General features: G+C 39.0%; 9 protein-coding genes across 15 annotated transcripts; 6 read left to right on the top strand and 3 right to left on the bottom strand.

The window, feature by feature from the left end:
- Positions 1 to 22,352: 22,352 nt before the first annotated feature.
- rgmb (repulsive guidance molecule BMP co-receptor b) lies at positions 22,353 to 39,479 on the top strand. Its single transcript, XM_036598801.1, has 3 exons — positions 22,353 to 23,271; positions 31,352 to 31,872; positions 36,377 to 39,479. The coding sequence occupies exons 1-3, from the start codon at positions 23,169 to 23,171 to the stop codon at positions 37,052 to 37,054; spliced, it is 1,302 nt and encodes a 433-aa protein (XP_036454694.1). The 5' UTR covers positions 22,353 to 23,168; the 3' UTR covers positions 37,055 to 39,479.
- A 7,678-nt stretch (positions 39,480 to 47,157) lies between these two features.
- erap2 (endoplasmic reticulum aminopeptidase 2) lies at positions 47,158 to 59,020 on the top strand. Of its 4 annotated transcripts, XM_036598790.1 has the most exons (19): positions 47,158 to 47,284; positions 48,863 to 49,487; positions 49,600 to 49,738; positions 50,734 to 50,868; positions 51,838 to 51,958; positions 52,046 to 52,200; positions 53,085 to 53,198; positions 53,300 to 53,431; positions 53,681 to 53,812; positions 53,910 to 53,978; positions 54,133 to 54,308; positions 54,458 to 54,537; positions 54,621 to 54,804; positions 56,357 to 56,513; positions 56,997 to 57,181; positions 57,414 to 57,575; positions 58,006 to 58,146; positions 58,284 to 58,365; positions 58,478 to 59,020. In XM_036598790.1, the coding sequence occupies exons 2-19, from the start codon at positions 48,973 to 48,975 to the stop codon at positions 58,622 to 58,624; spliced, it is 2,826 nt and encodes a 941-aa protein (XP_036454683.1). In that variant the 5' UTR covers positions 47,158 to 47,284; positions 48,863 to 48,972; the 3' UTR covers positions 58,625 to 59,020. The 4 variants fall into 4 exon arrangements, with proteins under 4 accessions (XP_036454683.1, XP_036454680.1, XP_036454681.1 ...); XM_036598787.1 differs by having other exon boundaries at positions 51,838 to 52,200; XM_036598788.1 differs by having other exon boundaries at positions 47,284 to 47,370; positions 51,838 to 52,200.
- Positions 59,021 to 60,010: 990 nt separating this feature from the next.
- LOC118827134 (leucyl/cystinyl aminopeptidase) lies at positions 60,011 to 82,396 on the top strand. Of its 2 annotated transcripts, none has more exons than XM_036598357.1 (18): positions 60,011 to 60,081; positions 64,344 to 65,166; positions 65,426 to 65,564; positions 68,594 to 68,725; positions 69,282 to 69,402; positions 69,566 to 69,717; positions 69,926 to 70,039; positions 71,323 to 71,454; positions 71,546 to 71,677; positions 71,760 to 71,911; positions 72,599 to 72,690; positions 72,877 to 73,060; positions 73,307 to 73,463; positions 74,501 to 74,685; positions 75,968 to 76,129; positions 76,233 to 76,373; positions 76,981 to 77,062; positions 79,509 to 82,396. In XM_036598357.1, the coding sequence occupies exons 1-18, from the start codon at positions 60,036 to 60,038 to the stop codon at positions 79,638 to 79,640; spliced, it is 3,078 nt and encodes a 1,025-aa protein (XP_036454250.1). In that variant the 5' UTR covers positions 60,011 to 60,035; the 3' UTR covers positions 79,641 to 82,396. The 2 variants fall into 2 exon arrangements, with proteins under 2 accessions (XP_036454250.1, XP_036454251.1); XM_036598358.1 differs by lacking the exon at positions 60,011 to 60,081 and adding an exon at positions 61,354 to 62,009 and having other exon boundaries at positions 79,509 to 82,395.
- A 9,477-nt stretch (positions 82,397 to 91,873) lies between these two features.
- Positions 91,874 to 102,738, bottom strand: slc14a2 (solute carrier family 14 member 2). The gene is made up of 10 exons (XM_036598741.1): positions 102,550 to 102,738; positions 102,389 to 102,445; positions 101,513 to 101,696; positions 98,710 to 98,899; positions 98,501 to 98,629; positions 97,493 to 97,685; positions 95,861 to 96,008; positions 94,343 to 94,477; positions 94,167 to 94,216; positions 91,874 to 94,050 (listed from the first exon to the last, which is right to left on the bottom strand). Exons 1-10 carry the CDS (start codon positions 102,625 to 102,627, stop codon positions 93,664 to 93,666), a joined length of 1,551 nt encoding a protein of 516 aa, XP_036454634.1. The 5' UTR covers positions 102,628 to 102,738; the 3' UTR covers positions 91,874 to 93,663.
- Positions 101,617 to 206,208, top strand: cdk7 (cyclin-dependent kinase 7). 2 transcript variants are annotated; one of them, XM_036598743.1, is made up of 12 exons: positions 101,617 to 101,735; positions 199,289 to 199,348; positions 199,486 to 199,519; positions 199,612 to 199,679; positions 199,819 to 199,887; positions 201,033 to 201,143; positions 201,240 to 201,358; positions 203,487 to 203,586; positions 203,693 to 203,779; positions 203,875 to 204,024; positions 204,279 to 204,423; positions 205,966 to 206,208. In XM_036598743.1, the coding sequence occupies exons 5-12, from the start codon at positions 199,870 to 199,872 to the stop codon at positions 205,992 to 205,994; spliced, it is 759 nt and encodes a 252-aa protein (XP_036454636.1). In that variant the 5' UTR covers positions 101,617 to 101,735; positions 199,289 to 199,348; positions 199,486 to 199,519; positions 199,612 to 199,679; positions 199,819 to 199,869; the 3' UTR covers positions 205,995 to 206,208. The 2 variants fall into 2 exon arrangements, with proteins under 2 accessions (XP_036454636.1, XP_036454635.1); XM_036598742.1 differs by lacking the exon at positions 101,617 to 101,735 and adding an exon at positions 196,005 to 196,122.
- On the bottom strand, positions 138,174 to 188,546 carry setbp1 (SET binding protein 1). The gene is made up of 4 exons (XM_036598740.1): positions 187,735 to 188,546; positions 178,889 to 179,533; positions 144,326 to 147,647; positions 138,174 to 139,706 (listed from the first exon to the last, which is right to left on the bottom strand). The coding sequence occupies exons 2-4, from the start codon at positions 179,357 to 179,359 to the stop codon at positions 139,210 to 139,212; spliced, it is 4,290 nt and encodes a 1,429-aa protein (XP_036454633.1). The 5' UTR covers positions 179,360 to 179,533; positions 187,735 to 188,546; the 3' UTR covers positions 138,174 to 139,209.
- Positions 206,209 to 210,508: 4,300 nt separating the features above from the next.
- Positions 210,509 to 247,592, top strand: serinc5 (serine incorporator 5). Its single transcript, XM_036597846.1, has 12 exons — positions 210,509 to 210,831; positions 223,013 to 223,180; positions 228,409 to 228,587; positions 230,757 to 230,839; positions 233,475 to 233,568; positions 237,360 to 237,571; positions 239,558 to 239,650; positions 239,899 to 240,025; positions 243,605 to 243,674; positions 245,012 to 245,048; positions 245,188 to 245,335; positions 247,172 to 247,592. The coding sequence occupies exons 1-12, from the start codon at positions 210,805 to 210,807 to the stop codon at positions 247,314 to 247,316; spliced, it is 1,383 nt and encodes a 460-aa protein (XP_036453739.1). The 5' UTR covers positions 210,509 to 210,804; the 3' UTR covers positions 247,317 to 247,592.
- Positions 247,593 to 249,770: 2,178 nt separating this feature from the next.
- thbs4a (thrombospondin 4a) lies at positions 249,771 to 270,865 on the bottom strand. The gene is made up of 21 exons (XM_036597845.1): positions 270,623 to 270,865; positions 269,800 to 269,997; positions 268,000 to 268,247; positions 266,207 to 266,309; positions 266,043 to 266,125; positions 265,874 to 265,925; positions 265,558 to 265,712; positions 263,285 to 263,422; positions 262,105 to 262,182; positions 261,703 to 261,993; positions 260,262 to 260,366; positions 260,062 to 260,169; positions 259,811 to 259,970; positions 255,764 to 255,882; positions 255,434 to 255,486; positions 255,161 to 255,342; positions 254,835 to 255,062; positions 253,740 to 253,936; positions 253,318 to 253,490; positions 250,866 to 251,005; positions 249,771 to 250,739 (listed from the first exon to the last, which is right to left on the bottom strand). The coding sequence occupies exons 1-21, from the start codon at positions 270,690 to 270,692 to the stop codon at positions 250,687 to 250,689; spliced, it is 2,934 nt and encodes a 977-aa protein (XP_036453738.1). The 5' UTR covers positions 270,693 to 270,865; the 3' UTR covers positions 249,771 to 250,686.
- A 4,438-nt stretch (positions 270,866 to 275,303) lies between these two features.
- On the top strand, positions 275,304 to 287,981 carry mtx3 (metaxin 3). 2 transcript variants are annotated; one of them, XM_036598909.1, is made up of 9 exons: positions 275,304 to 275,398; positions 276,555 to 276,624; positions 276,879 to 276,955; positions 278,362 to 278,454; positions 278,540 to 278,722; positions 281,047 to 281,123; positions 282,568 to 282,725; positions 283,192 to 283,280; positions 284,309 to 287,981. In XM_036598909.1, exons 1-9 carry the CDS (start codon positions 275,318 to 275,320, stop codon positions 284,414 to 284,416), a joined length of 936 nt encoding a protein of 311 aa, XP_036454802.1. In that variant the 5' UTR covers positions 275,304 to 275,317; the 3' UTR covers positions 284,417 to 287,981. The 2 variants fall into 2 exon arrangements, with proteins under 2 accessions (XP_036454802.1, XP_036454803.1); XM_036598910.1 differs by lacking the exon at positions 283,192 to 283,280.
- The last annotated feature ends 377 nt before the right edge of the window (positions 287,982 to 288,358 follow it).

Here is a 288,358-nt window from a genome sequence, read left to right as displayed (position 1 = left end):
ATTGAATTGTGTATTTTGTCTAATGTAGAGTACGGATGGATGACATTCAATCTGATTTTTTTCAGCACCAAAAAACATTTTGTTTTGTTGAAAATAAATGTTATAAATAAAAGAAAACATTCTTTATCAATATTTTTATGAAACCTAAATGATACAATTCCTAATTTAGACACATATGGCCACATATATATGTATCACATGTTCCTCATGAAAGGCAAAAGGTCTACAGAAGTTGAGGCAAGTTCTGGAAGATCTACACACAAAACTACAAAACTACAACAAAAGAAGCCCCAGGCTGGCAGTGGAAGGCCAAGGGAAAGGCAGCGCGCCAGCGCACATTTCACACAGCTCTGTTCAAAAGTACAGCACCATAAATCAACCTGCCTTTCATTTCAGAGACGACTGCCAACTTTCCAACTTCTCTCTCTCTGCCAGCCTGGATCATCCGGTTTACCTGACGTGACTTCTTTAATTCGTCTTCATCACGCACTTTGCCAAAGGAATATGTAAAATACACCACCATGTTTGCCATTATCTATTCATTTGCACAGCTAATGTAAAGGTGTGCAGCTTTAAGCTTTATCACTGCACAAACTACATAGTTTTAAACCAGAACATTTAGCTTACTAGTCACAAAGCGCTATTGAGCGGTTAAGACTACGATGGCCTTGGATTCAGACGACTGCCAACAAGCAACGATAAGCATATGTTCACAACAAAGGGGTTCTCCGCAGTGCTGAAAGTTCAAGGGGCTCTGCTTTTAAGATGAAGGCCGATTTAGTTTTGAAGTGGTTGTAAAAAAAAAAGAGAGAGAGAAAGAACATCACTATCCAACAAGATTTCAAAGACAGATTGTTGAAACACTGTGTTGAATATGTGAAGGTCTGTTGGGAAATATGTATACAACTTTGAATAGCTTTAGTGTATTTTAGTGTAGTTCAAAGAATAGTACTTTGATTGACCTGATTCAATTGTTTACTCTGGTTCCGCGTGAATAAAATATTACATCAAAACAATTACTTACATTGGCAGTAATTGCATCAGTGTTATATAATTTACCTTCAGGTTGATGTACACACTGGAATCAAGTCAAGTCAAAGCACTATTTTTCTGTGTGTATGAATCAATACTGTTACTTTATAAAGAGTTTTCCTAGAAGCCTCTGCAGTGGTTTACTAGCAGTTAGAACTTACTAGCATTCTTTCTGCAAAAATGCAACTGATTTCAGAACCAAAAGTAACTTTCTGAAGCAAATCAACACATCACAGTCAAGTGAAACTTTCTTGTGTTGGGTTCAGCTGGTACTGAATATTACACTCTCAAAACTAATGTTGTTTAACAACACACGTTTGTATTCATCATGTGACAATAGTGAGGCTAACACTAACATTAGCTAAATTATCAATAGCATGTTAAAAGTGTAGCTAGTGAGGACGTTCGCTAAGTTAGCTAGCTACAGTCAGAGCAATAGATAGTTTCACAAATCCCTGACAAAGCATCCCGCGGCCATATTGTTGACATTCTGTCAACATAAGCGGTCAGTGCCAGTTATGACGTCCAAATCAAGATATCAAGGAAAAGTCATTTTGATCTGAGGTGTTGATCCGTACCAAATCAATAAGTTATCTTTGAGTCCCTGTTTTGCGTTATTGCCGCAATAATATATCCAAACATCTATTATTACACTCTTAGCAAAAAGGGTTCTATATAGTACCAAAAAGGGTTACTTGGCTTGTAACAAAAGTGGAACCCTTTTTGGTGCTATCAATATATATATTCAATAACGGTTCTATATAGAACCATCTATAACGTATTCTCCTTCAATTTAAAGAACACTTTCACAATGCAAAGAACCATTTAATCATGCAGAGGGTTCTTTATGTGTTCATGGCTCTATATATAACCATCGTCTTTTCTGAAGTACCCTTGAAGAACCGTCTTTTTTATGAGTGTACCTTGTAAATATTACATCAGCCTGCACGTCGCAGAAGCTAAAAGCATACCAATGGCTAGAATCATATAATTTTCATATATATACATAAACATATATCATCATGTGTATTAATCATACATGTAAATAGACTTAAGTTAAACATGAATAGTTAGATTACATGAATAAATCATCAATGGCAATTATCAGTTGTGAACCATTCTTAACACTCGAAAATAATCAAAAATTCACCCTTCACCTATCACCCTAAAAAAAGGTTCCAGGGTTCTTTAGTAAAGACAGAGGTTCTATATAGTGTTAGCAACTTCTCAATGGCTTCTATTTTAAATGAGTTTTGTGTGCTTGTCTCAGGGTTGTTCTAGATCATGTTTTTATTTAACTTTTTTTTTTTTATTTAACTGGTTTTTCATTTTGAAAGTAAACCAGAATGTGTTGTCCTATTCAGATGTTAAAATATGAATCATTACGTATTGTTTATATCTGTTTTGAGAGTGTATACAGATGAATGCATTATCTTTCTCAGCATTTATAATTGTGTTTCATATCTCAACAACCTTGTGTGTGAGATCACTTCTCATGGCAACCTAATTTCTTGTTATTCAATGATTTTTCTGGTCTCACTTATTTCTATTGACAAGTTGATGAAAAATATATATGAATTAATTATTCATAAGGTTATTTTAGTGAATGCCAGAGGAGTTGAAAGATGATGTCAGCTTCTCACAGTCAGCTCATGCACTTATGCAGACTCAACTCATTTGCCTGCTAATCGTACATTTTCTCTGAGAGGCTTCACAGTCACAGTAACTGAGATAGATTTGGAGACACTGAAGCTCGGTGTGTAGTTTTCATTCTTGAGTAAGAGTCTCATTATTCCATAATCTGTCACTTTACTTTTGGGGTTCTTTACCGTATGCATATCCCAGCATGGGATGAGGAAAAAAAGCAAAACGTATATCAGGCAATTACTATGCTGATGTGCTCATAGATTTCCTGGGAGGAAGTCCCAGCGGATAGAATGACAGACATGCTTCCCACAGGGAATCATTCCCACTGCACATGCAAAACTGCGGTAAACAGGCTGCTGTGCCGTATTCCTGAAAAATAAAGCACATTAAACCTCAGCTGGAGGTGGGAAATTTGACAAGATATTATTATATATTAAATTATGTCACAATAGGCTTTTCTGAGCACATCGCAAGCGCTGTTTAGTTATTATTGTCAAGAAATCACAGGATTGAATCATAACAATGCCAGCATTCCAATTTCGCATAAGTAGCCATCTATGCTATCTATCTCTGATCCACTCATACCAGCACAACACACATTAACACACCACCACCACGTCAATGTTACTGCGGTGCTGAGAATGATCCACCACCCAAATAGTACCTGCTCTGTGAGGGTCCATGGGGGTCCTAACCACTGAAGAACAGGGTAAAAGGGGGCTAAAAAAGTATGCAGAGAAGCAGATGGACTACAGTCTGTAATTGTAGAACTACAAAGTGCACCTATATAGCAAGTTATAAAACGATTATCGATGCATCTTTTTTTTCTATACATGATTTCTATTTTCTTACTGTCTGAGGACTTGGTACTTTTAAAGCTAAGTATTTGTAATGATCCATAATGCATTTATGTCCAATATCTTTTATTAATAAAACAAATGGAAGTGATGTGGCAAGAGAACTGGAAGGCTCTCATTCACTGCTCTTGTTTTGAGACGCTGCTGCCACTGATCTGTGATAAAATGCGCTGTTACGGTGAAATAAGATCCAGTGGTGATGGAGGACCACGCAGCACATTATAGCCGTCCTGCCCGTTTTCTTCAGTGATTTTATAACTTCACAGGTCACGTAGCAACGAGGTTTCGCCGAGCTAGTAGCGAACGAAAAAGGAAGAGAAAGACAGACGAACATTTGGAGATGAATGGACTTATTCGCATTTATAAGCAGCGCACTTGGTTTCCTGGTACGTTAAATCTGCACCGAGAGACTGTCAAACACTAAGTAAAAAGTTGCGAAGGTGAAGTCGCTTCTCTTTCTAATTTTTCCGTTCCACCTTAAATGGTGCCGCTTTTACCTTCGGCGCCTCAGTCAGAATTTAAGGTGGAACGGGAAAGTTCATCAAGAAGCTGGAGAACGAGAAGAGACTTCAGCCTCGTAAAACAGCGGAAAGCTGAAAAGACATTTAACTGATCTACTTCTGAGGGAAAGTTTTCTGGCGGAGATGGGAGGAAAGCGGCTGTAGCTAAAGCTTAAAGCAGAGCGAAGTAAATCTGCGCTCTCGTTTATATTTTTTAGTCTATACTAGGACATTATCACATACTGAGACATACTGGACAGTAAATGTTGCGGCTCCCAAGATGGTTTGATTTTTGTTTAAAGGACAAAATGGCTCTTCTTATCATTTATGTTGTGACTCCTGACCTAACCTGGCTTTAATGCAGAGGGAGCCGGTCGGATTTCTCACTCATCCCGTTGTGTTTTTGTTACGTGCCGTCACAGACCCACTTCCAAGTTCTGCCTTTTGCGTTCCGTCAACATTACGTTATAAATTAAATATTTAGAAAATCGATTTTTGACATTTGTGAATCGATTCAGAATCGTTCACGTCCGCATCGCGATGCATCTAAGAATCGAGTTTTTCCCGCACCCCTAACAATGAGTGTAGAAACAAGGAGGTGGTCATAATGTTATGCCTGATCGGTGTGTATATACATATTTATATACATAGTCATGTCCCATTTCCACCCATTTCTGCCCCTCTCACATGATGCTGCCAAGATGGGAATCTGAAGGCTAGCACAAGCTTCCAGCCATCTAATCTCTTTTGGACTTTTGCTAACACAATGTCATTGAACAGCTCATCTAACTGCCAGCTCTATTACCTTAGCTAACAGACACTTGCATTGGCCACCATCATACTGAGCCCTCTCCCCTCAACATCACCAGGGATCAAACTCACAATCTCCCGATGATTCATCGTATCATATCATTTAAAGTCAAAACTCTTGTTTTTTTTCATGATGTTCTATTAAAACATAATGAATGTTGCCCTTCTCTAAAGTGTCTTCTGATTTTTGATTACATCCCTGTGCACCAGTGGGCGGGGCAAAATAACATTAGCCAATAATCCCCCCCCCCACTACCACTCCTATCAGTCACTGAGTGACATCACTCAGCTAGCTCAGAGAGCTCCCATGATCCCATGTTTCGCTATGAAATACGTCATAGTACAGATTAACCTTGTTGTTCCAATCAAATAACAGCGAATTTAGCATCATGCTAACATTAGCTTAATGTCCAAGACACTACAGCCATCAACATCTATCCTAACAATGCTACCGTTCAGAGATATACAATCTGAGGTTTATCACGTGAGATTTGTGTACAAAAACTGAGAATTCTTATTAGGCTGAATAAGATGTTTGCCACCATCCTGTAATGCCTGTCGAACCTAGCAACAGTTGCTTCAAATTGATGTGGCACTTATCCAACCTCAGAGAAATCAAAAATCATGAGATATATATATATATATATATATGACATTTCATGTTTATATATTGTATATAGTACATATAGGTGTTTGTATATATATATATATATATATATATATATATATATATGATATATGATATATAACTATATATATATATATATATATATATATATATACATGTATGGGTACATTCTGCAGTCCGACACTAAAACAATATATTTAAACAAATGAAATGTTCAGACATAAGATATTTACAAGGATCATGCTATGATCAGTTTAAACCCAAGGCATTCATACAGACAGTAATAAGCTAAATATATACAAATCATGATTTATAGGGTACTTTCTATTGGAAGGTGACTCAAACCCTAACTCCTAAACTTGAAAATAATACTTGCATTTTTTTCTATTTTTTTCAATGTTGTTTTTTAAATGAACTATTTTATTTATTTTAAAGCTGAAAGATTTAGATCAATGAGTTTATTTTTTTAATGAAAACTTTTTAAAAAATGTCCCACATTTTCATGTCACTACCGAAACACAAACAGTCTTAGTCCATGGCTGAAGCAGGAAGTGAGACTGCATGCCTGTTTGATTCCACGATTTTGAAGTTAATGTGTCCCAAAGTCCCAAAAAATTTTCACTACTAAAACACATATTTTCCTCAATTAAGTAAACTTTTTTTTGTGTTTTGATGAAAAATATGATGATTGTACTGTGTTTGCCTGTCATGTAGTGGCTAAATTTATTGAGTTCCTATTGTCCCTATCGAAACAGTCACTACTGAAACGTTTGGTAAAGTTTTGGTTGTGTTATGATTGTTTTAGTAGTGATGAAATGAAATGTTCAATCATTTTTTAAAATAACATAAACATGATTATGGCATAGAGTCATTCAATACAAATTAATTTTAGTCTAAAGTCTATCAGTTAAAAATCAAAATGTGTTTTGAAAGCAGTTTAGTAGGATGACCCACATCATGTATTGTAAAAGCATTTTCGAGTATTTTGATGTGATATTTTTGCTATGTTGCCCCTCTATCTTTGGCCCATTACTGTGGGTCATATGTAAATAACAATCCAACATGAGAATCATTTAGCACAATAATAAATAGACTCAGAGCCTAGCATCCAAATGCAGGTCCATTTGCACAATGTGAGACAAAGAAAGGCTTCTAATGCCATCCACAACTGGGCTCTCTCTAAGGCTTTCCATGGCCAGCTGTGGACGGCCTGGAGGAGTCATTTGTTCACAGCGGCTCTCTTTTATGGAGGGTGCTGACAATGTGGTGAATGTTGAGGAAGTGGGCGGCCATCTCTGGCCCTCATCCCTCAGCAGGCCAGATGGTAGGAACACTTGTCTCACCACCAGTCCCCTGGCACCCACACACACTGCCTCAGCTGCTAACTCGACTCAAGTCACAGCAACAGGGAGGTCCTCATTTATGCACATTTCATATGAATGTGGGTCACCAATACACAAGAGTATGACAGTGCGGCCTGTATACGGAATACAATATATGACAGTGTACAGTCGATGTTTTTAGAACTAAAACTTGCACAAATGTACATTTTTAAAACTGAAGGTGATACCAACATACACTTAAAACTGAAGCTAACACAAATTTTTGCTTTTAAAACTGGCGCTAATACAAACGTACAGTAATATAACTAAAGCTAATACAAATTTCCCCTTCAAATCTGGATCTTATACAAGCTTACACTTTTATAACAGAAACTAATGCAAATGTACACTATTAAAACTGAAGCTAACCAAACCTACATGTTTAAAACTTATGTTAACACAAACATACTGTTTTATTACTAAGCCTAACACGAATGTACACTTTTAAAACTGAAGCTAACACAAATGTAGACCTTTAATACTGATGCAAACACAAACATACACTTTTTCAACTGTAGATAACACAAGTGCACACTTTTAAAGCCAGAATTAGCTGTGCAAACCAGCTATTTTCATCACGGCATGAACGATTCCCCAAAGGTCTGAGGAATTTTGACATCTGCCCCGGCACACATGGGAACACAGATGTGCGGAGAACATTAAAAAAAATACAAATCCCAGATTTCCTGTCTTTTGCAGTTACAGGGGATATTTGCTGCTCATGCCTGGGGATTTTAGAGGAGGTCTCGCTTGTCTCAAGGGACTTTGATCAAGTTTGAGGGGATATCTGGGACACATGCATTTTTTTTGACTGGCCAATATCTTTGCCGCAAATGAAAATGACTTGCTTGCTAAAATTACACACACAAGAGTAATCTGATTATTTTTTCATAAAGTAGAGCTGTGAAAAAGTAGTGCTTAAGAAGACAAGAGCCGAGAGGTTACGGGTTAATCCGTATCTTGGATTAGACTGCGATCTGCCTCTATCAAAAATTCTGCAAGAACTAGCAGGATCCAGCTACTTCTTCCACCACAAGACACCATCAGCTTATACAGTGCCTTTAGCACCTGTCAGCTTTATGCTATGGCAACATTGCTGTAGCATATGCTTCAAAACCGTCAAAGCATTTGTCTCTTAACATCAAGCAGAAATGTTTGAGCAGGCTGATACAAAAGGCCTAGTAAATGCACACAGATCTTAAAACATTACAGTATTTTTCAACCTCATCTGCTGCATCTGTACAGCCAGTTACCACAGATAACAATTTCAACATTGTGTTTAGAAAAGAACAGAAAACTCAGTGACTCAAAAACACATTTATAATAGAAGCCACTGGGAAGTTGCTGAATTATATCAGTAGATGTCTGTGTGAAGCATATTGCCTGATCGCACACGGATACCAAAAATTGCTAGTAAAAGCAAAAGTAACTAGAACTGCTTTTGTACTGTGTTGCTTCAATATTTTAAAGTTCAAGACTTTCATTAAGTTTATGAAGCTTCAAGAAAACAGCTTTGGTAAGACATTCATCCTAGACCTGTGCTGTTACCCCTGATAGAAAAACCAGCACAGACAGACACCATGTGTTTTCGAAGGCTGGTGTGCTGGTCAACCAGCATGACCATTCTGGATGACCGGCTAAACCAGCCCCAGACCAGCTTTACTAGCTTAGACCAGCATGGAATACATGCTAGTCTAAGCTGTTTTATCAGGAGGGACCTTACCAGTTGTAATATAATGTCATCACATATTTCAAACATTTATGCACAGAATTTAGCAACTTCCCAATGGCTTCTTCTATTATAAGTGACTTTCATGTTAATGGATTTTACTTTTCTAAGTACATAATTTTTTGCCTGTGGTAATTAATGATGCAATCCTGATGTGGCAGATAGAGATCAGGTTGAGAAATGCTGAAGTATCCCTTTCATGAGGAACAAGGTGGTGGTCTGTATGGGCTGCAGTCTGCACAGTGCTTGTCTCAGGGTTGTTCTACAGAACAATGTTAACAACAAGCCTGCCTGGGAGGGCTGCGAGCTATTGCATTATATCCGCCAGAGAGAGTGAGTAATGGACGTGATGAATTCACTTCATGAATAGTCTGGCTCTGTGCCAGAGGCTGAGGAGACTGCAGGAGGCGTTATCAGTGTGGATGTGATTGACAGGCTAATGCTGTGGATGGCGCTTCATCATCAGACTCTGGCATAATTCATCATTCAGTGTAATGTAATTCATGTAAATGAATACTGTAACAGTTCATTTAACAACGCTTATATTTAATGTGTAATATATGAATCCTTCATCATTACTGATACAATCATATGATTTTTAGTGCAGTTGGTTTTGCTGTTGTATTGTTCAATATCTTTGAATGTACAGTTTGATCCATTTAAGTGTATGAGATTGTTAACCACTCCACCTAAAAGCATTACTGTAGTGCAAAGACATCCATAAATTAAACTGAATCCAGAGTAAATTCATACTAACTTCAAACCAATATGCAGTTATGGCTATGATGACAAAATTCTACATTATCAAAGCTACAGTGATCAAATAATGATCAAAGATGCACACTTACATGAAAAATAGCTCTTTATGGACTCGTAACCACAAAATACACTGAACTCCACTTCACTTTTAGTTATTACTGTAGCATAAGGCATAAATTAAACTTCAATGCAAAAAATGTTTTTCTTACCCCAAATGTCAGCCAAGACATGTTTGACTTCTGAAATTTGCTTGTTTATTTATTTAGATTTATGTAGTTAATTGAAACTGAAGTTTATTCCTCACCAATTAGCATCATAGAACTGCATAATAAATCATATTAAATGGCCCATATCCTACATTTTTCTTTTATTTTATGTTTTTCTCTGAGATTTACTTAGGATGTTTGTGTGTGTACCACAAACAGCCAGAATTCATTTTTATATGACCATTTTCCAAACTCTCTTCATCCTTTAGAATCAAACAGACTGTTTTTGTCACTGTGACTTTAAGACTGACATATCTAAATGAGCTCTGTTGTGACTGGCTGCTCTTCTAAAAGCAGTCTGGGCTGAAACACTCCTTATAACTTCAGTATTAATGGGCTAAACTGCTGTAGGCTGAATATGCATATATGTATATTTAATGGTGTTGGCTTTTGTGACATCACAAAAACAACAAATTCAAAGTAGACCACTTTATGCAGTTGTCTATATATGGACTGAGGAGTGAGTGGTACATTTTGAAGCTTTAACAGTGTTTACACACCACGCCAAACTTTTGTTTTCAAAAAGTTAAATGTTTTTTCTGTGATATGGGCCCTTTAGTTAATCTCAACTAGAATTGCTTGTGTAGTTTCTAACACTATGATATACAATTATCTATTAAAATGGACTAAATCGCATCGCACAGACAAAAACATTGCAGTTTTTAGATAGAAACTTTGAATAGACACATTTGTTTTTTAAAGATGACAGTAGGTCAGACAGAGTCAGAAACCACATAAGTCTGTCTGAGATTACTTAAGTACTTTGACGTAGTTTGAGGCAACAGTGTGATGATTCAGGCCTTATGCTAATTGTTGCACAAAAGCTTCCATTACTTGTTAACTACATTAGCCTCAGCTGCCCCACTAGCAAATTTCAGATACTGTACATATCTTGGCTGATTGACTTTTGGGGTAAGAGGGAAATTGTGTAAAATAGATTTTTCACTGACTTATTTCTTTAAGTAAGGGTCCAAATCAATGTGATGCAATATTGGCAGTAGTGAAAAAATTCAGCATGATAAGAAAATCAACATTATCAAATCTGTAATAATGATGAAGGATTCCCACTTTACACTGTAATTATTTATGGATTCTTAAACACCTTTAGTCATTACTCTGACACAGAGCCATTCTTTTCTCAGTCCGATAAGAATCAACAGCACTGAAAGTGTGTAAGTACCAGACAGGGGCCACCCGGTGGTCCGGCCCTCAGCAGAGGTGACAGCTGTCTTTCTGACACCTCCGCCACCCCGGGGGACGCCTCAGGATAATGAAACGGCACACACACATTTGGTACCCGCACTTCAAGTGAAAGCAATCCACCGCACTCCTCCAAAAAGAGCCATTAGATTTTATAATTACTACAGAGACCCCGGCCCGAGCCGCTATATGGTGCTTTAAGAATGGAGGCTTGCCTCTCACTGCTGCTCTCATGCATTATACATGAAGCTCATATGCCGTGCACTTCCCTGGAGAGAATAGGGAAGAGGATGAGGGAATACCGGGATTTCTCTTGATGTGTGTGGAAAAACAAGGACTGAAAGCTTCAGTCAGAGCTGCATGTGCATGTATCACTGATGCATGTAGTCACATTCCAGCTGCTTGTTACACTGTAGACTGGCAGTCAAAAGTTTGGGGACACTGTGCCCTCTTTTGAAAAGTTTGCAATACAGAGAAACACATTATTAATGAACTGACCATTTTCTTTTCCAAACTGTTTTTAAAAGCACAGATTGAACATCTTTTGGCCCAAAGATGGTTTGAATGTAAGACCCAGTATTGCAGGCTTGCTTAATGTATCAAGTCAACAAGAAAAGATGCAGCTTTTTTGCTTTTATGTGCAAAAAAATGGAATAATTTACCAAAAGACATCAGACAGGCAACCATTATACATACATACATATACTCTCCCTTCTTGTTGTGGGTTGTTGTTGTTGTTGTTCTTCTTCTCTTCAAGTCTGTACAGCACAGAGCTGATTTTTCGTTCAGGTGAACAGACCAGTGTTGCATTCCCAGATCCGGGAAAGAATGGAAGCGCAGTGTGGAGGAGGGGCTGGGGGGTGCGTGAGCGCAGGTGGCTGACCCAGTGTCACTGTGCACTGTTTGGGTGACTAGTAGGACCTCCCAAAGGATATGACCAGCGTTCAGGCTCGCTTCACACAAACCAGGTGGCCGAGGTCAAGGAGGTCAAGGCCTCTTTGCCCACTGGCCCTCGTCCTGCATGTAGACGAGCAGACATGAGACATGAAGAGAGCACAAGAGCGCTGGCAGCTCGCCAAGTAAGGGTATAATGTTTCATTTGTTCTGTTTTTTGACATTCCTATGAAATTACATAACACGACATAAGAAACATGCCCGCAAATACACACATGTTCTACATCCTGCATACTCACACACTGACCACTGTACAAACTGTGACTAGTTTGATGATACCACCTCAGGAAAAAACATATCCCTCACATTTTATCAATGCACATCAATTTTCAGTAAATAATTTGTTATCACTAATAATAAAAAACAATTATAAGTAGTGTAACTCATTAAAATGCCAGTATCCTAAATTTTTCATGTATTTTATTTTGTCACCTGAGGTGCACTTGGTTTTATGTTCGTATATCAAAAATGGTCATAATTCATATACATGACCATTTTCCGTCCTCTCTTTATCCCTTAGAATTATGTTACTGTGCCTTTAAGGCTGGTGTCAGATAAATGATCTCTGTTCTGATTGACTGTCCCGTAATGTGCCTCATTCAAAAAGCACTTAGAGCTGAAACACTACTTATAACTTCACTATGAATGAGCAGGGACTGCTGTAGGCTAAATGAATGGATTACATGTAACTTAGTTCTCATGACATCACAGAAACAGTGTTTGCAAAGCAACAAACATCAAAGATTATTTTATGAACAGCACAGTGGTTTTTAATAACTCTAATTAATGCAGAATTCAATTGATGTGTTAATGCTTCGCCTACAAATGTATTCTTCTGCAGCAAGAGTTTCTAGGTAGGACAAAAATTCCAGTTTGGAGGGTGCTTCTTTGATTGGACCAGGTCAATTAAGCATTTTCAAAAGTCCTGTCTCACTTAGTTACTGTTGCTATGTCCATCAAATTTCCACTTCAGGCCAGCTAGTAGCATCAGCAGCAATTCAGCAGATTCATAAAATGGGTTTACACGGCCAAGCAGCTGCACACAAGCCTAAGATCACTACGTGCTATGCCAAGAGTCAGCTGGAGTGGTGGAAAGCACACCACCACTGGACTCTACAGCAGTAAAAAATATGTTCTCTGAAGAGATTAGTCCCACTTCACTGGTCTGGGGGGATTCCAGGACAATGCTGCTTACCAGACTGCATTGTGCCAACAGTGAAGTTTGGTGGAGGAAGGATAATAAAAGCGAGGTCCATAAAGACATGGTTTGATGAGTTTACTGTTGAGGACCTCTTCTCTTGGTGGATGGAGTAGTGCTGGGAAAAGACTGTGATTGTATAATAGGATTGTCACTTATTATTTTGCAAATCACCCCTTGATGTCTGGGATCATATCTGGGTTTATATTTGAAACAGAACAATCTGTTTTCTAAATGTGCTTTAAACAATGGTTCGGATAAGAAAGCTGTCAAGTCATCATTTTCATAATTTATGCATGTATTTTACTTTCACAAGGAAAAAGAAACAGGGAGAAAGTGTAGTTGTAGTGTGCATGGTAAGTAGAAGCATAATGCTCAGCATATGAAATCTGTCCTAAAATGATCTCTTTAGGGCTTCAAAGTGCATTAGATACAAAGTGGAAAATCACATGCCCAACTTAAATATGACCAGTATCATAAGACCCGGCATGGGATATGTCACATATTTCCTGTAATTGCCTTTGACTTTGTGGACACTCTCCTCATTGGTCAGCTCTTTTCTCTGCTCAGAGCAGATGTGTTGTGACCAGGTGTGTGTAGTCCAGCTAACAAGCACCTGTGCAGGCCTGGAGGACGCTGTTGTGCTGCCTTGGCGACCAGAGGCTGCCAAAAAACTCACACACACCAGCCCCAGATCTTATGATCTTCATGTGCTTCATTAGATTTTTCTGTCAGCTGTATTCTCAAGAGGAGAAGCAGTGTGTGTGTGTGTGTGTGTGTGTGCGTGTGTGTGTGTGTGTGTGTGTGTGTGAGTGTAAACATGGGTGTGTGCCATTTGTATCCCGGTAACTGAGTTTACAGCTCAAGAGACCCTCTAGTAGCGTGTGTATGTATGTGTGTGCTTATGTGTGCATGTACAGTACAGTGCAAAAGTCAGAGACCACCTTTCATTTATTTAGTCTCCAGTCAAAACAGCCATTATTGGGTCTATACCATGGAAAAGGACCTATTCCTACAGCAGTAGGAAGTAGATTAACATCTTTAAGTACTGTTTATCTGATTATAACAGTTTTAGTAGTCCACCTGGTCTAGCATGGTTGTTAGCATATCTAGGTTATCTAATCTCAGAAATATTTACTTAAAAATGAATAATTTGTCCATAATGGCCACATGCAGGCCACTGTACGCCCTTAAGGACTGTACCCTCATGCATATATATGCGCATATGTGTCTGTATATGAATAAGTGTGTATGTGCATATGCTTATGGGCACTTATGTGTGCATATACATGTGCACATATTCTCATATGCGTCTGTATGTGTGTGTGCATGTGTAAGTAGGTTTCCAATCCCTTCCAGGGAGACTCTCCTGGAGCACAAAGCCCCTCTTGTGTGAAGGTGTCATGGAGCAGTGTGTATCAGACACAAGATTGAATGTCCTTTAAGCATGGAGGAAGCAGAGAGAGAGAGAGAGGGGGCGCAGCCGCTCGAGCCCCGCCACCAAAGAGGCTTTTGACGGCGGCCAAAACAGATGGCTGGGAATGGAGAAACAAGGTCAGAGGACAGCACACACTCTCTCCCTGCCTCTTTCTCCTCCCCACATTTGATACGGTGCAGCATCATCTGATGTCCGCCTCCTCTTTTTAATTAAAATGGATGGTATGGAATAAGAGCTTGCTTGTTTTCCCTGGAAGGTGCTTAGGGGAGAAGTAAAGCTCCACTGCAGGCTTTGTACGGGTCCGTCACATGAAAAGAGCCACTGTGTCGGCCGCTCGGAGCGCGACCACTCCAAGATAACCTGGGCTCGATTGATAACAGCCACGCCAATGTTTAGACGACATGTATCTACATGCGGAGTTGATAAGTTGTGGTAATGCGACCTGCTGTATTCACTCTGCCACAATGCAGGCAGGCTTTTTCCTGTGTTTTTGCGGCCTAATCCCTGCTATCCGATGCCTTTTTGGCCTGCATCGGATGTTTTTGCGTGATTCTGTCACAGTGCTGGTCAGTCATGCTGGAAATGGGTCCGCTAGAGTGCTAACACATTAGCCCCCCTTTCACAATGAAGCTTTCTAGCCATTCACTCACTGCTGGGCCATTTTGTTCAGGCCATTTGTTTCCCAATCCTAGTCCTGCATTGCCTGCAGTATCAATGTGACCAGACATGTTACATGTTTATGATATTAGTATAAAATCATTACACATTATATTAGTCTATATATATTATATATAGTCGTTTTAAAGAGCTCACTGAATTCGAGCGTACCAGGATGGCACCACTGCAACAAGTCAGTTTACGAAATTTCTTCCCTCCTAGATATTTCACGATCAACTGTGAGTGGTTTTATTGAAAAGCGGAAGCATTTAGGAACCACAGCAACTCAGCCATGAAGTGGTAAACCACGTAAAGTTACAGTGGGGTCACTGAGGTACTGAGGTGCATAGTGCATAAAAGTCTCCAATACTCTACTAACTCAATATGTGCAGAGCTCCAAACCTCCTCTGGCATTAACATCAGCACAACAACTCTGCGCTGGGAGCTTCATGGCATGGGTTTCCATGGCCGAGCAGCTGCATGCAAGCCTTACATCACCTACACATGGTGTAAAGCACGCTGCCACTGGACTCTGGAGCAGTGGAAACACATTCTGTGGAGTGACGAATCACGCTTCTCTATCTGGCAGTCTGATAGACGAGTCTGGGTTTGGCGAATGCCAGGAGAACATTACCTGCCGGACTACACAGTGCCAAGTGTAAAGTTTGGTGGAGGAGGGATAATGCTATGGGGTTGTTTCTCAGGGGTTGGCCGAGGTCCCTTAGTTCCAGTGAAGGTAAATCTTAGTGCTTCAGCATACCAAGACATTTTGTATGCTTCCAACTTTGTGGGAACAGTTTGGGGAAAGCATTTTCTGTTCCAGCATGACTGTGCCCCAATGCACAAAGCAAGGTCCATAAAGGCATGGTTGGGTGTGGTGGAGGGGGGTGTGGACAAGAGTCACATGCAGGATGGAGGGCCAGTCATGTTGAACCAGAGGGCTAAGTAGCTGATAATTCACCTGTGCCTTGTTTCTGCCAGCCTACTTATAGCCATCTCTTTTCTCAGTAGGTGGCAAAGCCCAGAGAGAAGGAGACCAGTGGAGATGGCAGAGCAGAGCAGAACAGAGTGAAAGCAAAACAAAGCAAAGCAAAGAAAAGGCTGAAAAGTCCCGAAAAGCGTGCTCTTTAATTTTGTATGTTGGCTGAAAAGCCGAGTAATTTTTGTGTTGCATTTCAAATAAAAGAAAGCTCTCTGTCTCCACACCTGCTCCCGATGTCCTCACTCCTCCCAGTCTCTTGGACATATAGTGTTCAGAAATGTAGAGTATTCAGTAATCACTGTGAATTAATCAGTAACTGTTATGAAACCCAAATAATTATTGCCATAACAAAACCTCATATGTCTAAAATGTAAACCTTGTATAAGAAAGTTAACTTTAATCAACAACAACAATGTAAAGAGATCTTATGGTCATTTTCTTATGGTCATTTCTGTTGGCCCGTTTGTCATGAAATGTTCACACTATGTAAAGTGGGCATTTTCATAATGTTTAAAAAAATAATTTTTTGGTTAATGTTTTTTATTTTTTTTTAAATGTTGTGAGATTTAAAAAGTGCAACAACAATATGTGTAGTTATATGGTTATGAGGAATTGAAGTGAGCCCACATTCAAGGTTTAAAGAGTTAAAATGTTTTTACACACACACACACACACACACACACACACATATATAGATACATATGTTTATGTGTGTGTGTGTGTGTGTGTGTGTGTGTTTACAATTTTATTCAAAGGTCCTCTACAGAGAACATGCTTCTGGAGATTTTAATACACAATTACTGCTTATTTGCTTTGGAAAAACGTTAAGGCACAATTTATATTTTCTGTTTTTTTTTCCAATATATTCAAACTCAGCAGAAATTGTGTACTAAAGTTTGTAGAAACATGCCACGTTTAAATGGCCCATGTCATGGAAAATGTACTTTGCCTCACTTTTTTGAGATAAAAGAGTTTGAAGTATGCAAACATTTTTAATATTTCAAAATACACCATTCATTCTCAAGTCCATAAATAGAAATCAAGCTACAAAAACAGGCTGTTCAATCAGCAGTTACATATAATCACCTTTTCAGCCTACAGCAGTCTAGCCCCATCCATTCACACACATAAGGAGTGTAACTAAAAGGACTGCTTTTTGAATAATGCACAAAACAGGGCAGCCAATCAGAAAGAGCTCATTTGCATATATCAGTATAATCAAGCACAAACAATATAAGTGGACCTCAGGGTAAAAGCCTAAATAGAAAACAAAAAAAATGTACAATATGGGCCCTTTAAGTGTGTTCCCAGTAGAAGATATGCTAACTTACTTTCACTTAGAAAATCAACAAAACATGTCATTTGATCTGGAGTGTTCAAACATTTACATATGATTGCATTTATACCTCTATTGGATAAACCTCAATAAAATCCCAGGCCTTTTTATACACAGACCCCCTTTCAGGTTCAAATGACTGTCCAATGACTTATGGCCTGCACTATAGATATGGCTTTTTTAACCATGCTTCAGCTGCTGGCCTTTCCTCAGCAGCTGTGCAGTGGGCTGGAGTCCTGTCTGAGTGTGGGCAGATTGGACCATCCAGCGCAGAAGAGGCTGGCCAGCTGTGGGGACAATGCGCTGTAAGCGATACTAGATGAACCCTACGGACAAGAATAGAAAGTGCATCAGACAGGATAATAGAAGGTGGGTGTTTATGGGCTTGTAAAATGGGTTGCACCATATGAGGTTAGTACACTCAGATTAGAATGTAAGTGCCAAGTGTATGACGATATACTTGGAAGGAAATGTTGGCATAAATTTATATGTGCTACTTTTATAAAAATGGGTCACAGGATCTTGACTACAAATCTCATTACCACATCTCCGATACATACACTTTATATTACATATTGTCGTGATCATATGAAACCTCTTAACTGTTTATTATAATTATTCTCCTTTTTTAATACCATGAAATCACACCACCTTTACATTGTTTCATGACAACTGGACCAAAAGAAATGGTCTGAAATTGCTTTGAATAAAATTTCATTACATTAAAGAGCCCATGTCCTACATTTTTCTAGTATTTATTTGTTTCCCAGCAGGTCCACTTATGATGTTTGTGTGGTCTGATATACCAAAAAGAGTCATAATTCATTTTTACTTGGCCATTTTCCAGCCTCTCTTTATCCCTTATTACACAGGCTGTTTGTTGTTACTTTGCCTTTAAGAATGATATATGTAAGAGACTTCTGATTGGCTGCCCTGTATTGCGCCTCATAAAGCAGCCCAGGCTGAAATGCTCCTTATAACTTCAGCATGAATGGGTGGCGATAAACTGCTATAGGCTGAATGTATGTAATCGCATATGGTTTTTGTGACATCACAAAAACAATTAATTCAAATTGGGCTGTTTTCACAGCTTAGTTTCCATATACAGACTGGGAAGTGAATAATACATTTTGAAGCTCTAACAGTGAGGAAAATTTAGTTTGACATTGTATGGACCCTTTAATGGACTGTTTAAAGGGCTCATATGATACTGCCCATATAATGCTGTGCTTTTAGGACTAATATATGTAATGACCTCTGTTCTGAATGGCTGTGTTGTTTTGTTCCTCATTCAAAAGAAGTCCAAGATTATGCACTCATTATAATGTCATCATGAATGCTGCAGGCTGAATAGGCTGATATATGTAAATGCATTGTATTCAATGTATTCAAAATAGCCTGTTTTGCAGCTTATTTTCCATATGAGGACTGTGTAAACTAAGCAGTGAGCAGTATGTTGTGAACCTTTAACCCTGCATCAAACTTTTTTTAATAAAAAAAAAAGTAAATGTGGTTTCCCATTATATGGGCCCTTTAATGGACAATCAAATTTTGAACACTGTTCCTTTTCATGTAAAATCACCAGCTGTCCCTGCAATGATATACTAACTCATGTAGAAATTTGTTTTTACGGGTGATAGTTGTAAGATGGTTCACTTGAAGTGAAAAAAAAATGCTTATCAGTCTTGAGACCTTCACAGATTTCCTCACAGAGTTCACACTGAGTAGGGCATTGGGATGCACATGGTCATTTTAACCCCCAGATAATGTGAATTTGATGATTCCTAAAATTGCCCTGTGGTTTGCAATGGCACAGAAGGTCAAGAGAGCATTAGTAATTGACCTCTATTCAAGACGAGACAAAGCCTCTGATAGCATCCCCCTACCATGCTTTATACAGCCAATCAATAAGTGATTAGCGCGGTACATACACCATATAATTCCAAGGCCTTGTAGAGACCAAAAAGGCTGAAGGCCAACTGGATTCAGTACAATATACACATTGTATATTTCTTAATGCCCACAGAAGCCGTAGAGACACTGACCATAGCCAACCAGTTTTCGGAGCTCCAGACTGTGGTTAAGGAAATGGTTTTGGTCAGTGCTTCCTCAAAAATATTTAGAAATTATGGATAAAGTATAATCCAAGCAAGCCATGTCCCACTATAGCGAGCGCTGACATGTTTATTTGAAGTTAGATCCTATTTTTGGTCCTGACGGAGGCTATCCCTGCACCTCGGCTGATTTCGGGCAGGCCCCCTAAGCCATCGCAGCAGAGAGGATTAGAGTAATAAACCTCTGAAACCTCCACACTTCCTTCAGCTGTTACTCTATTAAACTGCTGTATAACCAGCTGAGTGATAGACTTATGCCTTCCCTCTGGGTGCATGAGAAAAAAATGAAAGGGGAATTCCACTGATTTTTCTGAAATTTCTGCATGATTAAGTCTTTGAGACGTAAACAGTAATTCAGAGTGGTCTGATGTGAAATGGTGCACTGTAGAACTGTAGAGAAACTAACTGACTCTGATTTCTGTACAAACAATCAATTAATAAATCAATGAGTCAATTGATCCACCTGTATTTTCACTCAGAAATACATTGAGGGTGACCCTCATTTTCAATACAGATGAGCATTTACAACTTAAAGGGATTGAAAGAAGAAATTAAAATAGAATTTAATCAGGTTAAACTAAAATGAACAGAACTACATAAACAAATTAACAGTAAAATCAAATAAGATTTGGCAAAATATTAATGGCAAAAGAATAAAGAGAACAATTAAGATTTAATTAACAACAATTAAGATTTAATTAAGAAGAGGAAAATAAAATAAAACCAAGATACTAAACCAATTAATAATATTTCAATATAAAAGGATAAATAGGCAAAGTAAAATTTAACAGTCAATTAAAAAGATTATAAAAAGTAATAAAAATAAATCAATAAGACCAGTAATAGAATTGAGATAAAATATAAAAAATAAAATGATTGGGAAGAAAAAATAATAATAATGAAATAATAATAAAATTAAATAAAAAGGACAAGGAAAAAGTTAAACTCAACTAAAACAATATCAGATTGTCTGAAGATGGCTAGAAACCTTTGACTAGATTATTAATATGAGACTTCTTTCTGTGAAGAAGCTTTTGGAGGTATTAAACTCTTCAGATGTCTGGTTTCTGTCACCACCACTGTGAACAATTCTGACTCTGTAAGTTTCTCTAGAACAGTGCATTGCACATCACACCACTCTGAAAGACATTGTTTACACCATAACCATTTAATTATGCAGAAATTTTGAATATTTTGAAAATTTGGTGGAACTCCTCTTTAAGTCATTTCAATTTAAGCTGTGTGATAAAAAAGCAAGTAAAAGGGATGTAGAAGTAAAAAAAATGGGACTTCAGAAAAACACAATAGCCTTTGCTCACACTACATCACATTCACATTACCAGGCTGAAGCAGCACAAATCCACCTTAATTTTTGCCTTAATATGCGCAGATCTGATGTTTGCAGAGCTGTTTAGACATGCAAATCTGATCTTTTCAGATCAAATCTAAGCCATTTTGACTATGTTCACATTACAAGCCTCATGGCTAAATGTCAATGTTTTGCTCAGATCTGATTTTTCTAACTTGATGGCTTAAATTTGTGCAGGTGGACTGTTCTAACAGTGAATTCTAGAAGCTAGAAGGGTATAAAGCCCCCCAGCATTGGGCTGTGCATTCTTTACAGTGATAAAGCTCCATCCAGTACCTTTGGGATAAGTTGAGTGGAGATCTAGATCTAATCATCCAGGTCAGTACTTGACCTCACTAATGCTTTCATGGCTAAATGCAATCAAATCTTGACAGCAATGTTCCAACATCTAGTGCAGGCTTTCCAGTAGAGTAGAGGCTGTTACTGCAGTAAAAGAAGAAAATTCTGTATTATTACCCCTGATTTCAGAAGAAACAATGGACGAGCAGGTGTCCACAAACTTTTGGACTTGTAGTGTTTATTAAATGTGTTTGTTAGACTCTCCCACTCCCCTGCTGGACACTTGGTGTTCTGCGGCCAGTCCTTTTTGTTTGTAAGCGAGAGATAGAGAGACATTCTGGACTGTGTATGCCTAGAGGGAGGGGGCTTGAGGATTTGTGGCATTTCAACACCACTCTCACTGCAGTTATCCTGTGCAGGAAATGGGAACATATGAAAGTCTTGTAAAATCTTGAGGTGTCTGTATATTGTGTCCATAAACCAGCAGACTGTACCATCCCATAACGTCTGTCTTGGCTCAAAACTTTCCAAAGTTTTCTTGCCCTCATTTGTCTTTTGACCTCACACAGGACAGTTTTATGGGAGCATGCCAATTACTGTGCTATTAAAACTATTAATACACTGTGCACTTTTGCAGTACTAATACAACTAATATGTGTGCTCACAAAAGCTTTGTCTACATTAATTACACTAGATATACTTCAATTGTATTTCCAAACTAGTCCTAGGCTATTGTAACTTTGGAGTAATGCAAATCTCAAATTTGTTTCTGATTTCTGATTCATTTGTTAGATTGCATAAGCTTCATTCAAATCATGCACTTCATGCAGAGATCTTCAATATGTTTATCAATAAGGTATCAATAAAATGGGAATATTTTGATAACTCACTGATTACAGACATGCAGAGAGATGTGCCTGTTTACAGATGCCTCCATACTGTATATAACCTGTACATTTTATATTGTTGCTGTCGGGACAAGACCTTGTTATTTTTTCTTTTTAGATGCTTGAAAAGTAACAGCTGTCCTTTAAATTGTGTCAATATATATATAAAAGTCAAGAATCTTTTTCCTTCTTCTGTAAATTTGCCATTTCAGAGATACAAGATTTGGTTCAGACAGTGATGATATACATTTATATATACAGTTTACATTCTGTGTACAATATATAGTTGTTATACCTTCTGTGTTCCTTGTATTTCTTTGTATTTGCATGGTATTGTCTATTTATGTGCACCGTTTCGACGAAAATGTACCTCATATATACAAATGTATGTGGCTTTGTGATACTAATGGTAACCCAGACAGTCCTACTACTACTACTACTACTAAGAAGAAGAAGAGGAAGAAGAAGAAGGAGGAAAAGGAGAAATAATAAGACAGAAGAATAGTAATAATAGTAAAACATAAATAACTGTATATGTTAAGCGCTGTAGATCGGTACATATTACTTCCCAGTGGTTTTATAAAAGCGAGCGATTCAACCTCTCCGCCTGTCTTTATTCTCAAAGAGCGTCACACGTGGGCGGAGCTTATGTACCAACATGGGCGTGACATACTCTCGCAACGGGCGTGGCTTCCAAGTCCAAGTGGGCGTGGATTCCTCTCCGCGCTCCGCTCGTCTGACGATTCTCGTATCGATCTCTGGGTCCAAAAAAACCCACCCAGACTCGGTGTGCGCTGTAGGTTTTTTTGTCCGTGTGGAAGGAGAAATGCGATGTCCAGCGCGGACACACCGACCCCAACCGCCCTGTTTGTGGACTGACCGCTTCCCCACGGACCCAGGAACCTAAGAAGAAGAAGAAGAAAAGCCCCGTGGCTCCAGTACTCCTCACTTTTGCGTTGTTGTTTTTTCTCTCCCCTCCGCTACTACCGCTGCTGCAACTCTCCGGCGTGGACGGTTAAGCTCCGGAGCGCTAGCCTGTAGCCGCAGTTAAACTCGCTTTAGCGTCCCGGGGAGGAAGCGCCAGGCTCCGGCTCCTCGGCTCTGTCTCGCCCCGTGTCCCGTCCCGCTCGCTGGATGGCCGGGTATGGGGAGAGCAGGCTCCTGCTGCCCCGGGGCTGAGCGCCTCCAGCTCCCGGCCTCCCTCTGCCTGCTTCTCCTGGGATATCTGACTCTCCTGGCTCCGCTCGGTAACTCCTGTTTATTTCACAACGGCTCTTTCTGAGATGCTGTTTAGACCGTACAGTAAAGAGAAGTGATTTCAATCACTTACAAAAAAGACTTATAGTAATACTACAAGAAGGTATAAGATTTCTGTAGTGCAGTGTAATACTTAGGCAACAATATATACTATTTTTCCTCAACATAAATCCTTTATTACTGTCTTATAGTAATCTATAATACATGTTTACTAGCATGAACTGTAGCAGTTGTGTGAATTTACTATAAGATTCATGTTTTACTTTAGTTCTTTTTCATTAGGGATAGTATGTCCATGTGAATAAAATATATACGACACATATGTAAATATGTACCCATTTGAATTAAGTAAATGAATTGCATTAGTTTCCTCAGTGTAGTCAGTCAGACACTTGTCATAACGTAACGTGGACCTGACACAGCACTGTTCAGTGGCTCTTAGTGATATAGATAAGAACATTTGAATAATTCACACGTTTCCTAAATAGTTTTAAGACCTTTAAGAGTTAGAATGTGGCCAAAATCTACTTATTTTAAACAGTAAATATCAATCATTATTGTGAGTGCTTTTCACATTAAGAGAATCAGCCTTGCATTGTGTGCTGCATCTACAAAACAACAAAAAAGCATCTCATAATGTCTTTGCTATAATTTTCTGTCAGGACAAACTGATGATGGCATTAAAAAGTTTATATGCTTTGCTGAAGTGAAGCAGCCGGAGGGAGTTTGCTTTGTAGCAATGGTTTCGCCGTTCTCCTTACTCTGCATTGGTGTTGTATTGATTTGTACAGATTTGTAACTCTGGAGTGATAGCTTATAGCTTTCTGCTGCTACCTCAATGTCTGGCTGCAGGATCACTTTCACTCATGTGCAGACTGTACAGCGCAGTGCATTTTTCCCCTGACTTTGAGAGAAATGCTCCTGTTAAACGGTCAGCCTTTGTAAGGCTGTGAACTTCCTCTGCAGTTGTTTATACTGGTTTTGACCAGTGCTCCGATGTCCTTAGAGCTCAGGAGAAGTTATGATCTAATTCTTGATGAATTTAGTTCTTGAGCTGCCAATTTAGGCTTGCTTATCTCTCAAGAAACCAGATTTTTCTCCAGCAAAGGATGGTTCTCCTTCCCCAGCAGTGATGCTTCTTGTTCCGAAAGAAAGTGCTCCACACGTGGCCTTATTTTAAACTGAGTATGCTATTATGCATTTAATTTGAATTGCCATTTTGGGACCTGCTGGTGTCTTGTACCAGTTTGCGAGGTCTTTAAGGATTTCAGAGAAATGGAGTTGCCTTGTGATGAATAGGAGGCTGTGAATGCTACACATTTGGTGCGCTGTTTTCTCGCTTGGCTCTCTGACAGCTGCTCCGCTTTGGGTGTCCTGGCCGTAGCTTGTGTTCATGCCATTCTGAATTAATGGCAGTGGGAGAATACTGCTGGGTGTCCATTGAGTGGTCACACCTACATAATTAATTTAACGTGGACCCTGGGCAGTCAAGCACAACACACTTCGGTGGACCTTAGTGATGAGAAAAAGGGCTTTGAACCATTCTAACAGTTTCTTAAGCAGTTTTAAGGCGTTTGAGAACTGTAATGTGGCTAGAAATCTAGATGTGTTCATTTGAGGTTTGTCCTACTTTTCTTTTTCGACTTCTCCTGTCTGACAGACTTTATCCCAGCGGTTTTCACTATGTGTGTCTGATCTTTGTGGGGTTTAATGGCTTAAGGACTGAAGCAAATTTAGAATGTGGTGCTATAACAATGTGTCATTGTGCAACATGTGTGAAGTGATTTGTCAAGTTGTCAAGGCACTTTGACCACTTGGAGATCAAGATATGTCTTAGGTGGACTGATAAATTGTACTTTATTTCGGTTTTAGAAAGTGGAGTTCTGCTCAGCGTGTTGGATTTGCAAATGCAACATGGTCTTGATGGATTGAAGGAATAATTCAGTCAGTAATGCTGATTTTGCCAATAATGAATGAGGACAAATAGCTAACAATTAACATGGTAAAAGTGACCTCATGGTAGTTGGTGGCTGTTGGCATATAATTCTTCACATTTAGAGTGAGACAAAGAGCAGAACCTCTCTCTCTTTCTCTCTTGCCCTCCCTCTCTTGTCTTTTCTCATTTGTAGCTGCTTGTGGCTGATGTTCCTCACTGTCGTACAAGGAGTTGGGAATTTGATCTTTTGTTATCAGCGGGGCGCCTTTCGATTAGCCTCCTTTTAAACGCTGAATGACATTTACCAAACCTATTTGGTGAAAGAAATCGTCAGACTTTGACTGTTCTAAGAGAAATCCAGGCTTTAGAGCTGGAGATGTCATTCCGACACAGTGGCTTGTAATCCTCCCGCTGTACGCAGTTGTTAAAGTTCACCCCTGGGGGGGGGTAATGGCGGCAGGGGGGGTGCAGTTGACCTCTCTGCCCTGGCCAAATTCCACATCTTGAAATTTCACTCGCTGCACCGGCGTGGGCCCCTCTGCAGCTGAGGAGCGCCTCACTAGCGGCCGGCCACCCTGAGAAAATATTTCCAGCAGCTTTAATTGCAACAAGGGTGTGCTCTGTGCTCCGAAACGACACACTTCAGCCCCACAAATTAACTCGGCCTGTGAAACAAACACCTTGTTTTCTCTCTCACTCTCTCTCTCTCTCTCTCTCTCCCCTCTCTGTCTCTGGTTTATTACGAGTTTGGTTTTATGATCTTGGCTGAACCAGAAAAGAACACCAAGGACTTTGTTCTTTTTACCCTGAAGACTCTGAAAACTAGGCTGAGGTTTTACATGGCATTTTTAAACTTGAGAAATTCATGAAATGAGTGTTATTATACAGGCTTACGATCACTACGTTCACTTTCTGGATCTTTTCTCAATCTTACTTTGATACCTATTTCAAAATTTGTATTCTTATCCTGTATCTATCCCATATTACAGGGATTAATGTTTGTTGTTCCCTATTGTCTTCTCTTCTGTGTTAAGGCCACAAAGGCCCACCTATGTTGACATGGCAATAAATACTGAATATTGAATCTTTGAATTCTCTTTAAAAAGGTGGTAGAAGGTCTTCAAATTCAATACGTAACAAAGAGGAAGTTTTGGCGGTTGGGTTTAGCGTCACTATATGGCAGCACACTGAGACATTCTAACACAGACTGTGATAGTTTGATTTGTTCACCCTCTGCTGCTCGTAATAGTTTATGATCTGCTGCCCCCACCTGGGGGACCCCCAAAGACATTCCATTCCTCGCTCGCTCTGAAATTACAAACAGCCTTCAGCTCGAGGAGACTGGAGGAAGACTGGCCTACTTTCTCCTCCGTTCCTTCATTCCTCCTCTTATCAAGTGTCCCGGTGTCATTATTGTTATTGGTATGACTGTGGATCCAATTGCACGGCTCCCTCACAACAGCGATTTTGAAATAGGAGTGTCAGGTGACGGGCTAATTGTGTTTCAGCTACCTAGCCGTGAAAAACAGCTTGTGTCCATGACTGCTGTGAATTGGATTAAAACGGATCTCAGATAAAGGCCTCGCAGTTTGCTCTGATCGTACACCAGGGCTGCACTGACACCCGTCCTGCGAAAAAAACACCTTGTCTTTGCTGATTAGAGGTGGGCAGTATATGCCATATGTTTTTATCTTTTTGTTGGAATGCACAATGATATTGGAATCATATTGGTATTTGCAGATATTTGCTTGAAAATAAAATATTGGCATCAGACAGATGGCCGATATTTCAATCTAGGGCTGGGCAATATGACGATATTTATCGTTATCATGATAAGTTCTACCACAGTATGTCACAATATGCTTGATTGAGTATAGCATGAATGTAGTCAGTATTTCAAAGCACTTCATAACTACATATTTGATTACAAAGAGAGCATAATTAGACTTGTTTTATAGATTTAGTGCATCACAGTATGTGTAATGTTGAATACAGTCATTTTTAAATGTACTTTGTCTGTATCATATGGTAGAAAAATTAATACCTTAACGTTATGTAACATTATAAAAATTTCTTGAAGTGTTGTGATATTATATTTTTGCCATATCGCCCTGCTGGAATACCGAGCTAAATGCTTGCATTTTATTCATTTTTCTGCATCTGTAACCCTATAGAAATAAATGTTGCATTTCTATGTAGAGCTAATTAAGTCCCAATTTCTACATCTAAAAAATGTCTATGTATCACCATTGGAATTGGCAAACGTACACCCCAAAAATATCGACTATTACCAGCAACCCAGAATTCCCATGTCTGTATATCCTTTATATCCTTATCCTTGATTTTTGCGATAAATTTACATCACAGTGAGCTTTTCGGAGGACATCATAGGTATCATCATCAGGTCAGGAGAACTGTACATCTGAATGTACTGTAAAAGAGACTGAGACATAAAATAGAGAGCTTGTATACAACAACCAGCATACAGTAACTGTAATTGCTTTGCTACTGTTAACACAGCTAGCGTAGCGCTGCTGTTCCGGTGGATTTTATTCATTCCAATTTGTTCATAAACTTAACATCGTGATGTATATCTCATATCGTTTAATGGAGTTTCTCCTCCATTTCTTCTGCAAATGTGCTTTCAGATAGGCTTTGGAGGGCAGCATCTTTGCCACCATCCCACACATGCAGCCGGGTGAAGCGCTGGAGGCGCATGAGTTTGGTGGGTGACAAGGTCACGCGGGGCCTCCATGAAAAGCCTCTCTGTTCGTGGGTGAGACGCGGGGCATGCCTACTTAATGTGGTTACATCTGCAGCCGGCCCCTTTGTCATTTTAGAGCCTTTGCTCAGCTACCTTCTTCAAGTCATTCATAGATTCATGTCTTCAGTCATTAAATTAAAGATTTAAGAAGGGCTGCGCAGTATATCAGTAATCGTTATCGTGATACTGGTTTTTGCAGTACTGATGTCACAAAAGGCTTGACCGATCACAGTTCCACATGAGCCTCTCTGTTAGTTTTTTAATGAATGAAGAGTCTTGTAATCCGACAAAAATAATAATTTCGATCAAGATAATGCAGGCCATGTTACATTATTGATTCACCAGTACATTTTAATGCATTAAGGTAGATTGCTGTCACAATAAGTAGCAATATAATCTCAATACTCATATTTGGTCACACTTTATTTGCAGGCAGCCTATATAGAGACTTCATAACACACACATTAAGGCTGAATAATGTGTTTATAAAGCAGTACTGGAGTATTTATAAGAGGTCTGTTCTGGTAATCACAATATATCAAGATTTTATATGAAGTAAATTACATTACATTGACATGAAGGACCTTAAATGACAGATATTTCTTCCAATTGTAACACTGTTGTGAAGCATCATTCCCAAGTAATGGAGCTTAAGACAGAGACGTAGGTACAACAAATCAGTTCTACACATTTCTGCTTGAGAGTAAGCACAGAAGTGCAGTGTCTATTTAAGAGACTTGTGCAGCTGCAGAAATGTCTGCTTAACAGAAAGTGTACACCAAAATCAAATGAAAACTGTAGTGACCCCTTTATTGGGAGTAATGCTTTATAACAGTGATACAGATTGAACAAATGACTGCCACTTTAAGGCCCCTGATTTCAATGCAATGTCATTTATTTCAATGCTTATGCATGTGCATTATCCCTATGTAGGTGCCTTTTAAAAAAGTGCTACCTATAGTATTTTGCCTGTGTTTCTAATGAGTTATCTATGAATATTCATAGAGTAGATTTACATGCATCTGAATATTAATGGGTGTTAAAGTAAAGTAGTAACTGTTACTGAGTAACAGTTATATTTATTGTAGACACTGAATTTTAAGATGAATAACTGAATAACAAGCCTGTAGTTGAAGTGATTAAAGTGTGTTTGAGTTAACAACAGCACCTTCGCAGTGCAGCAGAACTGCTGAAGCCCACCACGTCTGAGTGAGTGCGGGTTCATTAAGGCCTTTCTCCTGCCGTTTTCAAAGCCTTGCCTTTTGTACCACAACATGGCTTCAGCTGGGCCTCCATATTGTTTTACAGCTTGTTAGTGAAACCCAATCTGGCCGTGCTTCGTCATGCCTCCTCCGCTGGCTGCAGCAGGCCACGGTGGGCTGATCTTCCGCTGCCGCTGCCTGCAGTACGCCATCATCTGATAATCAAATCAGATGCATTTGAATGGGCTGTGGTTGGGAGCTCTTGGCAGCGCGGGCTGCAGTGGGAGGCCCTTACTGTGGAAGATTGAGTCATTACAGGCGTGTTAATGGAGAGGCTGCAGCTCATATCAGATTATGAGAGGCCTCTCTCGCGCACTCTCACTCGCGTTCGCTCTCTCTCGCTCGCTTATTCTTTGACGCTCACTCTTTTACTCTCTCTATTGCTCACTCACTCTCTCTGAGGTAATGCAGTCGGACCACACTTGAGCAAGTCACAACTAATGGTGTAGGAGTGTTCTTCTCTCTCACTTTCACTCTCTCTCACCCTCTCTCTCTCGCTCTCAGGCGTTTTATTTTGTGCTATGTCATTGCTTGATAATGGAGTGAAGTGCTCTGTGTGTGAAATCAATAATGAAACAGAGCCTCTTACCGTTTTTAAACAAACAAAAACCATCGTGACTTGGTGTGGAGAAGGCTTTTTACTAGTGCAGAGAGCATTTGGACTTTCAGATGGCCAAAGAAACCGGAAAAAACCCACAAGTGGCCTTCGGCCTGCGGCCAAAAGTGGATTAACGTAAACATTTAAGCTCCATTTGAAGTGAATTTAGTTGAATATTAGCCTAGAGTAAGTGGCTAAAGTTGACTCTATGATGAGTGACTCTTTTGTAGTTCCAGGCGAAGGGTGCTAATCCGGCCTTTACCGCCTTTACAGTACAAATGCCTCTACTGTTTTCTCTCTTTGAGGTGCCGATTTATTTGATCTTATTGGCGCAATAAACGAGCTCCTCCACTGATAACAGGAGATTTTACACACTCTTTTTGAGTCGGCTCTTTCTACCTTTTTGCGTCTCGGTGTAAAACAACACACGGAGTCTGACCTTGAAGAAACGCTTACACAAGACACACCCTTGCTTAGGAAATTCCAGTTTGGACTGATTCAGGGCATATAGGGAAATATATTCCCACACCTCACACACATGCACAGCATAAAGGATAATGTTTTATAACTTTTCTTTTGCTATTGTTCTAATCATAGTGTCTTTAATTTCACACTGCATTAAAAGTCATTTGCAAGCCAACAAAAACGGACCAGATAGTAATGACATAATTATGTCTTATTACACAAAATCAGATGCGCTGCTTAATTCCACGGCACAAACTGTAATTTGAATGTTTTTTAAGCCTTGTCGTGTGAATGAAAAGCTGAAGCTCCACTACATACTCTCTCTGTGTTTTCTATCAATGAGAGCTGACAGTATGTTTGTAAATTACAGATGCCTTTTTAAACATTACGCCACACCTTTTTAGGTCATTAATTTTGACCGCAGTGGTTAGAAGGTTAGTTCAACTGAATGTGTTGTTCTGTTAGTATGCTATTCCTGTGTAGGTTGTATTTTAAGCTGTCAAATAAAATAAATCAGTCAGTGAATCATTCATTCAATCATAATCACTCCTGAAAAGTTGTAGAGGTGATAACAGGGTTTCTTAGGATAGCTATGATCATTTTCCTTATTGCCCGTAAGCCTCAGGATATCTCTTTGATGGTTTGTACTTTAAGCTTTCAAATAAAGAAATGAGTCAATCATTCATTCTGTCAAAACCAAGTATCGTTCAGCACTGGTATTGCAAGTTGGCCTCTGTATTAGGACCCAACCAATTCATCATATTGATCGAATTCATCGAATTTCTGCTGATGCCAATGAATTTGTAGAGCCTTAAAGCCCCAGGGAGCCTGTTTTCTTTTTAAGTTGGTTAATCTTGCCCTTGAGGTCACACAGTATACATGTATAAAGTATGTGCTGTGAGTAACTTCACAGTGACCATTAAATGACTTGTGTATTTTTCTCTCTCTCTGTGTAAACAGGGCAGTGTAGATCTCGATTAGCCCATGACACACTTCTCCCTAGATGATCATTAAAATGTCCCTTTCCTTTTGCCTTGCTGTACAGGGGAGAGCCAGGTGCAGACCCCGCAGTGTCGGATCCAGAAGTGCACCACAGACTTCGTCTCACTCACCTCACACCTGAACCCCTCTCTGGATGGCTTCGATGCTGAGTTCTGCAAGGCTCTGCGGGCCTACTCAGGCTGCACCCACCGCACATCCAAGAGCTGCAGGGGCAACCTGGTCTTCCACTCAGCCTTGCTGGGCATCAGTGACCTCATGAGCCAGAGGAATTGCTCCAAGGACGGCCCCACGTCCTCCACCCACCCCGCGGCCCCCATCGAGCCTTGCAACTACCATAGCCGCCACCAGCACCAGGCCACCCTGCCTGGGACGGGGGCGGAACTCCCACGCCCCAACTACCTTTTCTGCGGCCTGTTCGGGGACCCGCATCTCAGAACGTTTAAGGACCAGTTTCAGACCTGTAAGGTGGAGGGGGCGTGGCCCCTTATTGATAACAATTACCTGTCAGTGCAGGTGACAAATGTGCCGGTGGTGCTGGGTTCGAGTGCCACAGCGACTAATAAGGTGAGTTGTTATGAAGGGTGTGAATCTGTGACCTCTCAGTGATTTAAGTTCTTTAGGAAATTTCAAATTTAGCCACAGTTCGATTTGATTATTTTGTCATGGCTCACAATTATAATTTAAAATACACTGAATACACAAATGTGACTAGAGGAACTATTTACACAGTCATGGATTACAGACAGTCAGTAAAGTACACCAGGATTTTAGGAGCATTTTAGCATTAAATTGCCAAGAATTTAATTTTAGCCAAAATATTGAATCGCCACCTTCAGATAATGATGCACTGATGCATTTCTACACCCATAGTTGTTAGTTTTGTGCTTTTTTTGCTTCTTCTTTTAAAGGAAATCTTCGCCCAAAATGCTAAAACTGAAAGCTTGAAATCACTTAGCAGATCTTATTTGTAATGGAGGCACGTTGCTTTTTCAGTTACTTTTTGAGACGAAGTATATCTGTGGAAAAAAGATATTTCTATAGAACTTTGAATATATACAGTACTGTCAAAAGGTCTGAGAGCACTCTTAATTTATTCAGTTCATTTTTTATGAGATATTTCTGAGGACAGATAATCCCCCTGCATAGGTGAAAAAACAGGAGTCTCCAAAACTGGAGTTCAAAATTATTTTAAAGATTGAGAGATAATGAAACCCCAGACAACCTGGTAGACCACCAAAACTGTCAGTGCTTAAAGCTTTCATCTTTGAGAGAGAGAGAGCACAAAAGAAAGACAAAAAAAAACTCCACTCTTGCTTCAGGTCTGAAAAAATCTGCAGGTGTGTCTTGTGAGAAGACAACTCAACACTTTGAGTCTGAAAGGATGTGTAACTGCCAAGAAGCCATTACTTAGAAAAAGGAAATAGAGAAAAGGAAGAACGTTTGCACTAGAACACCGAAATTGTTCATCTGAGATGTGGCGTTTTATGGATGGATGAGTCTAAATTTGTATTATTTGAGATTATTTGGATCATGAGAAGCAGAAAATACAACCAATGTCTGAAATTTAAAGACTGAACTTTAAAGATTTCTGCAGATTTCTTGAGAATTTGAAAGCAAATCTCCCAAAAAGAATGTAAGGTGTAACAGAGGCAAAAGGTGGACACACTCAGTAGTTGTTGAGGCTTCTGTGCATTTTTTTTGTTTTCTACTATTTTCCTGGTGCTGAAAAATGAATAACTTGTAGCCAACTTAATGGCCATTTCGACTGGAAATGAAATATATGAAGGGTGACTTGTACACAGTGCTGTAGGTCATTATCACAATTTAATCTCACTGCAGATGTTATTAGTCTTGGTCTTAGCTTTACAGCATCATGCATGTAGTAAACAGGGGTCAGTTTATTGAAACCATCAGCACTTACCAGTTTTTCCTTTTTTAAAATGTCGCAGTTCTTTAATCACAGCACCATATATGTGTCAGAATTGATTAACTTGTTTTAATTAAGAGTGTCAAAGAAAGCTTATCAGCCGGATGCACAGATGGCTATTTCAACTTTGACCAAGTATTCATAGGTGTTAGTTGGACAAAGCAGAACGCAGGTCTTGTGACTAACACTTGTGACTAACGTGTCCGTGAAAGTCTAATGTTGTTAATGAATGGATGTAGCCTGGGCTGTGGCGCAATCCTTAATAAGGTAGCCTTGAAAGAAGGCTCTGTCTCTATTTTTCCAACTGCACGGCTGTAAGACCTCTCTCTCTCTCTCTCTCTCTCTCTCTCTCTCTCACTCTCTCTCTCTCTCTCTCTCTCTTCTCTCTTGCTCCCTCTGCCATGCACGGGACACAGCTGCAGCTGCTACATGCTAAAAGCCATTCTACCTTTAAGCAACAGTAAAGATTTGTTCAAAAAGAGGTGAAAGGTTTCAGATATTTCACAGACAGATGTTGTTGTTTGTCTGTTTTTCTTCAAATTACAAAAGTTTAGGCTGATTGAAGAGGCTAGCACTCAGTTGGACTAGGCTAATGCTAACTACCTCTCATTTGTGACCTTGTGACTTTGGAGGTGGGGGCGCATTATTAACTGTTTGCCCGTAATTATTAGCACACACTGCTCAACTGAGGCCCTTTCAGCTGCCTCACCTAATGGCCAGCTAGTGGTCATTTTTCATCCATGTCATGTGAACAAAGCTTGCATTCATCCTTCACTAATGTAACGCCACACATCTTGTTAGTCAGCAGGCCTTCCCCTCCTTTTCAGTGTTGTGGAACGACATGCTTTTAAACCTGTACAGTATGTTTGTGGGTTTAGTAGACCACACATACAAGTGCACTACTCAGCAGCCAGAGTTCCGGCACAACTGAAATAGCAAGTAGATTTAATGTTACATTTTTAAGCATACTTAAGTTAAAACATCCCAAAACAAAACTATCAGTATGTTCTTCATGATCTATAATTGTGAGGGTCCTACTGATATGACATTTTTTAATACTGAAAAAATAAAAATTCAGGCAGTTTTAGTTTAACAGTGCTTTGCTGGCTGATATGGTGGTAAATTGTCAAATACTATTATGTCAGATCACATTTTTTGCAAATGCACAAAGACTTAAATAATATTAATATAAATCAGGCCACTTATAAATAACCTTATAACCTAACATTAAGACAGGTAAAAGTAACATGAACTCACAAGTCTGTACTCTAAAACAGGAATTCCCTGTTTGTGTCATTTGTTGACAGTTTTATTTTTTGTTCAAAATAGCATTACATTTTTGAAAATGATTTCTTATATGGACTATTCTACCATGATCCCACAATAAAAAAAACAGAGAACAATTATTCAACCTTAAATATTTGCTATGATTATGCAATGATCTATTTAAACCCTAAGCATTATAATAAAAAAGCTAAATATATACAGAATTATAATTTATAGGGTACTTTCTGTTGAGAGATGTCTGTCTCAAACCCTAACCCATACATTTCGACTTGTGTTTTTTTTTGCAGTTTTTGTCAATGTTGTTTTCAAAAAGATCTTTTTTATTTCTTTTTAAAATAAGCTGATTAATGTAAATTTAAAAGGAGTTTAAGTTTTAAATAAAAAAAATAAAATTGCTGTCCCACTTTTTCGTGGCCATGTTTTCAAGTTTTAGCCCATAGGCAGAGCCTTATTTTAACCACACCCCCTTATTTTAGAGCAGGAAGTAAGACTGCATCCCTGTCTACATGGTGGGCAGGTACACCCATTGTTTTGAAGTAAAAGTGTCCCAAAGTCTAAAAATCAGAATTGTCACTACTGAAACACATATGTCTGCATTTAAGTTAACTTTTTTGTATTCCAATGAAAAATATGATGATTTTATGTGTGTACAGCTGTTCAAAGCTGTGTTTGCCAGTTATGTACTGGCCAGCGTTTTTCAGTTCTGCTCAAAATCAGCTAAAATTTTCACAACTCAAACAATCACTACAGAAACATTTGGTAAAGTTTCAGTAATGTTGTGATTGTTGTGACAAAATGAAATGTTAAATCATTTATTTTAGTAAAATAAACATAATTAAATTATAGGGTTACTCTAAGCAAAATGATTTTAGTCTAAATTCCATGTCAGTTAAAAGTCGTAACTGTGTTTTCAGTAGAATGATCCAAATAAGAGATGAAGAGACGTAATTGATACCAGTAAATCTATAATGGAGCTTTGATACTGGTTGATTACATCTGTCAAATGATATAAAGCTATAGGAAAGAGCCAGGAATGAGGTATCATAGCCTCGTTTGTTCACACTATATAGACACAAATATCAAAACCTGACATTTTGTGGTGTAACACTTGATTCCTACATCTCCCAGAGTTCTGTTGCACTGTTTCAGTGTTGGGGGCGTGGTTATATCAGCATTGCACAGGCATGGCCATGCCTACTGAACTACTGTGAGTCATTTAGCACCACAGCTTCAGTAAGAATCTACATTTTCTGTAGAATTAATTAACGTTTTAGTCAGTCAATCTGCCAGTTTGTGCAAGTCTGTCTTTATCTTATACCACTGAAGGTGGTAGCAGTTAAAAAATTAATATATAACCTGAACTGCTAGAAAGCACATCATTTGTACTGAGATACATTGGAATATAGTCATAACACCTCAAGCCAGAAGGTCTCAAAAAGGATTTAAAGGTTGGACTTGAATCAGCCAGCGTCAAATCCAGACTTGAAAGGTTGGACTTAAGTTGGGAAATCCCTAAGGTTGACTGTCGCTAACAACTGAGCCAACACTGCTTTGGCTGCTAGAAAGAGTGGTCACTTAAGATTACAAAATATTTATCAAAGTTCAGCAAAGTTAGCTGAAATATACTGAGGTATTGCACTTATAAGCTGCCTTCGTAGACTCTAGTGTGCATTTCCCTCTTGTACTGCAGCTGCAACACCTTCTGACATGCTGCTAAAAATAGCCTGTACTTATTTAAAACATTGCCTTCATATAGAAAACTTACCAAAAGTATGATTGTGTGCTTCATTCAAATTGTGTAGAAAAAAACACAAAACCAAATGAAACTCATCACTCTCTGTTTTGTGTTTTCAGATAACAATAATTTTCAAACCGTACCAGGAGTGCACGGACCAGAAGGTGTACCAGGCGGTGACAGATGACCTGCCGGCGGCCTTCGTGGACGGCACTGTGATGGGTGGCTCCAGCGAGATGCGCAGCTTGCTGGTGGTAGAAAAGTCTCCAGGCCATCACGTAGAGCTGCACGCTGCCTACATTGGTGTGACAGTGGTGGTGAGGCAGCTGGGCCGCTACCTGACGCTCGCTGTGCGCATGCCTGAGGAGCTGGCCATGGCTTTCGATGAGACACAGGACCTGCAGCTGTGCATGAACGGCTGCCCCAGCTCAGAGCGTATCGACCAGGAGGGCCGTCTGCAGCTGCCCGTGCTGGGCCTCCAGCAGCAGCAACAACAAGTCAGGCCAGGGACAGCGACAGCCCAGCGGGGGTCCACCTTCAGCCTAGAGAGTGCCTCCAGCAAGTGCAGGGAGCAGCTGGAGGTCAAGGACATTTACTTCCACTCCTGCGTTTTTGACCTCCTGACCACCGGGGACGCTAACTTTACCTCAGCCGCCTACAACGCGCTGAAGGACGTGGAGATGCTGCACCCCAAGAGGGAGCACTGGCACATTTTCTCACGCTCAGGAGCCCAGAAAAGTTCCTCAGCGGCCATAAGCGCACTTCTGCTTTGCTTACTCATGGCTGTACTTTTGTAATCATAAAGGCAAAAACATGAGAAAAAGTGGAAAGACACTGAAAACAATCATAACGTTGCTTGTATATACTGTGTAAACGCCTGCGGAGGAGGCTGGAGACGTACCTTTCTATGACTGTAAATTTTGTGTACATGCCATTTGCAGGGGTGGGGCGGGAAGGGGGCGGGGTTTGGACGTCTTTTTTTTACGTGTGTGAATTTTTGTGACCTTGTTTTGTCGTCGTCCTCAGGAGAGGAAGTCTTAACAGAAGCACTTTATTTTTTATGTTGCTACGTAACTACAGAACAGTGTTCCATAGAACCAGAGCTTTTCTCGGTACCCACAAGCGCTTTTTGTTTTGGTTTGTTTTTCGGTGAAATTCTTCACATCTCTGTACATAGATAGGACTTACCTCACCATTTAACTCCACACAACCATGTGACAGTAGCTTTTTTGAAGGGCGCAGTCTCCCTAGTAATGTGGTTTGACGTTCGAAGGTTCAGAAAGAATTGTGACAGTCACAGTATCTGTCTGTACATCTTTCCTCGTTTTGTAGTCTAGAACTCAGTATCGTCTTTGTCTCAGTGTAGATTTAAAACAAAAAGATATGAAGAATTCAAGCAAACACGGCTGAAGTAAACCTAAACCTCAATGGCGTAAAACAGGGACTTCACTGGTGTTCAGTGGCTTGTTGCCCATCCAGCAGGGCAAATTTCATTTGCATTAATAATTCTGGTCCTGCATTTCATCAGCGACAATCAGAATCTTTTCTTTACCCAGCACAGACATTTACCAGTCATGGATAGCATAAAGATGGCAAAGCAACGTGATTTGATTAAGATTTTCCTCTCCAGAGCAAGGTCCAGCACTATATTCACTGAGGAAACTGGAAAGTAGTGATTTCTCCTTTGCTAAAGTGAGCCATGCCTTGCTTCCTGTGATCAGCTCTCTCTTTGACTTTTGGCTCACTACTAATGTACTAACTTTTCTTTAGTTTAGCTCCGTTGCCAAACAAGTTCCACCGTCAGTTATCTCCTGTTCAGTACGACTTTCTTGTTTCCCTCCAACCAAAGATCTTGTGCATTCTTTTGCTATTACAGCGTGCAGCTGGTGCGAGCAAAAATATACATCTATTAGGTATGTACACTGTTGTTATACCAGAGATGGTCAGCATTGCCGTTTGGTGCATTATCTTTCCTTATGAATGATATTCCATATGACTTTTGTTTTGCCAAAAATCAGTGTGGGCCACTGTTTCAGGACACACATACAAGGTATTTCCTAATTAGCACATGAAGCTCATGGCACTATTCTAGGTTTTGTGAGCCAATGCCCTGCATAAACACAACCAATTAGACCATTTTTATGCCAGGATTCATGGTAAGAAATGCAAAAATGTGTTTGACAATGTTTTTCTCCTCAGAGAATGCTTATGGGTGTCTTAAAGAGCATCTTTAAGGACTTTCCACATCCACAAACCGTTTGAAGTACGTTTATTTGGAGAACTTCCAAATATCCAATTGATTTTGAAGAAATATTCCCAAAACATGCTGTTTCCCTAAAGAAAAAGCTCACTGTGCTTTGAGTTTGCAATGAACTGATTATGCCAGCGATGTAAAATCTCATACTTTATGGTGATTGCCTTACGGTGCATCCACAATGGAAGCCCATAGAAACACTCCCCACCTAAAATCTTCCTTTGTACCATATTCCTTTTTTTAAAGACTTGCTACTGTAGACTCATGTTTGTACGTTTATTTGCAACTACTGCCAGTGCCGAAGAGCTGCTACCATACTGTGACAAGTGTAATAGATTGTATTTGGAACACTGGGAGCGGTGAGTGGCCAAATCCTAGATGGTCTGTATTGATTGGCCGAATCCTTAGATGGCCTGTATCGATTGGCCAAATATCAGATGGGCTTTATTTCATTATATAATGGAATATTTAAAGACCAGAGCAAGGCATCTGAGTGCAATTAACTGCAAAGGTAAGCCTTCATCCTGTGTTTTTGCTTTGTTGCGTTTGATTTTGTGATTTTTTTTTCGTGAGTGAATTCTGTTTTTGTGAAGAGTGACTGCTCAATGTTTATACTTAAATTATTTATGAAATATAGTGTCTTGTTAGAGAAGTTAAGCTCCATATTCTTGCTGTTCAGAAAAAAAAGTTTCAGATGTGATTGTACTGCCACCTAGTGGACCACCATTGTTACATCAGTGTTTTAGTATTGTACTGGATGCGGTGACTTAAAAACAAGGAAAAAAGGAAAAAAATGTGTTTTATTTAAAACATTAAATGAAAATACATAAATGTTGTTGACTTTTGTTGGTTACTGTTCATCAGATAATGTCACTTATTATTAACGTGTCTCTGTATTGACAGTTTAACAACTTACAGACACTGTATCGTTGTGTTTTTCAAATACAAAGCGTACACATTCATATCCAGAAGTCTGCAGATTTATATTGTGAGTGTTGCTGTGACATCAAATCAGACATGCTCAGAAGCCTTGGCACAAATCTCTCTCACACTCTTAAAGAGGAGTTCACTGACTTTTCAAAGTGCCTTCATAATTAAATATTTAATATGTACACAAAGTCATTCAGAGTGGTTTGATGTGAAATGAGAAACATACAGAATCAGAACTGGTCACAATGGTTTTGATAGGAACCAGATGTCTGAAGTATTTAATGCCTTTAAAATCTATCTCACAGTTATTACATTACATTAGTTATGAATATACTGCCTGACGTACGAGACACTGTTTTGTGTTATAAACATTGCGATCCCTGGTTCCAATCACCACCACTGTAAAAAAGTTTCTGTACACTCTCAGAAATAAAGATATGAAACTATCACTGGGGCAGTTCCCATCTTGTCACTGGGGTGGCACCCTCAAGGGTACATCTCAGTACCTTTAGTCAGGGAACATAATTGTATCATAATCCATTGAAATTATGTTTTCTAAGCTGTACTTTTCACCTGGAAAAACTTGTTTAGGGTACACAACCGGACCTTAAAACCACTGTTGTACCTTTAAGGGTACATTTACATTGTTTACTGATGAATGAAAAATGTACCAGCACAGAACCTGCGTACAAGTTCACATCCAATCATTATGAATGACTTGTCATTCTACACCTCAACGATCGAATTATCCAAAAACTGTGAAAAAAAATTAAATTCCACTTAAGCACTATGAAAAATGTTCTTCAAGATTCCCCTTTCGAGGGAGACAAGACTGAACAGAGTGATGAGAAGAGAAAGTAAGCACCCATTAGTGAAGAAGGAACAGTGCAAAGCTGTCTGTAGTGCAGTTCACCTGTTGTGTTCTTCAGAGTTTTGAGGTTAGTTTGTGATCAGATATCTTCATGTTCTAACACCACACAATACAGCACCTGTGCCATTATCTGATCATAAAACATGAGGCAGACCCCAACATTCAAAACACTCATTCAGTTCTGTTTCATCACTCCCTCAAGACTCGAGGGTGTATTTTGCCAGGAGCAGGCTACATCCAAGTGAGTTGGGTCATCTGTTGTCCATATTTGAACATAATTTCATCCAGGTTATCATCACTGCATGACATTCTGACAGAGAAAAGATAAAATTGCTATTAGTGAGGAAAGCAAGAAAAACACTGCAATGTGCAGGGCAGTGGGTACGCCATGACCAGACTTGTGAACCACTGGTATAAGAGATACTAGGCTAATAATACTTATTACATGATCATCTAAACAAGGCATGGTTTTAGAATGAGTTAAATCATATTGAAAGAATAATTCTTTCACTAGAAAATTACATTTCTAGCGGAGTCTCACAAGGTTCAGTCATAGGGCCTTTGCTTTCCTCCTTGTATGTTACCTCTAGACAGTGTGTCTGGTATTCGGGGGGTCCCATGTTGGCTGGCTACTCCAGAGTTGGCAGGCAGCTGACTTACAGCACTGATGCTAGCTTCAATGACAGTAAAATGTTTGGTTTAATAATTCCTCTTTTGGAAATGCTCTTTTCTAGTTTGGTAATGTGGTCTTCCCCACATGCACTGAGATCTTCAGTTTGAGAAATAAGTAACAATTCATTCTTTCCTCCAAACTCTTTGGAAATTGGGCAACCTTTCAGATTTACAAATGTGCTGCAGCAAAAGGTTTTTCAGAGATATCCTGGGCATAGTTACAGTTGCTATGCTATAAAAGACCAACTGGGTGAACCAATTTGCTATAGTGCTACCCTGAGGCAGACCAGTGCTGCATCTCTAGTTAGATAAGAATACCAAAGAGATAAGCTTGCTGATTGAGGGTAAAGCAGGACACCCTAGGACCCCTAAGTGTATTTCTCACCTTGCCTCTAGGTCATTTTATCAGGAAACATGATACCATTTTTCATAGTAATGCTGTTGACATGCAATTTCCATTGCTTCTGAAAATCAAAGCTCCATTGACAGGTTTACAAGTTGTATGTGACAAATTTTTCTACAAGAAAAAACTGATATATTAATCCTTGTTACTGAAACTCTGAGGAAAATTTTATTTATTCATTTCCCCATACACTGATCAAGGACTTCATTAGGAACACTATTCTAATACAGGGTAATTTGCTCTCAAAATAGCCTCAGATCTTCATGGTATGGATTCCACAAGATGTTGGAAACATTCCTTTAAGATTCTGGTCCATGCTAACATGACTGCATCATGTAATTCCTGCAGATTTATTCAGGTGCACTTTCAAAAAATCCCAAAGTGTTCCATTGGATTTTGATCCGGTGACTGGGAAGGCCACTGAAGAACGCTGAACATATGGTCATGTTCATGAAACTGGTTTGAGACAACTTTTGCTTTGTGACATTGGTGCATTCTAGCTGGAAGCAGCTATTAGAAGATGGGTAAATTGTGGTCACGAAGGGATGCACATGGTCAGCAACAATACTCAAACAGGTTTTGGCACTCAGGCGATGAATGATTGGTATTAAGGTTCTCAAAATGTGCCAAGAAAACACTTCCCAGGCCATTACACCACCTCCAATAGCCTGGACCGTTGACACCAGGCAGGTTGAGTCCATGGATTCATGCTGTTGGGGGCCAAATTCTGACCCAGAGATTCATCAGACCAGGCTCTGTTTTTAGTCTCCAACTGTCCAGTTTTGGTATGCCTGTGCCCACTGCAGCATCAGTATTCTGTTCTCGGCTGACAAAAGTGGAACCCAATGTGGTCTTCTGCTGTTGTAGACCATCCACATCAAGGTTCAATGTGTTGTGCATTCTGAGATGCTTTTCTGCTCAGCACAATTGTACAAAGTGGTTATCTGATTCACCGTGGCCTTTTTGTCAGCTCGAACCAGTCTGGCCATCCTCTATTGACCTGTCATCAGCAAGCCATTTCGGTTTGCATAACTGCAGCTAACTGGATGTTTTTTTTTTTTATTGCACCATTCTGAGTAAACTCAGAGACTGTTGTGCATGAAAATCCCAGGACATCTGCAGTTATTGAATTTTCAAACAAGCTTGTCTGGCACCAACAATCATGCCACAGTCAAAATTATTGAGATCATGTTTTTTCCCATTATGATGGTTGATGTGAACATTATCTGAAGCTGCTGGCCTGTATCTTCATGATTTTATGCCCTGCTGCCACATGATTTACTGATTTAATTGTTGCTTGAATGAAAAGGTGTACAAGTGTTTCAACTAAAGTGCTGGGTAAGTGTGTATTATAGTTACTGGACAGTAATCTCAAGCTCAAATGTTTACTATTATTGTTAAACTTTACTGCCTGTCTGTAAAGCCCTCTGAACTACTACATGCATGAAAAGGGCACAATAAATAAGATTATTATTCAATTATACAATTATTATAGATTTCCACAGTTGTTAGCTTTCATACTCTGTTCACATTATAATAATAGAATGTGAACTGCGTGCATTTTCATAAATTGGACTGAGATTATGAGCATATAAATAACAGAAAGCAGAAAATGCATTTATTCAGACACATCTTGGGTCTTACAAAAACAACAGTTGTTCTTACTCCTTACTGCTGACACCTTTAGGGGGAAGTCTTGAGCAACATCTGTTTATTTAAGCTCGAGCTGTTTGTGTCCAGTTGGGAACTACTAAACATTGACAGCTAGAATGCAGGATTAGCCACTTCAGGCTTGCATTTTGATTGTTAAAACAGTTAATCACTATTATTATATGGCAATTAATCCCTAGATAACATTTCATGATTGTTACAGGCCCAAGGGATACCTACTAAGACTTCTTTACAGAGGAATAGCTGTTAAACGGTATAATATAATACAGTATTATGATACATTATACAAGACATAAATATAATACAGAATTTACCACTTTATGACGGCATGTGTCGTCATCAAGACGTTGAAAACGGTGATCTTCAGGAGGATAATTCTAAGAGCCTGTATGATTAGAAGATCAGTGTGAAATCGGATATCTGGAGAAACAAATGATAAAAACATGCTTGTCACTTTAGCACAGGCCTGATTCTAGAACAAAAATCACTTAGGATTGGGATCTGAACATCACCACAGCACACATTATGATAAACCAGCCACTACTGGAGAGCCCTTACAGTTATTGTCGGTATATAAAGTGGATGAAGTGGCTGTTCATTGTGCAGCTTTATTGTGGTGGTACGCTTGGATAACCTGACAAAAATGCTCAGTGCCAAATTAAAACGGGAATTCCACCAATTTTAAAATAGAATGCCTATATTTGCGATGTGGACATCGCAGCCCCTGTAAAGTAATCCAGGTTTCTCTACAATGAACCATTACATATCAAAATACTTTGAATGAACTACATCTCAACCACTGAACTATGGAGAATTTTTTAAAAATCAGTAAAATTTACTTTTAAAACAGGTCAATATGCAAGCTTCTGAGACATCACTGACCTTTAGTGAAGTCACTTTGATGCTCTGAACACAGATCCTCCATTTCTTCATCACCTAAATCTAAAAAGCAAAAGGACAGAACAATGAAAACGAACTATGAACAGCCAGCATTCATGGAAAGTTGCAAAGGGTGCAAGAATCCTCCTAATTAATTCCTAATTGACTAATGATTTACCTGTTCTCCTCTTTTGGAATCCACCATAGTCTCTGTGCATGAACCGAATGGTGCTTCTGTGACTCACAAAGCAAGTGTAGGTTTCCCATTCAGTAGAAACCAAAGAATGAACAGACACTGCATTCTCTGTGCTATCTTCTTCTCCCAGTACGTTGTAAATAACAGGCCTTGATCTGCTGGTGCTCCTGGAAAGCCAGGACATCCCTCCATCCCCGTTTAGGACATCATTGACCACACATACCAGGATGGTCAAACCTCCAGGGTCCAAGGGGATGTGGAAAAAGGGGGATAGTGTAGCATAAGGGGCAGCCTCCATGCCTATGATATCCACTGCCAAATAGACATTAAAAAATAAATATATTTAATATATTATTTTAAATTTTAGAAATGATTATAATGAGAGAAAATAACACGAAATAAAATATAACAAATATAAAAAAATTAAAATAATTAAATAATACAATAAAAATAAATAATAAACAAATAAGTAATAAAATAAATTTTAAATTCATAACTGTACAATAAAATTAAACCTATAAATGGTAATAATAATATAATATACATAAAAATATATTGGAATAAAAATACAACAAATAATCAGTTCAAAGTAGTTCAAAAATAAATATATTAAATAATAAGTAATGGTAAAAAATACAATTTTTAAAGAAAATTTAACAACTCACAAACACTTTTTGACAACCTCCCACACGAAAAACCAATATATTGAAAATACATTACAGTACATCCTATGAATATATTTTGAAATACAAAACATAAAACAATATTTCATTTCAATTATGGTCTTGACTGCATTACTGTGTTCAACCTTTTGGATTATGATGAAAATGTTCTAGGTTATCCCTAAACTCATCTTACTTACTCGTAATGAGCAGGATGGTGAGGAAGCTGCAGAGCATGATGCTGACAGGGCTGTTCACTATGCTCTGCCCATCAGCGCAGGGGATTATCAACTTACAGTCATGTGACTTGACACCCGCTATGGAATCTTTCCACTGGGTTGTTGTTCTTTCCTCCTGGGCCTCTCTGCAAAGATGTGCACGAGCTTAGCCCATTCGAGAACAGAAATACCTACACCCATCTTCACACAGGCTTATTTTGGCTGCAGGTCCTTTGGGGCATTACGCCACTTCAATATCCACGTCCTGCTGCTTTGTTTTCCATTGGAATAAAAAAAAAGAAAGAAAGAAAGAAAACGGGAATTAGTCCACACAATCCATTCAATCGGCTATATTTTGTTAAAAACTACATAGTCAAAGCATTTTTCTGATACATTAGTTTGACACAACTGTGAATTAGTGATCCACCATTTTTCTTGAGGTCTGTGTTTCGTGGGATCACACCTGCTTTATGATGGTTTGTGGTCAAAGAATGATACACACCCCAACGGCTTTTGTACATCTGGGTATTCATATGTGTACATTTTAAATGTAGTCTAACTTCTGCTTTTAAGGAACAGCCTTTTCTGTATATATTGTGGCCAATAAGTAAAACAGATTATAATTTTGCCAAAAAATATAATGTTTAGTCAATTGTGGAAAGCTAATTTTATACAAGCTACAACACAAAATAGTACAGTCTATAAGACTCAGTAGCACAGATATCTAGATATTCTCTCATATTTAAAATTTCACAATTATTTACAGTGATTGCAATTATTTATGCTGGCTGCAACTGTTAGCTTTTACAATCATATGGTTGTGTTAAAACAGCATGTGAATTGGGTGGGTTGAATTGGGTGAATTGAGGCAAAGTCATATAAACAAAAGAAGAAAAAGCAGAAAGCACATTTATGAAGATGCATCATAGGTAATTTTAAAGGGCAGTGGTAAATAATGTTTAATTGAGCTAGGTAATCAGCCAATTTAGCCACTTTAGGCTTGCACTTTAATACTGCTCAATTGTCTTTCAAGAAAACCCCCCGAAAACAACCAAATTATTATTCTCACTTATTTACATGACAATTAATCATCAGCTAAAATGTCATGATCGTGACAGGCCTACTTTTGGTTGGTAACAGGATTTAGCTTGACCCTGTCTATAATGAGGAAAACAATGAAAACGGACCAAAAAAATCGTAATTATGAGTAAGTAAGTCATGATTAAGAGATAGTTAGGTATTATTATGAGATACTAATTAAAACTTATGAGGCAGTAAGTCATAATGTCGAGATACTAAGTCATAATTTTGAGATACCAAGTCATAATTATTAGATAGCCATGATTATGAGATGTAAGTAATAATTATGAGAAAGTAAGTCATAATTATGAGGTAGAATCTCATTATTATGACATAGAAAGTCATAATTCTGAGATACTAAGTGATAATTTTGAGGTGGAATCTAATTATTATGAGAAAGCAAGTCATAATTATGAGCTACTAAGTCATAATTATTATATAGCCATGATTATGAGATGTAAGTCATAATTATGAGATAATAAGTCATAATTATGAGATAGGTATCATTATGAAATACTAATTAAAACTTATAAGGTAGTAAGTCATAATTTCGAGACACTAAGTCATAATTATGAGGTAGAATCTCATTATTATGACATAGCAAGTCATAATTCTGAGATACTAGGTGATAATTATGAGGTGGAATCTCATTATTATGAGATAGTAAGTCATAATTATGAGATACTAAATCATACTTATGAAAAACTTCGTCATTAGTAACACTTACTAAGCGTTTTTCAGCGCAGGAAACAGGCTTTCATAGTACCTGCATCATTTGAAAAAAGTTCTTTTTAAGAACATGCACAGTGAGCGGTTAAAACTGCCCTGTTCTAAAAGAGAAATCCACCATTGTTGATCTGTGAGGTCTACGCTTCAGCCACCATGACACAATTCCTCTCAGTCCCATGTGACTAGTGAAATGACAAAGCAGAGCGAGCAGCTAGCCTGTCCACAAAAGCTGGTCTTTAAACGTGCCCCAGCCCAGTCCGGACACACAGGACACAGCTCGGTGGGCTCTAAGTCATTTGTCCCTGGGGCTCCTGTTACCTGCTGCTGCCGCTTTCTGAGCCATTTTACATTCAGCAGCTCAGCAGCTGCCGCGCGCGCCGCTGGGGGAATTGTGGGCCGGGCGCGTGAAAGAGAAAATGAAAGCCAGCCCGCTCGCGCCACAGTGATGAAGCTGAAATTCAGGTAAACTTAACGCATCCCTTTCGCTCCGGAGAGGATATTTGGGGTCTTTTTGCGCCTTTAGCCGCCGTTTCGAGCTCTACGTGACCGTGAGTCGTGCTATAAACTGCCGTAGGCGGTTCTAATGTGAAGCCAGTGCTGAGGGGACACCGACTGTCCTTACTGTATCTCCGAGTTTGTCACCCACTATGAATGTGGGTCACATTACACGGTCATGGCTGCGCTAACTGTTCCTCTGTAACTTAGCCTGCTGGGCTTTTTGGATCGTCTACTCGGCTGTTACACTGTGCGGCACTCTGTTTTCATTGATACGAGTACACAGTTTAAAAGATGGTTCCTTAAGAGTTTAGGTAATGCAGCGGTTCTCTTTAGAACCATGACTTAAATTGTTCTTTGCGTGGTTGTGAAACGGTTGTACATGGTTCTAGATAGAACATTTTTTAAAATAGTTCCATATAGCAACAAAAAGGCTTGTGTTCGTGTTACTATAGAAGAGCCCTCTTTGTGCTATATAGAACCATTTTCAGAAAGGTTCTATAAAGAACCATAAACAACACATTCTTCATCAATCTGAAGAACCAGTTTACCATGCAAAGAACCATTTAAGCATTAGGTGGTTGTGAATCGAACCATTGCCTTTACTAAAGACACATTGAAGTGTGTAGCACTTTTTAAGTGTGTAAGTAAAGAGCAACATAATGTGCTGGAGAGCTGGTCAAAAGTTCAGACTTCTGAAAGGCTAGAAAGTTTCATGACATCAGTAATTCTGACACCTTTGTAGGACTTAAAGGACTCGTTTCATGGAAAACTGGCTTGTCTTTGCTTTTTGGATTTGTAAGTAAATTGATAGAATATATAAACACTGTTGAAGTTTCAAACTGTACAGTTCACTCTGCTGCGCATGCAAAAATAGGCTATTTTGAACTCATCATGGTCACAACTATGAATGCGTATATGTGATACGTCACAAATGGATCTAAACCGGCTTAAAGTAAACCTGTAATAACAGACATTTTTCACTGGGTTCATGTCCCTGGTTATTATTAAGCACTATTCATCTTTATCATTTAAAAGACAAAATTCCTCTTTTTCTGTAGCATTTGGTTACAGTGCAGTTACTTTTCCTCGTCTCAAGAACGTCTTTTGAGTTTAAGTACGTCACAGGTGGGGAAAAATAATATTAACCAATTTCACCTCTCATTCCCACCAATCGTTGGGAGATACACTCAGCTAGCTTGGAGACCCTCCCTGATGCCACATTTCATTTGGAAATGCATTAAGATACGGACGGAAAATGCATTGTGATTCACAATTCATGTTAACTTTAAGTTTATTTTTTCCAACGTCACATTTTAGCCCAAACGGGGAACAAAACAGAGCTGACATTTAGACCAGAGGTTGTTTACATATATGTGAACAAACAAACAGCCTGTTTTATACTACAAAATATGGAGATGTTGGAAAATTGTCTGTTTTTTAGTATGTAAAATTACACATTACAGGTAGACTTAGAGGGGAAAAAATAAAATGCAATTAAAATGTGCAGTATAGGCCCTTTAACCTTGTTCCGTCTTTTTTCAGGTTGGACTGACTGCAAGTTCTTAGAAGACATCAAGCCAAGAATGTGAAAGGAGCTGCCATTGCAAATACGACTACCATTCACCAAAAAATTCAGTATTACATTCAAAGTCATGTCATCTTCCAGTATTCTTCCTTTACTTTTGACCTTAATCTCACTGACGTTGCCCAGTTCATGCCTGCCCTCTGAAAGCAGCAGCACTGCCACTGAAAACATCCATGTGGCGACCAACGGCCTCCCATTCCCTTGGAGCAAATTGCGCCTACCAAATTACATCATTCCCATTCATTACCATCTGCTAATCCATCCCAACCTCACCACCCTGAGGTTCAATGGCTCTGTCAAAATTGAGATCGATGTGAAGAACAACACCAACTGGGTGGTTCTGCACAGCAAGAACCTTGAGATCACTGCGGCGACTGTTCTGGATGAGAGCGAGGCCCACCTGTTTGACAAAGCACTGCCTGTTCTGGAGTATCCTCCCCACGAACAGATAGCCATCTTCTCCCCAAAGATTCTGACCTCTGGAGAAAAGTACTTTCTGTACTTGGAATTTAGTGCAGCGTTGAGCGATGGTTTCTTTGGCTTTTATAAGAGCTCATACAAGACGACAGAAGGAGAAACCAGGTTTGTATAAAAAGTGATGCAAGTTCTTGTGAACAAAAGAATCGTTGATCATCTTTTAGAAGACAGCAATAACCGTACAAACTGTAACTGTGTTATTCTCAACTGAACACAGGGTTTTGGCTTCCACTCACTTTGAACCTACCTCTGCACGACTGGCTTTTCCTTGTTTTGATGAGCCCATCTTCAAAGCCAACTACTCTGTCCGTATCAGAAGAGGACCATCACACATCGCTCTGTCCAATATGCCAATAGTAAGACTATAATGTCCACATATAGTTGGTTTCATAACGATACCTTATATCTCCTGATCATTGATCTTAATTTGAATGATGGCCAACATATATTGTTGCTGTCATAAAAAAAAAAGTTGCATGTCTTAAATATCAGACAAGCAAAAGCTGTTCTGAATTTTAATATAAATGTAAAGAGATTTTGTTCCAAGTTATTCAGGTGTATTCTGTTTGTTTCAAGTTGTTATGCAATATTCACACAATGTAAAGCGCTACTGCTCAGGCAATTTGGGCAAAATGAAAATGGTGACCATCTCTACTGTCTATTGTAAACATGTGTACTTACTAACTTATCGCAGTATTGCAGTATCTAGAGTGAGATTACTTGGTTTAATTGCTAGAAAAACCCCCTTCTGATGAATCTTAAAGGTGGAAGTTAATTTTGGAAGACTTTAAGTGCTTCGGTGTGGATACTTGGGGGGTAGACTGTTTTTTTCTTTAGCTTGCTAATTCTTTGGCTGAATTATTCCTTTAGCAAAAATAAGCTTTGACAACAAACTGATGTTGCTAGCTTGCATTGAAGATGTATTTATTAGCCTCTAGATCTGCGGTTAGGCCAGCAGTCAGGGATGGTTGACACCACCGGGATTCACAATGGTTATATGATGTATTAGTGTAATACATGCTGGATATTGTAGCGAGAGAACATAGATAAAGAGAAACATGATATTGTTAAATCAAATTCTGTCAAATTGATGAGGCTGAGGGATATAATACCGCACTACAAACCACTGCATAACACAACAAATAACATAATAAACTTGAGTTTTAGACTGGAATGTCCCTTTAATACATTAATTAACTTTAATTTGCATTTTAACTGTTATGTCCTACAGCTGCGTACAGGAAGTACTTCAAGAAACAGAGCCAGAACTGTACAGACATTGTCCAGCAGGGGTTAAAATCAGAGCAAAATGCTAATTCACTGAAACTAAGATGTGTTTTCTCACATTCAGGAGCACACGGTGGAGTTAGACAACGGCCTGTTTGAGGATCGGTTTGAAGCGAGTGTGCAGATGAGCACCTATCTCGTAGCCTTTATTGTCTGTGACTTCAAGTCTGTCAGCAGGAGAACCGTGACAGGAATTGATGTAAGTCGACTAGTCTGTCAGTCTGAGTAACTGTTTTTGTTTACTTGGTTTATTAGTTTATTATTTGGTTTATGTTTCCTTATACACTACCATTCACTCGCCTTATTAACATTTTTGTTATATACAAGAATAATTTAATTACATTCATATGTATATATTGGTCAATTTACATGTTTTGTTGATTTTCTAAGTGAAAATAAGTTAGCACATCCTCTATAGGAATAACTTAAAAATTGTATTTTTCTGCTAATTTTAGTGAACAATTTCTATTTATTTGCTGAGTTTAACATATTGGAGAAAATAAAACATAACATTTGAAATTCTGTAAATAAACAGTATTTATGTATTAAACTGTGCAGAAGTGTGTTCCTTGTGGAGGATTAATAACTTATTTTTACTTAGAATTTTTGCAAATGACTATAGTTAGATAATGAAATAATTGCACATTTATTATTTAATTACAATAAACATTACAATTAATTGCAAAAATATTTAAATATTATTGTATATCAACAAAGTCAACAAAAGGTTTTCATCTGTTTACATATTTCTTAATAGAAACTTTAATGCTTTGAGATTCTAGATACTAATTTTATTGTACTGTTTACTTAATTCTTAGTGTTACTCAGCTTTCTAGGTCATTTCACAATCTCTTAAGGTTCTCTTCATTTCCTAGACACATTTTCATTTTCAAAATTTCATCATTTTTATTTATAGCATCCTAATAATAATTTGAAACCTGTGAAGTTGTACTGAACCAACATATTGGAATCATTTTATACACTTATCTGCAGCTGAATTGGTTTTATATTATTGAAAATAATTAGAATTATTCCAAACATTTGAACAGTAGTGTATGACATAGTATAGAAATACAGAGCTTACGGTTAATGTTTAATTGGTCTATTTCATACATTGATGGGTGTGTACCTCTGTGATGATCTATTAATGAGGATTTTTTTTTCTCAGGTTTCAATTTACGCTGTTCCGCACAAGTGGCACCAAACCCACTACGCTCTTGAAGCTGCGGTAAAACTGTTGGAGTTTTATGAGACGTACTTCAACATCTACTATCCTTTGCCAAAACTAGGTAAATGTCTACGGGCTATCCATTTTTCTAAAAGCTATGCTAAAAACACTGCTTGCATTAATTGCATATTTCTCTGTTTTTGTTTAGATTTGATAGCCATTCCAGATTTCCAGTCTGGAGCTATGGAGAACTGGGGCCTGACCACCTACAGAGAGACGTCTCTGCTCTATGATCCTGACGTCTCATCCACCTCAGACAAACTGTGGGTCACCATGGTGATCGGACATGAGCTGGCCCATCAGGTTAGCATTGCGCATGGTCTGACAAGTCAAAACATTGTTTTCTCTTCTTGTAAGACCATGTTGTTCACACCGTCTGAATTGCTAAAGGTGTTCAGCTGAGATCTGTTCCATAAAAAGATACGCTGTTTATCTGAAGTTCGGGAACCCCAAGCTTTTCAATTTTTTTCTTTAAAATGCTATTTATATCTTATATCATCGCCATTTCTCTTTGCAACAACTGCAAAACAGCAGGAAGAACTGACAAAAGTACAATCTTATGAATAATGTCATACCCCACACATTGCATTCCCTTATTTGATGCCATCACTCATCAGCAGTCACAGTTGTTTATCCCACATTTGGGGCAAAGATTTCCGGTGCCTGCTTTTAACAACAGTTTAACAAAGAAAACTGTCAAATCATGAGTGGTCAATCTTAATTGAAAGGTTACAGTGAAAATCGTATACTACAAATACTAAATCTCCAAATGTTTCATGGGCAGCCTAGATGGCGCCTCTGAGCAGTTTTGGTTTATTCTACATGTGCTCTGCTGAAGGAAGGCCAGGAAGCCCCAACGGTTCAGTGTCTAAGGCTTAGATTGGGCCAAGAATGTGTGTGTCTACTGTACATGCATGCCCACATTGGTGATGACATTTTGAGCATGAGTACAAAACTGTGAGGGATGTATTTATACTCATTAGCGCTTCTTTCCCCGTTGGATAAAAGCTCTATTTGGAATCTTGACTCAAAGCCAGGATGAGACAAAAGTCAAGTAGCCAAAATTAGACTACAACTGCAGTGCTCATTGCTGTATACCTACTGTACAGCTGTGCTAATGTAAACTGAATGAGCACGCTCTTTAGGATGTCCTTTATGTTATTAAATGTGTGTTTCTTCTTCCATAGTGGTTTGGAAACCTGGTAACTATGGAGTGGTGGAATGATATATGGCTTAATGAGGGCTTTGCACGATATATGGAGTTTGTGTCTGTTGAAGCTACATACCCACAACTAAAAGTGGTACGTTCCCATTCTTAAAGCCTTTTTTAACACAATTAGGTCAGATATTTAAGTTGGACAAGATATTTGCCAGTTTTTGTCATCTGTGGTTTGAATTTCAGGAGGACTATTTGTTGGACACCTGCTTCGCAGCTATGGGACGGGATTCCCTCAACTCCTCCAGGGCAATCTCCTGTTCTGCAGAAAACCCAACTCAGATAAAGGAGATGTTTGACACTGTGTCTTATGACAAGGTGAGAACTTGTCTTTTCTGACCACAAAAAGGCTTTATTTGTAATATTACAGTTGCAGGACTGAATTTGCCGAACCTCCTCGGTCCCTTGGCTTATTATTCTGTTATTAAACGTAAGACTTATTATTCAGTAAGTACTATAAAGACTAACATGTGAGTTATATGTAGCTGTATGAGAGTGGGCCCACATACAGGCCTCTAGAGTTTACGCTTAATTTTGTTTGTGTGTGTCTATTGTCGTATGTCTCAGGGGGCCTGCATTCTGCACATGCTGAGGCATTTCCTGACAGATGATGTATTCCAAAGTGGCATAGTCAGGTACCTGAGGAAATTCAGATACAGGAATGCCAAAAATGAGGATCTGTGGGACAGCCTGGTCAATGTAATTACTCTAACCTTTTCTCATTGTTGGGAATATAAAATGTAGTAGTAACGACAGGTTTCTAATGTGAAGTATTTCATATTTCTCTGTTCCACAGACATGCTCTGAAGAGGATTTTACATCAGGAGAATACTGCTATAGTAACACACAGGCCACGAAAAATGCTGTATGGTTCAGTCCACACTCACTGTAGGCCCTGTCCTGCTCACACTAGCTTGGATTTTATCTACACAAATGCTACATGTGCAAGAAACATGTCATGTATCAGGGATAATGAGAAACTAAAGTGTTCACTGCTTGTTTAATCGCTTGTTCTGTAGTATCGGTTTGTTGGGGAGCATATAGACCTGAAGAAGATGATGTACACATGGACTCTACAGAAGGGCATCCCTCTGGTCACAGTGAAGCGCCAGGGAACAAAGCTTTACATTGAACAAGAGCGGTTCCTAAGGACATTCCAGCCAAGTGACCCACTATGGCAGTCAATGCAAGCTGGGTAATAACCTAATTCTCTCACATGCATTTGAAACTTTCTAATGTTCTGTAGTTTTTTTGCTGTCATTGTTTTGTTCAACTGTAATAAGGTGCTTTGAAGCTCTTTGATGTAATCAGACAATCTTAACTTTACAAATATCTTCTCAACAGCTACCTGTGGCAAATTCCTTTGACCTACAAAACCAGCCACTCCAACAACGAGATGAGGCATATACTACAGACAAAGTCAGGTCAGAGTTGCCATGAGACATCATTCAACTCACAAAGTCAAGCAGCTGTGCTATTTAGTGACATTTATTTAACCACTTCGCAGATGTTCTGGTGCTGGACGAAGATGTGGACTGGGTGAAGTTTAATACAGACATGAATGGCTACTACATTATTCATTATGACACTAAGGGGTGGAATGCCCTGATTGAGCTTCTGAAAGTAAACCACAGTGCTGTGAGCTTCAAGGACAGAGCCAACCTTATTCACAACGCCTTCCAGCTAGTCACGTAAGTTAAAAATACAATGCAATAGATGTCATTTACCAGTACTAATCCGTTAAAATGATGGTTTGGTATCTGATGTTTTCTTCTTTTACATTTGGCCTGGGCTAATTCTAATGTGACTAACAAGTTATAGAAGCTTATAGCCACTGTGCAAATTACATGCTGAAATCATCACACTCTAGTTGAGTGTAATAATTTCAAACATACTTGCTTACGTGGTTTCTGACAGTACTGTTATCTACAAAAATGCACAAATTTTGCTAATTAGCAAGGTCTTCATGAATCCAGTAGAGGGTTTTTCATCCACCTCTTTTATGTGAATTTGATAAATGGAAAAAAAAATACTGGATGGAAAAGCCAGGAATGAGAAAAATGGCTAAATTTCACAAAAAAAATATTTTGACACATAGATGAGGTGGAAAAGTTGGTTTATCATAAAAAGAGAAAGGCTAAATACGGCAACATAACCAGATTTATTTAATAAGTGAAGATGTACACATTTAAAAAGGATGGTTCTTCAAGGGTTCTTTAGTAAAGAAAATGGTTCTATATAGAACCATGAACACTTAAAGAATTCTTTACATGATTAAAAGGTTCTGCATTATAAAAGAGTTCTTCAAATTGATGAAGAATGTGCTGTAGATAGTTCTATAAAGAACCTTTTTGAAAAGGGTTCTATATAGCACCAAAAAGGGTTTTTCTATTATTACAAGCTTGACATCGTAACAATAGAAGAACCCTTTTGGTGCTATATAGAACCCTTTTCAAAAAGGTTCTATATAACCTCTATATAGAACAGCACATTCTCCATCAATCTGAAGAACGCTTTCATGATCCAAACAACCTTTTCATCATGCAAAGGGTTCTTTAAGTGTTGATCTATATAGAACTATTTTCTTTACTAAAGAACTTTTGAAGAATCATCTTTTTTTAAGAGTGTAGAAACAAAAAGTCATGTTTTCGCTTAGTCTGACAATAAGAAAAATAGTGGCAGGTGAAAATCACCATACAGTGCAAGTGTGTGTCAGCATCTTTGCACATTAGAGTATTTGACTGAAATTCTTATTAATGCACATTTTCTAATGCCAACTTTTGGGAAATATCGGAAAAAACATTTGAATGGAAACCCTGCTTGATTTTTGGAAAAGGGAAAACAATATCTGCAGAACTGTGGCTGCCAGAAATGAGTGTTACATCACTGTCATACAGTATCATAGTACACATAAGCAAGCCTATTTGATTTCTTAATATTTTGGCACAGTTTAGGTCAAGTCTTTAATGATTTAGGCATGCTGTTTGTGTGCGATATTAATTGGTGGCTGATGAACATTAATTGTTAATTACATTCGCCTTGTAGCTCCTTAGGAAGCAAACTTCAGACGCCAAACATGCTTGGTTGGTCATGTACATTTGGAGTAATGGGAAAATTAAATTTCATTTTTGGCCCAAGTATCACTGTAAATAAATATAAATATAGGCAATAACCACTAAGTAGAACATGACCACTGTATTGCTTTCTTTTTTCTATTTTATCCTTTCTGTCTGATCTGTCTAGGGCAGGGCGACTGACACTGGACCGGGCCTTGGATCTGATCACCTACTTGAAGTCTGAGACCCACAATGTTCCCCTCTTACAAGGCCTTGGATATTTAGAATCATTTTACAAGATGATAGAGAAGAGAAACATAGCTGATATCAAACAAAATCTCAAGGTATTTCAGATGTGTTCTATCAAATTGATCTCTTACTTGTTTTGTTGGCACCTACACTTCAACATGAGAGTACAGCAGGCTGGACTGTTTTCGCTGTTGCACACAAAGCAGTCGTCTGATCTTGAAAAAGAGCAACTCAGTTGACCTGCCATGGTTAGATATTTAGTACAAGTGTTCTTGCAGCACTACAGCACACGCAAAGTTAATGTAATGTGCCAGACTTCCCTCAGCAAACCATTCCCAGGAAGTTGGAGCCAATCTAATTTGCTATCCCTCATTCCACTGGACCTCAATCAAAGAGGCTTTCATTTCAGACACAGCAGCTGAGGTCCCTCCACACATCTCTAGGCTTGAATTAGTTTTGTTTCATGTTGAAATGCAAGTATTCCTCTAAGGCCTCTTCTTCTCACTGACTGTGTTTTAATATTCTTGCCTGTGTGTGGGTGGACAGTGACCCCTTGTGTGTGTGACTTTGTCTTGCAGACTTACATCCTGCAGTATTTCAGGGACGTGATAGACAAGCAGACGTGGAGCAATGAGGGCACAGACTCAGACAGAAGGCTACGTTCTGAACTTCTGTCACTGGCATGTGATCTTGGTTATGCTCCCTGTCTGGAAAAGGCCAAACATTTCTACCAAACCTGGGTGACGTCTAATGGCACCATCAGGTCATTTGACATACTGCAAAACACCTCAACTACACAAAAGAAAGTAAACTGTAAAAAGTGGAACAGGACAGAAGATGATTTTAAGTTTTTTTCAGTACACAGTGTGCACAGTCAACATAACTAATTTTTGCTTACCGATCCTTAGTACTTTGGATATACCAAAAAAGTGCATTTTAGCTGATTGTTCTAGCGAACATGTACTGGTATGCTGACTGTGAATTGGATTTAACAGTTTACCGAGTGATGTGACTGAGACCATCTACATGGTTGGAGCCCAGGATGAAAGTGGCTGGCAGTACCTGTTGGAGAAGTATGGGGTTTCCATGTCTGAGGCAGAGAAATGCAAAATTCTCGCAGCCTTAGCAAGCAGCAAGGATTCCAATAAACTACAAAGGTATAGAGTTGCCTGCTGGGGGTTCTCTGTTCTCATAAAGATTTGATTAAATCATGACTCTTTAGGAGAAGATTAAATGCATCATGAAATCTCAGATTTTATCACAATGTCATTTGTTTTGATATAATTCAGAATTCTTCTTTTTTCTGAATTTTATGTTTGAAAATTGCCTGAGAATTTATTTTGGCTGTAAAAATTATACATAGGAACTAATGTTGGTGTAACTGATTATAATCTAGCTTGAAATTGAACTTCCAAATTTTAGGTAGTTGAATTGCCACCTTCAGAACATTTTACACCCTTATTGCCTGTACAAATACAAAATACTTGCACTTCAGTTTATAGTCTATTCATTTGAATATTGAAGCATTTCTTTTAGATACAGATAGGCTGGATGGTAACCATCATGCTTTGATGTATTTTACTCTAGACTGTTGGAGCTTGGAATGGAGGGATCAATGATAAGAGCACAGGACCTGTCTACACTAATTTACACTGTGGCCAGAAATCCAGCAGGCCATTTCCTAGCTTGGAATTTTGTGAAAAAGAACTGGAACAAACTGGTGGAAAAGTAAGTGCAGCTGATTAAAACCCAGTCAAAACTAACTTTGCTGAAATATGAAAATATTCTGAGGTAATGTTCATCTTTTCTTGAGCACCAGAGCAGGAGACTTGCTCACATAAAATCCATGTTCTTCCTTATTCCAGATTCCAACTGGGATCATTCAGTATGAGAAATATTATCATCGGTACAACAGGGCAGTTCTCATCTAAAGAGGAGCTTGCTAATGTGAGTTTTATCTTACTAATTTTAAAATGACTAACGTGATGCTTTTCAAGCTTTGTCACCCCGTTATAAGAACAACTTACAGACAATTGAGAAATGTGCATTGTATTTCCAGATCAAGGATTTTTTCGACTCCATCAGGGAACAGTCCTCTCAGGTCCGCGTCACTCAGGTGGCTGTTGAAAACGTGGAGAAGAATATTCTATGGTTGGAGAGGAATTTAGAAACTCTGAGGACCTGGCTTCAGCAGAGACTGAACTAAAAAGTGAACTTCAAACTGGCGAATAACAGCCATTATAAAATACATTTCCACAGGGTTCAGAAAAGCACAGATGAATGTATGAAAATGTACACACTTCAGTTTTATAAGCAAATCAGCAATTAAACAGGTTCTATTTTTCCACATTTTAATGCAGCTTACAAGATAAAGTTCTGATGAGACGGTTTTGTTAAATACATTAAGCATGGTTTGCGTGGTTTTGTGTTTCAGAGCAAATGGAAATATAGTGAACCAAGTAGGCTATGTGGTGTTGAGTGTGTGATGTTTTTATTAGGTTTTCTAAAAAGGAATTGGGAAATATTTTGACTATGGTTTTGACTATTAAAATGGTTTACTGGTTTCTAATTTTTCTCTCATAAAATGAGATGGAAATCTTAACAACTGAGTGATTTTTTTGCTTCTTGAGTGTCCCGTTATTAGCCAAATATATGCACATGGGCATAAGTATATGGGCATGTATGAAGTAACAACATATTGGTTTTCTACATGCAGCCGTAGATTCTTTGTCACATTCATTTAAATGGTCAGACTTTTCAAATTATTCACTATGACATTATTTTTTTACATTCACGTGTGATTTACATGCTACTGTATTTAGTTCAAATGTAGTGGACACGTACAACACTGCACAAAAGTCAGAAAACACCTTTCCTTTATTTAATTTCCAGGCAAAACCATTAAGTCATTATTTGTCAAGTGTCAGGAAAAGCGCAGAAAACGTATGTTTAACACAAATTACACAAAAGCATTAAAAACTAAATATATCGTAACAGTGGTCAATGCAAGCCATGACTCTGAACCAAGAACAGCTCTTTATTGAGTAGCCAGGAGAAAATAGGCACATGACAACACTGACACTGGGGTGGACCAATAGCCACCAGCGTGAATAACTAATAACTTGTATAAATGAGTAACTTGTACTTTGTGGCTGTTTTGACTGGAAATTTAATTTACAAAAGGGTGGTCCTCGACTTTGGCATGGTCTGTAATTCATTTAATGTTCATTTAATTAGAGAACATGGAGATGAACAACAGTGAAAGATGGCTACTGAACACCAGAGCAGCTGTCTTGAGCTTATTTAGTGCTCATTAATTTAAGGTGTAGTACAGATTCTTATCTCTCTGAGTGAAATATCGATCACTAATATCATATTTAAGTGACTGCAGTCCTACAGGGTCATACAGATAAACAGGCAAGTCAATACAATCACATGAGAGAACACCAGACTATTGTTAGAGCTACACTGAAGAATAGCATGGAGTCACTTAAACTGAGGCATTGCCAATGAAATTGTCAGCATGTGATAGCTCAAATTGCTGAACAGAGGCACTAAGCTAATGCTGCTCACTTTGTGCAGTAGTATGGCGCTTTGCTCTGGCCCTGGTCTGCTATATGGAATCAGTTTGCTTCTTAAGCCAGTTGGAATATGGATCCATGGGTATGTCTTTTACTTACTTTCACTTACGAGAGGGTTCTCTGATTCTTTCCCTGCTTTCTACTGCTATATTGCTTTAGGCAAGTAAACAGGGCTTCATTGTCCTTAAAGGCCTTAAGTATAAGATGCTGCTTCGGCTTAGCTACTTGTCAGCTTAACTCTAGTTAAGATTGGCATCAGTTCACAGACCTCAGCTAGCTGTTCAGTGTGTTTATTGCCATTCACAGCTGTTAGTCTTGCCAGGTGGTTGCCATTTAGGAGCACTGGCTTCATTTAATCTGAACTGACTGGTAGTGATAGTTTGATCCATCTTACAGTGGCACTTAATTTGGTAGACAGCACTCCTATACGTCAATAATGGCATAGTTAATATTCACTGAATGTATTAGTGAAGTAAATAATGACTCATTTTCCTCAAAATGTTGACTTAATATCTCAAAAAAAAATTTCTCTAACTGTGAAATGACTTAGTATCATGATGATATTTGTCAAAATGACTTGGTGCCATAAAATAATGTTACTGTGACTAAATAATGAATTAGTATCTTGAAGTAACTATATATTTTCTCAATATTTTGACTTAATATATCAAAATATTGACAATATGCTGAAATAATTACTTTCTTGAAATTTAATACCTCATTATTTCAATAAATGTCAGAACTAATAACTCAATCTCAAACTCATTGAGATAATAAATCAATATTTTTGCAAAAATAAGTCATTTTTGACATACTGCTGCTTGGAAACAGAAAATGAAAAAAAGAAAAAAACAAAAACAAAGTGATCAATTTCTCGTGTACCTGGTGCAAATGGTCTTCCATAGATAACAGATTGAATGTATTCACAGCAGTCACCAAAAAACCAAGTTTGATTTTCGAAGGAACAGTTTGGTGAAAAGTCCAATTTACATAAAACACCCCCAAAATAATCAGTCACTACCTGTTTGGTGGACAATACTTGCTTTTTGTATCTTCTTTTTTTGCTCTGGACCTATAAGGCTAATGTAGCCAAAATACACTGGAAGCCTTTTGGGTGGCATAGACGTATATTACTTACAGTACTTGTACTACTTCTATTGCGAAAGATGCAAACTTTTGACAGCAAGCATGTCCTTTGGGGGAAGAAGATGCGCATATGTACATTTGATGTTTTCCCAAACTATTCCTCTAAACCAGTTGAATATGGATCCTGACTTTGATAACTTTGGCTACGTCCAAATTCTCATACTACTATCCCAACCCATACTACACTACACTAATGACTGGACTGCTGAAGGTGGCCTGCTAGTTTTGAAATGCTGTTCAGAGCGTTTGTGCGCGTTTTTCTTTCACTTTTTGGTTAGTGGCCCTGCGTTTCGCCCCTGCTTTGAGATATACGTGTGCTTTTCGTAATCAACCCCGTCTCTTTAGTCCATACTACAAAAAATGACCCGGTCGTCAGTGAATGATAGCGGATAGTGAGCGCTGTGCGTGTGGGGTCAATCAGTCAGCCGCTTAGAGCAGAAGTGAGAAGCTTCAGCCGGAGTCTGTTGACAGCTAGCAGTCAGTACGGCTCTCTGCTCGAGTTCGTCCTGCTTCAAAACCGAGAAAACAAGGCTTGTGTGTCCTAAATCTTCAACGCATGCGTTCGCTGAACGGTACCGACATCGATGCTGAGCATCCGTCGATTTGTTTCAATGCCACGAAGTTAAGAGACGGGACGGAACAATGCTAGCTGGCTAGCCAAGCTAGCTAGTTACTAGCTAACAGAGTTCTCTTTATTAGCTGATATTATAGGTTAGCTTGTTTGTTGTTTATTTGGCGCTGCCTCTGTTTTATATTTTCACGCTGAGGTGGATTAGTAACGCTGCCCTGCTCGTGGACGTGAAGAGGAATTAAATTTTCTTCCAGTCGTTGCCGGACATCTAAATATGGAATCGTTTGAAAGTGGTAAGACAGATAGCTGGCTAGCTAAGTATTTGCTTGTCGGCTATCTCTCGCTAGCTGATAGCGAGAGCCTGCACTCTCGGCAGCTGTGTTCAAAGTTTTGACTTGCAGGTACAGCTGTAGCTGGCTAGGTTGCTAGTTCACAGACATTCTGAACGTTTCCAGTGAGTGCCAGTTATCCAGACTGACTTCCACACAACGCTTGTAATCCTCTATTTATTTTTCTCAGGCTTTGCTAGCCAAGCTAATTGGAACAGCCTAACGTTAACGCGCAGCTAGCTGTGTTGTCAAACTGTCATTCGGGCAAGTCTCAACAACAAAAACATGATTGCTGGTTTGAAGACAGTCCAGATTTTCCCTTCCTGCAATTCACCAAAGCATTAAGCAAAGCATTGTAATGAAACTCCACTCAACAGTGTCAGTGGAGAACTTGCCTCTTTTTAATCCTTTAATGACTTTTACAAAAGCGTAGCATTTTGTCTTGTTCTTATCAGTAAGTGAGCAACTACTACCAGCCGTTCATTACATAGCTTTCTTTTTCCTTTATCACAAAATACAAACAGCTGCTTCTGCTAAAGGTGTCGCAGTTGTTTTATGTTAAGTGTTTTAAGTGTTAGTTTTGCTAGTTGGCTGCCATCAAGGACCTCAAACTTCATTCAGTCTCAGTTTAATGTTATGGTGGTACTTAATTTAGACTGCGCTCCTAGACAGGTAAATAATGGCATACTTAGTATTCACTGGCTCTGATAGTCTTGTATTAGTGAAGGTAGCTCAAATGAATTAACTGACCTATTAATAAACCTGTGCGAGCCTGAAGTCATAACCTTGTCAGGGGATTTTTTTAAAATAGGTATAAAACAAAGGAGCTCAGGACCGGTAGCGGTAGGCTTAGTGATGTTAAAGGGGAATTCCACTGAATTTTTTTTTTTTTTTTTTTCAAAATTTCTGCACAGTTCAGTTGTTACGGTGTAAACAAAGGCATTCGAAGTGGTTTGATGTGAAATTGTGCATTGTAGAGAAACTTAGAGACTCTGATATCTTTACAGCAGTGGCTGGGATGTGTACAACGCAAATATAGCCATTTTATTTACTATCTAAACTACCATCTGAGTTTTTGTTTGTAGTGTTGATGGTAAATCTGAAAATAATTCTTTGTGGTGTATTTTGCTTCAAAATGCCCTGCACTTACCTCTTTCCCGTAAACATATGCATATGTTGTAGGCCAAAACCTTCTCAAAACCATCATAAAACAGTGTCTCAGATAGCAGTCAGTGTATTTCTAACCATTTCATGTAATAACATTCTGTTGTAGCTTTCAGAGGTATTAAATGTTTCGGGCGTCTGGTTCCTGTCACCACCACTGTAAACAGTTCTGCACAGAGCATTTCACATCTGATCACCCTGAGCGAGTACATTTACATCATAACCAGTTAATTATGAAGAAGGAAGAACTTTGTAAAAATAGCTTGAATTTCCCTTTAATATTGTTGTTCAGCATTTGCAAGCAGGTGAGGGCATCTTTATAGGGTGGATTTGTGCATAGAACTATTGGGGAGTTTATGGTTCAGGAAGAAATGATTTGTAAATTTACTTAGCAGATAAGGAATTGAACCGCAGCACAGCCACGCCTCAGAAAATAAAGAATGCTATGTCCTGGAAGCCTTGAAACATGAGACAATAGCACGTGGCTGTTAGCTGATATTATACTAGTAATGTTTGCTCAAACATTGGTTTGTGGTCCGTTTTCTATAGCTCAGGGGCTCTCAAACATAAGAATAAGGAAATTAGACGTACAGGATAGGTTAGCAAACATCTGTGCAATAGAAACTCGAAGAAGGTTCATTGCTTTTACTTATGTCTGTGGAGATAATGTACATTATCACAAAGTACATTCAAGTAAAGTGTACTTTAAAGACTGTCAGCAGCCTCTGTCAGAGGAGGAAACGAAACAAGGAAGACTGTGGTCAGTTTATTTTAGAAGGATGTTGGTAACATGTCGACTGTAGTCGTTCAGCTGAAGTAGGCCTAGTGTGCCCAGTGTTTCCTCAATGTTTTTGCTGAAGATGTCAGTATATATTGCATTAATTTAACATTTCTATTGAACAGTTCATTGATGTCATTAACAAATTGTTCGCATCACTCTTAATCCTCTCCTGTTTAGGCCAAAGTGTAGGCTGAAGTCAAAATCATGTGCGTTCACAGAACACTTGGTTAGCTTGGGTGACATCAGCCCACATGTCAACAGGAAATAACCTAACATCACCAACAAAAGTGCTGTTGTTCCTTGCATAAGGGCTTAACTTTGACATTTTATTTATCTACAATCTTTACTGACAGAGCAAGCCCCACTCCCCAGGAACATGATTGAGAACAGCATGTTTGAGGAGGAGCCAGACGTGGTGGATTTGGCGAAGGAGTCCCCCTCCTACCCCATCGATTCGGATGATGTGGTCTATGAGCCACGCAGTTCCAGGTTGTTGGTGCGAGGCCTTGGGGAGAATGACCTGGACGAAGAAGAGGAGGACTACGAGTCCTCCGCAAGGCTCCTTGGAATGTCCTTCATGAACCGCAGCTCCAGTCAGCGCAGCGCTGCCTCCTACACCCGTCAGCAGCCCTCCAACTCATGCTCCATGCCTTCTGCAAAGAAAACGTTGATGGGGATCTTGGTCCTAGTCGTGGTTGCCTTAGTTGCCGTGATCATCTACTTCGTGCCACGTTGTACCTTCTCCAAGGATGGTTGTCAAAAGGCCAACTCCTCCATTGAACAGCTCTATCCCAAAGCATCAAATGGAGAACTTTTCCCATGGACAGGGCTGAGGCTTCCCGCCAGCGTGCGTCCAGTTCATTATGAAATCTCACTCCAACCGAACCTGACCTCCATGACCTTCCAAGGGAGCGTGGCCATCAGCATTGTGGTCTTGCAGGAAACCAACAAGATCGTTTTGCACAGCTATAATATGAAGATCATCAACGGTACTTTCCAGGATGAAAAGGTGAACATCTTGGAGTACAAGCCTTGGCAGCAGATCGCCATCAAGCTTTCAAAGGAACTCAAAAAGGGAGAAAATTATGTCTTGAAAATCCACTATTCTGCAAACCTCTCCAACAGCTACGATGGCTTCTATAACAGCTCTTACATTGACACAAATGGGAAAAGAAGGTAGAACCATCTCAGTTTTCTGTGAATGATATTTTCAGTGTTTTTTATTTTAATTGAATTTAATTTACAGGGTGAATATTCTGAATGTTTAATTATTAATTGTTATAATTATATATAATATTTAATGGAACACAAATACAGTATATACATACTTAAAATTATTGTTTTAGGACATGGTTTATCTGTTGTTCTTTTTCATTTGTTTTTCTTTGTTCTCTCTGTCTCTCTGTCTCTCTCTCTCTCTGTCTCTCTCTCGCAGAGTTTTGGCTGCTACTCAGTTTGAGCCCTTGGCTGCTCGCAAGGCTTTCCCTTGTTTTGATGAACCCGCCTTTAAAGCCAGTTTTGTAATTAAGATAACGAGAGAAGCAGAATACATCAGCCTTTCAAACATGCCTAAGGTAATTATCCCTGTTCAGTAACTTCTAGTAAAATAGCGCTGTTTGTTATATAAGCATGTTGAGGACACAGCATTCTTTCTAATGACACTGAAGAGCTTTACATGAGCTTTACACAGATACATAAACTAAGATCTGTTGCACTGTGCAAAAGTAAGAGACCACCCTTTCTTTTATTTAATTCTAATCAAAACGGCCATTAATTACAAGGAAAATACATTTTTCTGTGTCAGAAAAGCGCAGGAAGTATACACTAATAGTTCTTAATTTGTCCACTCTTCACCTTTGTGCACACTACTGCCACTTCAGCTCTTTCATCCCCAGGTGTGGGCAATATGTAACAAAACAATCATATTACAATACTTTTAATGATACACGATAGGGGTGCGGGAAAAAATCGATTCTTAGATGCATCACGATGCAGACGTGGACGATTCTGAATTGATTCACAAATGTCAAAAATCAGTTTTCTAAATATTTAATTTATAACGTAATGTTGACGGAACGCAAAGGGCGGAACTTGGAAGTGGGTAAGTGCAGCGCCCAGACAGTCTGTGGCGGCACATAACAAACACACCACTGTATGAGTGAGAAATCCGACCGGCTCCCTCTGCATTAAAAGCCAGGTTAGGTCAGGAGCCACAACACAAATGATAAGAAGAGCCATTTTGCCTTTCAACACCTTGGGAGCCACAACATTTATGTCCAGTATGTGTTAATGTCCTAGTTTAGGCTAAAAAAATATAAACAAAAACGCAGATTTACTTTGCTCTGCTTTAAGCTTCAGCTATATATATCTTCCATCTGCCAGAAAACTTTTCCTCAAAAGTTGAATAGTTTCTTGTAAAATGTCTTTCAGCTTTTGGCTGTTTTACGAGGCTGAAGTCGCTTCTCACTCGCCAGCTTTTTGCTGAACTTTCCCGTGCCACCTTAAATTCTGACTGAGGCACCGAATATAATTGCTGCACCATTTAAAGTGGAACGGGAAAATTAGAAAGAGAAGCGACTTCATCTTCGCAACTTTTTACTTAGTGTGTGACAGTCTCTCATTGCATGTTTAACGTACCAGGAAACCAAATGCGCTGCTTATAAATGCGAATAAGTCCATTCATCTCCAAATGTTCGTCTGTCTTTCTCTTTTCCTTTTTCGTTCGCTACTCGCTTGGCAAAACCTCGTTGCTACGTGACCTGCAGTCTTTCGCGCCCACTGGATCTTATTTCACCATAACAGCGCATTTTATCACAGATCAGTGGTAGCAGCATCTCCAAACAAGAGCAGTGAATGAGAGCCTTCCAGTTCACTTACCACATCACTTCCATTTGTTTTATTAATAAAAGATATTGGACGTAAATGCATTATGGATCATTACAAATACTTAGCTTTAAAACTACCAAGTCCTCAGACAGTAAGAAAATAGAAATCATGTATAGAAAAAAAAGATGCATCGAGATGCATCGATACTCGTTTTATAATCGCATCGCAGCCCTCTGGATCGTAATCGAATCAGATTGTGAGGTGCCTAAAGATTCCCACCCCTAATGCACGATATGTATCACTAAAATTTTGACCCAATGCACTAGTAGTGCCAGATTTAAAAACTGCCATTAAAACTATCAATTCAATCGTTATTACTTAACATTTTACATGCTGTGCTGCACTAAATCCATTTAAACAGAACTAATGGCTTCCGAATGGTGCATCTGTCTAAGCGTTGGCCCTATCATCAGGGGATTGTGAGTTCGATCCCTGGTGATGCTACAGCCATCCATGGCTGGGAGTCCAAAAGAGCACAGTTGGCATCGCTCTCTCTGAATGGGTAGGATGTCCCCCTCTCTCAGCATGATGCTAGTCAGTGCAGTCGTCTGTTAGCTGATGTAACATAACTGTCCAATGATGTTGCGTTAGCTGCTGTGGTGGCCCGCTTCACAGGTCTCAGAGGAAGCCTGTGCTAGCCTTCATCCACCTAGTGCTGGTGATAGTGTGTGATTGTAGGAGTCCTAACTAGTGGGTGGAATTGGAAATGATGAAATTGGGGAGATCATCTGGAAAAAAACAGAACAAATTATGCTCTCTTTGTAAAGAAACATGCAGTTTGTCAGGTAATGTTCGAGTAGGCTACTGAGAATATCTTCAAAATGCTCAGAAATGCATATTATGTATCACAGTGACAAAAGTGATCATGATAATGATAAAATGTTGTTATATTGACCACCTCTAATGTACGTCTAAAATGACAAAAGGAGATATTTCTGAGGACTGTAGCTGTAAGATAATCCACTTTCATAAGGAAAGGGGCAGTTAAAAGAAAATAAGTAAAAAAAAAAGGGGTTTCTAAAACCTGGAGTTCAAAAAAGGCTTAAAAGTAGAGAGAAAATGGGGCTCCTAACAATCATGCAAGACCTGATAGACCACCAAAACAGTCACCATCAAAGCTTTTGTCTTTAACTAGATAATAAAGCTCTACGTTTTGCTTCAGATCTGGAAAAATCCACAGGTGTTTCTGTCCATCCTTACACTGTGAGAAGACAACTCAGCACTGTGAGTCTGAAAGGATGTGTAGCTGCATTACTGAGAAAAGTACCTTTGCACTAGAGCAGTGAAACTGGACATTGAAGGCTTTATGAACTGAGTCTGAATTTGTAACTGGTAAGCAGAAGAAACTTCTATGACTGAACTTTGGAGGGATGGAAAAATATCCCTGCGGATTCCTTTAAAAAACTGAAAGCAAGGTCTCCTGAAAATAATGGAAGCCGTAAGAAATGCAACAAGGCAAATGGTGGACAAACTGAATACCAGAAAAAGATATTACCTTTAGTTGCTGAGGCTTCTGTGTGATTTTCTGTTAAATGTTTTCTATTTTTTTTCCTGATGCTGAAAAATGAATAATTGCAATCAGTGGCCATTTTGACTGGAAAATAACGAATGAAGGGTGGTCTCAGACATTTATACAGTACTGTATAAGTTGTGAAATCCAATGTAGTGAATGTGCTGTGATGTGTAAAAAGATTTAAGTACATGTTTTATTTTCCAGGCTACCACTGCTAACTTAAGCAATGGGCTTTTTGAAGATGAGTTTGAGAGCAGTGTGAATATGAGCACCTATCTTGTTGCATTTGTCGTGGCCAACTTCAGCAGTGTCAGTAAGAATGTCTCAAACACTCTGGTATGTATGATCTTACTTTTGTCTCAATACTCACGAATTGACCTATACCCACCTACCTCCCACCCACACCTACCTCCCACCCCATGCCTACCTCCCACATGTCATTAAGGTGGCCAGTATTATAAAGGTCTGCACTGAAGGTCTGAAGTGACCAGAATAGCTGACCTTTTTTTATACTTACTTATCACCATCCTGACAAAACTTTGTGTCCCCAAAGTGGTAAAATAGGAGAATGAAAAAACATTCTTCATTTTAGTGGACCATAAGTTTTATTCAAAGTAATTTTGGACCATTTGTATTGCTCCATTTGTACAATTCCTTGCGTAATGTGAAGATTTTAAAACAATGGAAAACAAGGTTCTGTTATGACAGGGTCATTATGTTGCATGTTTTTAAAATGTGACTCTAAAAGAATACATATATTCTCATTTGTTGCAGTGTTGTGTGTTGTTTTGCAGTTTTCTTATTCTTAAATTGAGACATCCTTTTGTAGTTATTCTTCTGTTGACAAGTCGTGGAGTTTCTTCTTTTTTTCATAGCCTCACATTCTCCACAGGTCTCTGTATATGCAGTTCCAGATAAGAAGGACCAAATTCATTATGCGCTGGACACCGCTGCCAAGTTGTTGGAGTTCTACAATGGTTTCTTTGAAATCGAGTACCCTTTGAGAAAATTAGGTGAGACAAGCCCCACGTTACAGTAACTCCACAAATAGGAATAAGTACGCTGCATGTGTACATGAGAACCTGTGATAATGTCATTACTCGTAACCAGTTTTGAGTTAGTTAGATTTAATTTTATCTGCTTTTATGACTTAGTATGACTCCTATTTATCAATAGACTTAGTGGGCATTCCAGACTTCCTGGCTGGAGCTATGGAGAACTGGGGACTCATCACATTCCGGGAGACGACTCTGCTCATAGGCGACCATTCCTCCCCCATAGATAAGCAACTAGTGACCTCCGTCATCGCCCACGAACTTGCGCATCAGGTACAGTGGTCCACTGTAAAACCTTGTCATCCTAATAAAATGTCTTTGAAATCTTTCTATTGATAAACTTACAGTCTTAGCTGTGCTTATCTACAAACTTTTATGTTAGTTTGTTGATCATTTCATTTACTTAGCTGCTAGTATAGAAATTAACGTTTAAAATAGGTTTCCTTATGAATGTTATATATTAAAATCTGTTTTGTTTTAGTGGTTTGGAAACCTAGTCACCATGCGCTGGTGGAATGATCTTTGGCTGAACGAAGGCTTCGCAACCTACATGCAGTACATGTCTACTGAGGAAGTGTTCCCAGAGCTTGATATTGTAAGTGAGTTTGTAATTAAGTCCATTTACCATTTCTTATTCAGTTTTAGAAAGTATTAATGAAGTGATGTGCTAGATTAAACATGTATTAAAGCATGCATTAAAGTTACTGTAGTTTTTTTTTCCTCAGGTCGTGGAATATCTAAAATATTGGTCATATCACTGTTGCGCATGGTCTTACATGGCTTATCGCTTTTATAAGCAGTATAATATAAAATTCAGTACAATTTTTCAAACAGTGTTTATCATTTATAATAATCACAAACATTATTTTGTCTAGAAATATAGTTTATTTAGTTTGTCTATTTCTGACAAACAGTTATCAGCTGCTGAAAGAGGACAAGAATTATCAGTCGCACACAATTGAGTATTGCAGCCGTTTCACTAACTTTTTAGATGTTTGTGAAATAATAATAGCAGTATCATACAGCAGTGTTTAATGCAGAAACCTCTGCCTTATAGGTTCATTTTTACTCACCAAATTATGACTGCAACTATAATTCTCGTTTATGCTCACATCTCAGTGTGATTTTCTGTATTGTGTTAGCATCAAGCTAACAGTGCTACGCATTCATTTTCCCACATTGGGTTTAATACTGCTTATGGTAGATCTACCAAAAACACAGACATTTGAAGCATGTAAGATATTCAAGTAACGTATTCTTGTTTTTTTATTGTGCAGTTTTACCATGAATCATTGATTCGTTCACAGTACATGTTGCAATACTTAAATTCAAAATAGTGCTCAATATTAATGAAGGAGCAGTTTAGCCTGTTAGTTATCTTTTAGCCTGTTTGGCCTGGTATTTCTTTCGTCTATTCTTGCCCCTTTCTTGCCCCTTCTTGTTGTTTGAGCAAACCCAGGTTCTTATTTCATCTATCGAAACACTCAGTGGTCCCTGAGAGCATAACGTTCACAACACGGTGATTTTCAGCAATTTGGCATACTAATACAGAATTCGATTATTGGGAGTCATAGGGGTGCAAATATCAGGTATTTTACAATGGCATTAATTGCATCTCTGTCAATCAGATTTTAAGTCCGGAAATATCTGTTTTATATTTGGCCTTTGGCTTGCCATCAAACATGGTGGTTTAGGATAAATGCTTCTCACAAAGAATGTTTTGAGTTTGAAGGACTGCCCTTTCCCTTTGATTAGCACTCATGGTGTGAAAGGAAGGCTAGATGAATGTTATCAGTAAAGAGCTTTGACCTAGCTAAAATTGTATCTCTAAATCTGTGCAGTTGCAAGTTTCAGTTTACACTGCTTCCTCATTTTCAGGACAATGAATTCCTGAGTGTCCGTTTCAAAGCCTTAGCCAAAGACGCGCTGAATTCATCCCATCCTGTGTCTGCTGACGTGTCCACTCCAGAGCAGGTGGAAGAGATGTTTGACTCTGTGTCCTATGAGAAGGTGCAATGTTGTTTTTCAAGGCTCATTTCTTCTGTTGTTCCTCAGCCCCCCAAACACAACACTAATCTTCTCATATCTGTTTTCCCCTCAGGGTGCCTCCATTTTGCTTATGCTCAGTGCAACACTCAGTAAAGAAGCGTTCAGGAAAGGTGTGATTGAGTATTTGAGAACGTACAAGGGCTGCAACACGCAGAGTGAAGATCTGTGGACCAGCCTTTCACAAGTAAAACCTCTTGCTGTGAGGAGGTGCTGAATTCAAGCATTCAGGTTGATACTCGTTAGTCATGTTTGACGTCTTTTTACAGGTAACAAACCCACACACTGATGTAGCTGAGATGATGGACAAGTGGACGGTGCAAAAAGGCTTTCCACTGGTCACTGTGACCAAAACAGAGTCGCAAGTGAAACTGACGCAAGAACATTTCGTTCTGAATGCCGACAATGCCACAGATCGCAGGTATCCATTTTTCGCCTGAGAGTTTAGCTGACACCAACATTATATGTTGGAATATTTCCTCACAATTGCAATTGGGACAGTCTGTGAAATGCTAATAAAAACAGAAGCAGTGATTAGTAAAATGTTTGACCTGTATTATTTTGAAAACAGTGCAAAAACATTAATGTTTTGCCTTATGACCATTGAGTTTTTTGTAGATTGATACCTGCAACATATTCCCCAAAATTTAGGACTTAAGCATGTTTTAGTACAGTCTTAACTTGCATTTGTGGATACAGTAAAAAACGGTGCTTATTGAAAACGGTATGTGAAAGTGTTTGTGAGCCCATGCCGTGATATTCATCACAGGAGCATGCCAGTTTTAATAGGCGTTCAAAGGGCGTTCAGTTGTGGTTTTCGGCCTTGAAAATATATATATATATATATATATATATATATATATATATATATATATATATATATATATAGGAATATGAGCAGATTGTTATTCAATTTAAGTATTTTCTTTTGATTGAACTATGTCTTTACAGCCTTAAAACCCATAATGGCCTTTATCCTGTAGAGGGTCAAAAAGCCTGTTAGGTTCTTCCATGGTGATTTTCACCAAACATGTCAAATTGAAATCTAATAAGAGGCAATCAAAGTCAGCTGAGATTGAACTCAAACATGTCTTTGTTCTCCTCACAGCAACCTGTGGCACATCCCCCTCACTTATGTCAATGACACTTGTAGCAACTCCAGCTCTTGTAAGCAAGTGTTTCTCTTCAAGAATAAAACAGGTAAATAGTAGAAATGTTGTTAACAGTTTTGATTTTGTCGCCTGGATACAATTTGTTCAGGACTGAGCTGGTAAACAAAACAGAATATTACAGGCCTGAAGCAGACTCTTGCAGCAAAACACATTAGTTTAGAAATAGTTTGTTGTTAAGCTTGTTTTTTTTCTAATAACTTGTAATTTGTTTCAGCCACTTTTAAGGTTTCAGACAAAGTGAGATGGTTGAAGTTTAACTGCAGAAGTGATGGTTTCTACATAGTGGACTATGGAGAACAGGGCTGGAGGGCATTGATTGAAGCCTTGAAGGAAAATGTGAATGTTCTTCCTCGCGAGGACAGGGCAGCTCTCATCAATAACCTCTTTGCTCTGTCAAGGTAGTTTTTTTTTTGTTTAGTTTAAGGAATGTTTTTGATGAGTCAGCAAATCCCAAACATGCAGTCACAAAGATGTAAATGTACACTTTTTTTGTTGTTGTTGTTTTTTGTTTTTTTGTTTTTTTTTTAAAAGGTACCTCATCTTCAAACATCATGTTCAGAGCTTGTGGAAATGAAAGAATTTAAAATCCAGACTCTAAACAAACATTTCTCAAAGGGTTCAGTCTGTGTGTTTTGTTGTTGTAGGTTGGGCAGGGTGTCCTTCAGACAGGTTTTAAATCTGTTGGTATACTTAAAGAATGAGACAGAAACGGCACCACTGACTGAAGCCCTGACTCAGCTCAACCACATCTTCAGGCTGCTGGACAAAAGATCTGATTTGTTATTGGTGTCCAGGATGACGGTATGTTCTACCATCACTAAACGTTATTAGCCAGTCTGTAGCAATAGGTTTCATTTAGTATGAATTTTTGTTTCAGCTGACCGTTTGCAAAACTCAGACATGTTCTGCCTCCTTTAGTTACTGTAGCTATGTCACAAAACCACAAAGGAAAATGTAGAAAAACAGAGAAAACATTTGAAAATGTCTTTCATTCCAGAATAAACTGGCTTTATAAGATGTTCTGTGCATACATACATGTTTGATACCTGATAAAATATAAATGTGGGTCCATTTAATGCAAAAACAGAAAAGGACAAAGTTCACTTTAATCAAGCCGGGGAAGTCGTTCAGTCTCTGGACATTATGCAGCAGATTTTCGTGACTAATAAGTAGGTCAGAGCGTGAGGGGCTACCTCTTCAGATTAGCTATACTGAAGCTCATTTTAATGTTGTCTTATCATTAGGCATTGTATTAAAATAAGTGATAACAAATACAGTAGCCTGGATAAAGTTTAGCTTACTTCAGATCCTGTTGAAAGTCTTGCCATTGAGCTGTGACTGTGGTCTTTGTTCTTACACCTAGTTTAATCTATAATGTTGCATCTTGGGAAATGAAATAACCAGGGCACAAAGTGTCATTGATGTGAAGCACTAGAATGTAGTACCCCAAAAGTCCTATAAAGCTTGGCCTTCATGCAGGTGCGCTCAATAGACTCAGCCATTTCAGCTAACACAAGATTGTTTTCACACTAGATATGAGAGTGCCAGCAGCACCTATCTCTGAACCTAATAATTCAGACCAATACCGCATTCACACTGCACAGTTTTAGCCCTGATTTTACACTCGCCAACAGTTTTGTTGTGTCCATGGCTTAGTTTACTACCAGTGCCATTTTCACTGCTGTGAGTTTTTCTTCACTTGATGGAGGAAGTAGCACTTCGAGATGATTGTGATTATCTGACAGGCGTGTCATTCCTTGTTTTGAAGTCACTTGTAAAGAAAGGAGACATTTTTGCTCAGTTCCTAGCAAGAAAATGTTTTATTTTCTTCCCCACAGACATACATTTTTATGGTTTTTGGTGATCTGATGGACAGCCAGTCATGGGGAGAGGAAAGCTCTGTGTCTAAGCAAGCACTTAGATCAGCCCTGCTCGAGACAGCCTGCAACCTGGGCAGGCCTAATTGCACAGATCAGGCAAAAAGACTCTTTGATCAATGGATGACTTCCAACAAAACTGAACAGTAAGTGTAAGGAGTTCATCTTTCCCAGTTCACTGATAAATTGTATCATTAGCTCAAGAATTTGATGCTGCAGCTATTTAAAAGAGGCTTTTAAATCACAGCATGACAAGACGATACTAGCCACAGGGTTTTCTACAAGCAAGCGTAGGCAAGCTGTTGAATGATTCTGGTAATCCTTGCAGATTTTACAGTGGGGGTATTAAAGGATGGACATGTTAAAAGCATGCAACATAGCATATTTTATTGTTTGAAACAATGCTCTCGATTCAAGAAGTACAGGGTGTTAAGCAACATGTTTTACATCAAATAAAGCACTTATCAATAAAAATAATCATTTTAAAGCTACTAATGTTACATGAAGTAATCAAAACGATGGTCTCGTGCTGGATGTAAATGATTAACCAATTAACCAGTAATCAACAACAACTGTTCAACCAGTGCCTTTAGTTTAAAAAAAGTTCATTTAATTTTATGTCATTTTCAATAAACAACAGTTCCTTCTTGAATAGATGGGTTTTATCACTCAGGTTGAATGCCATTTTTGAGTTGTGTGCATGAGAGTGGAATTGGTTCCACTAGATAAACTGGAGCACTTTCTCGAGAGGATGATGGAACAACTCCAGTGATGTACCATATTGAAAGTAAACACCTACAAGCAATAAGACAGATGACCATTTCATCTGAGAGAAAGTGTGATGTTTGGTGCTGTCAGGAAATCACACATGGGTGGGTAAGATTGTAGAGAATGATGTGGTGAATAGCGATGGCTTTCAAGAACTGCTGAAGTACATTGAGCCAAACCTACATTCTATCATGGCATATATGTTTGTTTGAACTTGGGCTTGTAATGAGTGGTAAATATAACTTTACAGCTTAAGGATATAGAACCTTCAGTAGCCCATCACTGTATAGTCCAGTCATTTGTCAACTTTTCTAGTTTTTGGTCATAAAATCATGAACATATTATTATAATTGTCAACCCCTTTTTCAAAGGGTATGTTTAATATGGTTCGGGAAATTGACTTTATATATGCACTGATGCCTGGCCCCACCTATCAGTACTAAGTTCCATGTTTAATATCTTTGGCAACATCCAGGTCTTACGATTTTTGTTGGAGATGGAGACATGGTGATTTTGTCTATAGATAAGAACATCTGGCAAAAATCCAGCAGCCTTCAGACTACTTTTTCTGTTAAATGCAGTGTGGATATTTTGAGAACTTAATCCCAGATGGAAAGCCATGATTTAGATACAGCTGTGCGATTTGTTCTCTTTTCCCAGTATTCCTGGAGACCTCCTGAAAGTGGTTCTGTCTGTGGCAGCCCAAACGAAGGAAGATTGGCAAGTGTTACTTGATACTTACAAACACTCCATATATGACTCAGAGAAGCGCAAGACACTGGAGGCCTTGGCTAGCACACAGGATGTGCGAAAAATTGTGTGGTAAGGCTTTGGTCCTAACTGTAAACCTCTCAGTAATTCAGCAGCAGATTTCAGAGGGCACAGTTTATGTTTTTGTTACAACTGAATCTTTTGTCCCTTTTAGGATCCTAAAAGCTGGTCTTGATGGAAGTGAAATTCAGACTCCGGAACTTCCTCTTGTGATTAGCACAGTGTGTAGACATTCTGCAGGCTACCTCCATGCCTGGGATTTTGTGAAGGAGAACTGGGACAAACTTACCCAAAAGTAAGTTATTGCAGTACTATAACTTACGTATGCATGCAAGGAACACTTTGTTGTGCGTCACTGCGTTTCCATTATTCCAAATTATGTAGGCCGTGCAAACAGATATTGTTGGTAATCTTTTATGAATGACGACAAAACATTTTTCCATTCAGCTTTGGTTAGAAATTGTTTGGTGATACCTGAAATGTTGTGAGAACCTATATTGAAAAAGATTTTTTGTTACCAAGAAATACAATGCATTTACACATAAATGTAGTGTCATGTGACATTTCCTTCACATGTCTCTTACAACAATCACGAAAAAGCATGGTGAAGGGGAATAGTTGGAGGAGATGAGAGTGTTTTTAAAAGGAATGCTGCCACCTTTCAGCTCATACAGACAGACATGTCCAGAAAAGGCCTTTCCAAGTGGAAAGTGCATCAACAGTTCTATATGGCAGAGAAACATCTCTTGGGTGATGGTACCAGTTTAAATAAATTTTCCTTATCACTAGATTTTGGGAAATAGGGGAAGCCAAATATGCACCAACTATGCAAAACTTTTTTTTTTTGTTTATTCCTAAAGGTCTGTATATTTCTAACACACTTGTTCACATTTCTGTTTAAGATTTCTCATTGGAAGTTTTCCCTTGCAAAGCATCATCATGTCCACAACCAGTCAGTTCTCGACAAAGACACATCTTGATGAGGTGGGTTCTGAAAGCCGATCAGCTCGTTATCAAAACGTTCACTACACAGTTTTCCATTTACCCCAGATGTAGTTGATCAGACACCAGCCGTATCTTGGCTAAAGTTTGCGTCTTTAATTTTGCACTGAAGCTGCAAGGCTAAGGTAACTAACCATTAATGACAGCTTATAACCATTATGAATGTGCACGGGTACTCAAGGAGGTGCCAGTATTTGAATACTGAAATCACTATTCAGGTACCTGATTCTTTTTTCATCACGGAAAGATGGAGAAAATATACAGACCAATAATTCAGTTAAACACCAGCTTTGTGTTTTAACAGAACTGCAAGTAAGTATGTTATGTTATACCTTCCTTCTGGGAAATGCAAGTGCCTTAACATAAGCATTGCTAAGGAACCATTGTTAAAGATATGACTGAGAAGCAGCAACACTGTGTTAGGTCCAGAAACAGTTAAAATACATTTCTCTGACAGACTGACATGTCGGCACGTCGTCGACTGAAGAGAAAAGACCACCTGCATGACGAGACTTCCTCAGCATCCTCTGTTACTGGTTAGCTGCAATTTTAGCTGATCTGAGGCAGTTGCTATTATGTTATGTTTGTCCGGCCCGCTAAATTAATTTTCTATGAATATTAGTCCGTTTCACAGTGCGCTGCACTACAATGTAATGTGCGCGCCTGCCCCCTCTGCCAACCGTTATCTACAGAGCAACGGTTACACCACAGTCCTACCACACCAGTCATATCACCGAATACACTAGCTGCGTTTCAGCAGTCCAACCGATATAAACACCTAGCTAGCTAAATAAATGAACAAAAGAAAAGTGGACAAAGTCATAAATATGGACAGTTGGATGGACAGCAGAGGCAACAGAAAGTGGCATGAATGAAGAATGGCCTTGAAGCACAGCAGGCTATGTTTACGAAGGCCAAATCACAAAGTGATAATGCAGTAACAGCCAGTTGCATCATGACAGAAGAAATAGCTATTTCAGACCCACCTTTCACCGAGGGTGTTTTTCTGAAGGATTCCATGCTTAAAGTTTGCAGCGTAGGGTGTCCAGAAAAAGGACGTTTGCAAATGTTGTAGCATTTGCAATATTAGCAGAAATGTGGTGGCTGATCGGGTGGACGAGTTAGCCACCGATCTACAAGAGCAAGGAAATTACTTTTTAGCTTATATACTTGCTGTTGATGAGAGTACTGATGCTACAGACACAACTAAATTGTCAATTTTCATTTGTGCGGTGGACACCAACTTATCAATTACGGAAGAGCTTCTGGGTGTTAAATCAATGCATGCATTTTTTAGGAAGTGGAGAAATGTTTTAATGACAAATTTGCCACTGGGGCAAATTCACGGGACTGATGACAGGGCGCCTGCAATGTGCAGTGATAGGAGTGGACTGGTGGGGAGAGTACAAGAAAAAAATGCCGGAAGAGAATTGCACATCTGAACTGACGGCCTACCACTGTATTACACACCAAGCTTATTATACACCCGCTTGTGGGTTAATCAAATGTGTCTACATAAGGATACACCTTCCATCCTGCCAAGCAGTCACAAGCGAGCTCACTACACACAGCTTTCCCAAGTGTGTATTTTACTATCAAACTGAGCACGCTTTGCAAGGCCATTTACAGATTTCAAGACCCAAAAATTCAATTTTGAGATTTTTCCTAACCCATTTGCAGCCGATGTGGAAACTGCACCAGTTAACATGCAAATGGTACTCGTAGAACTACAGTGCAATGGCGCACTCAAGGCCAAGTATGAATCTGAAGGAGCAGGCCAGTTTCCAACCTAAAACGGATGCCAAAGCTCCGCCTACACGCCGCCTGTCTGCTGTCCATGTTTGGTAGCACATTCCTGGGGGGAGCAGTGGTTCTCTTTGATGAAGATAAACAAATCATCTCACAGGTCTGGTCTCACTGACAGACACCTTCATTCCATCCTGAGGGTCTCAAGAGCACAAGAATTAATCTTGCAGCAAAGAAAAGATGTTTAAAAGACCAACATCCTGGGGACATTTAAAGAGGTTAAACTAGGTTAAATCTAGGTGTTCTCTGGCCCACAGATTTGTTGAGCTTTTTTAATATGGCCCTTTTAGTGTTAGAGTTTGACACAACTATTTTAGCCCATCTGAGGCAGTCTCTGTTATGTTACTCACCGAACCAAAAACCTGCCAATTTTTGTCTGCCAAGTTTTGAAGTTCATTCCTCTGCATTATGCTAATTGCGCAACACTAAGCCTTTCATCTAAAAAGGCTGGCCACAGCTCTACATCCACAGAGCTTTAGAAATCTTTTTTTTTTTCTTTTTTTCTCTTCTCCATAGTTAACCCGTCCAAGCTCTTGAACTGTTCATGTACATTTGGATAAGGGGAGAATTATGCCTGTTTGATTTATTGCTTTTAAAATACCATGATTTTATTCTTCCTCAGGTTGAGAGGTTCTTTGGCTCTCTGAAGGATAGAGGATCTCAAATGAGGAGCATTCAGGAGGCCATCGAGACCATCAAGCTGAACATGCGATGGATGGACAGGAACCTGGCCACACTTTGGAAATGGCTGTAGCTTCAGGGGCCTGCAGCTGTCTCACTGTTGCACACTCCCCTTTCCCCCCCCTCAGGTGATGTGGCCGAGTACCTGTGAGTGGCGTTACCGTAACACACAGCCTGAGCCATACGTGTGCAGAGATGGGCCATGGACGGGAAAGAATTGGGGGTACTTATATTTGTAATTTTTATTTTTATTTTTAAATAGAGCTTACTGCTTTTGTTGTTCAGTTTATTATACCCTCCTGTTCTCTTTCTTTTGTGGACTAAACTGACTAGCTGGCTAGATTCTAGATTGTCTCATGAAAACAAAGGTTACAAAATAGATCATCAACTCATGAAGCAAATGAGGTTATGGTTTAGAATGTTACATGTAATTGTCAGCACTGTGTTGTTTATGGGCTTCCTGTTTTGTGGGTAAAGACATGGTGCCTGTTTTTGCCTTCAAGCATTGCTTGTTGCTTCAGGTCACATGGGAAACTCGCTTCTTTTGGGGTGGCTTCAAGACAGCCCATCTCTGCACATTCGTGGCTCTGGCCTATGAACCTGTTTGCACTATTAGGAGTTCCAGCTTGCTCAGGGTTACTCTGGTTGGTTTATGAACGATGATGTGTTTGAACTCATTTGCTTCCCACTGCAATAGCTACAGACCAAACCCTCTCCGCAGTATCTCTTCAACATGCCTTTTGCCTGCGTTGCCAAAAAACTAGTCAATTAATGAAAGGCAAATTTGATTTGTGAAATCCTGCGATGGTGATGGCTGCGAGTATGACAATAGAACTCCTTTTTGTGTTGATGGTCGTGCACCTGTGGTGCTAAGATAGCGTATCTGTCTGGATATGTGCAGACAATCAGTTTTTTAAAGGCATTTGCAAAGCCTCTCATTTATGAGTTGCTTTTTTCCCTTTATGTACAATTTGAAAAGTGCATAGTCATCTGGAACTTGCAACGCCTGTAGCCGGGACTGTGTAAATACTCTTGCCTTAGCAGTTTTCCATACAAGCCTCGTCCTTTGCTTTGAGTTTGAAAGTTTGTTTTAGTTTGCCGATGTATATATTGTGTTTTATATTTTTGTGCGGACTTGCACGTAGTGAAGTCAGAAGCTTTTTTTTTTTTCTTTGCCTTGACAAAGTTTATGCTAAAGCTTAGGATTTAAGTGTGGGTTTTTTATTTTGTTTGCTATGCACATTGTGAAAGACGTTGAAAGTATCTAATTATAATATTAACTTAAAATGCATCAGGAAAAATATTGAAGGCTACGTAGAGTAGACTTTGGAATTATTGGTACCTATTAATATATATGAAGAAGACACATTTAATGCTCATACATTAGGGGAATCCTAACACATTTTTTTCAAACATTTTAATGTTTTTTGGAAACAAGGAATTGTAAACATGTGCCAAAATTATTGAGACCCATTTAAATGCTCTAAAATTTGTCTTGGCTGAAGATAGATGAAAATGACATTGAGCCAGATTGCCCTTCAAAAATTGTTTGTAAATTACATTGAATTATTACTTAAAAGGCCTTTATAATGATAGTAAACAAATGTTGTTACAATATATTTATACCAGTCCATGTATGAACTAAGCTGCAGAACAGCCCATTTTGATTTCTTTGTGGTTGTCATGTCACAAGCCTGAGCAGATTTACATATTCCTGCCCATTGCTGTTGAAGTGATAAGGAGTGTTGTTACTGCAGACAGTCTATAGCAGAACTTAGAATCAAAGATGTGGAGGGAAATAAGTAAACTATTCTTGGTTGTTGGGAAGCAAAAGAATCATCGCCACATTTTAAGGACCCAGACAGACCAACTTTTAACCCGATAGAGAGCAGCCATGGGTAGTCTTTGCCCTAGGCAATGGTAGGTACCCCCCTGCTGACAACACAAGGTTGAAAATGATCATGTAAAAATAAATATCTTAATAAAAGTGCTTGAAATCACTGTTAGATTATTTTCCCTCTTCATATTTGTCAAAGGGTGCCAATAATTCTGGAGTCAACTGTAGTTTGAAACTGAAGATGAAGAGATCTCTAGGGCTTAGTGTTAGACAGACTACTCCTGTTGAATATAATAGCAACAATGCAAATTGCTAACTACTGTTAATGAGATGGGGCAGTTTAAATGGTTCAGCATCTTCGTACCTGTGCAATGTCATCATGGTACTCTGTAATTATTGTATAGGCACAAGTTGTTTTATTGCACCTGATAACATGTAGACCTGAGACGGTACTTAAACTGTGCTAATGCCAAGTTAGAGATGCAGTTACATTTCCTGCTGAATGTATAAGCAGTTCTCATTTTGTGTGGGAATACATCAGTGGCTTTATGAATGTTACACCATTGCATCTGATGTAGGGGTCCACCAATACCACCAATGCCAATAATTTACTGCAGGCAAAATCAGTAACTACGCAATACAATATCAAGTGCAAGGAATACTATTATTCGTTCTTATGCTTCTCATAAATGCTGCCTTTATGCTCTATTGGAGTTATCGTAAATAAGTTCTTGACCTAAAAATGAAAGTCCTCTTAACTCGTTTGTGCAGAAAAACATGGGTGCATGCAGCAATTTGATCTTTGTATGTCAAGTTACAGAATTTGATTAACATTGAAAGACCCACTTTAAAGGGGAATTCTGTGGACTTTTCGTAAGTTCTATATTTTTATCATTTAATGGTTAAATCATTCAGAGTTTGATGGTTTGATGTGAAATTCTCCATTTTAGAGACACTTGCCAAGTCAGAATTGTTTACAGTGGTGTTGATAGGAAACAGATGTCTGAAGAGTTTAATGCCTCTAAAAGCTACTTCACAGCAAGTTATTTCACAGAAATGTTACAGATACACTTCATGATGTCTGAGACATTGTTTTGTGATTGTTTTGTTTTGGCTTAAATTGTATGTTTTTTTTAATCTGTTCATGGTGGGGGAGGTACATGCAGGACATTGAAGGCAAACAGTCCCCAAAGGAAACATGTATTTAGATTTACAATTATTTCACCAAAATCAACATTACATATAAAAACTCTGAAGTCGTGTAGGTTCTTCAGTGGTTTTGCTTAGTAACTAAAATGGCTATAATTGCATTATTGACATTGTGACCCCTGGTCTCCATCACCACTGTAAAGAAATCCTAATCGGAAGTTTCTGTACAGTTAGCTATTTCACCTCAAACCACTCTGAATGACTTTTATATCTCGATGATTGAATTACTCAGAATATTTGGAAAATTGGTGGAATTCCCTTTTAACTACTACGGTACTGTAGATTTTTTGTAACAAAAAACAAGAAATTCTGTTTTATCAAGTAAAAGGCCGAAGGTTACTCTTCACTGTGTGTCACAGTTTTGACTTTGTTGTCAGGTGTCCCATTTGGCACACTTGTGGTCCTACAGCCCTCATTTGTGCGTTCCTGCGAGGCTGTAGCATGTCCCCTTAGTCGTTTCGTTGTTCAAAAAGCCTCTTACCAAAATTCCATGAGCTAAAAGCTCGGACCGATCAGAGTGGATGGGTTTGTTTACAGCTGTCTGACCAACGTTGCGAAGATGGTTCTACCTTGTCACTGAATTACCGTATGCTTGTAGTTCATATTGAGCTGGTTAGTAGTATTGGTGCTCCCTCATTCCCGATTCAAACCATGCAAAATGAGACTGATTTCAAATAAGGGTTTATGTACAATACTTCTTACTGTATTTCCGTGACTATTAAGATAACCTTGTTACAGCCTTTATACAGTGAGACATCCACACCTGTCGGTTTGTGGGGTTTCACTCAAGGAATTTTGTGCATCATCCAGCTTTTTATGGGTGATTTTTTTTATTATTTTTTTTTTCCCCCCTCCTCTATGAAAATGTCAGGTGGAGCTAAGAAAGAAGCTGAAGTTAACCTCTTATGTCCCAGATTCTTATTCAGTTTTTTCTGTTCTTGCTGCACCATTTAAGGTATCGAGGGTAATCGAATAAGAAACAGGCAAACAGAAGCCAGTGTCAGCCTCAAGGGCTAAGAGACGTATGTGGGTTTGCCGTTAGCTCTTCAGCTCCTGTTCCATTGATAAGCTCTTCAGCACTTTCAGATGTCCCTGTACAGCTATTAAATGAATGTATGTTGATTTCCTTTTCACTTGCTCTTATAGATTGAAATATACATTTATCCACTGTTTTAGTTTCTTTAGTTATTATTGGTCATTTTGTTTAATTTTTGAGCAAAGATGCTATGACTGTCATCTTTTAGATCCCATTGGCATGCAGTGCTTATCATGTGTCATTGGGAAATGTTTTATTTAACTCTTTCTCTCCACACTCCTGGCCTCTCCCTCCCTCCTTCTCCAGTATTTTATTTTTGTGCAAAAGCTTTACACTGGACTTCACCTATAACATTCAGAGGTTATATATATATGTATATGATACTGCTGAACTGTCTCTTTGAAAAGGAAAATGAAAAGAAAAACATAAATAAATTGCCTTTACAATACCTCTGATGTTTTTCTTGGTCCTCTGTATTATAACTTGTGTAATTGTGGTCAGTCCCACTAGATGGCACTGTTCTTCTTTATATGATAACCTGACTTGTGGTCTTACTAATGAATAAGGAAGCTGTCAGTTTATTTTCCTATGTATGTGTTTATATGCAGATAATGATAAGATAACACTTGATTTTAGTTTCAGTGGTAACGAGACTAGGGTGTGCATGGTGTTTGTTGGTTGCTTCAGATTGTTTTGAAAGAACAATCCAGAATACATAAAACTAAACAGTACATTTCCTTTCTGGAGATCTGTCTTCAGGTAACATTTACAATAATGATACACTAAAATGAAAAGGAAGAGAATGTCTAATAACCCGAGGAGATAACATCCCTTTACCAAACACCGCAGAAGATTTTAGATCCGGGTCATCGAAAGGGTGGATTGGGGTCCCAATGGTCCCAACGAAAACAGACGTCTGTGCTTTTTTTATAGTTTGATTGGCTGTCAACACATCTGCAATGTTGTTTCCATACTGGTAGCTGACTGGTTCTAACACAGTGATTTAGACGAGGTTGAAGTCAGCTTCCTATTCCTATAGCTTCTTCAAAGTTTCCCAGTCCACCTTATATGGTGCCTGAGCGGGCAGTGGCCTGAGGCGCCAGAATGTAACTGCTGCACCATTTAAGGTGGAATGGAAATATGTAAACAAGAAGCTGATGAATAAAAAGCTGACCTCAGCTTTGTGTGATTTAAGCTATCAAAATGCCCTCCGACACCTACAGTTTTATGTAGAGCTGCATTAATATGTGCTATGGTAGGACATTTCGACAAGGTTGAACAATTCGCCAGAACCCCGGTACATTTCTATTTGCTAACATTAGCTAGTTAGCTAGGTAATAAGTTAGCACTGTGTGTGATTATTATCAGTGATAGCTTAACTAAATAATATTGGTTTAGATCAGTAGATCATAGTCTTTGTTACTGGCCCACTAAACTGTGTTTACGTAGCTTAGCGACACTAACAGTACCACCATGCTCCTGATATTGTCATATAAGGAGAGGATAGACTGGCTCAACAAACAACAAAACCAGGTAGGCTGGGCGAAATTCATAGGACATGTCAGCAAACTATGAAGCTTTTTGTGATTTAGATAGCTCCTATTATCTAAACATTTAGCGAAGAGCAAACTCAGTGTGGTGTCCATAGAGACCCTGTGACTAGCCGATACTGATTGTCGACTGTTGTTCGTTAACATTTTACATGATGTTATATTAATTTACAAATGAAAGACAAACAGATTCAACTCAGAAATGGCATTTTATTATTGAGTCGACAAGAATTTACAAACAAAGCAAAATGTACGTTGATTACAACAAATGACTAAATTTACAATCTTGTGACCAGCTAGGTTACCAGAGCGGTTTTCCCCTCAGGCTTCGCGTGCACCCAGTAATGTTTGTAACAGGAAATCCCTCTATGCTTTGCACTTTTGCACTGTCGTTTGTGAATATTCTCATCATTTCAAAAACTGGCTACAGATGTTGTCGGAAGTGTCATGTCATGAAGTGACTATACATCACTTGTCTGCTGCCACTCAAACTGTTTGAATGTGTCTGCCCTGCAAGGGCAAAAGGGAAATACACATTTTCAGTCACTATTTTTCTTTTTTTTTTTTATCGTAAAGGCTTCAGTTTTGAAACTTCATTCTAGGCCTGTTTAATCTTTAAATTGAATCTCTTCCAGTCAAAAATTATTGCCTTTATTCTCTTTTCAGTTGCCAAAACTGTGGCCTGTGTAAGGCTCTTTTAGTGTAAATTTTCGAAAAGCAGAACCCCATAAAACATTCTAATGAAAATAGGTGTGTAAAACATTCTTTTAGCATGTGTTGTTTAGTTTTCTGCATGGACTGAAAATAACATACCAATAGACCATCATCAGACAGATTCTCTTATATGCGCTCTTGGTCAATACACTCCTCTCAAGGTGAGTCCAGTCAGAAGAGCCAGTCTGATCAAACACAGTACTCACACAATCATGAGCAGGCCTACTGATCAAACCATAGAGTAGCATAATGCAATAGGCTACATTAGGAGATTGATCCAAACTATATAAAATTTGTGTATGCAATGGTGAACACTGAGTTGTATGTGCTATCAGTACACATACGTGAACAGTGAGTCACTCACACAGTCACTGGAAATGAAATTCAGTGGCAGTTACCAATGTTTAATGACCATTGAGCAGTAACAGTATAAACCATCTATCACACCCATACAAATACAAGCATGAGAAAAGCTGAGAAAACCTTTACACAGACTAAACCACAGGACGGATACAAACACGCTCTAATGGGTGAATCTCAAATCATTCCTTTGGTTTACCTTCAACTTGGAATAGTGACATTTCTATCTTGTTGAAGAAGCAGGAAAGATGGACTTGTGGAGTTTTATTTGGTGTCATGATTTTTCACACAAACCATTGCAAGAAATATATTCTTATAAATAGAGATGGCACAATTCCACTTTTTCTTTTCCAGTTGTGATATTGAAACTTTGACTATCAGCTGGTGCAGATCAGATTGTTCTTTAAAAACTATTACACTGTAAATTCAGCTATTTTTCATTTTTAACTGAAGTGTTCTACTTAAATGGCCATCTAAAAGTAGGCTATCATGCTCAAACTACTCAATCGCTGTAGTACCTCACAAGAAGGAAAACAGCTAACATCACACAATGCGAGTGTGTGCTATTTCAGGATAGATTTGTTACAGTATTCAATCTGATTCATTCTTTTTTCACCCTCCAATATCAGATCCGGCATCTTCTGTAGATTTCAGCAGATTACATCTAGTCATTGATACCAATATCTACTTACACATAATCAAATGGCTAATGATTTGGTTCAGAATCCATGGACCCCTCAAGCTTCAGATTGTATTGTATTTAAGGGAACTAAAGTCTCTTTCAAGCAAGCTAAATTCATCCCTGCCCCAAAGCCCCCTTGCACTATTCTGCCCAATCCATCAATTGAAAAGGGACCACTACAGGACCACCACATGCACAGAAAATATATATAAATACATGTGTAATATGTAAGAGTGGAACTGAATGTATTTTGCTTTCAGTCAGTCAATACCAAACACATTATCATTCCTGAAACTATTAGCCTACAGTCATATGTAAAAGGTTGAACACGTCTGGTCATGTTACATGTTTTGTTGTTTTTTTTTTGTCAAGTTTTGCGCTTATTAAACTCTCTAAATCATACATTTTGGATAGATGCCCATTCTGTTAGGTTTCAGACAAGCGCAAAGGAAAATAGCAGTGAGTTGTATGACAGTTGACAGCTGTAATTTAGAGAATGTAACTATGTTATCTACCCTGTGCAACTGACAGCTGTATGTCAAGATTACAGTAGTGTTCAAATGCCAGCTTCACTCTCAGAAATGATGAGTTTGACTGTGTCTGTGTGAAAGCTGTTGTTTTCCACATCAGTCAGATCAGTATATGGCTTGTTGGTTCCACTTTAAAAGGATGACATTATGACATAATGATATTATGATATTATGATATCAGTGGAGTACTGCTGTCCCCAGTAAAGTTACATATAATTTTTTATAGCTACATTACCCATAGCACAATTCACATTTAATGGCGAATCAAGACTCAGAGCAAGTTCTTCTTACCTAATTTCTTACCTATTTATAGCAACTCTTCCTTTACACTGTCTAAATTAGATAGCACTTTTGATCACTGGGGGGATTTTGGTATCCAGAACATAGATTCCTAGATTTCAAAAGTATGTGGACATCCCTACTAGTGATTGAGTTCCAGTGTTTCAGCCACACCCATTGCTAACAGATGTGTAAAATAAAGCAATCTGGCAGTAAAATGGGATGTGCTGAAGAGCTCAGTAACTTTAAGGGTGGCACTGTCATGGGATGCCACCTTTGCCACATTTCAGTTTGTGAAATTTCTGCCCCGCTTCATCTGCCCCGGTCAACTGTGAGTGCTATTATTGTGAAATGAAAATGTCTAGGAGCAACAACAGCTCAGACTACCAGAGTGGGGCTGCCGAGTGGTGAAGTGCATAGCATGTAAAAGTCACCCATTTCTTATTGCATCACTCACTACAGAGTTCCAAACTGACTCTGGATGCAACATCAGTACAAGAACTTTGCGTTAGGAGCTTCATGAAATGGGTTTCCATGGTCGAGCAGCTGCACACAAGCCTAAGTTCCCTATGTGCAGTGCCAAGCATTGGCTGGAGTGGTGTAAAACACACCACCACTGGACTCTGGAAGAGTGGAAATGTGTTCTCTTGAGTGATGAATTAAGCTTCACTATCTGGAAGTCTGATGGATGAATCTGGGCTTGGCGGATGCCAGAAGAATGCTACGTACAGGAATGCATAGTGCTAACAGTAAAGATTGGTGGTAGAGGGATAAAGGTCTGGGACTCCAGTGAAGGGTAATGTTAATGCTACAAAGACATTTTAGAGGATTATAAGCTTCCAACTTTGTGGCAACAGTTTGGGGAAGGCCCTCTCCTGTTCCAGCATGACAGTTCTCCTGTGCACAAAGTGAGTTCCATAAAGCCATGTTTTGACAAGTTTGGTGTGGAGGAAATCCAGTGGCCGGCAGAGCCCTGACCTCAACCCCACTGAACACCAGACATCAGTTCCTGACCTCACAAATGGTCTTTTGACTGAATGGGCACAAATTCCAGACACGCTCTAAAGTCTTGTGGAAAGCCTTCCCAGAAGAGTGGATGCTAATACAGCCACAAAGAGAAGCCGACTCCATATTAATGCCCTTGGTTTTGGAATGAAATGTCCATCAAGCTCATATAGTTGTGATGGTTAGGGGTCCACACACATCCCTCTATAAATGAGAGATCATATATGGACCTAATTTTGAAAATGCCAGACCTCCTAATCTTGATAAATAATTTAGGGTGAACATTTAAGGAGGGACAGAGTATATTCTAATTTAATGACTCATCATACAGTGGCTTTTAAAACTCTACCAGAGGAGGACTTGGGGACAAAAAAAACTGATGCCTGCATGGAAAGTATTGATACAGGTTTGAACGAATTTCAAAGCTGTTATCCAGTTGAAGATAGGACACCATGACACAAAGGTTAGACTACGTCAGACTTTGCCAAGTATTTCACCCTTATGCAGGCCTGGAGTCAAGAAGGGGTGTGGATGGGCTTAGTCTGCCCTTATAAGCCCCTCCCCTACACGCACACCTTGGTCTGCTGGAAATTGTGAGACTGTACAATAAATTGCTTCAAATGTACACAAGGCATGTTGGTAATTGATATATTTTAATTATCTTGAAGTTCCTATGTCATTGTTATAATCACTGGCATCACCGGGTTGCAAATTTTGCTCTTTACTAAAACAGCTTTTAAAAGACAATGTCAAAGCAAATGTCTACCTCTGTGCATGTCATCAAAGGTAAGATATAAGTGGTCCACTATATTTTATGCCAGTATGCTTTAGCTTAATATGCTAAAATGTGTTAAGAATATTCTACATTTAGAGAAGATTAAATTCATTTAGAAAACAAAATGAATGCCAGCCAAGTTGAAGGCATTTGGCCATCCCCAAGACTGAGATCCATTCTGATGTAGGTCATCAGAATGGATCTCAGTCTTCCACTTTAGAGCACTTCAGGTGGTAGTGGTGATAAGAGAGTGGGTTTAATGGGAAGGACTTCTCTGCTTACAGGTATAAATTTTGGGTATTCTTGCATGTAATAAAAGCAGTCATGTACTAACTCCTAAAAAAAGAGATACTTAATGAAATCTGTATTTCCGTGACTGAAGAGGAGGCGTGGGAATTATACAGTGCATCAGATACAAGCTTATTCTAGGGCATTTGGGGATAACATCTTAACCTGGGTCATCTAGATAAGATGGCCTTTACTGACTATGAGGCACGTGGTTGCTGGAAACTGAGATAATCACCCGCCTCCTTTATTAAGTTCTTTTACTAACTCTAGGCAGTTTATAACTTTGAACGCTGCCAGATTTTTATTCTTCAGGAAAGTAAGGGAGAGCGGAGAACACATTTTGTTTTTTTGAGCAAGATTAATGTTTTTTTATATACAAGTAACCCACACAGCTCTGCTACTTCACTTCCAGCACCTAACATTTGTGAACAATCCAATCAAAAGCAGAATGAATGCAAGGGTAATTGTAACAGTTGCTAAGAAGTCTAGTAAATTAATACAAAACACTATTCGTTCAGTACAATTGCATGATTTCTGGTCAGCACAATAAAACTGAGTATGTATTTTGTGTACATGACAACTTCCATACATTTTTGATTAATCTGTGAATTAAAAGTTCTAAAACATGAACATGAATATGAGGTTATCCCTTCCCTCATTGTTTACTTTAGGAGTATTAGTTGTAATACTGTGTTAAAACTAACCCTGCCGTGTGGAGGCAGTACTTTAGCCTGGCCATCTCTCAATATGAGTTGATTGTATGTTTCAAAACAGTACAAAATGGTGTGAATTCTGTGATGTATACATACAACAATGTAACAGACTAAATCAGTATCTAAGTCAGTATACAAGTCAGTTATTAAGTTGAGATATTACTGTGCTGTATCTATCAATCACAAAGACATGTGACGAGCATGTGATGAATGTGGTGTGATGATCCTAAAAGCACTGCAATGCAGAAAGCAAAAGTAGGCCTTCTAATCTTGAATATCTTCAAAAAGACATTCAACTGTAGCGCCATCTACATATCTTAACTGCATGTCAGCAGTTAGACACGTGAATGTCTTCTCATCAGAGTAGGCGTTTAACAAGACTGACAGCAAACAGCATTTTTCTACAGTACATTTCAGCCCACAGATGGGAAGATCTATATCACGGAGGAAAATCAGTGTTTCCTAAACAGAAGCTTGTGGTACAGCCCCGTTCATCCACCCACCCCTCAGCAAGCGTCACATGATGGCCTGTTTACAGAAGTATGTGGCCTGAATGGAGTTCATGAGCAGGACACCAGCGTGTGTGAACATTGGCGTAATTGCTGAATATACAGTGAAGAGATTTTGTTTTTCTTATTTAAAATACTTCAAATTTACACATTTTTTACACAGTGCTTTTTACAGCATTAATATGTAAATCTTTTCTCAATACACCTGCATACACTTATGAAAAGTAATTCTGATCAACCCCCAGTAAAAGTCAGCTGTTCCTGTAGCTGTTCCTGGCATTTCGGGAATGCATGGGTCAGGAAAATCCTTAAACGTTGATCAGAGGATAAGAAGAAAAGTGATTGTGAGTTCGAGACCATGAGGTCTATTAGCAACATAAAAAAGCTGGAAGTTTCTAGCAGGTACTGGTCACTCCTTACATGTGACAACAATCCCCTCATATTCCACATATGTCTGGGTTATTAAATATATTAGAAAAACAAGCCATTTTTCATGTAAAACCATCTAGAGTTTGCAAAAAGTACATTAAATCACCCAAATGAGACAAAGGCTGAAGTTTCTGGCCTGAGTTCTAAAAGATATATGTAGCGCAATGACAACACAGCTCATTAACCAAAGAACATCATGCCTACTGTGAAGCATGGTGGAAGCATCATGTCTTAGGGCTGCTAAAATTGTTAAGTTTAGGTGTTGTTATTATTATTATTAAAGCCGCTTGTATTAAATACAAAAATTAGTTCAGCAAAGTATTAGCTGTGGAGGTGTGCACACTTTTATTTATTGTTTCTTTTACTGCAATTTTCAGTAAGGTTTGTAGACTTTTCACATCCAATGCACATTATTTTACACTAATTACACTTTATTTGAGCATTTGTACAGTTGAGCACTGGTGTATGTTTGAACATTGTGGCAGGAATATATTTTGTATTATAGACTGATAAAAACTAAATAAATATAATGTTACAGAATACAAAAAAGTATTTAATGCGTATTACAAAACCACTGAATAACTTATCTCTTTCTTTTCTTGTCTTTTCCCCAATATAGACATACAGATATAGAAAAAATCATATGAAATGATCCAGAAAAATGAAACAAAGAAATTGCAGGATTCATTACAAACTATGAAAAGGCAATCTTAACCTTTCATACAATGGTACATTGTGTAGCTTTGAGTTTGATGCTTGTCCAGTAAGTGCAATTCATTTCTGTGTGAGGAAAATACTGCTGAGACATATATGAGTAAACAGAATGAAAGCAATGCATAACTGAAGAGTTACGAATTGTGGCCACTGTTCCCTTCCAGAAAGGCTGTGGTTCATTCTTGGCATGTCCTCCAAAGTCAGCATAAAGACTGGGTGTCTTGCGTGTAGTTAGCAGGATCATTACAATGTGTGACAGCCACGACGAGCACATAACATCACTTGGAAGAAGTGTTGATCTTTCAAGCACATCATATAATAAAGACAGTCACTCAAAGTACATAGATAGTCCAGTTCTGGAATTGCCTGCAGTAGCACTTGTCTGCACTCTGAACAATCTGAACACTCGAATATGTTCTAACACAAAGTATACAAAGAAAATATGTACACTCAGAAAAAGGTGCTATGTAGAACCATTTTAAAAGGGTTCTTTATAGAACTATATACAACAGGTTCTCAATTGAGATTATACACAAAACTAATAGGCCTCATGTAATAACTGATCATAATAATCTTGTGGAAGCATCTGTAACATAATGAGAATGACACACATAAGAAGAATCATTTATGCATTACTAAGGGTTCTTTGAGTTATGCTACAGAGCAGGGTAACCAGTCCGGGTCCTGGAAATCTACCACCCTGGAGTGTTTATCTCCAACCCTACTCAAGTACACCTGCCTCTAATATACAGATTTTCCTGAAGGCTTTCAGAAAAATCTGAATATTAGAAGCAGGCATGATCTGAGCTCTCCAGGGTGGCAGACCTCCAGGACCAGGATTGGGCACCCCTGCCATAGAACATTCAGTTTCGGTTGCCTTAAACAGTAGCTCAAATTAGTCCTCAGGGCCTCCCATACGATCCACACTTTTGCTGTAACCCAACTCGCAACGCATAAGGATAGAGCAAGAGATGCTTTAAAAAGACATTTACGAGTGTGAAAAACTTTTTAAAGGTTTAAAGAACCTTAATATAATGTAAAGATTCTATACCAGTTTCGGGGTTCGTCCTAGAACCTGTACATTATGTGGAGATTCTTTATATATTAAAAAGGTTCTACAAACTCACAAATCTCTCTCTAAAAAAGCTTCCATTGAAAGCTTTTTAGGGAACCAAAATTGGTTCTTAATGCAAAGAAAAGAGTGTATATAACCACTGAGTTTACTAAAGAACCCCGTTTTTAAGGAGTGTAGTTAATGCACTAAGATGAATGTGTGCCTTAAAAGCGGAAACTTTCAGTATAAAACGGTCTCTAAGATATTAAGAAAATCTAGCATTCGTTGTCCTTATTTGACCCAGAGTTGATGTTTATGTTAAGATCTAGAGATTATGTTCTCATGCAGTCTGTTGGTGTATATGGGCACTGAGTAGGCGGAAACTCTTTCAGCAACCCAAATAAGTGCAGATTCATAATGCAGATAGTTCTACAGCAGTCGTTTCTGTGCTGACAGCAACAGTTTCATTTTCTGGAAAATTCTCTTCGTCACTGGTGTCTGTCACCGTCCTCTCTGCGCTGGCCTCCGGTTGCTCCTGCTCTTGACTTCCTATGGTAATCTTTACCTCCTCCTCTTTTTCCATCTGTGCCTCCTTCTCCTGCAGTTGCACCCCCTCTTGGGCTTTCGCCAGCTTCTCAGCTCTCTCTTCCTTCTTCATCTTCCAGAAGTAGATGAGGTTTTTCTCAGGGTACGCCACTTTGGCCAGCGGCAGCTTATAGATGGTTTTCGTCTCCGTGGTGATCAAGAGGAAAGTGAGGGCGGACAGGCAGAACGGCCAAGTGCATGCAGGGAGGCCAAACTGAGGAGGACGACGTTAGAGAAATGATTGATTATGAAACAGGCTTGGTAGGGACCACACAAGTTCAACAACATCTAGACCAGTTGTGTTGCCAGAGTGAATAATACAATACTTACAGTGGCCATCACGTTGGAAATAGCGGAGCCAAGGTAGGCGCAGAAAAAGGCTGAGGGGAAATGAGAAATGAAATGAAGGTCATTAGCGTGTAGCTGATAGCATGGCAAATGGCTCTTACATAACCAGAATCATTTAGCACTGAGGAAATAGGAAATTGGTATGATAGGGAGCATACCACAGACTACAGCCAGGAGATGGGTCTGCCATGTGAGAGCGTAGAACATTCCGCCAATCGCAATGCAAGCTAAAACACAGTTATATCCCCACAGTCCAGAGTAGATGTTCTCAAATGGTGCAGCAAGAGCGAGACCTGAAACAAACATAATGAAAGGTCGTTTGATTGTAGGTATTAGAATTAGGGCGTTTGTTTTTTGGGGTTGTTAAAAGGTCAACTGACCCATCCATGCACTGCATACAAAACGCTGGCAAAAATCCTATTCAACCTAATGCAACATTGTGGCATACAACCCCATTTTTTGTTACAACACATACATTTAAAGAGTGCTATTCTTTTAAGTGCTATTTATTTTGTTTGCATGTTAAAGGTTAGTAGGGTTGCCACATTAGCCCTGTAACATTTCTGCACCATGTTCAGCATGGAGCAGATGTTTGTTCACTGGAGCTGGTGATTGTGGAAAATGTTTACAGTGGTGCTACAAACCATGACAACGCAGCACACCCACTTGCTGGCATGTGTGCATGTTTAGCTTGTTGCTAACTAATTTACTGTTAGCAAACTATTTCAATGTTATCTACAGCTAACATGACTTATCTAGCCTTTTTATTTATAGTGATTTTCACCTATCCATTGTTTTATTACTCTGTAGATGTTGACATTACTATACTCTGATAGCCGTGAAGGAATTTTTCCACAAAGCATTTGTTTTATTTAGTCTGGGTTCCCAAATTGTTGTATGTTTGGTGTTCTCCAAGTATTCTGAACACATCCTCAGTAAATAACTGTCTGTAAGGCAATAGCATTTTACCCAGCGTTTACGCACTTCTGTTTCTTGTGAAAAGGGCCTATCAGCCCTGTTCTTTGAATATAAATGGACTGATCAGATAAAAAGGAGCTGAAATGAAAATGTTTGCATGCCAGGCCATTTTGTGTCCAGTAATGAAATCCATTTTTCCTGGACAACCAAAATTCAGTATGATCTAGGAAAATCCTGGATGGGTGGCAATGCCACAGGTCACACTGTTCTGATGTGTGACTGAGTGAACTTAGTATAGTGATAAATTTGTCATCATTTTCAGTCTACCTAGTTTTGAGGGTTTTTTTTTTAGCTACAACAACATAGTCCAGCTTGGTAGCATAGAATTTTAACCTGGATCCACCCTTCATGTAAATTTTAATTAAATGTTTTAAAATGTAAGATTGAAACATGCTGCACTGCTCACATCAGTAAGCCATGACCTATCCGTACAGCTTGCTCAGCCCATCTTGATTGTGCATGAGTGAGCACTAAAGAGAAGCCTTTATACAGTAATGCTGTAAAGCTTGAATAGCATGGCAACCGTTGTTACAACACAGCGCATTAATGGGTGGAGCCTGGAGAGGTCAGTTAGAATTGGAACTTACATTATGAGAAACTACTTAAATTTGCTCTAAACTTTAATTTAGTTACAGCAGAAGCCATTATGACTGCTGCCAGAGTAGATCAGAAAACATGCCCTGATGAGGCAGACTTACCTGACACCATACCGATAGCTGAACCAATAACTGCATGCACACAAGTGATTGGTGAAGAAATAAAGAGGGCAATGATGAATATGCCTCCTGTCCAAGCATTGTCACAGCCATAGACCTGCCCGACACCCACCGGAATGGATTGAAAGAGCTAGAGAGAAAACATAAAGGGAAATGGTCATTTTCGGTGGGAAGCTGTGCACTGGAGCATGACTTAATTTTCTGAAGTTCATTTTGCCTGACATGTTCATCTGAAGTCTGATATGGCATGGTGCCTCGCACAAAATGCTGACTGTCAGAAAATGTGGCAATTCCAGCTCACTGGAATTCAGCACTAATAGTACCAGCATCTTCTGAACAACGTGTTAAGCTTGTGACCTCATTATCAGTTCAGAAGATTCTAGAACAGCAGCACATATCCTGGATGCTGCCCTTAAAGGGCCCAGAGGTTGTTTTTTTTTGTGAGGTCTACTTTACTTAGTTTATTCAACAAAAACAGTGATAATTCATTTTTACATAACCATTTTCCTACTTCTCTTTATCTCTTAGAATTAAACATTCTGTTTTTGTTACAGTCTTTAAGACTGATTTATGCATATGACTTCTGTTCCGATTGGCTGCCCTTTAAAAAACATTCTAGGCTAAATTACACCTTTAAATGTGAATGGTTTTCATGGCATTACAAAGAAGCTTAGTTTCCAAGTTACCTGGACTACGTGAACTGGGGGAATGAATGGTATGTATTGAAATTGTAAGCCAGAAACATACTCAAATATAAGTGCTCTGAGTTATGCAAGCACGGTTTTGCGCACTGCTGCATTTTACAATTAAAAATGATCTGCTCAAGCATAAGCTACATTCTGAACGTTCCAACAAGCAGTGCTATAGGAACATCCAGGCATGGTCAAGTTGCCTTGTACCACCAGCGTGCTTTCTCCCTGTCAACTGGGAGATATCAGTTCAGCTAATCTTCTTATCATGTTGCAGTGCTGCCTAGTGCACTTTCCTGAAACAACTGTCCCTATATTGAGGTTAATCTGAAGCAATCAAGCCCATTCTTTGTATACAAATGGTGTGACTGAATAAAAAGAAGCTGTGCAAACACACTGTTAGTGTATGAAAATGCTGGGATTCTGGGACGTTTTGTGTCCAGGAAACAGATTTAATTTTTTCCTTGACAGACAACCGAAGGATGATGCAGGAAAATCTTGGACAGGTGGCAACCCTGCTTGCAGGACTGGCTTGCACATATAAACACATGTATGATACATCATTATCTCTTCATTACAATAGAACAAATAAAGCAGCACACATTCCTCTACTGTCCACATGTTTAGTTGTTGTGGTTGTTGGAAGGACAGTAGATTCCATTCACAGACACTTTGATTTGCCCTCCTCCTTAAGTGTTTTAACCTCCACAGTAATATAAGAACATGCATTCAGTTTGTACAGAAGGATCATGTGTTTGCAATGCGCTGGCCGAGTGCTGTCATTCGCATTTGCATACGAGTTGAGTCTGTTTCTGGCTTAATAATATTTACATTTTACATCAACTCTTGTCTTTAAAAAAGCAAGGGAAACTGACACGATTTGGGCACTTTAAACATAAGTAAGAGAAAAAGGCAGCAATCTCACCAAAGCATAATCCAGCTCGGACCAGGTAAGGTTGGGGAAAGAGGTGCGAGGCTGGAACAGAACCTGAGGGAAGTGCAGGTTGTAGTAGCCTGTAGCCACCATGTGCAGGCACACCAGGATGTTGAAAGGCAGAGTGAACACTGGCAGATCCCACCGACTGTTGATGGAGGCCAGGGCACTGGAGACAATTGGGCTGCAGGACATGAAATATTCAGGTTATTTACAGCTGTGAACAGGCTTTTGAGATTGTCTGTCATAGTTCTCAAGTCAAAGTTCTGACTGCCTTGTGGGCTTTGATACTACTGCATGCTGCTCAATGTTTTTTCTTGTGTGTGTGGAGTACAGAGCCATTGAGGACTTTTTTCTCTATTTCAAGGCAGCTCTGACTGGTGAGGAGGAACACAGGAACAGTATTATGTTTTTCAGTGAATACAAAGTCCATGGAAAGCATATGGGTGGTTATCAGTGGCCTTACATTATAGGATTAAGCCATATAAAAGCTGAAGCAATATAGCACAGCCTTCCTGGAAAATGACTGCTTTTTCCCTTTATTCAACACTGTGCATTGCTTTCTTTGTCTTTATCTTACAAAAGTCGCCCATAAAGGTTGTGATGTATAAAACAAAATAGAGGACTCTGAAAAAGACAAACTCATATTTAATCCTGTGCAGGCATCCAAAACCAGACCTGTGGGTTTGACATTTGATTAAGCCACCTTGCCTTTACCGTGACCAATGAGAGGCATTCCTCACATGTTGGTTTGTTCAGTCACTCTCAAGATCATATGACTTTGATTAAAGAAAAACACATCATGATAAACATTATCTATTTTCTATCTATCATCGTCATGAGTATGTCAGCGTGACCTCCCATGACTAGTTTTCTACCATTTTTCACTGCGCAAAAATGTCACTTCATTAGAAAAGCCATCAGACACACTGACACATTGAGTTACTATAGTGGCACAGGTTTCATCATTCACTTAACAATAAATGTCACAAAACTCACCATGCCATTGACATGAAGATATTGGGTAACAAAAGCCACCAGTACCAGTCCCCTGCGTTGGAGAAGACGGCCATCAAAAGACCAACCAGGATTCCATTATATCCATACAAGCCTGCTGCTATTGCACCCCTGAAAGAAATGGGACATTGACACCATGCTGGCAAAAACCCAGAAGTTATGGTGTTGCAGTTATAGAAGTGTAGAAGTACCGGTTTTGTTTCAGAATGAGGGCTGAGATAGTGGCAGATAAGGTGCCAATGAAGCCATTGAGAGCCACCCATCTGCTCTGGAGGATGAGTCCAGCAAAGATGATTAGTCCACTCAGGGGGTTGTTCACAAACATGACCTGTGCTGCCCCTCTCAGCACCCAATCCAAAATCTGAATGAGGATGAACTGACCTAGACACAATACATTTTACAAAGACACTGTTAGTCAGCACTGATTAAGAAACATAAAATAAAAGCTACAGCTATAAATAATATCCCTTTATACATCTTGTGCCAAGTTTTCTCCCTAATTTAGTCATTGACCGTCCCACCAATTAGCTATGCCTCCTCCTCCACACGATGCTAACATGCTAGGAAGGTGAACACTTGCAAGTGCTTCCTTAAAGACATGTGAAACCAGCTACTGTGTCTGTTCAACTGGTGCTCTTATAATGATGTTGGATTAAACAATAAAACAATAGAGTACCAGAGTACATCATAAAAGCTTTCCAGTGTTATAGCGTAATGCATGTTTACAGCCATTTTGTCTGCATGCATATATTGTTTCAACCCTGGGTGGGGATCCAAGCCCAAACAAATGGAGCTCCCAGGGGAGGAAGTGATGTCGGAGGGTCCACTGATAAGCATAGGAAGAGTGCAATTAAATCTGAAAATGCAACATTACTGATTTTGCGGTTTACTCGGATTGACCCGTTCCCCTGGCCCCCCCTATGCTGGCCTTTGTTCAGGCTTTAACAGGGTTAGCTTGAATACCATGAGTTAATGCTAATATTGATGATTGAATGTTAATACTGAACTTGAATACACTGAGTACACTTTACTTCCTGAAAGGCTTCAAAGATATAAATCTGCCTTCTTACACTAACAGACAGCTCGGCCTGGTCTGCAAACATGCTATCAGCTGTCATGTGGTGTCAGTCACTGTACCTGACAAGTGAGGGCTGAACACATGGAGACAAAAATCAGCCCTTCAATCAACAAACTGCCATGCATGAACGATTAAATAAATAGCAAGCATGTTCAGAATACACTTTGACTGTCACTGATCAGTATCTGTCTGACAGCATATTGAACGAGTCCCTGCAGACCTGTTTTATGAAACAGTGAGTTAATTTAATGGTTTTGACTTTCATCGACAATATCACATTGAAGCTAGATAGAAATCACAAAATGTCATCATTCTAATATGTTCAGGAATGTTTAAAGGTGCACAAGGTCTTTGAGGCATGTTAAGGTTGATGTATAAGTATTTATTTCATTTGCACATGAACAACACATTGATCACTGTTAGACCTGCATTTTTCAGTGAGGGCACTGGTGTAAATAACCTATTGTATTCCTGGTGTGCTCTGGCCAGAGAATCACAACAAAATGATTTAATGAGTCTTGCTGCGTTCTGAATGCACAAGTATGTGGGGCATTGCCATAGTGGTGTGGTTAGCATTGGGAGACCCCCCTGAAACACTGATCCATGTCTATTCAGCCTACAAAAGTTAAGCTCCACTCGTTCACACAGAGGTTTTAAGGAATTGTTTTAGTCCGGACTGCTTTGTGCTAGAGGCAAAATACAGGGTAGCTAATCAGAAGAGAGATCATTTACATAACTACATCAGTCCCAAAAGCACAGTAACAAAAACAGTCTTTTCATCCTAAGATATGTAAAAAGCTAATGTAAAGTAATGTAAAAAGAAGAATGACTGGTTTTGGTACAAAAAGCACACAAGCATTTTAAGTGGAGCCCAGCAGAAAAATCAAATGCAAAAAAAAAGGATATTGGCCTTTTCATGCAGCCTAGTGGAGGCAACAGCGCTATCAGCAGGTAAACTTCTCAAACTGACTTGAAACGCAGTGGGTAAATGTGTCTTAAGGTTGGACTTTATGCTTTAAACCCTAAAACTCTGGATTTATCTACAGTTATTAATCTTAAGTCGTGTTATTCAAGAAATACTAAATAAATAATAAATACGTAAGTAACGTTACTATGAAACGGATTAAAGGTAGTTAGCTAACTAGCTAGCTAACGTTAGTGGACCGCGAAATGTGCTCCTCGTGCCTGCGGACTCTGGTCAAACGTCGACTGTTTAACTTTTATTAAAATATTATTTAAAAACTAATAGATAATAAGGTAATAATTTAAACAAACTCAGTTTGGGGAACCTTAAACGTAAGTGGACTAATGTAACTCCTAAAGCTAAGCCTTTATCATAGACAACAGTTGCTAAGTTAGTCTTGTAGCTAATTAATGGAAGTCTTTAGCGATAGTCGATGGTGCTGTAATGTTAGCGTTAGCAATGTAACTTAGAAAACATGAAGCTAGCTATATTTAAAGGCTCGGCCTTTCTGTGAAAATGCGACGATATATTAATTTAATAGACTGTGTGGTCCTAAACATAGTATAAATTCATGATAAAAGTCCTTTTCCTGAGGTTCAGGTTTTGGACATTGAAAGTACGTTAGCTAGCTAGGTTAACTAATAGCTAACTAACGTTATGCGGACTCAGGGACGTTATAAAGCCCTGTAAGGACTTTGGCGGACCCCTAGTCGAAGGGCTTAGATGGTGGTAAGTGTAAGTCCAGCTAAGACACTCCCGGGAAGCTTTGGCTTAGCCTTGCCTTTATTTAGATATTTTATTACATTTTCAACTGTTTACTCAGTCACAAATAGAAGCGCTGCTCCTCTGTGCCAGGCTAATAATATCACAACATGCCATATCAACAAACAGGCATGGTACATTACAGCGTGTATAACTCTATATATAAACAAGCAGATAGGCTTAGCTTTACCTTTCATCCACTCTGCAAAGGGAGCCATGTCTCCAGCAAAGTAGGACACCAACCGGACGAGTTTGGCCTTCACCTTGGCCCTGGATGGAGAGCCGGTGGGGGTGCGCTGTTCGCTCTTCTCGGGGGCCTGAGCCTTCTTCTGCCCCGTCTGAGGAACCGTGTTCGCCATGAGTGGTTGCAGCTCCTGACGAAGACAGTGATTATTACTGCGTCCTCAAGAGTGGTGAGTTTATTTCATACCCTGAGACCCTTTCGAGACCCGTTCTCTTAAATACAGTCTACATTATACAATGTGCAGAACTACACTAAGGTTCAAAGTTGTCAAATCACTGTTCAACATCTAGATTCATTTTTGAAGAGTGGTGATCTTCAGGCAGATACATTGAGAAGAATTTACTAGACATAGTTCACTGTCATGTAAACCTTAAAATGTTGAATAAAATATAAAAAACCTTAGTGTTCATACAATTTCGGTCTACATTGCATAATTTATTATTAAAATTAAACCCTAGTTATTAATATTAACCTACAAGTTATTCTAAGTTATTTTTCAGGTTCTTCACAACCGCTTATGCCACTGATTTGCATGCTGCACCTGTGCCTGTTGCATTGCTCTCAGGCCTACATGTGATTTGCACAGGTTCTTTAAGTAACTTGTGTAACAGTGAATGTTACACAACAGCTGCAGACTAGCAAGTTCTAACTGTTTACTAAATTAGACTAGCAATTTATTACAGAGGCCATGTTTTGCTTCTGTAGGCTAATATACCCAGTAAATGGAGTTCACATGATGTGACTGATATTGTGGTATTTGATATTTAAAGTTCCTTTATAATTCTACATTTTTAAGATTGGTTTGCTGATTAGTTCTCTTACCTTAGAGTGCTCAGGAATGGATGTTCGGAAGAGATTTGTGATATTCGCTGGAATACCCTGTAGCAGGATTTAGGCAGGCTACAGTGAACTGTTATGAAAGGCTGTCAAAAATAAATAAACAGAACATAAATCAATTAATAGAAATGTAGAAATTTGCATACCCCTGAGATATGTGTTCTAGGCATAAATAGGGCTAGTTTTTTTTCTGCAAGTTCCTCCAGTAAGCAGCCACTGTGCATAAAAATCAATCTGAGTGGGGCCTTTATAGTAGACTTGTGAAAGCAAGGCTCCTCCTACTAGCACTTTGGAACTTAGGGAAATGAGCCATTGGGGCTAAATTCTTTCTTTCTTTCTCTCTCTCCTCTCTCTCTCTCTCTCTCTCTCTCTCTCTCTCTCTCTCTCTCTCTCTCTCTCTCTCTCTCTCCGTCTATCTCCCTTTCTCTTCCCCGTCTCTCTTTTTCTCTCTCTCTCTCTATAACTATATCTCTCTATGGATTATGTAACTGTTTGGAATGTTTTATTTCTGGTGTCTATGTTTTGTTCAGCGTAATTGTGTTCATATTGATTATATGTATATCATATATAATAGATATGGATATAAATATAGATAAATAGACAGATAGGTATACAGATATGTAGTAGGACATTAGGAAGCTTGAATTTAAGAAATTAAGGATTTTTAGATGTGCCCAGAATGATGAGCTGAGCCGCAGGAGATTCTGAAATGATAGAGAAAGCTGAATAACTGAGGTTATAAAAAATGTAAAGTAAAAAATGTACAGAATTCATTATATTTCAAAAGTGGGGATCAAATTTTAAGACAGATAACTTGACAAAAACAATGTAAATAGAAAATTACAGTATACAGAAGTGAATCACTTCATTCTTGAAATATTGAATATAATAGCTAAAAATACCTTTTGGTGTCTTGTAATATTAAATGTATGTAAAGTTATTATTGTATGTAAAATAGCTAATTTTGTTTGCATGACAAGTAGTAGTAATGTGTATATATAGATTGTTTGTTCAGTGCCTCTTTGTATGTTTTTTTTTTTCGCTGATAGTCCTCATGCTGTGTTTCTGCCTCCTCTAGGCCTCATTTGTTCAAGGCAAGAGTGGAAATTTCCCAAACTAAGTGCATGACATTCTCATGTATGAGAGGAAAGTTACTGGTATGTGTGCGTGTACGGTTCAGGCGTGAGGAGGGATGCCACCACATCTAGTGTCATCCTTATCTCATCTATACAACCTGCTGATGACACAGGGATGTAGATTCTCTTCCTTTAAAGGTGTATTAACAGTTTGCTTCTGCAAGCCTTCAGTGCTCTCATCAGCGTTTATTACTGTATTAGTGCTGCAGGAGAAATGCTCCAGTAAGTACGTTTTTACATCAGCAGAGAATATGTGATCAGACTGGTAGTAGACGAGAAGTGTTGAAGAAAGCTTTTCAGGTTTGGTGGCTCTCATTTGAAACATAGGAGTACAAAAAACAGTATGGGTGTGCAGATAAAAGAGAGATGAACAAAGAAATGATGAAAGGGGCAATGTGTTGTGCCTTTGTTCAGATAGTCTACCTGTACACCAAATTCAGAGGCTCTGGCTTACATAAGCAGAAGAAAATAAGAAAAAAAATGGAAATAGAGTTTTGTCTGGATTGGAAAAACAGAAAAGGAACGAGGGCAGTCAAAAATATTTAATCACTCGTTTCATTCATTTCTACAGAATACTTGACATGGAGGACCTCTTCAGAATTGATCCTACGGTACTTTTTAAAGTAACTCCACTAAACATGCTCAACTGTTTGTATGCAACCATCTCAGCCATCACATTGTCGTTTTATTCATCCTAGGCTAAAGCGTCTACAGCACATTAGCATGTATGCACCTTTCGTGCCCATTTGTCAATGCTCCCTTCAAATTCATTCCTTTTCGTTTTGCAATTAACTTAATGCCTTTATTTAATTGAATCAACTGTTACTTCACCCTAGAGCCACCAAACTTGATCTATAGCTTTCAGGGTATGCACACTTAATTATATAGCCAAGTGCCAGGGGGCTGACACACCCTTTTTTCTAATTTACACAGCCAAAGATGGAAAGGAAAAGGGTTTAAACTTTAACTATAAAGACAATAAGCATTGACTATACAAATGTTGGCTATATTTCTTTTCTTTTTCTTCAGTTCGTTGATGATATTGTTATTCCATGATTTATGCAAGTAAATGCAAGTTTTGTACACTGAATACAAGATTTACACAAGAAAATGATCTTTATTACCTTTATAATGCAGACAGGGCAGCCTGTCAACTTCTAAAACGCAAATATATTGCTGTCATAATACATCCCTGTATCGTGGAAATGGTATTTTTCACGAGAAAGTAAAAATATTCTTATCTTTTAATGGAAGAAATGTAACATTATAGTATTGCAAGTCATTTTAAATGGTTCCATTTGTCACTTTTTGGTAGGCTGACTAAAGTCAGTTTTCTGTTCACTTTATTTCTATATGTCTTTATTTGGTGCATAAGGTAGTCTATCAAGCCACATATCTCCACAGCTCCAAAGTTGGCTTAGAAGTTGGCTACATTTTCTGCTTATGCCCGATCCAGGTAATCCCAATTACAGATTTAGACTCATCAGTCCATAAAACCTCACTCCACAGGTCAGATGTCCAGTTGCAGTGTTCTAGCGCAAATTATCTTTTTTCATCTGTTTCTTCTTCTTGACAGCTACACATCCTTTCAGACTTATACTGTTGAGTTGTTTTTCATAGTGGAAGGATGGACAGAAACATTTGTGGATTGTTTCAGATCTGAAGCAAAGTGGAGCTTGATTTTCTCCTCTCGTAAAGATGAAAGCTGTAAGTACTGTTTATCTGATGGTGACAGTTTTCGTGGTCTAGCAGGTCTTGCAGGTGGTTGTTAGGAGGCCCATGTTCTCTGTATCTTTTAATCACTTTTTAAATTCCAGTTTTAGAAACTCCTGTTGTTTTTCTTTGACTTTCCTCTTCCGCACGCAAGTGAACTATCTTGTATCTAATCTCCTCAGAAACATCTTCTGAAAAATTAATAACTTGTACTTAATAGAACTTAAATAAATGAAAGGTGGTCTCTGGCTTTTGCCCAGTACTGTACGTCACAACTATATGAACAAGTATGTAGACAACAATAAAATACACTGAACAGTAGAGCTTTAGCTTTCCATGCGAACAGATTTCTGCTTTGAAATGGGTGTTCACTCCTTTTGACTGCTATGGCAGCTGAGACATTCTGCTTTGAAGAGTTTCTCATGGAAAGATCTATTCACACCAAAAGTATACTTAATACACGTTAAACAAGTGAAATATCAGGATATTTGCCTGAATGTCAGAGCTGCCCTTTGAAACATCACACTGTTACTCATTACTAGTGCTAATGGAGAGGGCACATGTTGGTCAGTGTTATTTGGAGTTAGCTAGATACAAAAGGGGGGGAACTACTGATGTATTGGTCAAACAGGATCTGTTTTGTTTCAGGTATGCCCTACATATGTTCATTGATACCAGTGTTCAGGTACTTCTCAAGAGTCCTAATACTTATTTAAACAGAAACTGATCCAGCACTGTGAACGTAGTGTTTGCTATTGCATAAAACCTCGTAATCCCACCTTGTACTTATTGTATATAATAGCTGACCTGAACATATGTTTATAATGTATGTTTATAAAAGCATTGTTGGTGATTTGTCTTCGCGGGCTAAATCAGTTCTTGGAAATATATGTGTATATTGTATGTGAAATGCCTACAGGTCCTATAACATATAGCATACACTAACAGTGGCCTGAAGAAGACATTAGTTGAAGCACGTAGCATTTCTAGTGCTGGGATGTGTTATGCAGGGCTTTATTTAATACGTATTATTCAAAATCACTACGTAATGAAGTAGTTAATAAAGTATGTGTAATTATTTGATAAAGTATGAAGGCTTTTTAGAAGCTGCTCGTCTGGAATTTCAGATGTTTGGAAGAAAACTCTTTTTGGGAACATTCTTTTTGTCTCTTTCAATCTAGCTTCCAAACCCTCATAACTCTAATAGTAATGCCTCTCAAGTAACGTGCTTTAATTAAAATTTTTTAAGCTGTTGTAATTGATGTGGATCTTCTTTTAGCCTTGTTTAACTTATAACCTTCAATGCCAGAATTGGCCTTGAAAAACTCTACTACGTAATTGTTTCATTAAAATTAAAGCCACATAGCTAGAATGCAGTGGATCATCCAAAACTGTCTGAGCATTTCTAAGATATTTTGAGCTGCATCGGGCTTGCTTGGCGACTCTATTCACTTTCAGTAGCCTATTTTTAACAGGAGGGCTGGTGCATGCCAAGGTACAAGCCAGCCCGCAGCTGGTGCATTCAGCCTCATGCCTGAAGCCGTTTGTGTTTTTCCACACTCAGACTACACATTCAGGTACAGGCTGTTACTTCATGTCAGTAAACATGACTGAGACTCAGGTAACAATGCAAGGCGTCTGTTGAGACATCCCAGACCTCAAAAGGCCACGTCAGATGAGAAGTATAGCAGACAACTCTGAAGATCTTTAGTAACTGTGGAAAGATTTCAGTATTGCATTGGTGGGGTGATCTAATTCCAGGATTTTCCTGCAGGATGGTCCAGTGTCTCACCTGAGATACCGGCCCATTTTTGTTAACACTTGAGGACCATCTAACACAGTTTCTGATATCTCACCCATCAGTGTATTTCACCTAGAAAGTCTATGGCTGCTTTGATGTTTATTTGTAGAATGTTACACTACCTCTGCTGTTGCTATACTATATGTCCAAAGGTTTGTAGACACCTGCTTATCCAGTGCTTCTTCTAAAATCAAGGGCTCTATTAAGTTTGATGCAGTAACATCCTCTACTTTTCTAGAAAGGCTACAGTAGATGTTGGAACATTTCTGTGTGAATTTGATTGCCTTAGATAATGTTGGATAATCAGTTTTGCATCACATACACCACTCCAGGTCACCCCAAAGGTGCTGGATGGAGCTCTATCACTCCAGAGAACACAGTTCCACTGCTCCACAGCCCAATGCTGGGGGATTTACATCCCTCTAGCTGACACTTGGCATTGGGCATGGTGACATTAGGCTCATATGTGGCTACTCCAGAGCATCCCATTCTATTGACAGCACTTTTCTCTGGAGATTATACAAGCTGTGTGTGTGCAATTGAATGCCTGTGTCAGTAATACCCTAAAGTAGCTGAATACACTAATTAGAAAGGATACTTTCGCACAGGGGTTGTGATTGTGTGTGTTTAAAAACAGCACCAGTTGTGTCAAAATGCTAGCAAAAACTGCGGAAACAGAAAAGCTTATCGGAATCGAATCAAATTTATAGTGATATCATTATTGTTCATTGTATTGCCCACACCTACCCTTACCCTGCTGCAGACTTAAAGGAAAATTTCACTGATATTTTAAAATTTCTACATAATTGCTAAGATATAAGCAACGTCATTCAGGGTGATTTGATGTGACATGGTGCATTGTAGAGGAACATAATGACACAGATTTCTTCTCAATTTTTTCAAGATCTCGTAATGTGACCTGCCAGTTCAAACATAGAGCTTGTTAATCTCAAAATAGCTGGCAGTTTGGAAGCTGCTTTTAAAATGTTGGCAAACACAGAATGATCTTGTAAGTGCAAAAGGTTGTTATATATATTATACCTCAGTATGAGTGATAAGTCAGTACATAGGTTAATTTGTGTGGCCGCTCAGGCTGCGAACTTGCATTAAACAGCAACATCTAATAAACTTAGAAACCTGGCTTGCCCAGCGAGGTGCATGTTTAGATTGGACTGGCGCTATACATTGGGATTCCCCTTTTCAGATGAAGTGAAGGCATTGTGCCAAAGCTAGAATAAAAGTGTGATTATAAGCAACCACAGAAAGAATCTAACTGCTGACAAACCCCAGACATATTCATTAGGGACTGTTATTGTTGGGCTAAAAATGTGAATTTTGTGATGCACTGCTGGATAAAAGATAAAATGTTTTTAAAAATGAAAAATCTTATGTTTCAAAGTATTTGTTTTATTTGAAATGTTATATAGTGTTTTTAAGTGTTAAAACCACATGTTCATCCTGAGGTAAATAGTTTTAAAACTTTCTACATCTGCCAGGGGGTTTTTGTTTAACAGACCACTTATTTAAAAGGCTCACATTACTAAGATGTGCATCACAGCCTCTTTATGAGTCCATTTAAATGTATTTTCTCAAAATAACTATAATTTGTTATTTACAACCGCTAAAACTCTCATTTTGCAAAAGTGTGCAACGTTAGTGCTCATAAAATTGGTAACTCCATTAAATGAAAAAGGTCATTAAATGATTTCATAATTGTTGGGGTGGTGTATTAATAGCTCTGTATGTAGAAACCATACTCTAATCTCTAATGCTGATTTTAGGTGTAATATTATTTAATAATTCTGGAATGTGGACAGTTTTAAAGGCTGCCTGCAGTTGCTTGTCAGAGTCTCAAAACACAAGACTGTTTTAAGCATGTTTAAAGGTGTCTGAGAGCAATACACATGGTCTTAATACGTTCTTTATGAGTTAATATATAAAAGTTGTTCATGAAGGGGTAAAGAGTTAGCGTAACATATGATGTTTAATGGACACTGTTCACATTTACTTTTACTTTTATAAAACATCAAATCAAAGTGTGGTCATTGTTGCATTGATGTTGCATTGAGGAATTTATTACATGTGTCATGCTGACAACAGACTAAACTTCCATTTATACTGCGGTTCTCTGTTAAGCTGTTTCAAAAAAGTGCAGTTCACAGAGTTTATATACAGTTTATGATGATTTTACCCTTAACCCTTAAAGATAGGATTCAGCTTATGCCCTATATATCTATAATTCTTATTTTTGAGGCTGTAATGATTTCAATACAGTGTCAAAAAATCATAAAAAATGCAAAACATTGAAAATTCAAAATTGTGTGCCCCTTGGTCTCTTCTGAGGTTCTCTTATTTTCCATGTTTTATGGTAACCACTTTGTGTTTTTGTATTGTTTATAGCTCAGTTGCACCACTTAATAAAATCAATATTTTGCACTTCTTTGCAATCTTTTGTTTTCCAAATCAATTTTTTATTTTTTGAGCCAATCCAAAGTAGCTTATAACTAGATTTCTGTAGAATCAAGACATTCTAACATAAAAATTGAAATAAAATATTGTGTCAAGCCTAAAAATATATGTATGGTTACACCCTTGCCATTTATCAGCTGACTTTCCTGGGAAGGTTATGCCTTAGAAAAAGAACCTGGTGATGAAACACTATTACTGCATTAGACGCCCTCTTGTGTCCATTACTCTTCTGCCCCTTATCTACACAGTAAGCCTTATTTACACTGTCCGAAAGGATTACTGTAATCATTCAGTTATAGCATGATTAAAATAGGAGTGCAGGCAGTTAGAACAATCAATCATTCACTGCCGCCTTTGAGCTGTATAGACTTACATAGCACCCTTTCTTTTAGTATTTATGATGTAATTAAGACCTCTTTGGTGTTCAGGTATGGGAAACAATTCCTCCACTCTTAAAAATGCGTGTTTTTAAATTGAACATACAGTCCTAGGAAAAAACTTTTAATTGGTGTATTACATTCACATTATGTGGAGGTTCTTTAAGCTTTAACAAGGTTCTCCAAACTCATCTCCAATCTCATTCACAGACCTGGTTCTTTAAAGATTCCTAAATTGAAAGCTTCTTTAGGGAACTAAAGCACTTAAAGCTTTCATATTTCAGAAAGGGGAGAAAATCAAGCTCCACTCTTGCTTCAGATCTGAAAAAATCCACAAGTGTTTCTGTCCATTGTTCCCTGTGAGAAGACATTGTTATAGGTCTGAGAAAAGGAAAGAGACAGAAAAAAAGAAAAGTTGCACTACAAATGGACATAAATGGACAGAACCCAGACCTCAGTATAATTCAGTATGTTCTTCTGCTACTTCTCGGAGAAGCAGAAAATGCAACCAACTTCCAAGACTGAACTTGGGAGGTGTGGAAAAATATCCCTGCAGATTTCTTTGAAGAACTGAAAGCAAGTCTCCTGAAAAATTGGAAACTGTAATAAAGGTAATTAGTGGACACACTACATACTGAAACATTTGATATTATGTAGTTGTTGAGGCTTCTTTGTAATTTTGTTAAATATATGGCTTCTGCTTTTATGCTTATGTTTTGACTGGAAATTAAATACATGAAGGGTGGTCTCTGACTTTTGCCATTTTTACATGACCACTGCCCAACTGCTCTTTATCCCTCAGAATTAAACAGGCTGGTTTTGTGACTGTGCCTTTAAGGCTGACATGTAAATGAACTCTGTTCTGATTGCATTGTTTTGGTCTTCATTTAAAAAGCAGTCTGGGCTGAAACACTCCTTATAACTTCAGCGTGAATGCTAGACTGCTGTAGGCTGAATAGGTGAATATAATTAATTGTTCTTTGTGACATCTGGTTTTGGCAGTTTTGTTTTCATATATGGACTGTATGGGCTGGGGAGTGAATTATGTGTTTGGAAATTTTAACAAGGTCTACTACATACCACATCAGATCTTTTATTCCTGTGGGGGTGTAATTCTGCTTCGTTTGAGAAAGCACAATTTGGGAAATAACACGGACGAGAATGCATATTGCAGCCTAATTAAGGCATATTTTACATACGTACAGTCGTATGCGAAAGTTTGGGCACACCTGGTCCATGAGTTTTAGATTTTTTTAGTGAAAGTAAGTTAACACATCCTTGCACATTTTAATGCACAATTACTTTTTGTTTATTTACTGAATTTAATATATTGGGGGGAAAAAAAAGTATTGCATGTACAAAGGTTATGGTGCATTTAATTTGTTTTACTTTTCCCTGATATGTTGAATTCAGCATCTAAATAGAAATTATGCTCTGAAATGAGCAGAAAAAATTAGGTGTGTTCCCTGTAGAGGATGTATTAACTTATTTCAAAACAACAAAACATGTCATTTGAATGGGGTGTTCAAACTTTTGCATATAGCTGTATATCTTAGAGGCCTATGCCTCCATCTAGCCATACAGCCTTATCAGCAGGCTTTAGAGACACTAATTTATGCCAAGTGGTGAAGAAAATTACAGCCAAACCTATTTACCCAAACTTTGGTCAATCTAATGCAAGACTTTTTGTAATCAGCTGCTCTTTTAATATTGCTGCCTATTTTTCCCCTCAATCCTCCCATGTTCTGCACAAACCTCCCACAAATGCATATATGTAAGAAGAAGAGAGACCCATTCTTCCTAATGTGTGCTGAAATATGACATTATCATGCACTCTTGGGCCTCTAGGAATAATAAAGCTCATTATGCAGGATGACTCAGCTCATTATGCAAGATGAAGCTTTCCAGCTCACACGTATCAAGAGCAACTGAAATAGCCAAATTGTTGCATCGAGCATAACTTTGAATGAGCCAATGCTGACAGCGAGGAAAAAACATCAGCTGTACGGCTATGTTGTTAGAGGCAGTACATTTGAAGACTAACAGCAGTGCTTTCAGGCTGTTATCTTAAGCACACTTGTTCAGTTCTTGGCGCAAGAGAGGAGCTTATGTGAAGTGTTTGATAAACAGTACAGGGACCTTTTTCAGTTTAATATTTTTATTGGTTACGCTTTCTGTGAGTTTTGACAGAGATACTGGACTTTCTAGTTATTTTTAATTAAACTATTTTAATTAATTATTAATTAAGGTGTAACAGTTAAAAAAGCAAGACATTAATGACTAATAGAAGGACAGTAATCAAGCCCCGAAACAAGAAAACAAACTATAAAAGCCATCAGAAAACCCTCATCTGCAGTAATATTGCTGATACTCCTGATCATGTGTTTTACATGAGGCAAGAAGGTAAGAGAGGAGGGGAAAGAGGTCTTCCTTATTTAAAATTTTTTTCATAGCTTCATTTGTTTTACTTTTCTGTAAATAACTGATGAAAGTATATTTACAATATAAATGCATTAGCTATTCAGTATGTTAAGAATTTGCACTGCAAAAAATGACATCTCTGCAAGTGAAGTCACCTCAAATGTAGTGAATATGCATAATATTTCTCGTTATGTCAGCTGTGTGTCTTTGTGACAGTTGTTAGAAGCAGTACATTTGAATTACCACTGACTGTAGCACTTTCAGGCTGTTATCTTAAGCACACTTGTTCAGTTCTTGGCACAAGAGAGGAGCTAATGTGAAGTGTTTGATGAACAGTACAGGGACCTTTTTTCAGTTATGTCATTTTATTGGTTAGGCTTTCTGTGAGGTTTGACAGAGATACTGGTCTTTTTTTATTTTTTATTAAAAAAAAATTAATTCATTAATTAATTTTAATTAAGGTGTTAATAACATAATGATAAACAGAATGACAGTTATCAAACACAGAAACAAGATAACAAACTAAAAACCAACAACAAAAAACTCATCTATGCTGGTATTCCTGATATTGTTTTTAAGAGAGGAAAGAAAATAAATTGAAGAAAGGTAGAAAATAAAATGAAGTGAGAATGTTACTTACTTGGTAGTGTGGAGACATTAAAGGACTTGTTTAGAGAAATGCAATTTCTGGTTTTCCAATTTAGAAGAATTGTTTTGTGTTGGTGACAGGGAAAAAAAAAAGTCAATTCCATTTAAAGAGCGGTGGGTGGGACAAGTTTCTCCACCAGAGCTAATATGGGCTCAGTCTGAACAGCAGGTGTCAGAAGAGGCCTATCGGAAATGCATTACTTATGTTTGTAGGCTTGATTTAGTGTCCAGATATTATCATGAATTCCTGCATACAGTTCTCTTCTTCACATTTTATGAACTGTGTATTATATGTTTAATTATATGTTTGATAGTTTGGACCATCCATGTCAAAATCATGCATCTTTATTTTTCCCATTTTTGCATCATTTGAACTCAGAAGCTGCTCTTTACATTGTGTGAACAGTTCATGATGATTAGACCAATAAAAATGCCCCAAGGTTACTTGGAATGAAATCTGTCACATTAACTTACATTAAAAGATAAGAATTTTGCCTTTATTGTAAAATTACCATTTTGACAAAAAATGCATTTTTATTTGTCTAATAAAGGTAGTCTTAATCATAAAGCAGCATTAGTGTTCCTTCTATGTGTAAAGCTCACTCCCAGCAACGTATATCATGAAAAACAAGAAGAATCATGACAGCAGTATTTAATGTGTTTTGGAATCAAACAGTTCTCATAAATGTAAGGGGAGAGAGAGAACTCTGAGAACTTAGACTGGAGTTCTTAGTTTCTTCTGCTTTAAACTAGAACGCCGGACCCCCTGTTGATGAAAAGATATAGGATTGAAAAACAATGAGATCAGGTGGCGATGGGGTGCAAAAATTTTATCACAGTAAATGACAGGTAGACAGTAAGTAATGGAAATTAATAGGGCGTTTGATTGTAAGGAGGGAGAGCTTCAGGCGTGGTCTTCCTACTTTAGATATTTCAAAACGCAATTTGTTTTACTCTTCTGTAAACAACTGATGAAAGTGTATTTGCAATATAAATGCATTAGCTATTCGATATGTTGAGAATTTGCACTCCAAAGCATGATATCTTGGAAAGTGAAATCAAATGTAGTCAATATGTCTAATATTTATCATTATGAGCTTGTAAGAATATTACAAAATTACTGAATTTCTAGACAGGCCATTAAAATGAAAAGGCCCCAAAGTTTTATTACACACTTCTATAACCCAAGAATAGCTCAGCCAATTTGCATTGAAATCCCAGTAGTTACTGAATAATATGCCTTAGTATGTAACAAACCTGAGATTTTAAGTGGTTAACTTTGCTTGTTTTGCTTGAAAATAGCAGAATAATAAGCAAATGGAATAAGATCATTTCACTAGATAAAATGACTTAAAACAAGTAAAAAAGAATGAGAAATATTACATGTATTATTGTCTAAAAAGTTATAATATTCCTATAATGAGAAATATTACATGTATTATTGTCTAAAAGGTTATAATATTCCTATAATGAGAAATATTGTATGTACTATTGTCTAAAAAGTTATAATATTCCTATAATGAGAAATATTACATGTATTACTGTCAAAAAAGTTATAATATTCCTGTAATGAGACATATTACATGTATAGTCTATAGTTACAATAATTTACAATTAACACTTAATTAACACTTAATAAAATAGCCTTTTTTACAGTGTGTCGCTACATGGCGAGCTTGGTGGTAAATTCTTGCTGGTCTTTGGCATCTTATTTTCAGGGCTTAATAAGTTATTAAGCAGTGAGCTGTGGCCAGCTAGCGCAGCTGGCCATGGAACAATGCAAGCGCAGAACCCTCTCCATCTGTGTTTCTCCCAATCCTGCCAAAGTCAGTCCAACTTGATACATCATGACTCCCAATCATTGGAATGCAATGTTGCCTTTTGCAGCAGAGGCCTTGGCGAAGGACTTGATGAGATAACCATGTGGAGCTATAGTAGCAATTACAGTAATATTCCATCTAGCTAGAGAGCACACTCAAACAATGTGAGGTTTTACTTGATTCATAATTCAGCGCCACTGCTTACTTCTTAGTGTCTTTTCCTCAGTCTTTTCACCTAATCATTTCAGCCTCTTGTTTGGTGTGTGGAGAAAAGCAGATCATTAAAGCAAATTCCTGCAACCAGACTGACGGGGAAAAAATCTGTTCTGAAACCCATAAAAAGGGGACTGAAGTGAAACGTCTGTGGGACCATCTATTCCACGTAATTTTGGGCCTGAAAAGTGTCATGAAATAAACATGTACAGCTACTTAAAAAAAGCTGCACACATTGTCTTGTCTCAAGTTGAGAGTGGAAAAGAGATGGCACCAATTCAATACCAGGTAATGGTCAGCAGAAAATATTATAATCAGAGGGAAAAAAACATTGAATCCGATCCAATCCTGTAACAGGTCTACCCTGAAATAGCACACACTCACACTGTATAATGTGATGTTGCTAGCTGCATATTTCTTCCTGTGGGTAGTAGAGTGAGTAGTTTGAGCATGATAGCCTACTTTTAGATGCTCAATTTAAGTGAAGTACTTCCATTAAAAATAGCTCATTTTAAAACTTAATCAGTATCTGACTATACTCAAGGTTTCAGTATAAGTATCAGAGAAGAAAAAGTGGTATTGCACCATCTCTAGAATCAAAGTTTTTATTCAGCTGTTTTGCCATATTTTGCATTCTGTGTTCAGTGATATCAAGATGGTCTTCTATCTCTGACTGATGAGTCATGAACATAAGTCTTAGTAATGCAGCCCAGAGGACAGCCCTCTCACCATAATGAGGAGAAAAAGATTAGCAAGCAGTGGGTGGATAGGAAGTTAGCAGCAGGGAACCGTCAGGGACTTCAGTGACAAAAAAATACATGTCTGTAATTTTTATCTAATATAATCATGCTAATTGTATTTAAACTCTACTACCTTAGTAATTCTTTTATTTCATTGCTAAGTTTTGGAAGAAAGTCTTAAAATGACCAGCAAAAAATGAACCAATCAGGATTTATTTTCTCTGTGGTATCTAGGTGGATACAGCTAAGTGAGCTCTCCATTGGGTTAAGACATCAGGAGCTGAATTGAAGGCGTAATGTGTCAGATTCACCACTAGCATGATTAGGAACCAACAGTGGAATCAACCAGTGACGGTTTGACTTCCAATGGGTAGGACTAATTTGTGAGAATGTTTGTGAGACAGAAATGCTCTTTATTGTAAAACTACAAAAAGGTAAGATATATGTTAATTGTCTCTTACAACCTTAAAATAAAACGTACTGTGTTTTACAAGCTTCAAATGTCTGTGTTTAATCTAGAACAGCCAAACTGTGTTAATGTGAATTGCTATTAGCTTAGTTCTAACTTCTAGAATCCCACAGGAGTGCTAGCAGTGTTTTTTCCTTGTTTCTGACTGAGTTTTGACATTTTTGGCCAGAACTGAAGGCCTAGGTCTTATAATTACTGTTTGCAACTGGAATTTTGACGTATCATTTGAGGTATCTGGGCGAATGTCTGAACAAAATATTTAAGCAAATACTGACTACAGTGCTCTACTTTTACACCTTAGTTGAGTGAACCACTCATGCTACATTTGATGACACAGGAATGGCTCTTTCAGCTCCTTAAATAGTTTGGCAATAAACAAAATGGTCACAATGTTCACCTTACCCCAAATGTAGTCGATCAGCCAAGACATGTTTGGTGTCTGAAGTTTGCTTCTGTAGTTTTGCCCTAGAGCTTCAAGGTTAATGTAGCTAACAAATAAGTTTACAGCTGCCATTTAGCATTTTGTAAACTAGAGATGCATCAATACCGACACTGGTAATGGGTATAGTGCTCATTTACTCCTATTCTCCCTCATAAAAAAGGCACTGATACCAACATCTGATAGCAGCCAATACCATGTGACATAAGCTGAGTGTACACTTTTGCTCTAATGAACAAGGGACTCTAGCTGGCAGTGAGTCTGCTCATACAGAGAAGTGTTACTGACATCATGGCAGTCAGATATAAAGCCATTGGTCACTTTAAGCATTTTGCCTTGGCATTGGATTGCCTCCAGGCATACACTGAGCTATTTTAGCCTGTTTTTAAACACATATAATCACAACCTCTTCCCCAATATGGGTGGAGACACATAGGCTAGCAAAACAACAGAAAAGCGTCAACATTTGCTACCAAAGTCTGATGTATCAATGTTAATATGGTTATTTTTTAAATAGTCTTTGTAAGATGTGGCTGTAGAGCAACTGGACTAGTTTTAGTAGTTAGCAGCACTGCTATAGCTCAGGTTCTCAGCATTTCTGCTCAGTACTCGTGCACACAACGTTATTTTGAATGAAACAGTTGTTGAAAAGTTGTCAGTCATGCTATGCGTTTTCATACAGTATACACATATAAATCATATACTTTGTCCATACTTGATGATGTATTTAAACTTAGTGTGAGTCACCAGATAACAAGATTTCTACAATTGCACAGTGTATGCCTGGCTTTAGAGGACATTCAACTATTGCTCAACCAGTCAAAAAGACTCCACCACATTAAATCTGAGCTTCTCAGATGTATCAGCGTGATTCCTGTGATTCCTGCTAGCACTGTGCTACAGAAACTGTTGTTGAAAGAGAGCTATAAGCAACTATGAAACATAATTTACTTATGACTATAAAGAAGCTGTAAAGCTTTTCTGACAACAAAACCCCCTCTTTTCCACTGCACAGCTACTGGATTTAAGGTAATGAATGCAGTATAGCTGGCTAATGCACATAATTTAAAATCAGCTTGATTTTAATGATTTAACTGTTAAAGTACACTGCACTCATTTACACTAACAATTACCTAATTCTAAGTAGGTTACTCAGTATGGTGTTGTAATCAGTATTGGTGAGTACTAAACAACATGTACTCGGTCTGAAAAAAATGGTAACGATGCATCCCCAGTGTAACTGCATGTGTAGATCATCACAACTTTGCCGAGTTGTTGCGTAATCTCAAATGTTTTAGGCAAGCGTGAGATGATTTACGCATGCAGCTTGCACAATGCTAATTGGTATAACTTAGCTATATGACATACCAATGCATAACTAAAAGAAGCAAACTTCAGATACCAGACATGGTTTGTCTGATTAGCTACATTTACAGTAAAGGGGAACATTGTCCAAGTTTGATTTTATTTGGCAAACGATCACGTTAAGGTCAGAGATCAAGCTTACACAAGCTATATCTCACAGCTCCCAGAAGATACAGCTGAATCTATCTACAACTTGATTTAATGCCTGTGTACACCGGCCCAGTCAGGGATCTGACCACTCATGTCCATCTTAATTATGATCCGCATCTCATCATAAACAGATCTCTTGAGATCAGTAGTTGCCATCGAGCCTGAGCGAAAAAGACACCTAAGCTGCCTCTCTGCACATCGCTGTTCCACATTCCACATACAATAGGTTGGCTATATATGGCCAACAACCTTCCTCACACTAGGATTCAGACAGCCGAAACAGCAGAAGTGGTTTCCAGATGTTGACACAGACAGACAGTAATTGGAGTTTGTGATGGCTTCCAGCCGCCATGGCACACAGCCAGAGAATTCTCAAAGGGAGAGAATGTTCTGTGCCATAACTCACACAGAAAGGTTTGCAATAATAATAATAACATACTTTGCCGTTCTGTAAGAGAAAGAGAGAGAGAAGAGGAAAAAAACGGACTCGGTGATTGCAGTAATTGGTGGCTTTGTTTTTTTTTTGCTTCACCTTTGAAAGTTGACTAAGAGGCAGAGTTTTTAATTTATTTATTTATATATATATATATATATATATATATATATATATATATGTATGAGATGTGTGTGTTATGGTATTATTATTATCAGCCAAGATCAGAATCAACAGATTTTTTTATCCAAACACACACAGTTGGCCTTCGGTCAAATGAGTATTTTTATTTTGGCCAATCCATAATAGCAATTTTATGACTTTTATAAATGATAAATAATGTGAGTTGGGTAAGTGCACTTGCGCTGTATTTGAGTACTGCTGCTCTACCTGTACCAAAATGTCATAGCAATTGTGCATGATATTTTTTGCCAAATAGCCAGTCGCCTCTTACTTTCGATGTAGCGATTTATTTGAATTTTTTAAATAGGCAACTGATTATTCATATAAGAATATAAAATATCTGTTTGGCTCAATAAAAAGTAAATAATGTTATTTATATTCCAACGTCCTACTGGCTAATAGAAAGTACTGTAAACATGCTAGTGAGTTTCATGTGTTCATTTAGCCTGTACGATGTGAGCTTCAGGTTAAAAATCATGGCTAATAAAAATTACCCACCTGCCAATTTGTAGGTAAAGGAATCAGTATAAGAAATTTCATGATTGATGATCCATATGATATATTGCAATATGTTGTGGAAATATATTCCATAATGTAAGTGTATCGTAATATCTTAATGCGGTTGGAACAAAACCTCTTATCGTTAGCTACTAACATTTAAATGATGTTACAAATGTAGGTGAATGTAGAATTAGGAGTTATGTCCAGGGACTCGTATTGGTGTAGTGTAATGTGCTTACCCAGGCAGGGAACTGAACCTCAGTCTGCTGCATGGAGGGAAGCAGTATTACCCAAAGCAGTATTATCATATTATTGTAATATTATTCCACACAATTTTGGAGCATTTCTGTTGGTCCATTCATCACGAAGTGTTCACACAGTATAGGGCAGCTAGTGTTTTCAAATGATATAAAAAGTGAAAAGTTTTTGATTGGACAGCAATGATACTTTCACCAAACTACATTTTTGTATTTTTTGGGGAAACATAGCATTTGTACATTTTCTAAGTGAAAATAAGTTAATACATCTACAGAGAACACACTTCTGCACAGTATAATGCACAATTGCTCTTAACCTGCTGAATGTCTCATATATATATATATATATATGGAAAAAACAACATAAAATGTGACAAAGATATGGCACACTTAGCAAAAAAAGGGGGAAAAAAGCTATATTTACATTTGCTGTGGAGGATGTGTTCACTTATAAAATAAACTTAGAAAATAAATAAGTGAATCATCATTTTACTAGGGGTATTCAAACCTTTGCATACGGCTGCATCTTGTTTTTATCTATAAATCTATCAGTGCAGTGTAAATGGTTTAGACTATGCACAACATGACATGTCTAATAACACATCCAGTCAGTGTTGGTATTAATTAACCCAAGCATTGGGTGTGTTTGCTCTTTATGGCCACCCTGTCAGAAAGTCTCTTGCAACACACTTTTGCTATGGCTGTGTGCCACAGAGTGACTGGGATACAGTTATGAAGGATTTGGCAGTTAGCACTGACTCCTGAACGGGATATGTGTACTAAAGCACCAGAAGTGATAATGTGATGTGAGTTAAAGGCATTAAAATGTCTCAGATCTTTTGATATTGTTACAAAATAAGTGCTGAATTTTATGGATGTCTAGTAAAAAATGGTAAAACTCAATTTGGTGTAGCCTCCTAGAAATTTACTGTGCTACAGTTGACCTGTCCATGCTCTGCCCACAGATTTGTTCTTTTGTAGTAACTTTTGTAAGGTTGGACGAGCTTTACAGAACACTGGCATTGGTCCATTTAAGCTAATAAGAGCCATTTAACCTAATGACATTAGGATAGAGATTAGATTCGCTACATAATGATTTTTGTTCTAGCTAAACACAATTAAGAAAAACAAACAAAAAAAAAAATGCGGAATACGTGCCAAACTGAAAAGCAAAAACTACAGCGTACAGCTGTACAACATACTGTAATGTTTTCATGTCATTGACCTCTTTTTTGTGCTTCAAACATATTTGCCTCGTTGAATGCAATCAAAACAGTGAAATGCAACACACGAGATTGCATTTAAAGAGTAACATGCGGAAAATATGCCAAAATATAAAAAGTTAATGATCCATTGTTAGTGGTTTAACATAGTTTGGAGTACTGCACAGTGGAAGGCAAGGTAGTTGTGCCTTTATTACATTTCAAGGAGGATTGTATTAAATTTTGATACAAATTCAGCATTTTGTTTGTTGAAAGGCAAATCCTCATGCATTGTTTATCAGTAAAGAGGTCAAGCGATGTGAAAACAATGTAGTAGAGGTTTTGTTTTTCATTTTGAAACAGATTCTAAATGTCAGTATGGAAAAGTAATGTTGTGTACATTGCATTTCACGTTTTTCCACTTTAGTGATTGCTTTCCAATTTGGCACAAATTCCTCCCCATAGCTGGACAGTGTTGTTATAGCTAATTGAAATCAGGCAGGTTGAAAATGACAACAAATTTACCACCATGCTAACATTAGCTCAGTTAAATACAAAAAAAAAATTAGATATCATTTGAAATAAATAAAAGCTAAACTTCTGCACTACAGTTTCTCATTGAATGGTACTTTTGCCAAGGTTATGTTTAATTTTTTTGTAATATAATTGATCTTATGTTAGCATGGTAACAAATCTTCTGTTGTTTCTTGCTTTCGATTAGCTATAAAAACACAGTCCAGCTCATTAGCACAGCGTTTTAAACTGGAAACTCAACCTAAAACTCCAACCTACACTCTCAGAAATAAAGGTACCAAACTCCAGACTTTTTATTTTATTGTTCTGTTTTAAAACATTAGGTTATGACAAGTTATAATTATGTATTTTTCACCTGGAAAAACTAATTTAAGACACAAATTTGCCCTTAAAGCCACTGTTGTACCTGTTGAGTGTACATTTACATTGTTTGTACCTTGATGAATGAAAAATGTACCAGCACAGAACCTTTATTTCTAACAGTGTAAATTCATTACAGAGAAGCTTCTTCCCACAAGCCATTACTCTCTTGAACAGTTAAAATATTACACATAAAAATATTCCAGCTTCTAACTGCCCTTCTAAATATATTGGTATATATTATCACACTCAACAGTCCATCCTCTGAAACCACCGTCACAGACCAGTGTTTCTTTTAGCACCTCTCTTACCTGCCTTATTACCCCACTTATCTGACTGTTACCTCACTGATGCCTTTCTTTGCCACTATACACACTTTAACTGCTGCTACACTTAGCACTTTAACTTAAGACACATACTTTGCACATTGAAATGTTTACAGTTATGACTCTGTGTTTTTTGTGTGTGTGTGTGTATGGATGAGTGATGGTAGGAATGCTTGTTTTATTTTATTTTATTTTATGTTATTTTTATTTTGTCTTATTCACTACATGTAAATGTTTGTCAGATACTGTGAGCTCCTGTAACCAAAACCAAATTCCTTGTATGTGTAAGCATACCTGGCCAATAAAGCTTGATTCTGATTCTGATTAGGTTGAACAAGAGTTTTGTAACTGTTCTCTAAGGCATGCCCAACTTCGCAATGGTTGCTACAGCAAAATGTCTTTGTGCGTGAAGCGTGGAATGATCTGTGGATTTTTCCTCACAGCCCCTACTTTTTTGAGGACTAGTCAGTCACTTTCTTATTGCGTTAGGGCTTTAAAAACATTTGGCTCCCTTAACCGATTCTCACATATCTGACTGCGAATGGTTTCTGCTGGTTTTCATTCATAAATTCATCAAGGCTTTAGCTCTGCGCTTCAGGGAAGTTAGCTGCACTAGTAGGTTTCTCAGCAGGATTTTGAAGACGCATGCGGAGCCCTTTAAAAGGAGCTTCTGAAAAAAGCTAATAGTGTGTTATAATCAGAAAATGGTGGTGAATTTAAGCCCTCGGTGAAAAGGCATGAAACGGCAAGAGTCCAGCTGGGCTTTCTTTTACATCTTCTTTGTATACATTAGCCTCGCTTCACAAAGCACAACACATACAGTATCTGTCTACATACAACACCATCTTATCTTTTAATCTACGCTGCCTCAGGATATTTGGAAAATGGGGCCCCATTATTAGCGCTACACCTTTGATTAATCAGAGCCCGTTCTGCTTTATATCCATTTCTTGACAGCTGAGTCCAGTTTGACGAGCAACGGCTAGAAACCTTTAGCTCTGACACAGACCAGATGTTGGCCGCATCCCCAGTTTTGCTCCAAATGAAACGGCGGCAAACAGCCAACAACCTGAGCTGCGTTCACTATGAAATTATATGTTTACAATAATGTGCTGCGGGTAGGGCACAGGGGTGCAGTTTCTCAAGGAGAGCGAAAGCTAAACCAGCTGCGAATGGTCAGGACCGGTTTGGGTACGGATGAAAAATCGGAGGCACAGAGGGGAGGACAGAAGACTCTTTTCATTAACATTGCCATTTTTGGATCTTTACTCTTTTTTTATTTTTATTCCACATTATTGTCCTTATGTGCTTTTCTCTGCCCGGGGTTCTTAATGGTGCCAGAGTGCTTTCAAAGGAAAAAAAACAGTGTGCATGGAAAAATTGAACAGTTATATAATGTATTTGCTCAGAGAGGTCTTGAATTCCAAACAAAAAAAGGAAAAAAAAGAACGTTTGCTCTCAGTGGAGGGAATAACAGCAACACAAGTAACACACAAAGTGAATGGAAAAAGAGCAGGACTCATCATCTGGACAAGACTTAAGCTACTTTCACAATAAGTTGTCTGTTGATTCAAGGTGTTATTAGTAGTGGTATGTCTCTTAAGTAATTTGTGAGTTCAGACCCTGCCTTCAACATGGTGGTAGTATGAGGGAAGACTGATTGAGGGAGGGGGGAGAACTCTGAGAACTTGGGCTGGAGTTCTGAGCAGCTTCTGCCTGTAGCTAGAAGGCCAGACCCCCCTCACAGCTGTAGTAGGACTGATATAGGACTGAAGAACAGGGAGGGGATGGGGTGGCAGTGGGGATTGTGAACCCTTTGTCACGGAACCGGAAGGTGAGGATGTAAATTTATAGGGTGTTAGATTGGAAGAAGAAGGGGTTTCAGGCAGGTTCCTCCTCCAAACTTCAGTTATAACTACAGTAAATGGCACCAAACAGTAGTGTTATCAATGGAATGTAAAGTAAATTCTTAAACATGCCACCATCTCCTGAAATCAAAGATGTTAGTAGGTAGTTTGTCCCCCTTTACAGCAGTAACAGCCTCTACTCTTCTAGGAAGATGTTGGAACATTGCTGTGAAGATTTGATTGCATTCAGCCACAAGGTAATTGGTGAGGTCAGATGCTGCTGTTGGAGGATTGGTTCTGTATGTTTTAAATTTGTTTATTGCATGTTCTGTTGTATTTGTTTTATCTCCTTCCAAAAGCCTAACCAGGGACAGGGATTTTAATTAGAGGGCCTATATGCATTACAGATGCTGCAGTTTATGTGACAGTGTTTATCTGTACTGTTCCTGTCACATAAGTAAATAAATCTAAATCTAAAGTGCCTCTGCCACTCATCCTAGAGGTCTTGTATGGAACTCCATCATACCAGAGAACTTAGTTCAACTAAGGGGTTGAACTTTGTTGTGGTGACCTTGGGCTCATATGCAGCTGCTCCAGAGCATTTTATTTTATTGGCAATGCTTTTCTGTGGTGACTTTGTCAGTAATGGTGCACCTTAAAGTAGCTGGATTCACTAATAAGACAGGATGTCTGGTTACTTTGGACAGATAGTATACTTGGAAAGAAATTCAGCACTGATTGTCTTTGAAGAAATGACCGGTCTATTTGGCAAGACACCGCGGCCTCTAGTGAACTGCAAATCCCAGCCAGCATGGAAGAAATGTTGAATGAGCGTAGCGTCTCCAAAACAAAGTTGACAAGTGGCATTCCATAACAGTGCAGTTATGGTGTTTTTTAAAAGCTGGGCTCAGGGAAAAGTCTCCCTTCATAGCTGGAGAAGCTAACCTCACAATCCCCTCTTTCTGTTTAGAGAGAGAGGGAACTTGTGTGTCTACTTCGAGCCTTGGTTTAGCTTCACTAATTACAAGGAATAAAAGCACCTTTTTACCAAACAGTAACTTGAGCGTTCCGCTGAGACAGCCCTGCTGTTAGTAGCTTTTGGAAAGATCTATCAAACACCTGGAGTTCCTGCAGAGAAACAAGGAGTGGAGAAAGTAAATCTTAACTTTAAATGGCCCATATCATGCAAAAACATATTATCCTTTTTTTGAAAAACATACCATTTACTTTCCAGCCCATACAGTCCATATAACAAAACTAAGCTGCAAAAACTACCCGTTTTGAATTCATTGTTTACATATAACTAACTGACTTGACTATTCAGCCAACAACAGTTCACACTGGAGTTAGGACTGTATCAGCAGTCATTCATAACGGCGCAGTAACAAAACAGCCTGGTTTGTTTTAAGGGATAGAAAGAGGCCAGAATTGGTTATGTAAAAATAAATTTAGACATGTTTTTGGTACATAAACTCACAAGTACAGGGAATGGGCCCTTTAAATAACTTTGTCTTAAGAGGGAAATAGCACAAAGTGAGCATCAGAAAGCATGATTGATGATGCTTTAGACATGTTACCCTAACATAAGTGGAGAGAGGGAAAACCTTTTGCACAATAAAGAGAATGACATGCAGAGCATCCATATCAAAACAGTCAAGCCTGGCTGACTGCACCCTCATTCTAAATACCCCCAGCATCCTCCATAGTCATTAATCATTTCAGAGGAACTTCCATGTCTTTATTTTTTTTCAATAACGGCATTAATGTGAAATTCCACCAGCATCTGCATCGTACTTTTCTGGTTACTGTGGTTTTCTCAACAATTTACATTCACTTTGGACCAAATATGCCTACTGGAATGTTGTTTCTTCATTTGAAAGCAAATTAACCGAACAGCGCTACAGGCGGTTTCCAGACATATCACCGTTATTCAAATGTTACTGTTTGAGAGTTTTTTTCATACTTAACCTGTGCTTCCCAAAAGGTGTGTCTGAAATCAACCTAGAAGTGATCATAGTGCATGTTTCCCAGCCCTGTCAGACACATGAACAATTTCTGATACCTTTACAACTGACCATACCATGTCAGGTCTCAATGCATATTATTCATTGGATTGGATTTATTGTAGAGAAAATGATTGAAAACTTCAAGAAGAAGAAGAAAATCTAAGGTAGTATCTAGGCTAAACGCTTTGTGAGAATAATCTAGCTCTTAGTCATCATTTTTAATGGAACAGTGTTAACTGCCCTGTGAATTTGTTTACCACACCCAGTGGCATAACTACTCAGGGGTGGGGCAATCGCACTGGGCTCATGGCACAAAATTATTTTTATTGGGCCGCTTATGTATATACTGACACCACTCTTCACATGACTCACAGAAAGATCCAGTTTCTTAACAACATTCCTCACCAGTTATCTTCCATCAACACTACACAGACGGCCCTGACACCTGTTTATCTCCGTATTATTCATAATGCTGTTCATCCATGGTAACCACTTTCAAAGGGATCCTACACAACCTGCACTATGATACATTTATTATTTATAATTCTCATATCATAAATGGATAATGAACATTTAGGTTAACGTTAGATGCTAGTGGGTGGAGAGGTGAGCCTTGAGGGCATTGAATTGTTTGAAATGTTACAATAGTGAGTAAACAAGTAAATTATGTTGTCTTTTGACATTAATTAAAGGTATTTAGTGGAAAAAAGGTATTGTACTTTATTAAAATATATTAAAAAAAATGTATTTCTCAAAGTGCTGGCTTGGTGATTAGTTCACAGGCTGAATTGTAAACAGAGTCTCTGCAGGTCATTATAAAGCTCTTGCAGACTGAAGATTCTCCACAAGGGGGAGCTATAAGCACACAAGTGGCATTTGTCTGCATCCCTGAAAGAGAGGAGACCCACACCAGCAGAAACTTAAAAATGCATGTTTGTAGTCACACATTTTATGTATGTGAAGTAAAATTAAATGTATACGTTTATAGATTTTGCATATATGAAATGAAAAAAATGTGTATGGAGTAAAATATTTATTTATTTATTTATGACTATAGGTTTATTTCCTACACTGTAGGTTAATTTTACTACAGAAGAATGCATTCATTTGCTAAACAGAGAACATTTTAACACTGCTGTTATTTTCTGAGCGCTTTCGAGCCCCAGTTGTAGGATTTTATAACATGTTCATGACGTCAGTGAGCGTGAATGGCTTCACTCATTGGTCTGATTAGCTTGCCAACCAATCAGCACTTAGTAGCAGTAATGCTAACCAATTAGCAGTAATGCTAGTGTCATCCTGCCTAAAACCTTTTTGCTGTAGAAACAAAGGAAATATATACAGGTTGCTGTTTAGCTTCATTCATTCCCATTCATTGAGGACTTTCTCACAGGTGCCCTCTGGCATTTTGGAGTCATGTTTTCGATATAACGGGAGAAATAGGAAGTAGCCAGGCTCACCTTAAACCAGCTCTGACGCTGCACCAAATAGCTTTTTACCATTGGGTCATTTGGTGGGCAAACCTCAATCACTGCCTCTTCCTCGTTCGACACGAAAATCGACAGATTTAACATCCAGTGGTTTCCAGAATCCTTTTAAAAATGTAATTGGCCTATATGCATATTTACTCAATTCTCAGACATGTATGTCTAGACTGAATGTTTTGTAAATCCAGTTTATTTTTGAGTGATAAAATGTATTTAAATTGACTCCTCGTTATAATTGCCAGCTCTTTGAAGTAGATGAATTCACTGATTAAGAAGGCGTGTCTGGATACTTTTGGACAAAAAGTGTATCCAGATATCTTGCAATAGTTTACTGTGATTACTGTTAAACTACTGTTGTTTTTGTTTGTTTTCAGTGTGTTTAGTTATGTAAGGAACAACAGTTAAAAATTAAATTTCCCTGCTTTTTTGCTATAAAAGAGATCATTGTATGTGAGTTTTAAAATGTGTCAAAAAATATATATATATGTGTGTGTGTGTGTGTATGTGTGTTACAGTATGTATAAATATATACTATTACATACATACCATACATTACATACATACTATTCCTTCTGCAACCTATATAGACCACATACAGAAATTAAGCTACAAAACAGCCTGCCTGTTCAGCCTGCCTGTTCACACTGAAGTTATAAGGAGTGTTTAGCCCAGACAGAGCTTATTTACCCTGATCAGTCTTAAAGGCACAGTAACAAAAACAGTATGTTTAGTTGTAAGGGATAAAGAGACATTGGAAATGGTCATTCAAAATTGAATTATGACTGTTTTGGGCACATAAACCCACACAAACATCATAAGAGGACCTCAGGAGAAAAATAAACTACAATAAAATATTGCTGGCTAGTTCACTAACTGTGGTGTTGGGTAAAAATCAGCGGACAGAGAAAAAGAGGCAGGAGGTGAACTGTGTTGGTGAGAGGGAGTCAGAGAGGGAGGAGTGTGTCACCTTGGAGAGGTTGGCTAATGTGTAGGTAAGCAAGACTGATATTAAGAACAGTGCAGTGAAAACACCGTTGATGTAATACATTATTTGTGCACTGTGTGTATTGACTGGGGTAGTGGACTAATTATTTTATCATTATACACTGTAAACATCATATTAGCAAACCAAGAAAACCTGGTCTGTTCTTTGATTCCTTAGTTTTGTTTAGGAGCTATGATGCTAACATCGCTGACATATAATAGAAAGCTGTGTTACCTAAAATATTCTTGGGTGTCATAGACTTTTAATATGTTTGCCTCATAGCCTCATAATATTATATTAATCTTGTAGCTCCAGTATAGAACTAGACAAGCAAATTTCAGAACAAATTTTACAAAAAAAAATTTGTAATTTTTTTCAGTGTATCATGTTTAATATGTTATGTAGAGATGACAGTTACCAATATTAAAATGGAAGTGCTTCACTTAAGCTGGCAAAGAGGGGGTCATAAAATATTTTTAACCCCAAAAAAAGAGTCACACCGTGAAAAAGGCATAAGCATCCCTCATATAAACAAATGCTGGAACTATTTCATGTTCCATTTTAAGACATATTACACTGTGCTTTTGTGTTATACGACTGACACTGACCCAAAACAAAAAAGACATTTTGTTTTATTTTACATTTCATTCTTTCCAGTCATCATAATTTTTACACTATAAAGTTTGGTCAGTATGGGGAGCAGTGCACTCGCTGCTTGACCTCAGACTCTGCCTACGAGCACAGCCATTGGCTCACGATCCACCAAATGAAGTTGTTTTATTGGCTCCCTACTAAAATATGTGCATGAATTGTAAATGATTTCTAAATAAGGTATTGGTAGGCTAGCGCTTGCTTTCACGCACCATAGATGGTTCGTCATTTGCGCTCAAATCTCTGCTGGTTTTGCTATCATGCGAAAGTTTTATGAATCAGACACAGAGTAGGTGGTCTGATGTTATGTTGTGATTTTATGAGGTTCAGTTGTAAAAGCTTAGTCTTTTATTCTACTGGACATTGTGTAGATACTGTAAAAAAAGTTGGACATGGCATGTCACCCGAACAGTAAGTGGTGCTTTTAGAATGAATAGGACTGAAATAAGAGACGGAGTTGGAGGAGGCGAGGGGAGGGGTGGTGTGTAAATAGACAGTGGGTGGGGGGGTTGAAGAGGAAATGATTTGCTGTGGAATATTTCTTCGTCCTGGAGTGATTTTTTCTGTCAGGGGTTGATGCAACATTTGCATATGAATGAGACTCTTGTAGGCCTGTCTGTGTTCAAGCCGAGCAGCGCAGACTGTGATTAATCATGTTGCTCTTGGAGACGGTGGTGCGGTGGGTTAGTTTTGAGTCGAGTGTCATAAATCCATTTTGGAAAAAAGTATTTAAACAAGGCTTATGCAGCTAAAGCTTTCTGACTTGACTAGATCCTGTGTAGTTTGACTTCCTTATTTTTTGACAGTTTGGTTGAGATATTGACACTTGGGATCAAGGATTGCTTAAGCAGCAGCCCATGCTTTCATAGTATAAAATAGAAGGAACTACATTAACAGTTAAATAATATTCTAAAATAATAATAATAGTCAAAATAAAAATATGTTCATAAATGTATTTAAAAGATAAAAATCAATCAGCCTTTTGTTGGTGCTTTAAATAATGACACTTGAGGTCAAGAAGAATGGATTTAACAGCAGCTGATACATGCTGAGTTCTGAGGGCGTTTGGGTCAAAGGGTCAATGTGTTCATTTGTATGTAATTGCAGCCACAGTTACATTTGCATGCATTCTCGTCAGTGGATGACAGGAGGGGTGATGCATGACATCATAATTTAGGAGGACAGTTGATTCAGGCTAAACAGTTCTACGCTTATCATTATATTAGAAGAACATACCTTGTACTGCCACTTACTGGTCACTTTATGAGGTCCATCTAGTGCTGCTAAAATTCAGTGTCACATTTTTTTCCAGATTGACTATGTGGCTAGCATTTGTCAGATGTGCACACATAGCTTATATAATCTCCATAGCAAAGCATTTCCAATAGAATGGGATGCTCTGGAGCAGCTGCACATGAGGCCCTCATGCCCAATGCCAAGCCAGAGTGGTATAAAGCCCCCCAGCATTGGGCTGTGGAGCAGCGGAACTGTGTTCTCTGGAGGGATGGAGCACCATTGAATACCTTTAGACTGGAGTGGCGTTTGTGATCCAGAACTAATCATCCAACAACAGTACCTGACCTCACTAATGCTCTTTTGACTGAATACAGCCAAGTCCTCACAGCAATGTTCCAACATCTAGTGTTCCCAGAAGATTAGAGGCTGTTACTGCAGCAATGGGAGGACAAACCCTGTATTAGTACCCTTGATTTCAGAAGAAACATATGAGCAGGCATCTATACACTTTTGGACGTTGAAGATCGGTTTCCCGGACAGGGATTAAGCATAGTCCTGTTAGTCCATAGTCCTGGATAAAGTTAATGAACCCATGTTTTCCTACTGCTACTCTATGTTAAAAGAATGTCTCACAGACTGGACAGTGCTTGTTTTGATTGGACTGTTTTGTTCTCTTTTTTCTTCTTTTTTTCTGTGTTCTTTCAAAACAATCTAAGGCACCCAGCAAATGACACATACTGCAATTAACTGTCTGGAAATCTGGAAATCATGTCTGAAGCACACAAAGTATTTAATGCCAATTATGTTTTAAATATATTGCTAAAATATATGAAAAGCTAATACCTGAAAAGCAATATGACAGTATACCAGCATAGACATTCTATGGTGGCAGCAATAGGTCCACCTATTTTACAGTCAGGTCTGTAAATATTTGGACACCAACAAAGTTATTTTTATTTTAGCTGTCTATGTACCATAGTATTTTGAAGTGTAAATAAAATGATAAATATGAGCTCAAAGTGCAGACTTTCAGCTTTAATCTGGGGGTATTTTGAGGGTATCAGATCTGTAGGAATTACAACAGCCCCTCCCCCTTTCATTTTTCAGGACTCAAAAGTAATTGGACACACTAGCATAAACATAAATTGTCATTTTTTAATATTTGGTTGCACATTCTTTGCCTGATGTCTGGAACCCATAGACAGACACCAGACACTGGGTTTCTTTCCTGGTGATGCTCTGCCAGGCCTTTACCGTAACTGTCTTCAGTTCCTGCTTGCTCTTGGGTTGTTTTGCCTTCTGTTTGCCTTCAGTAAGTGAAATGCCTGCTCGACTGGATTGAGGTCAGGCAATTGACTTGGCCATTGCAGAACATTCCACTTCTTTGCTTTAAAAAAGTATACTTTTATGCTTTTGCAGTGTGCCCCAGGTTCATTGTCCATGTGCACTGTGAAGACTGTGTAGCAGTCACATAATCAGCAAATACAAAGGAACCAGTTCCATTGGCAGTATACATGCTCATGCCATAACACTACCTCCACCATGCTTGAGAGATGAGGTGGTATGCTTTGCATCATGAGCAGTGCCTTCCCTTCTCCATACTCTTCTCTTCCCATCATTCTAATGCGAGTTGATCGTTGTCTCATCTGCGTCTGTGCACCTTTTTTTTGTTTGCTGATGTTTTTTGGCAAACCCATCTGGTCTTCCTGTTTTTGAGGTTTACCAGTGGTTTACATCTTGTGGTAAACCCAATGTATTTACTCTGGTGAAGCCTTTTCTTGACAGTTGACTTTGACACAAATATGCCAACCTCCTCAAGGGAATTCTTGATCTGGCTGTTGTGAAGATGTTTTCTTCACCAAAAAAATAACACCATAAGAAAATAACACAACAGCCTCCAACACTAAGTGTAATATGAAATTTGTCAGTATTAGTTTGTCTACTATATACTTTTGTGCACCTACTACCACTTTAACTCTTCCAATCGTTCCAATCTTAAAAAACAAAATGTAACTATGTCCTAACAACAAAAGCTGTTCCTTAAAAGAAAATGGGACTCCTAACAACCATGCAAGACCTGCTAGACCACCACAGCTGGCACCATCAGATAAAAAATACTTATCTTTGAGAGACAGAAATCAAGCACCAGCTTCAGATCTGAAAAAATCCACAGGTGCTTTTGTCCGTCCTTCTACTGTGAGAAGACAACTCAGCGCCATGAGCCTGAAAGGATGTGTATCTATCAAAAAGACATTATTGTGAAGAAAACAGACAACAAAGAAAAAGAACTAGAACATGGAAACTGGACCTCTGAGATTTGGAGAAAGGTTTTTTATGGACTGATGGGTCTGAATTTATAATTGAGATTACTTGGATTGTGAGACGCAGAAAATGCAAACAATAAAAGACTGAACTTTGGAAAAATATTCTTGCAAATTCCTTTGGAGAACAAAAAACAAGTCTTCTGATAAGAATGGAACCTGTAATAAAGGCAATGGATGGACACATTAATACTAAAAAATATTTAGTTGTTGAGACCTGTGTAATTTTTTTTTAATATGTTCTCTGCTTTTTTCCTGATACTGAAAAATGAATAACTTTTACCTGATAGTCATTAACTGGAAATGTAAAAAATGAAAGGGTGGTCTCTGACTTCTGCATAGTATTGCAGGTGTGCAGTTACTGACAGTAGCCCATCTGTTGCTGCACATTGTCCTCTACCACCTCCATCAGTGGTCAGTTTTTGACGACTGTTGTCCAAATAATATTTGGATGGTGAATCATTCTCAGCACAGCAGTGTCACTGGCATGGTAGTATCATGGTGTGGGGCTGGTATGAGCGTATCAGGCACAGCAGTGTTGCTGGAGTTTTTACACATCAGTGTCACTGCTTGGTTGAGATTGGTCCACCATCCAAAACATCAAACCAAGAGCTGCTCTGGGATTAGAAACTGACCATTGATGAGAATGCTATCTCAAATAATAGCAACAGGCCAAAAGTCTCTATCCATCTATGTCCCTGCAAGATGAACCTACAATGACCTGAAAGTGGCCCATACTCTTTACTGGTAGTATAAACCATGGTCTAACCAATCCAGGTCTGATGTCTTAGCTAATTAATTTAATGGCTTTTCCCTTTATAATTTCAACCTGTATAAGAAGCTGCAAGCAATATTTTACTATTTGAGAGTAAACATGCCGTAGATGGATAGTGAATATCTCAGCGGTATTTTGAAGCGTGTGCCCTGTGGGGGAAAAACATGCGAGATTTTGAATCAGTGTAAGTAAATATCTGCCATGATGGTGATATTAGATCTCTAGATACTGGCTGTTTACAGCATGTCTGTTTGAGAGGGAGTAACGCTTTCTGTCAAAGCAAATACTTTAAAATGCTGTAGAAATGTCAGATGGAGCTGCATCTCTCCTGTGCTTGTGAACAAACAAATAATATCCTAGTAATATGAAGCATCTGCATGACCAATGTAATTCCAATGTCTTATTCTTTAATTTCAGCAATACAGATGAGTCATGGCAATTGGATTCAGTCCCACAATTACCAGTCTTATAGCCTCATTATCAACCTATCCATCACTATGTTTTTCTAAATCAAGATGTGCAGCTTTGACCCTGTTCTAGACTGTAAGCACACAGCCGCAGTATTTTAAGAAGCCCCGGCTTGCCTATCTCGCTGCCTTAATTTCATGCATTCACCAGATTGAGTTGAGACATTTTATGCGAGCCAAGCGCTGCACCAGAATATTTGGGCAGTTCACCCAGCTGCCATGGCAACAGGAATTTTACAGAGAGGCACAAGCCTATGGTGAAGCACTTTTCACTTTGCCTCCACCAACCAATGGCTGGGACGCGGTCCAATCCATTTATCTCTCCTATGCAGTGTTAGAGTAATACAATGAGGGGGAGTGCAAGAGGCGTAGACCTCCGTGAGTGGGGATTCCCTCCACTACATTGTTCACCAGTACAAATTGCACTGACAGAAGCCAGCCTTGCTTAGTGAAATGGCAGAGTAATGCTTCATTTGTAGGTGCGTTTCATTGTAGTCACATTTTCGGCATAAATTCGCAACTTCGGCCCGTGTGTCTATTGCTAATAGCTACAGGCAGCTGATGTACTCATTGAACTGATTTAAAAGGATAGGAGATACTGACACTAATGACTGATCAGGTCATGCTTTTTCAATTGCAAGCCTACTTGCATGCAAAATTATTATTCCATGATAAATGGTTAATTGAGTATAGGGTGGGTGTTTGGGCAAAAATATAATTTTTTAAAAACTATGGGTGATACTGAAGGGTAGCATTTGTAAGACTAATGCACTTACATAAGCCTTCCATGACAACTGACATAAACCTACATATACTAAATTAGTTTTAACTGGTTAAAAAAAAACCTATTCAGACCTTACATATTTACAAGGATTATACTATGATGTATTTAAATCCAAGAGATGAATAGAGATAGTAGTAAGCTAAATATATACAAAATCATCATTTATAGGGTGCTTTCTATTAGAAGGTGGCTGTGCCAAACTCTAAACCCTAAATTTCAACTTAATACAAATAATACTTAGAACAACACAATAGTGTTGTTTTTTTTTTATTTATTTAATTTATTTTAGACTGACATTGTTAGATTTTTTGTCTGTAGGCGGGGCCTTATTTTAGCCATACCCCTGCATTTTAGAGCAGGGAGTGAGACTGATTCTCTGTCCTTTAAGTATTTTTTATCTGAAGGTAAGAGTTTTGGTGGTGTACCAGGTCTTGCATGGTTGTTAGGGATCCCATTTTCTCTGAATCTTTTAAAAATAATTTTTTTGAACTACAGTTTAGTTTTTCCCCACTTAAGTCTGATATTCAGCGTGCAAAAGAATTGTCACTACAGAAACACATTTTCTGCAATTAAGTAAACTTTTTTTTAGTGTGTTTTAATAAGTATAACTGTTCAGAGCTGTGTTTGCTAGTCAGGTACTGGCTAGCTTTTTTATTTTTTGAGTTATGCTCAAAATTAGCCAAAATCATCAATACTGAAACATTTCATAAAGATTTGGTGGTGTGATTATTATGAAAGTGACAAAATGGAATGCCATTTATTTTAATAAAAGAAGCATAATGAAGTCATTCAAAGCAAAATCCATAATGTGTTTTCAGCTGACTTTGAACCACTTCAGTAGAATGATCCATATAGGTTTATGCCAGTGTTATAAAAGGCTTATGTAGGTACTGTATAGCCTTATGAATACTGCCTTTCAGTACAATGTCAGATTTTTATTGATTTTTATTATTTACACTAAATCCAATAAACAGGAGTAACTATGCACTCTTTGAAATGAAACATGCAGTTGCTGTGTTCTTTAATTGCTGAAGATTTCTACGATATGCTCAAAAAAGCTTATAGTGATGTAATTGATCACGATACTATCATCATATTGCCCACCACTAACTGAGTACCAGGTCCTCAGTTTAAAACAAACAAATAAGAAAGATGGTAAGATTCAAACATTTGATAAATCCATTTTTAATTTTTTTTGCACAATGAATGACATGAACAAGGTCAAGTGTATTTAAGTGCTCAATACTGCACTGAGATGGTTGCACAAAAAGAAGAGCTTAAAAGAGAAATAATAATAAAAAAAAATCCCTACAAGATCATGAACGGCAAATATGACCAAACACATGCGAGCTTAAATGTATGTACATATGTACAGTGCAGTATACGTATCTTTAAATGTGTATACACAGGTACACAAAAACATGAGGGTGTATATCTACATACATTTTATGTACAATGCATATGCTTGCGTATCTCAATATTTATTCTTTCCTATATATGTCCATTATTTGCTGTTTTCTTTAATATTCATACAATTTACAAAAATGCTTTATGAATTAAAAACCATTTCTTAAAAAAACTTATCAAACAATGTATAAGATCTTCTCCAAATTGAAATTCAGTATTTGACTTCTTCAAAATTTGTGTGCATACAATCAATCGGTTAGGGCAAGCGGGTTCAGGAAACGTAAAAGTATTATCAAAAATGGTCGTAGTACCTATAAAAACCAAAATATGCTGAATTTGACTTGTGCCCTTATTCAGTACGTTACCCTTCAATTGATTCTTCACCTGCACTGGAATTTCTTCAATAGCTTAATACAGATATGATACTGTTGACAATCTTTGAACGGAACTGACATTATCTTAAGTGATCTTTGTCGTGAAGTGACCAGTCGAATGAACCCTTTGTATCAAGTTGGACCATATTTACATGACACAAAACAGCATGTAATGAGTTACTATCATTGTTTAAGAGCCAGAATCTAAGAAAAAATAAGAACAAACTACACCGTAACTTCACAAGGCACCATTTTATCAGCTGGTAGAGAAAAATATATCTGGATATCTGGTGTTTTTTTAAAACATCAGAAGCCAAAAAATATGAGCTGCCAAACACCTTGCTATTAACACCTCCTGTGATAAACTGAAGATCTATGGTACCATTTAGGAATACTGCTACTGTATACAATTTGGTTTCAACTGCAAGATTTCTGTCCATTCTTAGTGGTTGTAGCCACTGAATAATTGATGTCTTTATTTTTGGCAGTGTCTCCAGGTGGTTTGCAGTGCCAGTCCTAAATGGAGACATGCTGAAATGTCCAATTTAGTGCCACAGACTGAGATAGCTGCCAGCCAATAAGGACTATTTCTCTTGGCTCTAACGCAAAGTCATCGTCAGATTTAACATTCTACTCTCACAAAATGATGATTTAAGTCACATAGTCTTCGGCTGTGGGCTGCGTTATGTTCCATATTCTGTATTTATTCTTAGGCAATTCTAAGTAGAGTGAGCACAGTCAGTCCACATGGTCAGCTGTTTAATAACGGACAGGCCATTCTACTATTTACAGGGGTTAATTTGTTGGATTTAACATAATGATTAAGGCTCGACTGCTTAGCGGCTGATTTTTCTGCCCTAAGCAGTGATAAGAATTGCAAAGAAATGATAGTCACTTGTAGGCAGAAACTAAAACCCAGATTACAGACTTTTACATTTGATCATTTCATTTGAAATGTTCAATAAGACCTCTTTGTCAAATGGACTGAACCAAAAGAGAAAGCTTATAAAAGTAGTTCCTCTTAAAAAGTCATTACATGTCTGTCAATTTGCAGGTATAACCCTGATGCATAGTAAAAAAGAACGTACATGTCATAACAACCCTTATACGGTGCTATAGTGTGGTGGTCTTATTTGAATTGTCGCAAGCACAGTTTGGTCTTGTTTGCTAGATTTTCACTTTTCACACAGATCCGCCAAAACCGCACAGAAAACGTGAGAGTCTGATTCAAATTAATATGGGAGCAGATCGTTTTTAAGACGACCAATCGGATCTGCACATTCTGTTTTGTTGCGCGAGTGCACCTAAACAATGACAGCTCTAATGACCAGGAGAGACAGCAGGCATATGTACATTCATGACCATGTATGTATACGTAGAATATATGTATATCTGCTATATGTTAAGCACGATTTCTTGCCATTCATAGTTTCCGGTACCTGAAATGTTATGGACTTATTGACAACATAAGGCACATATATGAAACAACTGAGAAATAAACCACAAATGGAGAGAGCTTTCTGCATTATGACCAGCTGAATTTACATTTCTAAAAGAGCTTAGAACAACTGTACTACATTGAAGCCTGATTTCTTGCTAGTACTTTCCTATGCAGCTTTCTGTACTGTATGCAGTAGTGAATTCTACTTCTCAGATCCACACATTCCATCCTTTATATGCCATTTACAAGCACCTAAACCAAAAACCAACCCACCTATAATATGAAATACAACGACTGAAACTTTGGTTGTATAAACATCTAATACTGACAGGTATATCAACATATTATTATTACTTTATTAGTAAGAGCAGGCACATTATCAAATAGACTCTGGGAAAGGCAACTCAGTTACTCAGCATTTTTTTTTGTTTGTTTTTTTTTTCTCCAAGTAACTGACTGAGAAATCACTCAACTGATATTACTAAAATATTTTCCAGATATCGTTGGTTATTCAACCAAAAAAATAATCACTGTGACGTTGTGTAGTACTTAGACCCATCTTCAAGGACAAGGAGACTGGATTAAGTGCTGTGTTGGTTTTAAATGCAAGAATAGAATTTTCCATGTACGACATGATGAACGTCCTAAGCTAAGATTTCCAAAGATTTGACTTTACACTCTGTCTGCTGTCTAATACAGTCCTTCAATCTGTGATGCATCCACTTCGTTATGATTTGATTAATAAATACTGTATGTTTTTTTTTTCTCCATTTGAACACAAGCTTGTATGTCACATCCATCTATTTCTAGTATTTGGTTAAAAACATTATTTGAATATTGTACAGTTTTCTATTTGATATGATGACAGTACAAGTAAATCTAAAATACTTTCACTTTGAAATGTTTGTAGAATACGTTCCTATGTACAATCAAACTATAGCCATCAAAGACAGTTTTAAGAAGGGTCTCATTCAAGGGTATTGCCGTTAGTTCATGCCCGGAACAAACCTGAGCGCAGGCAAGCGTGTTTGTGTATATGTATTGTCTAGGAGTTATTGATGACCAATTTCGTCAGCATTGGTCTTTAAGTACTGTGCTTTGACTTGAGAGAACCAAAAAAGGCAAAGAAACCCCAAAAGTGCACAGTACTGTATTAAAAGTTCATTTACACTTGCTGGTAAGATCATGGCTGTAGCCATAGATTTCAAAATCCTTTGAGTTATGGGCTTTGGGAGAATACAAGCTCAACAATGTCTCCATGAGAGAGAGAAAAACAAAACAAATAATAATTATAATAATAAAAGATTTCGGTGATGGCATATACAAAACAAAAAGTGGGGCACTTTAGACCACATTCATTATCAGAATCCTCAGAGAATGCCCATGAAGAGTATTTCAGCTGTCGCCTAGAAATTATCCAAAGGTGGGGAGTGCAAGTCGAACTCACAGTGCACTGTTCTGAAACTCTCTAATGATCCGCCTCCTCTCTTCTGCTCCCTCTGCCCCTCCGTGCCAGCCGTTCTGGCTGGTCCTCCGGCTGAGCTTTGAGCCAGTGCTTGGACCCCTGCGCAGCCTGCGGTTTGGGCTGCGCCCGGGCCTGGTGGACCACTGCCTCGATGGCGTCCGCGATGGAGTCGTGGTTGGAGAATTCCAGCTGGGCGGGCACCAGGCCACCGTGGAGGCTCCTCTTACTGGGAATGTCCACACATTTCTCCAGCACGGGCATCTGAGCCAAGATCTCATCCGTGGGCAGTGGCTGCTTCCGGGGCCTCCCCCTTCGCCGCTTCACCACGTTGTTGCCCGTCTTAGCCTGCCTCTGGAGCCGCTTGACCTTCAGTATTTTGTTGACGTGGTCCAGGCTTCTCTTGCTGGTGAGGATCTTGGAGAAAGTGTGCGTCTTCTGCACTTCACACTGCATCTCCTCGATCTCTTTGCGCTTGTACCTTTTCTTGTAGGAGTCGAGATCTGTTTGAGAGATACACAACAGACAAGGGTTAGCATGGTTAAAAACCTGCCATCTGTTGTCTAGTAGTTTTTTCAGCATCCATGCTCTGCAGATCAGTGCCAAATAGATGGACAAGAATATAATAATACATCCTTATTTAGATGAGCACGGTTCATTTTAATCTTGAGATGTTTTACACAGGAATATAAAATAACACTGCATTAACAGACCACAGGTGAAAATGAGTCTCTAGGGAATACTCTAGGCATATGCTAGTCTAAAGAAATGTTTCAAGCTTACATTCCTAATATTCTCTGGAATGCAATTCCAGAGTTTAGGCACTATATAAGAAAATGAATGTGCACCAACTGAGCTGTTAGTGATCCTAGGAGTTGGCAGTAAGCGTGCCTCAGCTGAGTGAAGTGATCTGGACAGGCTACATAGCTTCCACTGATCACCGAGATATACTAGATCCAAACAGAAGAAATAACAAAAAAGGCTGCTATATAAATATTCAGACAGTCAAATAATCAGTAGATAAAATCAGCTGATTTTTTTTTATCTTGCTTTCAGAAGCAGCAGCATGAAGCAAACTCAACAACCTCAAATGAGTCAGTCACAAACACGAAGCGTTTTGCATCCAGGCAGAATAAACGAGACAAAGTGATCCTGTGTTCAATGATGTAACATTCAAATGTGTCAACACTGTAATCTGCATTAGTACATACGTAAATAATTTTAATGTACAAAAGTTTGGTGCTGATCTGCACGACTATACATCACAGTATGACAAGCCTGCTGTTTTATTACAAGCCTCCATCTAAATGAACAGAGTCAAAGAGATGCTTAAATAATGTCCCCTGAGAAGAAAGAATTATGGTGCTATAGAGCACTTAACACTTGACTTGTGCATAACTACATCCATGCGTTTAATTAGAGCGTGTGGTACCGTCCCTCTTATCTATCTCTCTGTGCATGCAGCCAGCGTTCACCTCCGTGTTGAAAAGACGGCTCTGGAAGTGTGAGTAATAAACTAGGAGGCCTCAGATACATCAGTGATTAATTTACTGCCTCTTCTCTTCGCGTCAGAGCGCTGGAAGGAAGCCCAGAGCGGAGGAAATGTTGGGTTTCTGGCAGCCTCGTCTGAAATGAGTTCAGACAGCCTAAAGCTGCCTAAAATGTGTGTTCCGCATCAAAAAAAACCTCTCCTGCACCCCTCGCGTCTCTGGAGAACTTGCTCGTTTTCTTGCTCCTTCTCACTGATTGCCACTCCATCTGGTTAGGTATCCAAGAAAGCAAATAAGAGAATTGTGGAAGAGTTTTTTTGCCAGCGGTTTGCTTCGCTGGACTGAAATCTATTTATTTCCATGCTTCCCTATAGAGCAAAGAGAAAGCTTAATACTTGAAAACTGGTCACATGTTGTGCAGCGCTGAGAAATACAGGAAAGCTGTTCTAACCCTGTTCAGTAACGTGTTGGATTAAACTTAATTTGCTTGATACAGGAGAACTGCACAGTATTATGCCTGTGCTGTGTTTTGTCTCAGCATAGCATTAGCTAACTTAGCAAAATTAATGTCTAGATCCAATTCACAGATTAACTAAAGTCTGGATAAGAACAACATCCAAAATGAGCAGAATACTAAATCCTTTTTTCTGGGTCGCTAAGCAAGTTTGCAGCAGCTGCTCATTTGGTTTCAATAAAGTAATATGCAGGCCAGTCGAAGCGGCAAGCCCCTCCCGCTCTGGCCCTGGTTTATCACTGAGAACCTCAGCGAGTCTCTCAGAGTGCCAACAAATCATGGAAAGAAAAAAAAAAAACATTAGTTTTCAAAGGGAGCGTCACAACTCATTTATCCCCTGAAACCTCTACCTGCATCCTGCACACACTGTTTTCATTAGAGCAACCAATTTATGGCCTCGCCCTGCTGCTGTCCCCCCAGCTCTGCTCTCCGCATGCTGGCGTAGACCCACTTCCCATTACCATGGTGACAAAATTCCACTGTTTAAAGGCAAACAGTTTTCAGATTTGTTGCATAAAAGGAGGACAAAGCAAGTGTAAGGTAGAAAGTGCATTTTATCTGGAGAAGTATTTTTTTTCCAGAAGAAAGCTGAACATTAGGCAGCAACAGTGATTAGTTGTTGTTTTTTTGTGTAGACTGAATTGGAATGTTATCAACATCTGGCGAGAAATGACTAGGATTTTTGAGAAATGTAAGGAAAAAAAAAACAGGCATAGACAATATGCTTGCTATAAAAATGTATTGCACAAAGCCTGCTGAACACAGGCCTAATTCCTGTCCAAGGAAATCAGGGAGCATAAAGTTAAAAGAGCATGCAGGCTCTAGCTAAAGAGGGTTTAGTGTACTGAAAGATCCTTACATTGAGTGCCCCATCAAAAGCTCAATCCAGACCATATGTGCACAGTGATGCACTGCAAGGCCACTTTAAAGAGCTTGCCAAAGGGTCATATTTCTTGTGGAAATGCTTAGACTTCTACATCTACTGTCTTTCCTTTGCCAAAAAATCTAGCCATTAATGGGAATGCTTTATTTGATGGCTACCTACATAAGGACTTCATAAGCACTGAATTACATATTTATGAAGTGATACTTGGATATTTTTATACATCTAATAACAGTAATATCAAGATGACACAAGATGTTTTACAAAGTAAATGACACTGTCTTGACACAAAGAGCCTTAAACTATAGTTCCATTTATAACACTGTTATGAAGCATTATTCCCAAGTAACAGAACTTATAAGTATAAGTAATACCAGTTCTGTGGAAGATTCTGATGCCCTCAAGTCATTATTTTCATCCATAGTTATGTCTGAAAATACACGTTCCTTTACAAAAACCCTGTACTTAAGTAAAAGTAGAAATACCCTTGGTTAAGTACAAGTGCCTTGTCTGTATTTCTACTTGTACATAAAACAACATTACTAGCTTTAAAATGTACTTAAGTATTAAAAGCAAAAGTCATTTAAGCTATTATATGTATTATGTTACATTTTGTGATGAACTTCTATGAAGAAGACCTATGTGGCCTCTACCTTATAAGTAAGTGCTTCATAACAGTGTCAGTAAATTGAACAAACTGATTTCACTTCATTTTAAGGCCCTTATATGTCAATACAGTGTCACTTATTTCATAAAACCTCTTATGTCATCTTGCGATTACTGGCATTAGTTTTTTATAAATAACGAATTTCATTCCGAAATGCTGTATATCCATTTGTAACGATTTTGGATATAACACATTTTTGAGTAGAACAACAGCTGACATATAATGAAAAACACATTTTTGTTTCTTTAATAAAGGTGATATTAATATAGCATTGATATCATAACATAGCACTGATACTTCTTGTATGTGTGAAGAACCACTTCCAACAACATACATCATGAAATATTCTTGAAAGTGGCCTATATAATGCGTTTTGCAACAACAACAAAGTATTGCCTTATAAATATGTTATTCAGTGCTTATACGTGCGTTCAGAAGTCCCTATGTAGGCAGCCTTTAAGTAAATAATTACAGTATTAAAATTAGACACAGTCATGAGTGGTAATATGAGATTTCAGCTGCCGTTTTGCTCAACAATGACAAAGAATTCCAGTAATAAATATGTTTGTCAGTGTCTTCTGTGCAGCATGTCTAATAAACATGAGCATTAGCCTGAAGATACTCTAGAAACCTCCGTGCTATGGGACTCCACTGCTACATTCACTAACACTTAATTTAGATTTAAACACTAGGCACTAGGAAAAATCATTAACAGGCTTCCTAAGAAATGTGCAGTAATATGAAGCTGGGGCAAATAGATCTAATTAATTGTAAATGACTGGTGACATGAGATGCAAATTTGTGCATATAAATTACTGCCAGACTTTACTTGCTGTGACACATTTTAAGCCAGATAGTGACATTGGCCAAAAGGTATAATAAGCTGCTATAATAAGTTCTTCTGTCAAAACATACTTTCACTATAAAACGTTTTGAAAGCAAACCACATGTACACGTTTGCATGATACGTATCAAGCTGATCTATTTAACTGTGACAACCAAGGTCTTTGAAGCATAGCATTAATTCATAGAGGTAGATGGTAGTACGGGTTAGGCAGTATGTGACTCATCCTCTTCTTTTCCCCAAGGAGCAAAAATGTAATCTAACTGAGCCTTGGGCTTGCAATTCCCCTCCACTGGAGTAGACTGGATTCATTAAACTGCTGGCTGCTGGCCAGCTCTTTTAACACAGGGAGAGTTTTTTTTTTATTGCATGTCAGTAGAAAATAAATCAAAATGTGTGAATAATATATCTCTAAGAAAACCATTGGCAAGCAACGGAGGTGAAAAGGGAGGAAAGAGAAATTTGTGAATTATAGTTGTCTCCATCCATGCATTACACCCGCCTCGCCAGATGTTCTGACTACAAAATAAAAGCGCTCAAATGAGCCTATTTGTTTATCATTTTGTAGAATAGCGCAGAATGCTGTTTTGTGAGACTTACCACGCAGCTTTCCAGCTACGATTAAATTGTGCCTTCATTGTTTACCAAACTATTCTGCACTTTGCATATTTTGTTTAAATGTGGCTTACGTTCATGCCTGATAGAAATACTGAGATTTTCTGACCTGCTATAGCTGTGCTGTTGCTGCGCTGGTACATCTGTTTTGTCCTCTCCGCTCTGTCACTCTGGAAAGGTGCCATGCTTCCCTCACTGAAAGTTGCAAACTCCTCCAAGCTATGCCTCGTACTGCGGATGCTGGGACCCTCCTCTCCTAAGTGCTGCCCCTTGAACGAGTCCAGTGGCCGGTCCTGGCTGGCTCGCAGCCGTTCGTGTGATTGTGTAGTGCAGATGTTCAGGAAGTTGTTCAGAGGCTCTCCTCGAGCACGTTTACAGTGCTGTGAGTCAGATAAGGACAATGATGAGAGTGTGTCTACTTCAAAGTAGTTCCTGGAGGTCTTGCATGATGCATCTGCGCTTTGCTGGCTTCTCTGTTTGTCCTTCAGTTTAGACAGAGGCAGCGCTCCACTGAAGAGTCCACCAAGATCTTCCCTCTGCGGGACAGCATGCTGGTCCTCCTTATGTTTGTGCTTATGCTTGTGTTTGCGTTTGTGGAGGCAGACGCTCGCCAAGCAGCTGCTTGATGAGTGATGAGTGTCGCCCATCCTGGGAGAAGGCATTTCATGGGGAATGCTCTTCGTCCGATGTCTGCTGGCAGCAGAGAGGCTAGACAGCCCACCAGAGTGGAACTTTGGCGGCGGAACCGGCGGACGCATTAGATGAGAGCCTGAAGATCCAAGCGCATGTGACAGGTACAAAGGAGGTGGATACTGCCCGTAGTAGCCCATGTTCATCACACTTGTGGCAAGAGGCATGGATGTGTAAGGCATTGCGTAGGGTGCATAGTAATTGCCACCGGGCACTGGATACCCAAACCCTTGAATGAAAGGCATCTTTGTTATTGGTTCATTTGATTTGGCTGGCCTGCCGCGCCTCCTCTTTGATTTTTCGGAACTCCTCCGAAGATAGTGTACAGGATCGTAGGGGTAGTAGGGCATAGGGTAGTAATGGTCAAAGTTGAGACGGAAAATGCTTGGGTAAGAGTTCTCGTGGTAAAACTTGTAGCTGCGGTGGGAGATTCGGAAGACCTGGAACTTACTAATGAGCTCCTCGAGGTCAGCCAGGAACTGAAGGTCATCCCGACTTGGGAGGCTCTTCCGCTTCCGTCGATGTTTCTGCTTCTTAAGGCTCTCTTGAGTCAGGAAATTCTCCATTGCAACCGTGGTAGCATGCTTCTGATAGTGCCCTCTAGCTGTCTTACTTGAGGCTTCTAGCATGGCAGCCTCTGCAGCCTCGAAACTGCAAAGATCAAAGGAGTACCTCCTGCGAGATGCTGGACCTTTTTCAGCCTGGTCTGATGTGCTGTTGTTGTCAGTGCCAATGCCACTATCACTTGGGATTGTCTCTTCACTGTGGGACTCGCTGACGGGAGACAGGGTGACCTCTTTGATGGAGGCCACCTCTGACAGATGAGACGGCGAGTTGGCCATAAGTCTTGGAGGAGAGAGCTTCCAATTACTGCTGAGCAAGCCCTTCTGAGTTTTTGTGGGCAATGCACTGATAGGCTGTAGATTTGGCATGGTCTTCAGGTCCTGCTGGCTGGTTTCCGTGGTGACATGGTGTGCCACCCCACCTGCTAAGGATTGAGCAGAGAGAGACTGCATGACCCTAGGAGAAGGCATTCTGGTTGTGGGTGATGGAGTAGAAGGCACTAGAAGGTTCTCAAATGGACTTGAAACAGGCAACGAGTGCTCATCACTGGCTTTGTGCTCATCTTGCTGGGCCTGCAGATCAGCTCTGGGCTTCCTTCCTCGTTTTTTGCCAATATAAATAGTCCCGCGCTTGCTGACATTGATTTGCTTGCCTAGACGGGCCTCGATTGTCGATGCCACAGTTGACATGGCACTGGAACCTGGAACGTTGGACTTCAGAGCCAGATTACCACTGTTAGAAGAGGACAAAAGTTCATTCAAAATGCTTTGCATTTTAACCAGTTTTACTTTCTTAGCCGTTCTCTTTTTAAGGACGCCGACCTGACCCGTTTTCTTGAGCTTCAATTGTTGTGCAGTAGGGGATTTATTTAAGGCCAATTGCACAAGTTTTGATAAATTATGCTTCTTCCTCCTCCTCTTTGAAGTGCTTGATGAGTCTTGGGCGATAGGACTAACAGGACTGGTTGCGGTTCCCTCATGAATTGTTTCGACAGTAAGCAGAGGTTGTTTTTTGGGCCTTCCCCTTTTCTTCTTTACGGGAGTGATGACTGTCAGACTGTTTGTGTTGGTGTACAGTGGGCTAGATGGCGTAATAGGGAAAGCAGAGGGTGGCTCTTCAATGGGCATCACTGGATTAATGTCTTTATGGGGAGCAGAGCTCTTGGATTTTAAATAACACCATCTGTCCTTGACCTTTGATTGCCTCCCTTCTGCCTCCTTCTCTGGATCACTCATTGATCTTGGTCTCCCGACTAGGTTCTTCCTGTGCCTATTCTCAGACATCTCCACACTCGTCACTGCTTCTGCACTCTCCTCCCCCGGCTTCCGTGAATCCATTCCAAATTGCTTTGTTGTACTTATTTCCATTTTGTTTGCCACTTTAGGTTTTGTAGTACCTTGGTCATTCTTATCTTTCATTTCTACTGTCTGTGTTGCTTGTGTGTCCTCTAAAGAGATGTTATCCTCAGTTAATCTTCTGTTTTTCTTCTTTCTGCACTTAGGTTCATCTGTGTGATGTGGAACACAGCTTGGCATTGTTTTGGCCTCATCCTCTGCCCTTTTCATTGATTTTTCTGCCTCTTCTTTCTGAGTCTCAATTTTATCAGTGTTATACAGTAGTTTATTCTTAGTATTGTCTTGAACTGGCTTCTCACTTTCCTTGTCAGTCGTTTTGGCCCACAGCATATCTGCATTATGGGTGGTCAGAGCCCTCATAGTATCCCTCCTGCCGTACTTCCGTTTGATGTTCCCGAAGACTTGCTCATTGACCTCCTGCAAACCTCTCTCTTTGCTGAAAGAGGAGTACATCAATGGATTTGAGTCTGTTGGTGGACTCATTGTTGTATCAGCTGGTGAAGAAGCCTGTGAGTCAGAACCTGGGCAAGTCATTCCCGAGGCAAACGTACTTCCAGATGAACCCTCTGTGACCTTTTTAACCTGCGTCTTTGAGAAGGGAGTGTTGACCTCAGACAGAAGGCTCTTGTTAATGCATGTTGATTCTTGTTTTGATTCCGAATCTCTTCCTTGGTCCCCTTGGGACGCCGACTCTCTTAATATTGGCTTTGTCCAATCCAGTTGGTGAATGTCATTGTTTTTAGGCTCATGCTTTGGTCTCGTGCTTTCCTTCTCCGTCATGTTGTCATTTTGAGCCATTAGTCTGTAAGGCCTCTCATAGGTCTGAAAAACAAAAGAAAAAACTATTCAGTATACAACACCCATCTTTCAAAGCCCTTTTCATATCTGATGCTGATGTCAGACAGGATAATTCTGACAACAAGCGAGTATCTGTATGTTACTGAATAACACAAAATTCATTTCTCAATGTACACTGACAAAAGGAAAGAGCCCTAAATACATTAAGAGCAAGACTTTACAACACTTGTTTTTTAGCATTCTTATGCAGACATATTCACATTCCACTGCCAAAATCAACACCAAAAAACTTTTTTGTTGTTCTTGATAACAGCTATTGCATTACTGCCAAGTTCTCAGTTAGTGGGACACACCTAAAGAAAAGCATATAAATCCTGTGCACCATTGTGCAAGCTTTTGAGACTTTGCGGTTTGGTCTGTTAGAAATAAGGTATTGCAAGATCAGCATCTTGATACGAGGATATGTTCTGTAAAGCCATCCTGTTTTCAAAGCCAACAGCTACAGGCGGTGATGAAGTTTAACCACAGTTTTGTTTTTCAACAGGTCAACTTCCATTTTACTGTGCTGCAGCTGAGACCGAGGCAGTCTGTACTGTGGTTACAGATTAGCTTACATCTGGAGTCACACTGTTTTCAACAGTCTCGCAGCATCCTTTCAAAACACTGCCAAACAAACGGCATGTTTTCTGCACAACAATTAAAAGTGTCACTTGTGAGGAACACTTCTCGCAAGGATCCTACATGTTGGGAGTTTAATCACGAAGGCTTAAAATTATAGCAGTTGCAAAATAAACACGTCCAGACGAAAGTCTCTTTGGCATTCTCCAGCTACAAACAATGCCACAAAGGGTCTTTTATAAAGTGAAGGTACACATCGCGGGTTGAAATCTTTGGCGCCGTCACTTGCAGCGTGACTCAGATTACAGCACGGGAGGATCATTTAGTATCCTGGAGTCTCGTTTGTTTGAGCCCCTGCGCAGTAAATGAAAAGAATTCTGACTTAAGCCAAATTAATGTGTCGAGAGACATTCGCGGGAGTGAAATGTCTGTGTGTGTAAGTGCTATTCAGAGATGACAACCTGGAGCGGTGAAAGCACTGTCTCCTAATAACAAAGAGAAAGTGGGCTGAACAATGTAAACAAGAGGGAAAGGATACTCAAACACAACTGTGTCTTTTAGTGTTCGTGGAGTACACACAGAGTTTAGGGTGCAGCCACTGGCAGAAAAAATAACTGCTAAGGCTTATAAGTAATGGTTATGGCCTGCAGGCTTTTTTATACTGATTTTTAAGAAATTACCACAGCAACTGCCTTTGACAGGTCAAATTACCACAGGCAACTTGGCAGCCCATCTGAAAACCTACGGAAAACCGTATTTCCTGAGTAGTCAACCTCTCGCACTATCTGCAACTACTTTCTCTGCCCTTCCTCCCATTTGTAATCAGCACACAGCAACTCATCATCCTCCCCCCTCAAGAGAGCACAGGCAAGACTTTTATCTACCCTATGCAGCCTGGGCAATCACACTTGGTTATTATAAAATATCCCAGCATGCTATGGGAAGGTGTCCAAGGATGAGTTGTGTGTGCGTGTTTTTTTCAGAAATCATCCGTCAGCCTAATCCTCTCCAATATCATTCAATCAGTAGCTTTTAATTAAAGGGGAGCATGCATTAATGGCAGTTCACCTCTCTGCCAGCCTTGTCCTTTTTATTTCCTCCATCTGTGAGAAACTGCATCACCTTTCAAATTCTTAATCCTGTAATCCTGGGAGGAATTTGTGGTCTCCCTGGCCCACAGGATACAGTCTCGGCTGCAGCATGCCAAGTCTCTTGGCCGCCCTTTAATTTGCCTAAATGGCATTATATTCCTCCCGCCCCTCGTCTCCGCAGCAATATCACAGGGATTGCATAACCTCCGCATTGAAGATGTCAGGCCTATTATTCAAACTCCATTAAAACTGTATCAGTGTGAAGAGAGTGACAGGAGAGGAAGAACAACAGATTTCTCAAAGCCAGTCGCAGTCATCCTTATTATCCGCCCATGCTATTCCTTTCCTCTTACTGACAATATCCTTTTAATTCATAATCCGATACTGATATGACATACAGATAGAGTGCCTGCTGAAAAGGAAAAGCATCTGATGGGAAATTAATAATCTGAAAAAAAAGAACACTATCGCCCTGGAAAATTAGCTTTTCAAAAACAGTCACATATCTTATTTTCCATTGTCTGCTGCAATACTGCAGCGTTTTTGGGGATTGTGATAGGCCGGCTCAATCACAGCCTCAGCCTTGTGTCAGAATGTTGACACCCAGTGTCTCACCGGCAAGGTAGTAAGAAACCATGGCCGTCATAAATGACTTATGTGTCCTCTAATGAGAACTTCCTATCTGCTGCAAACAGAATGGCAGTTCTGGCAGGGCCGTTGGGCAGTTTGGCTCGACGGGCTTGAAAATTCTGGCGGCCCGCCGCTCCTCTCAAAAGCCCAGAACTCTGGGAGACGAGTCAGACGCAGAGCAGATAAACAGACAGGGAGAAGGAGGCAGAGATTACGGTCGCTCGCATGATAATAAGCCCGGGTTTGGCATGCTACTGCTGCTGCTCCCTCTGTCCCCCCCTCCCAACCTCCATTTCTTGTCAGTTTGTGTTGTTCTCTTCAGCCCCCATCCCCCCCCCACCCTCCACCACCATGGTAAGAGGCCAGCCAAAGCCTCATTGGCCTCTTGTGTGTTTGGTTACCAAGGGATACCATGAGTCAGAGCCACCCGAAATAGCCAGAAACGCAACCAAGCCAATCACTGCAGCCCTGCCTGAACTGATGGCAGTGCCAAAATTGCTCTGCCTTCCCCCTAAATCCTGCCCATCCATGAGCAAGTGCTCTCTTTTTTTGACTTTTAGACTGACAGATGAGCAGTCTAGAAGTCACATTAGCAGAACTTGGCATCCAGACCGAATTCTGACTTTTTCCCAATACCCACAGAGACAGTATAGATGAGATGCTCATGCTAACCCACTCAGCACGGCAAAGAGACCGTCATTTGACACTGTGATGTCTGCAGCATCAAAAGCGAGGCTTTCCTATGCTCTGATGTCCACGGCTGTGGGTCGGCTTTGTTTTCAGGCCGCGCAGCAGCGTTCCTTGAAGCCACAGGGCTAATTGGTCGAATTACAGCGTTTGTAAGGCAGTGTCTGGTAACAGTTTGAGAGAGTGCTGTGGTGAAAGCCAGTGCTGACTTGTTCAATAGCCCTTACACTGCAGCGGCCCCATGGCCTTCAGTAATATGATGCTGAAACGAAGACAACACATGCCAGGATAGGGTGTCATTCACCTGATCTAGAAATGCTAGCTCTAGTTACCCGAGGCAGTTTTAATCCATTTCAGGACCCAGACAAAATGCCAACCAGTTTAAATGGAGAATATTAATGCAGTAATGAAGCTACATCCTAACTGTGATGTCTAGTGACACAGTGGGTCCACTGTATTATTAATCATTTTATCATATCTTATCAATTCTGCCTTCACAGACTCAAATACAATTTCAAGACAACATATATACATGTTCAATATATCTCACAGATAAATGTCCAATTTAATTCACACCAATACGGATGCATTACAATTTATACATGTTAATGTTTATATGTTAACATATAATGTTTACATGTTTATACATGTCATATCTACTGTTTTATGCTGTCGTCCTTTTCACTGAACACAATTTATGTAGTGCACAAAACCATTAGAGCCACAGAACTCTAATGAAAGTCTTCTATGATAAATTAAATGTACAAATATAATACATAAAAAGATGAAATTCCATATTCCATTCATATGTTAACTTTTACAGGCACTATTATTAAGTCTCAACTTTTTTTCAGTGTATTTGAAGAAGGGCTTTCCTTTAATGCCTCCATATGGGTGCCAAAATGTACTTGATTAACCCGAAGTACAGGAACTTGGAAGGTTTCTCAAGCTTTCTATTGAAGATGATCTGACAGCTGTGACATATGCCAGCTGTCAGGCCATTATCAGGGACTAACAAAAGTCATATTAGTTATTAATGCAGAGCACTTTGCGGTAGGCCAGAATACATGCCTTTGCAGTTTATAGAATCCTTGGTTTGTTTTATTATAACTAGAAAAAGCGTAATGGGTGGCAAACATTTTAAAAAGCTGGTATTTTTATTGTAATTTGGCCTCCAACCGATCATAGCTGTATGACACAATACTGAGTCAGCAAAGGCAGCTTATTTACATAAAATGCATTAACTAACATTATCGTTCTTTTGTACTCTGCTGCAATCAGAAGGTTACACACTACCACTATTAATCACGTTACAAGCCGTGATTTATTTGACGAACAAAACAATTATCGGCTGTTTCAGTTTGGAGAAATCCTGCTCTCCGAGTCTAATGCTTTTAATCATCCATTTGATTGATTTGAAGGGAGGGTCAAACGCAAACGAGCCCTCATTGTTCGCCACCTCCAGCCCCCGCTCCACACTTCATTCAGCTTCTAATACTATTAGCCCCCCGTAATCGCCGCAATTGGCTTTAAAGTTCCACTCACGCTGGGTGTTTGTTGGTGTCGGGACTAATTAATTATGAGCTGCCCCACCAGGCCCTACAAACTCATCCGTCCTGTCTGAAGCGAATGATCAACAGACTGTGGGCAGGAACCTCAGAGCTCGAACGCCCACACTAACATGTGGCAGGCGAGACTGTACAGGCGAGCTTTGAAGAGATAGTACAGGAAAACATCCTGACCACCATTTTTCCTGTGCGCATCCTTTACGATTATGCAACCTGCATCAATGAGGCTCTTTATGCGACAGCTCATTCTGGTTATGACACGTACAAGTTCCTCTTCTCCCAAATGGAGGCACATCTGGATGATGGCTGTTGGAAGGCAGAGAATAAAAAAGGAGGCTGCGTCCGCGAGCCCCATTAAAAACGTCTGAGGCGAGAGCTAAGGAAAGTAAAGCGTTCGCTCCGACAATGCGTCTGGCACAAACAAAATGGAGCGCCCAATTTGTACCAGGGAGGCTGCATGAATACGTGCACGGATAATAAAACATTTGTGGCACTTGGGGTGCCTGAATGGAGCATGAAAGGAAATAGCAGCACTGTGATGCCAGGCTTCCATGTGGCAGAGAGGCAGAGACGTGCAAAGATGCCATGTTTCTAGGAGAGCCGCATTGTTTTAACGATTCTTTCTCAAGACGTTGACAGTGTATAATTCCATTTTGATTTGAGAGTAAATCTTAGGAAATCTTACAAGACTGGACTGTTTTGTATACAGTCCTTGTTCGATAATCACAGACTGCATGGTGAGAGTCCCAATAGAGACACATCAGATGTTCATTTATCATTCTAACCCACTCATTTTGGATTAGTCAGGATTAGCAGTTACTTATTCTGATGTCTCAATTGTCTTTCTCTCAAAATCCTTTACTTTTTGTGCAGCTGACAAAGAACACTAGCAGATTCATTTCATACACCCAGCAATAGAGATGAATTAGAATCAATAGAGATGTCCAGGAGACATGTGGAACAGAAAGAACTTTGTTTTTACTGTATTCATGTTTATTTGCATCTATCTGGATCTATTATTCCGCTGTTGTCGGAAGAAAACCTCATATCTCCATTTTTGACGTTTTGTTTTTATTTGCATCTAATGATATATAAGCAAAAAACAGCACAGTACGTCATACAGAAATGTATCTATAAAAACAAAAATGAACAATACACAGATGGACAGAAAGCAATCAGTACTGCTTTCTAACCCTAACAAGACAAAATGCGTGCACGCAGCAGCTTCTCTGGGCCTGGCAAAACGCTGCTAAATGTTATTTCACATCCAAATTTCTCAGGTTATTTGTCTCATGAGAGCATCCCATACACTTGTGCTTACATGCCCATCAGATACTGCTGGAATATGATACGTTGTTCATGCTCAGTGCCAGCTGGGAACAGGTTTTGTGCAATGATCAGGCCCAGAGGCTGCGTCGTTGTCTGACACAGTTGACTGAGGGTGGCAGCGCGAGAGGAAACAGAAGCAAAGCAAGCGAGCTGGTGTCCATGCCAGGATAAATGCTAACCCCATGGAACCGACCGTTTCTTCCAAATTTCCCTCTTTTTCTTCATATTTGTCTGCTCGATCAACAACAATGTAGACCCCAGAGTGTGGAGCAGATAACACAACATACAAACAGTTCTAAGGTTAGCCTGTTTAGCTGAATGGCTGGGTCAGGGATGAAAACACAGCAGTCCCTCACCTCTTGCTGTATAGTCAGTTACAATCTGGGGTCCACTTTGTTGTTGATCGAGCAGACAAATATGAAGAAATACAGGGAAATTTGGAAGAAACGGCCAGTTCCATGGGGTCAGAATTTAGAAGAACTGGTACATCATCCACTACTATCAGAGGCAATAATTAAGATGGGTCAGGTGGAATATGAAAGTTGGAGCTTAGCTCTGGTGACCATGCCCCTAAACCTTCGCTTCAGACGATTTAATTTTCATACCAACACAACAACTTCTATGACCACTGCAATTCACAGTTTTCCTTCATAGAAAGTCTTAAATCAGTCTGCACTTCTCGACTGCGCCTGTCTCTCCTGAAATCTGCTGTGATCGTTAAGTTAAACTGCCAGAGCTGGGTTCTCTGAGTACTGCATGTCCCGCTGTGAAGTTAACTGTTCAAATCACACATATGAATGGTGTTTATTTTCTGAAACTCCCAGTCCGCCGCGGCCTGTCTCTCTGATGACTTGGTGAACCACAGCACTGAGGCTGCTGGAGATGAGGAAACAGGGCATGGAGAAAGTGAGCTCAAACAAACTGAAGTATAATTCAAAATACAAAGCATTTCCATTCCAAAGTATTGCAAACACAATTAAAATGTCTAAACAGGACAAGGATAGGTTAACACTAGATGGCAGGAGGAAAGCTACTTTGAGAGCAACACGTCAACACATTAAATGCAAAAGCATGCCTTTCCCTCTGCACTAATCTCAGCAGTCAGCAGGGGTCATTAGCCCCAGTCAAACACTTAAGTGATGAATGCTTTTTAAGACTGTGGCTCCCACTATAAGATTTATCTTCCTGTCTTCACTTAACATCTTCAGTTATCTGAAATATGAGAAATATAAGGCAATGCAACAAGTGACAAAATACTTGAGACATTTATCAGTGCAGACAAGAATTGTAAAATGTAACTGTGCTAAACTGTAGGGACGGCTGCCCAAATATCACACTAAAGTGAACAAACACAGGCTTATCTAATACAATGACTGTCTGCGTTTTTATGTGAAGCATGGTGTTCAATTCTATTCAGTTAATCATCAGACTCATAATACAAATTACTTCCCTATCGGTCTGTAATCTTCTCTAATTGCTGTTCCTAAATTAGCACTCCGCTCCAGTCAAAACTGAAACCCAATATTTCAAAATGTTTGAGGTGATCACAGTCAAACGTTCCGCTCTGACCTTCAAAGCAGTAGCAGAATGACCTTTTCTTTTTACTCAATGTGTGTTGGTGCTTTCGCATGATGTCATGGCTCAGTCTGTGACACATGGTCCACGACCTTTCACATACCAGAGAATGCCTTAAGTCTCACATTCTGTTACAGGACCAGGCAGTTTGCAATTGATCAACTTTCTTAATCCCCTGAACCTCTAAAATGGAACATTCTTTTATTTGGCATTTGCAGTGTTTGTGGAATGTACTGATGGAGTGTGGGGCGTGCATGTGTGTGCTGAGAAGGGGCTTTGCTCTGCACCAGGAAAGGCTGGGTTGGTGGGGGGGATGGGTACAGAGCTGCTAAAAACTCCTTCCTGCCTGCCCACAACCAGCAGGCATGTGTGTAACTGGAAGATGAGATGTACCTTTGTGCTGATCAGAGACCAGTTTTGCCTTGACACTTAAAATGGTTAAAGGAATCTCATTTTCACAATTGCTCCCTTACCCCAAATGTAATCACCCAAGACATGTCTGGTGTCTGGTGTCCAACAAGTAGTGTAAGCTTATTACTCACCAATTAGCATCATGCAAAAATGTAACTATATCGCTGCTGTCAGACCAAAACCTTGTATCTCCAAAATGGTAACTTTACAGGAGAAGGAAAAAACCTACTTTACTTTTAATGTAAGTCAATGGAACCAGACTTTTTTTCCAAATAATTTTGGGCCATTTCTTTTGGTCCATTCATCGTGTAATTCACACACAATATAAAGGACAGCAGGTATTTTCTAATTATTTCAAAAACTGAAAAACAGCAAAAATGGAGATACAAGGTTTTGCTACAACAGCAGCGATATACTATGTAAACTACATAAACATAATATATATATATATAGTTGGGAGCATTGGTCTTCTACAAGATAATGCACACCGGACGCTACCAGAGTGTCGACACTCAGCATCTTACTCTTACTGTTTTATATTAAACCCAGACCAGAAATCCATAGTGGGTGACATGGCTTGAAATGTTCACTGAGAAAGGAGACAAAAAAGTCTTTAAGATAAACAGACAAATGCTAATAATCTTTTTCACCTTAGCTAACGTAATTAGCCTAGTCACACTGTAATGTATTTCACCCCATACCAAGTGTATGAAGAGTTAGTTAGCTGATACCAAACCTGATAAATTTACAAAATTATGGTGACAGTTTTATTCCATTAAATCTATAAGAGTAAAGTGTAAAATCACAAAGTTTCTTATTTACCAGCACTTTTCTGCAACACTTCCTGTGTGCTATAGCTGAGCTTTGTACTGCCTGCTACCTGGTACCAGAACCCCTTTGGCAGCACAGTGTGGAGCTTTTCCTCCAGTGTGCTGTACCCTTTAGCCAGCTAGAGTAGAAGAGACTTTTTTATCTCCTGGTTCTTTGAAAAGAGAGTGTATAATGTTGGAGAGAAGCTAATCTGCATATGGGATGGGACACTACGAGATGTACATTTGTCCATTTTTGTAGACAACAGAAACAACATTAACATATCTATCTGAAATTGCTTTAGACCTCAGCATGGTTCAAAGCAAGTGTGTGATGCTTCAGGAATGGAGTTTGCACAATGCTAAACGGTGGGGTATTTGCTTCTGTAACTTACTTCAGACACCAAACATGTCTTAACTGATCAACTGCACTTTGGGTAAAAATTGTGTTCATTTGATTTTTTACCAAACTCTTCCTTTAAAGGACAGATTTTGCGTAAGAGGAAGCTGCTCCTAGTCCAGCATTAAAAGGCAACCCTCGCCTAGGTCACTGAGCCTGGAGCAGCTGCTCGTCACCTCCCCCTCACCTGCCTGAGCACACCCGGACAGACCCACTCCCATTAGAGACAGGGGCAAGTGGCAAATTAACCACTACTGCCTCGAGACAATAGACACACACAGAATCAGTGAGCCAGTGAGACATTAGGATTACCCAAGGAAAGGTATATATGCCTGGATGAAAACTGGTGTAAGATGATACTTTATTTTGGAATAATATGGATTTGGTGTAGATTCAGTGTTGCAGATAAATGTTTAGCAGAGTCTTCCAGCCAAATTATCAGTGCCAAAATTGCTAGTGGAGCGAAACCGTCTTATTTACAAATGAAATCTGAAATGACACACCACATTCTCCTGCTTCAGTTTTTGGCAGGCGTCTTGTTTGGTTTTAGAGGCAGAACTTTGGATTTAATTGACTCTGTGGTTCCAAACTGGAAATCAGAGACATTCTCTCATAAAAAAGAAACTTAAATCTACTACCTTAAGAGTACCCTCGACGTCTCCTGCGCACTCTTTTTCTCTCTCTCTCTCTCTGTTTCTTTCGCTGGCTTAGCAAACACACATACGCACACACAAACTGCCCTTCAAATAGTTCTCTGCAGCTCTTTATTTGGCAAGATGCCTGGTGGCTTGAGTGTTTCATTTTTCCCTGTGTATAGGTCTGGGCAGATGTCCAGGAAGGCCTCAGCACAAAGAAAGAGAGAGAGAGAGAGAGAGGGAGAGAGAGAGAGAGAGAGAAAGAGAGGGAAAGGGAGAGGCAGAGGCAGAGAAGCTTCACCAAAAAACCTAGCTTGCCTGTCATAACCATTTCCCTCCAAAACCCAAAAGTGATTGATATGATCCTCGCACGGCTCCCTAGGCTTTGAGACAACACTCACCCTTACCCCCTTTACCCCCTTTTTCTGCCCCAGCACGTCCTGGCCCTGCCCTTGTGCAACCCCCTGCACCTCGGCCCCGGCCCCTTTTCTTTTTCTCTCCCTTTCCCTTTTTCAGCGGAGGACCACCCTCCCCTGTGGGAACGGCGTTGAGCAGCAACCCCCCCAACAGACCCCCTCCGGTTCCATTGAGCTCTGAGCTCCCCTCTCTGATCTGGCCCGGCTTTGTGTGACCGGCTGACAGGTCCAGAGCAAACAAACAAAATGAATACTAACACTCCTTTGTGCGCGCTTCCCGACAAGCAGCACTTAAGGGGGAAGGAGGGATGGGGAGGGGGGTGGTTTGAGAAGGCCTGCAGTAAGGGAGCTGGGAGCCGGAGGGGGGGATGGTAGTGGGGAAACTGTGGTCTTTTTTGATTCTCGAGCCACTTGCTCCCTCTCCCCCCCTCCCAATCTTCTCCAAGAGTCTCCCCTCCCATAAGCTCCGGCGAGAATAAAGAGGCCCATTGAGTGAGCCTGCGAGCTCCAGCGTCTTAAGGTGTGCCTGGCCTGGTGTGTGTGTGTCTGGATGGTGGTGGTGGTGCTGGGCCTATAGTGGGCCTCTCAGGATGGCCGTCTATTCAGCAGACCACACCTCCACAGGCCCACAGGCTTCTCTATTCAGCACCTCTCCAGACCCACGCTCCCCCATTCAAAAGCTGCTCACAGAAGTGAGACGTTACATGGGTCGGGGGCTCGTGGCCTCTTGACAAGTTCATTTTTTGAAGTTCAATCTTGTAAAGACACAGTAAAATGCAGTGATGTCCTGTAGTCTGTAAGAGTGGGAACACTGGGACTAGCTGAACCACACAAAAAACATACAGCGTACATGTATTGACCGCTGCATGCTGCCCATGTTTACTTTAATTTACTGCAGATTAGGGGTGGCCATTTCAGTCATATTCAAATTTGTAAGGCATCATTCAAAACATCAGAGAGAATAGGACTCTCTGGCTTTGGCGACCAATATGATGTAACCATGAAGTAAACAAACAAGCACAGACTCCACGGACGAACACACTACACAACAAAGCCTGTGATTGGTCGGTTCTCCTCTGGTGTGGTGTAGCCTTTAGCTGGCTGCAGTAATCTTTCTGTGCTTCCTTTCTGGACTACAGATAAAAACTCTGACTCTACACTGCCCTCTGGTGAGTTTAGATACCTCATGGCTCTTCAACATGACAACGTATAACATTAGTGAAAAGCTGAATTGTATATCAGAAATTCTAATTTACTATTTTTTTTAAAAAACATTTCATGATTATTCAAACATTCAAAAAATCTCAAATGTAATCCTAAATGTTTTAATGACTGTTCCTTTTTTTGTTTATGTAATTTTCTGTCAGTATTCATTCTAGAGCAGATTGTTACAACTCACAAGGCTAGCCATTGGTAGTCACCAGGCTAATCCATGACTGACCATGCCAGCATGCAAACGTGAGTTTTTCACTGCTGTGGTATAATAATAGTGTTTGTCTGCAGATATTTGATATAATAAAGGACATCAAGGTTTAAAAATAAGCAATGACCTTTTCCTGCCCCAGGAAACCAGGCTGGCATAGTCCTAGCTCTTTTTTTTATGGTAGAAGCTTTCTCAGCAGTAATTCGTTGTGATGCCCATGTGACTTGCATTTGTAGAGCACCGTAAGGTTTTGTTTTCAATTTTTCAGCCAGCTTGGGGTGAGCAAGAGCTTTATTTCCCCGGCTGTTCATAAATGGGTTTCCATGTTAATTTGTTACTTTGCCTTCTTGAGTCAAAATTTCTCATACCGTAGTACGTAGTAGTAAGAGCCAAAACCTGAATCTCTTTTGCATCATTGTGCATTTTATATGAGTGAATGCAAATCCTCTAGGTTCTACACCTATGTACCACATACGCTACACCGCTGGTACAATGGTATCAAACCTCTGCCAGTCTTAATCCTCCTGCAAAAGTTCTAAACAACCAGGTCAATCCTCATTCATAAACTGGTGACGGATGTCAGCTGCCTAATCAGATGCCCATTTGGAATAGATATCGAGGGGACCGTTACACTGATGTGAGCTGAGAAATGATCTAAGCTCCATGAAGAACAAGGCTGAGAATAACTATAATTACTTTTCGGTGGCAGCACTCCCAATGGCAATTTACACCAAATGAGTGCAAACAGCCTCTATTCAAACCCGCCCACAGGACTGATAAATGCAGCGCATACAATGAAAATCTACATTTCTTTTGTGTGTGAAATTACCTCCATTTTCTGTTAATAACACCTTTGGCTTGGTGATTTAGTGATTTCACCTTGGTCTGTAATGGCTGTGCGGTTAATTGACCGAGGCAGATGTTAGAAGAGAGATCAAAATGTTCAGACGACTGCGGAACCCCGAACAGCTGAATCAAGCCGTTAATTTTCAGATTTTACATCAATGCCATGTGCAAATACATTAGAACATTACAATTTGTGTAGTCTGTGTAACTCATTGCGACACAAAAGGAAAATGTGGTGCTACATGTTTTTTGAATAAGCCAAAACATAGAAACAGTGATGTAGGGCAAATCTGAATTTGAATGAAAAACACATTTGCATGCGTGCATACCACCAAGCAAACACAGCTGGGCCTAAAATATTCATTTTTCCAAAACCCACAGTGTCCTCAAGGCCAAAATCCAAAAAGGCCAACTAGCCATTTCAGGAAAGGAAGTGATTCGAAGGCTGTGAGATCCTGGGCCACCGCAGTTTGTGGAAACGTTTCAGGCAGCAAAATGTCAGGATACTAAAAAACACAACAAAGTATTAGAGGTATGCGTGCATCACCACAAGCCAAACACTCTGTGTAATTAATGCGCTGTGATTACAGAAGTACTGCAGGAAGCAATTTAGTGTCAGCGCACTTTTCTCTCTCCCTTCCTCTCTCTCTCTCTTCCCTCGTTCCTTTGGGGCCATTCTAATTTAAGCTGAAGAACTGTAAGGAGCTGATTTTTGGAGGGAAAAAAAGCCCTCCTTCATAGATGGAGCAATCTATTTTGGTCAGGCTGAAAGATGATCTTCTGAATCAGCATGATAACCCCCTCTCTGGGGTTTCGTGTTTTATTAGCTCATCTGTGGATGGCAGCTATGCAGATAGTTTAGATCTACTGTACCACTGATCGAATGCTGAATGCGCGAAGCGATTCTTTTTACAGTCGGGAAGTGGCTCTCAAGTGCCTATGAAATAAAACCCTGCCCTGGGATCAGAGCTTATCACGCTTTATGCCTCATTAATGAAATGAAATATTCTCCAGTGAGGATTCTGTGGCTTGGCACGTGGCGTCCCAGACTGGTTATTAAATGACAATAACAAGCACTCGCAGCAATCCATATTCAAAGTATTAACATAAGCTTCATCGATAAAGTAAGTGGCGTATAAAGTGGCACGCAGACTCTGGACTGGAATATGTCACGAGGCTTCATAGGCTGACAGAACATCTTGCCCCTTGACCACACTTGTCATGTGGCTTGTTACTGTATCTAAGTATAACTGACAGCTTAAGCAATCAACACCAGAAGCTTACTTCAGAACTGCCTAACACAAGGTTATATCTCAATAGTGAGCTCTAATGATTTAGGAGTCTACATTATTGGAAGCTAGGAAACCATTGATTCAACAATTCTCTGGAGTTTAAAGCACAGACAGAGAGATGGCACTGGATACCCCATAGGCAACCCTGCTCCCTGATTCTCCATTCAGTGCCACTTCCTATTTAGTCTCAATGACAAACCCTGACTGACACACTAGCTATAATGACGTCCTCATCAATGCAGCGAGAAAACACACGGAAGGCCACGCTCTTCCAGCTTAAACTGGAAGGATGAAGAGAGCTTGGGGCACAATAGCTTAAACCAATAAAAAGGATTGCTTAGCTCCGATCCTTGAGTAACTGAACAATGGCCTCTTTGTGAGGGGCAGCACTTGGCTCCCGGGCAGCTGTTTTTCCACTCGATATCGATCTAACCCAAAAAAGAACGGCGCGGGACAAAAAAAGCACCTGTACATCGGAATACAGGATGAGAGGAGGTACAGGCGCACATTAAGCTCCATGCAAAAAGAAGTCAGGGCGCATGTTTCGTCTGCAAAGTGGTTGCCGTACAAGAACAAAATGGGTTCTTAAGTGTTTTGAGCCAAAGCGACGTGAGAGAACCACATCACGATTAAATCAACAACTGCGACTGTTCCAAAGACAAGCTCTGAGCACTAATGCGGGGGCAGATCAATGCTCAACCAGCTTTGCCGTAGCTTAAGTGCCTTCAAATGATGACTAAGAGGCCATTTCACACGTCACATCTCACAAACATGTTTCCACAGTATGGACAAGGTGACAGCTGACTCATAGAGATGACCTTGAAGAACAGTCACACTAGCACATCTCTGCTTTAAACACAGGTGATTTTAGCTTTAGTAGTTGATGCAAAGGAGTGACTGGGAGTGACTGGGAGTGACTATCTCTTATTACTTGTAATTTGTAGTACAGACGCACCAGTATGGAATTGCCTGGGCCAGTGTGATAACTGATGACTGACATCTTTCATCAATCTAATCTAACTTTCTGTTGTGAAAGATGCCAATATCAATAATAAAACTGTTTTATTTACATTTCACGCAGTAAGTGCAGTGAGTGTTAAATTTTCAGAGACTTACTGTAAACTGTAAATGTTTTGTGTAAATACATTACTTAACAGACACTCTAATCTCAAGCCATTCACAACAGCAAGTGAATGTAACACTAAGGGCTGGTTTCCCAGACATGGATTAAGTCTAGTCTTAGACTAAACTGCAGTGCCAATGATGAATTACCACTGTAAGTTCTTTTTAGTCTAGGCTTAAGCCTAATCTAGGTCTGGGAAACTAACCAAAAGAGTAGGCTGCCTATTTGTGTGAGTTATCCACTATGCTATCTATTTGTGAGAATTTAGAAGAAGGGAACTGCCCACCACTAGCGACTCCATATGTTTCAGTGCATGCACCAGGTAAAAATAGGACACAATAATATGAAGTGTAATTACTGGCCATAATTTCACGGGAAATTTACGGGAAAATTTCAACCCATAACACATAAGCAAGTAACGTTTAAGAGTTGTTTCTGACAGTGAAGCTTTGAGTCGGAGTATATTCTCCTAAACTCCATCTCATTCATTATATATAACTGGTTTAACTTGTCTAACTGATGTACTTCTTTGTTTTACTTCAATGAAACATTAACAATTACTATATAAATTTTGTGTAAAACATCGGTGAAGTCATTCATTCACAACTGTTTAAAAGATGAAATGTACTTTGCTGAACTGGTGACAGCTTTACACGAACACGTGAATTCCTTCAATATTTGGTCACACAAATAAAAAGCTAAGTGTTTTGTAACTGAATCCAGATGATCGCTGTCAGGCACATGCGACTTCAAGACAAAATTCTTGTACTTTATGACCTGTATGAAGAGTTTTATATGTGTTTCATGCAAATGCATAATCCACCTTAAGATTCTCGATTTCCATTCTGTTTCATATGGTTTATTCCTTTAAAAGTATGCTGTGATGGCACAGTGGCAGGACCTACTAGGAGGTATCTGTACCTTCACCTGAGCACATGATCTTCATGACCCCACCTCCTTCTCCCAACATCATCATACAGACGCACACATGCACATGCTCCCTCCCCCACTCGGCCGTATTCAGTGTGTGGGTGAAAGGTCATGGTAAAGTAGCATTCCACAGAGTCTGCAGCACACAGCGCAGTGAAAAGAGGAGGGGAAAGGGGTTTCATGTCCCTAATCCCACAGTCTGGAGGATTTGCAAGGACAGACCAAACTATTCCCGTAGGGAAAAAAAAACTATGGATAACAGCCCGCCCGTGGCTCCCACGGTGTATTTGGGTATGTGTGTGTGGTCAAACCCCCTCATGAGCCAGATGATATAAGATAGGGTCAAATATGGAATATGAGTCTGCATATTGCAGCTGCATCGCAACTTTATAGCACGGTGTCAGCAGCACCTTTTCTGTCAGTTTGTGAATCAAAACTTCTTAAGTTCTCTCGGATCTTTGATCTAGATTCCCAGGCACAGTAGTAGTTTCTCATGAGTGGAGTACAGGCCATGGAAGAATAGGGCTCTTTCATGGCTCAGGGCTGTTTGAGAGGGCCACTGCATTGGTTGGCGCTCACTGTCTTATCCTTACAATTGGAGTGACACTGAATACTCCGAGAGGTCACTCCTGGTGTCATTCCGACACAATGCCCAACACAAACACAATTCTCTCCATTTGTCCATGAAGCTCTTGGCCCTTCTTAGGGTCGGCGAGTAATTGTTCATCTGTGAGGACAAATCCTGCATATTAAGTACTCGCTCAACTGAAGGTATTCATTTACCACAAGCCTGTAGGTACCATGTCCCATTAGGGCTGAGCCAGTAAGGCCATTTTCTTACTGGATCCCTTACAGTTGATGGACTACCTTGTAGACTAGTGCCAAATGTCTTCAGCTTTGCTGACGTTCTGCTGTCAGCACCCACATTTCCTTTGCCCACGTTATTGAGTAAAGACAGCTAAGAAAACAAGTCCAATATTAATATACATCAGCGGTTAGTTTTGTATGAGTTGGCAGATCTAATGATTTAGAGTAAACCGCATGTAGGTGTACAGAAAAAAGAAGTTTCTAAACACTAAACTCAAAATCCTCAACAGTCGCTGCCTTTCCCTTTAGCTGCCACTACCTTGGGTGACCCATAGCTTTCATTTCAGTAACAGTACTCCCTGCATCACCACCCTGGGACGGCACTGTCCTTTGTGTCTGGCACAATTAATTACTTTCTTTTCAATGGCACTTCGTTTGGGGAATGAGATGGAGACGAGCTCCGTGAAAAGGTATCTGGGTCTGCCGACATCTCGGCAGCAGCGGCAGGGAGCATCTCCAGGAGACAGCTGATGGGCCCGATCGCATTTCACTGACAAACTCAATTGCGCTTGAAGTGAGATCCAGTGAAAGTCAATATGCCACATGGCCCCTGTGCCTGCTGTGTCCATCCGCAGTGACGAGATATCTTGCCACACTGATGCCACTCATTTATTCATTATATTTCCAATGTGTCCCAACATGCAGGTTTGGGTTCCCCAGTGAAAAGCCACTCAGCTGTACTGTAAAACTATTTTACAGCTTATAAACTGGATGCCCTGGACTCACCAGTAGCCCCTAAGCTATAACGAGTATAATGCTTGAACCCAGTTTAGCCATACCATGACCACTAGACTCTATGAACCATAATGCTGGTATAGTATTACAATAAATCAAAATATTCTCCATCACTTTGTTCCTGAAAAGCTTTCTACAAGTCATGGTCCACAAGAGAAGCACCCCACAACCGCTAGTTGTTCTAACTCGGCTCTCTTTCTAGACGTGAGGTTTGACAGAGCTTCATAAACCTTAACCGCCAAGCACACTAGAGGCTGTCTGAAATCACTAGCCCCCCTTCCACCAGCCAAATTCTAAAGGATCTTGCAGGAGAGGCTGTGGTTAGCAGCGACAGCTGCCCTCCAGGCAGCGCCACAGGCAGGAAGCACACTTACACAACATGCAGGGCTTTGCCACTTACCAGGAAGCCAATTAACAAGCTACAGTCCCACCAAGAACATTCGCCTTCACCTGACAGGCGCTGTAGAAGAGTTCCTGAGCAGTGGTGCTGTACCATCCCAACCACTCACTCTGTTTAAACAGCTACAGTTATTGTTGCGACTTTTCACCAGTAGTGAAGATAAGTTAGAAGGTGGACAGGGGACAGGAATTTAAGTCACTTTTAGAATTTCATTTCTGTTGCAAATGGCAACCCTAGAAATCAGCCTAGAACTCTCCAAGCCAGAGATGAAGCTCACAAACAGAGCAAGGCCTTGTTACAAATGATTACCATGGCACCAACATGACAGCGAGCCATTAGCCACTGGAGGTCACATTTGTGAGACGACCCTGAGATACCGGCACGGTTTTGTTTTTCAAAATCTATCTTCAGAGCCAGGGTGCTGAGCTCTGAGGTACGGTTGCAGTCGACAAGCGGTCAAAGCTCAGATGATAAAGAGAGAATGTTTGGGACATCTGAGAAAGAAAAGTTTCTCAGCAGAATGGGGCGACTGACACCAAGGGATCCTCAAGATATCTCTGAGGGGCCCTTCACATGATTTCCATAGCTGACTCTCTATATTTTGGCTGCTTCCCAAGTCAGACGCTTGTAGTGGCTGCTAAGACTGCAGCTGATTTGGTGAGGACCTTTTCTTGACCTGTTCAAGGGGGCTATTGAGCGCTGTCGTTTCCCAACCCTTTTATACTAGATGCCCCGCACGCCACTCAGGCAAAGGTCCCTCAGAGCCCTCAAAGTCCAATTTGGAAAGCCTGGTAAGCTGGCCGACATCAGGAGATTACAGGATTCAAGACGGGATCAAGACTGATGAGGAGGGACTTAAGCCTTCAGTGACATGAAAGTGTGGGTCGAACTTTTGAGTGTGCTGGCTTTGCTGATCTGAAGTGCTCTCTTACTCCCAGACGCTACCTTTGGTTCAAATGGGAATAGGCAACGAGTCATTCAAGTGCTCAAATCATAGCGTTCTCAAGCACAGGAGTAAGAAATACTTGTCTTTAAAGGATGGATCACTTAAGGCAGCGCTGGCTGATTAAGTTCCTGTTATATGGCGGGGCTAGCTCATTTTTGTCTTGTTTTAACTGAAGTCACGCCTTGTCTGAGCAGAAGCACAGATTCCTCCCTGGGCTCTAATGAGTTGAACACCATTTCTCATGCTGAGAGAGAAAATAAGAAGTGGTGTGTTCTGGGCAAAATCGCTGCAGATCCACTCCTCCTGCAAACACCAATAACATCACATTCCACGATCCAGCGAACCTCCCACATTCCTCAGGCATCTCTCTGGTACCAAAACTGTAATTTGACATCTGTGCAGTATTAACTGAGACTCTGGCCAAACAGGCTTTTTTGCTCCACAGAGCACGGATAATAAACAAGGTAGGCGCACTGCAGGCTCCTTCTGAGCTCTAATACTGCTCAGAGGCCATAGTAAACTAACAGTTCAATGGAAGCCATTGTGCAGTATACAGTACAGTGGGTGCTCATGTATGTCAGCCTCTTCATAGAGACATCAGAAGATATTAAGGGCACTCTGAGCTGGACTTGAGTGGATGGAAGGTGAGCACCCATCCCGATCTTCAGTTAACAGGACATAGCACGCTCACTTGAGCTCCTTATGGGCAGTATTAACACATCAAGTGGTGTTTGAACTGCCTGCCATGTATCTATGACTTCTTCACCACAGACGTTTTATACTCAAAGTCCCAGCTGCCCATAAAGAAGTCTACTGTTTAACATATATATAAATAAACATATTCAGCCTCCACTCTGGATTTCAGACACTTGAAAATGCATCAGCTGGAGAGTTTTTGTCCCCAGTGCTCAAAAGTAGAGCCGGGGCTCTCAAACTTTGTCATGCCAAGACCCACATGTAGAGGTTAGTGTTTGTCCCAAGACCCACCAAATATTTTGTGAAATAAGAAAAGTCCTTAAGTACTTAAGCTTTCAGTCCACTTTTACTCAATATACTGTTCTTTGTACTGAGTAAGACAAGTGCAATAGCATAGCATTATAAAAGAATGAGTACTTATGATAGTAAGATGATGAATAGAAAAATAATAAAATAATAATAGCAAACACCATGATGTTTGAGTGCCTTACTGTTGTGAAATGCGCTACCACATAGTATGCTAGGGTGGCATATATACAATGCATATTTATTAAATATTAAAAATGAACAGGCCTATAGCTTTGCATTAGCATTACTTAGTTCAACTGTGGTCAGCCTACTGTTAACTTAGTGTATGCTGTGCCATTCAACGTGAAAAATCAGCAGCACAAAAGCAAGTTTGTAGTATTCCAGATACAGCGTGGTACAGCAGGACAATTCTGTGACGGTGGTCGAGAGTGACAAACACTATTTTCAATATTTTGTACTCCAAACAGCAGAAACATAGCCTCTAAGCTTTGAGCACTATGACCATCAGGCCTTTCCGTTGCCGTTTGCGTGACGCTTGCTTCAGAAAGCATAAGCAGTGTGATACAGAAATTGAGTAGTTCCCCCTTCTGATCTGAAATGACTTTCATTTAGCTTTGCCCAATAAAAACACTAAAAAAATATGCACTGATCCAGTTTCCCTGCAACCCACAGTCTGAAAATCCCAGTAGAGAATCTAAAGTGATGCTAACTCAACCTCATAGTCAAGAAGATACACATGTAGATCTGTGAATTATTCTATACTCCATTATTACCTGTTACGTAGAGGATATCTACACAAAAGGATCACACTTCTCATGAACTGCAACTGAAGGGGAATCAAAGTGCAGCGATACCTCACTACATATTTCATCATGAGCTAAGTGAAACACTACTATAAAAAAGGCCCCAAACATCCAGGAGAGCCCTTTCTGGAGTTTTAGCCACTGAGAACATCTCAAGATCCAGAAACACAAGTTCAGATATTCTTAAAATAATCCAGAGAATATGGGGAAAAAGTTGCAGAGCGCATCAAGCAGAAAGCCATGTTTCATCCAAGACATGAATTATTGATACTGTGGATATGTGATGCTCATTTTGATGATATTTCTTTGCCTTTTGCTTTGTAAAAGCTGTGGCCTTGTGAAATACTGCTTATGACTTGAAGTTTGTTTATGATTTACGGAGAAAATATGTATACAGTCCCATGGCACTGGCATGCATACAACCGAGGGCCTGTGTATTTGCCATGAGAGGCCTTCAGGCATAGTACTGTATACAGCTAGAGTAAATGATGTTCTCTGTGTGTGTGTGAAGCACTGGGACTGCAACTGAAATATGCAGTGGGCTGGTCGTGGCTAGCAACAGTCTGTTTATAGAATCCACCACCCAAAATCTAAAGGTCTCACCAGGGGGGAGATTCCAGTTGTCTAAACCCTGATCCTGTATGTATGTGTGTGTGTGTGTGTGTGTGTGTGTGTGAGTCTCTCTCTCTGTCTCTCTCTCTCTCTCACACACACACGCACACACAGACACTCTGACAGAGCCTAAATCCCCCAGAGTGCAATTCTCACCAGCAGTCTGACAGTTCACGCCAGGTCAAAACATGGCTATCTACTTAGCTTCCAGACCAAAGTGCTTCTATCGTTATAAGACAGATACCATGTTAACAATAGTACACCAGCCACGCAGTCTTAGCCAGTGCTAATTCAGAGGCTTGATACATACGGCTTTATTAGAGAGCAGTGGCAGCATTCACTGCCCTCGAGTGGGAGGAACACATGCGGTGGCAGGTTGCCTGGGCAGGCCGTGTGCGTATGTGTGTGTGGAGGGGGTTAGGCTGGACAGACACAGAGGGACAGCTGGTCTTTCAGCGGTAGTAAATCATACAGACGCAGCCCTCAGTACACCCCCCACTACCCAAATCCGTATCTCTCTCTCTCTCCCACTCTCTCTCTCTCTCTCTCTCTCTCTTCTTCTTTCTCCTTAACCCCCGTATCTGAGAGAGAAAGGAAAAGAGAGAGAGAAAACACCCCTTCCAGCTCAATGGCCCAAAAAAACAAAGCCAGGCACAACTAACAGCCAGGCAGGAAGGAGAACAAACAGACAGCTGCCTTCATCTGGGGCTGAAAAACCACAACAAGAAAACACAGTGACAATATCAAGCGCGCAAAGAAAAGAAATCTAGCAGCGACTTACCGTTTCTTACTTACTAGTCTTACTATCAGTAGGGAATTACAATAATCTAAGCATAATATTGGTATCTGCAGATAAAAAAAGGCCAGTTTTTTATTTTTAAACCAATACTTGATAACATTTTCAGAGCAGAATGTTCAGTGATGCTGGACTACTGTGCTAAAATGTCTGCTTTTTATTCATTTTACTGCATCTGTAACTCTCAAATGTATGTTATTTGGCTATGGATGTGCTTTCAGAGTCATTTTTTGATATCTAAGTTCATGAACAGATATATTGTTAACCACAGGGAAGGAAAAACAATGTCAATAAAAGCGAAAATAATGTAGGCCTGTAGGCTTATCTTTTTAGGTGAGAACACCAGTGTTGCACAAAAATATAGCAGCACTTAGAGGAATGTCTTAATATTCAAAAACAGCCAAGAGAGACTGATTATTGTGTTTAAATGAGTAATAGAGGCTGCCTCTTCAGATGAGCTAAAAAGCCAACAGGTGTGATACTGGAAGCTGATAAGGAGTCATGGTCTTCTACATAAAGAAGTATAGGCCCCGCAGTGGGTGATGTGCCAATGTGTTGTTTGTCTGAGAAATATTTTGGACCTAGCTAACATCAACTAGAGTAGCTAGCCTAGTTAATGATACAGCTGCGCTACCTCAGCCTTCTCAACCACATGCTTAACAACACGTCCCTAACATATTTCATATTCAGGCGCTTCTGTTTCAGAGCAGCAAGTATAACATTACACACTTACTTACAAATAGCAGTTTGTTGTTAGCCTGTATATATTTTCTCTGTCTTCATGCAGTGAAACATAACAAACACCCGAAAAGTGAAGGCACCTGCACATACTGCACATCTATATTATTGGCATAAGCAGATATGTACATGAAAAATATCGGATATCAGCATCACCTGACAATTCCCATATTGATCCATCTCTCACTCAGGCTACTATCAGATGAATTCACCCATCCGCTGTCAATGTTTTAAATCGTGGACTAAGAAACACAGCTGCAATCCTTTTATCAGAGTAAAACAATTCTACGTGTCACTGTTATCTCCAAAATGTGCTCCCCTGGACATGAAATGAGTTATGTTTTCCCACTTTTTTACACACAACCCCAGATATACTGACTAAAAACAAGCAATAAATAATCAGGGCACATTCAGCCCACTTTTCTGCCCCTGCTCGCTAACTCTCCTCCACATGGAGGTCACTTTTATTCGACCCCTCAACTGCCTACAATTTCCTCCCCAAGTCACCAGCGCTGCTCCCTCAAAGACAAATAGCTTGTTATAAATACCCTGCGCATCCAGAGCCTGTGGGAGTCACCTATCGACTCTGGCGAGCGCGGCGGAATTAATTTTCTGGTGACTACACTAGACTAGCTCTTAATGATTACGCTGCGTTTATTAAAGGATGGCTCTACAGGCAGCAGGGAGCGCCGCTTCAGGAGCAGGGGTTGTGCGACAGAAAGATAAGCGTGTGGCTGGACGCCATCAGGACGCAAAAATGGCTGGCCTGGGAGGGCAGCGGGCCTTGGACCCACTTAAAAGGGGGCTTCCTTATCGCACCTTGCACACACTTAAATGGATTTTGAATTTGGCTCCTGCTGATGAGGAGGTAGATGAACATGTAACGAGTAAAAAAATGAACCCCCCCTTGACAGCTACTGAAGCTGACAATAGAGATAAATAGGGAAAATATGAGAGGCCTATACAGTCCGGTGTGGGAGAGGCAAGTGTGGCCTCTATACTTCTTAAGCCGTAATTACTGTTGACTCTATATTACTGGCAGCAATGGCGTGGACGCACAGGCCAGGAGAAAATATGATACATGTGTCAGGCGGACTGGTCCATGGCAGTAGATCACTCGAGTGAGCTATGCATTGCAGAATGAAGGCCAGACTTTTGGCGGGTGACTGAGCACAAGCTTGTGTACACACACACACTGAGTGGAGAGGCTGTAACCCTGAGTGATGAGGCTCTGTGGAAGTGCTTGTGTGCGTGTGTGTGTGTGTGTCAGAGTGGTTTTTCAGATGTGTGTAGATGTTGAGGCGCTGAAGTGATACATATTGAACAGTGTTAGAGGAAGCAACACAAGGGATTTAACCTTTGGTTCAATATGCCAGAGTGCACACATACATACAGCACCCATCCCCCCCGACTCCATCCTGGAGTATCAGTCAAACTCATCCGAGCTAGTAAACATATGACCGCACATCAAAATAAATATATAAGGGTGAAACGATTTTAATATGTATTGAAATATGTCATTTTTAACAGTGTATCGAAATGTAAAACTGTATAGCTGATACTCCCCTCGGCCTCTTTTGAGGGTCTCTCATTTATCATCTATTGCGGAAACCACTGTCAACAATCAAAATTAGGCATCTGGGTGCTGCCTATCACAGTAAAGTGGACGGGGGGGGGCGGGGGTCTTACGTTATGCACATCCTCATGCTCAACTGACTGGGTTTTTTATAAATCAATTATGAAATCTCACGGTTGTGATTTTGGGGGTTTATTTTGTTAGAAGGAGGAGCAGCGGGTACTAAAAATGTTCTGGAGAACCTTTATTTATCTGAGCTAAACCGATCTGGGTAGTATAAAATTAGAGCTCTGCAGAAACATTTTTTAGCATTTTTAACATACAAAATATCAAAAATCGTTTCAAACCTGAAAATATGTTTATTGTAATGCTCCATGTAACCTGTGCACCCACTAATATTAACATATTCACCTTAATATTAACCTGAATGTAATGTTTTGAGACACTGCCGTCTTGTATCCAATCAAATTTTGAATTCTGTGTATTGTTACACCTCTACAGATGTATCTAATGAGCTAATACATGTTTAAACTGATAACAGAAGGACGCCATAAATATCAGATTGAAAAAAAAACCCTGGACAGCTAAATTGACTAGTACGTCTGGATACCACACAGCTTTTTGACTTTTTTTTCCCCTTTTTTCAGTTCAAAAGAGAATTTCTCTAATGAGAAGCCAAACACAGATGTGAGCGTTGAGAAAATAATCACGCTCGACTGGGCAAAATCAGTGGAATAATTTGACGTACAGCAGTGTTGTCTGATACTGACGGCGGGTCCTCCGAAAAATATTTTTCCGCGCACAAAGGCTTGGCGGTGAAGTCAAGTCCTTCCCTTAATTACCTGCTATTGTATCACACATCTCCTGCCCATCCCCCGCCACAGTGGGGTCCCATTTTAACCAGGCTCCCCATATGCCCAGGCTCACTTGTTGGCCTTTCCTCTTTGCCACCATCTGGCATATTAGTTCAGCCAAAACGAAAAAAGAGAGAGAGAGAGAGAGAGAGAGAGAGAGAGGAGAGAGAGAGAGAGAGAGAGAGAGAGAGAGAGAGAGAGAGAGAGCCAGACACAATGAGACAGAGAGCTAGCCCATCTGCTCCCTGCCAGACTCCCCAATCATTACAGCACAAAAGCAACGTTTAACCCAATACACAAATCCGCTTCTTTAACCTGTTTCTGTCTACTACCTTTGCCCTGGGTAGAGGACGCCCTTTGTGCTGATCTACCACGAACCATTTCCGATCCAACTCTTAAATGAATGTTTTGGCCAAAGATAAACAGAAGCAAGTAGAGGCCAGTTTGCTCCTTATTCACATAAAGCTAACTGGCCTCCACTTGCTTCCATTTATTGTTAGCCATGTTAGCATCTCTGGATGAAGCAGTCCGATAAGATTTGGACTGGATGTGGTTAGCTTTCATTATTTGGTAGCCATGTCAGCATTTCCAAGTGACATATTCTTTTGACATTAACACAGTAGTTGAGTGAAACCCCATATGTGCTGTTCAAGACTTGTTTGGTATCTGAAATTTGCCTATTTACACCGGAGCTACGAGGCCAATGAAGCTAACAAGTAATGAAAGCTTATACCCAACCAGCTAGCACTGTTCCAACTGCATGCCTGAAACCCTGTCAACCTGTTAACACAGGAGAAGGAAAAACAGTTCTTTACTTTTAATGCAAGTTAATGTAGAGACTTTATTTCAGTCAATTTTGGAGCATTTCTACTGGTCCATTCATTATGAAATTTGCACATAATGTAAAGCTGCTGGGTTGAAATGATGTAGAAAAATAAAAAAAATCGAGAAAATTAAGACACAGGACACTTTTTCCAACACTGTAAGACATGCTGTTATCTATTAAAATGGACAAAGGTACAGACAAAACTCAGACTTGTTTTTATCCATGAAAGGGAGTCTGTTTGAGATTACGCAATGTGGTTTGAGGCAAGTGTTGGCTGACCTACACATGCAGTTCACAAAGTGCTAATTGATAGACTATAAGCTTCCATTACTTATTAGCTACATTAGCCTTGTAGCTGCAGCGCAAAACTAAAGAACTTCTTTCTAGCCTTTAATTCACGAGAAACCCCCACAATTGATTGTCCAGAAGGGCAGAAAAGTACCACCTCCACCAGCACAGCTGGCTCGGACATGGGAAAATGACAGGCAGGACTGGGAAAATGGCCCACTCTGCTGCTCTCAAAATGCCTCGGGAGTGCGAAGCCTGTAGGCTGAGCAGTCGGAGCCTTCCCCTCGCTCTCCCCTGACAAACACACACCACTGAGCACAGGCAGTCCGGCGGAAACGGCTGACAATCAAAGCGCTGTCGTCAAACATGGAGCAGCACCGGGGCAAAGATCTCCCCTGTCTGCCTCTCACAGCACACACACGTACACACGCGCGCACATCGATCTGGTTTCTATCCGGCTTGTCATCGCAATGAACCCTCTACAGTGTTAAACCACAGGGGTGATACTGGAGACAAATACAGGATACACTTCAAGACTAGTGGGTCTCAATGGACATCCACATACATTTTTTATTAACCTGATCTGTGAGTCTAATTCTAAATAGCTTCTTTTTCCCTTTTAAAACAGTTGTCAATAATTATTATTTTAGCACAATTATCCAAGGCCAAATTAGTTTTTCAAAGCCCAGCCCTCTGAACAAGACAGGGGTGGTTAGGCTGGCCACTGAATATTTCTCTTCAGCTTTTGGAGTAAGAAAAAAAAAAAACAGACACCATTTGTAAAAGCTTGCGGACGGCTAATGGAAACGACAAACAGAGCGCACCCCGACCTCTGCATATTCAGACTGTCTAATTGCACATCCAGGCGCAGGGCTTTTCACAAAGGCGAGGAGAGCTGAGCTCTATTCCTGGCCAAGCGGTCACAGGGCACCATTGTGTGGGCGAGGAACATTTCTGTCACATTACACTCGTTTTCCAACCCACCCGACGTACCGCAATGCTCACGGAACGGCCTCAGCGAGGGATGCTGGTAATCCCCATAACAGAGACCAAGTTAATTCATCAAAAGTGGCTGTTTATGTTGAAACCTGCCACTGGTGCTGAGCAGTATTGATACAATTTGATACCACAGTATTGTCAGAATATATCATAGCATAATATTGATACTGAAAATTTCATTTCAAACTGCTTGTTTTTTTATTTTGGCTGTTTGTCTAGTCCTCTTTAAAATTACTCCAAAAGGAATTTTACACAGCATTGTAAATGTTAACCAGACAGAAAACAGATTTCCAGAAATCAAACTACTGTTTATATATTCATTTTTGTACAGTTTTGGGCACATAAGCATATTTTTTTAAACCATTTGTCTTGTGAAAACAACACATATAATTAGGACAGATGCAAATAAACATAAATACAATAAACAGTAACAAGAATTTCGAGCTAATAAGAAACTGTTCTCTTGTGAAGTTAACTTGTTATCATGTAAAGAACAAAGTTTGGTTCCAGCCAGCACACAGATTTGCTAAATTCCATCGCCAGCTTGATTCAACATAATGAAGGACTGATTAGCCAAACCAGGTATTGAATGATAACTAAAAATAATATTGGGCTTCCTTGAGGAGAGGTTTGGAAATGGTTAAATGAAAACTTTGACATACAAAAAACTGGTATTTATTTTATTAATATTATTTGTATTTATTCTAATATTACTGTTCTCTGAACAAATAAATGCTTACTGCCCAGATCAGTACTTTTTCATTCTAATCTTCTCAGGTGGCAAAAGTTTTGCACTGTCCCATATATTTTAAATGTATCTAGCAAATGACATGCATTAGAGTTAACTAAGTTTTTGTTTCCTCTTGCTAAAACTAAAAATCAACATTGCTGTGTGACGCTGGAATACCAGTATAGAAGATATATTGTCCAGCACTGTCTGGCAGTGTGATTTCATTAGCGAGGGGAGGGAAAGGGGGCTGTTCCGGGGAGCAGCTGTCACAGGCCGAGTGGGCTGAGGTAAGCCCTATTCTCAGCGAGCACTGACTGGTTTCAATTACGCACTAACCCCTGACCCCACGCAGCTTGTAACTGAGAGATGAGAGGAGGTGGCGGGCATGACGCTTAAAGCCCCCGAAAAATAGAAAAGACCAGGATCGAACTCGCTTTCTAATGGCGTGCTTTCAAATGAGGAGTTTAGCTTCGCTATCCGTTAGCAGGGCAAATGGGGCTACATCTGCGCTGTGGGAGTGGGGGTCTGTGTGCGTGAGTGTGTGTATGTGTGTATACGTGTGGTTAGGGGGGCTGGGGCTTGGCTTTTCTTCACCCCTTTTAGAGCACTTTTCTATAGACATGGCCATCCTTTAGAGGGTGGCGTGGGGCCACCTCCTCTGTTCCTCCTTCTGCCCTTTTTGACCTTCTGTCTGTGGTCAATGTGGAGATTGCCAGAAAGAGACAGCTGCACTTCAGGCTTCCCGCCTCCAGCCCCTGTTGCTCCTACAGCGCCCCCCCTTTCTCTCCCACCCCCTCTTGGTCACTCTTTTTCCCTCCCCCTGTGTTTGTATCAAATGCTTTGAAATCAAAATGGACCTCCAAGGCTTTGTTGATGGCTAAATTTCTGGTCTACCACCAGAAAGATATGTATATATCTATCCCTCCATACTCCGTATCTCTATACGCATTAAGCAGGCTGAAAAATTTAAATTACACCTACCCTAGATGTAGGTGATCAGCCAAGACATGTTTGGTGTCCACATTTCGCTTCTGCGCTGGAGTTATGAGGCTACGTCTCTAAACCCACTCAAGACACAAAAAGGTCTTCATTAACGTTATGCAGACTTGTCATTGTGGATTATGGCATAATGTAAACTATAAACTGAACAAAAATTCACAAAAAACAGAAGGACCACTTACGCTTCCCTAAAGTACTTTTCAGTGGATGGTTGTACCTGATCGGAAATACCTGATGATAACAGAATGTGCAAGAAAGCATGAAAGGTAGCATACATATGCATCAAAAGAGCATTTGCTGAAACAATGCAACATCGGAGGGCACTTCAATGCCAGAGATTCCTCAGTGTTCTTGAATTTAGCAATCAATTTCAGCTTGTGGTACGCTCGCTGAAAGATGCTGATGCTGGCAGTTCAGCTTTGATTCAGTAAGCATGCATTTTCTCGCTAATTATGGTGAAATTACAGGCTCCGGTTCTGGGAGCACCAGCCACTCCTCCCCTTCTCTCCCAGAATCCTCCACTCTTGCCGTTTTACTGCCATGAAGCTGGCAAGGAAGAGCAAAAAAAGGGAACAACATGTATGTTTTGGAAAATTGCAGGCGCACGTTATGGTGCACTAAATTGGGCTTTTGGTTACAAAACTGTAGTTAGGTCAAGTCCTTTGCCTGCAATTACTGCCATACACAATACTGCCTTTATCTAAATCACACCAAAATCCAATACAAGTCTCGATTAATTTATACTTGGTCAGGGCTGGTTTTGTGGATTCAGATTAAGACTGTCTTCATCCATTGGCCTGAATTCTACACTCTATGACTAACAATCTGGCCGTGAGCATAGATATTACTATAGAGTCACACTTTACTGAAAGATTTAAAAAATAGCATTTCAGCGCATCATCAATATTTCAAAAGGCCAAAATCTCCCAAAAAAGCCTGGGCGCAGCAAGACACTTGATCCACATGTAAGTCGATGAACTCATTGAGTCTAAATGCCACAAAAGGTTAATGGCAGACTTGCATTGCACCACAGCATGCCCCGGACACCCTTCATTTGACATGCAGCCGGCTGAACAGTTACAGACAGAACTGACAGCCAGCAGAATACAATTGTCTCGCCTTGGCAACGCGCCACACGTCCTAGCATTCTGTAATGAGTTCAACCACAGCAGAGGGCCAGACACAAAGAAGGCAGGTAGAACAAGAGGTAAAGGCAGCACTTTGCAATTGGTGTGGAGAAAAATGGAAGAATGAGATTGAACAAAAGAAACAAGCTTTCTTATTCACTGTACTGCTGTGGGTGTGCAGACTCTGAAAGCCTCTAGTCACACAATCTCAAATTCCTGTCAAATTCAAATTCCTACTAGCTTCAGCTTATAATTGTAATACTTATGGAGGATGGAGACTAGTGATATGATAGCAAATAGGGGTATAACAATACATTGTGACACTGGGGGGGGGGCAGAAAAAATTGCACTGAAATCAGAATCTGGATTCTTTCCGATTCAAAAACAGCACCGATTCTACAGACTTTAGCTCACCGCAATACCGCAATTGCAGCAAATCACTTTAATAACCGTATGATTTTACCATAAAGGCACAGCTACGTGAAGCGCATTTACGATCAGAAGCGGTAACCACAATGTTTCTGTGCCATGCTAGCCACGCACAGCAAGCTTTCTACATGGAGTGTGGTATGAAAGATGGCATAAGGGTCACCACACTCAAAGCCTTAAGCTAACAATGATCTGCGAGCCACTAGAATAATGTTCAAAATTCTCTTGCGGTATGGCATCCGCGTTCCGCTTTGCTGACGTTTTGGCATAAAACAAGCTCACCTTAATCTTATTTGTGCTGTTGACAATTTATGTTCAATGACAAAGAGCATGCAGCAGACTAAAATTTATCTACATTAGCCTAAAGCCAAGATATAAGCCTGTTCTGTCAGTGAAATATTAAACAGATATTTAAAAATTTACATACATCTTTCAACGCACTCGCAGTCGTCGGATTCATCTGCTAGGGGAAGGGGTCGGAAGCACAACCGATGGTACAAAATGTTCTTTTTTCAATTAAATCTCATTAATTTTTTTATTTAAATGAGACTTTATGAAGCAAGTCAGCTCTAGTCTAATTAGTGTTACTATTAGTCTTATTAATAATTTAACTTTTGTTTAAAATGTCATGACAGTATACTGAATCGTGAACCCAGTATCGTGAATCGAATCAAATTATGAACTGTGTATTGTTACACCCCTAATATTAAATGAGATAAACATTCCTGTCCCGTTTTGCAGGAGACACTCACCCTCTTTCTTGGAGGCCCTCTGTCTTCCTCCTTCTCCCCTTTGCTGTTCTTGGCATGTTTGGTGGTCTTCTGTTCCCCAGGCTGTTTGATGGTGATGCGGATCTCAGGGGGACAAATGTAGTTTTCCAGGTTCTTTGGCGGCTTCTTGGCCCGCTTGGTGGTTTGGATCTTGAGCTTCAAGCTGCCTTCCGAGAAGCTGGCCTCTTTGATGGAGAACTCCTGCTCCTCCAGCCCGTCTGCCTGCACCCATTTCTCACTGTCGGCGTTGGAGGTGACGTCCACATCCTTCCCCAGGCCCAGGTCTTCTTCCTCCTCGTGCTCCTGCTGCTCTCCAGCCAGGCCTAGGCCCTTCACGGGACCGGCCAGAAGGCCCACCTCGGTGAGGTCAGCCCGATTGATGGTGGTCACGGTGGAGTAGAACTCCTCGTTGCCTTTGGGCCGCACAGGGCGTGTTAGGTCCCTTTGCTCCATTAACGATCCCGAGGCTCAGGTTCAACACGCGGGAACCAGGAGGGAGCCGAGAGCACAAGGGGGACACCAGTCACAGTGGGTCGTATTCAGTCGGAGAGAGACGAGATGGCTCTTAACTCTGTTGCTCCCTGAATCGCACGAATCTCGCAAAGGTACAGATTTCCTGGAGTGAAACTGTGAAAGAGAAAAATAAACATGAGTGAGCTATTTGAATATGCCTTTTTTTTCAAAAATATAAATTATTAATATTCTTAGGTCCCCTGTGATAAAAGTCTGCAGATTCTAAACTTTTGATCAATATCACATTTGAGCCTGAAATGTAGAAGAGGAGATACATGAACATGTCCACGCAGAACGTTAATGAACAATGTAATAAGTTATGTAATTATGTATAAGTAATTATATAATGTAGATCAAATGCATAGCAAAATGACCTTAATAGCTCTAGACTTCTAAAGGTTAAGAATTATATTGCGCTATTAATGGCTTAGATCAGACTCCATTCTAGAGCATCTGAGAACCGTAAGCCTTCTGGTGGCGCAGTGAACAATCAACCCTTCATTCCTTCAGCAGTAAAAACGGCTCACTGTCTTATCATTTTACATTAACGAAGCAACACCAGTTACCCTAATAAGACAAATGCCCCTGCAGTTAACTCCCGATTAATCAGAACAGGGGTTCAAGCGTCCACCTCCGACGAGAATGATTGGAACGGTCACACCATTCGCTCCGGGCCAATTCGCAGACACCATAATTACATCACTGACCAGCTCATTTGCTTTGGTGGTCAGTTGAGTAACCCCAGTCCTGGTGTGAAAGTGAACAAATGAGACCTCCAGCCCTGTGATAAACACTTCTCAGACATCAGACAGACCACAACCTGTGCAGTCAGAGACCTGGAAAAGCCCAATTAGGCTTGAACACAACACCTCTACTGCCGGCTGCTTAGCATCAGAAGGGAAGCATGAATGAACTCAGCTCAGTTCCTTTGGTCCAATTATAATGTGAGTGAAGGGAGGGATACAAAGAGGCAGGGGCTGCTAGAGAAAAACCCTGAACAGACTAGGGGAACTAAACGCTGTTTAGAAAAAAGCAGAATGACCAAAGGAAGTAATGTTGGCAGCTGTAATGTGTTTGACTGCTCTAGTTTGTTTCATTAGTTTGGCCATATCTCTGCTCTGTCCTTTCAAAATAAAATGCTGTATGCTTTGGTGAACTGCACTTTTTTTGGCATGGCAGCAGACGGGTTTGTACTGCAGACCAAAAAAGATGATGTAAACTTTATGTAGACCTGTGTGCTTATGTGTGGGTGCTGTTAATGTCTATGTGCGTTTGCATATGGACGTTATCATCAGTGTTAATTGGTTCCGTGGCTCACAGCATGCAAATGTTTATAGCCGACTGCTGAGATAGATTTTATGCAAAATATCTTGTGCCCTTTTTGGTACCACCCACTCGGTGCCAAAACGACATATGCGTCATCTGGTCTCCTTCCTTCTCTCTGTAACCTTTGGGTCAAATTACGTTAAAATCTGGGAAAAGCCCAGCCGACATCTTGAAATGTTCTGAGCTAAACAAACAACCAACAAGCCAAAACACATTACGGAAGTTGCAACTACACAACAGAGCGATTAGTAACAACAAACCATTGCAGTCCCAACAATGCTGGCCTGAAATCTCCATCTCCTATCACTTGGGCAAAGCGCTCTCAGGTAACTCCCTGAGTGGCGGCCATGTTGTGTCAGCATTGATGTGTATTGACTGAGGGCTGGGGAGTTTACTCCTCTCGCTGGCGAAGCTCAATCTTTCATCCTGCTTAACTGCTGCTGGCCGGGTGTCAGACAGCTCTCGGTGTCCTTTCCCTTTCGGTTGCCCGACAGGTGACAGATGAGAGGCTACTGAAAACAACGGCCATCACCCGAATGCCTGGATCCATGCTAGACTAAACATCTTCATCTATCCATCACACGGTGACAGTCATAATGGCGTAACGCTCATTCCATTCCATGATGATTCAAAAGCTGCCATTCATAAATCCTCCATGAAAATGGTTTCGTTTATGCTGTGATGCATCATTAGGAGTCTATTATTGTGGAGGGTTTCCTGTGGAGGCCTGGGTGTTCTGACAAGTTTGAACGTCAAGAACCCCATTTAGGCAATTAGCAGCCTCCACGCGAAGCTCTTCAGTCAGACCAAAAAGAGCTAGTGATAGTGTCACTGACTGGGTACAGTATATGACTTCACTTGCCTGAGGTATTCATGCATATTGCTGTTGTTGGAAGAAAACGTCACATCTCATGTTTTTGACACAATTTGAAAAAGCCTGTTGTCCTTAACATTGTGTGTAAATTTCATGAAGAATGAACCAAAAGAAACGACCCAAAATTACTTGGTAAAAATTCTGGTTCCATTGACTTACATTAAACGTAAAGTAAGTTCCCTTCTCCCATAAACTTATCATTTTAGAGATGCAAGGTTTTCTTCCGACAACAGCGATATGCAAAAGATTTAAGCCACTGTTATTTTAACCTCCATGGAGACCCGAAATATAGATATGTCACAACCATTGATAAAGGCATCTAATACCAGTGTCTTCTGTGGCTTTCCACGTTCATTGATATCCATAATGGATGCTGATATATCTGATATTTAAATGCAGATACATAAGCAGTTACAAAATTTACAAATGGATACAAATGCAGCAAAATTAATACAATTGTTTATATTTTATGCATTTGTTTTCATTTGTTTTCCGTATCATGGTGCATCCCTAATATCCATGTCCCTTCTATAAACCCACAATGGAAACACGCCACAATATCAATCAGATCCAAGTTTATGTAACAGTAGCCCCTGTCTGGCCTAGCGGGCAAGCCAACTGCAAGCTAATTGTGTAAGACTACAGTCTGCTCATAAACCGGTTTATTATTTTCACAAATATGCCTGAGGCGGAGCCTGGGCTTTCCTGCTAGAGTGCATGAAAGAGTTTTGTGTCAGCAGCGTAGCCTCTGGCTGCCTCAAAAGGGAACAGATTCAGACGTTTGTCCTTGAGGGCCTTTATGCGCTGATCTGCTCTGGCCTCTATTTGGGCGCATCTCAATTAGGACGATCACAGCTTTGTGTAGCAATTATCTGAACGTACATTCAGTGCGCCGCACACAAAAAACAGCCCTTAATTGCCGCAGTCGTGACGTAATGGCTTAACTATGCAATGCATGCTTTGTGCTTTTGTAGGTTGCACAAAACACAGAGGAGCTTAAGCATGGTAAACTAATACTGTAACATTTCAGCAACGTTTCACAATCCTGAGAGTTCTGACAATAACATTAAATGGAATATCACATGGCTGCTGCAATGATATCTATGGGAAGCTCTGAAAAATACTAGATAACAACTGAAGTGCAGCACTGTACAAAAGTCAGAGACCTCATTTATTTAATTTCTAGTCAAAAGCATTAAGTACAAGTTATGAATTTTTCGGATGTTTCTGATGAGATTAAAGATAATTCACTTGTGTAAGGAAGAAGAAAGTCGGTGAAAAAACAGGAATTTTCAAGACTGTAGTTCAAAAATTATTACAAGGTCTAGAGAAAATGGGACTCCTAACAACCGTGCAAGACCTGGCAGACCACCAAAATCCCCATCAGATAAACATTACTTAACACTTCCATCTTTGAGAGAAAATCAAGCTTCACTCTTGTTTCAGATCTGAAAAAAAACACAGGTGGATCCACAATGTACCAGTGGCCACCCTACAGCCCAGACCTCAAACTACTGAATGTGTAGAAAACGCAACCAACTTCAAAGACTTTGGAGGTGTGGAAAAATATTCCTGTAGAATAAAACTAAAAAACTGAAAGCAAGTCTCCTGAAAAGAACAGAAGCTGTAATAAAGAAAAAGGACAGTTTTGACACTATATTTAATTGTTAATATATATGTTTTTTGCTTTTTCCTGACTGGAAATTACATAAATGTGGGATGGTCTCTGACTTTTGCACAGTACTATGCTTTGTAAACAGTAACCTTAGCTATCTGTAGCTTACATGTAAACAACAACTGTAGCTATACTGCTGTAGAAGAGAGTGAGAACTGTGCTGATTAGGAAGGCAGCCTAGCAGTGGTTGCTTCTCCCTGGGCCTGGGTGTCACACATACTGTGAGTGTGAAAAGATTCCACCCAGTAACACAGCCCCTTTTAAGGCGATGAACGGAGCGCACTGAGGCAGACTCGCAAAAAAAAGAAAAAAAACACAGCCCAGTCCAACAGACACATGTTCACACTTTGCTCATGCACCAGTGCCGTAATAAACACTGCAGAAACTTTCAATCTGAAATACTATGTATCTTTTGAAGTGCTGCAACACGGCATGCCAAAGGAACCTTACAGGAATCTTATATCTGTGCACTACTGCTCGGTAAAACACTTCTACATGTGCTACACTATGGGCACAAAAAGAGCTCCAAACAAGCCATGTTCATGCATACTAATGGCTCTTAACTGGACAGAGGATATAAAAATATTCACAACAGAAAACAAAACAGGAAGCTGTCTTACAACCAAAAAGCATTCAATACTTGTCTCATTAGATTCTATTCATTGCGAGCAGCATCAATGGGACCCCAGTGGAAGCCTTGTCAATTACAAGCCCAATAATATATTCAGAAGCTCTTTAGATGAGAACTTTCTGGAAGGAGCCTGCCAGGAGAATAGCCAGCTCACCCCCTGGGTAGAAGGGGAAGTGACTGCATTCCCCCCACACTAGCGATCCGCCTCTCCAGAGTGGCAGGCTTGACAGCTCTCTCAGAGAAGCCAAACAAATGCCTGGAAGTCCTCCACTAAATACTCAATTCATCTCTCAAGCCACACTTGTTCAAGACAGACCTCAGGCCATAAATCCAATGCACTACAGATGCAAAACTGCGAGCTTACGCCAGCTAAACACAGTACACAATACATCAGAGGTCGAAAAGGAACATATAATCCACTGCTGCTCAGATGAATGGATGACGTTAGTTGGTTTAGACATGACGGCCACATGCCAATGTTGCTGTCCATGATTATATTCCCTCGTTCTTGGAGCTTGGATGTGACGGGGCAGAACGTCAGACATGGATGGGGGCATGACCTAGAATCCAGTCTGAGAAATACCGCAACAGGCCAAATGCTGAAAACTAATGACTGGTCCCACTTGACTAAGCTAACTCAGCAAAAGCATCTTTTGCCAAAAGCAAAAAAAAACACCCACCAGGCCTAAATCTCCCTGCAAAATCCAAAGAGCTTCAAACTTCCACTAATGGTGATTCTTTTAATCAAACAATTGGCCAGTTAATGATGTCAAACACACCAGTTTTCACCTGGCTTGGAATAAACGTAAATAAAAACTGAAACACCATCTTAACCCTTAAAATCCCAGTCTTAATACATATCAAGGCTTATTACTCAGTAACTACAGGTACTTCAGTGCAAACTGGTTGGGATATTCTATTCTATAGGTTATCGAAGTGTGTACTAAAACTTTGGGACTGCCTGCGGGCCCCGGCCAAGGGGTTAAACTCAGAAACAGGTTTCCATGCCAACACAGGTTAACATGTAATAACACCTTCATCCAATCACTGTGGCTGCTTAGCATAACTGTCTAGTTATCCTGTAACAAACCCATTGGTGCTGAACAATCTATATATCATGCATTGTATGAATCTTAATGCCACTCCCTCCCCCTTTTGGTTTCCAGTGTGGTGTCAGTACAGTGTCATTTAATAGGCAGATCCTTACTTCCCTCCCTTGTTTAGTTTTCTTTTAGCACAGTAAGTAATGCATCACTGTCAAGCTTGATTTTTCTTATATGAGGAGAGACAGGAATTTCAACCACAGTGTGGAAAACAAAATGGCTGGAGACAGAAAAAAAAACGAGATTGTCCTCCTCCTCCTCCTCTGTGTCTCGCTGCCAAAAGGTGTTCTTGCTCTGATACTCCGTTTGGAACGGCTGCCAAAAATGAGATTTGTCCTTGGATATCTTCCCCTCTTCCTTTGTCTCCTGTCAGGACTTGGCTGTCCTCCAGCGAAACTAGCCCCAGCCAGGAACAGAGGGAGATCTATTCACACACATAAACATCACTTTGGATTTGTGCTTTAGTCAAATAGCACTGTGTTCCTTCTGTGGAAATCAAATATGCTGTATAAGGAAGCAATATGTTTTTTGCTTTGTCTTCTCTGGGCAGGATTTTAGTAACAACTGTAATTGCTCTGGTTGATCGTGACTATCTTGGGGATTTTGATGAATGACGTCCACCAAACGATGAGAAACTCCATGTGGCTCCTTTTACATAGTCTGGACTACACAAATCAACCACACTATCTCTGCGTACTCTGAATTATGAAAGCACAAGTCAACACAGCTGGTAAAATCTCTGCTCCAAAAAGCTTTACAGAAAAATGAGGGTGGCCATCACCGTCACTAATGGCCCCCGCATCGTCCCAGAGCTGGCAAACCTGATGCAAGTCAGAAAGTCTGGTTGTCATGGCAACTAAAGTTATGGGAAACAATGTAAGTCATTTTTATGCATGCCTCAGTCCTGCCCAGGGCTAATACATACCATTAGTCTCCATTTCCAAGATGATGGCAACCACATCTTACAAATCTTCAGTTGGTTCAGGTAAGTGAACTGTCCAAGAGACAACGCTCACCATGCCGATGTAATCAATGGGCAGGTGTTTTGGGACAAACCTCTCTCTTATTGACCTCGCCCTTATTTTAATTAAAAACATCAGTAGTGAACCCTGGAGCGACATCAAAGCTGAGTCTGAAACAGCTTTCATAAAGCCTGTCAATGGTTCCCACGCTGTGATTCACTAATGACAACACTGTCAAAGTTATCTTACAAGGATACATTAATACATGTGTAATACTTGCACCTCCTTTTTTTGTATTATGCATTTATTTATATTTTGGTTGCAAACTCTGGTGTTCAGACAATCTTATGATAGCATAAAGTCCATCCTGCACAATGCATCGTCACAGCTCTACGATGCACACATCAGTTTTGCAATATTGCAATACCACAATGCATTGTTACACCCCTGTTTATTTCCTGCTGGTGGAGGTAAACAACTATTGCCCTCCTTCATAATCCTGCGACAGCTGCAACCACGCTCGCCACATTATGCAGCTGGCACATATTTACATTTTTCGAAAATCTGTAGTCCTACTACAGCTGTGCAGATCTGCATGTGTTGGGTTACCTGGTGGCCTTTCACCTTTTCATCAGAGTGCACTTCCCTGTAAGACTAGTTTGCACATATGCACTATTAACATGGGTTAATAGTGAAAGATGAAGCAGAGAAACCTTCACCTGGCCTAAGCTCCGCCCCCTTTAGACTGGGCGGGATTCTAGCCAATCAAAACTAAAAACAGAGGCTGCTTCCAAAACCGCATATTAAATAGTATATTAAAATACTACTCCAGTACTAATAGTAGTGCACCCATTAGTATAACATACAGAGTGCAGTACTGTGTGCTTTTGGACGCTGAAATCATGTAAAAGCCTAAGCTGTACTGTAATAATACTGGTATATTTTTATTCCTTTTCTTCGTGGTCTTAATATTATCCTCCTAATTTGAACCGTGTCTCGAAATCCAGGTCTTAATTGAAGCCTCTTCATAATCTCTCTTGATGTCTGCCGTCTGATAACGAATGAAAACACTTCAGATGAGCTCTAGCTCTGACTTAAATTAGGCTAATTCAACAAATCTCCCACGCAGTTTCTCTACGTTTCAGACAAAACAAGCGTGGCCCGAGAGTGAGGAGGCCGTGGAGGTGAAGCCCACACGGTTTGGCTCGTAGTGGAAACGGCTCGGTTTGGCGTTGGCTGGCCGCCTACCCGCCTCAGCGGGGAACCGAATCGAGATGACGGTAAATTACCGAGAGAGGAACCTCAACCCAGCATGTAAAACACCCGAGCTGTGCTTTCACCCCGCTCCAAAGCCCTGTCGTCCTCTAGGAAGCCAAGGTGGGAGAGCTTTTCCCTCCTCTGAAGAGTTACAGCCAACGTGTCCTAATTCTCTAGCCCACCGCTAGCTTAGGTTAGCTGCTCCACCACAGCCAAAATAACACAGACTGTTAGCTGAGACACTTCTCTCCTCTGCTGTAGGTTAGAGGGCTAGTTAGTTAGTTAGTTAGTTATAGCAGTTTTCAACTTCTCCCCCTACATTAAGAGTCATTTCGAGCCCCAGGCTTATTTGACCAGCCATGTTCGTCCCTACAAACGTGAAATAACGTTAGCAACGGCGACGGTTACCTCAGAACAGGATTTAAACCCAGGATTTTTTATGACTATTTGAAAAGCGCTGCTCTGAGGTAACGTTAGGTTAACTCACCCATTTCCGAAGCTGCTGGTCACGTAGTTAAGAGCAAATCCATCCAGTGACATGAATACGATCGCTAGCGGGACCGATGGCAACTCTGCAATCCGTCAAACTGAACGATGCATTTAAAAGAAGACGATGTTTATCAGCGTAAAATGGCGTCAATCGAAATCTCCGATGATATTATAGAGGGGGGGAAGCCACACAGTCGATGAGGAGTCGATAAGAGGACAGGAAAAAAAAACGTTACGTAGACGCTGATTTGCGCCAAGGCTGCGGCTCGCTGTACGTACAGATTTAAGCAGAAACTGTGATCTCTGCTTCAGCTTGTCTGCCGAGCTTAGCTGCAGAAAACCCCGCCGCCTCGCTGCCCACAGAACTGCATTGCTTCTCTCTCAAATCCCAGACTTGTGTGTGCGTGTGTGTGTGTGTGAGAGAGAGAGAGAGAGAGGGGGGGGGCAGTGTTCGAGTCTTTTCCACTGCGGAGAAAACACGCGCGTTAGTATCCTCAGTCTTCAAAGTCCCGCTCGGTTGGCACCACAGGCGTGCAAAAATAAAACAAGTAAAAAAAATCTGTTCTGATATTCCCTCCCTTTTGGGTTGAACTCAGTCAGGCTTTGCCTACAAAGTTACGGCGTCCCGCTTTTTCTCGTTGCCTCCGACTGTGTCTCGGTTTCCCGCAATATGTCTAGTTTTTCGATTCTTGACTCTTTTTGATAACGATCTCTTCCAGAAACGCGCATTCGAGTCTGGGTCAGAGCACGAGTGGATTGCTCGGTGGGGTGATTTTTTTGCCACCTGTATTCCGTCAAGCCCCGCCCCCTGTGCTACGATTGGCTAGTGTCTCTCATACGGCGCTAGGATTGGCTCGTGGTTCATGCTCTCAAGCAGCCCGCCTTGCGAGTACGAACTACTAGCCAATCCCAGCGCAGGGAGGCGGAGTAACAGTAAAACGGGTGGGAAAGATCTCGCGGCTGCTCCGTGTTGCCCTCTAGCCGTCAACTCCGGAGCAGCCACAACACACCAGGTAGCAGCTACGCTGTAACTGCTAATTACAACGGATGGGTTTCTAACACAAATAAATCAACATTAAGATGTTTTCGGTTAAGTATTTCAGCCCTAAGGCTGTTTCTGTAGCGCCAACAGTTTTATTACAAAGTTACTGTGGTGGATGGCATTAAAGGGGGATTCCACCGATATTTCAGAATTCATCATTACATGATTGAGGTGTGAGCCAAGTCATTCTGAGTGGTTTGGTGTGAAATGCTCCATTCTAGAGAAACTTGCTGAGTCAGAACTGTTCACAGCTTTGGTGATAAGAACCACACATCAGAAAAGTTTAATGCCTCTAAAAGCTACCTCATAGAAAGTTGAAAAAATGAAATGGTTATGAATACGTTGTTTAAGAAATTGTTTTCTGATACTTTTGCAATAAGATTTTGGCCTAAAATGTTTTTAATCCAGTCATATCAGAGAGGTACATGCAGAGCAAATTTTATTTTGCAGATTTACCACTATTTTACATTTATCAGCATATACAAATCTGAGGTTTACTGGCCATTTTAGATAGCAAATAAAATGTAAATGTTGTAGACATTGCAACCTCTGGTTCCTGTCACCAGCACAGTAATGAAATCTGAGTTGGTAGGTTTCTCTGCAGTGTACCAGTGTTTACATCTGAACAGTTGACTTTTGCAGGTAGTTTGAAATTTTGGTGGAATTCCCCTTTACATCTATGTGTTTCCTTGCAAATGTTAGCATAACATAAAAGCATCAGGCACTGGTTGATTGTAACACTCCTACCAATTCAGTGTCTGTTTAGTTATTGCCTTTATTGTTATATTTAAAGTGTCAACAGCTCTATACAGTAATTTGTTAAGGCATAAGTGTGTGAAATAAGACATAACGAAATATAACATGTGGAATGCCAGTCTCACTGCTCCCTTATTTCAAGCATTTACTTTGAGGTTTTACCTTTTCATAATGTGGCTGGTTCATAACATTTTACAGCTTCTTGCCTCATTATTTCCATCTCTGGCATGGTGCCATTATTACAGCGTTGGTAGGGGCGCCAAAGATGGGTGTAACAGCAACACACAGGGCGTGAGTAGAAGAGGCTCTCCTGAACTGATTCAAGAACAAGTTGTCCCCTCCCAAATCCAGAGCTAGAACCTTAACCATTGCAAGTAAATCTAGAAAATGGTTCTTAGATGTGCACCACAGGGCCTCACATGCCAACACCTCACTGAACAGAAGATCCGAAGCAGAATCCAAAAGCGCAAGCTGATATCTGATAAAAGGCCCTGACAGTGCAGCCTATGCAAGTACCTGTAGATTAAGGCACATTGGATTGTTAAAGGGCCCATATCCTACATTTTTCAGTCATAATCTCTTTAAACATTACTTTTTCCAAACTTGGCTTTTAAAACAAGTTTAAAAACTGTGCCTTTAATACAATATGTAAATTACCTCTGTTCTGATTGGCCATATATTGTGCCTCATTCAAAAAGCAGTATGGGCCAAAATACTCCTTATAACTTCAGCATGAATGGGCGGAGCTAAGCTGCTGTAGGATGAATTGTTGAATATATGGAAATGTGTTGTTTTTTGTGACATCACAAGTAAACAAAAAAGTTAACCATGCTGTTTTTTGCCACTTAGTATCTATATATGGACTGGGGAGTGAGCAGTATGTTCTGGACCTTTACCAGTGTGCACACATTATTTAAAAAAAAAAAACCTCCAGAAACCTCAGTTTTCAGTGATAGGGGCCTTTAACACAGGCTCATTTTCACTCATATTTAATGTTATTTCTTATTGAGTTTCATTGTTTTAATGATTATGATTTGACGAGTTGTATTTCTCTTCTCTTTATGATCTAGTCAATAATTTTGATGAGCATTAGCTCATAAAATAAGTCCTTGGCTGTGACGCTAACTCGCTGTGGCTACAAATGCAATTTAAGACACTTAGCAAGAGCAATCGAGGTTCAGGGGAAAAGAATGGATGCCGACTGGGTAATTAATTTTCCTCTAGCCTCTGTTTTCATCTCAGTCTACACAGTTCACCTCCCTCACCCCACAGATTGGATGTGGGCTTATATGTGAGGCTTGTATTGATTGTGAGGGGTTTTGTAATGATACACTAAGACCTCTTCAATATAGAGGTCAGCTGCTGTTCCCTTGACAGCCAATCAATGTGTTGACTGCGTTAGTAAATAATCCTCGTAGGTCAACCCAGAAAATCACCCAGACTGGCAGTGATGCAAAGAGGTCCACCGATTTTTTTGCACCGCAAATGTTGCCATGGATACCACATGCAAGGAGTTCAGAGACCCCAGTGGTCTGCATAGACTATACATTTTTAATTTTCTCAACACAGAGAGCCAAGGCGGTTTTTCAGCCTATTGTATGCAGAACAAATGCGTTGTTTCTTCTTGAAATATGTGCTCACTATGGCTGTAACTGCATTATAAATAAGAAGCTGGTGTATGCACACCTGGGTCACTTTTCAGGTTCTGTAACAGCGTGTGAGCCCCAGAGGCGTCAGCGTGTTCTTCATTCTGATGTGTGACTTAACCAGTGTGTGAAATACCCACAATGACTGTATGCACAGTACATGCATCAGCTGAAAGCTGTGCAAGCATTTATTTCCATGCAGTAACTGTCAAGATTGACGGTGTTGAGTTCATCCCCACAGCTACTCCACTGAAAAAGTGCTGCTTTAAATTTATATGACTCAAATGTGTCGAGTGCACACGAATATAATATATCAACACAGTCTTGTCTTTCAGTTTGCTTACTTTTCACAAGGATTGTGCTGATGTCACACATTGTGTTCCTGTGCAACCACTTTTCATGCAAATTCAAAGCACCACTTTTTTGGTAACATTTTATTTATAATTTGCTATGTAACATAAACATAATCATGCCATAAACATGTCTTGGCAGATATCATATACTGTCATAAGTTGTTATGATAGATTACATTCAGTAATATAACAATATCATGTTTATCATTACTGTTTATTGTCACAACATAATGTTTGACGTTGTGACAGCTAACTATAGTAATTAGGTCTTAAAGACCAAAAGGCATTAATAAGCATTTATAACACATAAATAAAAAGGCCTGTTGTTTGCCTAATAGTGAACTCTTTTCTTCCTGATGCTGAAAAATGAATAACTAAAATGATCTAATTGAATAGATGAAAGGTGATCTCTTACATTTGCACTGTAATGTAACATCAAACATTATGACATCTGTCATTACAATTAACTGCAATGGTGACACGACACTGTTATATTACCAAACACAAGCTGTTGGGTTTGATTCACCAAGATCATCCTAAGTTTTTTCTTAAATTTGTTCTTGAGAACGGAAGAAAAAGTCTACTTCAGATTCATGACGTGTCCTTAAACCACAGAACTGTTTGCACTTTTGTGCTCTTGAGTGTGTGTAGATTCTGTTCTTACCTAAAAACAAATCTCAAATAAGAAAATATTAATGAGTCTTTGTGAAAACTGCGTAAGTGGATTTAAGAAGAAATTTCTTCTTAAGAACAGTTGGTGAATGAGGCCCTTGATTTTAATCATCTTCAGGAAACTCTTTCTAATAACTCTCGATAAGTAATGCACCTTTTGTTCTGAAAGTGTATTTGACCCACAAGCACAATTATGTCAGTCTTCTCTAAATTGCTCAGTAAGTCAAGGCATGATTCATTCTCCACAACCCCATTTTCAGAGAAGGTAGCCCACGAATTTATCTATTCACAATCAGTTTGGATCAATCATGGTGTCTATTAAAAGGCAAGAAATGACTGTGGTCTTAAAGCGCACAGCTGTTTTTCAGAAGTAAACTTTGAATGTGCTGGTATTTCAGGAGAGAGACACTTTCAACTCATTAGTAAGTCATTCAAGGGAAGGAGCGCTCAGGCCTGAGTGTGTTGATTTGGTTTCTCAGATTCACTCAACATCTGCCCACTCGCTACCAAACCTAACAGTTGTGGAATGAATCATCTCGAGCTCCACAGGGAGCAGAATGACTGCAGCATGAATCCAGCTAGCTGTGTCTCGTTCCTGAGCGAGTTTTCTGATTTTGTGAAGGTTCTGTTGATCTGTCTGCAAAAATAAAGCACTAAAATGATTTGTTTTATATCATGCATCCACATGAGATTTATAATAACGGCAAAAGCACATGATTAACCATGCAATCCATTTTACTCATATTGCAATTTGGATGGTGAGTTGAACTCTAATTGTGCATGCATGGAGAATAAGATTTACGGCCTACAAAGAAAGCATGCAATACATGGAAAATGTGGAACAAGATAGAGATTTGTCTTGGTCGAACGCAGTTATTACTTCTTGCTTGACCCATTTACAGCATATTTGCTTACCTTTTTTTCTTCATTTAACCAGAGTATTGTTGTAAATGCAGGGCAACTTTGTACTGAGAAAGAAAGTGTTCATGATAATTCTATATCTCATTTAGAACAATGCTATCCTATCTATTAGAATTAGGTGCCTCCAAATCGCATTTGTGTCACAAAACCACCCAGAAAATCATTTTGTAATTTGAGGACACCAGCTTCGACAGCAGTTGGGGAAATTTATCTGATGGGGTTAGTGCACCAAACCACAAATGTGTTTATCAAAGTCAGAGGAAGTGGGCGTTCGCAAAAAGAAAAGAGCCTGAGCCAACCACTTCCTGTTAAGATGGGAAACTTCTGATGGTGTTATAAAGTGTACAGTAAACAAGTCAAACAAAAAGGTATTGAAAAGGAAACCAGGCCTGAAAACGATCCTGAAAGCAAAGCTTTATATGCATGAGCACAGTTCTTGAAAAAAACATTAAATGCATCTTTAGGCAATGCATAGACATTAACATGGAGTGCATATATGAGATAAGAAACTATTGTCATGATTGACTTTCAAATCCTCTTTTATTCCAAAGACTTGAGTATCAGTTGCAAGGGCAATTGGCACTGAATTTCGCACTTGCAGGCCTGAGAAAGATGTGACAGAAACTGTGAACTAAAACACTGTTCCTGTTACTAACACCTGTCAGTCTGCTAATTAGCCTCCCAATCACAGATTGTAACTTGAGCATTTTATTCATTTGACTGGCACTGCCACCGTTTCTTGCACACAGATGGTTGAACACTAAACCAATTTTTGTGGATTTCTCCAAAGCAAATGTGTATGGAATGGAAGTATAGATAGTAGCAATCGTAGTTGGTATAAAACATATTAATCCAAAGGAGATGGAAAAGGGGGGTTGGCAGTTTTAATGGGGAATGATATTGTCTTTGAACAGCATCCACTTTTATCCCCTCAAGCAATGCTCATTAATCAAATGTCAAATGTTTATTAGGAGTGTAACTATATATTTATACATGTATATTTTATATATATATATATAAGATAATCCTTTATTAATCCCACAACGGGGAAATTTGCGGTGTTACAGCAGCACAGAAGACAGAGCAGCAGGAAATATACAAACAATATATAAAATAGAATAAACAATAAAAGTATAAAGATATGTATGTATATGTACAAGGATTACAAGAAAAATATACAAAGTATTAAATTTAAATTTATATATAGATATATATATATATATATATATATATATGTATATATATGTATATGTACTGTTTTAAAACAGGAAATTGAGCATAAATAAATGATTAAGATGTCATTAAGAGTAGTTTGATATCAAATGCTCCAATCTAGAAAAACATACCAAGAATTGTTCACAGTATTGTTGATAGAAACCAGACGTCTGAAGTGTTTAATGCCTCTTAAAGCTACATCACAGAAAGCCATTATAGAAAAATAGTTGTGAATGCGCTGCCTGATGTCTGAGACATAGTTTTACTAAAATATGTTGGCCTAAGCCACACGCATTGCACAGGTCACCAGTCCATCACAGACCCTGGTTGCCCAGCCAGGGAATCAAACCCTTCTTGCTGTGAGGCAATATATATATATATATATATATATATAATATATATATATATATATATATATATATATATATATATATATAATATGCAGTTCTTACTTTATCATTATCAACATTACATCTAAAAACTCAGAACACACATGCAGGCTCACTGGTTGTTCTAGTGAATAAAATAGTCATATTTGCGTTGTGGATATTGTGTAGATATTGGTTCCTATCAACACCACTGTGAAGAAATCTGGGTCTCTATGCTACACACACTGGTTTGGGTCAGATAGTACACATTAAAGATAATATATTTGCCAAGTAGCATGTCCTTGTACAAAATAGTGATTTTATAAAAGAGTCATAAACAATACAAAAACAGCTAAGATGCACCTAGATGTGACAGTGGTTTCCACTAAGCAGGGTAAAAAGAGAGAGAGGCATGATACATTTCAATACAGTGTTTTGAACTTTCATCCTTGCTCTGTTTTTTGATAATGTATTGAAATCATTACTGCCCTATTGCTCACAGCTGTCATATGCATGGAGTCACTATAACTGTCACTCCATTTGTTTTTACATCAAAGCTTCAGGTGAACAGCTGTGGACAGACCACTGGAGATTCTTTCTCTGAATGTTAGCCTGGCTCACACCTACATGTCTATTCCCATTCTCAAGCATTTGGAACACGAATCTCAAGTAGAACAAGCAGCATATAAAGATTTATTTATATTGATTATATATTTGTCGGTTTATTTCACAGTCCTGTCTCCTCATACCACCCTGCATAATGATTTTATGTTCTGAAAAATGTCTGACAATGAGGTGTTTTTTGAAATGGACAATAGCGACCTCTGCAGGGAGGAGGAGTGAAAGAGTCACAGTTATCTGCGGAGGATACGGCCACCAAAACAAACCGATTACAATATTTGGAGGGGTCTGCACATAATATGCATTTTTTTTGTTTTAGTAGAAATTGTAGTAATCGTCAGGATTACAGTCCCTTTTATAAAACGAATTAAGCCCCTTCTTCAGAGAAGATAGTCCCCTATTTTATATAGCTTATATTACTTTTATCAGACAAGAAATGACTGTAAACAGAAACAACATCTGTTCATCACGAGTTAATTTCAGTGAGAGCTTCATTAGCTGTTATTTGGCGAATGGAGGATTTCACGCAGCCATGCGTAGTTTCGCTAATCTGTAAATAACAAGGTCCTTGGAATGGTCGAGTTTATGATTTGTAGATCAGAGGATCTGCACGCATGTCGCGTCCCAGGAACATTCCCTGAGACTTTTGTTTCCCCCGGATGTGTTTCGAGCGCTTTAACTGAGCAGCAGCTTCAGCAGCTTGGCTTTTCACAAAGGGCTCACATCATGGCTTTGGACGTGAAGTCCAGAACGAAGCGGTACGAAAAACTGGACTTTCTTGGAGAGGGACAGGTAATGCCCAACACGAAATGCGCTTAATGTGCCAACCGAAGTGATCCTTGTGCAGCTTTATCGGTAAAATAAAAAAAATTGGACCCCGTTAGCTTAGCAACGTAGCCGCCGAGCGGCAGCATTAACGTTATAAGTTATCGTGACGGTGAAATAACCGATAACGGTACCGCTCTGAGGAGCTGTGTCTGCGTTTCCCTCTTAACTCTTTAGGGATTTCATTAAACCCACAGAGTAAATCATAGTTAGTAGTTCACTATAGTAGTTCAGTTGTTCATCAGCCATGAAGTCCAGTATTAAATTGAAGAAATAAAATGCAGACATTTGACGTGAACAAATGAATGGCGTCGTTATATGAAGGTGAATCGGTGTGTCATGTTCCTAAGCCTGATGATATAGTAACCAGCTTTCCTGTCAAATGTGGATAGTGACTAACCAAGATATATTTACATTTACAGTTTTAAAGAGTTCGTACTTTGCAGAGTGTTTTTAAATAATAATATTTAGTATAATATATACATTTATATACTATAGGGGTGGGCGATAAGGCAAAAATATATCACGGTACTTTTTCATGATATAGGATAGGCATCACAATGTTTAGTTTTTCTGAGATTTAATAGGCTAGAACAGACAAAACATAAAATAAAATACAATAATAGTAATAGTAATAATATATTATTTATAATAAGAAACCTACAACTGCGTTGATTTTTGTTCAATGTTAAATACAGCCCTAATTTTGTAAGGAAACACAGTCAGTGCTCTTTAACTACTGACAGTGTCCACAGTATGCTCAGAAAACCGTATTGTGACATGATTTATCGTGATATTGGTTTTTGGTTTTGTATATAAAATTTTATGCAACAGTTAGTTCCGGCCATGCAAGCTGATTGGTTGAGAAGCGTTTTAACTGTGCTGTTATTTTGCCATAACATCACAGGTTTTTCACAAACACTATCACTCCGCTGAGACGCCGTTGCTAAGCAACGACTTTAACAGCTGTAGGAGACGCTCACGCCATTTGAACGTTTTTACTTCTTACTTTGCACATAAACAGAAAATAGACACTTTTAAGATCACATTTGACCGACAGCCGATTTGGGCAGACTCTGAAGATGAGACTACACTAAATTCCCAAACTGTCAGTTGGTCTGTGTGAGGAGCTGGAGAACGAAGGAACTATAATTTGGCGGAAGGAATCACTAACATTAAAACATGTTAAATGCCGTGTTCACAATTTATTTGTTTCTTACTTTATTTATTTAACTGTTGTATAAAAGCAATAGAACGCTCAAGGTCGTGTGTTATCGCCTTCGGCTCGTGCATGCCACCCCCTCTCCCTCTCATGTTCTATTGCTTAAATATATTTTAATCTTTTACCAGTAGCTCTTAATTTCTTCTGGGTTTGCTTTTATTTATGTCCTGCTTGTTAACAACACCTAGATTGCTTTGCCGTTGCCCACATCTCTCATTTTCAATTAGTGTTTTATTGTAGGCAAGACATGTTTATTTATACAGCATGTTTCATACACAAAGGCAATACAGTGTGCGTCACATAAATAAAAGCAAAAAGGAATGTCTTCTCAAAAGGAAAAAAAACAAAATGCTTAAGAGTGAAAAAATAAAATGACAGTAGCTTATCAAACAGATAATTACAAGGCAGTGCAAAGTACATAAAAGTCTAATAAAAACAAAAAAAGAAATTAAAGGGCTTAAGTGTCATTAAAATGAGCTTATTATGGGCAAAAGTCCATTTAAAAATAGAGTGCAAATTTTAGAGCTCAGTCATAAGCCATGAAAAGAGAAATAGATTTACAAATCACTACATTTGGGGCACATCTAAGATCTTACGGCAGTTTGCTCCAGTTATACGTAGCATAACAGTTGAGTCCTTCTTCCCCATGTTTAGTTTGATTCTAGACCAGATAATTTATAAAATTAAAGAACCTTAATAGTTGACTGATTTTGTCTGGTAAATGACATCATTGTCACCTGCTCATTACTTGAGGAGTGTCTGGATCTGTTTTTTTGGTAGATAGTTTTTATTTCTATGATGGACAGTCATTTTTTTGCACAGTACAGTACGTCTAGGACCAGGTATCGAAATTGACTACTTTCACAGTGTCAGCTGAATTACTTCAATACTAAAGAGTATTGAAATATTCCATGTCATTCAATACCAAATTTTATCACCCAAGTTGTCAATCCTTTTAGCATCTGTGAGCCAATAAACATGCTTGTTCCACAATCCAGAGTGCTGATATTCTGTCTAAACTACATTCCATAAGCATATTTTCATTGTCAGTGCTTCTCGATTAATTAGCATTTAATTGTGATCTGTAAATACATCCACTTTCTACAGTGCAGTTCTAGTGTCAGTTACACCCACTTAGGTATGGAAAAACGTATTGTTTAGGAATCAGTATTGTCATAGTTATTGTGTCAGTATTGAACATTTTTGACTCTCATTATTTTTGTGCTCCCTTGGTGGCCTTCTGGTTAGCTTCTCATTTATTTAGGCTATAATGATTCACAAAATTCATGATTTGATTTGATACAATAGTCTCTTAATTCGATACATTTTTGATACAGAAAAACAGAAGAAGTGGTTTAAAATGTGCTTTATATGTAATAGTAACATTTTCAGTTTAGTACAGCATTCAGCATTACAAAAGTACAATATTTGAACCAAAAGCTGTGCCTTAAGTCCTAATCTAATGGACTAGCCACAAGCTAATATATTAACCCCAAGCTGACATGATAGTTACAGTACACCTTTTAAAAAAATGATTCTTCAAGGGTTCTTTAGTAAAGGCGGTGGTTCCGTGTAGAGCCATAAACAGTCTAAGAACCATTTAAATGCATAATTGGTTTTTCTCTATGATGGAAAGCCAACTAAAAACCCTTAAAAATGGTTCTGTAACAAAAAAAGCAAAAAAAAGGCTTCCACTATTGCTACAAGTCAAAGAACCATGTGTAGTACTATTTAAAACCCTTTTTTATTAAGAATAAATGTATCTAATTGTTTTGCTGCATATTACAACATGGTACGTTGTGTTTTTACATTCTTATTATTTAACCTGTGTTTGTAGAAGCAGTTTTATGCTTTGAGATCATTCATCATTCATCATTCATCACATCTCCTGTTGTTCTATGACCTTTGCAGTTTGCCACTGTTTACAAGGCAAGAGACAAAACTACAAATACCATTGTTGCAATTAAGAAGGTAAGAAGTAAGCTTTTAGTATTAAATACTGAATAATGATCAGAATAGCTGAAAATTAGCATTTATGTAAATTTTATCATCTTCAGTTTATCTTCTGAATGACGGCTCTGTAAACTTCTCGTTTTTATTCTGAACAGATTAAAGTCGGACACAGAACAGAGGCCAAAGATGGTATGTGCACTGGCCTGCGCCATTTTCTTCAGATAATATTGCCATATTTTGTTTGTTTTTGTCTCACATCAGCTTCTCATCTTGTCTTTCAGGCATCAACAGAACAGCTCTCAGAGAGATTAAGTTGTTGCAAGAGCTAAGCCATCCAAACATTATTGGAGTAAGTAATATGAAAGAACTCTGTAGCGATAGTCGAGCAGTATTAGCCACACAAAGCGAAGCATTTGGATATAATGCATATCAAAGTACTTACACTTGTGCTTTAATGTTAATCATCTTTTCTTTCAATGCTTCTAAAGCTCCTTGATGCCTTTGGACACAAATCCAACATCAGCCTCGTGTTCGACTTCATGGAGACAGATCTGGAGGTAAACATGGGACCGGATTTGCCAGCATTTACATGCCAACTACTTATGAGTCCTAAGCGTCTCTGTGTGCTTTTGTCATACTATTTAAAACTGGCCCCTTCAGACTTTGCATTCAGCTCAAGTCCTAATTGGATTTTAGCAGCAAAAAGCAAAAGCGGAGTGGAGAAAAGGCAGATGGCCCCTCCTAATGGTACTTTAAAAATCAATATGGCCTCTTTTATCACTTTAGCCAAACAGCTATTATGAAATTAGAGGGCAGATGCCAAAAGCAGGCAAATGATTTTATGAGGATGAGATGTGATAGCAAAACATAGCACATGTTTATTTTTAACCTGTTTTAATGGTTATAATGTGGGTTGACAGAGTACTTGTTTGCTGAGGGCCTTTTTTCTGTTGCTATTTGCTGTTTGGAAAGAGTTTGTTGCCGTGTATTAGTGAAAATTTACTAGCTGAATGGGATTGAGTCTGGATTAGAAAAAGAATCTTCTGCTCTTATGAATTTTCTGTACTGCCAGTTCTCAACTGACCTTTTGCAGAGTTCTGACAAGTCCCGCCTGCCCTATTTACTGTTGTTATGTCCATTTGTCTTTCAGCTCAGGCCTCCTGGTAACATTAGTAGCACCTCTGCTAACAGAAGTTTAGTAACACAGATGAACATATAAAAGCACACAGAGAAAACATTTTGTTATTGAAAAACAATGTTATGTTCAGTGCACACAAATGTTTGAGAATCAACTAAATGTGTGGCTTAATTTAAAACAACCAAAAAAATGATTTCTATTACTGCATCTGTTGTTACCTCCCCATGATTGTTCTGAGGAGTTTGGCTCACTGGCTGAGTTGTCACTCATTATTTTACAGATGGTCAATTGTAAAATGGAGCTTCGCGTATTTATTTGGTTTGCAGAGGAACGGAATTGCTATGTGCAACATATAATGGAAACAAAACATGTACAACATGATTGTACAGTTTTTTTTTTGGTTTTTTTTAATGATGCGATTTGTCTGCTGAATATGCCCTTTGAACCTTACATTCACAAATCTCATTGTGAAATGTAGGTTTATTCATAAGAATGTTAGCATTTTAGGGAGGAAATTTGTGTAATGTTTTTTTTTTGTTTGTTTTTTTTTCCCTCTTTTTTCAGGTGATCATAAAGGACACTAGTCTTGTACTGACACCAGCCAACATCAAGGCATACATCCTGATGACCCTGCAGGGACTAGAATACATGCACAGTCACTGGATCCTACACAGAGTAAGTTTTAATGGGACATTTTCTCTCTTAATATCAAGAAATATCAAGAAATAAAATCAAGAAATTTCATTTCATCGTCTCTTTCCTCTCTTCCAGGATTTAAAGCCCAATAATTTACTGTTAGATGAAAATGGGGTCCTGAAACTTGCGGATTTTGGATTGGCAAAAGCCTTTGGAAGCCCTAATAGAGTCTATACGCATCAAGTAGTGACCAGGTATGATCACCTTATTGTAGCTGATACTGCATGTGTGTGAAGTAAGAATGGGGGACTGAATTATCACTTGGAATTATTGGCTTTATTTCCAATATCAGGCTGATGATAATATATTGCCCATCAATTTACATTGTATTGCACTATGTAGGGAGCAGGGAGCGGTTTGAGTTTCAGCCCCAGTGTGGGAAAAGGGACGTTAGCTTGGCGCTAAATAAGACTTGCGGGGTTAATTTGGTGACCAAAAGGTACTTATGAAATGCATGTTTTTGCATTAAAAAGTGATTCATGTTAATTATTATACAACAAAAAGTTCATGCAATGACTGCAATATACAGTGATGGACGACTGTATTCTGCTTTGTGTCATTCCCTGTGATAAAATTGCAGCAACGCATGGTTTTCGTGGCTTGTTGCTTTATTTTATGACTGTGAAAAATATTCTTGCATATTTTTTATTATTGCATAGCAAGAATGTGGTTGTATGTGTGCAGTAATAAGGAACTCTATATAGCTTTCATTAATAAAGCAGATTTTCTTATTAATAGAAACCTTTGTTTACACTATGGCTTAGTCAGGTGTCAGCTCCGTAATGCATGTGACCGTGCTGCTTAAAAAGCAGCAAGCGTTTAAAATGGATACTGCAGTCCAAATGGAAAATATTGGAGTTATCTGCCCCTGTCCCCTCCTCACCAGACTCAAAGCTCACGTGGGTTGCCAGGTTGAGGACACTGAACCTGCACAAATGAGTGCAAGGTTAAACAACAACATTTGACAGCATTAAACTTTGACAGTAGCAAATGAGGAGTCACACACTAAGTTGATTAGCTAATGTAACATAATGTAACATAATAAAACATTTGCAGTTTTCATTGTTTGCAAATTATAAACCAGCTTGTGGATTTTTTTTTAAACTGTCAATATTAGGTAGATGTGTGGCAGGCTATGTATGGTAGCTGAAGTCTGTTGTCCTGAAATCAGAAGCCCACTGCTCCAAAAATATTCACTGCCTTGAAGTCAGTGTCTTATTCGTCAGCTTTTTATTTGAATTTGCCCGTTCCACCTTAAATAGTGTACTCTTAAATAGAGTAGCGTTCTGGCTGCTCAGCTTATTCTCCAGATTCTTTTTCGAATTTTCTTGTTTCCACCTTTAATGTAGTAGCAGTTGCATGAGGTGCCAGAATGAGGTACCAAAATGTCATTGTAACAAGATCTAAGATGGAGCGGGAAAATTTGAGCTAGAAGCTGGGGCACATTTCAGGCACAGACATTTTCCTTGCCTTAAGCCCTGAATGCCGCAGCCTATTTGAGTATTGTTTCTGACCATGTGTATCCCTTCATGGCCACAATTCACTTCTAATGGCTGCTTCCAGCATGATAATGCACCATGTCATAAAGCAAAAGTCATCTCAAACTGTTTTCGTGAAAATGAGAACATGAGACAGTGAGTTCAGTGTTCAGTCATCGTCTTTCCAGTCACTGAATCTGAATACATTAAAACAACTTTGGAATCTGGTAGAACAGGAGATTCGCAGCATTTAAAGTGCACCTGAAACATTTACAGGAATTGCATGATGCAGTCATGTCAACATGGACCAGAATCTCAAAGGAATGTTTCCAACATCTTGTGGAATCCATGGCTCAAATAATTCAGACTGTTCAGAGCACATTATATTTAATATATACACATTTTAATGCACATTTTATGAATTTAACACATTTAGAGGAAAAAATTAAACATGTGGCATGTGCAAAAGATATGGCACAATTTATGCTGTATGTTTTATTTTTTCCAGCATGTTAAACTAAGCAAATGAGTAAAACATGTGCACCAAAACAAAAGAAAAATGGCATATTTAAGTTTGTTTACTGCAGAAGATATTAATGTAAATTCAATAAACCTCATATCTCCAAAATGGTAACTAACTTAACATTTCATGAAAGATAATGCAGAAATTATTCATTCCAAGTAATTTTGGAACATTTCTGTTGGTCCATTCTTCATGAAGTTTTGGCACATGTAAAAAGAAGCTGTTATTTTCAAAAATATGTCAAAAAATAAAAATGTAAAAATGTAGCTGTCCTGACAGCTAAGATATTTTCTTTTATATTTTACAAATGAAAAACTTCAGATGGTACCGTTCTCCAGAGCTGCTCTTTGGGGCCAGGATGTATGGTGTGGGTGTGGACATGTGGGCTGTGGGCTGCATCCTTGCAGAACTCCTTCTCAGAGTAGGTCACATGGCCATTGGCCTTCACAGATGTTCTTGTTTTAGATGTTCGTGCCTGTTTGAGTGTTCTTTTTTCTGTGTACTAAATTGATTTCTTACATTGCAAGGTACCATTTCTGGCTGGAGATTCTGACCTGGATCAATTGACGAAGATATTTGAAGCTTTGGGGACTCCAACAGAAGACACTTGGCCTGTGAGTACTTTCTGTGTCATGTATTTGTTTCACTATAGAGTTTATTTATATGTCTGATAACAATCTAATTATTCCACTGATGATCTGTTTTACAGGGAATGACCAGTCTTCCAGACTATGTGTCCTTCAAACTGTTTCCGGGCACACCTTTGGAGCACATTTTCAGCGCGGCTAGTGACGACCTTCTGGAACTTCTGCGAGGCCTATTCACCTTTAACCCTTGCACGCGCCTCACAGCCACAAAGGTACTGGACATTGACTCAGATTTAAGCCCTGACATGCAATAATGTCAAGGACTTTATGCTGGATATCAGTTACACTAGGATTATGGTTTAATCAGTGTCCAGGACATTAAAGCACTCTGACTGCTTCCCATTCAGGTGGCTTCCAGATGTCGTAGTTGGCTGTATTGTCACTGAGAGTGGTGTGTTATTTGCTTGTATGTGTCTGTCATGCCTCTGCATATTTATTCACAGTCTTTTCTTAATGGACATTTTAGGCACTGAAGATGAGATATTTCAGCCAGAGACCAGCCCCCACCCCAGGGCCTCAGCTCCCCCGACCAAACTCTTCAGCTGAAGCTCTGAAAGAAAAAGAAAACCTCACCATTGGCATTAAGAGAAAACGTGATGGTATTGAACAAGGTGAGAGAAATTGTTTTAATCAAGGGAAGAATGATATTCATGTTTCTGTCATCTTATGGTGAAAACCTTTGGTCTTAAGCTAGCAGTAAACTTCATGTAACAAGAGAACTAAATGAAATCGATCTGCTGCCGAACATATCCAGACATATTCTAGCAGTAATTGTGACTAATGTGTCTCAGTCTAGAGTAGTTTTGGAAAGATGTATTTCTCCCAGGTCCTGGACTAGGCAATAGCACCCAACCCCTTATTAACTTTATTTAGTATCTCTGAGGCACAAAATGTAACGGTGATGCCCTGTCCTTGTAAAACATGTAAAACATAAGTAGCCTGTGCAAAAGTTATGGTACATTTTGTAGTTTAGTTTTTTTTTCCCCTCAGTATGTTAAATACAGCAAATAAATAGAAAAACACTAAGTGGCCTTTTTAGAAGATTTAAGTGGTGTTTTTGTAGATGTGTTTCACTTTGAAAATCAACAAAACATAATTTGACATTGAAATATACACAAATTTGCATATGACTGTTTGAGTGCACATATATATTTTATATTTTTTCACTTATTCATTTTAATCCTTATCTGTATATATACTTTCTTTTTTACCACTATCACAACTTTAGTTGGAATAGGTAGGTTGGATTTGCATGGAAGAGCCAGGTTTCAGAATAATGTATAATTGCTACAAGATCACTGCACTTTCTCTCAAATCTTTACTTAAGTTTACATAAAATGAATAAACAGATTTAGAAAGAAAGACGTGCCACTAAGCACGCTGTCATAAGTATAGTTAAATTAAAAAACTCTGTTTAAGTGCTCCTGGAACAGATGTTTCAGTGATTAGAAGTTCTGTTTAGCAGCAGGTGCCCTACACACCATGCTAACTCTAACAACAGCTTTGTTTTGTCAAAAACATGTCACTTTCACAAGAATACTGCCAGCTTGCTTAAAAGTGGCAATAGAGTGCTACAGTACACTCTTAAAGATGATTCTTTAAGGTTTCATTAGTTAAGAAAATAGTTCTATATAGAACCATGAACACTCAAAGAATCCTTTTCGTGATTAAAGGGTTCTTTGCATCATGAAATGGTTGCTCAGATTGATGGAGAATGTGCTGTAGATGGACCTTTTTGAAAAGGGTTCTATATAGTATCAAAAAGGATTCTTCTATTGTTACTACGTCAGGCATGTTACAATAGAAGAACCCCTTTTTGTGCTGTTTACAAGAATCCTTTTCTAAAAGGTTCTATATAAAACCAATCTTTCAAAAGAACTCTTTCTCGATGAAAAGAACTTTTTAAACACGAAATGGGTTCTTTGAGTGTTTACAATTCTATACAGAAACATTTTCTTTGCTAATGAACCCTTAAAGAACCATCTTTTTTAAGAGTGTACAATGCGTTTGTCAGTGCTCTTATGTCTGTGTGTTGAATCATGATGCATGTACGTGTGCTGATGTATTTCACCTCCACTATAATCACAAAGAGTTAATAACTTTAAGTCCACTGGTACTGAATACACGCTGATTAGTCTTTTTTTATTGTTCAGGCACCCTGAAGAAAAAGCTGGTGTTTTAGGCGAGGAGGTTTGGAGAACCTGTCTGCCTTTTGAGCCACGTGACCACTAGTGCTGCTGAAAACCTCCACTGCTAATAGATACAGTGGTCAGCCATTCATTTAACCAATGATTGTGACTGCTGGGACAGACATATTTATGGGAACTCGAATAGTCATATTTTTCAGTTATTTTTTTACCTGCTGTAAGTAATTAAATTATGAGAAATGAGGTGTATTTTTTTTTTCTTTTCTGGGTGCTCATTGAATGTCACATTATGCATTTATCTCATTTGACATCACAAGGCGTAGGTCATCACCAAACTGACTTTTTCATATCACGTCAAAACATTGTAAGAAAATTTATATTTCTTTTGCTATATTCACAAGTTCAGAGTAAACGTATCAGGCACTTGCCGATTATTAATTATATATACACTTTTCTAAACCATTAAATATGTTTACCTGGTTATGCACACGCACAGAACTATTTCAAAAGCATTTTTTCAGTCCATTGTAGTGATAATGTTACATTCATACAAAGATATTTCTCCTCTTTCGATATAAAGTGGGCACTTTAACACATCAGCAACACGGTTTTCTGCACAGAGATACAGAAAATTAAGGTATTATTTGGAAACTGCCATACGAAAAAAAAAAAAGAATTCCTCAAGTTTATTATTATACAGTGTTGGCACCTTCTTCCTCTTTAATGTACTATAAAATTATCCTTGGTATTTGACAGTGTAACTGTAATACTTCTTTCACTCTATGTTGGGTCCCCCCAGTTACATTAACATGTAGAACAAGCTGGATGGCAATGGTAGGCAATTTTAGGTAGAACTAGTTTATTATTATTGTTATTATTATTAGTAGTATTAGTATTATTATTCCTATATTTTATACATTTTAGTAAATATATGGAGAAGTAAATTTTTAATTTGATAAAAAAAATTCTATAGGTCTTGTCTGTTGAATTTGAAGAGTACCAGGGACAGAGCAACTATTATCATTCAATATTAGAAAAGAGGCTAAAAGTTTTAACATTAAACAAAGATCATTTTGTTTTTCTATCATTAAGATTTAATCAGATGTAATCAGATGTCGATTTTAATTTGATTTGGGTATAATTTGAATATGAAATTCGGGACACCAAAGTGCCTCTTTACTGATAATGTCCCAGTTATTTATTTAGATGCTCTCAATCTTTCAGTGACAGAGTTTTATCCTGTAAGCTGCTGGTCTCTGGATTCAACAGCTTCATTTATCTGCTCTGGTTGCTAAGCAACCAGAATTTGGGTCCCAAACTGCATGGACGTGTGTGAGCAGGATTCAGTAGCCCTGAACGATGAAATGGGTTAAAATCATTTATCCTGCAGCTCTGTTTTACAGTCCTGTGAAGTAAAATATCTCACCAGACTCTCCAGTTACAAATTTATAACACATTTTTAATGTGTTAAACTTTTAACGGGCCCATATCATGGAGTTTTTCCTCACTTTTCTGAAATAAGAGATTTAAGTTGTATGTGAACACTGTTCAAGTTTCAAGAGGTATTGCTCACTTCCCAGTTCTTGCAGTGCATATATGGAAATTAAGTTGCAAAAACTGCTTGTTTAGCGATGAAAACTATCATGTACACCTATTTAGCCTACAGTAATGTAGCCCCACCCCCTCAAGCTGAGGCTACAAGGAGCATTTCAGCCAAGACTGTTTTCTGAAAGAGGTATAATACAGGTCAGCCAATCAGAACAGAGCTCATTTACATATTTCAGTCTTAAACACACAGTAACAAAAGCAGACTGTTCATTAATATGGGATAAGGAGAGGTTAAAAATGGTCAGGTAAAAAATAATTATGGCTGTCTTTGGAACATAAAACCATACAAAATGTACTATATGGGCCCTTTGAAGCTCATGCTTGAACTGATCTTTAAAGAAAACCAAGATATGTATCATAAACCCTGTGTGTGGACCATCCTGTTGAAATGTTTTTGCCTGAAAATAAATTTAAAAAAAAACTAAGTTCCTTGAAATTAGATTTATCTCACCAGTTTTCTAGCCTGTCCAGTCCCTTGCTGCCAGTCCGTGTAAATATTTCCCACGCTGATTCATTAGTTGGCACCGGAGCCCTGAGGGAGGTGCTGTTGTCACACACCACTCACCACCTCATCTGTCAGCTTAGTGCTTCACTGAACACAGTTCTGCTTCTTCGTCTGCTGCGCATGGCGTTAGGAAAGTACACAGACAAGTTTGCCTGGTCTTCTGCCATAGCAAACTGGACTGTGTACAGCTATGAAGAGCAGCAGTTACAGAAAGGGTGGGCTGCAGATATTCCAAGCAAAGGAAGGCTGTACCACCTTTTAACCCTGAAAACACATTGCCATTGACAGTGGTGTGGAAGCTTTGTTGATTTTGACACTTTATTGGAGGTGTGTGATGGGTTTAAGGCCCATCATGGATTGGTTTATTTATTAGATGGGCTTAAAGGTGTTGTTTTTCTTAAAGCAACCAGAATAATACGATTGTAGAATTGATGCTTTATGTTAGCCAACTTGTCCAGATCTATAGTAATATTACAGGATTCCTGTAAGAATCTTACAAACAGTTACTATGTAACTAGTTAATCAGTTAACAAGTTTACTACAGCACACTGCACAAGTATGGTGGATTACTATGAGACAGTATAGCAAAATGCAGAGGTGAAAAGACACATTATTCTCTAAGTGTTATACCACTATAGAAATGTTACAGTCTTATAGAATTACTATAGATCTCTTTTTGTAAGGGTCAGAAGTACTGTGGCCCCAAAAGTATTTAGACACATTAACCATTTAACCATAGGAACATTTTTATGAGTTCTTTAGATTAGTTGATAAATGTTTAACAAAAGAACATTGACCTGAATATAGTTGACTTTTCTCAAAGCAATCATTCATCCAAAAATCAGATTTACACTTCAAATGTAGTCGATCAGCCAGGCCATGTTCGTTCTCAAAAATTCACTTTAATTTTGCACTGGAGCTACGGGGCTAATGCAGCTAATAAATAGTGCAATCATATGGCAGCTAGATTAGCATCATCCAAAGTGCCTGCCTAAATCATCACACTTGCTTCAAACTGGGAGAAATCATCTCAAAGAGACTTGCTTAACTGATTTCTAACCCCTTCTAAAATCAATGTGGAGTCTGAGTAGAGTAGCTTGAACTCATACTCAGGTCATTCTCATCTAACTGCCCAAAACATGTCCCAAAACGTGAGTGTCATAAGCATCACTCAGATAAAAACATTAATTTCATTTGGTAAACCACTAGGAGCTCAATATGGTACAATAAAAAGTTTATGGAGTTCATTTTTCCACTATAAAGCTTTTTGGCATTTTTTACCCCATTCCCATTACTGTATGGTGTCCACATTTGTATGTATTACTACCGATATTTATATTTTCTTCACTTTTGTCATTAGAAACAATGAGTTTCTATTCATTTTACTTTAATGATTTCCTTGTAAACTGTCATGATGGGAACCAAAACAACAAAATGTTATGTGGCACAAGCGAAAAGACAAACTCAGTGGCTGTAAGTGTGAGATAAAAGAGCAAAATACTGTATTTTGCAAAATATATGTTTTAATAATTAGCTTTAAAATACTTAGTCTGACAACAGCATACAGGTTATGAAAAAAACATTGCTTACAGGCTTATCTTCAGTATGATGGTAGACTGTGGAGAAGAGTTCCAACCAGACTGCACTAAGGCTACTGTAAAGCACAGAGGTGGAAACATCTGGGGCTGTTTTTCTTACAGTGGTGTCGGTGAGCTTGTGTTCATTGATGGGATCATGAGCTCAAAAGTGTACAAAGACGTTTTGGATGCAAACCTGCAAAGAAACTGCTCGGACAATAACTGAAAGCTACCTTTTGAATGATTAGTTTGCATGTGTTTAAAATAAATGCGACTTGCATTGGTATTTTGATTCCTAACAAAACTAATACAGTTTTAAATATTTCACATGAAAAAATGCTGTAGTTAACTACAGCAAATTCTACACATTTTGTACAGTAAACAGTGTTTTTGAACCATACTAGTGCGTCAATTCTATACTTATTTACAATAGTATACAGCAGCCCTGTAGTAAATACGTTATAGCAATTTATTCATAATATAGTGAAAAAATTGTAAATTGTTTAATAAACAATGGACAGTATGACAGAGTTCTATGCTTTTTTTCAACACTGCATTGTACTAGACACCATAGTAAACACTACCTTACCCTAGAATACTATAGAATACTACACTTGACTAGAGAAAATACTATGATGTGTTATGGATATGAAAACGTCCAAATACTTTTGGGGCAACTGCATTTATGAAATGTATTTTTGGCTGCTGCACCTCCAACTGAGCCCTAATGCCCTAATGTATAAAAATGTGTAGCAGGTACATATTTTTATATTTTTAATAAGACTGTATTTTACAGTAACGGTGTCGATAATAAGGGGTTTGGAAACTAGAACAATGACGACAGCGGAAGTGACATCTGCTGAGTTTTTTCTTTGATTTGGTGGTGGTGGTAAAAAAACCAAGTTCAGAGCGGAGATGTGGACGCTGTAGAGATTCACTGAAAGGTGGCGAGTTAGTCTTTATGTATGCTGTCTCCGTCTTCCCGAGAGCTTCTGTTCAGCAGCGGGCTGTTTTTTATTCCTGAGCTCGGAGACAGAGGCGAAGAAGGAGAAGCGTGAGGAGCGGAGCGAGTCGTGTCAGTACGAGGACAACAACATCTGGCTCAAACTGGAACTGTACCTGTGAAAGGAGTTATTAATAACCTCTGTTTTGAAGATGTGCACTCCTTGCTGTGTATCTCAGGTGAGTGTCACTGGAAGAAGTTGACTTCAGATTCTCCGAATTCGAATTTTCCGCTCCACCTTAAACGGTGCAGTAGTAACTATCGTTAGTCAACCGTTCTCATTGGCGCCACGGTGTAACTGCTGCATCATTTAAGGTGGAACGGAAAATTCGAATTTTTAAAGAAGGTTTTAAAGAAGCTGACTGAAGCTTCGTTGTCAAATGTGCCTGAATGTGAGTTGCTGGTTGAAAACGAGTTGAGATGAAAAGCGTGGTGGTTGTTGGCTGTAGACTAACGTCAATACGCTCGCTTTAGTTCACTGTCAGTGGATTTTCTTTCTTCTTTTAACATTTTAACGTGCGGCTGTTGTCACTGGAACAAGACAGTGTAAGGCTTTTGGAAATGTTGGTACGAACGTCCAAACTCAAAAGTCATTTTTCCCTGTCGTGTCTCTTTGTTCGTGTTGAAGGAATGTCGAGTTGTTAGCTAACAGGCTATCACTGCTCGGTGTCAGTTTGCCAACCACACAATAGACAATAGACAGTCAGTTATAGAAAAATGTGTCCTTACTTATTTTTAGTACTTAGTTGTTTTTTTTTTTATTTTACACGTTAGTGAGCTACAGTGTCCGGGCAGAACATATCCATTACGTCACCTATGGCAATCCTTACAGTGCTTGTGGTTTTGGATGTTTAGTGCTTTTATCCAGAGAAGAGATTCAGACATGGTTAAGTTCCATTTGAAGACTTAAGCAGTTGTCTGACTCATTCGGTCAGTCTTAGCAAGTCTTACCCGACTAATATTCACATAAACAAAGTGGGAGATACTTTTTTCAGACAGTTTTCATCCACATTTCAGAATCTTTCAGCGTAGCAAGAGACATCATGCTTTTCCCATTTGTCTCCACAACTTACAATCAAACGCTTATGTTAAGCTCCTCTTTTCTCCTACTGGAGGTTTAGGTGAACAGTACTGAGATGTGCTTTGATTCTTCTGAGACAAAGAAAAATTCATCTTAAACACAGTATTTGTTTGCGTGGTGTTGCTTGTCTCAGACACTCAGCTGTTCTCTCTACTGTGACCTCCTAAAACTAACAGAAAGTCACACTGCTAAATTCAGACCAGCAGATTTGCTGTCTGTTCAAGTCAATTTTAAATGGCTTTTTGAACAGATCTAATATTCATCAGTGTCTGTTGATTTTATTTACATTTCTTTTTTTAGCTTGTTTCCGTCCACCACAGACTCGATCGACATCTCCCAAATGTGTTCAAATTGACCCTATTTAGTCAAAGAGGACAACACTGTGAACACAATTAGGGAGCAGTTAAGGAATAGTGGAGATAATCTGGGAAATGCAGAACAATAGAATTGTCAACACAATGTTGTCCCATTCTCAGTGTGCTAATTTCTGCCTTGAGTGGCCCACAGTTTCTGGTAAACCCCCTTTTTGTGTGTTGCGTGGTCCGCGGGTGGTCTTTTCATTTCCTAGTTGGATCCATGAGGCTGCTTGTTTGCATAAGATTAGCAGTGGAAAACAGAGAGAAGGCAGCCTGCGTCTGCTGGGCTGTCTCATTAGTGCTAAGCCTGTCAGGAGTCGCTGGCCCCACAGCCGGCTGAGGTGAGCACGGACGGCTGGCTGGGACCTTTTTCATGCCTATTCACCTGATTTGACTGCACTGGTTTGAGGGGATTTCCTTTGTAATACTCAACACCATCAAGCAATCCAGCAGAAATAGGTCTGGGCTTTGTGAGTGTCTAGATTCCACTGAGCCATTCAGCAATGTCAATGGGCATGAATGCTGATTTGGAGGATGAATTTCCATTCAAAGTAGACCTTTTTCAATTGGATAGGAAAGTGCTGCCTATGTTTGAAGCCACACATCTTGAGAAGAAGAAGAGTTTTGACTATGATACTATGAATGTTTCCCAGGTTGGCCTCATTTAGAGTAGACCAAAGCCAATGGCGCCTACATTCTTGTAATATTCTAGATCAGAAGAGGCTTTTTCTGCTTTTGATGGTATCTTTTAGAGATTTTATCACTTAGACAGTTATATAAACAGTTTGTCTGGGCAGTCGTCTTCAGTTGTCTGCGTTTGAGTCCCTCTTGCCTTGAATGACTTGATGACTACCTAATGATTCAAGCCTGACGATGTAAGCTTTTTACAAGCAGAAAAAAATTATTGTCAAGTGAAACTTTAGTGTATTTAGGACCAAAGATGTATTTTCTTGTTTGTTAAATGTAATAATTGTAATCTCAGGCACTAATGAGTTGTGGACACACATGAATGTTATATGAATGATAATGTGGACAGTTGGCAGTTAATACAGATCTTCCTTTTAATTAAACGGTGTGTCTGTGGTTGGTGGCAGTTTATCATTCTTGATGTTGGTTTGTGTAACACTGAGCTGTATTGTGGTTTGGGAAGTATGATGAAACTTCATGAAATACGTCTGTGGACGCGAGTCTGTCTTGAGAGGCATGGCACATCTTGAGTGCAGGCTTCTGCCTTTTTTTTAACAGCAGATTCTAGTCTACTCCTAATGGACACATCTCTTCCATTTTACTTTTTTTTCAAGGTCCAATCATGACATTTCTGTGGGTTTATGTATCAGAAATAGTCCCAGTTCATTTTTTACATGACCATTTTCCAATTTCTGTTTATCCCTTATGCTGCCTTCTCATTATGGTAGTAGATGAATGATGAAAGGCAAGATAATCCATGTTGTTAATGTAGCAGTGAGAGAATTGTGCCAGTGGCAATGGCAGCATACTGCACCAGTCAGCAGAATGTCAACAGTCCAGTGTTCCCACCTTTTGCTGTCAGCAGCAGCAATGAACTAAACCAGATGTTGATTTTTTTTTTTCTGAAATTCGGGTGCTGAGTGCTCATAGTTGATATCTTGCCATACTCGTTTATAGAGATGCACCAATATGGGAGTTGGGGTTCTACACCAATATTTGATATTTTTCAGATACGTGTCTTCCAGTGACATGTAAATATTGATAAAATCTGAACATTGGAACTAAATCTACCTGAGTTAGCATCCCAGAGTAACATAACACTTATTTCTGTTTCTGTATTACAAATGCAGTTAATTGAATAAAATTGAGACATTATAGCTTTCTAACTCAGCATTGCCTAGTCGATTTGTTTTTCTGGAATACAATAAATATGTCATCAAATATCAGTTTATATTATGTCAAATTTAGGGCGCTTTCACACCTGCTTTGTTTGGTGTGAACCTTCCACACTTTTCTTTAGTTTGGTCCATTTTTTACAGGTGTGAATGCACCAAAGAACTGAACTGTGGTCAGCCAAAAAGCTTGGGTCAAGTGAATCCTAGTGGTTCCCACCAAAAGAATGAAACCATCATTAAAGCATGCTTTCCTCTTTGTTTATCAGCACATCAGCACTTTACTGTCCACATAATCCACCTGAGCTTTGACAGACACTGATGCCACTCTTGCAGCACAGGCTGCTGTTTATAACAGCAAATGAATGATAAAAAATAGCAAAAATGCATTTAAATTTTGGCTCATGGATTGTGGACCGTATTAGTGTCATTGATCTGATTGGTTAAATTCAAATTGACCTATCATAAAGAAGCAGATATCGCATAATGTTTACTTTTATTGCTTTGAGTGTGATACATGAAAATGTTAAGCATCCCTACTTTCTATTTGTCCATTTTCACAGTGGCAAATGTGAGAGTGGCAGAGCACTTATGTGCTTTCTAAATTTCTAACCAATATACAAACACCCACATGTAAGTTGATACGCTTTAGCCATGGCAGTGTGAAACCAACCTAACCAAATGAAACAGATACAGTATCACAAACGCCCAAACTCTGGTTTGGACGTTACACATCAGTTTTAAGCATCTGTTCAACAGCAATACATTTTTAAAGAAAATATCTACTAATATTCCAAAATCATTGGGTATCACTACTTGTTCATATACAACAAAACTCAAGCTTCACTGAAAAACACACACATTTAAAATGTTAGCATGTGTCTAAAACCATTTTTAGGAGAAAACAGTGGCTGCCACAATAACCCCTCACAGAGGCAGGAACTCCACTACCCCTTGTTTTCATCACCCTGTGTCACCCTAACCCCTTGGAACTGAGTTACAAGGGTAGTGGTTGAAATCTTCCCCTACGAAATGGGACAACCCTCAAAAAAAAACAACAAAAAAACAACAAAAATTGCTTCGTTAACAGGCTACTAGTGGTGCTCTGTAGGCGACCCGGCCCATCTTCAGTGATAGCAGAGAAAGTATAAGTTCAGCAACCTCACTGCTGGGCTTAAGTTACATTTAGGGCATCATATGCTTTCAAAGACGGGGTATAAGACGATTACTTATTATCGCCCACCACTAATTCTTTGGTGATACGAAGTTGAAGTCAGCTATTCGCCAGCTTCTTGTTCAAATTTTCCTGTTACACCTTAAATGGTACAGCAGTTACATTCTGGCACTATAGGCGTCAATACTGCTGGACTATTTAAGGTGGAATGGGAAAGTTAGCAAGCTAGCTACCAAGACATTAGCATACTATTAGCGTTTCTTTGGTCGCTCATGCAGCCATCTTGCCGGTTTTTCTTTTTTTCTCATAACACTGTGTTTGGAGTGTGCCTCTGAAAAACCTCCGTTTGGAGGGCCATGTAGCCCTAACACTTCGCCCTACACCTCTATCTCAACAAAAATTGGGACACCCTAACCCTAGACATGAACATGTAAAACAGGGCTAAGGTCTAAGTGGTAGGGACAAGGGGTGAAATGGAATTGGGCCTTCCTCCACTGATCAATTTTAAACACGTCATGGTATTTAATAATTGTTTTGTGCATTTAATAAAGTTGAGTGCAGGCTTCTGCCTTTTTTTTAACAGCAGATTCTAGTCTACTCCTAATGGACACATCTCTTCCATTTTACTTATTTTTTCACGGTCCAATCATGACATTTCTGTGGGTTTATGTATCAAAAATAGTCCCAGTTCATTTTTACATGACCATTTTCCAATTTCTGTTTATCCCTTATGCTGCCTTCTCATTATGGTAGTAGATGAATGATGAAAGGCAAGATAATCCATGTTGTTAATGTAGCAGTGAGAGAATTGTGCCAGTGGCAATGGCAGCATACTGCACCAGTCAGCAGAATGTCAACAGTCCAGTGTTCCCACCTTTTGCTGTCAGCAGCAGCAATGAACTAAACCAGATGTTGATTTTTTTTTTCTGAAATTCGGGTGCTGAGTGCTCATAGTTGATATCTTGCCATACTCGTTTATAGAGATGCACCAATATGGGAGTTGGGGTTCAACACCAATATTTGATATTTTTCAGATACGTGTCTTCCAATGACACGTAAACATTGATAAAATGTGAACATTGGAACTAAATCTACCTGAGTTAGCATCCCAGAGTAACATAACACTTATTTCTGTTTCTGTATTACAAATGCAGTTAATTGAATAAAATTGAGGCATTATAGCTTTATAACTCAGCATTGCCTAGTCGATTTGTTTTTCTGGAATACAATAAATATGTCATCAAATATCAGTTTATGATATGTCAAATTTAGGGTGCTTTCACACCTGCTTTGTTTGGTGTGAACCTTCCACACTTTTCTTTAGTTCGGTCCATTTTTTACAGGTGTGAATGCACCAAAGAACTGAACTGTGGTCAGCCAAAAAGCTTGGGTCAAGTGAATCCTAGTGGTTCCCACCAAAAGAATGAAACCAGCATTAAAGCATGCTTTCCTCTTTGTTTATCAGCACATCAGCACTTTACTGTCCACATAATCCACCTGAGCTTTGACAGACACTGATGCCACTCCTGCAGCACAGGCTGCTGTTTATAACAGCAAATGAATGATAAAAAATAGCAAAAATGCATTTAAATTTTGGCTCATGGATTGTGGACCGTATTAGTGTCATTGATCTGATTGGTTAAATTCAAATTGACCTATCATAAAGAAGCAGATATCGCATAATGTTTACTTTTATTGCTTTGAGTGTGATACATGAAAATGTTAAGCATCCCTACTTTCTATTTGTCCATTTTCACAGTGGCAAATGTGAGAGTGGCAGAGCACTTATGTGCTTTCTAAATTTCTAACCAATATACAAACACCCACATGTAAGTTGATACGCTTTAGCCATGGCAGTGTGAAACCAACCTAACCAAATGAAACAGATACAGTATCACAAACGCCCAAACTCTGGTTTGGACGTTACACATCAGTTTTAAGCATCTGTTCAACAGCAATACATTTTTAAAGAAAATATCTACTAATATTCCAAAATCATTGGGTATCACTACTTGTTCATATACAACAAAACTCAAGCTTCACTGAAAAACACACACATTTAAAATGTTAGCATGTGTCTAAAACCATTTTTAGGAGAAAACAGTGGCTGCCACAATAACCCCTCACAGAGGCAGGAACTCCACTACCCCTTGTTTTCATCACCCTGTGTCACCCTAACCCCTTGGAACTGAGTTACAAGGGTAGTGGTTGAAATCTTCCCCTACGAAATGGGACAACCCTCAAAAAAAACAACAAAAAAACAACAAAAATTGCTTCGTTAACAGGCTACTAGTGGTGCTCTGTAGGCGACCCGGCCCATCTTCAGTGATAGCAGAGAAAGTATAAGTTCAGCAACCTCACTGCTGGGCTTAAGTTACATTTAGGGCATCATATGCTTTCAAAGACGGGGTATAAGACGATTACTTATTATCGCCCACCACTAATTCTTTGGTGATACGAAGTTGAAGTCAGCTATTCGCCAGCTTCTTGTTCAAATTTTCCTGTTGCACCTTAAATGGTACAGCAGTTACATTCTGGCACTATAGGCGTCAATACTGCTGGACTATTTAAGGTGGAATGGGAAAGTTAGCAAGCTAGCTACCAAGACATTAGCATACTATTAGCGTTTCTTTGGTCGCTCATGCAGCCATCTTGCCGGTTTTTCTTTTTTTCTCATAACACTGTGTTTGGAGTGTGCCTCTGAAAAACCTCCGTTTGGAGGGCCATGTAGCCCTAACACTTCGCCCTACACCTCTATCTCAACAAAAATTGGGACACCCTAACCCTAGACATGAACATGTAAAACAGGGCTAAGGTCTAAGTGGTAGGGACAAGGGGTGAAATGGAATTGGGCCTTCCTCCACTGATCAATTTTAAACACGTCATGGTATTTAATAATTGTTTTGTGCATTTAATAAAGTTGAGTGCAGGCTTCTGCCTTTTTTTTAACAGCAGATTCTAGTCTACTCCTAATGGACACATCTCTTCCATTTTACTTATTTTTTCACGGTCCAATCATGACATTTCTGTGGGTTTATGTATCAAAAATAGTCCCAGTTCATTTTTACATGACCATTTTCCAATTTCTGTTTATCCCTTATGCTGCCTTCTCATTATGGTAGTAGATGAATGATGAAAGGCAAGATAATCCATGTTGTTAATGTAGCAGTGAGAGAATTGTGCCAGTGGCAATGGCAGCATACTGCACCAGTCAGCAGAATGTCAACAGTCCAGTGTTCCCACCTTTTGCTGTCAGCAGCAGCAATGAACTAAACCAGATGTTGATTTTTTTTTTCTGAAATTCGGGTGCTGAGTGCTCATAGTTGATATCTTGCCATACTCGTTTATAGAGATGCACCAATATGGGAGTTGGGGTTCAACACCAATATTTGATATTTTTCAGATACGTGTCTTCCAATGACACGTAAACATTGATAAAATGTGAACATTGGAACTAAATCTACCTGAGTTAGCATCCCAGAGTAACATAACACTTATTTCTGTTTCTGTATTACAAATGCAGCTAATTGAATAAAATTGAGGCATTATAGCTTTATAACTCAGCATTGCCTAGTCGATTTGTTTTTCTGGAATACAATAAATATGTCATCAAATATCAGTTTATGATATGTCAAATTTAGGGTGCTTTCACACCTGCTTTGTTTGGTGTGAACCTTCCACACTTTTCTTTAGTTCGGTCCATTTTTTACAGGTGTGAATGCACCAAAGAACTGAACTGTGGTCAGCCAAAAAGCTTGGGTCAAGTGAATCCTAGTGGTTCCCACCAAAAGAATGAAACCATCATTAAAGCATGCTTTCCTCTTTGTTTATCAGCACATCAGCACTTTACTGTCCACATAATCCACCTGAGCTTTGACAGACACTGATGCCACTCTTGCAGCACAGGCTGCTGTTTATAACAGCAAATGAATGATAAAAAATAGCAAAAATGCATTTAAATTTTGGCTCATGGATTGTGGACCGTATTAGTGTCATTGATCTGATTGGTTAAATTCAAATTGACCTATCATAAAGAAGCAGATATCGCATAATGTTTACTTTTATTGCTTTGAGTGTGATACATGAAAATGTTAAGCATCCCTACTTTCTATTTGTCCATTTTCACAGTGGCAAATGTGAGAGTGGCAGAGCACTTATGTGCTTTCTAAATTTCTAACCAATATACAAACACCCACATGTAAGTTGATACGCTTTAGCCATGGCAGTGTGAAACCAACCTAACCAAATGAAACAGATACAGTATCACAAACGCCCAAACTCTGGTTTGGACGTTACACATCAGTTTTAAGCATCTGTTCAACAGCAATACATTTTTAAAGAAAATATCTACTAATATTCCAAAATCATTGGGTATCACTACTTGTTCATATACAGCAAAACTCAAACTTCACTGAAAAACGTTAGCATGTGTCTAAAACCATTTTTAGGAGAAAATAGTGGCTGCCACAATAACCCCTCACAGAGGCAGGAACTCCACTGCTATTCCGGTAATGCTAAATCCATGGTAACATTAATATTTACATGGCTGCATGCCCTTGTCTGTCATTGCTATCACTGAAATTCTTCTATGAGGCATGGAACATTTTTTGAACACACCAACATGTAACCACAGCATTAGAATTAGACAGGCTGTTTTTGGTACTGATATGTGACCTTTGTTCTGATTGTTTGCGATGTGTTGTACCTCATTCAAACAGCGGTCTAGGCTGAAACACTCCTTTTAACATCTATGTGAATGGGTGGGGCTAAACTGCTGTACACTGAATAAATAAACATGTAGAGTCACTGTTTTTTGTGATAAGAAAAACAGTGAATTCAAAATGAACTGTTTTGCAGCTTAATTTTAATTCATGAACTGGGCAGTAAATGGAACTTTAGCCACATCAAACTTACTTAAAAAGTGAGGAAACTTTGGTTTTCAGTGATAGAGCTCTCTTTATATAGATAGAGATACTTTATGTCTTCAGTAGTAGCACTGACAGTCACTGGTAGGAGTCAGTTGTAGTATCAGCCCTGCAGCAGTGGTTTTGGCGCTAAAGCAGTGCCTGACGGTGTGGGAAGTGGCACAGTGTTCTCAGCCTGCTGTGGATTTCACACACCCTATCACCTCTACTCTGCGAGAGGCCACAATCAGAGCACCATCCTGTTGCTGAAAGAGGACTGTTTGCTCTTTTGCTGTCTTTTTTTTCTCCAAGACTCTCCATTTGCAACTGAAAAAGCCGTTTCCTGCATCAGACAAATGATTGCTAACCAAACTCCATCCATCCATCAATGCCGCTTTTTTATCCATTGATCTGGTACAGGAGTTGGATGTTTGAATGTTTGGTGTAACTATGGTCTCCGCACTAGAGAAAGGACTGTTTTTCTTTTTTCCTCACTAAAGTAAAACATTTTTGACTGAACCGTACAATTTCCCAGCTAACACACCAACAAAGCTGTCTTTCATATTAGCTTAACGTTTTCCAAATGGGCAACAGAAGTAGCCTTATTACAGAAATAATAAGAATGAATAATAATGAAGAAATAATAATGTTTCTTTGGGCAGGACTTTGCGTGGGTCTGTTAAGTCAGATAAACTTGATTTAGGACCACACTTCTTCTCATGCTAAAACTTTGGGTACAAGTAAATTCATTTCAGCCCGTTGTCTGCTTCTGTGTTCTTTTCCAATGTGGGTGACATTCAGAAGAATGACACCAAAGCAGTTTAAATCAGGGTGGGTTGAGAAGCCCTCAGCCACTATTATGTGAAACCCAGCATCTAGGTTATTGACCTCAGCTTGGGCCAGTCACCTTTCACCCAGACCCTTGCTGACAGCTGGAGAGCACGAAAGGGCAGCTCAAGAGGTTTCGGGAAAAGGCTTTTGAAGACCACCGTCCCCTGGTTGGAGGCGGTGGGGGATGGGATACATTAAGGAGGAACAAGCTGAGGTTGGAATTCTGTGTCTTTGCTTATAGAGCTTTTATCAGACCTGATTTTGAACTGAACTTCTTGAGTCTGACTTGACTCACCACTCTTGGTTTTGAATGTGAACCCAACTGTTACCCAGCAGAATTCTGTCCAAGCCCCAACATCACCAACCGGAGACCTGTCACGATCCTAAAATTTTTGCCTGATGATTAATTACCATTTAAAAAAAGTATATAAAAAAAAAGAAAAACATTTGTTGAATATTTAACAGTGCTGCTAACTAGAAGAGAGGAGCTGGTTAGCATTAAACAATTTTAAACATGTCATGGTATTTAATAATTGTTTTGTGCATTTAATAAAGTTGATGAAACCATGCTATGCTGACTCTATGCTAAACGTCAAACGTGATCTAGCTTCTCTTAAAATTACAACCAAATTTAACCTTGCACTGTGTTGTAAATGTTAATCAGACAGAAAACACATTCAGAAAAGAGTTCAGCTTTTTATTTAGTGGAACTTTTTTTTTTTTCAAATCGAGCTGAAGCACACAATAAAAAAACCTGCAGTGCCATTATCTCTATCAGGAGCCTTTCCCAGAAAGCAGCATTTCTTGCTTAGCCTACTAATTTTAAGCTAAGTTCGACCTAACCTTGAATTTTCTGTCTCATGATGGTGGATCCCTTTTTACCAGGATGAATCACCATGGCAATTTATGCTCTTCAGGGAACACATCAGTTGCACTGTTTCTCAGGCCTGAAACAACCTTCGGGAAGGTTAATTGAACATGCAGATATCCATTAATTGATCAGGCATTCAAATAACACTTGAAAAATGGCTTGTCAGTTTAGCATAAAAAAATACTTCATGTGGTAACAAACAACTGAACTAGTTTTATTCAATTAAAAAAATCGTTTATTTAAAGTGTTTATTTAGGTTGAATAAAACTAGTTCATTCACTTGTTACCACATGAAGTAGTTTTTTAAGGTTGAAGGCATCAAGTAAGCATTGGGTTAACATCCCAGAGAGGTGCTAGTGGAAATTTATCATTATTGGCAATTGGATAAATAAAGACTTCTTTTAAGATGTACACACATGGATAAAATCTTATCAATGAGACTGCATGTTATGTTTATTTATAACCTTATGAATTATTTTGGAAATTGTTAAATTGTGACAAAATGGGAACTGATTGAAGTCAAAATAGAATAAAATATTCTAGGGGTGGGGGGCTGCCCAGTTATAGCTCATGTCTGGGAAACGCTGTTACCAATGGCACTAAAACTCAAAGGTCAATATTGTTTGAGACATCTTTACCAGTAAACCAGTACAGATGATATCATCCAGCACTGGGCGCTGGTCTACTCTCAGTTCCTTAGCTGATTCATCATGCCTGCTCCTCCTTATCTGCAGACAGCAGATGAAGAGATTAAAGTACTCCCAGAGTGTGTACTGATCCCATATCCACTTTCAGTCTGTGTCATGGTGTGATTTCAGGGCTTTCTGGTGTTACTGCAACTCAGCAGTCTGTGGCTAACATGTCATGTGCTGCTCTTAGTTTCATAGTAACAGCCTAGTGCCACCTTCACTGTGTCGTCCAATAGGAGGACGTATTTTGCTGCTAGGAGGGAAAATGACCAATGGGGTCTTCCCAGCTTTGTGCGTATGTGTGTGTGTATGTGTATGCCTGCTTTATTGGAAGAGGAGATAACACCCTTCATTCAAATTTGGCGACTAGTTCAGCTGATAATAGACTCAGTCCAAGCCTCTCATTTGAGAACAACACATTTAGACGTTATCCACTTATTTGTTTTAGCAGACCGTATTATTATGAAGATTGAATCCACATGGCTAAACCTCTGTCTGCAAGCTCTTCCAATAAAGCAAAACAACAGTTTTGGCTAAATGACAGTCATTAACAGGAAGTGCACTTTGTTAACAAGTCTGTCTCTCTGTCCTGTAGCTGGCCTGCTGCTGCGGTTCAGCTGCCTGCTCACTGTGCTGCAGCTGTTGTCCCAAGATCAAACAGTCCACGGGGACGCGCTTCATGTACGCTCTTTACTTCATGCTGGTCACCGTCATCTGCGTCATCATGATGTCACCCACCATAGAGAAGGAAATAAAGGAACATGTGAGTTTTTAATTCTCAGCTTATTTTACGTCTGTTTTCTTCTAACCTGAGACGAGTCTCACAAGGCCAAACGTGATCTAAGCATTAGACGAGAACGGTCAGGGAAAGACCATGAGAGTTGTGTGTTCTCATTATAAGATTGGGTCTCGCCCACGAGTCTACGCTGAGACTAGCCCCCTCCCAGCTCCCCACCAAATTGTAACTGTATCTGTATTAAAGCAATAGTGAAGTGAAAAGTCATATGTACACAATTTTCCCCTTTACCCAAATGTATTTGATCAGTGAAGGCACATTGGGCCAAACTGATAACATGTACCGACAGATTTACTGTGACATTAAGAGCAAACAGTGCTGCACTAACATATTTGCTTATTTAGAAACCAGTCTGTATTAGCATTTGTCTTACGTGTCAGTCTTTTCCCATATTTGCATGTGCTGTTAGCAATTCATTCAACAAAACACCACCTGGAAAAAAAAACACCTGCATTAGTCCAAAGGTAAACTTCCCAGTAAGAAGCCGACGCATTACATACTTCTTTCTCTAATATTTTCAAACAAGCGTTGCAAGTGCAGTTGAGGGTGAAAGGGACTTGCTTGAGAAGGATATCAGAGCGCAGTACAGAAGGACAGAGTATTTCACAACAGCTTCGAATATGACTCGGCTGATTAAAAAAGCCTTAAAAAAACAGTTACAGATTGAGGAGAGATACAGTTTTGCTGCTCTGTCATGAATTGAAGGAGGTCATCAGCTCAGCACAACCATGTAGACTTTGTCACATGCTGAGCCCGCGATGCTTGGGTGCTTTTTCTATCACATTTTGACTGTGGATAGAAGTTTTTGTTATATGTGATACATAAGCTTGATATCCCAGCCCTGTAAAATTCATGGACTCTAGATTAGTGACTTTATTTATTTATTTATTTATTTATTTAATTCAGTGGATGGGTAGCTATGCTTATGATGCAATCTATGGTAGACTGATACCAGTTCAGCTACGGATCTTCTCAGTTATTGTGAAGCAGTACTGCATATTACCTACACTCGTCACCAACAATGCACCTGTCTGTAGCAGTTAATCTGAAACAATCAAAAACGGTCATTTTATAGAAATGCTTTGATTTGGATAAAAAGAAATTTAAACTTCATAAAAAATGCTGACATATGAAAACGCTGATTTCTAAACATTTTGTCATCAGAAATGGAATCTTAGTTTTTTTACTGGATGGATAAAATTTAGGACGATCCGCTGAAAATACTGGACAGTTTTTCCAAAATGTAGGCTTTGACTTCTTTTACAATCCGTAGTTCTAATTTGTTTTTATTTTATTTGACATACAATGTCCATTTTGGCACCCAGTCATGTGCTAAATAATGGTCACTAATACACAACAGGTCATTACCATGGATTTTGATTTCCTTTTACACAGCAGACATAGAAGTAAGGAGAAACTAGTGTGTGTGTGTGTGTGTGTGTGTGTGTGTGTGTGTGTGTGTGTGTGTGTGTATACATATATGTATATGTGTGTGGTATATATATATATATAAAGTCTGTGTGTGTGTGTGTGTGTGTGTGTGTGTGTAAAAGACAGATTATAGGTTCCTGCAGTTGTGGCCTGTGGCAGGTTTTCTGCAGCTCTGTTGAACTCTGCTCATGCAGTTAGTAACCACAGCAGAACGGTCCTATTCCTCTGGCTTGTTTAACGTTTTCCTTTTCAACAGGAGAAAGGGGTAAACCTAGCGTTTCACACCAGACAAAGTCATTCTCTGTCCCTCTGAAAAGAGAAATATTCTTGTGTCAGTTAAACGAAAATATCTTCGGAGTCCTTTCAGCCACGAGAGACGTTTTTCACAGTTTAATTACAGTGTTGCTAGGGATGGCCTCTAAAACACTCACTGCTGATGGAGACGGCCTTCAGGCGTATGAAGGCATTATCTACAGTCAGCCAGCACGTTAGCCCAAACCACAAAAGTCCACCACAGGAAACTAAAAGCATGTTGTAGCTCAGTAAATTAACCATTAGCACAGCACTGAAAGCAAAAAGTTTTGGACATCACAGTGTACCCCAAAAGGACCATTACTCCTCTCAGTGGAGCTGCTTATTACTTGAGCATGTCATCCATCTATACTGGTAGTGTTAGCTGTGGACATACTGGAATGCTGTAGCAGGGTGTGTAATGTGGACCCAGCTATTGTGTTCTGGCCAAGCCTTTCTTTTTGTCCCACTGCTGGCCTGTTGATTCCCCGCTGTGTAAATGCCATGTGAGAATAAGGGGCTAAAAAAGACAAGCTCAGCCACAACAAGGCCGCCCCTCAGAAAAGCCTCAAAAGAGCTCAGACTAACTCAGAAAGTAGAAACGGCTAGACCTTGTAAAGATGTTTCTGGGGTTGTCAAGTTATGATTGTCCAGGCAGGTATTTCACAAAACCTTATTTTTCAGTAAAACTCCATAATTTAAACTCCCATTACCCCTTCTTTTATTGCTTAGGCTTGACTTTTTAAAGAACCCGTATAACGGAAAGTTTTCCACACTTTTTTGAAAGTTTGATGTAGTATGTAAACATTTTTTAAAGTTTCAAAATATACTTTTCACTCCTCATTCCATATATGGAAACTGATACTGAAACTGAACATATGTGGGTGTTTTGTTTACTGGTTAGAAATTTTGCAGGATACAAGGCCTCAGTTCCTCTCACATTTACTTCCATCTGATCCAAAAAACAATTAACATATTTGTGTATCATAGTCAAGGCAATAACGATAAACCTTACTTGATATCTGATCTTTATGATTGGCTGCATTCAAAGCGGTAAACCAATCAGGTAGCTGATAAAAGATGTTACACAATGTGCCGAAATCAAAGATAGTGTTTCGCTATTGTTTTATTGTTGATCTGCTGATTTTAACAGCAGCTCATGCTGCACGAGCGATACAAGCATCTGTAAACAGTTAGCAGTAAAGGAGTCACACATCACAAAAAGGACCAAAGTAAAGCAGGCAAGGTAGGTGTGAAAACGGCTTAAGCTGCAAACACATCCTGTTTTGAATTCACTGGTTTTGTGATGTTGTGAAAAACAGCACATATGGTCACCTATTCAGTCTGCCTCATGTGATGTCACTGTATGAAAATAGAAATGAAATATTTTGCTGTATTCCTGTGTAATCTAACTGACATGACAGTGTTGAATTACTTCAGGGTTTGAGCAGTGATATCACTGATGTTAATGTTTACTGTACAAAAAAAAGTACAGCGTGTCCCAAAAAAATTGACATCATTTGAGATGTGAATATCTGAGTAACTACATGTCCTGGGCATACAAAATGAAATAGGCTTCATGTTGAACAATACAAGATTTATTTATCAAAATTCGAACAAGAAATTCAGAGGGATGTAGATTTTGCAACCAATTTCACAAAGCTTCACAAATGTAATATCTTCCGATACTGGTGGTCGTCCAGATCCCTTTGCCCTGCACAGACAGCCTTCCTCTTTGAATTTTTTGTGCGAAATCAGGGATGGACTGTGTAAATAGTTCTACTACATAGAACTATAAACATTACATTTAGGTTTTTAGCAGACACTCTTATCTATAGAGATTTAAAATGGTAGACAAGCGTATTGTGAGTCTTAAAGGCACAGTAACAAAAACAGCCTGTTTGATTCTAATGTGGAGAAAAAGAAGTTGGAAAATGGTCATGTAAAAAAGAATCGTGACTGTTTAACACCTCACAAAATTTATGAGTGGACTTCAGCCCAAAAAACACAATAATCATATAGGATATGGGCAGTTTAAGTTATCTGGCTAACTGAGAAAATTCTTCTTTGTGATATCAGAAGTTCATGTGTCCAGAACAGGGCTATCACTATTGGATACATTAGTATTAGAGTAATCTGCAGGCTATTTTGACAAAGTGATCAGGGTTTTGAAAAAGGCCAAAAATAAAAACTGAACTGGACAGGAACAAATCTAAAGACATACATAGACTTTTCCAAATTAATTCAGATTAGATTTGAGATTATAGATTTCAGAACATATAATCTGAAAAAGAATAAGCATTTAAAATGCTTTATTAAAAAAAACATAATAATAATAATAATAATAAATGTGTCAGACAAATTGTTAAGTAATTAGTGCTGTTTAATTGAGAAGATAAATGTTAATGATTTGTTTTTAATCGATTAATTGAGTAATCGTGACGGCCCTAGTCCTAAATGTACAGATCAGGACACGGTAGCAATGCCAGGGAGATCTTTGCTCTGCACTCTGAAGAAAAACAAACAGCTCCTTAATTCTTATGTCTGAAAATAACCCTAAAGGCCCTCGGTGTCATGGTAACATAGGTCATACATGGCAGTCTAAATGGAAACTGAATATACAATTAGGAACATTCCTCGCCCTCTTCTTAAGAATGATTTCACAAGCCACAAAGGAAAAAAACTAAAATATAGGTCTGAGCCCAGTTCAGCTTTTTATATACACAAGAAAATGTTTGGTTGTTCTTGTTATTCAAAGAGGAATCAAATGAATGGTCGTCGCTTTTGTTTCACATTCACAGTGTAGTGCAGTATTACTGGAAATCCCTAAAGTCCCTGATCAAAGGGTCATTATTTATTCATCCCCATTCTTGTTTGCAAGTCAAAACAAGTCTTGTTTGCTGTGGACAGACCTGGGCAGGCTTTGTGTGTTGGAAAATATTCACCTATCAGATTGAGAACTGTGAAGGTTAAATGGTCTCATTTATAGCCTCTTATCTGCTAGCTTTTTGGAGTTCAGTTTTACGTTGGTCAGAGTTTTCTCTGTATACTTTAGAAGACCAGTGACTCAGTGCCTTGGTCATGCTCTATCAGTGACCTCTTCATCAAATTAAACCTAAAACAGAATCTTGTGACTGCTTACATAGTGCATGACCTGCTAATTCTGGTTAAAATCAGGCCTGTAGTAGTTTAGTGTAATTAGACTGTTGAAGAATTTTAGTATGAGCTAACCTTTAAACTATGTTCTTGTTAGTTTTATGGCAAATTGTTTATACCATTGCAACAAGAGCATTACATAATACTCCCTATGTCCAGTGAAGTATAAAGAGTGTGTTCTCCAAACACAAACATTTCATTTAGACGAGCAGATTCTGTTTTTGTTAAGGTTTGGGCTTACCCTCAGGCTGTTAGTAGCTGTAACTATTTGTGTTCCTTACAGACAATAATTCAGTTTCTTCATTGTTCTTTTTTAGGTTCCAATGTACCAGGATATATGCAAAACGCTGAGTGCGGGAGAAAACTGCAGTGCCCTAGTGGGCTACTCTGCTGTGTACAAAGTCTGCTTTGGAATGGCCTGCTTCTTCTTCTTCTTCTCCGTGTTCACCTTACGAGTGCGAACCAGCACAGGGTGCCGGGCGGCCATCCATAACGGGTAAGTCACCCATCCATCCATCCAAAACTCCCTTCTAGTAGAGCTTAGAATATTTAGCGAAACTAGTGGTTCTCAGACCAGTCCTCGTGGCCCCCAGGAGGTCCACCTTTTCACTCAACCCTAACTCCCAAAACATTATGATAGACCAAAAATGTGGCCTTGAGGACCAGTTTGAGAAGCGCTTAGTTAAGACCTATTCCAATTTCTCTACAGTATAATTGGCAGATTTTTTTTGGTTGATTTTTATTAGCATTTTTCTCCAACCTGAAGCTGTGAACACATGAAACATACTAGCACATTTCCAGTTCTTTCTATTAGAAAAAGTCTACTAGCAATACAAATTATATTATGAACATTATCTACTATATCAAATTCAAAATCAGTTGCCTCTTTAAGCTGCACAATTTTTCTTGCTAAAATGGAAAGAAGTAGCATTACTAAGTCAGGTCTTTATGTATTTACGTCATGCACGCAGCCTCAAAAAGAAGGTCCAGCTTAACGTTTAGGTCTTTGGTGTAAAATCAACATTATACTGATGATGATATGATGATAGTTATCATTGACAATAATTCACCCACATCTCAGTTCTCTTTTTAATATTCCTTCCGAAGTACAACTGACGTTGCGTGCAGTTACACATTTCCGCCAAACCCCCCAAATTTATGTAGTGTGTCTTTAAATAACATGAATCAAATACAGTGGTACATCAAAACTGAGAGGCACCTAGCTATTTAGCACATATTTATGCTGCAACATTTTTGTGTGGCTGTAGCAGCAGCATTCAAATATAGTGTGAGTGCACATACATTCCTCCCATTATTTACGAATTGAATCACAAATCGGCCAAAGTAAACATAATAAATATTGCCTGTCGCATGTTTGGTTCGGATTCTGATCATGCATCCCTAATCAAAATAACACATTTTCATCATCTAAACATTATTTCTCATATTTGTTGGGCTTGAGTTGGGTTTAAATTTCAAGTTCTGGCATTTCTTGGCTGGTTTCCCACATTTTGATGGGTCTGCATTTACCCTTTTTAGTTTTTTTTTCCTTCACTACTTTTATTACTTTAAATAATTTTTTTATCTGGCATGTTGGAGTTGATGTTGGAACAGAGATCCTCAAGGCCCACATGTGTGCGAAAATGAAAGTAAAACAGGCAATCATGTCAGGACAGTTTACTGCAGCCAAGAGGATGCTCATCAGACGTCTGGAAATCATTTCTCATGGTACACAGTAAGAATGAACCTACCTTCAGAATCATTAAGAATGATTAGGACTGAAGCTGTGCTGTCATTAGGAATATGGAGTTTTATTAGGTGTCCTGTTGGTGGTGGTCAGGTCAAAATACGGTCAGACAACTTGGTGCTGCAGGTCAAATTGGACACTGTATTCAAAATTTTGGGCTGGATTACTTCTCTACCTCTCTGGCCTTGTTTTCTCTATAAACTCTCCTTGTTTTTCCATGCCTTTTCTCTCTGGGCCTCATGCTCTGTGGGGGGGATTATGCAGCCATCCCAGGTTCACTGGAGGTCTACATGGCTGTGTATCGTTTGGCTGGCTGCCTTCATCCAGCTCCCCATGAGTTCTGTTCTGCTGAGTGCTCCTCCTTAAACTCCATTATCCGCCCACTCCTGTTGCACTGAATAGGGGTATTAATTAAAAGCCCTGTCCGGAGGAAATTGCATCGGGAGGTGAGCTTTATTCTCCTCAAGCGCGATGGTTTAGCCCCCAACGAGAGCTCTTCAGGTTGCAATAATCAGATCTTTGTGTTGTATGCAAATGGTGTGGAGGAGAAGGGGAAGTGAATGGCACAGCAGAAGTGGAGGAATGCACACGGCCTGAAAACAGGCCTCCAGATCAGAAATGGCAAAAGCCATTAAACTTTCTGGAGTTGCCCTACTAGTAAAATGTTAGTGTAGTAAACAGGAAGTCTTGTTCCAAATAAAACAGGACACAAAAATGTCCAAGAAAGTGTTATGGGAATCATTTACAAACTTGTGTGTTCTCATTAAGTAAAACCAGGCAGTTTGGATCGTGAAGTACCTTGGTCTGCACATTTCCCCTTAAATTGGCTGCCTGAGCCCAAGTCAGGGCCAAGACCACTAGCAATGTGTGCCCTAGTTTCTGACTAGTTCTCAAATTCTTTGTTTTTTGTCCATTCAGATTCTGGTTTTTCAAGTTTGTGGCTTTGCTGGCCTGCTGTGCAGGAGGCTTCTTCCTACCAGATGAACAAAAGTTTCTTGAAGGTATAGTACAGCTTTTCTTCTTCTTTGCTTTTTATCTCTCTCTTAACGCCTCTTCATACTCCCTAGCTATTGTTTCCCTTGTGTGGCTTGTTTCTTTTCATGTGCTTTGAAGACAAGACCTGTTGTGAACTGAATAGGCTGTACTAAAGTGATTCTCAGGGTCCTGGGAAAGAATTGAGATCTTGTGACACCCCTTTCAAGGTTGCTCGATCTTTGACCAGCCACACCCTAAGAGAGGTTTTACTTAAAAACCTCTGCTCAATTTTTTAGATCTCAAGTATTTTCTTTCCTCATGGAAGCTATTTAAGATTGTAAGTGGAAAGTAACGTAATTGAAGCTAAGGCAGTATAATATGTACCAAAGACTAGTAGACTTGCGATTATATTGCTCTCTGTTGCCACTCGCCTGTTTAGTGGTATGGGTAAACGTGCAGTCTTTAGTTAGGCTGGAGAGGAAGATGTTATTTTATTAAATGAATTTAGGTAGCTGACATTAGATTTGGGCGATATGGCAAAAATATAATATCACGATACTTCAAGAAGTTTTCATGCTTCACAATATGTCTCGATATTTTATTTTTCCTATTATCTGATAAGTTGGAACAGACAAAGGAGTGCCATATTTAAATAATACTGTTAAAAACTATGACCTCGATTTGCATGGAGCTGGGGAGTGTTGTTTCAGTACTGGCAATATCCATGATACGTTCAAAAGAGAATGTTGTGACATAATGTGGCATAATTGATCATGGTAATGATATATATTATCATATTGCCCAGCCCTGGATGACATGAAACCAAAAGAAGACTACTCCATGAACTTATTTAGGTACATTCTGAATGGTAACTTTTGAAAATTATTTTTTAAGTCTGAGAACTATTGTAACTACAGTGTAGCACTACTTTGTGAGTCAATTTATCCAACATGGCATTACAGCAAATTCAGTTGCACAAAGGAAGCAGAGTACTTTTGTAAATGTGATTATTTTTATTAAGCGCATTGCCTCAGTCTTTCAAAAGTGAAAGGAAATATTTTAGATATTGTAGATTAAAGTTCATGAGCTAATGCTGGAGCCAGTGTTTAACGTTGGATGAGGAGCAGTCATCTTCTACATGAGGTAAATTATTTTCTGCTCACTGGATAATGTGGAAACATTGTCAGTTTCACATTGTTGCTGTCGCATTGTTGCTTGTCGACTTGACATTGAGAACAGAAATATCTTTTCTAACTTCAGCTCTCATGGCTAGCTGATCTAAGTTGCTTCAGATGTCTCAGTAATGTCTGGGGCACACAAAGGCACTTGAGTTTCATACTAACAGTAGGAGTAAAATGATATACAGACAGAAGACATTACACTGTGTCGCCACTTTGTTTCTCTCTACCTTGTATCTCTCATCAGCCAATTTATCTACTAAACGTTGGCTAAAATACCAGGTTACCAGGCTGAACACGGAGACCTAACTATAGCGAATAAACGTTTGTATGGTGTCAACGTTTTTCAACATCAGCTTTTAACATTTGCAGTTCTGCATGTGAGAATGTGACCCTGTAAGAATCTCAGCTCAACTTTTTATGGCATCAACTATTTTCATTGCATTGGAATCAAACCTGATTTATTTCCTTGGATTATGTGTATATCTTGATGTATCAGAACACCCACATCTGGAGCTAAGATTGGTCTAGATCAGGGGTGTCAAACTCTACCACTAAAAGCCCATATTAAAAAATCTCAACAACTCAGTGAGCCAGAGAACGCCCATGTTTTTATTTAATTTTTAATTAACGTTTTGCTGTGACACAAACATGCCATTGTTTATTCAACATGTGCCAGCAAACAGGAAAAACCACTGTGATTGGATAGAGGCCTCTTTTGCACATTGCAGCTTTCTGTGACATTAGAATTGCACAAACTGCAGAATCAGTATTTTGCAAATAAATAATGATATGATATAATAATGATGATATTTGATTATGATAATGACAAATAACTAATGATATATTGAACAGCTCTAACAGAAACATAACAGTGACTCAGTGAAGACAGTTGAAAAAAAATTGAACAAAAAAGTGGAAAAGCTTACGAACATGGATTCCTTATCAGCATGTAACTTTCCCAAATATAATTTGGCACCGCTGCCTGTTGTTCAGCTCAGGAGGACATCTTCAGGCCAGCAGGAAATCCTGTACTGTCCCATGTCTGCTACTCAGACTCATAGACGGTGTCATTCGCTTGTGTCTCTGAGTTATGTGGCTACTGTGATGTTATATCATTTAGCTTCTGCCAGCTGAGCCAAGCAGTCATCTGGAAAAGTGCCACCAACACAGAGAGCTGGCCATTGTTTGTCATTCAGAGAAATCAAGAAACAGTTCACAATGATGTCTCAGTGTTCCACTTTCTTTCTCTTTCTTTCTCTTTTACTCTGTTTCTTTCACTCTATTTCTTTTTTCTCTCTTTCACTCTCTCACCCCCCCCCCACTCATTCTCACTATTTCCATCTCTCTCTCTCTCTCTTTTTCCTTTCTTTGTCTCTTTCTCTCTTACTGTCTCTGTATGTCTTTCGTTGATTCTTTTTGTCTCCCTCTATCAATCATACTTTCTGTCTGGTTCTCTCTCCCTCTCTCTGTCTTTCTGCAGTGTGGCGTTATGTGGGGGCTGCCGGGGGTTTCCTCTTCCTCCTCATTCAGCTCATGCTCCTGGTTGAGTTTGCTCATAGATTGAATCAGAACTGGTAAGTTGAGTCTCTGGCAACATCCAAACATTTCACTGTTTTTATAAAGCTCCCTCTGTCATACTATATCACCAGTGGAAACCCAGTCAGGCTCTTGGAACCTTTTCTCTATTCCATTTTCCTGTTTCCATCCCTCTATCCAACTTGAGGCAGCACAACTGGAATCCATTACACAGGCTAGAGGGAGTGTAATGTAGTTGGCTACCTCTAATTTCCACAGCAAGAAAGATTGCATAGTTGGCTGTCTGGGTGGTCTCACTCCTATACACTAATAATATAGACTGTGTGGAGACTTAACTGTAGAAACACCCAGGGGTGGAGTGGTGGGTTCCTTTTTTTAATTATTGTAATTTTTACAGTAGAGGTGGAGTGGGGAGAGAAGAGAGGAAATATGGGAGAGAGAATGAGTCAGTGAGGGAAGAGGGAGAGGGAGCTGTGTGATTTCCTAATGCATTTCACGACAGTCAGCAGTTTTTACTTATTATTTTTTCAAGAGACCATTTTTAAAGAAGAGGGAGAGAGGAGAGAGGAAGAGTGACTGACTGACTGTGTAACTAATCTATCTAATAATAATATAATATAATCATCATTTTACAAAAGTCTCAAAAAAAAATATATTGATACACGGGACAGCCCAGTGAAAATAGCAGCAGCTTTGTGTAGTGCAGTCTAACCACATTTCAACAGTGGAACTTAGAAAACCAGCTTCACGTCTCTTGATGTCCGTCCAGATATGTTGGAGCGATGTGTAAGGTTACACACATACACTGTATCTTTCAGTATCCACATGTTGCTGCTGTCGGAAGAAAACCTCTTATCTCCATTTTTGTCAGTTTTTGACATAATTTGAAAATGGCTGTTGCCCTTTACATAGTCTCTAAATTTCATGAAGAATGGACCAAAAGAAATTGCCCAAAACAACTTGGGAAAAAAGTCTGGTTCCATTGACTTACATTAAAAGTAAAGCAGGTTTTTTCCTTCTCCTGTAAAGTTATCATTTTGGAGATACAAGATTTTCTCCCGACAGCAGCAGTATGATGCTGTTCAGAAGTCTCAGGCCAACTGAAAATTGTATTTAAAGGTGAATTCCACTGATTTTTCAGATTTTCTGCATGATTAAGTAGTTGTAAAGTGTTGTAAACAAAATAATTTAGCGGTGGGGTGCTGGAGCCTATCCCAGCTGTCATTGGGTGGAAGGCAGGATACAGCCTGGACAGGTCGCCAGTCCATCGCAGGGCCCAGTATTGTACAGTTACCATCCAATACCTGCTTCAGCTAATAGATAGTTATTAAATTCTGTTTCAGTAAGTTAAATCCACTGTTCTGCTGATGGAATTGAACAAATCTGTGCGATGGCTGGAGCTGTAGCGAGTCTTGTATATACCCACAACATATTTAGCTGGACAATAACAGAACTTTGAAGCTGTTTTTCTCTGTTTGGCTTTGTTGGACAGAATAGTTGAGTTCTGTTGTCTGTCGTTCACAGCAGGGCTAAGTTCTAGTGGTGGTCCTGAAAGCTCTCTTTAGTCTGTGTATATAAATAATGTGGGCTGCTGAAGCAGACTAGGCCTTGTTTTGTGCTGCTGACATGAGGAGGGGGAGGCAAAGTGAGAGAGAGAGAGAGAGAGAGAGAGAGATAGCTATACAGAGAGAAACAATCCAGAGGAAGCACATGGTAGAGACAGTGAGCATGGTTTCCTCTCTCCAGTTCACGATAAATAAACTCGAAACAAACCCAGACCCTTAGACCCTCAGCACAAAAGGACAGAAATAAATCTGACTCATGGGCGATTTTGTTGGAGGGCAGGCCGTACTGTAAGAGCCAGCATGTGACACAGAATTCATAGGGAAACCGTACATTTCACTCTGTGTGTGTGTGGGTGTGTGTGTATTTGTATATGTACAGGAAAAAATGTAACTTCGTAGGATAAACAGGAAGACAGGGCTAACTGATAAAGTGGTCCTGACGTAAAGTGCTTCTTACATAAGCTTTGACCTGAAAAGAAAAAATAATTTTTGAAGTAATAAGTATCAAGAGTTTCTTGTTTTCAAAAAAGTAGGTGATGCCAAAGTTATAATATAGTTATTATAGTTATTATATTGTAGTTATTGTACTGTCTTGTGGTGTCTGTAGTGGATCAGACACAGCAGCTCTGCTGGAGTTTTTAAACACTGTCCACTCTAGTAGGCACTTCTACCTTGTTGGTCCATCTTGTAGATGTAAAGTCAGAGACAGCAGCTCATCTGTTGCTGCACAGTTTGTGTTGGCCATCCTCTAGTCTTTTATCAGTGGTCACAGGACGCTGTTGGCTCGATATTTTTGTTTGGTTGACTATTCTCAGTCCAGCAGTTATTTAAAAAAAAAACTCCAGCAGCCATGCTGTGTCTGATCCACTCGTACCAGCGCAACACATTAACACTAACACACTACCACCACCACCACATCAGTGTCTCTGCTAGACTGAGAATGATTCTCTACCTAAATAATACTTGCTCTGTGCTGGTCCTGACCATTGCAGAACGGGGTGAAATGGGGCTAACAAAGTATGAAGAGAAAGAGATGCAACAAAGTGCAGCTATATGGCAAGTATATATATATATATATATATATATATATATATATATATATATATATATATTCCTCCAAGGAGTTCAGTGCAAATGTATCAAAGATCTTGGTCATACGAGATGTCATCAGGTGAGCAAAAAAGCAGTTCCTCTTAGGTTAGAGCCTTTGAAAATAGAGCTTGTGAAACTACAGAATACCAGCATAAGTCTATGTACAACTCTGTGTCTTGACATTGTATAAAAACAAGTGTTTGTGTGTGAATGTGTGTGTGCAGTGAGCTAGGCCTTGGAGAGTTGCCAGGCGGTGGGGGGGTCGGGGTCGGTGGTGTTAGTGATGGGTGATGGGCGGCTCTTTCACTCCACAGGCTCATCAGAGAAGAATTGTCACAGCCACAGCCAAACAGCTCATTCTGCTGTGCATGTCTAACACACCAACACTGTTTAATTCAGCCCTTAATGAGTCCCAGTATACAAACAGCACTTGCATATATTATGAATTTGTCATAATAAAATATGTAATAATAGTACTACTTTAGATATTATGCAGATGCTTAATGTAAATGCAGTTTCTTAATTTGACATTTCAAACAATCCATTCAAGCCTATAACCCTGATAATTGCATGTTGTTGCTATGTCCATCACTGTAGCCCTCTCGTTCAAATTCAGATTTTAAATGGCAAGTTCCATTGATGGCTGTTTTGCTGAAACCAAAGCTTTTTCCAGCTACTGTCATGCTATTCATTTGTTTCAAAGTATCATTTACATGCACTTAGCTGATGTTATATGTTATATCAGTAACGTCAGCACTGGAGTGTACCGTTGGACAGTCTTCCTGGGAGACCTATGGGTAAATCAATGAGCAGCAAACTAACAAAACTGATAGCAAAGTGGAAAGAACCAGTTATCCTCAATAGGTGGTGTAACACAACGGGATACATACCAGAGTCAGGTTTAATTAAATCCGACAATCTCAATGAACTACTCAAAAGAATACAGTTAATCATACTTGATTATTGTAATCGTTTGACAGTCGTAGTAACTGCCTAACATAGTTATGTAATGCCTTGCATTTACATTGGATTTAAATATGTAAGAATTTCTCTACTTGTTTCAATGAGTTTTGAGTGAGAAATGATTAATCTAAAACGTCCCCTTGCCTTTGTTAACAGTAACTCAGACTTCTGAGTGTGAAATGTTTCTCTTGCTCTCTCTCTCTGTGCAGGACGTCAGGAGCAGAGTATAATAAGCTGTGGTACGCGGCTCTGGCCTTTGTTACTCTGGTACTGTTTTCCGTGGCTGTAGGAGCCGTGGTGTTCATGGCCATGTTCTACACACATTCCGAGGCCTGCTTTCTCAACAAGATCTTCCTGGGAGTGAACTCGGGTCTCTGCGTTGTCATCTCACTGCTGGCCATCTCACCCTGCGTTCAGACATGTGAGCCATCACATCTGCAGTTCAGAACATCTTTTTTTTTTGCTCTTTTCAGGCACAGACACTGTTTATGTACAGTGTGGGTGTGGACTAGCTGCTTTGTTTATTCTGAGTCCCCAGAGGAGATGTAATGCAAGATAGAGCAGATGTAAAGAGCTTGTCTGTGGCCATTCATACATGAAAGTAGTAAGAGTAAGAAGTCATTTAGCCATCCCTACTAATCAGTAATTATTTGAACCTTTGAGCAGTTTCTTTTTTAAAGGAATAGTCTTTAGAAAGTAAATTAAAAGAATAGTTTGGTAAAAACTTCATTTTCCCAAATGAAGTTGATCAGAGATGTTTGGTGCTCATCATTTTTTTTTCTCTCAATTTTGCACTTGAGCTACAAGGCTAATGTAGCTAGTAAGAGCTAGTAGCTAATCAATTAGCATCATGCAAACTGTACACCTAAATCATCGCGTGCCACAAACTACAACTTGTTAAATAATCTCAAATACACTTATTTTTGTGGTTACTGACAGAATATAACATAGTTATTTATGAAAGTGGACTATAGTATGTCTAAAATAATTGCAGCCAACTTAAAGCTTGAATTTTTTGTATTTTTGTCCATTTTCAGCTCTAGACAAAAAAGTAAGAAGCAAACTATCAACATCTAACATGTCTTGGGCGCATTTGGAGTAAAGTGAAAATTGTGTGAAATTGATTTTGAGAGTCAAACTGTTGCACTGTGCACATAGCAGTAGTTAGAGAAGGGCAGTATCAGTTGATCAAGACACTGCCGTCTATGCAAATCAAACCAGTGTCTGCAATGGTGGTTGGCGCACTTCAGGGTCAACTAATTAGCACAGCAGCATAAGCAGATGTTCTGTTCCTCATTTTAAAACCTAGACTTCAGTTAAAAAGACATGTGATTGTGATTCTGACAAACTGCTTGACATTAGTAAGTTCACAGTAAAAGGGCATTCCAGCCTGAAAGTGGCATTTAAAATGTTACCTCATGTTATGTAATATTCTGCAACGCAGCATCACAATTTGACAGTTCACAATTTTGTATGCTTTCGTGTACTTGTCTGTCAGTGTTCTCTCACTGTAGTGTTCCTTATGCAAATACATCATGCAAGCATTAGGAATCCTCCCATGGCAATAAAGACCTCCTGACTGCTAGCACAGCCACTAATGAGGATGGTTAAGAAATGTGGATGTGATATTCAGCCTTCTAGCAGTAACATTAGCTATCTGACTATTTTCTGCATTAGCCAGCTAGTGGGAAAAATTCTACCAGACTGGCTCCGGTTTTTCAAAAGTTCCCCTACCCTTCAAGATACATCATCAGATGGGAGTTTCACTAGTCTTTAAGATGGAAAATATTTCCCTAGAAACTATTGTGGCACCACTTTAGGAGGCAAGTAAGTGTGTTTATAACAGATGAAGCAAAGGTTAAATTTATCATTTTGTCAGAGTACCCCTTTAAGATCATCTGAATGGCTACCTGGTAGCCATAGAGCATATTATTTGTCAGATTGCTGCAACTTGGCATATAGAGTATTGAACTGTTTAGATCTTGCAAGTTTTCTTTGCAAAAACAGCAAAACTGAAGAGACAACTGATAAAAATCCCTCTTTGGGAATAATACCCTCCCCCTACACATTTGAACCTCTTGTTGTGATGTCAGCACTCATCTGCGGTGAAAACTTTCAGGTGTTTAAACCACCTTTAGGGCAAAATAAGTGAAGTGTATGATTTTAATAGTTTAGGAAAGAAAATTGTCAAATCATTATTTAGGTAAATCTCCAAACAGTAGTTGGAACTGTACAGAGCGGAAACTTATGGTGATCACTGTGATAAAAATATAGTATAAACACTGTGAAGGTGAAGAAAGCGGAGGCATACCTGAGGTCTTGTGTACAAGGACAAACCCCGGAATGTGTGCTCTGTGTTTTGTTTTTGCTAATCAGACTCGTGTTTGTTGTGTTGTTCTCTTTACAGTCCAGCCCACCTCAGGCCTGCTCCAGCCTGCTATTATCAGCGTCTACGTCATGTACCTCACCTTCTCCGCACTGGCCAGCAAACCTGTTGAAAGTAAGTGCAGCTTGTTTTGCTGTGTATTTTGCTCTCTTTCTCTCTGGGTGTGTATGTGGTTTTACACTGGAGAGTATCATCTAAGAAGCCAGGGCCCTCAAGGCAGCTTAGGTCAAAACCTTTATTGCACAGTAGCTTTCTAAAATGTTTTTCAGAACCACTTTACCACACCCTGATTTACACCACTTTCCTTCCCTATTAACTCTTATTTCCACTTCTCTCTCTCTCTCCCTCTCTCTCTCTCTCAGTGGTGGAGCAAAATGGAACAAACGTTGCAGTCTGCGTCTTTTCCTACAACTCCAACTCAGAGAGTGACCGCAAGATAGTGAAGGGTGTGGGAACAACAATTTTGTTCTGCTGTGTGCTTTACTCCTGGTATTTAAATTAAATTCTTCTTTTCATTTTATCAACTTAACCCACACCAACACACTCAATAATGTACAATCAACTTCACCCACACCAACACTCTCAATATCATACAATCAACTTAACCCACACCAGCACTCTCAATATCACACAGACAACTTAACCCACACCAGCACACTCAATAATGTACAATCAACTTAACCCACACACCTCAATACACAGACACTTAACCCACACCAGCACTCTCAATATCACACAGACAACTTAACCCACACCAACACTCTCAATATCATACAATCAACTTAACCCACACCAGCACTCTCAATATCACACAGACAACTTAACCCACACCAACACTCTCAATATCATACAATCAACTTAACCCACACCAGCACACTCAATATCACACAGACAACTTAACCCACACCAGCACTCTCAATATCATACAATCAACTTAACCCACACCAGCACACTCAATATCACACAGACAACTTAACCCACCACGCTCTCAATATCATACAATCAACTTAACCCACACCAGCACTCTCAATAATGTACAATCAACTTAACCCACACCAGCACGCTCAATATCACACAGACAACTTAACCCACACCAGCACTCTCAATAATGTACAATCAACTTAACCCACACCAGCACTCTCAATATCATACAATCAACTTCACTCACACCAACACTCTCAATATCATACAATCAACTTAACCCACACCAGCACTCTCAATATCACACAGACAACTTAACCCACATCATCACTCTCAATATCATGCAATCAACTTAACCCACACCAGCACACTCAATAATGTACAATCAACTTAACCCACACCAGCACTCTCAATATCATACAATCAACTTCACTCACACCAGCACTCTCAATATCATACAATCAACTTCACTCACACCAACACTCTCAATATCACACAGACAACTTAACCCACACCAGCACGCTCAATAATGTACAATCAACTTAACCCACACCAACACTCTCAATATCATACAATCAACTTCACTCACACCAACACTCTCAATATCATACAATCAACTTAACCCACACCAGCACTCTCAATATCATACAATCAACTTCACTCACACCAACACTCTCAATATCATACAATCAACTTAACCCACACCAGCACTCTCAATATCATACAATCAACTTAACCCACACCAGCACACTCAATATCACACAGACAACTTAACCCACACCAACGCTCTCAATATCATACAATCAACTTAACCCACACCAGCACTCTCAATAATGTACAATCAACTTAACCCACACCAGCACTCTCAATATCATACAATCAACTTAACCCACACCAACACTCTCAATATCACACAGACAACTTAACCCACACCAACACTCTCAATATCACACAGACAATTTAACCCACACCAACACTCTCAATATCACACAGACAATTTAACCCACACCAACACTCTCAATATCACACAGACAACTTAACCCACACCAACACTCTCAATATCACACAGACAACCTAACCCACACCAGCACACTCAATATCATACAATCAACTTGACCCACACCAGCACTCTCAATATCATACAATCAACTTAACCCACACCAGCACTCTCAATATCATACAATCAACTTCACTCACACCAACACTCTCAATATCATACAATCAACTTAACCCACACCAACACTCTCAATATCATACAATCAACTTCACTCACACCAACACTCTCAATATCACACAGACAACTTAACCCACACCAGCACTCTCAATATCATACAATCAACTTAACCCACACCAACACTCTCAATATCATACAATCAACTTAACCCACACCAACACTCTCAATATCATACAATCAACTCAACCCACACCAGCACTCTCAATATCATACAATCAACTTAACCCACACCAGCACGCTCAATATCATACAATCAGCTTAACCCACACCAGCACACTCAATATCATACAATCAACTTAACCCACACCAACACTCTCAATATCATACAATCAACTTAACCCACACCAGCACTCTCAATATCACACAGACAACTTAACCCCCACCAGCACACTCAATATCATACAATCAACTTAACCCACACCAGCACTCTCAATATCACACAGACAACTTAACCCACACCAACACTCTCAATATCATACAATCAACTTAACCCCCACCAGCACTCTCAATATCACACAGACAACTTAACCCACACCAGCACTCTCAATATCGTACAATCAACTTAACCCCCACCAGCACTCTCAATAATGTACAATCAACTTAACCCACACTCGGCCTGTAAAGACTGAAATAATCATTTAAAAGTCAGAGATGAAGAGTCAGATTTCACAGGAGTTTTCAGACCGCGTTATACATCTGTGCGTATTAACATCCAAGGAAGCTAAAAAGGAAGATTTGGCTTGATGTTTAGGTCTCAAATGCAAAATCAACATTATACTGATGATGATCTGATGACAATAGTAGATAATTCACTGTCATCCTCAGAAGACACGTACTTCACCAGGTTTTGAGTCCTTTTTGAATACTTTTTCAGGGCACTCACAAACATCAACATTAAGGGGTCTGAAGCACAAACGACATTGCAAAATTTTCTTCCACACATTGCAAGCAAATTACACATTTCTACCAGAGAGGTCTCCAAATCCACAAAACTTACATAGTCATTCAGACATACTTTTGATGTTCAGGTGTAAATTTGATTGATGGTGGCGGCAAAGGAAGAGGAACCAAACAAGACTAATAGTTAGATTAGACAAATAATCTAATAATAGTCAATAAAGTAATTGATTAGGAATAATTGTAATTTATAGTCTTACACTTTTGCATTTTTCCCGCGTTCTCTCTTTCCACCCCTACAAGGACACCCTTGTATTTCTTGTCGTTGAAGCGAATCCCCTCTCAGCCAAACCAGGTCATTTAAAAGGGTGTGTGAATAGACTGGCCCCAAAAGTGCCACAAACATGCAATTATCTGGTTATGCCACTGTGTTCATTTGGACATAAAAGCACATAGCCTTGGTGCAACTGAAGGGAAGATTAAAGCCTTCTTCATTTAGCTCTCACACACTGCAGGAGCCTCACATATGTTTCCCATCAAGTGCAGACATGTCTGCTGAAGCTGTCTCTCCCATGCCTGAGAGCATATTTAAAGGCAGATGTTATTGCTGGTGACATGCATATATTGTCAGCCATATGATTCAGAGCCATGGCTGAACTTGAAATGATTTTTCCTTCACGTTTTCCAACTCCCACAAAATGCAGCGATGCAGAGGGAAGTATACTTCAGCAGAAAGAGTACTTTCAACCAGTGCCATTATATAGAGTTCCAGGAAACACTTGAGCCAGAGGGAGCTTTAGCATTAATAGCAGATTGAGCAGAAATTGCTGAGATGAGCGGTTTAGTCCTGCCAGTCTAGCTCTTCTCCCAGCACTGCAGGTTATCAGACCTAATGTTTTGACCAAGTAGAAGAAAACAAAAATGTCCTCCATTTGAGTGAATAGTCAGTTATCAGTAATAATAATGTCATAATTGGTCTCATTCTCTCTCTTTCTCCTCCCCCTCTCTCTATGCAGTTTGACTTCCACCACAAAGAGAAGCTCAGCAGCTTTGCGAGTGTACAGAAATTCTGTGCCTGAAAATGAGGTAAATTGTCTCCTTTTTAACCATTTAATGGAATGTTCAGGCTAAAAATTGATTTTACGCAATTTTCCCCTCACGACAGATGAATACAATCAGCCAAGACGCGCTCAGAGTTAAAAGTTTGCTTCTTTTGTTTAGCACTGGAGCCACAAATCTAACATTGCTAACAAACACTAGTCAGTAGTTCCCCCAGATAGCCAAAGTTGTTTCTGTATAAATACTTCCCCCAAAACGTCTCTCACGACGCTCAAACTGCATCCAGGTCTTTTATTAAGGTTGCACAGGCTTCTCAATGTGGTTTATCACAGATTCTGTCTGTGAACTGTAAAAATAAACAAAACGCAATAAAAAGTTGATCACAAAAACATAAACAAAACTGTGCGCAGTCACCACAAACCAACTCATGAGTAGCAGTGCTGACCTACAATCAGTGTTTGTGACAGTGGCCTGGTGTTATCTGAAATGACTGCCCACAGCGGTGAAGTTTTGTTTATATTTATAAGGCGTACTATCTAAACCACCTTAAGTTTCCATGACCTTAATGAAGACCTGGATGCGGGTTGAGAGAAGTTTTGTTGAAACAATTTGGGCTATTTAGGTGACTGAGTTCTAGGGTTTGCTAGCGACGTTAGCATCGTAGTTCTAGTTCTAAACTAGAGAGACAAAATGTGGACTCCAAGCAGGTCTTGGCTAATCGACTACATCTGGTGTGAGTCGAAAATTGGGTACATTTGATTTTTCGCCAAACTATTCCTTTAATGCCTACACAAAAAAGCCGCTCCTTCTGCCTTTTAATTTTCCCATCTCTTTTAATCACATGTCTCAGCTAGATGTTGCATTTTTTTAAGCAATAGAACATGAGAGGTAGTGTGTTATTGCAAATTCTGTTGCTTTTATCCAGCAGTTCTTCAAAATGAACAAAAAAGGAAAGCCCCAAACATTGTATGGAAAAAGATGTGCTTTAGTACTGTGAATTCCTTCCACCAAAAAAGTAATACCCTTTTGATAGAGCCATAAAACCGTCACAATATCGAGTTCAGCTCAGCTCAGAGGAAGAAGTGAACAGATGCTAAGCATGATAAATGATGTTGAAAGTTTTATTTCATTCAGTTTGTACAAGTAGAGTGTAAAGTTTGGATTTTTTCACTTTGGACTTCCAGTTCTGCTTGTGTGCACATGCTCAGAAACAGTATTGGACACAATGTGGATTATGAAAAGTTAACATTAATATGGCATCTAATGGCGTAATCAGTCCCACAGTGCTGATATATCATTGCATAGTCTTTTGGATTTTTAGATGTGATTTTCATTTTATGCTTTTCTTTTTCTGATCCTTTCAGAGAGCACGCTGCTGCTTCTGTTGCAGTGATAGTGGAGGTAAGAATGAATAAATAAAACGTGGTAAAACAAAGTGCAGTTAAAGAATATGAGCCAGTTATGTGTCTTGAAAGCTTGATGGAGCCTCCTGGTGGTCATGCGTGGTTACTGCATAGTTAAAGCACTCGACCTGTTTCAGATGACTATGACGATGAGGAGAAGACTTCAGGAGGACAGAACGTTATTTATGATGAGCGAGAGGGCACCGTCTACAGCTACGCCTACTTCCACTTTGTCTTCTTCCTTGGCTCTCTCTATGTCATGATGACCTCCACAAACTGGTTCCAGTAAGGCATTTAATTTCCATTCCATCAGTCCACACTGAACATACCCATTCACTACAAATTTTGTTGTATCAATAAATACTGGATGTTTGATTCTCTCTGAATTCAGTATGATTTCATTTCCTCAGGTGTTAGGCTGTCAGATTTAATCCTGAGAAATGAATCTGAATCATTTGCTTTTCATTAAATGTTGGTTGTCATTAGTGTTTAGTTACTCAAGTCACTGTCAGTGTGTAGAGCCAAGTCACAAACTGGTTCCAGGAAATATTGCTTTAAAAACTGTAATTTCATTGAGGTTTAAGTTCCATGTTCCAGTCGTAGTTTTGTGTTCTTCCCTGTGTTTTTCCATGGTCTCTGATTTGTTTTTATGAAGGAATTATTTGAGGAATTAAGGATAATTTGTTGTGGATTAAACCTGGGCCATCCTGGATTTGAGCTCGGAAATACCGTCTTGAATGATTTCCTGATTCTTATCCTGAATGTATTCCTTTGTGTTCTGAAAATAGCTGTTGTTCTTTCCAGCCTTTCATCGATAATTGATATTATTGAATGTTGTGATGAAGAAAATAAGTGCCAATATAATGCAAATTATTGTTCTTTTTTTGTCGTTCATGTGCAGTGCGATATTGTTTTTCATTCAGCTTTATTTAAGCATTTCCTGTAGATTAGAATCACTCTAATCTACAATTAGTTCAAAAATATTTACAATAGAAAAGTTGTACTTAATTATATACGACACAAACTGCACATCACAGACTAATTAACTAGACACATACATATTTTGAATGCCACTTGGATAGATTTCAATGTAGATTTTCAGTCTGGCAGAGAATGCTGGGATACATGCAAAGTAAACGCAGAAACAGTACATGAGCTCTACTTTGTTGTAGAGTAAAAAGGACGAGCTTGACTGAGAGAAGGGTACTAAAGCACCAGTTTGGCAATATTTTGATTTCCAACCAAACAAACTCATAATAATTGATGGTAATTATATTCCCATCAGGGGAAAATGCAAGCTGTAGTGTAAGGCTAGTAGTACTGAATTTGGGTCACGATGATATAATTTACCGCAGTATCTGCAGACAGTAGTCTTTTGTCTAATTTTACTGTATCTTCCAAGTGTAGTTCATTATACACTGTCCATCAAAAACTTTGGGGGCACCTTGTGTTCTTAAAATCTGAATTTTCTAGGTGCTGTTTTTGAATTAAGTAAGATAAAAACCTACAGGCGGTTTGTTAACATAAAAACTTTGTTTGCTAATATTGTATGTGTATTTATGTTGAGTGTTGCAAAGAACAGACTTTGCTTATAGTTTTTAATAATAATAATAATAATAATAATTTGACAGGTTTCCAAACTATACTGTTAAAATCACATACTGAAAAGGTGCTTAAACAGCTGAAAGCTTCTTTCTCAGTGTTATACAGTTTCTCAGTCATTAAGGATTTATCTACAGCTCTAACTATCATACTGCACACGTCACATTTCTTTGTTCCAGTGTCCTACATATTCATTGAAACACATGAAGTTGCAGAGTAGTAGTGTCATAACGGAATCATTTTCTACATGTATCTGCAACAAAATTAGTTTTATTTTATTGGAAACGGGTGCAAACGTTTGATTGGTGGTGTACATTGTTTTCTTCAAGTAAATCTGGTCAGATTTTAACGTTAAGTCACTGCAGACTGACAAAGAGAGCTTTCTCATTTGTATTAAACATATTGTATGTTCATCAGAACTGACTTTGAGATTTGTACCCTGTATTAAATCAATGGCTGTGCATTATTGACATATATGAGCTGATTCCTAATCTGTGAGTAATCTGTGCTTTTCTGCAGCTATGAGGACGCTAAGATCGAGAGGCTGTTGGAAGGGAGCTGGTCCATTTTCTGGATCAAGATGGCATCTTGCTGGGTGTGTCTCGCTCTCTACATGTGGACCCTGGTGGCCCCCGTGCTCTTCCCAAAGAGGTTTGAAGCATAAAAGCAATCTCCAAATACGTCCTACCACCACTGTTCACAAAAAAAACATTTTGCAGACTGTTTTCTGTTACCAGCTTCTTTTTTTACATTTCTGTTTTTATTTGTACTAGTTATAAAGTTATACGATGCCTTAAAGGCATTTTTTCTAGACAAATTTCTGGAGATTTGTTACAGATGTGGGTTTTTTAATTCCATTTTGCCGACTCAGAAGTCAGGAGTGTGTTTCATTTTTGTAAGAAAAAAAAATCATGAAGGTATGAAAACAAACCATTGCTCAGGCTCACATCACCTGTAAGTGTCTTCAGTGTTACATTTGCATCCTTTGGTAGATGAAGAATTCTATGCAAATCAACAACAGCTTTTCTGTCTTTCTGAGATTTTCATTGTGGTACGTTGTGTTTGTAAACACACCAAAATAGTAGTTAGCCATGCAGAAGATTATTTCCAAATGAATAAGCCACAATCCTGAGCTATATACAAATGTAGGGGACCAGTTCATAACTTTCAGCTTAACATGAAGTCCTAATACAGCTATTGTATGTATGGGAGAGTGGATTCTCCTGAAACACTCTCCTTTTAATCTCAGGCTTGAGAATATTAGAGAAATATGGACTTATGGAGAATGTTGTGCTTGACATCAAAAAAAGAAAGATGTTACCAGCCTGATCAGGCAATTTCCCGGTGAAGTGAGCTGTTCTGCTCAGTGTTTTTGTCAAGTCAGGAGTGGTATGTTGAGGAAAAGACCTTCATTTACATTGGAAAATGAAAAGCAAAAGGTTAAGAACAAAAGTTGTCGGGCTTTTTCACTGGGCTTTTAACTGGCGCGCCTTTGCAGCTACAAGCTTGCCAGTGATTGAAGTTAGTTTTAAATTTACATCCAAATGGTCTGCAGGCCTGGATTCTCTAACTTATTTAAATATAGCAGGTTAGTAATCTTGCCTCACTCAAGGCTTGCATATATTCGTCAACAATGTACATAACTCATGTTTTACTACAACTTTTATACTTAAAACATTGTTACACTGCTGTGTACTGTTTACCTTTACTGTCTCTAATTTGTAAGGTTTTGAGTGTTTTCAGTTGGTGAAAGAAAATAGAAACTGTTCCGTTTCATTAGTTTAAAAATGACAGTACTTCACCCTTTAATAGTAATGTAGCATTTCTACTAAGCGAGTCCCTGTTTCTTATGATGTGTTTGTCTGAACCTTTCATGGAAAAACTCTTGTGAGATGAAACCTAGAACTGGAAATTTTTTATGTTTAGGGTTACGTCCTGTGTTTTATAAAATTTTGAAAAAAGCTCCATTTTTTTTTAACATGTCAGACATCAAACATCTTTTCTGAGGTAAAACATATACAGTACTGTGCAAAAGTCTTAGGCATCTAAACACATTATTTAAAGCCATTTATGTGTTTGTGCTTGTATAAACACCAAATATTATAAGAAGAAATGCTGTTCAATATAAATACAGTAAGAAGTAACAAGAATTTGTTACTTAAAAAAAGCTACACAGTTTGAACAAAGTTTTGTTCCAGATTTCTCCCGAACATATACAGTTATTTGTATTTATGGTAACATTAATGTTTCTCTGAGCAAATAAATGTTTACTGATCAGATTTAAATGTATTTTTCTAAGTTGCCTAAACCATTTGCGCAGTACTGTGTGTGTCTCTGTGTGTGATATATATATATATATATATATATGTATATGTGTGTGTGTGTGTGTGTGTGTGTGTACATGTATATACACACATACACACACACACACACACACACACACACACACACTTACTTAAAGTTACAGAAATGTGTTGCTCTCTATCGCTGAGAAAACATTGCATTTTCCAGGCCAAGTATTTCAGTGAAATTGTTTAATTGAATCCTTTTAGTCCACATTGTTATTGAACTCCCTTTAAAGTTCCAGTCACAACCAATGAAAATGTATTGTGCAAAATTTGTGTTTAAATATTTGAACGCTTTTTACAACATTAATAAACTGGCCTGCAGTTCCCGACACTTTAAAAACATGATGAATCCAGTCGAGCTCCCATATATATTATGTTTTGTTTGAAGAAGACTGTATCTGTGAATGATTTGGTGCTGTCCATGTCTATATTACACATAACCTCTTACACAGAATATGCTAGAGATGAAGGCTAAAAGCTATCTTCTTTGTTGTACAGAGTCCATTGTAAAGATGACCACTAGGTGTGCTCAAACTATTTACAAAGAGAGAACTCATTGCTTTTGTGTTGTTCTTACTAATTTTGCATGACATAAACTGTTACCTTTCCAAAAAAAACAATGTGTACAATAAGTTTACAAAAATGTCTGACCTTAATTTTGATATTTCATTTTTTATGTTGTCTGCTTTCTTACCTGTTGAATACTATCAGATATTTTTCCTCACAAAGGCCGCAAAGCGACAGGCAAGATCAAACGTGTCCTTTTGAGTGTTTTTTTGTTGTTGTTTATTTGTTTGGCCTTTCAATACAAAAAAAGTTGAAAAGTTACAAAAATATAAGTTGTGTTGATTCACCCTGGAAATAAAGTTGGGTTTGAACTAAGTGCTTCTGTACATGTATATTTGAACTGTAAAAGTGGGCTAATGCAGAAGGATGAAGTTATTTTCTGTATGTAACGTAGTACATATATTATGTGCTGTGGTTGCATGAATAATATGAAGAGCCTTAAAGGAGCACTTCAGCATTTTTCAAGCTAATCTCCATCTGCTGCATGTACAGATAAGGCAGACAGAGGTAAGCTTGAAAAAAACTGAGTATTCCTTAAAATGTTAAAAAAGCATACTGCAGTTCCAAAATAAATCAGAAAACATATTCATCTGAGGTCAACACTGACCTTTATGACTTTGTTAACCTGTCCATTCATAGTGAAAACAGACCATTAACCCCAGTGTTTTCAGGTCTGTCCCATTAAAGATAATCAGATTCCAAGACCTTTGAAATTATTCCTACCAGTATGTTAATGCTAGTCTTGGCATACATGTCATTCAAATCCATCAGCTACAAGACATAATTATTAATTACATAGTGTTATAAAAGGGAATGAGTTACTACCAGGTGTGCTGATGCTGGTGGATAAATCCAATATCTGAATAAAGCAAAAAAATCAGTGAATCGGTTTCTGCCCTTGTCACCCAAATGAGCGATTTGCCAACTGACTGACTGCTTTAAGCAATGCTTAGCCAAAAAATGCTAACATGGCCAAATGATGTGGACAACATTCATTTACTTTACAAAAACAAACCCATTCTATCTTCATTATTATCATTATTATTATTAGCCACGTAAGCATTTATAGCAGGAGCGCCCCTTTAAATTACTGCATGGTTTAGTTCTGTCTGTATCCTCTTAGCTGGAGATGTGCTGCGCGCTGTACTCCTCATAGTCTGCAGGGATTGTATCTGTAAATGCAACACATGCACAGTGGGGAGAAATGTGTTAACATCTCTGGAAAACTTTCCATCTGGAAATTTGGGTCAAATCAGCCAAGAGCTATTGTAGAACTGTAACACATGTAGTTCTCTCACCATTACAACGATATTTCAGATTGGACCAGATGATGTTTTCCTGCGAGAAGCAGAAGACACCCAGGCGGCCACCCCTCATACTCGTGTCAATGACCACTCCAGAGTCTGCCACCAGGCTGGTGCCTTCATAAAAGCGGACCCTTCGCAAGCAAAATGAAATCATAAGACATCTGTCTGCTTGATGTCCATCACATGGGACTGATTTCCAGTAACAACAACTATACATGACCAATTTCCAACATTTCTGTACATCTGGGATTTAAACAGGCTGTTTTGTTATAGTGCCTTTAAGACCCATTGGGCCTCATTCAGCAATATCTTCTTAAGTTTGTTCTTAAGAAAAGTCCTAAGAAAAAGTCTGTCAGATTCATGAAGTGTTCTTAAACTACAGAATTGTTGAGTTTGTGTAGATTCTGTTCATAGCTAAGAACAATTTCAAAATAAGAAAACAGATTGCTGAATCTTGTAAAAACTGCGTAAGTGGGTTTTAAGAAGAAATTTCTTTGTAACAGTTGGTGAATGAGGCCCAATTCCTTGAGAACGTCAGGGAGAAAAAAACTCCAGATGCCTCTTTTGGATGTCCAGATCCTTTGAAAGGCTGCAAAGATACTTTTGCTTCCCGACAGCCAGGAACAGCATTTAATCACTTTCCCATAACTTATGCTCCAATAACTCTGACTGTATGCAGTGATTAAACTCATCACTTTAATGCGTGAGGGTTTAGGCTGAGTAGGTGGTTATATGTAAATATGTTGATTGTTGTGACCCCAAATATAATGAACTCACTGGTGAGTGAGCATCACATTTTGACACTTTGCCAGTGCTTACATAGAACATCACACTCTTTAATTAAAAATGAACAAAAATGTAGTTTTCTTTGATATGGTAATATAAGCCTTTTAAGACTACTTACCACATAAAGTGCCCACATCATGGAAAACCTATTATTTCTTTAATTAAAAGTATTATATAATCATTGTTAAAGTTTCAGAATGTGTTGTTTACTCATTCCTTTATATATGGTTCAAATATGGAAATTAAGCTGTAAAATCAGCCCATTTTGAATTCATAGTTTTTGTGATGTCACAAATATCAATGCATTTACATACAGTTAAGGTCAAAATTATTAGCCCTCAAGGAGATTTTCCTAATATTCTGTCCAATGTAAAAATCATTCATTGATGTAAAGATGTAAAGGGTTAAATCATTAGCCCGCTGAGCCCCATCTGACTTGACTGGTGCAATCAATCAGCATTGAACGTTTCTAAATAGACTCCAGTGAACAGGGCTAGTGGCACTTAAAGGCTAAGTTGAGAGGCACCACACTTAAATTCTTTATAACAGGTAATTTCATCATGCCAAAAAACAAAGAAATAAGTTGACCTCGGAAAGAAGGTAGTGGATGCTCATCTTACGGGGGTCAGCTATACTGCCAATTCCGAGCACTTCACAGTGTCCAGTGCAGCTATATGCTGCATCGTCGTAGCATATACAAGCACAAGTACAAGCAGACTGTTTCAGGTGCAGGAAACCTTGTTCAGGGGTACAGGGGATGATGAAGAAAGAAGATTATGTTGACATTTTAAAAGATAATGTGAAGAAATCTGCTGCCAGTCTGGCTTTAGGTTGCTGTTGGGTCTTCCAGCAATACAATGACCTGAAACTCACATCCAAGTTGGTCCAAAACTTTTTGAAGGACACCAAAATCAATGTCTTAGGGTGGCCCTCTCAAAGCGCAGGTCTCAGTCCTATAGAGAATCTATGGTGGGAGCTCAAGGTTAAGGTCCATGCCTGAAAACCATGTAATAATGAGCTGGAACAATTTCCCGGGCTAAGATCCCTCAAAAGACATGTGCCAACATGATTAGGAACTACAGTAAAAGGTTGCGGTCAGTTGTGAGTCAGAAAGGTTACGCTATTTACTATTAGTTGTTAGAGGGCTAATAATTTTTGCCTTCCATTTTTCTTTTTTTTTGTTTCAACTCAGTATGTCAGTAAAATATCTTCATCAAACTTTGTAGATATTTTGTCTTTGTACTTTTGGAAGTAATTACTAAAAACACTTTTGATACTGGTCATCTCCTTGGAAAAGCTAACGGTTTTGTTTGATTTCATAAAGGGGGCTAATAATTTTGACCCTAACTGTATATCTGCCTGTTTGGCCCACAGCATTTTAGCCCCGCTCACTCGTGGTAAAGTTATAAGCAGTGTTTCAGCCTGAACTGTTTTTTGAATGAGGGCAGCCAATCAGAACAGAGTTCATTTACATATACCAGTCTTAAAAGCACAGTAAAAAACAGCCTATTTAATTATAAGGGATAAAGAGAGATTGAAATATGGTCACGAAACAATGAATTATGACTGACACTGGTACAGAAAACCACACACATGTAGTAAGTGTCCCAAATGTCATAAGAAAAATGTAGAATATGGGCCCTTTAAGGCATCTCACTTGATGTATCCCACTTGAGGTCGGTGCTGCAGGTTCCAGCGGTACGAGACTTTGTCCTTCCAGCCCACATTGCGAGGATCTTTCCACAGCAGACGCACCTGTTCCTTGGTATCCCCAGTGTGCCACAGAGAATTCCTCAAGAACTCCCCAGGCCCCGTCTTAGATTTTACAGCCTTGAATTATAGAGAGAGACACTCAGCTAACTGCTGCAGCTCTTCTTTAAAGGCCAGATCCATCACTGGACTGCAGCGGATGAAACCTTATTGTATTAAACATTTCTGCACATGCTTCACTATGAAGGCCAATCCTCCATTAGGCTCTAAAAAATGCCTCTGCTGAGGCCAGAAGAGCAGCTTAATGATAATCACAGAAGTGGAGCGTCAAAAGCTAATGTGAGCAATAGAGATGGAGATTGTTGGAACCTTGAGTTGAATGCCAGGCTCGGCCACAGCCCTGAAGGGCACGGCCTGCCAGTAGGTCTGCTCTGTCTGCTTCCACATCACCACGTAGAAACTGGACGAGTCCTGGTAGCCAAAGATGAAGCCAGCATAGTCATCATCAGTCACTGTGTTCACGTGAAAGGTGCCCTCAAAATCAACCCCGTTGAAGGCTGTGTAACCTGAGAGGAACAGTGAGAACTACAAATTTAGCTCAGCTTCTGGACTAGTAGTCACCAGCCAGGCTCCTAGAGATCTTACGCCCTGTAAAGCTTAGCTTTCACCTTAATACTGCACACTTGATCCAACTACTACAGCTGATTGTTAGTCCCTGAAGTCTGTGGTTAGATTGGATGATGAGTTTAAATTTTGGAGATTAATCTTTCCAGAAGGTACAGTACTGGGCAGAAGTCCTCCTACCTTCATTTATTTAATTTCTGGTCAAAACAGTCATTAAATACAAGTTATTTATTTTTCAGTGTCAGAAAAAACTGAAAACATATACTTTCAATTTAATATAACATAAATATAATGGACTTTTTTAGTATTTTGTGTGTCTAGACTTTGCCTTTACTATAGTTTCCATTCTGCAGGGATGGAACAATTTACAGAAGCATCTGTGGATTTTTTTTAGATCTGGAGCAAGAGTGGAGCTTGATTTTATCTCAAATATGAAAACCTTAAGTACTGTTTGTGTGATGTTGACAGTTTTGGTGGTCTAGCGGGTCTTACATGGTTGTTAGGATTCTCATTTTCACTTCATTTTGCAGTCCATTTCTGGAAACTCCTGTTTTTTTCACTTACTTAAATTTGACTTTGCCCTTCCTTATGCAATCTTATATCTAATCTCCTCAGAAATCTCCTGAAAAATGTATAACTTGTATTTGATGGCCATTTTCACTGTAAATTAAATACACGACAGCTACTTTCTGACTTTTGCACAGTACTGTAGGTCTCCGGGAGGAGGGTGGTGAATGCTGCTCAAGATCTTTTGACCTTTGAAGTTGGGAATCCATTACATTCTGCTAAGAGGTTCAGTCCAGATCATTCATGTATTTAAGGGAGGTCGAGCAGACTTACCCACTGCAAGTCCTGGGTCGCTGTTCATGGTCTGAACGATCTCCATGCCCTGATTGAGGACGACCCAGTTGGGGTCAATCTGAGCATCGCCCTCTGGGTCCAGCACCACGGTCTGATAGGCTCTGAAGTCGGTCAGTGTGACCTCTGCATTCTCAGGGCAAGTATCGATTCGGTCGATCACATGGTCCCGGTCAAAGTCTCCAGCACAGGCATCGCCCACCCCATCATCTAATAAAACATCCGGAGATATAAAACATCATACCAGGCAAGTACAGCATGACACAGTTTTACATATGAATATATGGAGGATGATGTGTGGTTCGCACTGTTTTCGTCTGCCTGGTCTTTATTGGGCACCAGCCTGCAGTTGTCTTTATCATCAGGGATGCCGTCGTTATCATCATCATCATCACACTCGTCCCCATGCCCGTCCTTGTCTGTATCTAGCTGCGAGCTGTTGATGATGGTGGGGCAGTTGTCTTTGGTGTTCTGGTGTCCGTCTCCATCACTGCAAACCAGATTTAGTGTTAAAGATGAAGAGTAACTGGATTAGATAAAGCAAACGCTGAATAAGCATCTTATTATGTGAATACATTTACCTGTCTATGTTAGTATCACATGTGTCTCCCACGAGGTCGTCATCAACATCAGACTGTAAGAACAAGCAAGCAAGGTGGCAACAAAATGATGTATAAAACAATAGATATGCATAATTAAGGCCCTGTTTTGTGGACATGGATTAAGCCTAGTGATTTACCATAGAAAAGTCTAGGATTAAGCTTAATCTGGGTCCTGGAAACCGGCCCTAAGTGTGTTAGAATGCTCAGAAATGTACTTTTTCATTTCAATGTACTTCTTTTCATTGTAAAATAACAGTAAACATAGTTGAAATTATTTACAAAAATGGAAATAACTGAAAGATGGTGTACCTGAGTGGGATTGGGCGCCTCAGGGCAGCTGTCACAAGCATCTCCCACACCATCGTTATCACTGTCCAGCTGGTCAGGATTAGGAACTGTCTGGCAGTTATCTAGAATATTCTTCAAACCTGGCCAGTTAAATACAACAGGTTATTGATGAGTAACTGACCAAAGTGATTGAATTAAAATCAGTACAGCAAAACAGGGCTGTCAGTGTGGAGTTTTCAAAACAAGGTCAAACAGTAGGACTGGACAATAACAATCCATGCTTAGCCTTTCAAAGATTGCAAAATGTTTTTTATTTATATATTATACATAACATATTTTTTGCCACAGTATTTTTATAGCCTGGGTTCGATTCCCTGGCCGGGCGACCAGGGGTTCTTTCTGTGTGGAGTTTGCATGTTCTCCTCATGTCTGCGTGGGTTTCCTTCAGGTCCTCCCACAGTCTAAAGACATACAGTCAAGCAAACTGGAGATGGTAAATTGCCCCTGGGTGTGAATATATATGTCTGTGATGGTCTGGCAGCCTGTCTGTGTGTTTCCTGCCTTGCGCCCAATGACTGCTGGGATAACCTCCAGCACCCCCTGCAAGGATGAGCGGCTTAGATAGTGTATATGTGTGTGTGTATTTATATATATGTATATATATATATTTTTTTTAAAAGTCTTAGACAGACAAGAAAATGGTTTGAAACTATGTATCTTTACAGCATGAATTAATTTTTTAATCTTTTGCCAGTAAAACCACTAAATAACATAAGAATAAATACAAATGCAGTCGTATTGAAAAGTCTGGGTAAACCCTGGTCAAATTACCTGTTTTGTTGATTTTCTAAGTGAAAATAAAATAACACATCATTTACAGAGGTTTTACAATGGTTTTACAATGTGCTTCTGCACATTTTAATGCAAAATTACTGTGTATTTGCTGAATTTAACATTTAGAACACAAAACGAAATGTGTATGTGTTTATGTTTTTTTTTTCCAATGTTATAGAGGATGTGTAAACCTTTTCGCTTATAAAATCAACAAAACATGAGTGTAAATACAGTAAAATAATACAACAATAAAACAACAAGTAACAATGTTTTGTTTAAGTAACTGCAAATCCCTTTAAAAAGGTTGGTAACTATAAATACTGGACTTCCTTGAGGAGCACTTTGGTAATGGTTAAGCTAACAGTGACACAATCACAATGTATTATGTATTTATTTGTTTATTTGTGTTTATTCTGATGTTAGTGTTTTATCTGACCAATAACTGCCTACTGTCTAAATTAGTGACCTTACATATTTTTTTGATGGTCTAAGACAGTCTAAGATATAAATCGCTGTGCAAATGCACAGAGAACAATTCCAACCAGACTGCACTAAGGCTACTGTAAAGCACAGAGGTGGACACATGAAAGTCTGACAGTTTTCCTTACAGTGGAATCTGTGAGCTTGTGTTCATTGATGGGAGCATGAAATCGGAAGTGTACAAAGAAACTGCTTAAACCATAAAAATATGCCTTTTAAAAGAACACTTTGTCAAAGAGAAAATTCCAGCTATGAAAGGGTCTGTAAAAAGTAAATGTAACTTGGTTTGACGTTTTGCTTCCTATGTTTAGTATAGCACAAATGTCCAAAAACTTCTGGAGGCGTCTGTGTACCCAGCGATTGTTTTTAGTCCAGAAAAAAAAATCTAATTAGTCAAGTTAAATAAACTGAGTAATTGTGACAGTCCTACAACAAACTATGTATGACACACATTTCTGAACGGTTCTGTGACCTGCAAAGCCTAAAATGTCATTGAATGGAGCAAACAGAATCATGAGCATCACGCTGATGTGTTAGTAGTCTGGCATGTATAGAGTGGTCCTGCCTTTTTTGTGCACATGTTTATTTTGGGCTGCATGTCACAAGGTGGCAGTGTTTCAGTTAGGGCGCTGCAGAATAGTTTCCACTGGTCATCAGCTCTTGGCTGGACTTTGCAGTGGAAATGTGGTTTTGCCCAGGAAGACATGACCAGACTCTGCACAATGGAGTCAACTGAGTCAAGTGCCTGGAGCCGTGCCTCTCAGAACAGACTGTAAATGTCAAGCTCTGCCTGGGCTTGTGCTTTTTTATGCTTTTCAGACTGGAACACATAATTGTCATTACTGATGCTGTGCTTCAAAGGGACTTTACAGTAAGAATGCCCCCCAGGCGCACAGCTGTCACCTGAATAACTATTAAGAAGCCCATTGAAAAAATGCTTCTAATTGGTGTTCTGAAGAATGCAGGCTCACAGTCGCTCCTGTTTTTTCCCCCATAAAAATGATCTAAGCGCAAGAAAATCTGGACAAAAAACAGGCCAACTGAAAAAGATATTTTCAAACATAACGCACTGTTTCTGCGAAAACAAATGTCCTTGGAGGTGCAGGGAGGCAAGGCTGAGATGGGGAAAATCTGAGGGAGGTGGAAATATGTTTCTTTGACATCTCTGTTCTTACTGAAAAAACATCACCTGTGTCAATGTCACTCTGTGATTTATAAATACATAGCAGTGGCCAGCATTCGATTTCAAGATTTAACAAGATTTAAGTTCAAATCATTACTGAAGGACTCTATAAAGCAGCAATATACAAAGTAAAAGATATCTCACAAGAACGTCTGTTACAAGCTGTTATAAGCTCCAAATGTCCATGTACAGCTTCTATAGCACCACTGTTAGCTTGTCTAACATAATACTGAAAATCCCATAAGGGTGCTAATAGTAATTAGCATAATTGCAGTGATGTAAATCAGACAAAGTCAGGCTTCTTCTGAAGTTCATTAAAATGTTTCTGCATTAAACATATTATAAGCCATATAATGACATGCTTAAAATTGGACAGTTCCTATTTATGTGCTTTTATGCAGTATTTTACAATAGTTTCAAGCATGTATCAGCCAATCAGATTTTAGAACTGGACTGCCCAACTAGTACTGACTCCAGACTGCAGGAAGGTGGAGAAGCCCAAATGGATAATAAATATAGGAGACGCTTAACACGTAATACATTACGATGTATTTGGTTCACGATGGAAAGGAATTTGTACCATGTACAGTGGAAAAACTTGAAATGCAATACACACAGCATTACTTTTCTATCGTGACATGCAACGTGTGCCAAAATGAAAAACAAAATCTCTAATACAATGTTTTCACATCATTGGCCTCTTTTTTGAACTTCAAACATATTTGTCTCATTAAAGCACAACCAAAAGAGTGAAATGCACATGTGAGATTGTATTTAAACAGTAACATGTGGAAAACATGCAACAATAAAAAGTAAAAGATCTATTAAATTGTTTTAATGTTGTTTGAAGTACTGCATGATGGAAAGCAATAGTTGTGCCTTCATTACAGTTCAAGGAGGACTGTATTCAATTCTGACACAAATTCAGCATTTTGTAATTTAAAATGTAAATCCTCGTGTATTGTTTTTGAGGTCAAGCGACATGAAAGCAATGTAATAGTTTTGTTTTTCCATTTTGGCAAATATTCTTCTTGTCACGATGGAAAAGAAACATCATGTGTGCACTACATTTCACATTTTTCCACTGTAGTGGTTGCTTTTCAATTTGGCACAAATTCCTCTCCAGGCTTTGAGAATCTACAACTTGAGCCAGATGTAAATCAGGCCCATCTTAGCCAAACTGTCTTTTTTTCTTCTTGGGTCCACAGAAGTCCACAATAATCAGCTTCTAGTTATTTGTTAACAGCAAGTAAAAACCAAACCTTATTTTTTAGGCTCCCCCTTTTTTGCTCATTCATCTAGCAGTCCTTTTTTTATATGTTATCCCCTGCTATTATCTTTATAAATGGACAAAAGTATGTTGATTGGTAAAAACAGTAGTGCACTGTATCTTGAAGCCCAAATATTGTCAATACTTTTGTCCATTTTCATAGAGAACAGTATGATAAACTTTGGAGAACAAAATATGTTTCGGGCAAGTTTGATCTGAGGAGAAAATTGTGTCAATGTTTGTATATCAATTATTTTATAAAATCCTAAAATCACAAAATGTAGCTTTAAATATTTGTTACCGTCGCCGTCCATGTCATCATCACAAGCATCTCCCAGTCCATCCTGGTCTGTGTCCCGCTGGTCTGGATTATTCACATTTACACAGTTGTCACATGCATCACCGTGAAGATCGTCGTCACTATTCTTCTGGTCTACGTTCTGGTTCAACCAGCAGTTGTCCTGTTTTATGACCACACAGAGAAAATAAGGGTCATTTCAAAGAGCTATTAAAGAGCTTCTGTATTAATGTGAGAGGATTCCTAGTGTGTACCTTCTCATTGAGGATACCATCATTGTCTGCATCTTCATCACACGCATCACCCTTTCCATCCCTGTCCGCGTCCTCCTGGCCGGAATTAGGCACGGACATGCAGTTGTCCTGGAAGCAGCATGAAAATGACCATTCATTAGTCTTTTAAGGCTTTCATGCCTTAGGGAATTAAAGATGAAGAAAAGCTACATGTGGCTCACCTTTTTGCAGGTTGCATCCTGGCACTGAAGTTTTCTGTCAGGATAAGCATCAATATCTGTGTCCTTGCCACACACATAGCCGTTGCCTGCCCAGCCGATGTTGCACTGAAGAAGGAAGAATGCATTTAGGAATAGTTCAATGCTTTTACAGTTTTCCCCTTAGCTAAATTGTAGTTCATCAACCAAGACATGTTTGGTGTCTAAGGTTTGCTTCCTTATTACACTTGAGCTACAATGCTAATGTAGCTAACAAGTAATGGAGGCACCAGGTAGCATCTTGTAAACTGCATGGCTAAATCGTTACACACTTGCCTTAAATCATGTGGAGTTGTTAAGCGATCTTGTTATGTCATTTCTGACACTGTATGGCATATTTATCGATTAAAATGGACAAACCTACTGAGAAAATTCAAGCATTAAGATGATTGCTAATGCTATTTTTGCTATGTGATGTACCTCATGTTTGAGGAAGGTGGTGTGCATTAGCATGATGCTAACTGGTAAATATAAGCTTGTTAGCTACACTACTATCAAAAGATTGGAATCACGTAGTACATTAATAATTTGTGCTATTTTATACACAATAACTCACATAATGTGATTTAAATATTAAACTAGACACTAAAAGGTTTTTTAATTATGATTATTCAAGTGATTTGAGTTACTGTATAGGGTAATTATCTATATCTAGTCTTTTTTGTCAAGTTATCTACTTCAAATTTGATTATCGCTTTTTTTTTAAATATAAGCACTTTGTAGGTTATGTTTATTAAGCCTTAATTTCCAATGCTTTTTTAGAAATATCTACAGCTCTGTTCATCATTCTGGACACATCTAGGTTTTATTTACAGCTTTTTTACAGCCTACTAGCTTCCTACTAACTGTTTGAAAGCTATGAAGTTAATCAGGATACCTGACTGAATTTATTTTATATAATTATTGGACACTAAATTGGTTTTATGGAATTAAAAACGTGATTCCAAACCTTTGACCAGTAGTGAACATTAGTCCTGTAGCTTCAGGGCAAAACTAAAGAAGCACCAAACATGTTTTGGCTGATGGACTACATTTTGTGTAAGTGTTGACTTTTTTCAATATTTATTTTGCCAAACTATTCCTTAAACACTGTGTCCAAGCTCAAAGCATGGTCCAAACTGTACATCAGTGGTCACCAACCCTCCTCCTGGAGCTCTACTTTCCTGCAGAGTTTAGTTCCAGTTCTAAAATGCTGCCCCCTTTACCTAATATAACATCTGATCCAGCCAATCAGGAACTTCTGAAGAAGTTAATTAGCTGGAGCAGATGTGGCAGATTGTGGTTGGAGCTAGACTCTGCAAGAAGGTAGATCTCCAGGTTTGGTGACCACTGCTGTAATGTATAACGTGGTTTATAGGTTAGGTGTTTTGTGAGATATATAGCACATTCTATCTCAGCATCTCACCACACAGCTGATGCTTCCGTCTCTCTCAACTATACACTCAGCGTTGATGTCACAGGGGTTGGTCTGGCCGTTTCCACACTGCCTGCTAGAGAGAGCAGCAGAAGCAGCAGTACCAGAGTCTGGTCCGGTACCAGATCCAAAGCCTGGTCCGGTACCAGAGCCAGAGCCTGGTCCAGTATCAGAGCCAGAGCCTGGTCCAGTACTAGAGTCAGAACCTGGTCTAGAAGACCTGCAGCCCCTCACTTGGTCTCCAGAGAAACCAGGCATACACTCTCCACAGCGGAAGGAACCCTAAAAGAACACACCACCGACAACTGAAAAAACGCACAGAAGCTTATTTACAGTTTTGTAGCACTGTATGAAGGAGGTAAACAGGAATGGAGATGGAAATGAACATCTTACCACAGTGTTATGGCAGTAGGAATTAGGGGTGCAGCCTCCGTTGTCTGAGCTTTGGCATTCATCTATGTCAGTGCAGACCTGGTGCACAGAGAAGAGGTTAGTGATGATTTGGCATCAATAACAATGCCCAAAACAGAAGCAGAATGAAGCATTTTTGCCACCTTAACATGCATGGAGAACTGTATAGTATTTGGCTGTAACACACCACATTGAAGAAAACATTCCTCCTTCAATAAAAAATACACTACATACAGCTCAATCTTATGAACACTTGTACATGCAGTACTGTGCAAAAGACCACCCTTCATTGATTTTATTTCCAGTCATAACCATTAGCCATTAGGGACAAGTTATTAATTTTTCAGGAGTTGTTTCTGAGGTGGTTAGATGTATGAAAAATCCACATGCGTTCCTAAAATATATAGAGAAAATTTAACTCCTGGTAGACCACCAAAACCACCATCACCATGGGATAAACATCCTTGAAACATAGAAAAGTTGCTTGTGTACTGGACTCTTGAGGCCTGGACTCTGCAGTGTCCAGACCTCAAAATTAATGAATGTGTTTGAGATTACTTGGATCATAAGAAGCAGAAAATGCAACCAACTTCTAAGACTGAACTGCCTACAGATTTCAGTCTACTGAAAAGTAATAAAGGTAAAAGGTGGAAATATTAAATACTGAAAAAATGTATTTATATTTAGTTGTAATTGTGAATAATTAGTAACTTGCACTTCATGGACATTTTGGCTGGAAATTAAATAAATGAAGGGTGGTCTCTGGCTTTTGCACGGCACTGTACTTGTAATCATGTAAAAATAGGAGTAAACCCTTAACCCTTAAATCTTAAGAGCCTGTATGTGACCCACAATTCAGTAACTTCATAATTTACGTATTATTTTCATAATGGCTACTGACTGATTTAATTAATGAAAACTCAATAATACGGTCACAATAACACAATAACAAGGGGTTAGAAAACAGGAACTGTTTAGCAATTAGATTAAGCATATACAAGACGAATATAATACATGGGAAAACTGCTTAGTGCAATAATAGACTGTTTGCAAGGTGGCAGCTATTAAAAACAGAATATCTGTTTTTATAGGTTGAATATAACCTTAATGACTCCATGATTTCAATATTATACGCTTTGGATCCTGCTATGTGCTTTCTCACCTGCTTGTGTGTTTGGGCATAGGTGATGCCCACCCCCTGCACAACCTCCCCAGTGTAGCCTCTGGGGCAGCTCTCACATCTGAAGCCTGGAGCCATGTTAATGCAGCGCACACTGGAGAAACACGGGTTGAACTGACACTACAAGCACACAAATCACAACACGCTGACAAGATGATCGTCCATACATCTGTATTTCATAACACCAAGCAAGCATGCACACGTGGTCTTTGTGCAATTGGCAAACGTGTGCACTCTCATGCTGAGTGTTTACTTCAATCTCTCATAAAACTGCTTTTAAATTCAAAATGCAGCAGTCAAACAACGACTGTAAATAAAGCCTTGATAAAATGCTATTACATGGGTTTTACTGAATGGCTTTGATTGTCCTGCAGCAATGTAGGACACTTGCTCTGTGCAAGGAGAGATAACGTACTGCAGTGAGTAATGGAAAAAAACAACAAGCGGCTTTTAGGGAGGGCCACTCGCACTCCACAGAGAGAGCTAGTCTGTTATGAATGCATGCTTTCTCTCCATCTGTCTGCAGGATGAGCCTGAACTGACAGACTTGCGGATAATAACGAACACACAAAAGTTACAGTTTTAGCTACAAGAGTGGTCAAGGCTACAATAAAATAAACTGTAAAGGTAATAAGGAATTAAAAACACCTCCTGATTGAGGCTGTATCTCAGCTCCTCTTGGTCAGTAACTTACTAAATAGGGACTATATTGGATGAACACTCCAGTTAATGCTAACATGGCTCACAAGTAATGTATTTTAGTTAATAAAATAATTAATATGGTTTCATTTCCACAGAAATACACCAGCCATAAAGAAGCCACATGGAAAATTCAGTTTTCCTCCAGGAGGAAATGACAGATTTTGTTCAGTAATATAACATGCTATGTTAGCGTTGCTAGTAATTGTCATGACAGCTTATGTCACACTCTTATTTTTGCTGTGTACTCTCATTAGCTGTCATAACATTATGGCAACATTATGGCAATCTGTCATGACAATTACTGCTAATGATAACATGTTATATTATTGTACACAATGTGCCATGATGTGTATATGGAAAGGTTAAGTCATTGTTATGTTGCACAGCTCAAGTTAAGTGTTACCATATCATTTTTAAATGCTGACAATTATTGTATAGAAAAAATGTTATGTAGTATGCAAACATTGTTTAATTTTCAAAACATATGGCTTGCTCTCATGTCCATACAAATCAGTATATGGAAACTAAGCTGACAAAACAACCCATTTCGAATTCATCATGGTTTATTTTTAATTTTTTTTTTTTCTGATGGATTTCAGTTTCGATTTGAAATATAGGAGTTCTAGGGTGTAATAATCAGGGTTGGTATTAAGTATCTTTGTTAAGTATAAGTTATATTTCACAGCATTTAAAATATGTGTCATTAACTGAAATTCACATAGCTAGCCAGTTTATAGTCAGATTTGCAAGATTTTGTTATTGGGATATGGTAAATTGTTTGCTTAGTTAAGACAGAAGTGGGATTTTTGGAGCAGCAGTGGATAACACAGGCAATATACATGAAACATCATGAAACATGATGAATTACATCAAGAAAACTGCCAACCAGTAACAGTGAGGATCAGTGAATTAATTAAAAATGTGGACAGTGAGTTTTTCCATGTGCTTTATCCGTATGTGTTCTAAATAAGATCTGAATGTCCCTTTTTTATGCATCGTACTGGAATATGTTACTGAATATATTTAAGACCGTACATTTCAGACTAGTTTTTCAAAATCAAAAACCCAACACTGGAATTGATGCTTTAAAATAATGTGATATTGCAATGCAAAAATGTGTGGAGAAAAGACATCCTAACACTAATCAACAACCCACTACATCTTCATATCATATGCCACACTCGCCCTGCCTTCAAGCTCTAGTATGTTGTGCAACAACATGATCATAGCTGTCATTTTTCTTCATTGAAAATTTAGTTTAAAATACAGTGAAAATGTTGTACAGATTAAATCATAGGCTGCGTGTATCATCAGTTTGTTCTATACATTTCAGGCCAGGCTGTTTTCTGAATAAGGCACAATACAAAGTAGCCAATCAGATCAGCGGTCATTTACAAGAACTGCCTTTTTACTTCAAAAATAGCTAGGAAAAAGTTAACTGTGACTGTTCTAGATACCACACAAATTTTGCAAGCAGAAAAAAAAATACAATGCAAAGTTTGTGTCCTCAGCATTTTATGGGTGAAGTACTGCTTTATGTTGGGAAAACCTACCTCATTCACATCGTCACAGTGGACTCCATCTCCAGTGTAGCCTTTAGGACAGGGTGCACACTCATAGCCTCGCTCTGTCTCAATACACATGCTCTGCTGGAAGCAAACTCCTGGAGCACACTTGGCTGGCATGTCTGTTTTTCCTTTTTGTCCATCTAAATATTAACCAAATGCTTCATTAGCCTGTCTCAGCAAGTCATCATCATCATTATAATGGTATATGATGCTGGCTTAAGTGAAGGCAAGCACAATGCCAGCACTAATTGAACAAGTTTTCACATCAGGCCTCGTGGAAGCAAGCAGAAAAGAGTCTCACCACACGGAATACACTCCATAATTATTTTTCTCATGTTGGCAGTCTCTCGGATCTGTTAGGACAATAAGAAGAAAGTGACCTGGAAAATCACTCTACCTGCAGAAAAACTTTAATAAGAGTCTTATAGCATACCAAGGTCTCTGGAAAAAAAATAAACACTGCATGGTACCTGCTGGTCCATCTTCTCTTTTAGTTCTTGCATCATCCTTACAAGTTCCAACATGGGACCTGCCTCCAGTTTTGATGTAAGTCCTATAGAGATTAGGCCTATAATAAACACTCCTTGCTACAATTTCACAACCACAACTTATGGTACCAGAAAAAGCCTCTCACCCAGTAATTGCAGTGATTCACCCTGCTGGAGAGTGCAATCTTGAAGCTCCACAACGTTCTCAACAGACTCATCCAGGACGAGCTTAAGGTCTGACAAACTATCCTAAAGAAAATGGTTAGAGTAAGTATACAACAAATATGTTTCTCTTTCATCAGTATAATACTATAAGCTATGCTCTTTTGGCATATAGCCGCTAGGGTATCATTTTAGAAAGAAATTAAAATCTAGTGCCAGCCAGTTCAATCATCTGCAGTCATGATTAAGGGTGCAATTCTCAATGATAATCCAGCAGCTGTATGATGTATAGTATTCGATAAGATTTGTCCTGGAACTCAGTATTCCTGTATGAGGCATTTGGCACATGTGCTCTAGAATTTGCAGTAACAAGTATTTTTCATATTCTACATCAGACGTTCCCAACCTCTTGCAATTCACAGCCCACACAGCCCACCACAAAAGCCTTCGCAGCCCACAAGAAGATTTAACCAGCCTGATTGTTTCAAACACAAGCCAATTTAACACAAAAATCATTGCAACCTATTGAATTTCACTTTACTGTAAAATCACGCAACATAATAAACACCAAAACATCCTACAATTTCATGTTTGTAGCCATTTATCCATGACAGATGAACTCCATCTGATTCAATTATCACAACAATAATATTCAGCATATTTAACTTTGTTGGTTTGATTGAATGTCTAAATTTTGCAGTGAAGTTTTGTGGTTTAAAATAAAAAGATGACTGCCAACAGCCCCCTAAGCAGGTTGACAGGCCTTAACCCACAGGTTGAAAACTACTGTTGTATAACATGTCCTCAGTAGCATAACTACCTGTAGTGCAGGCGGTGCAGTTAGATTAGGGCCCATAGTGTGAGGGGGGCCCAAACGTCTTCAGAAGGCCCCTTATATCACTACTTATTTCATACCTATGACTTATGGATGGCTACCATGATGAAATATCTCAATATTAGAGTACACTATATTAGAGTATAAACTTACTTGAGACATTGCAATAGCAAGTAAAGAAGTAAATATATTAGGGTGACTCTCAACTTGAGCCCAGCTATATATTGCTGACATAATCATGTCATGGCAGATGTGATATGTGAAATAGATCCTTCTACTTTCCAAAATTAAAGAAAGGTCCTGGATAAGTGGTTAGAAACTATTTTAACTTCATTTTTAGCTGTTTGGCTCCATTCACCCCCATTAATGTAGTACTCACTCGCAGGCACCCTCTGGCGTTTTTGCAGTTGATATAACTTTTTGATATAACAGGAGAAATAGGAAGTGGCCAGGCTCCCATTAAGCCACCTCTGATGCTATAACTATTGTCAGTAATTGAGAATTTCCCCGTTGTGGGACTAATAAAAGATTATCTTGACTTATCTAACCTTAGTAAGTCATTTATAACTAACGACAGCATAATGATATTACAGCTATGGCATGGTTATGTCAGTGTTTTGTAGCGTTGTAGAGTTCAAGTAAATTGTTAGCACTTATGGTTCTTTATTTATATATTTTTTGAAGATACTTTTCATATATATGGGTTTTTGGCACTAGGGCCCGTAGGATCCTACAACACTCTATGTCTAAGTTATTTGTAATACAATGACCTTAAAATAGTTAACTATTTCACCTTTAACTTCCTTGGTAATTAGCCTGGGCCTGCTGTGTAGTTTCAAGATTCATAGGAAAAGAAACAATAAATAAACACTATTTGGCTATACTTTTTGGATTTCAGTCTGTGGTATATGATATAAACATCGCTGAAGTAGTGAATCAGACCTGTGCTGTAGTTGGCATGGTTTTCAGGGCCACTCTGTTGGGGCCAGACGGCAGCATCTTGAAGGCGACCGGTAAGTCCTCCACTATCTCCACCAGCCTGCAGTCCACATACAGGGCCATGCTGGGTGTGCCGTGTGTCAGCCCGCTGAAGTGCAGTATGACGTTGTGCGGGCGGCCATCTGCCAGCGGCACTTTAATGAAGTTGGCAATGCCCATCTTTCCATTGCTTTTCAGATACCTCAGAGACACTGAGAGAGAGAGAGAGAGAGACAGAGAGAGAGAGACAGAGAGAGAGAGAGAGAGAGAGAGAGAGAGAGAGAGAGAGAGAGAGAGGTTTCTGTACGTGTCAAGACATTCTGACTTCAAACCCTGGTCTGAGATCACTGCATTTCTTAAAAGGCTTATTACATGGAAAACTAAATTTTCAAAGTTTCAAAACATACTGTTCACTACAAAAACAGACCTTTTTTAATTCACTGTATTTGTAATGTCGCAAAAAACAACACATTTACATACATTATATGGCCAAAAGTATGTGGACACTCCTGCTAATTATTGAGTCCAGGTGTATCAGCCACACACATTGCACATTGACAAACACTGGCAGTAAAATGAGTTGTACTGAAGAGCTTAGTAACTTTAGGATGCCACCTTTGCCACAAGTCAGTTTGTGAAATCTCTGTCCTGCTAGATCTGCCCCGGTCAACTGTAAGTGCTATTATTGTAAAATGAAAGTGTCTAGGAGAAACAACAGCTCAGCCACGAAGTAGTAGATCACGCAAACTCAGAGAGCAAAATCAGCAAGTGCTGAAGTGTGTAGCATGTATAAATTGCCTGTCCTCTGTTGCGTCACTATTGAGTTCTAAACTGCCTCTGGAAGCAACATCAGCACAAGAATTGTGTGTAAAGTTCTCTGAAGTGAATCAAGCTTCACTATCAGGCAGTCTAATGGATGAATCTAGTTTTGGTGAATGCCTCAAGAACAGCATAGTGCCAAAAATAAAGTTTGATGGAGGAGAAATAATGGTTTGTGGCTGTTTTTCTGGGCTGGGGTAGCCCCCTTAGTTCCAGTGAGGGTGAATATTAATGCTACAGCACACAAAAATATTTTGACACTTATATGATTCCACCTTTGTGCCAGCAATTTGGGAAAGGCCATCTCCTGTTCCAGCATGGCTGTGCCCCTGTGCACAAAGTGAGCTCCATAAGGACATGGTTTGATGAGTTTGGTGTGGAGGAACTCCAGTGGTCTGCACATAGCCGTGACCTCAATCCTACTGAACACCTTTGGGATAAATTGAAATTTTAGGCCCTCTTATCCAACATCAGTGTCTGACCTCACAAATGCCCTTTTGACTGAATGGACACAAATTCCTACAGATACACTCCAAAATCTTGTGGAAATCCTTCCTAGAAAAGTGGAGGCTGTCAAAGCTGCAAAAGGGGCCAACTCCATATTAATGCCAATGGTTTTGGAATGGGTTGTCCAATGAGATGGTCAGCTGTCCACATACCTTTGGCCATATAGTGTCTATGTGTCTATTCTGCCTACGGTGTTTCATCCTGGATTGCTTTTTGAATAAAGGTAGAATACAGAACAGCCAATCAGAACAGAGGTCATTTACCTGTATAAGACTGAGAGGTTAGAAAACTATTATATAAGAATGAATTATAACTGTTTTTGGTACAGAAACCCACACAAATATCATAAGTAGACTTTAGTGAAAAAATAAAATAGTTAATTTTTAATTGCTCTACTATCTAACCACTTAAAAAAGGTTTCATTCGAACCGAAGGTACCTTTGTTGAGCTTTCCATGCATAGTGAAATCAAAATAATCGCTGTTATCGGCAGGATTGTAAATGCGAAAAACACGTGTTGGAGCTTTATTGTGGAGCTGGAAGGTTGTCAGGATGAAAACGTCGTTCACATTTTTAGTCTTCAGTCCTCCTTGCAGCAGATCAGGCAAACAGTCCGGAGACACCAGGAGATCATAGACTGCAACAGAGAAGTCAGCTTAACACACTACTTATATTCCACTGAATCTTTTTTTCACCTGTTGTGCAAAAGTGGACTACATGCAGAAATATTACTGTTTATAAAGTAAAACACAGTTTAATGATTTGATTTTGAACTGCATATATTACTTTACTGAATAGCTAAAATAACCACTGAATAACTGAACGTTTGTCTTATTTCAGCAGAGCTACTGAAAGCTATTAAGGCTGCTTATTTCCAGCTATGACTGTGGACCAAAGACCAGTTTATAGAGTGTTTGAATTCACACCTATTACCATCACAGCACACTGATGGGGCCCTGCTGAGATTTTCATTAGTAAGACTTTTGCAGGGCACCTCTAATTTCAACCATTTTTGTAAAGCATGTTTATCCATAGGAGTCCATATATATTCACTTTAAATATGCAAATCCTTATGTCAGATAAGCACTGTGTTAGCATTCTAACTGATGGCTGCCAGACATAATAAACGTTTCATAGTGCAAAACCTAATAACAACATCAGAGTGCAGTTTCTGCTTTTTCCAATAGAAAATCTGCCATGCATCACAAAAAGCAGCTTTGTTGTATTAATGATTAGGAATAATATTAAAGTTATTGACTTACCAATTCCTTGGGCATTCACAGTAGAGGAAAGTGCAAGTAAACAGAATAAAATTCTTGCCCATGCAGCCATTTTGATGATTTTCGTGGAAGAAATTCTAATTTCTAGTCCTGAATAATGAAGGATCTTTTAGTATCCCAGCTGAAGCCTGTGCTTCTGCAGCCTCTGCAGAAGATTTAGAGCAGTAGCAGCCAAAACAGCCGCTCTTTTTCCCTTGGATGACTGCAGCCCAGTTGCTGAATGAAAACCAGATAGGTGCCCGAGAGATTTATGCTTTTCAGATGACTTTAGACATGGAAGGTGTGACCAAGGACCTCCTCCAGAAATCTCCTAACTCACTTCCCAGAATGTGACCGTTTTACTATAAAGATGTCAGATGTGCACACTAAACAAAACAGAGATGGGAGGAAAAATGTACAGTTGCAATATTTTGATGAAAAAAAACAATGTTGATGCTCTGAGGCCTATGTACTGAGGTTTATTATTTCATTATGAATAGATTTAATGTGAAATAAGTCAGGGCAGACCAAGGTTAGTGAAAAGTGGATGGTGAATAAAACACTGCCAGACACGTGCCGTCTGTTTCAGTACTTCCAACAGCTTGGGCTGTTTCCCCTCAGGAAATCCCAACATCATCTGAAGGGCCATTCCATTACTTTATTAGCTCAAGCGAAGTTTGTTAGATGAAGGATCAAGTCAATAACTGTAGCAGCAGAACTTACACTGAATCATTGCAATCTGACAGTTGAAAAAGGTAAAAGCATGTTATAAAGTATGTAAAAAGGGAATAGGAAGACTGAAGGTTCACTTCTCTGTTCAGGCAGGAATGTCACTGGGCTAGATTCCTAATGCTACAGTCATGAGATAAGAGCATCTGGTAAATGTGGAGGAGGAAGCGTTTTGAACATTTCTTTGTCTACACAATTCTATTATGCTCCAGTAAAAAGACTGTGAGATGAATAACTTTTTTTTTCATTAAACAAAACAGAAAGGCATTCTTTTGGAGGCATAATATGCAGTCAGAAGTGATAAATCACAGTATTCTGCAGTTTGTCATATCGCAGTACCCAGCATACCACAAACCTTTACCAATCATAACTGAATTCTATTATGGCTGAAGTATCATGATAGTATCATACAGAGCTAAATGAGACCACCCTCTTTTCTGCGGCTCTGCTTCCATTCATTTCTCCATAGATATTCATTTTCTCCGCAGACACAGGTACCTAACCAAACCAACCAGCTATAAGATGAATCATGACATTATTATATTTTTATTTATTTTTGAAAAAAAAATTAAAAACTGGTAAGACTGGTATAAGACTGCACTTGTATTTCCTCTTTAATGTTTTTAAGGAGAAATCACTGTCAATGATGTCGACAAATAACTCTCCTTCTTTTTTAAACAGTTTTCAGCCAACTTTTGCAATTTCATATTTATTCTCTGCTGGTTTTTTCATATATTAGTGTTTTATATTATATATAATAGTTTCATGTACAGAAAGTGTTTGAATTTATTGTTCTGGTTTTGTAGTTTTGTACCTTGTTTTTTACTAACAAGTTGCTCAGCAGCCATGATGCAATGAACCTTACTATGAAAGAGAAAAATAGTATTATAATCCTCATTTAGCCTATATATTTTATTTTTTACAGTCGTCCCAATGGACATATCTAATTACTGAAAGGGAATGTGAGGAGTTATTTTATTAACACTATGTGAATGTGTGACTATCCTAAAAAAAAGGGGGATGTTTATTTCTGTGCTTAGAGGGAGCCTGCTGTACAGCAGTAGGTTGAAGAGAGCAGGGAGTCTTTTCATAATTTTTAGCTGGATTATTGTTTAACTAAACTAAACATTTTAAATTGACCAGTTTATTTTATTTAATTTTCATCATTTCTATCAGAGGCTAATTTCTGTTTCTGAGAATGCTGCTAGCTGACAGAGAACACTTCCACAGTAACTGTGACGTCTCTGATTGGTGCAACTTGCTGTAGGACTATGGGTAATGTATTTCAAACAAAGCTGGAATCCGTTTTAAAATCAGTCTTAACTGCTGCACATCATACCAAATAAAATGGCATCATCATCACAATGTGTACCTTTAAACTCTTGCATCATTTTCTGTTTCTTAATAAATCCTGCACACTGGATTGTGACTAACACTTCCAGGAATTGTATGGCTTTGTGCCTTGAATCAATGCCACTTTCAGTTTTGCATTTCTACAGTTACCTGCAAAAGGCCAGAAATAAACTCAAAGTAAAAAAAATGAAGGACATGCCTTCCTATGAACGTCATGTCTTCATAGTGCATCATACTTCACACATTTTGCCATGTGTGGATGGAGAACTACTACACTTGATCAAACTTGTATCCTTTGAATTTTGTTTTTTTTGCCTTAAGATTTTAGCTGTAGGGTCCTGCATAAATGAACTATTGGCTGTCAAATAAAGAGCAGTGTTGGTCCTTTTAATTGAGAGATTTATTCCCTTTTGTGTTTCCTCAGTTTCCTCACTTTTTTCCACCACTGTGGTTCACTGCTGGTTGATGATAAATTAGCGTCTGTAATATAATATCTTGCACAGATGCCAGCAAATAAAGCTTAAAGACAATGAAATGAAAAAACTGCTGCCATCAGGGATGGATTACTGGCCCGCAAGTGGTGCCAGTGCCCTGGGGCCTCAGACCACCAGCTCAAAGACTAGGGACAGTTCTCTGCAAATGCAAAAATTAGATGAACTAATAGCCTTATATGTAATGATATAAAACAAATAAAAGCCCCCAACATGAAGACCATACAGAAACATAGACTATTCCACGTTTTTGATAAATAATCATTGTGGTTACTTTATATTTTTCCAGCACTGTTCAGAGCATACATAAATACACATACATATAAAGGCAATGCGCAACATTTTGTCATGATGTTTGTGTTGGTTATATACAAGAAAAAACTGTCAAAATAAAGTTTTACATGACCATTTTTAACCTCTGTCTCTCTTAGAATTAAACAGGCTGTTTTTGTCACTGTGCCTTTAAGACTCATAAATGTAAATGACCTCTGTTCTGATTGGCTGTCCTGTATTGCCCAGGCTGAAACACTTTTAATTTTAACATGAGTGGGCGGGGCTACTATGTCATAGGAGGAATAGGCAGATAGGTGCTGGTTCTGAATTGGTTTTTGTGACATCACTGAAACAACGATTTCAAAACAGACTGTTTTATAGCTTAGTCTCCATGTATAGACTGAGCAGGCTGTGGGGTAAACAGTACATTTTGAAACTCTGACAGTGTTTAACATGCTGCATCGACCTCTATTATTGAATAAAGTGAGCAATTTTCAATGATATGGGCCTTTAAAGATGTTTTGCAGGTCTATTTTTTCATCATTTTTTGCGTTGTCATCAGAGTGTGGGGGTAGGGGGGGCCTCCAGAGGCTCTTGTGCCCAGGAGCCCCATGAGACCATGATCCATTCTTGGCTGATGTGGGGTTGTTTATGTTGCCATGGTTACGCCACTGTCAACCGTGGTGCAGTGTGAAATGCTCAAACAGTCCTCAGAGTTTTTTCTAGCTTTTCACTCCATTTGAAATTTTCAAATACCACAGGAAACATTTTCTATTTACTACTGTGATAAACTGTAAGGACTTGTATTGTGAAACCTGTTTGGCACCTTTAATACATTAGAAATGCAGCTCAAATGCTTTACGATACAAAGTAAAAACAACACAGAGAAAACAGAAAAAAATAAAACAGACAAATAATAAAAAATGCAACAAATAAAAGAGCAGAAAAGGGGACATATTAGGCTAATAATAATCAAAATTAAAGTTAAAATGCACGAGTCAAAAGTATAAACAAAAATACAACTAACAGAAAAGTAAAAGAGTTCAATGCAAAAGTAAATAAATATGTTTTAGCTGTTTCTATTCGATAATGTGTTCCAGATCTTTGGTGCATTAAAACAGAACACTGCCTCTGTGCTCTTATTAAGTTTCACATGAGGAATATGGAGAAGGCAGCACTAGATGATCTTAAAACTCAGTTTGCAACATAATCTTTCAGGCACTCAGAAATGTATGAAGGCGATAATCCTTTATCCTTTAATCAATTTAAAAACTAACAGTAAAATGACTCTAAACGAGACAGGCAGCCAGTGAAGTCATGCTAAAACTAGTCTAACATTATCTCGTTTTCTAGTCTGTGTTATTATTCTTGCTGCTGCTTTTTTCAAAATGGAGTTTGTTTGTTGTATTACAGTAGTCAAGCGAGAAAAAAGCCTGGATTAATTTCTTGGCTGCAGTGACATCACTCTAAAATCCCTAAAGACTTCCTGGGTAACATAGACTGGTGTATTCTCGGCTTGAAGACGCTTCGGCTGGTGTTTGAAACAGCTTGTTTTCGCTCCTCTGATATTCAGCCGATAACATGGCATCCGGGTCAAACAGGATAGAAGGAGGATTGGTAGGAAAAAGCAGTATATCTGGATTTCTGGGCGCAGCCAGGGACTTGATCGTCAGCTAATGTTGTGACTCTGGTGCAGAAAAAGCACAAACCTGCACTGGAGTTGAGAAACACTGATGTAAACAACCTAAGAAAACGATGTAAGACAGTGAGCCACGGTGAGCGAGCCACGACAAGCGAGCTTGCTGTTATACAGCCGCACCCTTAAAATCATTGGCGTTTCTATCAAACAACCATGGCGGCACCCATGGAGCTGCTTTGCTGGGGAGGAGATTGGGACTTACCGTCCGTTCACACAGAGTCTCTCATTGTGCTGGTAACTGAAAATGTCTGAAAATGCCTGTTTATTTGCGCAGCGAAAACCTTGCGGTTTACTTTCAGAGGCTTTTCAGCTGACGCTGGCTGAAGCGCTGGCTAGCTGGATAGCACGGTTAGCTGATCTGTCAGTAATATCAGACAGTTCTACAGAAGGAGAGCTTTATATCTCAGAAGTCATCGCTCTTCTAATATAACTAAATGATACGTAATAATTAGCTAACTGACTGTGATACTGTTCTTTAGCCAGCTGCCTAATTCTGTCCCAAGAAAGTTTTGACCTGGTTGCTTTATCAGTCAGACAATCTCTACTGCAGAGCTTCTTGTCCTCAAGGTCAGCTTATCATTGCCTGTCTGAGGAGCTGGAAGGTATAAACATTCAATAAACACATAAATATTAGCCAGCTGAGTTTCGTCCTCAGGGTATTAGGTTTAGAATTTAGATGCTGTGCTGTGGTGAAGTAGAAATGCTGGAAGATAACTAGTTTGTGTCAAACTAGCAGCTCCTTCTTTTTGTATATCTTTTGTACAGTGAGCTTCATTAAAGAGTCCATATCCTACAGTTTTATTGAGGTTCACTTCTAATATTCATGTGGGTTTATACCAAAAACAGTCATAATTAATTTTTACGTAACCGTTTCTAACCTCTCTTTATCACTTTGACTTAAGCAAACTGCTTTTGTTACCACACCTTTAAGATTACTATATGCAAATGACTCCTGTTCTGATTGGCTGCCTGTATTGTGCCTCATTCAAAATCACTTTGTGTTGAAACACTCTTTATAACTTCCAAATGAGTGGGCGGAGCTAACCTGCTGTGGGATTAATAGGCTGATTTTTGTAAATGCTTTGGTGTTTGGGCCATATTCAGAAACAGTTCATTAAAATGAGCTATTTTTGTAACTTAATTTCCATAGATTCTGCATGAAAAAAATGGTAGCAGTGAGCGAGACGTTTTGATTTTTTTTGACTGTTCTGTTTGAAGCAGAGGCTTTAAATGCATGATCTTTGTGTCATCAAGTCTGGGATGTAGTTTTATCACGATATGGCCTCTTTTATGTTAGCTATCAGGTGCTTTTGAGTATCGTTATTAATCTTTTGTGCACTGTTCTGCAGTTCATGTTGTGTTCCTCTGTGGCATCAATGCTTCTCTGCAGGTGTATGCAAAATTTGCCGGTGCCAAACTTACAGTGAAGCCAGTGGACTGGACATGGAGGACTATTACAGGTGAGAGTGGATAATTCACTGTAGGTAATTCAGTTATACAAGGATAATACACTGTATCAGCAGTCCTGTGTTAGTGGAAGTGATAATGAGCAATTGTATTAAATAATTTGTGTATTGGGATACACAAATTATCCCAATTATCCTGCTGGGGAGCTTTAGCCACATAGAGCATTAATAGCCACATAGAGATAGTGCTAGGCAGACTATGATAGATGAGGGTGTTTGAAAAGCCTTTTTCTCCTCCACTTTCACAGCCTCTATTCCACAGCTGCACTATGAGGGATCTTCAGTGACAGAACCTACACAGATTCTCAACGTCCTCAGAAAAAATGTATGTATCTGCTGGGTGATTCAGACATGGAGGTGCCACTTATCCTTTAAAATGTAAACTAAAAAATTAAAGAAAGAACATTGAATTTTGACATCAACTAAGGTTTCTATGCTGACAAAGAGATTATATTTTATTATAGAATTAATTCAGGGTAACAAAATGTAAAAAAACGTAAAATACTTGATATTTTACAAAAAATAATTAAATTTCAGTCTATAATTTGGGTAAAAGGGTTGTACTTTCAAATATCAAATAATGTCAAAGTTTTGATTTTGGTTGATTTTTTTAATTAATATGGAAGATTATATAGTATAACATTTACAAAAGTGCACCACAAATTATACAGAGGAAAGAAAAAAGGCAACAAAATGTAGAAAAGTACAAAATACAAGAAAAGTAGAAACATTTGGAAGAATGCATAAAGAGGAAAAAAAGAAGAAGTAAAATAAAAGTCGGTAAACTTTTCAAAGTGCTGAGAGTGTCAGCATGAAATTTCAGCATGAAGTGCTGCCAATAGCTACCACAGAATCTGGACACTAACTTGGTACAGTTAATATAATAATGTGTATATAATGAAACCAATGAATTGCCTTAGATTTGATTTTCAATTAGAAAATAATCTTTTAGTCACACAGAAAGAAAACACAGATACTATACTAATCAGACTAGAATGACAGAAAGTTAAGTCATTAAGTCATTGAATCCCAGAGTAATACATTACAGTACAGTTAAGTCTCAGCAACAAAACAGAAAGACGTGCCAAAACAAAACTCACCAAACTGTCAAAAAACCCAGAAAGCTCCCAGTAAAGCCCAATGAGAAAAACATTGATCTGACCCAGCTTCCTGGCACAACACCGAGTTCTGAGATTAATCCAAGTATTCCATGAACAGAGATGAGAGAGAGAAAAGAAAATTATATTCCTTTTGGGCTGATGATAAGGTTCCAAATAAACTTTTCTCCTGCCTTTTTTCTCCTAGAGATAGCTGCCACTTCCTTTTCCTTTTCTAGCTGAGTCCTGTGTTCTGTTTAAAAATCCCATTTCCTGTTTGATTGATAAGTAACTAAACAGAAAAAAATGAACAAAACAAAAAGAAACGAGACATGCGAGCAAGTGCAGTCACCCCTTCTGAGCACAATTAGTCACAGTTGACATGGGACATTGGATAAAGTGGGACACCTATGCTAGCACAGTCTAATTATAACTAGTGTATGTGCATATGTACACCACAGGTCCTCATACGTGACAGTGTCACAAGTCGAGGTCTGAATTTGATCAGAATCCACTCCCTGTTTTGTTTATAATTTTGTTTATATGTAACCTCAAGAAGCAAGAAATTTTGTGTCATATTTCAAAGGTGTTTGTTCTGCAGAGTTAACTGGCACTTTCTCCATTCACCAAACAGAGATTCAATGCAGACTACGAGCTGTCAGCCAAGCAAGGGGCCGACACCATGGCCTATATTGCGCTGCTGGAGGAGAAACTGCGGCCTGCTTTGGTTGGTGCATCCACACTTCATGCTCAAAGATTTGCTTGTCACTCTTGTCTGTGATCTGTGGACCTTAAAGAGTTTGTGTTTCCAGCTCCACACGTTCTGGGTGGACGCAGAGAACTATGTCAGCCTGACGAAGCCGTGGTTTGCTTCACGCTCTCCGTTCCCTCTCAACTTCTTTGTTCCAGCCCGACAGGCCAGCCTGGCCCTTTCTAGGATCCTTCTGACCAAAGCAGAAGCGCCTCTACATTCCATTACAGAAGTAGAAGGAAAGGTACTCACATACTCACAAACATTCTGCCATTATTTTTATTTCTTTGAAGCAACAATTTTTTTGTGCTACTTCAAAGAGGTGTTGGATATACAAAGTGAATATCAATATAGGTTAAATCCTCTCATCGTCGCTGTCCAAAGAGAAACATGTATCTCCATTTTTTTCGATTTTTACTTTTCTACATCATTTGAGCACAGCAGTTATCCTTTATAGTGTGTGAAAATATCATGCTGAATGGACCACCAGAAACACTCCAAAACTGCTTGGAATAAAATCTATTAACATTAACTTACACTGAAATAAAAGACCATTTTTGCCCTCTCCTGACTATATTGTGGATGCTGTAGTAAGTCCAAAACTATAAATGGGCTGTGTACAGTCTTATGCCAAAGTTTGAACACCCCTGCTCAAACTACATTTTACATTACAAATATTTGTTTATTTTCTAAGTGAAAATGAAATCCTCTACAGAGAACACACTTAAATATGAAATTTGTTAAACCAGTTTAGTATTGGACAAAAATAAAACATACAATGTTTACAGTAAATTAAGCAAATAAACAGTAATTGTGCGTTAAAGTGTGCAAAAGTGTGTTCTTTGCAGAGGATGTGTACTTATTTTCACTGCTAAAAAAATCTAATTTAAATGGGACATGTAAACTTTTGTAACTAAATATAGAAACATCAGAAAAATAAAAGAAAAAGAAGCTTTTTAGTAGCAAACTGTCTTTTTAAGGTTAAGAAGGATCCCACTTACTAACTTTCAAGGGTGTAGAAAAAAATACATAGATTAAATATTTGTATTGGTATAATTCATACTACTACTAATACGCACACACACAGTCAACTCCAGAAATGTAGGCACCCCTTCAGAAAGTGAGCAAAAACATTGATCAAATGTAGGTAATACTTTCAATGATTCTGTTTTTCCACAGATGTTTAAAGACATTGCTAACTATTCACTAACTAAAAATAATTCCTGCAAAAGTGTTGTTGTGTCATCGTTATAGTTCATGTCAAAAACCTAAGTGTCAAAATTATTGACACCCTTGAGGAATACTATATAAATTCAATTGACTGTGTGTGTTGTTGAGTGTTTCTTGCTTTTAGCATCTAGGATCTTTATTGTTGTGTATGACCATTTCCTGTTTCACTGGGGTATAAATATGAGGTAACACTCAGGTAAAATCACAATGTCATTAATCAACATGGGTAAATCCAAGAACTCTGAAATCAAATGAGGGAAAAAAAGTTGAAAATTGGAAAAAAATGTTGGGCTTTCAAAAATTGTGCTTACCGGCAATTGAAATTACTGGTAAGCACAATCAAGGCCATAGTAAAGAAGTTCTAAAAGCATGAGGCAGTTGAAATTTTGCCAGAAAGTAGAGTTTGCCAGACGTATCCTCATATTGCCCCCACGCACAGTGAGGAGAATGGTAAGAGAGGTAAAGAGAAGCCCAAAGATCACAGTTTCACAGCTGCAAAGTTTAGTTGCATCTTGGAATATAAATACACTAAAAATATATTTCTCTGATAAGGTAACATGTTGACATATTGTCCCCTGAGTAGAAAAAAAGTTTGCATAAAAGACTATTCCTTACCATCTACCACAACACTTAGTGTTAGCATCAACTCTTTAGCTCATCTGAAGGGGCAGCTTCTGATACTCAAGCACAATGACCAAAAGATGGCTGTTTTTGAATAATACATTGTTTTCGATTGTACACCCCTGTGAGCTGCTAAATTTCATGCTACCATGGTACCATGCACCAGTTACCCTGTTTGCATAGAAAGGTATTTAGTTTGTGAGGATGACTAAAGGCAAAAGGTGAAAAAGTACTGGGGTACAGTGGAAGACTAGTGTTCTGCATTATTAACACTTTGTGTTCTTGTTAGTTAATGCTTACAGGGTTGCTCAGACTAAATCCTTATTAGATAATGGAAAAAAGACAGAAATAAGTCAATTCAGCTTGCAAACCAAGTATTGTGAATGTACTTCATTTAATATGTGACGCTGGATTTAATCTGCAGCGCTGTGCTGTAGTGGCAGGCTGATTTAAACAGTCTCCGGGCCTGTCTGAACGCTGTCTGCGGTTTCAGAGAAGCAGATGGAAAAGAGTTTATCACCTAGAGGACCAGAGCTACTGAGCTCAGCGCAGCAAAAGTGCGTTTCAATAATAGACTAGAAACCTGCCAGTAATCTTAAAGGGTCATTTAATAATGTAGCCAAAGGACTCATTTTGACACAAGTCCAGGAGTCAGTTTATTTTAGAAGTTAATTGTCTTTGATTGTCAGTAATTCAGTGCTGGAATTGTTTGTACAGATCTACAGTGAAGCCAAAGAGTGTCTGAATCTGCTCTCTCACAGACTGGGGACCTCACACTACTTCTTTGGAAACACGTGAGTTCAGCTGTGATTAGTCATCTTCATCCATCAGCAGCTCTGCTGTTTAAATGTGAATATCCTCATCACGTCAGTGAAAGAAATGATTCAGATACATAACTGGGCTTTCAGTAATCTGAGCAAGATGACAGTGTTATTTCTTGGGAATGTTATTTTTAGAGGTGGCACTACTTTTTCTGATACCAAAAACTGAAGACCAGAGTATCGGCTACTTTGTTTTTCTAATCGATCCTAAACTTTAAAAATTGTAAAATATTTGAAGAACTCGGACATCTAAAGTCACCATCTAAAATATCGTATTTAAGTTTAAAGCTTAAACTGGTCTAATATCCTTTGTTACTGTTAGACCACATAAAGCTTCAGTTAAACCTAGTTTAGTATTTTTTGCATTTATTCTTTATGTTGCACTATATAAAGCAATTCTGTCATATTTGAGCGCATTTCTTACACAATTCCAGATTTTCAAGTCCTGAGAGAGACTTTTTGTTATTCTTCAAAAAACTTTTTTTGTAACTTTTGTAACTTTCTTTGTATGTGGTCTAAACTTTAGTTTTTTTTTTTTACTTTTATTTTAAACTTGGGCTAATATCTGACCACACCACCACCCCCTTTCAGGGACAGGAATAATCAGAAATATGTTCCTAATATAATACACACTGTTTACAAAAAATAAAAAAAAATCAATATTTTCACTGTTAAAGTACTGTAAAATTTAATGGTCAAATCTATTTAAAAAAAAGGTCAAACACAGTAATTTAACACTGCTGTTGTTAATGTACAGAAATAGAATGTAAATTCACAAAAGCAAATTATCACCTTTATACCTTTTTATTTCACAGACATTTGTGTTTATTTTAATCATTTTATTGTTATTATTATGATGAAATACTGTATGTCAAAATAATTAATTGAACTAGTAGTTCTATACAGTATTTCTAAGAAACTAAATCACAGTAATTTTACAGATTTTTACCATCTTTGAGAAAACAAACTTTTACTGTTAATAGGTCTGGTCTGGTGTCCCTGCTGCCATATATATATATATTTTTTTTTCTTTTCTCGTTTGTTTAAGAACATTCCAATGAACGTCTTAGTGTTTGCCTTATGATCCATCAGAAAATTTTGTTTTTTTAGGAAAGTTTTTGTGAATCTGTCCCAGATTAAATTGTCTGATCCGAAATTTTCTCTTGTATCAAATCACTTTGTGCCATCTCTAACTATTTTTATTCCCTGAAAAAGTCTCAGAGCCTTATTGTTTTTTTTTTTTCTTAGAATTTCTGATAGCTAACTGTATTAAATGAATGACATTATGCATGTTTATAAGTTAGTTTTGTCTTGGCATTAATGCCTTAGTGACCATATGCTGTGATTATTGAAACAGGAATACTTCACAAAGTGACCTGCTGAACTGGCCCGTTATGCTTATATTTTATGTATGTAGGCCTACAAGTCTGGATGCCTTTGTTTTTGGCTACCTAGCTCCTCTCCATAAAGCCAGTCTGCCCAGCGGTCAGCTCCAGCAGCATCTGAAACAGCTTCATAACCTCTGCCAGTTCTGCAGTACCGTCCTGAAAAACTACTTTGATGAGGCTGGCTCTGGTAAGACAACCAACTCCAATTAGTTAAATCCACACTTTCAAAACTGTTTATATGTATAACATGAGCATGGCTTTCATAAATTAGTGTTTTGTTTGTTTCTGTGTTTGGTGTAAGGGGTCACTTGTTCTTTGTATTGAAAGCGCCTGATCCATCTTGACCATTTGTTTTTGATTCCTTTCATTTTTCTAACAAATAGACTCCAAACACTCTCATCTGCTTGTCATAAATCATGACTGAGTCAGTTTCCTTTAACGCTAAAAGTGTTAGCCATGGCAGATGCTAAAAGCATGTGGTAGTCTAATCAAAGCTTTGTCCTTGACTGTGGGATTATTTTGGTTGACCTGCTGTGTCTCTGTGTTGGAATTCTCTGCACTAACACTTCTTCCAAATGATGGAGGCCTCCTGTTGCTTTTTGACATCTTTGGCCTGCTGTCCTCTTCTGATTCTCTTTCCATCCTCTCGCTAGGCTCTTCTCCCACTAGCCAGGATGCAGTCGATGCAAACCTCCAGAAACTGACGCAGCTTGTTAACAAAGAGTCCAACCTTATTGAAAAGGTCCTGCCTTAATCTGCTCATATTTTCCTTGTGATCATTTATAACATAGTAATAGTAACATACTATCTAGAAACAAAGGTAATTACTATAAATTAAAGTGATATCTTGACTATAAATCAAATTAGTACACTTTCCCCAAGTATAGTTGATGAGCCAAAACATATTTCGTGTCTCGAGTTTGCTTGTTTAGTTTAGCCTGAAGCTACGAGGCTACAGTGGCTGACAAGCAATGGAAGCATGGTGCAAGTGGCACAGCTAAAACAGCCTGAATTTGGTCTGTATTTGTTTTCAGTGACCAGATCCCATTTGGATTTTACTTGACTGCCTGAAAAGCCAGGCGTAAACGCACCAAGGATGCAATGTGATCAGATTACAATCAGATTTTTCATTGATCATTCAACACATCTGTACCGTAGAGCTGATTAAAGTCAAGGTTCAGCTTATTTAGTTTAGTGCTGGAGCTACTCTAGAACTCAGTAGTCACCCAAATCTTTTCTGTAAATACATTCACAAAACGTTTCTCTTCATCCAGAAAAAACTTCATCCAGATCTTCATTCAGGTCAGTCAGACTTGCTGATGTGGTTTAGACAGCGAAGTAAAATGCAAACAACATATACATTGACTTGCTTTTTAAATGGAAAAGTAAATACTGATCACAATGGGGACACATTTTAGTGAAAAGTGTAAAAGGAACCCAGTCAGCATATATCTGGACACGAAACACATTAATGCAAGCAGCCTCTTTGAGATAACTATGACATAACTCAATGATTTAGGCTTGAAGATTGCCTAAATCTGTGAAATTTATGCTTCTGTTACTTGCTAGCCTCTCAGCCCCAGAGCAAAACAAAAGCAGCAAAATTCAGACACCAAACACGTCTTAGTTGATTGACTAGATTTGGGTAAGGGGAAAATGTCAAATTATCACTTTAAACTAATGAATAACTTGTCCTCATTTCCTATTTACATTTTTGTAAATGCTAGTCTTTGTGTTTTTAGCTGACTGCTTTATGTGTTTTTCCGACAGATGGACGATAACCTCCGCAGTAGTCCCCAACACAGACCCAGCAGACCCCATAGACCTGAACCCAAACCTTCATCTCTGGCTACTGAGAAAAACTCAACCCCTGCCTGACACCCCCACCCCTAGAAACACCGGTATCTTCTATTGCCTATTTATTTATGGTCATATCTGAATGGCACTTGAAGCAGCCTCCTCAAGTGGACATCACTACAACTGCAGTGCTTCGTTCATTCAGCTGTAATGTATTTATATTTTTTAGTCCAGTATAGAATTCAAAACATGGGAATAGATTTGTGTTGTCTGTTTTGGTACACTGTCTTGAAAGGGACAAAAAATTAGGACACCAAATGTCTCATAAAGGGCTGATGAAAAGGTATAAAAAGGCATTCACTGTAATTGTCATTTCACACTTCAGCTGCAAAAGGAGTATAAAATACAGTCAGCTTAGGCAACAGCATTTATCAAAAGAGAACCATCTGGAAAAAGTGAGGCTTGGATCTTATTTAATAACTGAACTGATGCAATTTTAAAAGCTTTCAGTCAGCGTGCTCAATTAGTCATTTGGTCATTTGAGCTGTATCTGTATTTATTATATAGAATATTATTGTCTGTAATACTGTATCTACATATTGTGCTCAATGCAGCAATGCAAATTTGCCACTTTCCGGTGATGCATTATAACCCTTTCACTAACAAATTGTTTTTATGCTGTTTGCTTTGCAGCTGTCAACCTTAAAGGAATACTTTGTAGTTTTTCAACTTAATCTCTGATGCATATGTACCATGCAAATTTATATAATTTTCCATTTGCCCAGATGTAGTTTAGCACTGGAGCTACAAAGCTAACATTGCTAACAAACAGTAGAAGTCAGTAGTCACCCAAATCATTTCCTTGAGTACATCCCCAAAACTTCTTTCAAGCAGTGTCAAGGTCTTTTATTAAGCACAGACTTGTCAATGTGGTTTAGGACACACTGTGACTTCTTGTGAACTTTTAAAATTATCAACACATTACTGTGTAGCTGAATGCTGCAGGCAGGCATTTTACATAACATGCTGATTTCAGACTCCCCGCATAAGTTTCACGACATATGGACTCTAGACACTTGCGATTTCTGTTGTTTTCATTTCTAAACAAATATCTTAAGTTAGAAAATTCAAGATTAACAGTTATTTATGAATAGAAACAACAAATCACAAATATAATCTGCAATCTGTATGTCTGTCTGTGTGCTTGCAAAGAGGTGTCAGAATTTGGCACAACACCTGCTGTCTTAAAAGGCTGCTTGCTGCATTTATCTACTCAGTGAAGTTGTGTTCTTTTTTTATAGCTCACAGTAAGTTTTACTAAGAGTCTTAAACCAGTGGCTCTCAAATCCATATTTTTGCTGTCTCTCTATGTGTTGGGATTTGGGATCGGGCAAAGTTGTGGACCATCTTGTGAGCACTTAGTACTTCTTTGAAGACCATTGCTCTAAACCACATCAAGTCTGTGCGACCCTAATAAAGACCAGAATGCAGCTTGAGTGGGCTGAGAGAAGCTTTGAGGATGTGTTTACGGAAAAGATTTGGGTGACTATTGGTTTCTAGTGTTTGTTAGCAATGTTAGCCTCGTAGCTCCAGCGCTAAACTAAAGAGGTAATAATTTGACACAAACGTCCGTATGTCTTGGCTTATAGCCTACATCTGGGTTAAGTGGAAAATTGTGTAAATTAGATTTTTTGGCAAAACATTCCTTTAACATGAGCAATAAGTTCCCTGTACTTGGTAAAGAACAGAAATCCCACTGACTTCACACTTGGAAGGTTCAGCATCTGCCCATTGACTTCTAATATAAGTGTGTTTTTACATAACAGGTTTTCTGTTATTTTATTTAGCAAGTCAAAATTATTCTCCTTGGTGATTCACTGTATGATACTTTCTGCTAAAGGATGAAAATCTCTGGAGTATTCCTTTAATTACATTCTTACGCCTGCTGAAAAGATATTTTATAATGTTGATAGACAAACGCATTAATAAGCTGTATCCGTTATACGTTAGAAACAGGCAGATGTTTATATATACAAGCTGAAGCTCCTGTTTCCATTTGACAGTAGAGATACTGATGAAACCGTCTCTTCAATGTTTCACAGTAGCTATTAGGCCATTATAGTAAGAGTTTGACACATTTTTAACAGATTTGGTCCATGAATTGGTCCACAGATAAAACTTTACAGTGTTAGTGTCCACAAGTGCAGAAAATATGCCAAATCAGCAGAAATATGCACCAACCTCCTTTATATCCTCTACCAATCTTAATGTTGCAGCACTGACCAGTCTCTTCAGCTGTGAGGAGGACCAGATTGAGTTGGCCAGTTTAACTCGTGTCATCATTTCAAGGTTCTTAGCATTCACACTAATATAACACTGGAAACATTTAAGGGACCCCTGACTGTTACAACTTGTATGCTTTTTAAAATATGATGTTCAAACCAAATGGAAATGTTTTGTTTATTATAAAAACATGACAAATAGGCAAATCCCTTTACTAGTAGGTTGACATTGTGATGTCATTTGGTTGCACTGGACTCAATTCTGCTGAAAACTAAATAATCCAAAAACAATTCCTCTTGGAGAATGTTATGTTCCAGCTAAAGCTGGAAAGGCTGACTGACATTTGCCTTAAATTAGATATTTAGCCGGCTGTTCCTCACTTAGTGAACAAGACAGAGGGCAAAAATTTAAAAACAAAACTGGTGACCACCTATTTGAAGGATTTTGTCTATTTTTAATAATAAAGTATTTGGTTTGTACAACATATTCTAATAGTATTGTATATGCACACCACACTGAGGCTTACAGCTGTATGTAAAAGTTTGAACACCTCTGGTCAAATAAAAAAAAAAAAAATGTTTTGTTGATTTTCTAAGTGAAAATAAGTTAACAGATCCTCTACAGAGAATGTTAAATTCAGCAAATAAACAGTGATTGTGTGAAGGGTGTCCTCTGTAGAGGATGTATTAACGTATTTTCACTCAAAAAATCAAACTTTTGCGTACGACTGTACATGCCTTAACAGTCAGGGTTTCCTTTCACATAAGCTTTTAATTTCTTTAGTGTGCCTCATTCATCATAATGATCTAAATGTTATGGTTGAATCATTCCATTTTTTACTAATTTCACTGTGGTTTTCTTTATTTTTTCACTCCTGCCTTTTGAAGCAAATGGATCTTTAAATTTTTCCATGTAATCATTTTGTCATGTGCCTTTTTCTGTTATCCATGTGTAATTTATTATTGCTCTCGCAATTTGACTATTACTGAGTACGAATAACTTTGTTAGAATATTTTGATATATTTTGACATAGTAAGCATGCCTTAAGTACTCACTGGCAGTGTGCAGTCCTTGAGTTAATCTAAATTTCTGAGACAGAACCCTTAACACAAGGCCATGCACACCCACCAAAATCCAAAATGTACTTTTTCATCATCTGGATTTGCCTTTGTTTTATTTGTTCATCTTTACCTCATTGAAGTATGAGTTAATGCTGAACATTGCTTTGTGCAGTACTGTGTCTTGACATTCATTATTATGTATATCTGTAAGGATGTAAAGTCTCACTTTCATCACTTGTATTGAAAGAATTTTGAACAATGTCAGGTGGTGAAATGCATATGTAATAAAATTGAGTTTGTAAGCCTTGTCTCTGAAATTGAATCTGTTTGGAGATAGCATTACAAGCTAGTAGACAAGTGAAAAGCCAGAGGCCTCTAAGGAGTTAATCTAACCACAAAAATGAAGCCCAGACTCTTTGTCAATGCCACAAACATTTCCCTTGCGTGGGAACGGCCTGATATGAGCGTTTGCTCTGTGTAACTGTTATTTGATTAGACAAATGTCAGCATGGCCTTTGTTTCCATTGATTCATCCCCTTTAATCCTGCAGTAATGGCAGCTAACAAAGAGGCTGCTGTAAGGGTACCACATGGAAGCTATTACTGTTGTTACTGATCGGCTGTCGCACCCCAAACACAGCAGGGTGGGAACGGTAAAGATGACAGTCAAAGACTTCATA

Source organism: Colossoma macropomum, unplaced genomic scaffold (assembly GCF_904425465.1).
Source record: "Colossoma macropomum unplaced genomic scaffold, Colossoma_macropomum, whole genome shotgun sequence".
Taxonomy (NCBI): Eukaryota; Metazoa; Chordata; class Actinopteri; order Characiformes; family Serrasalmidae; genus Colossoma; species Colossoma macropomum.
The sequence above is the reverse complement of the archived record's forward strand: the minus strand, read 5'-3'. Positions and strand labels throughout refer to the sequence as shown.

Excerpts from the sequence above, each read along its gene's own strand:
- rgmb (XM_036598801.1), top strand. The coding sequence starts at position 23,169 with ATGGGGAGAGCAGGCTCCTGCTGCCCCGGGGCTGAGCGCCTCCAGCTC. Across the intron at positions 23,272-31,351 it reads GACTCTCCTGGCTCCGCTCG|GGGAGAGCCAGGTGCAGACC; the intron begins GTAACTCCTGTT and ends CTTGCTGTACAG. Across the intron at positions 31,873-36,376 it reads GTGCCACAGCGACTAATAAG|ATAACAATAATTTTCAAACC; the intron begins GTGAGTTGTTAT and ends TTGTGTTTTCAG.
- erap2 (XM_036598787.1), top strand. The coding sequence starts at position 48,973 with ATGTCATCTTCCAGTATTCTTCCTTTACTTTTGACCTTAATCTCACTG. Across the intron at positions 53,813-53,909 it reads TGTGGGACAGCCTGGTCAAT|ACATGCTCTGAAGAGGATTT; the intron begins GTAATTACTCTA and ends TCTGTTCCACAG. Across the intron at positions 56,514-56,996 it reads ATATCAAACAAAATCTCAAG|ACTTACATCCTGCAGTATTT; the intron begins GTATTTCAGATG and ends TTTGTCTTGCAG.
- LOC118827134 (XM_036598357.1), top strand. The coding sequence starts at position 60,036 with ATGGAATCAGTTTGCTTCTTAAGCCAGTTGGAATATGGATCCATGG. Across the intron at positions 65,565-68,593 it reads GCCTTTCAAACATGCCTAAG|GCTACCACTGCTAACTTAAG; the intron begins GTAATTATCCCT and ends TTTATTTTCCAG. Across the intron at positions 69,403-69,565 it reads GTACCCTTTGAGAAAATTAG|ACTTAGTGGGCATTCCAGAC; the intron begins GTGAGACAAGCC and ends ATTTATCAATAG.
- slc14a2 (XM_036598741.1), bottom strand. The coding sequence starts at position 102,627 with ATGCACAGTGGCTGCTTACTGGAGGAACTTGCAGAAAAAAAACTAGCC. Across the intron at positions 98,630-98,709 it reads CTCATTCTGAAACAAAACCG|GGGTGCAATAGCAGCAGGCT; the intron begins GTACTTCTACAC and ends CATTTCTTTCAG. Across the intron at positions 97,686-98,500 it reads ATCTTCATGTCAATGGCATG|CCCAATTGTCTCCAGTGCCC; the intron begins GTGAGTTTTGTG and ends CATGTCCTGCAG.
- setbp1 (XM_036598740.1), bottom strand. The coding sequence starts at position 179,359 with ATGGAGCAAAGGGACCTAACACGCCCTGTGCGGCCCAAAGGCAACGAG. Across the intron at positions 147,648-178,888 it reads GAGGGCCTCCAAGAAAGAGG|ACCTATGAGAGGCCTTACAG; the intron begins GTGAGTGTCTCC and ends TTTGTTTTTCAG. Across the intron at positions 139,707-144,325 it reads CAACAGCACAGCTATAGCAG|ATCTCGACTCCTACAAGAAA; the intron begins GTCAGAAAATCT and ends TCTCTCAAACAG.
- cdk7 (XM_036598742.1), top strand. The coding sequence starts at position 196,057 with ATGGCTTTGGACGTGAAGTCCAGAACGAAGCGGTACGAAAAACTGGAC. Across the intron at positions 204,025-204,278 it reads CGCGCCTCACAGCCACAAAG|GCACTGAAGATGAGATATTT; the intron begins GTACTGGACATT and ends TGGACATTTTAG. Across the intron at positions 204,424-205,965 it reads ACGTGATGGTATTGAACAAG|GCACCCTGAAGAAAAAGCTG; the intron begins GTGAGAGAAATT and ends TTTATTGTTCAG.
- serinc5 (XM_036597846.1), top strand. The coding sequence starts at position 210,805 with ATGTGCACTCCTTGCTGTGTATCTCAG. Across the intron at positions 228,588-230,756 it reads CGGGCGGCCATCCATAACGG|ATTCTGGTTTTTCAAGTTTG; the intron begins GTAAGTCACCCA and ends TTGTCCATTCAG. Across the intron at positions 240,026-243,604 it reads TGCTGTGTGCTTTACTCCTG|TTTGACTTCCACCACAAAGA; the intron begins GTATTTAAATTA and ends CTCTCTATGCAG.
- thbs4a (XM_036597845.1), bottom strand. The coding sequence starts at position 270,692 with ATGGCTGCATGGGCAAGAATTTTATTCTGTTTACTTGCACTTTCCTCT. Across the intron at positions 265,713-265,873 it reads TATGGAGTGTATTCCGTGTG|ATGGACAAAAAGGAAAAACA; the intron begins GTGAGACTCTTT and ends GTTAATATTTAG. Across the intron at positions 255,883-259,810 it reads TGATGACATGGACGGCGACG|GTTTGAAGAATATTCTAGAT; the intron begins GTAACAAATATT and ends TTAACTGGCCAG.
- mtx3 (XM_036598909.1), top strand. The coding sequence starts at position 275,318 with ATGGCGGCACCCATGGAGCTGCTTTGCTGGGGAGGAGATTGGGACTTA. Across the intron at positions 278,455-278,539 it reads AGAAACTGCGGCCTGCTTTG|CTCCACACGTTCTGGGTGGA; the intron begins GTTGGTGCATCC and ends TTGTGTTTCCAG. Across the intron at positions 281,124-282,567 it reads CACTACTTCTTTGGAAACAC|GCCTACAAGTCTGGATGCCT; the intron begins GTGAGTTCAGCT and ends TTATGTATGTAG.